The sequence below is a fragment of the Oreochromis niloticus genome, linkage group LG1 (assembly GCF_001858045.2).
Source record: "Oreochromis niloticus isolate F11D_XX linkage group LG1, O_niloticus_UMD_NMBU, whole genome shotgun sequence".
In the NCBI taxonomy this organism is placed as follows: Eukaryota; Metazoa; Chordata; class Actinopteri; order Cichliformes; family Cichlidae; genus Oreochromis; species Oreochromis niloticus.
In genome coordinates, this window is record NC_031965.2 from 15,009,452 (window position 1) to 15,297,809 (window position 288,358).

A 288,358-nucleotide genomic window follows, 5' to 3' on the forward strand; every position below is an offset into this window, starting at 1 on the left:
TGAGGCTATTATCCTATCACTAACCTTACTACAATAATATGTTTTTAATTACTGTATTGGGTCCCCTGGTTGTATTTAGCACTTAATGGAAATTCATGAGAGCGACTTGCCATCACAATGCTAGAATATGTGATGTATTTGATCCTGTATTTTCTATGCTTGCTTAGAAATTAGAAATTAGGCATTAACATTAACTTAAAGTAATAAGGCTTAAAATTCAAACACAGTTGTGGGATGCACTAAAAGACTTTGTTCTTTTGCATTGTCTTATAAAGGAAATAAGTAATGCACATGAATCTTAGGTCCACAAACAGTGCACATAGCTTTAGGCTATTTATTGAAATTTTAACAGTAAGACTAGGACCCAGCTGTATGATCCATCATGCCGAGTTACCAAAACCAGCACATTTACAACAAAAAATTTTACCATTAAATCTGAAATAAATTCAAATCTAACACTACGGATACTGCAGTCTTCGTGTATGGGCTGAATGGAAGAAGAGGTGGGAGTTAGCTGAGTGGGAGTCAGGGTTACCTCTCTGACCTTTTTATATTGTATTGCAGGTGTCATTTACATGTCCTAGGTGATTTTGTTGTAATTGGATAGTGCACAACACATAAAATCCAGATGGAAATGCTTCCAGAAAGCATTAAAAACCTGATTACCAATGCAACCTCGGGATGCTCATTACCATGCAGTCTAATACAGAAAACAGTCTCAAAGATGAGCATAGAGTTGAGTCAACACTTGACCCAAGCAAACAAAATGAACATCAGCAGCTTCACCATAGTATTTTTATTTTTTTGCATTCACGCATCTTAACTGCTGATGTGAAATTAATACTGCATCAGTTGATAACAAGTATTTTGCAGCTTTTCAAATGTGAAGGTTTTCTTGCTCTGGGATGTTATGATAGAAATACAATTAATTTTTTTTCACTATTCACTTCCATGTCCTATTATTTACTATTACTTATTTATGCTTCTAACTTCAATCCTAATGCTGGGTAGAACTCCTTGGTTTTTCATTTTCTTGAGGTAGTGAATGACTTGAACAACAATGAGACATGCTCTGTTTGACTTTGACTTTGCCATTGAGATACAGTGACAAATCAGAAAATGATGCTGAAGTGATACACCTTGTATCAAAAAAGACGGCCCCGATAAAGCATCCACATACTGAGTAGACCTGTTAGGATTAAAAGTTTATTGTCATGAAAAGTTCTCTGCTGGTGTTATCGCAGTTTCTGCTGTGGCAGCCAAGTGAAGAAAATAGAGGTTTGCTTTTTAATGCATAGTGGTTCTTGTTCTTTTTTCAGTTGCTTCCTTTAAGTCAGGGGTGGGGGAACTCCAGGCCTTAAGGGCCAGTGTCCTGCAGGTTTTAGATGTGCCCTTGATCCAACACAGCTGATTTAAATGGCTAAATTACCTGATCAACATGTCTTGAAGTTCTCCAGAGGCCTGGTAATGAATTAATGATTTGATTTAGGTGTGCTGACCCAGGGTGATATTTAAAACCTGCAGCACACCGGCCCTTGAGGCCTGGAGTTCCCTCGCCCTGCTTTAGGGGATTCCACAGCGGGTCATCTGCTCTCATCATATCCCTAATATTATTCTTTGTCACACTGACCCTCTGCATGTCCACTACATCTGTGAATCTTCTCTGTGGTCGTGCTCCTGCCTGGCAGCTCAATATTAAACATACATTGTCAAATATATTGACTGTCCCTCCATTGTATATGTCCAAACCATCTCAGCTTGCCCTTCCTAACTTTGTCTCCAAACTGCTCAACCTGAGCTGTCCCTCTGATATACTCATTTCTAATCTTGTCCATCCTGGTCACAACCAATAAAAATCTTAATATCTTCAGCTCTCTTTTACAGGTCAGCCTCGTGTCTTTTTGACAGTGCCACTGTCTCCAAACCATAGGTCTCAATACCATTTTGTAAATCTTCCCTTTCACTTTTGGTGACAGTCGTCTCTACCCACTCCACCCTGCCTGAACTCTCTTCTTCACTTCTCTCGTGCACTGTCTGTTGCTTTGGTTGTTAACCCCAGGTATTTAAACTCATCTGCCTTCATGATTTCTACTCCTTGTATATTGCCCTTTTGACACCTTCTCATTTATACAGACACGTATTCTGCCTTGTGTCTACTGACTTTCATTCCTCTTTTCTCCAGTGCATACCTCTACCTCTCCAATCTCTTTCACCTGCTCTCTACTCTCAGTACAGATCACGCGATTGTCTGCAAAAACCATATATGACAGAGAATCCCTCCTGACCTCATCTGTCAATCTATCAATCACCAATGTAAAGAAGTCAGAGCTGATTCCTGATAAACTCTATCTATACCTTACACATACACATACACACTCCTACTGCACACTTCACCACTGCCTTGATGTGTCCCCATGTCCCTCGCATGTCCTGCACCACCATCATATAATTCTCTGTCACTCCTGACTTCCTCATGCTGTACCACAGTTCTTTTCTTGGCACCCTATCGCATGCTTTCTCTAGATCCACAAAGACACAGCACAGCGCCTTCTGATTTTCTCTATATGTCTATATCAACACTCCCAAAGCAAACATTGCATCTGTAGTGCTCTTTCTCAGCATGAAGCCATGCTGCCGCTCACTTGTCACCCCTCTTCTTAACTGAACTTCAACGGTTCTTTCCTATATTTTTTGAATTTTTATGTATGTCACTCTGTAGTTACTACATCTCTGCACATCATGCTTGTCCTTGAAAACTGGTACCAGTACAATTCTTCTCTATTCCTCTGGCATTTCCTTACTCTCCAAGATTATGCTAAACAATCTGGCCAAAAAGTCCACTGCCCTTTCTCCAAGACATCTTCACAACTGCACACCTCCACAGTTATGTCATCTGGGCAACCACCTTTTTCTTCATCCTCATCATAGCTGCCCTCACATTCTCCTTACTAATCCTCAAAACTTTCTGTCCTCCACCTCTCAGGTTCTCTCTTGTTTTCTTCACTCATGAGCTCTTGAAAGTACTCCTTCCATTTTCTCAAGGCATCTCGTTACTCATTAGTACATTTTCATCTATGTCCTAAATCAACCCAACCTGCTGCACATCCTAAACAGCTTGATCTCTCTGTTCAGCCATCTGATACAAATGCTTTTCCCTTTTGTTAGTATCCATAGTGTCCAGCCTCAAATTAGAACCAGAACTCACTATTAGTTTTCCTTTGCCACTTCTCTCTGGAAGTAGCCTCCCAGTACTCCTGTCTTGCCTACTTGTGGTTGGACTTATAAAAAAGTGTGTGCGTGTGTGTACACATTTCTACCCCAAACCATGATAATAGTAGCTAGAAGTAAACAAGTGTTTGATTCCTAAAGTTAATCTACCAGCATCTAAAAACAAGTGTCCTACACAGGATCTTCAAGTTTAAAGGCTTTTTGTTTGTACACCCACCACGATACTACCAACATCAAAATTTGTCAGTTTATACGCCTTCTTGTCAAGCTAAATGCTTTCCACAGCACTGCTTTGTACGTTGGACAATCTCAAACTGGACAAGTGCTGAAAATTGGGTGAATGGGCAACGATGTTAACTGCTACCATGTGTGTTATGAAGACAAGAGGTCCTGACCATGACACTTTATGAGGAGTTAGGAGTGAGAATGTGTTGGTAATTTGACTAATTTTCCTGTCTCCATTTCACATCTGGAGTGTGACTATAGGTGACAAATGCAATTTTTTCCCATAGTTGTGGTTTGTGTTCCACATGTAACCCAAAGAAAAGTGCAGGAGAAACCCACATAGTAAAACTGTAATTAAACTATCAGAATAAACAGTGATGAGGGCAGTGGAAGTTATAGTTAACTCTAATATATGCATTGTTTACCTCATTGTCACCACATTCAAAGCATAACTGTTAACTATTAACAACCAACTGAAGTGCATTTTTTCTTTTTTACACTGTAGCATCTGTTTCAGAACTGTCCATCCATTCATTTTCTTTACAGCTTATCCAGTTCAGGGTTACTGGGAGTAAGAGGGTGAACCCTATTCCAGCTGTCTGAGAGGTAGGGTACACCCTGGACAGGTCAGCAGTCCATCAAAGGGGTAACACAGCGAGACAAACAACACTTTATGTTCAGAGTCACACCTATGGCCAATTTAGAATCATCAGTTAACCTACGAAGCTTGCCTTTGTACTGGAGGAGGAAGGTAGAGTACCCAGAGAGAACTCAGGGAGAACATTCAAACTCCACATAGAGAGGCTTCAGCCAGCTGATGGAACAGAACCTAGAAACTTCTTGGTATGAGGTGACAGTGCTAACCACTGCACCACTGTGGCACCTTGTTTCTGAACTACTACCCTGAAAATAAGGCCTTTCTGAAAAAACACAGTTTTCGAGCCACTGCTTGAACTACTGTGATGTGTTCAGCTCAGGGTTTAGGTATTACTATCACAGTGTCAGTGCTATAACTGCAGTAGATAAGCATCAGGAACTTCTTTTCTCAGAAAGGCTACTGGATAGAAGATGCTTGCATTATTTAAAATAATTGATTATTATAGTCTAAGTCACAGTGCAAGACAGCTGTAATGGCCACAGTTACCATTCCTTATCGAGGTGAGTAAATAGTTTTAACAGTCCTGTCAGCATCAATCTTGTTATTTATTGCAGATCACTTATCTATGACACAGTTGACAGCGACAACACAAACAGGAAGTCAGCGATATGAGCATCGCTGCAATCCTCCAATCACGACAAGACAGACAAGTAGGCAGGTCTTCATTGTACCTGTTTGCACTGCACTCTACTAGATGGGCTTCTCCCTGGCTCCTGCGATTGCCATTGCATCAATATCTCCTGTTTAATGAATCTAACAGACTGGAGATAAACAGATCAATTGAAGCTGTCAATGTTGAACCAGTGTTACAAAACAATTTTTGTTTTTTGCATTGAAAGTCTGCCTGAGTATAACTTAACTGCTGATTCTTGTAGGACCTATTGTGAGATGTATTTCAGCTGAAATAGAAGATGACTACTTGGGAAGATGTTATTTAGAGTGGTCAGAGTTTTAGCTACGGTAGAGACGTATGTCAAGATGACACAGTCGATCTGCCAGCTGGTTTGTTTGTTCATTCTATTACAAGACCAAGGATTATAGTACTTGTAAAATAATAACAATAACTATGTCACAATAACTATGGCATGCTGACATGGTTATTATTACTACCTTGGCATGCTGGCAAAGATTAGCACTCAGCCTAAACACTAAAGTACCCATAGATAGTATAAAAGATGAAGAAGACACAGTCTGAAAAATAAAAACCAAAGTAATGTCTCAAACCTAATTTCTATCTGAGAGTCACCAGATGATGATAGTTGTGTTTGCAACAAGGCATTCAATCCTGTAGAAGTTTACATGCATGCTTTTTATTTATTTATTTATTTTTTGTGATCTTATGGTCCAGGCCACAAATTTTGGGTCACTGTGCAAACAAATACTGTCTTTCAAAAAGAAGGATTATCGGACATGCTCAGTGGTTAATGACTTTTGATGGACAAGTTTATAATTTTTTTGGCATTCAAAAAAGTTACAATTTATTACAGTATTATTAAATCAAAAGCATAACTCATTTATACTTAAATAAATTCCACTTTTTCATTCCAGGTGAACTGAAATGGGAACATATTGATTAGATTATATTTCAACTGTCTGACTAAATTTTTAAATAACAAGAAAAAGTCATGGATGATTCAAACAGCAGAAAAAATATCCAAAATGAAACTTTCAAGGCATAATGTAATTTTCTGTCCTCTCCAAACAAACTAAGACGCATCTCTCATAGGATAATGTTTGTTGAATGTGAATTCACAGTAAATAGACAATCTTCTAAATGAGTTTCCATGTGTTGGTAAATTTGCAGGCACCGGGGTTACTTTAACCTATGAAACTCACAAATGACATGAGAGCAGTAAGCCACAAGCTATGAAGTTCATAAAAAGCACAAGGTCCACATCATTGCACAGAGAGGACTCTCTTTCTTTTGAGAACTTGTATTAATCATGTGATTATTAAATTCTTCAAGATGCTACTTTTTCCCTCCAAGTTTTCTCGTTAAAAGTTTCCTTGATTTATGTTTTTCTGAGAGACACAAAAGGAGAACAATTAGGAAGGAATTTTTATCAGATTCCTCTTGTGCTACAGAGTCAACAGTGAGTTGACTGTGGGGTTAAAAAGCTTGTGAGATGCCTAACAATATTCAGTTTTTGTTATGACTTGAACTAGTTATCTTTATTTTTTGCCAGTGTTGTTGTTTACACTTACAGGTCCAGAAATATATGTATACCTCTTAAAGAACTAGAGGCTGAAAAAAAGATTGCTAAGTGACTGCAGTCTGACAGACAAAACAAACTAGAGGGGGTCATGTAATTCACTGAGTATGTGAGTTTATATTAGGAATGTTTCCAGGGAAGAACACAATTCATTAGTCAACAGTTGTGGTAACATTTTGCTGATGTTTGTGTGTATAAACCATAGGTTGCAATAGAACGTGATCCTCAATTAGTGGAAAAAGGAAACTCATTAGGAAACAATTACAGTCACACATCCGTGTGAATCCCCGCTGAGCAGTCTCGCTGCTTGTCCCAGGTTGTGAAATGAAAATCTGAAGACGAAGAAAGTGAAATGCATCACTCTGCACCTGTGATTCCTCTTCCAGATCTCCAGCTGCAGCCCATTAACGGCTGGAGGTAAAGGTTAAGTTTAAGTATCTATTAAGGATAAAATAGAAAAAGGGTTTTCAGTGAAAGGTACCTTGTTTAGGTTGTTGCCATCACGACCTGGATACGAGGCAGAAAATAGATCGTTGCATGGATGGATGGTTGGAATATTCTGCGCTCTTTTGTGGAACCAGAGAAGAGCAGTGTTTAGATCTCACAGGGTCACTATGCCTGAAAATAGCATTCATGTTGCCTCTAACATCCAAGAATATGGCTTTCTACCTAAACTGGTGAAGATGTTGCACAGGCCGGTGGATCAGTACAATAAAGAGTGAAAGAGGTAAATCGCTAGATAAAATGTTGATTGGTACAAAGATAGACTTTGAAGACTTCAAGATTTAATATAAATCAGGAGCTGCTCATAAAATTTTGCTCCGCCTTGCGAGTTTTCATAGGTGATGTCGGCCACAGTGTATGTGTATTTGTATATTTACTCCACGCCAAGTATGGCTTCTTTCAACTGACAAGTCTTTATAGCTGAATGAGACCAGACATGAACATATGAAAAGGCAAGAATTATCCTTCAGGTACCCTCAAAGTTGTCAGTCATGTGCTGTTGCTTGCTATATTCATCATGCAAAAAGGATTTATTGGCAGTCCCCAGCGTCAGACATCACACTATACAGAATGAATAACAACAACACATGACATTATTTTCTTAGCTGAATCTGTGCTTTTGAAAATGTGGACATGAGGGAGAGTGGCATTTTCCATTCTCTGTGTCATCTGCTAAACATAAATTGTATGTTGTCATCTGATTATACCGTATCATTTTGACCAGTGATTTGAATGCTAAGAGCTTGTGTTGCCTGTAAAATGATGTGTAGAGTTACCCTGGCATTTGCTCAACAGAAGCATGCATTAGCATGTGAAGAGGCTAAGAAAAAGCAAACAAGCAAGAAAGATTCGTAACTTTCCAACCAACAATGTGATTTCTGTGTATGTAGATTGTTAAATCAACATAGACTTGAGATACAGATACACTAAAACAATACTATGCAACATTGTGTAAAATACAAAGCTATGTATAGAATCGAATAGAATATGACATTTATTCATTTTGAAATAATGAGCATAGTTACCATATGGTTGGAATTTGTCGAGGAGTTTGACATATGGTTAAAAAGTATGCATTCACGAAAGTAGCATTAAATTAAATTGCAGCTGCTGTGAGGTAAATGTGTTAGTCATCTTCTCAGACACATATTTATTGTCAACTTCCACGACAACTTTTAGAATACACAAAAGCCTGTTTTGATTAGCACTGATGGGATATTTACTAGTTTGAAACTGATAAACAACCCATTATATAAATGCCGTAAGAAGAGGTCTGGGTCATTGTTGACAAGCATCATTTGCTTAAGTTTGAGACGCCGTTTGTCCTTTTTATTCGCTTCTTCTCTGTTTTCTCTCCAGTGTCCATTGTCGACATTAGAAATATTCTTTTGCATTTACAGAACAAATGTATGGCACCTCATTCTGAGGTAATGACTCATTCTCTCTTGTAGACCAATGATTAAAACTGATAAGTGGGTGTTTTTTTTTTCTCCTTTTTACATAAAAATCTAGGTGCAACAATTACTGGACACCTACAGGGTGATATTAGCATTTTTCACAGGAGGCTGTATTTTTACTCGTAATGGCTTTATTAACACAAATTCTTTAATGATGACAGGTATTCAGCAGATATAGTGCTATAGCTTGAGATTTAGCAGAGTGTGTGCCTGTATGAGGGCTGTCTTCCCTTTAACTTTTCACGATTATTTTCACTTCATCTTTTTTACAGTGCAATATAAAGTGAAGAAACAAAACTATAAAATGCCGAGTTTTCAAATTATGTTAATTCAGATTTTCAAATTTCAGCACTTCAGTGGATTTGGTCCAAGAACACAATGTGAGTAATACCTGCAAAGTATTCTTAAACCTTCGCAGTAAAGCCCAATCACACTAATTTAATCCATTTCTGTGTGGGGAAAAAACAGTGGGGAACTAGTAACACTACCACACCTAACTACCTCATATCTTACATTTTCATGCAGAACGGAATCAGTATATTACTGGAATAACTGTGCAAATGACAAATTAGCCAGATTCCTTTTTGTAAATGTGAAGCCGCTTGGCTACTGCATGATAAAAAACTGCCATGTAGAAGTCTGACCTTTAGAATGACACACTAGAGTCTCAGTATGTACAACATGTGGGCATTTTCTTGCCATCCCTTCTCTTCTTCATGAGCTGTCCTCGCTGTCAGAGTCATAATTACTACAAGATATAAATTAGTTCAATGTAGGTTACACTCATGTTGATCCAGACATTTTTTAAAACCGCAGTTTCTCCAAGTATGTAGCTGCACATCGAGTACTGTATGGAATCATTAAATATGTCACAGTTGGCTGGAGTCTAGAAATTTCACAGCCTGATAAAAGATAAGTGACAACAAACCTCTGAGGAAATGGTATTTAATTGCACAGGGGCTATAAAAATAGTAATCGTGTAGAAATAAACTGACACTTCAAAGCCAGCTCGTGGAGTCCCGCATTTATATATGCAAACGAGTTACTCGGGACAAACACAAAGAAATCTGAGAATGTAACTCAGGATCACCTGACACATATAGTTAAAGCTTCTACGAATAAAGATGACCTTTGAGTGCAAGATCGCCCATGTCAAAAATATACAAATCAATTTGATGTGATCTGGAAAAAAAAAGTACTGGTATTTGAGCGCAGTCAAGTATCTTATAACTTTGTATTGCTTCATTCATACTGCACAAGGTCAAATCAGCCTGTGCACTGAGCAGAGAAGGATCTTGCTCGACTCTCTTTCCCTGGTTTGACCAGGATCTATTTCAGCTACTACAGGCAGCCTTCTGGCTTTCACATCAGTAAGAAAAGAGAATGGGAGGGAATGTTTGACCTTTTTCGGTGCACAGTCTGGAAAGTGATATGTGATTCAAATGTGTCAGGGAGAAGAAAAAAATGGGGAGAGGCAGAAAGCAAAGGGAGAGAGCAAATTACAGTCCAAGGGAAGGTTTGAAGACAGAAGAGGCATTTCTTATAAGGCATATCTTGCAACTTCTGACATCTTGAAACTCTAATCCACCCAGGATATCTTTTTTGATCAAACAATGTGTCAATCAATATTCAAGGGATTATCATGAATGGCATTATACCTCCCAAAATGCCAACCATAAGGCAGTAACGGATGTGCTGTGTGCATGAAAATGGTTTTGCAGTAATTAGGAGGGCTCAGTAGCAACTACGGGATATCTTTGGGGTTGCCATATGGTGAATCAAAAAGAATTACCTTGAGCAAGCATTTATATTTTAACTCACAAACTCACAGCTGTAAAGTTCCGTCTCAACACAAATCAAAGCACCTTGTTACAGCCTTGTTAAGTGATATAAGGCAAGTTCCTCGGGGGAATTCAAAGATTTGAATACAGTGAAATCTGTTCCAAAGAAAATCATAAGCATTTCCTGTTCAGTTCACTCGCATGTGTGGATTTTTAAGTTGGAGATGCCTGATTAGAAGGTCTGATTAGTATTCAGGGTCCACAGCATGTGTGATGCCAATTATCCACCGGGTCATTACCACTCTGGAGAGAAGTCGCACTTGCAAAAGGCATTTAAGGAAAAAGGCCTAAATTTTCATCAGTGGTTGCAGTGGCTCTTTGACAAAGTACAAATGAAACCAGTGTTCTCAGTGGAACAAAAGAAAGAGCGAGCTGAGATAAAATAGAAAGTTATTGGTTTCTATTTATACAAAACATAGGTAGATGACCTCATCTTTGTAAATGCAGCCCAAAATTTTGACTTGAGTAACACAAAGCAGTTCCGGCACTGAGTAAAAACCCTCTAAAGACTTGATTATTGCACAAGTCAGTTTCTGCGCACATTTGTTTAGCTGGCAGGTGGTAGAGTGCCTCAAACAGAAGGATTCAGCTTGTGTGATAATAGCCTCACTAATGTTTTGCCTGAGTCAGCTGATTACGTGAACTGCGATGGAAAGTAGTGCAAAATTTCAGCATTCATTAGAGTATGGGGAAAGCATGTTTTTCCAAATAATATAGACGCTTACACTGTGTACCCTGTTCACAGTGTGCTGGAAAAGACATCACTGACTGTCAAAGAGCTCTCACACTCTGAGCTGGCTCATATTAATACTGCTTCTCACCAGCCAGCATAGGTTTTCTCACTTGTACTAGTGAGGGCCATAACAGAAAATTACCCAAATTATGTTTACCCCAATAGTGCTTTTAAAGTTTAAATTTCCCAAATTGTTTCTCCTCAGCATTTCTTTAAATAAAAGGAAGAAGTTTCATATTAAATAATTAAGATGTAATTACAGAAAAACTGCTGCTTAACCCTGCTGATTACAGCCCTCAGCCATGTTTGCTGCTCCTTACTTCTATCAACACAGAAGTTGTGTTTATTACCATCCACCTCCAGCTATACTCAGACCTCCTTTAAGTTTAAATAGATAGATAGATATTACTTGTTTGATCTCATGTTTTGACACACACGAAAAATACACATATTTGTTCCTTGTATTATTCATGAAGCCAATTCAAGAGTAAGAACAAGTCAATAAGGTGAATAATCTGATTGACTTCACCTGGTATATGGGGAATCATAGGGCCTAAGGTTTGGACACTTCCCCTAGGCTCTCTCTTCGACGTGAGTTTGTAGGAGGTAAGACCTACATTACATATTAATATACTACATTATTCATCACTTGTCAGTGACTTGACTGGCAGAAACATAAGCTTTAGCTGATTTAAAACAGACTTAATAAGACGATAACAGACTCTAGATCTTTGGTAGAATTGGAATTATCAGCCATACAGCTACTAACTTTATCCCTGTCTAGTGTTTATATCACCATCGTGTGACATTTAACACATCTGTGAGGAGAAAGAAGCTTTTACTGAGCCATGGCACAAAATGTCCACATTTTTTGTGTGGAGTTCTGATAGGGTTGGTAATCAATACCAGTGTTTTAACAGTTGCTTCACAATATGGGCATTTTGGGCTTTCTGGTTTACTTTTTGTCCAGTACTCCTAATTAGTGCTCATTCACCTGCATCACCCACACAGAAGCCTTAGAGACCTGACAAAAGTGGAAATTTCTACCAAATCAAAGCATATTTCTCATTTTCAAGATAAAGAAAAAAAAAATCCAGGACACACATACCACACTGGTTCCCAGAGAGCAACTAAAGGCAGGTGATGAGTTCCTAATGACTGCAGTTGGCCAGCAGAGCAAGAAAGTGTTTCACCACTACAGACAGTTATGTTGTCACTTTTCTTTCTACATCAGGGTGTCAAGCTTTAAGCTGAAGTGACAGATCACTCCTTTAGCTTCTCTCTTCCAGCTAAGGACACTGACGGCTGCATCCAGAGGCAGAAAGGTCAGGCCACCAGGTTGGTTGTGCTAATGGACTGCTGACCAGGCAATAAGCCAGCCTCTCAGGAGACATTCGCAGCCTAGTTCTCACCTCAACTGTGCCGGTCTAATGTCCTTTGCATCACTTTCATCACCACTTGCCCAAACTGGGGCATATTCTCATTTTGCTTGATTTCCCATTCACACATTGCTTCTTCTTCCTCTGAGTTGCCGATGATGCACTGTGTCGTCTTAGTTGTCAAGCTTAGTTGACCCAGGGTTGCGTGGCTGATCATGTTTTAAGACTTGAAGCTCAAATCATGGCTGAGGCATTTGTGAAAGTCCACCTCAAGATGGCAGTGTTCACCACGACAGGCACTGAGCTCAACAGCTTGCCATTTCTCAGCAATAGCAACAGCACTGAGCCCAGGCTTAAATTGAGGGTTATCTCCTGCATTGAAATTAAGTAATGATTGGATGGAAGCAGGTAATAAATGATGTCTGGATCTGTATGGCTCAGTCTGATTTGCATTTTATGAAATTGCTATTTTCTACTTACCTTATAACATTCGGGGCGACTCGGAACAGTTCAGCCTCTTGTTGCTTTGAAACTTGTCACGTAAGGTCATCTGCGTTTATTCCAAAGTCAAGCCACAGCCTCCTCGGAGCGCCACAGCAAGAGGCAGTAAACTTAAAATAAGAAGTGCAATTCACCCGTTAAACAAAGAACTCCGGCCACACGCGGCTTTGTAGCCTTGATGACTAGGATAACTGTCAAGGTTATTTCTTATAAACAAATGCTGACGACTGGCTGCAGGGTGCTAAGTGCGGTGGACGGAGCGTGAATATGCACCCGGCGCAAACATGCTTAGACAACGGATTCTCTGTTTAGAGTGCAATTATAACTGACTCTCACACAAGGCTTGTATTGTATATGCCAGTGTTTATTCTTGGCAAGTCAATATGCACGGGAAACCGCCATAGCGCATCTTTCTAATGCGCTTCAGTCTAGTGGCTTTTATGTCCACCCCAATTAGGCTATTGTAGCCTACCTGACAACAGCCTAACAGGTTGGCGTATGCTTTTGATGCGTCCCTTTAGAGCCAATGAGTGTTATCTGCTTTTATATAATCACACACACACACACACACACACACACACACTGTAAAAGCTAGAGGACATCCACTATCTCTTTATTCTTTTCTCTCTGTCTTTTTTTTTACACTATCATCAGCAGCATTGCCAGCTTCATCATCATCATCATCGTCATCATCCTCCTCCAGCCCAGCCACGGGGTTTTTGGTTAAGCGTCTCTTCAGCCTGCAGCATCTTCGCGGAGAATCTCACCGCGGACAGCCCTCCGGTTCGCGTTAAGTGACGTGACATCGGGCCAATCCCGTCCTCGCTCGGGTTGCCAACGCCATTGAAAGCGAGGGGCGGTGTCCAATGACGAGGGTCGGCCGGGTGGGGGTGCGGGGTGGTTAGTCGGTGTGGTGTGCATCGCCAACCCCTCCTATGGGTTTACACAGAGTTAGTGCAAGATATTCTGCTCTGGGAGTGAGAGTGCAAGGATAAACGCCACACACACGCTGCGCATCCGTGTCACACTGAGCAGCCGTAACATTAAGGCTGGTGTTTCTAAGTGGGATCGACTCTGAGCTTTTACACCTTTTTTTGTTGTTGTTTTTTTTTTTTTGTCTTTTTCATAAATGTCCTCGTGATCTTTTTTTTTTCTTTCTTTTTAACCTTGAGTCTGATTATTGATGGAGCTCCGTGAACTTGAAACATGATGGGACATGCGTGTCTCTTTTTGGGTTCACCTCGTCTGCGCCTTAACCTTCACAGGTAGCCGGGGAGAAAAGGAAAGAAAGAAAGGGGGGAAAGACGCCGGTTCTCTCTGGACATGCACAGGAGATGAGCATTGATTTTGGGACCCGTTTAATTGAAGACACCGCAAACCACTGACCACCTTGCTGTGTCTGCTGGAGAGCGACGCTGATCACCGCAATCACCGCAGGTCGCACAGTTAGATCCAGTCAATTCCTGAAGTTAAATGGGGGGAAAAGGAACTGCGACATATGCAGCTTCCAATTTACCCTAGTTTCTGCGACCGGCTGCTTTTATCTAAAACCTGTACTTGTGTCTGATTAACCCAGTGCTGCTGGGTGGTTGATGTTATTATTTTTTACCTGGAGCCAAAAGCAGATCGTCAGAGGAGGATATCTTTACCTGAATGAACTACTGTACTACTGTGGATGAGAAGACTATGAGCTGACACACTCCAGTTTTTCTTCTGTGCTGCAACCGATTTGGGTATGTAATACAAGCATAGGTCTCTTTTGCCCACTAAGAATTCAAAATCTCACTGAGCTTACTTTGTAGGCTTCATTTATGCTTATTCACTCGTTAAGCAGCCCACTCACAGCCTAAGCTCTTTAATTTTGACAGTTTAAGTGGAAAAATTAATAAGACTGTGTAATGTGTTGTGAAGTTTTGTTGCCGTGGGGGTGTTCGAGGCACCGAAAATTCATAGTGACCGTAAAACGTAGAGGATGTAGAAAGAGAGTAACAGACATTAATGGCTGCTTAAAAGGTTAATGCAGTTTATTTTTGGATTTTCATTTTACTGTTTGAATGAGCTCATGATTTGTGGCTATGTTCAGATTTAAGGGTAAATCCTAAAGAAGAGGGAAAAAAAATATAGTGCATGAATCAGCTGACTGTGAGGAGAGGGATTGGATGATTGTTAATTAAATTAATTTACTGTGCATAATAAAGTTACTTCACTGAAGGGAATCTCTGTCCTGTATTCATAGGTTTATTCGTGGAAGATTCCTGCCAGGAGTCACTGTCTGTAACAACACTGCATAGAAAGAAACCTTTGAGTTTTGAAGGCTGGAAGCATATTAACACTGTTATGGATCTAAAAGACTATTACCTGTTGGGTGCACTGCTTGCCTGCATATGGCTAGATCCTTCAATAGCCCAAGAGCTAATTTACCCCATCAGGGAGGAGTTGCAAGAAAATGTCCTCATTGGAAACATACCAAAGGACCTAAACATTTCCCATACAAATGCTGCCACCGGAACGAGTGCTAATCTTGTGTACCGGCTCGTCTCCAAAGCAGGAGATAACCCACTGGTCCGTGTTCTGAGCAGCACTGGAGAAATATTCACAACATCAAACCGAATTGACAGAGAGAAGTTATGCCCCGGTCCCTCTTTTGAGGACAGCGAGTGCTCCTTTGAAATTGAAGTGGTCATCCTGCCTAATGATTATTTCAGGCTGATTAAGATCAAAATAATCGTTAAAGACACAAATGATAATGCCCCCATGTTCCCGTCCCCTGTGATCAACATCTCTATCCCAGAGAACACGCTCATTAACAGCCGCTTTGCTATTCCTTCTGCCACTGACCCAGACACCGGCCCCAACAGTGTCCACAAATACGAGCTGATCAATGGGCAAAGTGCCTTCGGCTTAGACATAGTAGAAACGCCTGAGGGGGAAAAGTGGCCCCAGCTCATTGTGCAGCAGAATCTGGACAGAGAGCAGAAGGACACGTATGTGATGAAGATTAAAGTAGAGGATGGTGGCAGTCCACAGAAATCCAGCACTGCCATTCTCCAGGTTACTGTGACAGATGTCAATGACAACAAACCGGTGTTTAAAGAGAGTCAGATAGAGGTCCATATACCGGAGAACTCCGTTATTGGCACATCTGTAGTGCAGCTCCAAGCTACAGATGCAGACATAGGGGCAAATGCAGAGATACATTATGTATTTGGGACTCAGGTGTCTCCTGCTACAAAAAGACTGTTTGCACTGAATGCAACATCTGGCCTAATTACAGTGCAGAGACCTCTGGACAGGGAAGAAACTGCTATCCATAAGCTCTCTGTTTTAGCTAGTGATGGCAGCTCAAGTCCAGCCAGAGCTACTGTTACCATAAATGTGACTGATGTTAATGACAATCCACCTAATATAGACCTGAGATACATAATCAGTCCCATTAATGGCACTGTTTTCCTCTCAGAGAAGGATCCCATCAATACAAAGATAGCACTCATCACAGTGTCAGACAAAGACACTGACATTAACGGCAAGGTCATCTGTTTTATAGAGAAGGATGTGCCCTTCCATCTAAAAGCTGTGTATGACAACCAGTATCTGTTAGAGACATCCGCACTGCTTGACTACGAAGGGACAAAGGAATATAACTTTAAAATTGTAGCGTCTGACTCTGGAAAGCCGAGCTTGAATCAGACTGCCTTGGTGAGAGTGAGGCTGGAGGATGAGAATGACAACCCGCCTATTTTTACTCAGCCAGTTATTGAGCTGGCTGTTATGGAAAACAACAAACGTGACTTGTTCCTCACGACTCTTAGCGCCACAGACGAGGACAGTGGGAAAAATGCAGAAATTGTTTACCAGCTGGGACCAAATGCATCATTTTTTGATCTTGACCGTAAAACAGGTGTTCTGACTGCATCCAGGGTTTTTGACCGGGAGGATCAGGATAGGTTCCGCTTCACTGTAACAGCAAGAGATAACGGGACGCCCCCTCTGCAAACGCAGGCAGAGGTTATTGTAACCGTGCTGGATGAAAATGATAACAACCCCAAGTTCACACATAACCACTTCCAGTTCTTTGTGTCTGAGAATCTTCCTAAGTACAGTACTGTGGGGGTGATAACTGTGACAGATTCAGATGCCGGAGAAAATGCTGCTGTTTCTCTTTCTATTCTGAATGACAATGAGAACTTTATACTAGATCCTTACTCTGGGGTGATAAAGTCTAATGTATCCTTCGACAGAGAGCAGCAGAGTTCCTACACTTTTGATGTAAGGGCTGTGGACAGTGGCAGGCCTCCTTGCTCCTCAGCTGCCAAGGTGACCATCAATGTCATTGATGTGAACGACAACACACCCATCGTTATCTACCCACCCTCCAACACGTCTTTCAAGCTCGTGCCTCTCTCCTCTATCCCAGGATCTGTGGTAGCAGAGGTGTTTGCTGTAGACGGTGATACAGGGATGAATGCGGAACTCAAATACACAATTGTGAGTGGGAATAACAAAGGTCTGTTTCGAATTGACCCAGTCACAGGGAATATTACTTTGGAGGAAAAGCCAGCACTAACCGACATAGGCTTGCACAGATTAGTGGTCAATATCAGTGACCTGGGTTATCCCAAATCTCTCCATACTCTTGTGCTGGTGTTTTTGTATGTTAATGACACTGTGGGCAACTCAACACTCATCAATGATCTCATTCGACGCACCATGGAGACCCCAATTGACCGAAACATTGGTGAAAGCAGTGAAACCTATCAGAGTGGTGACTATTTAACCATAATGATAGCTTTTGTTACCGGCGCCTTGGTGGTGATTATTGTCATCTTTGTGACTGTGCTGCTGCGCTGCCGCCATGCTTCTAGATTCAAAGCTGCACAGAGAAAAAAGCAGGGGGCAGAGTGGATGTCACCCAACACAGAAAACAAACAGAACAAGAAGAAAAAGCGCAAGAAAAGGAAGTCCCCCAAAAACTCCTTGCTCAACTTTGTCACCATAGAGGGGAACAAACCTGACGATCCTGCCCACGAGCCAATCAACGGAACCATCAGTCTGCCCACCGAGCTGGAAGAGCAAGGGATTGGACGCTTTGATTGGAATGCCACGCCGACCACAACCTTCAAACCTAGCAGCCCAGACCTGGCCCGGCACTACAAGTCCGCCTCGCCGCAGTCAGCCTTTCATCTCAAGGCTGACACACCGGTCTCAGTGAAGAAGCATCACGTGATACAAGAGCTCCCATTGGATAACACATTTGTGGGGGGCTGTGACACCCTTTCCAAGAGATCCTCCACGAGCTCCGACCACTTCAGTGCCTCAGAGTGCAGCTCCCAAGGAGGGTTCAAGACGAAGGGGCCCATGCACACCAGACAGCAGGTAAAAGAGCACTTTTACTGGTCTATAAGTACTGCCTATAACTGCCCTGTTCCACAGTGCTAAAGTGCCAGTCTAGATTAGGGACTGACTCTAAGGTACTGTGAAGCAACAGAAAACAGTTCAGGAGACACACTGCTTCAGCAAGTTTCGCAACCTAAACATAAAAAGAAAAGAGAAAAAGTAACTTGAACAACAGCTGATTAATGGAGTTGATTATGGACTCAACAATCACACAATGCATAATTTGGGGGTAACACTTGCAAACCCATGTTTTGTATTTAATATATATTTAATTCATATTTACCAAAATGCAAGTGGACGAGTGACTGCTTTGCCTTATTTTGTCTCTTCAGCACCCAGGTTAGATCACTGGCAAAAATGTGCCAACATAACATTAACTGTAACCCAATGATCTTTGTAAAAGAAACATTTTTTTCTTGCCTATCTACTCAGATTGCTGCTTTTCATCATAGACAAATGCTGCACACATTCTCCAAAAAGTAGTTGACTTTTCACCTCTCTCTCTCTCTCTCTCTTTCTCTCTCTCTCTCTCTCTTCATAAAACTCTTGAGTGTATTCATGTTTTTTTTTGTTTGTTTCTTTATTTTTTTGGTGTGCATTGTAATATCATGAAAGACTTTGTAACCTTTTCAACACCTGCAACAATAACAACATTCAATAATTAGACTGCTGCAGTGGTATTGTGAATGTCACTGTAGGCTTTGCCACATCATCTGAGCTTGAATTAAATGCCTCCTCTCAAAGCACACTAGCGAACTGAGTGAAGCTTGTCTGGAACTTGATACACATCCAATTCAAAAAGGATTAGCCAATAATGAGCCTCAAATTTCAACGTAATCCATGCTGCTTTTTATCAAAGCCTTATTAATTTTTCTGCTAATAAAGCACCACTACACAACACACAGTTTTAATCTAATGGAACACACGTGGACAAATATTGGGAACGGCAGAAAAGATGGAAGAGAGAGCGCAGAAGGAGAAGGGAAGGCAGAGAGAGGCTGTGGTCGATGGGTCAGGTTTGACGGTGGTACTGAACCTTTAGGTGGCAGTGTTGCGCTGCATGGCAGAGCTTGGCACTACGCCAACCTGCAGTGGACTTATAAATGCAAGGGAGGAGAAGAAAGGAGTGAAACCTATGTTAGTGTTCTTAGTGAAATACTCTCGCCTAATGATGCAGAGGCTGCACAGGAAAGATTGATAATGGCAGTTAGAGATGTGAGTGATAAGATCTATCCGGACGAGCGAGTGGAATTACAGGGGTGACACTGTGCGACTCCTGTCGATGCATACCTCCGGGTCACTGCATCTGGGGTTGCATTTAATGTGTTTCTGTGTGAGAGGTAGCAGTCAAAAGAGGCATTCAGTGTGCCGTCATTTGCCAGGCGCCGTTAGTGTGTGTGTGTGTGTTTGTGTGTGTGTGTGTGTGGGGGGGGGGTTGGCGATGTGTGAGAGAGAGAGATGAGTCGAGGCGATGAAATGGGTGATGCTGGCGGTGGCAGCGGGTGGGGTGAGGTGGGGGCCACTATTCAACCCTAGAGGAGGACACATGAGATATGACACTATACTGTAAGCACAACTTCATTGATTTGCTCAGTCATCCTACAATTCCACACAAGATTTATTGGGATCAATAATTCTGACAAATGATTCAAAGAAGCACACAAACAGAGCCAGTGTGTTCTATATTGTGCCACCGATATTATAAATGATGCACTGTAACAGACGCTTTTGTTCACAGACTTATGTCTGAAATGTTCTGTACAGTTTCGTGTTTTTCACTGAACTTGTGTAAGTTGTGCCTCAGTCTAATTCTACTACTGTTCTGCTATTACTTACTGATATAAATTAGTTGAAATAAGTCCATCGTCTTTTATTTTTATGAAAGACAATAAGAGAATCATATCTTTAACAACTCTAAAGATGCATTTGCTTACATATTAAAACAACAGTATCATACAGATATGCACAGAACAAGTACGAGTTCCTTTTCTTACCAGTTTGCACGGTTATATTGCAACTCCACACAACGATGCACTTTATCTCCATTAAATAGTGATTATCCGTCTTTCCATTATTGGCTGATATCAATCTTTCAAATTTGTAAAGAAGGCCCTTACAGCATGCGGTTGGTTCTTAGTCATAATTACTCCAAAAAACATCTCGCAAACAAAGACTCCAGCTCAGATTGGCAGTTATTGATTGTGGTTAAATGATTAGACTGCCCCGACTGCACTGACATGTCTTTCTGGATAAACCAGGGTATGTTATCAATGCCACTGTTCCATCCATTGTTTTGATCGTTTTGCACAATGCAGCCATTTGTATTGACATGCACATGTCATCTCCATTTCATGATCATTCATGCAGAGATGCCCATCCACTAAATTCTATGCCTTTTGGATTTGTGCTGTAGTTAAAAAAAAAAGAAGATCAAGAAAATACCAATTACCTTTGACTGAATCTTTAAACAGACAGTATATCCAAAAGGTAATATCACTGGATTATCATATCATTCTCTGCAGAGTAGAAGCGCTTTAGAAGAAGATAAGAGCTACATTATTAAAAGATTTCTTATATATACAGATAACAAAAACGAGCCAATTTCATATAAAGTTATTACTGGTTAGTTTTTGGTTGGAAAATGTGATTTGATGTAATATATTGAAATTAAAGCTAAAGGTGTTGAACTGCTGCCATAGTTAAAGGATCCAAAAAGGTATACGGTAGGAAGATGAAATTTAGCACTTAGTTTGCTGCCCTATGACTAACAAACCAACACCAATAAACAACTGGTGCCTGAAGTTAACACGAAACAAGCGGTTAAGTAAAAAAGGAAGTTCAAGAGGAAGACACAAGCGAAGCTGTGGGTGGATCGCTTTTAAGATTGACCTTCTCTCAAGGAATTGAAAAGCCATTTTCTTCCAGTTTTCAAGAGTCACTTCTATGCAACATCAGCACCAGTCAAAAAATAAGGAAACTGAAAGGAAATTGATAAACGATTAGACAGAGAAAAAGACACTGAGAACAACAGCAAAGCACGGAGACGTTAGTGCTGTCTTCTTTTTAGGTGATATAGAGTGTATAAGTAAAAGAAATAGCAGATCTGCAGTAGCGTTATTACGCACTAATGCCTAGTGCAATCAGTTTTATACAGATCCTTATAGCTTATAGCAATAGGGGAATCTTTGCCTTTCCTTTCATTTTTCTCACTTATTTTTTTACCCTCTAGGGACCTACATTAGTGTAAACAACACAGAGGAAAAAAAGCATGAAAACACTGTCCTAGTTTCACTAGGCAACACAAGCATCTAAGAAACGGAGGATAATAATCATCATCATTCTTATTCTCATCCTGTCAGTAGTCGTAGACATAGATGTGGCTCACTACCACAACATAAGCCCAGTGGCTATGCATTAACTATGTACTGTGCGTCAGATCCCAAGGCTCGTGTTAAGAATACGTTAACATGGTTTTACTGAGGGGAGCAGGGTTTGAAAGTAGTCTCAGAGACAGCGAATGAAACATCATGGCTGACTGATTGCAATCTACATTTTCCGTATATCTAGTCTTCAGAATTAAACTTGAACAAATCTTGTAGTGAACGTGAATATAAGGATGTTAATTATTACGTTTGCTACCACATATTGACAAGTTCACACAAGATGTGTTCTCTCTTCCGTCACTTTGCGGAAGCAACATATTGCATATGTGAGAATCCGCAGTTATGGGCCCTGTATGGCGTTTTTCAGTTGTGCAACCTTGTGGTCTGAACACCTAATGTGTAACAAGTCGTAATTGCTGTAGGCTTCTAGGTTATTTTTTTTTCATGCACATGCAAACACGGAAAGGAAGCATGCACCGACAATTAACCCATCTCCTGTTGCTGTGATGTGCTTTTCTTCACCCCAAATCTGCCTCAGGCCGGGGGACATCTAACAGCTTTCTATCTGAGCAGTCTCAGTTTAGTTATCGCACATATAGAACAAATGGCAACATGTGAATATGGGTTAATTATTCCAAATAATACTGGAGGTATTTAAGATTTGATTCAGTATTTCTGTCTAAGTCTGACTCATGGATCATTTCCTTCTCTGTGTTGAGCACTACAGTAAAAATAGGCGCATGGTACATTATCTCATAAACAACGAGCAGGGTTTTAAATATCACAGTAACTGGAGTATTCAGTTTAAAGCGCAGGATATTAGAAGACTTGTGGAAAAAAAAGGGGGGAATCCTCAGCAAGAAGATTCCTGGAGTTGTCAGTAAAGTAATGAATGTAATGAATGGACATTCTATGCAAACAGGAGTTTGTACAGACCATTGTAATTATGGAGCCTTGAGGGAGTCGTCCTTCTTGTGCAGGTTCATTTGCCACATTAATAAGGGGATTAGTAGTATGTACGGGGGCTGATGGCAGCAGGAGAAGTTTGAGAAGATTAATGAACTATGACAATGTTGCACCTGAGGGGAAAAGTCTGTTGCAATATCTTATGGGTTGTGCTGACACAGAGTTTGGCGGTATGAAAGAGGAAGATGGAGAGAGGCCAGTGATTGCTGCCGACTGTGATCATACATCGTTTCTCCCAAGCTATCCTGTCACTTAATCAGGATACTGTGTTTGTGATCTCTTACACTGAGCATGTCCTTCATACCTTTAACTAATGGCGTTCCAACAGCCTTAGCATTTTTTGTAATAAGAGGAAGAACGGAAAAAGGACACCAACATGTACAAAAGGTTAAACTGGGTCACTAAGTAAAGATATTAATTAACCAAATCTGTGAGCAAGCTCTGTGAAGTTAGGTCTGTTGCCAACATCTGCTGAATAATTAAGAAAACAGCAGGTAAATCCAAGAAGACGGATCTTTAGTGCTGCATCTTCTTATTGAGTAAAATGTAGCAGATCCTCAAAACAAATGTAGCTGTCTGGAGAAAGTAAGCCAGGAAGTGTGCGAGTGAAGTTTCTATCAAAGCTTTAAATTATCAGTGGAGGATTTGCAAAGCTCTTCACCACAGAGAACATTGTATCTGCGTCTTTAAAAAACTTGTCATGTCCTCTATATTCTAGGTGGGTAAGAGGAAATGAAATGGATTGCAAGCTATACTATGGTAGTGGGTGTGAGTACTATCAGAGTAGATTATTGCCCCAAGGGGGATCCAGTTTTGTCTGCACAAAACAACAAAATAAATCAAAGCTCCCTGTTGGTACACTGGCTGAACTATGGAGTTCATTTATATGTTTTTATTTTCCCCTGTTTCAGAAAAATGAAGTGCTACTGATTTTTAATATATTTATATATTTATTAATTTATAGGCCTTTTTTTCTTCTTTCTTTGTAACTGCCAGGGACATAATTGCCAAACACAGATGATGGCAAATTACCAGGAATTACATTTTTGTTGTTGTTGTTGTTCCTTTGTTTGTTTGTTTTTTGTGAACATTTCATGAATTTTTCCCTCATCTACAGAAACCTTCTCATCATTGCGCCGTTTCATTCTGTCCAAAATATACGACACAGTTTTGATAATGACAAATATTGTCTCTTATCAAAAGGTCTCATGCAAGTGTGTTCATATGTGATTTTATTTGATTTTTTTCATATCTGCTTTGTTGTTTGTCCATCACTTTTGGCTGGCAACCCATTCATCTTAAATTTATCATCCATTTCTGCAAATTCTCGAAGCGCATTGATTGATGATCAGTCTTCAGGGGCTTTGCTTTGTGAAATTAATGCACAAAAGTCATAGCGGCTTTTGTAGGACTGTCATTACTTAATTCATCTCCATGTTTTCACTAATCCACAAAACGCATTTCCCATTTTTCTAAGGCAATCAATCAAGTTGACATACTAGCTTCCTGTTTTTTTTCTTTTCTTTTTTTTCCAACACTGCATGATGTGAAAAGACAAACTGCAGCTTAAAACACTTAAGGTATCAACACCTCATCTGAAATTCTCTTGAATTTTCCTTAAAAATAAGAGTAGAGGGTGGAAGAAAATGTTTCTTGACTGCTTGCTTGTCTATAAATCTATCTATCTCTATATATATTATATAAAAAAAGATGGAGTTATGATGCTACGTCATTGTTTGAATGCCCCCAACCCCCCTTCCTCCCCACCAACAACAACCCATCTCTCCTTTCCACTCCTCACTTGGCTCCTCCACCCACTCCTTATCTTCCCCGTCTCCAACCCTAACCTTTCACCCGTGTTTTACTGGGGTCAGCGCCGTTACATACGATGTTAAATCACCAAGGGTGTGTTCACCTTTGTGTTCTGATCATTTGTGACAGATGAGGGTGCTTTGTGTTCAACACATAGCCCAACTTTCTTTCTTTTTTTCCCTGTTACCATCCTCTCTCCGTTTATCATCAGAGAAAAAGGGTGTGCGGGTAAAAGATGGGCAAAGCGGCGCTGTCTATTCTGACATGACAAACCCAGAGGGAGATGTGTCCTTGTCATTGGGGTGTTGTGTCAAATAACACACAGGCCGCTGCTCTGTCACTAGCGTGTGCCAGTGTCTAGACTAATAGTTGTGATAATGGCATTGCCAGCCAAAACCCCCCTCAAGCTAAGAGCCTCACTTGACTTGAAATGTGACTGCCATTGACTGCTTTGCCACTGGGCCTCATAGCTCACAAAGACTCTGTAACCCTCATCGATGTAAATCTTGTATATATGAGATGTTTCATGTAAATTGAACTCCTGGTAATCTTGCCTAATGTGCTGTGTTAAACAATAATGGACTTGTTTTATTTTAGTTTTGTATTATTTATTTCCGCTGCCTTCTCCTTTTCCTTTTTTTTCATTGCTGGCTATACATTAATTACATCTGAAATAAACTCTTCCAAATCTCCAGTACACTGCAAACCCCACTCTGTTTATAAAGCCTTTATTTGAACAGTGGTATTCTACCTTTATAATTTCATAATAAATGTTTCAAAGAGATCATATCTTTCTTGTTTGGAATTTGTCCGTTTGTTCTGCCTCTGTGATGTTGTGATGGGACATTATGTATAAACTGGGATATGTTTCAGTCAAGCTACCATGTGCGCGCCGATTCTAATCAGCGTTTGCTCATATACATGTGCTTCGGCTGATTACGTTGCCAACTCGTGTATTTTAAGAAGCAAACAGATTTTCTGCTTTGACTGATCTGGTGTTTTTAAAGAGGCATACAAAGTCACTGACACACAGCCAACCCGATAATTCACTTAGAGTGGAAGGGAAATTTAATTCAAAGTTAATTTACAGAGGTATGTAATTTGGTCGAATTTCACTGTTCCTCAGTCTTAAACAGTCACACGTGCAAATGCTGTCTTTAATTTTCCTTCCAGCTGACCTAAATACATGAATGTTAATGAGATCAAGTTAGCAGCTGCTCTAAAACATGTGACGGTGGCGGATTTTTACACATACTGTAGTGCTTGTTTGGATAGCACCAGAAAATGGGCTCGGGGTTTTTTCCAAGACTTGTATGTTTCCTCCTGTCTCTACTGGCCATGAAGAGATCAAATCTTTTTTTTCAATAAATAAATAAAGGACATGAGAGAAAAGCTTTTCCTTTATGAAAAATTGATCCTAAAATTTTCATAAAACTTCCAGCCATACATCCATCTGACCTTCTACAGCTTCAGTTTTATAAATGTGACACCCCACAACCAGTATGGACCCGAGGAACCGTTACAGTGAGTTTCTTTGCAGTTGCTCACATCCTTCTACAGCAGGACTTTAAAACCAATTCTAAAACATACAGTGTGCATATATTTATACACATCTGACATGGCTGTAAGCTAAATGTGGATAATAGTCTAATATGACTTCAAAGAACACGAAGCCTTTCATGAATTGTCTGACTGTAAGGCTGCACAGAAAAAGAAAAATGAATAGAAAAGTGAATTTTCTTTATGGTAGTATTTCAAAATTGAGTTCTAAAGCGCTCAGATTGTGTTGTGTCTTCACTCTTTCACATCAGATTTTTGTATTATATACAGTCAACGGGAAACATACCAACCATTAGCAACTGGGAGTTCCTAACCTATGCCATCTTCATCATCATCATCATCACTGCCAGCTGCATCCTAATAAACCCTAACACCGTGAAAATGTATATATTGTGAATATGTCTATATATCTATGAAATATTTGTGAAAAAAAAATATCTTTTTTTGCAGCTATTGGCATTTTTGTACTGATGCTTCCATTTTTTAGAATCTTCAGCTGTTTTCCAGTTAAAGAAGTGTAGATGCATCACCTCTTAACTGGTATTTGGAGAAAGGGTGATGGGGCAGGCGGTGGGGGGTGGGGGTGGATTTCAAATTGCCACGACAACACATCCATGGAAAGTAGGGCTAACTCAGCTTAATCTGTCCACTGAGTCTGAAAGCCAAAGGCAGAGCTTAGTCTGCATTTGAGTGAAGATGAGGAGGGGGGGAAGAAAGGATAAATAAATAAATATAGGCTTTAAAGTTTGACCTCATATATATGGTCACTTTCAAAAAAGCTGTCTGCACTTACTGAGTAGAGTTTGAAACCTGACTTCTGATCTAAAGTATAATCATAGTGCTGGTCTATGAAAAAAAAAGTTGGGTTGGTGATCAGGTTAGGTAGGCAATCCTAATATTGCACCTCCAAACAATTTATGAAAATATGTTTTCAGTGTTTCTCAGTCTTGTAAATCGTTTCCTAAATTTAGTATCATTTGTTTGCGATGGGGAGAAAAAACTGCTCTCCCACCACTGAATTTGATGAGACTTTCTTTTGCTCCTAAAGGCCAAATTTAATGCCTCACATGATCTTATGTACCACCTCTATGTGCATATTCTGGTTAGTGAAAGACTGAATGTTCTTTTTCTCCACAAACCATGTCTTCAATTAATATCCCAGGCGCAAGATGTAATGTAAGCTTTGCCAATGAGGAGGAAAATAACAGACTGCACAATACAAAAGTCTTGTCTCACATATTGAAGCTGAACCACTTCAGCAACCAGATGCATTAAGCTGTGCGTGGATGCTTCGCAGAAAGAACCGTGTGTCTACCACAATAGGCGTAGACAGTCTGTGCAGCAAATTTATAAAGCTCCAGCATTCAGACTGTTCTGTTATACAGCTTTGTCATCATGGAACTGCGCACAACAGAGCTGAACATCCAGTTGAACAATTATCCACATGTGGATGATGTCACATGCCTTTTTAACCTTGTTTGGGCAGAAAACCAGATTAATTCTGTTCTTGGTCTTCCACCAGCAATGTCCTCAAAGCAGCACTTGTTTCATTATGCATAGTCACTTTGCATTAACATGGACGCTAATAAACGTGATCGTCTCATGACCCATAGGTGTTCAAACATATGACTCGCTTCCGGTAGTCGAAGAAGTCTTCACATTTGCAGCAGCAATCCACCTGGTTAGAAGGACAAGTTCTGAATTATAAATGTACAGTATTATCAAGGTTTACATTAGAATCAAACTCATTATGCAGGGGGAAAAAATCCCCCTAGAGAGTGTTTTCTGATTAAATCTGATCACAACAGTAGAGTGAATGCACTTGTGTGCGTTCCACGCTGCTGTTCACTTGAGAGTCTACCTATTATACAGCCCAATTTGGGGAAGATTATGCGTGCTACAACTATATGTTGTAATGACACACATGAAAAACGCTGAACTCTGATCAGAAATTCAAAAGAACTCTAATGTGCAAAAAGAAAAAAAAGATTAAGGCTCCAAAGTGTCTTTCGGAGGTTTCCTTTCTCTTTGCTGCATTGCAGCATCAAGCTCTTCGCCGTCATAAAAGGCTGTCTTCATACACTGTGGATTGCATTTTTATAAATATGAGGATGTGTTTTTGAAGTGGTCTGTGAACACAAGGGACTGAAGTGAAAAAGGTTAATTTCAAAACTGACTTCAGCTTTACCTTTGTTATTAAACTGATAATTGCCCCTACATAATGTTGAAATCAATATTTTTATCAAATTTGGTTCACATTAGCTAGGAGGCTGACTTGCACTCTGGGGGCAACAACCAATTTTTCGGAGCTTCCAGTGTAGCCAGCCAATATCAGGGCTGTTACGTTTGCAGGTAATTGTTTAGAAATGCAGATCATTTTAAAAAGGTAATAAAAAGCTAAATCAATGTCAGATGATAGCCGACTGTTTTGAGATTGCTTTCGGAAAATGCAATCTCTGTTTTGCTTCCCAAACGGGCCGCTAACCAGCATGCAAGAAAACCCTGCTCAATCCTGATTGGTCAATAGCACTGAGACTACAAGTGGACTACAAGGGAATGTCAAAAAGCTTCCAGTACCAAAGATTTCTCCCTCTTGCCTACAGATTTTACATATTCATATGCAGATGTCTTATTATGGAGATAATAGATTAAGCTTAATAGACTGGAGAAATTTCATAGATGCTGGGCTTTTTTTTTTTCATGTTTTGACAAATTTAGGTGACAAAAAGAAACAAAAAGTTTAAGTAAGTAATAAACAAAACAACAGTTGATATATTTGGGCAAAGTGCAATTTATATTAAAAGGGCCGAATAGCTGCTTTAAGTTTTTAGCAAACATGACTTGACTGAATATTCTCACATATGTTCCACTCATATTTTTCCATGAATTGACTGATGCCTTTTGAAAATTCTTTGGCTTGGAGCGTCACCAAATTATTCATGCGCCCGATGTCATTCCACTGAATTAAAATCAGCATCAGTCAGACACTCGAAATTATTTTTCTGCCATTATTGTTATTATTATTTCTGCACATGCTGATGCACATGCTGTCATATTCCCCTTTAGTCTAGTTACACAAACATTTCCCCACAGTGGGTTATTGATCTATAACCAGTTTATAGTTTTTTGTAATTCCCCATGTAGGGAAACATTACGAATGTTTACTGCATTTCTTACATTTTAATTCCCGAACGTATTTTAACTCTAGACAAAGAGAAAACTGTTAATTTTTACTGCTACCAACAGAGAATCCATCAGGACAGCAGTGTGTTATGAACTGAAGTTGCAGGCAGGGGAAACCCCATCTACCATAATGTGTCTCTTTCTTGGAAGAAGAAGTGGCCACATTACTTAGGGCCTGAGCCAAATGTGATTTTTCTGTTTACCTTGGTTTCCAAAGACAGCAAACAACATCCAAACAGCTGAGTAAAATAAAAATAAAAGTGGCCCAAGGGTTCCTGAGGTGACCTTTGGACCGGAAGGTTGTAGGGTCAGCTTTGGCCTGGCAAGATATATTAGAAATAATAAAATAAAACAAAAACCAGCCGCTTATATGCCTGTAAGCAAGGCGCTTTTGTTCCAGCGGGGTTACTTAGTAGATAAAAACTGCAACTTTCAAGTGTAGATGTGTAAACCCATGTGAGTGTGAAGCAGGATAATTCTGGAAAGGGATATTTGCTCGGTGAATCTACCCTGTATTTAAAAAGATAAAAATTCACACCAAGGGAAAGAGTGGTGAATTGATCTTTATGCTTCTCTTCTCGATGACATTTTGACCCTGGATTGAAATTTAACCGCCACTCCTGGGTCTTTTAAGCGCATAAACACGATATTTAGCTGTAGTCCTCTTACAACTTGGTCAGTTGATTCCACATGGATTCTTACGGCAAACACCTCAGACTTAAAATGCATGAATATCATTTTATGGGGATTTTGAAGGATTTCCATTTAAGAGCACAGTAATGAACAACATGAAAATAGAAGCGATGCTGCAACCTGCAACATTTTTGCTGCCTTTATGAGCATAAACAGCTTTCTACCAAAAATACTCTTAAGTAGTAAATTAAACTTTTGACCCTTTGGCGCTTTGCAGATTTGTTCCTAGACTTCAAAATAATACCACGTCTGTGCAGATTCTGTTGGGAAAACATTTAACGTTGACACAGTGACTCCAGAAGGTATCGCTTGTGAGAGGAGCAGCAGCTACGTTGGTATTAGGTTTGGAAGAGGTTTGATCTTGTGATTGAACTGCAGCAGATCATAGAATTAAGCCCACATTATTTCCCATGGTGAAACAGATGAAGGCCATTGATTAAATGGTGTTAAGACTAATTATATATTTCCTTAAATCTGTACTGTATCATTAATAGATTCCCTTCATCACAACAACAAAGAGCAACAACACTTAGCGTGGATGGCTTATTATTTCTTTTCTGGCAGAGAGTACAATGACTGAATTAGCAGACATATAAAGCTCTTCAGGGAGCTAATTAAATAAGAAGTTGTGATGTATGGCTGCTAGAAGGATGTGTGTCAACTCGGCCCTGTCCGACGTATAGACTGAAGATTTGTATTGATCGTATGCTTTGTCTTGTGCCTCAGGCATCAGCACGCCGCAGTGTAAGCCATGCGCCTTGCCTTTGTCTGTTGAGTTGAGCAGATAAGGGTTGTGATAAATCTGCCTGAGAATAAGCTGTCATAGAGGTGGCGCACATGGGAATATTTAACACAAACATAAAAAATGGCTTGTCTGTTGTTTTATCGTCGAGGGTATAAGAAATGGCAAGGTTTTAAAATACTCTCACCTCTGTATTTTTGCACTTTTCTATCTCTGCAGCCCTCGTATGCACAGAAGTTTGCAGTCCTGCTCATCTTTGTTAGGCCCATGGAACAGACCAAAAAAAAAAAAAATGGGGAAAGGAAAGGAAGAGATGCTTTGCACAGAATGGTGAACCAGCATCTTATCGTCTCTCAGTAATATGCAGAGGTGTAAAACATTTGGCTAGCTTATTTAGATGAAATGATTTAGTCCTGGTTGCGCAGAGTTAGCGAGGGCTGAATCAAGTAGTGTGTTGGGGATGAGGAGGGAGGAGGTGAAAATTGGTTTCCACTATCTTACGGCACACATAGAGACCCAGCCTGGTTTCCTCTCTCTCCACAGACTCCCTTCTGACGATAACGTGCCCTGATAATGGATATATGCACCCAGATTTATTTTCTATTTCCTGCCACAACTGCTTTTCCAAGAAACTTTTTTTAATGTATGAGTTTTATGGCTGCTTTCAGCTGTGACATTCAGACGGCAGAGTTCCAGTAGCAGAGAATTGAGGGGAACATTTGCCATGCAAAAAATAGAAGAGGGTGCTCTTTTGTGGCCTGAAACTTTTACTGTAACATATATAAAAAGGCTCTAATGGAAGTTCAGATGCAAAGGAAGTGAAACTTCCACTCTGCTGATTTGTCTGCCTCAGTGTCTGCCCACAGAGTTTGTATCCCACTTGGCATCATTGCAAGAAACTAACACAGAGCATTTCATTACAGTCTCTCTGTTGCTGGAATGGTCTCATGGCCATATGATTTATTAGGCTATCATGGATGAAAATTAGTTGGTCATTTATTGGTCAAAATTTGAAATCCAATCTCGCAAAGTTTACTGTATGGAAGATGGTCTGAGTGACTTATAGATGACCCGAGGGAACATCACAGGCCCTAGTTTGACTATATTTGCCCCTTCCCCCTTTAATCTTTCAGAAGCGTTGGCTTTTTCTGTCATGTGACATGTGACCCCACGACATACTTGCTAGGGCGTTTCAGTGTCCCAGAAACCAGCGGTGTCTCTGTGCTGGGAACAATAAGGTTCCTTCATCACCACAGACTCGGGACTATGGTTGCCCCGGGCCATACATCACATGAAATCCCACATGAATGGAATACATGTGTGTCTGAGTGGAAGTGTGTATTTTGTTGTGGCGATGATGGGACTGTATTCCCTCAACACTTATTCAACACTGCTCTAAGCTGTTCACCCATTGAGATTAGTGACTCCCTTGTTCTGGTCCATATCTTCCCTGTAGGAAGTGTGTGCATGTGTGTGTCCACTTATTAATAGCCCAGCCTCTTGGATGATATTCATAACCAGAGCAGGACAGAGGGGGGGGGGTTTATGCAGCACACTTGGCAGATTGGACTGATTCATATCTTAAAAGAGGACGTGCTTTGATCTTGTGTTTATTTTGTGATTAGGAACACACAGTTTGCAGTCAAAACTCTGTGTGGAAGATGTGCATTATTGATTTGTAGCGGTCGAGTTGAGATGAATTTTAGATTTTAAGCAACTTTACCTTTCTAGAACAAAAATTATCTTCCTAATATTGCATTCATATAACTATCCACATGTAAAGTGGAGATAAACACGTCCTTAAATAAAGAACTGTGAATTCAGCATTTTGCCAAAACTGCTCCCTTTTTATTGGATACACTGTGGACTCACACTTTAGAGTGTTGATGGCTCAGTGAGAGACTAAATGACTTGTTAGGTGCAATGAAGGGTCAGTTTGTCACTTAACATTTTTTGCATGAGTGTGCACACGTACACACACACACTCATATTCCATTATTAATGTATCTTACAGGTTTAACTTGGCTACCTCATCCTATCAGTCAGCTCCTGTAATACTGGCAAAATTGACCAGTGCTCTCCAAAGCATGAATCCCTTGGATGCTGGTTGTTCCATGATGTTTTTATAAGTAAGAGTATGAACATTATTAGATCAGTAAACAACTACTTGCTGTGTAAAAACGTGAAGTAATGGTTTTAGTCACACTCTGTGTGTTTTGCGGTTCGAGCAGTGTTTTTGGTAGCCGGTCCACCTGCAGGTGCAGGGCAGCTCCCTTTGAAAGTGCATCAATAAAGAAATGATAGGGTTATCTGTGTTTAGATGTAAAATCTCTTAAGCTTTAGATAGATTGTCATAAGAAATTAGTATAGACATTCATGTGCCCCCTCAGGATAAATTGTAATCACTTCAGTGATTCCCTTTTCACATTAAAAATTCAATTTTGTCCAATAGCCTACTTTGGTTTATGACTAAATACTTGTAAAACTGCAGTCAGCTTCAGTTTTGATATATGTTTTGTTTTACCTAATGCTAATACACTTATACACTGAGTTAAATGTTATAGCTACTAAACTTGAGCATGTCTGGAATGCTTTTATTTCTGATATGTAAGTGTCTGTCTAAGTAAAGACAGCTCATTTTTCTTCCTTTTTTTGTAAATGGTAGTTCTTCATTGAAGAGTGAAAATTTCAGTGATTTCAAATAATTGTTATTCCATTTAAGAATAGAGAGTTTGTAAGAGATCACCGCAAAGGATTTTCAGGTTACTTAAAGTTCCATTATATTTTATCTATAACTCCCCTTTGTGTTGAATAAAGCAAGTAAAACAGGCTAGCTTTATTATACTATCCTCTCAGAATTTAAGCCTTTTTGTATCACTATGAATCAATACCTGAAAGCTTTAGCCTGTTATTTTTTAAGGAAATTCATAAAGCAAGATTTGATGTGACAACTTTTTACTCTGCACCTGACAGTCCGCATTGGGCTTCGCAAGAAGGAATCCTTTCTTTCTTCTTCTTGTGTGTCTGTGTATGTGCGTGGGCGTGCGGAGGGGGTGAGGAGAGGTCACTGCCTTATAATTGAATAATTGACTGGAAAAACTCTTTCTTGCCTGAAAACATACAAAAAACTTGAAAGTCACTGACTTGGAAAAACAGTCCAATTGTCAATGAACCCTACAGCTAAAAAGAGATGGCAACAAGCATTTGCTAATTAGATGAAGGCTTCCTCCATCACTGCTCATTGTGAGGATGATAGCAACGCACAGGTTTGTATTTAGTTTTTCAATTCCTTAGGCTTTACAAAATGCCATCTCTAATTTTCGACGAGGATCTGGCCTTGAAGCCCCTGGTAATATCAAGTACAAACAATCAATCCCGGCCAATCTCTTGAGGCCTTAATGGACTTGGAAGGAATATTAAGAGGTTTTGTCTGCAGAGAAGCTTTCTGCCACAGCAGTCGTCCCTCAGCAAATTTGTGTTTGTGTGCCAAGGGAGGCTACACACTGGGACTGCTGTAACAGACTCTCAGTCCTACTTTCTGAGAAGCTGCTGCCAGGCCAATGAGCAAACGAACACATGCAAATATGGTGCTCCCACGTAGATGCATAAAGACTGCACGGGCTTCATTTTACATCAAATCAATCAGTTTTCACTGAATAGCGTGCATTTCAACAGGATATTTTAATTCTTTTGTGTTTTGTTGGGTTTATGTGACAAATACGGCTGTGCTGATTATTTTGTGTGTGAGACTGCACAGGCGGTGGCATTTTGCGATGCCAGACTGAATGTGGGGTAACCATGAGATTGTGGGACGAGTGCCCAGTCCTTGGGTGGCAGTCCAGTTGTAAATCCGCTTGTTGTTGCCACACATTGAAACTAATGAAACTAATGAAACACCATCCTAGACGTGTCATCGCTTCTCAGCATTACGTCACTGTTCAGCGAGAAAAGTCTGCACCGAGGAGTCTAATTAATTTGGATAGGAGGTTCTATTGCAGGCTTTCTATCCTAGTTATTCATTTTTTAGAGAGGCCCTGTTGGTGTGATGTGAGATGAGAGGGTTGACTTAAGATTCTGACTTAATACTAGCCTGACATTTGTGGGTTTTTTTCTTCCTTTTCTCTTCTTCTCTCTCTGTCAGTATTCATTTTCTGTCTCTGCTTGAGTGCAGGGACAAGACCATAGGCTACCTCAGTGACAAGCTGTTCTTTACATAAATGTATTTTTTGTGCCCTGTGATATCAAAGAATAAGCTATTTACCATTATTTTATTTCAGATTTTTCTCTTTGACCTTGCCTGTCTCTTCATCTCTCTTCTTCGATTTCTAATTTTCATGCCTGTATTTTCATCTCCATTTCTTGCCCGCTGCTCCATTCATTCCTTTCTCCATCTGTGTTCCTCAATCTTCTCTCTTTTTACACTTGCATTTCATTCCTTCCTATGCATTTCTCATTTTGTCCTCTAATTTATTTCTCAATTTTCATCATTCACCATCTGCCTGTCAATTTCCTTTCACCCCAGCCTTCTCTCCATCCCTGTTTGTTGGAAGTGAACATTTCACTCGTCCAATTTGCCACTATTTCACATTTTATTCTCTTGTTTTCAATATGCACTTACCCAATGTGTATAGCACAACATAGTATATATCTATTTGACTTTACCCACCTGAACCTTCCTGTCTAAGTGGCTGCTTAGCCGACTGCCAATTTAGAGTTTAACCTCAGGAGAGGAAGGCTATTGCCAGAGAGGCAGATGGTCAGAGGCGGAGGCAAAAGATGCTGGGAAATTCATCCCTTAACCTCTAATGCTCACTCTGTCATTCTCTCCCTTTATTTCTGTGGTTTTATGAGTGAATGAGGGATGTAGAGAAAGGCAGAGAGTGAGCGAGCGAGAGAGAGAGAATAGCAAATATATGTGGGAGTGCTTGCCGGGTGGCAGCAGCAACAGCCTGTGCACTTAGAACCAACTTCACAACCTACCTGCATATTTTAAAGCCCTCATGCAATATTGCGTCTTATTCTTCTGCTGATGTATGTTGCTGTTCTCACCAATTTTCTGCCTCATTGTCATTCATATGCAATCTGTTTGTTTGGCTAACCTTCTCGTATTCAGGCCATTTCAGCTGAGCTACTTCATGTCCATGTGTCGCTGAGTGTATTTTGTGCTATCTTTTGTATTATCTGCATCACCTTGGTGATTCACACCTTTATCAGAAATGCTGCAGGACTTCTTTACAAGCTCAAGGCTTTCACACCTCCTCGAGGTGTAAGACCACGCATTAAGACTGGAACAATAAAACCTTCCAAGAGGTCTCACAATTGCACAATCGCTTTCTTTCCTTTTGCCTCAGTCGAAGGATGTCTTTAGAAAAGTGTTTAATTCTGCACTGATAACCTGTACTCTTGCTTCATGGAAAGATTTAGTGCAGCAACCCTTACCTATGCCTGCGTGCTGATTAAAGAAATGATTTATACCTGCTATTTTGATTGCATATGACCCAGCAGGAAACCTTTTTATTGTACACCGAGCACATGCAGCCATAGTCTGTAATCTGGCCCTTCTTATCAACGTCATACTGGTTCTAATTAGCTCTGCAATGTGAATTTATCTTTACAGACATACTGCATGATTTTTATGCTTCAACTACAGAAAATATTTCAACATATTCAAAACCGTACATGTTTCAGTTTTATAAAACTCCAATGAAATATGCAAGACAATGACACTAAATTTGTACGAAGCTTATGTTTAGTATTTCACCAAGAAAAAAAAAACATTAAAAAAACATTAATGTCGCTTTAGCTGGGCGGTGCACTTTATAGCCTTTTAAATTTTCTCCTGTAAAAAAACCTGCTACACAGCATGAAGTCATCTTTCAAGAAAACTTTTTTCTCATTTATACTATAGTCTTTGTGTACAATGACTAATTTGTAGATATTATTTTTCAGTTTCATAAAACTTCTCCATTTTAAGGTCCAGTGGTAATTTGTCATGCTGATTTTCACATAAAGATGAGACACATCGTTAGCCTTCTGGAAAGCATACAGCACAATATCTGGATCTTAAAATTACACATATTTATTCTGCCTTATTATAAATGCTGTGGTAGTTCTGCTGTTCTTTGCTGCTCCTGTCAGAGCTGGTATGGTTTCTAATGGTAACCGGGCTGGATAAGAGGATGAAAGGCTCATTACAACCCCACTGAGTGGAAATTAGCCCCTCTCTCTCAATAGTGCAGTAGCCTCCTCTTCACTGGACAGTCCGACATATCTGTTGTCATGATAATAGGCCTATTCTCCGTGAGTGGGGAGGCTGTTTTCAGCTCTATAGGTCATTTCCAGGCTGTGAATGTTCAGTGTTTGTGTACAGTGCCCATGTGAGTGTGTATTCATGATGTTCAACAGCCAACCAGTCAAGCTCACTCTAAATCACTCTCATTACTATGACTAATTATTGTGTAAACACTAAATACTTTTCTTTCCAAAAATCCCACTTAATAAAAGACTATTGCTCAGTACTGAGTGTTTCATTATTTTCATAATAAGGATGCTAGAATCCTGTAAATTAATGCTATGCAAATCTGGCAACATAAACCCCTGCTAAATAATACCTAATAATTTATGGTTGTGGAGTGAAAATATGTTGATGCACTGTGAGAGAATGTAGTTATCCATATGATTTAGAGTCATTCGTTGTCCATGAAAGGAGCAAAAAGTTGACTTTCAAACTGACTGGAGGCGAGAGATATGTTCAGGCAGAGAGTCACAAGACTGCTTTCAAGGGAGTTTAGTTTTCCCTAACCAAGGTCAGACATTATTTTCAACAACAGACTTTTGAATGCTGGCTTCTTTGGTAAATACTGACAAAATATTTAAAAAATGCAGTCATAGTTATATAAGAACTTTACTTATTGTTTACTGCTTGTTCCTAGTTGTCCTTCTAGAGAGCTTACAGAATGCTAAGCTTTTTATCTTTTCGTATTTATTCTAACTATGCAGTTTAAAACCTGCAGTGACTTGTAGCAGACAATAGCACCTTTATCACTTGCTAGATAACCCCGCCGAAGCCTGCAGTAAATGTAGCCAGTATTAGCCTCTTGTAACTGGAGTGCATTATGAAGTTGGTTCCCAAGACAACCCAGTATCATGGCAAAACGTGTAACAGACACACCGGTCCACCATGTCCATTTCACGCTTTGCCACTCCAAAGTGTGAAATACACGCATGCAGAACTTCAATTACCAGCAGGGGGAGATATTTATTGCCAAGAAGTCGGTAGTGAGCAAAAAAAAAAAAACATATGAAGTACATTCCAGGGTCCTTAATCACCAGAAACTATTGAGCTTAGTGTCTGTGTAAATGCGTCTGTTTTCATGTTAGCGTGCTCTTACTGCAGCTTACTACAACTTATACAGGTGTATACATTTCCTGCTTTGGAGAGGCAAAGTCCGAAATGAACACAATGAAGAACCTTTGAATTTCTGAATCATTATTTTATTTGAAAAAGCAACAGTTGACTTGAGAACTTCACAAGTAAGAGGATAAACCATTTTAAGAAATCCCCACACATATTTGCTGCATATTCATCTCATTGGAATATCAGTCTTTGATTTTAGTTATATATTTCAGGAAAATATGCTGGATTGGATGAGCTTTTAAACAAAATCAACATGAGCAAAAAAATTGCTTCTAAGCCTAAAAAAAATCTGTAGTGTTTTTTTAACACCTCATAAGTAACTTGACTCCTACACCTCCTCTGAGTTCCTGATTTTAAGCTTCAAAAATCGAGCTCCTGATGGAGAATTTTGGTTGATCACAAGTCTTTACAGATCACATCAGGTGAGTGGTATAAAGTAGTATAAAGAGACAAAAAAATCCATGTAGGAGTTGTGCAATAGGACAGGCAGAGGACTTTCACCTGGGAGGGTAGGGATTTAATCCTTCAATGCCTCAAAAATAGAAAAAGGAAAAAAGAAAAAACTCGGCAAGCTCTGCCAAAACACACGGCCCTTTACTCTGGTTGCAAGGTTGCTGTTTTGCAGTTTTTGAGCTTATCTGTATCTGTAAATAACTGGCTTGCAGTAGTTTGTTTTGCTTGGTACCTTATTTTAGTTAGCTGTAATTGGATTCCTCTTTCTCTGTAACACAAATCCAGAGAAACTCCATTGGTTTAATCAGGAGGATGGTCAACAAAGCAACCTAGACAGAGGGGATAAGGGATCCTTCTTTTTTATGCATGAATCATTGGGTTGCCGCACACTTTCAAATTTGCAAAAAACACACCTCTGCACATGCGTTTCATATTTGACTTTGTTGTTGTAATAAAAATGCACAAACAAGTAGATAAGCAGAGCATGAAATAGAAATTCAGCGATCAAAAAAAGGCTTTCTCAAGAAACACCACATCATTTCGATCAGTCACTATTCTGCTGCACTATATCACAAAGCACTCCGAGCACTATGTAGACTTTTCTTTAAATCATTGTTCAACTTGTTTTTGTGTTTCTCGAGCAGATGCGGCAGAAACTCTGCTCTGCCGGTGCTTTTCTTTTTAAGCCTGTTAAAACTTACAGCTTGTTTGCTCGAAAGATATTCATATTATAGTCAGTCCAAATGAATTGACTTCAGAAAATCCCACCGCAATTATACTTAATTCATAATTAATGCGGAGCAGACTGGGGACCTAATTTACACTTGCACATTGTCAGTTTCCCTGCATGTGCTTGTCATTCTGCATAAGAGTAAACATGGCTTGCTTTGGAAAGAGGGTGGCATCTCCCCACCATTACCTAGGCACTGGGGAGCTGTGCACCATGGCACACAATTATGCCATTAGATGCTAAAAACAAAGGAAATGATCTCACTGCCCAGTTGCTCCAAACAAGATCAGGTGTGCACAGCCGTGTTAACAACAGGATGTATGCTCCTATTGTAAAGTAGGCAGCACTGTTGATTATTGAACACCCTCAGAAATGCAACTGACACCATCACTTTAGGTGATGTAAGAAAAACACAAAGCTTTGTTTCATCTGCAAGCTAGAACCTTAGAGACTGTGATAATCTGTATACATGTATTATACATCTATACATGTATAATGCATATATATATGTAAGTGAATGAGCTTTGTTTTTGAGCATGCATGTGTACGTGCATGAGTTAGAGGAGATTTGGTTGGTATGTATGTGTTTGAGACGGAGAGGATGGGCATTTCGACTGTCTTAAGGAGTGTCACACTGAGATACTGTGGCTCTTGATCTTTGTTGTTTGTGCTGTTGTGTTGTATTGTGCTGAGCTGTGCGTTGCTGTATAGAGTGGTCTTTCTGATAGGGTTTGACGTGCTGCAGCCGATGTGCACAGGCAGAGGCTGCTTTGGAAAACCACAGAGCATTAGTCCAATCACAGTACTGACAGTCAGGCTGACATTTTGAATTTGTTATTCTCCTTTTTTCTAGGCTTGAACACTCACTCATATCCTTTCCACGAGCCACCTCTTTTGGATCAGACTGATCTGCTTGCACCCTGTCACAGGCTTCCGCTTCGTGTTGTTTATGTGCAGTATGTTGCTTGGAAACTCCCATGTTGTCAGAAAAGGGTTGGGAGGGAGGATCCGGCACTGAATCTAAACCTTTTCCAGTTTTATTTATTTATTAATTTTCTCTGGTCCTTAATTTCTCGAATGCAAAGAAAATTCTAACCCAATCTGTTCCAAGCTACATTGCAATTTATGTGCAAGTGCATGCCTGTGCAGTGTTTGCAGTGTTTGCTCTCACACAAATAGAATCAAGCATAGAGTATAATGTACTTGCTGCGCTAAAAGCAGTTTCACGATGAGGAGTCAAACATCTAAAAATCCAAAGTAAAAACACAAGGCATTTACTGTAGCTTGGTATACCACTGACATTTTTATATTTATATTGATAATGTTAGCTCAAGTAAGAACATCTACATAGTAAACACTAAACCTGAGCAATCCAGTATTCAGCACAGTTAAATGGTTTCATTTGACATTTTAAGCAGGAAGAATTTGAAAAATGCCATTACTTATGATAGACATTCACATCTGCTGACAGTAAAGGTTGTTCAAAGGTTTTCTTGTCTCTTAATCAGGTGTGCCAAGAGCATAACAACAGTTGGCTTCACAGTGGTGAACAATGAATAATCCATATCCCATATCATCAAAATATTCACAGAGCACATCAGTTTAATAAAATAACACACAAAATATTCCATTTGTTTTTACAGAGTCCACTCAGCATGCATCTGCTTTCCACAAAACAAAAAAATACATTTTGGAAAGCTAGTAGCTTCAGTTATAGAAATACTGTATCAATTATTAAACGTTAAAGGACCACTCGGTAAGTTATCCAAAAACCTCAACACCACCCCACACCCACCCCACCTCTTTAACATTGTTACCCTTTTTTGAGTCGCACGCCTGCACAGTGAACACTGCCAAAAGGAAGTCAAAAAAGGAACAGTGCAATGGCGGACACACCAGTGCCCCACTTCTTCGGAGGTAGCAACATAAAATCAACAAATCCATTGTAGGAGATGGTAGTTTAGTGTAGGACTTTCACCAAGCTGACTGAATTTTGTGTCCTGTGATGGACCACTGTTTCCAGACATAGTGTATAGGTATAGTATATTACACAGACTCAGAAACAAATCAGCTTGATTAGGGTAGGGAAAAGGTTAGCGTAAAACAAATTACATTACTGATCGATTGTTTAGGGTGATGACCTGCGACTGACTGCTGTCCCATGACAGCGGGGACTGGCTCCAGTGACCCTGAATTGGATAAGTGGAGATGAATGGATGGATGGATGGAGAAAAAGCATATGTAAAATCTTCAGTCTTTTCAGAGTGATGTTACCTTGGTGCGGGGAAACAATGCCAACACGTACTATGGAGTCAAGAGGCATGGCCATTTAAAGTATATAAGAACTAGTTATGGTAATGAATCAACCATAGAACACAGTTTCAATGGCAACTTTTAAAAAATGTAAGTATTACATCAAATCTACTGAAGGCGACAGCTCAATTGGTGGTCTTTTCCTATTAATATCCTAAGTTCATGCAAATATACACACACACACACAGGATACGAACACCTTGCCCACACATTACTTACACAGAAATGGTTTCTCATGTGAAAAGGTTTAAATTTCAACAGTCTCTTTGGTTCTAATCAGAGGGTAGAGGGATAGTCTTTTTAATTTCATTACTACTGGAGGTCTTATTTTAGCTCCGACTTCCTGTGATCCTTCTGGTTTGTAAGTTTGACGAGTCCTATTCTTCACAGGGCTGCTCATCCTCTGAGCTGGTACTTTTCAAAGCAACCTTTCCCTCGTCTCATCAAACACATTTTATTACCAGCACATTAAGGTAGCTAGTTGTTGTGATTTTACAAGCAAGCCCGTCTGCTGTGATCTTCTGGAGGATGATCTCTTCCCAAAAGGAAAAGTAAGAAAAAAAGTGAGAACAGAAGGAATAATTGGATCATGGTTGAAAAAAAAAGAGAGTGGAGATTAGTGAAGATTAGTGAAGATTAGCAAAGTTAGCCTCAGATGCCAACTTGAAAAACTTTAAATCAATATTTAAAGAAAACATTTTTATGGTTAATTTTACAGCTTGTTTTCGTGTTTTGAAGTTTTGTTTGCTCTTTCTGTTGTATTGAAATTTTCATAAGTAACTAATTTGGGATTTTGGGAAAAATACATGATGTTTTTGTCTCTAGTTTGCTGAGAGTTTGCAAACAGGCAGAGACTGGCTGCAAACAATGCAATGCACGATCACTAGAAAACCACCACTGATCATTCGTACTTAGTTCTTCACTGACTAGGCCATGATCTATAACTGTTAATTATTATACTTCAGCTGTGCAAGCAGGTATACATTTTTTTTATCTTTAAACACAATCAGGCTAAACTTTTCCTTTGTTTTCACCAAAAGGTATGCATCGTGGTCATAATTTCAATCTATGACATTAATATTGATAATCTAAAGTGACGCACTCTACCAAGGATATCATGTATGTTATATATTTTATTTGTACTTTGCTTGTAATTCTTTAAAGTGGTCATGAGTAATAGTTCTTCAAGGTTTCTGAAGATCTTTAAGTTTTTCCCTTAGTTGCCTTTTCACTGTTTTTTAGTCCAATCCTTGAACCTGACCATTTTCAGAGTGCTGCTTCTTTTTGTTTGTTAATCCATCTAACACTGACCTATGAATCAGCTTAAAAAAGCCACCTGATTCAAGGGATGACCAAAAAAGAAACAACTTAGCAGAGAGCCAAATTTAAACTGTGTTTTTAGGCACTTTGTCACTAGCAGCCTGTTGCAAAAACATTTTATTTGTCCCTTTTCTGTTTGTTTGGGGGGTTTTCAAATCTACAAAGAAATGTCAAACATAGCAGAGTTTAACAGGCATAAAAATGTAGTTTTGCATCAACAAGGTGATTCCTAAAGAGCTATAAGATGAAAATGAGGCATATCTCAATATCTCAGTTGGTGTTCAGTGAGTCCTTAAAAAAGAAAAACATGAGGAAACTAAACAACTGGAGGACAAAAGAAGAAGTGGGAGGACTTAGAAAATACCTACAACAGATGAACTTTATCGGAAATTCATGTCCTTAATATATAGGAACATATACAGTAAACAGCTGTCACAGAACCTGAGAAATGCATATGGTCCTTCACTTGTATATGAATATGGTAAATCTTCTGTTGGCCAAGGGCTCATAAGAAATAATCTCAGTGGAAGGGTGCCTGTCATGAAGCCATTCTTAAGTAAGTGAAACAGGGAGAAAAGGCTGAGTTATGCCAAATTACACGAGAACTGGGCTTAAAATCAAAGGCAACAGATCTGAAGGAGTGATGAATCCAAATGTTAAATCGAGGTTTAAAGTAGTTTCAGTATGGACAGCAGTGGTCAGGAGAGAGGTACAACAGCCCATGTCTACAGCCATCTGTTAAATGTGGTGAGGGCTCTGTCATGATTCTAGGCTACATTTCAGCCATTGGTGTTGCAGGTCAAAAATCAATTGAATGATGAACATAGAAAATTATGCCAGATTTTCGTTCACCATGCAGTACCTTCTGGAAAACATCTAATTGGCAACAGCTTCATTTTTCACAATGGCCATTTATCCTAGACACTGCAAATGCATTTAAAGCATACCTGCAGAGCAAAACAAACAATCAAACACATGTCATCGATTGGCTTCCCCAGGAATCAACATTGCTGAAGCAGTGAGGGATCATCTTGACACAGAAGAGACCAAAAGGCAGCAAACATCCAAAGAAAAGCTTTGAATGTTCTTCATGAAGCCTGGAGAATTATTCCTGAAAAAAAATTTAAAGAAATTTAAAGTATTTTTTTAAATTTTTATTGTAATTTATGTTAATAATATACATATTTATATATTTCGCTCATTATTATATTCTACATTTCTCAACACCATGAAATTTACACCAATGCATCTCTGTGGAAATGTGCAGTTCATATGCATTCATACATCGCCATTGAAATGAAAACCCAGGTGGCTTTAAAATTTATTAGATTTCCTCACTAAGCATTTAATTACCTTTCTCTGGGATGTATGTGTGTGAGTGTGTGTCTGTGTGTCTCCATGTTTGCACTTTTGTTAATGCATTTCAGCTCCGTACATGCACGGCCAAGTACAGACACGAGTGAGTCATGAGTCGCAACACACATACAAAAGGAATACACGTTAGCGGAGGAGATCTGTGAGGAGGAGGGGGTGCGTGGATAAGAGGTGACCAGGGTGTCATCGATTGCTGCAGGGATGGAGAGATGTGTCCCTCGCTGTGAGGCGAGTCAAGACGAGGCAAAGCCGCGTGCTGCAGGCCATTTTTGTGCCTGATGACTCGCAGCTGATGTCTTATCTTGGCCATTCAACATGGGGGATTGAATGTGTGCACAGGGAAAAAGAGAGGTGGGAAGAGGCAGGGGTGACACTGTAAAAAAAAAAATATTTATTTAACTTGAGATACAGCAGATGTTCTAGATTTGTTGCAGGGCTTAAAGATTTTGCCTTGCAATCTTTAAATATTACAGTGTAATTGGAGAAAGAGAGAGCAGCATAAATTGCTGGAGAAAACTTTAATGCTTGAGATTTGTCAGCATTTGTGTTTCGATCACATGAGAAATGTTATGTTAGAAGATTGCGAGAGCTTAGTTTGTTTTTTCTCTACAAATGGATATGCATTCTAGTTAATATAATGTGTAGCAGCTGTTCAGGCCAATATTTATATTTGTTTTTCCTACTCAGCAAGTTGTTTGTTGCTGTGAATTTACCATCTTTCAAGCTTGAATTAGTAAATGTCGGAAAATATATATATATTTTAAGATTCAGCCAACTAAATCAAAACTCTTGAACTACACCAAGTTGCTTTGATTTACCCTTTCTGAAATTATATGACCTGGATAACTGAGAATCTTCATGCTAGTTATTTTTAAGAAAGTTTATTTATTCATTTAGTCCTTGGCACACAGTGGCTTCTCTCTCTCTCTATCACACTCTTTCTCTCTCTGCTAAAGCAACTGACATTTACTATATACTAGTCATGATGAAATCTGAAGCATTTAAGGGATAATGTAGTACACTTCCTCATCAATATAATGGGTTTAGACTTTATACTTTCATGCTTCTTTTGGACTCTGTATAATATATCTTGCCTTAGCCAACATCTTATCTTGCTGTAAGCAAATCAAAGGGAGCAATCCAAATCCCTGTTTCAACACGGATGTTATTATGAAGTCTCACCATGTACCGAAACCTATTTTAGGAGTTTAAAACAAACTTTTGAATGCAAATAAATTTCTAGTTAAACCACCAACCTCTATTTAAGCCTCTTTCTAGGAGTTTTTCTGCTACTGAGGTTTTCAGCGTTTTTTAAAATGTAATCAGCCTAGTTGTTAGTTTAGTGAACAACTAAAGCAGTCCCATGTAGTTAAAGCTACAGCCATTTATTTATGTGGTAAATTCAAGTTTTTTCATGGTTGTCGTGTGAGCAGATGGCTTTCATTGCGATGCAAAGAGGCTTTGTTATTAATGCCAAAATAGTGTACATCAAAATTAAAACATGGCATCTATATTAAAGTGATTCCTGAGATACACCTGTTTAGCTGCCTGTTAATGTAAAAATCCAATCAGCCAATCACATGACAGCAGGTCAGTGCATTTAGGCATGCAGACATGCACAAGAGGACCTGCTGTGGTTTAAACTGAGGATGAGAATGTGTAAGAAATGGGATCTAAGTGGCTTTAAATGTAGCAATGCTTATTGGCGGCAGGCTGATCTGAGTATTTCAGAAACTGCTGATCTACTGGGATTTTCTCATATAACAATTTCTACGCTTTACAAAGGATTATTCCAAAAAGAGAAACTATCAAGTGAGAGGCAGTTCTCTAGGTGAAAATGTCATGTTGATGCCAGAGGTCAGAGGAAAATGGCCAGACTTTAAACTGAGTGGAAAACAACAGTTTCAATTCAGTTTAGTTTTAGTTTTATTTAAATCTAAAATCACAACAGTAGCTGCCTCAAGGCCTTTGTGCTATAAGGTAAACAAACTAGTTAATGGACAGAAAACCCCAACAAACTGGACAGCCCCCTACAAGCAAGCACTTGGCGACAGTGGGAGGAAAAATAAAACCCTGATAAAAACCTCTGGTCAAACCAGGGTCAGGAAGGGGCACCCATCTGCAACAATCTACCTGACTGGGGGTTAGGGGAGAGAAAGAGGAGAAAATAGACTGTGGAAGAGAGCCAGAGTTTAATAATAACTAAGGCCAGGTTTGCGCTGGTAATTTTCAGGGTTGAGTGCAATGACCTAATTTTTAACTGATCACTAGCTGTCTATCACTAGTGTCGTTTCTGTACTGTGTTAAGTTCTGAATCCTCACTGACGTTTGTCGAATAAACCATTCCTATGCAGATAATGAGTTAGCAACAGCAACTAAAATAAGCAGTCGTCACAACCAAGGTATGCAGAAAAGCATCTCTGAATGCAAAACACATTAAACCCTGAAACAGATGAGCGACATAACCAGAAGACCACTTCACAGCAGAATGCTGTTCTGGTCATCTTAGAGCAAGAAACTGAGGCTAGAGTTCCCACAGGCTCTCCAAAATTGGACAGAAGATTAGAAAAATATTGCCTGGTGTTTGGTAGGACCAGAATTTGGTCATAAGTAACATAAAAGCGTGGATCTATGTTGGTAGTGTAATGGGGTTATGTTTTTTAACACCCATTGAGTTCCTTAATACCATCTGAGCATCATTTAAAGACCACAGACTACTCTCTTGCTGACCATATTGACCCTTCATGCTGACCCTTCTGATGGCTGTTTCCAGCAGGATAACACATCATGTCACAAAGCTCAAATCATCTGACGCTTGTTTTTTGAGCATGACCAATCTGGGCAAACCAGCTGATCAATCTGGAGCAACTGTGTGCGGCTATTATGCCAATAATTGAACCTGTGCCACAAAGAATTGAGGCAGTTCTCAAGGGAAAAGGGGGTTCAGTGCAGTACTTGGAAAAGGTTTACCTAATGAAGTTAGCAGTTAGTGTATTTAGTATACATATGATATACAGTTCTGTGCAAATGCTTTAAACTGATTATAGTAAAATGCCATGAAACAGGTAAACACAAACAACTTAAATAAGACCAGCTTTAATCACACTGTGCTTTAACTCACTGTAATTCTCCTTAGTAAGCTCTTCAATGTATTTGGCAGGTAGGTTGTTTCACGCATCTTCAAGAACTTGTCACAACACTTTTGTCTCTTTATGTAATCCCAGATTGACTCAGTGGTATGGAGATTAGTGCTCTGTGGCGGCCATAACATCTGTTGTAGTGCTCCTTGTTCTGCTTGGCACTGAAGAAAGTTCTTAATCACTCCAGCTGTATATTTACAGTCCTTATCACGCTGCACACTGAATCTGAGACAAATCAAACGCCTGCCTTATGGCAGGCTATTACACAGTTAACAAAAATTTCAACATCTGATCTGCCTAAAACATTTACACAGTTCTTTACACAGATGTAAAAAGAATACAGAAATATACTTGGGTACAATAAAGGTAATTTATTGCTTATCACCTTTTAGAAAGTAGTTGAGAGGAGTACACTTCCAAATCAGTCAAAAGTAACAGTCACTGGCAGCAACTGCCTCAGCAATTATTAGCAAGTGACAGTAAAAAGTTGCCTCAGGAGCTCCATAATGAGTGAACAGTCATTTCCATTCTGACCTTTTCCTGCTAAACTGTCATGGTGGTTATTTTCATGCACGCTGTCAGAGTAACACACTTGCATTATCTTTAATGTCATTGGCTTTAATGTCAAACTCTCATTCTGATAGAGCACTGCAGACTTTTCCAAAGATAAGATTTATGACGTCAGACTATAACATGCTGATTATTTCTCATTTGAATATTTGCATGGATTACAGATTGTTTGTGGTGTTTCAGAAAAAAAATGTGCAAGAAATATCACCTCTCTAATCCAAAATACATGTTAGAGGTATATTTATGGCCATTAAAAAGGAAGATTTTATAGCTGATGTGCTGTTAATAAGAAAGTCTTGGAGTCTTATAAAAGTAGTGTACTGGGAAACTGGCCATTTCTATGATTTAAGAAGCAGCCTTTATTTCAGTAAAGTGTCAACCTTTAAGATCGATATGAGCCACTCACTAGCTCCACTTAAAGTGCATTGTGTTATTATAAGTTGAAAGACTTGAAAGAAATGCTGCAGTCTTCAGACTTTTTCTTTAAAAAAAACCGGCTTTGTGGATGACAGATGATGACAAGCTGATCCTATCATTTTAGAAATGGTCTTTTACACAAGCTTTGTTTGATTTTGTTTAAAGAAAAAAAGAAGACCACCGTTGGTCGCATAAAACAAATGCATACTAATTATCAAATCTGTAAACAAGGAAGTTACTAAACATTGTGACATAGTAGTTGCTTCTTTCATTAGAGATCCATATGATGGTTGGGGACCTCAGGAGGTGGCTTGGCTCACATTATCATCAGATCTCAGCCAGGGAGTCAGCCAAGTGGAAATGCAATCTGCACCGTGTGTTTGCATTAGTGAAAAAGTATCCACTGACAGGACACAGACATTATTACCATGTCTTCTTGCCATGCCTCTCACTAAAGAGTCTCAGAGGACAAGTCTTGCTGCAAAAACGGAAATAAGTCTTGGCTCTGTAGCATCCACAGCCCTCACGACACTACACCTGCCCATGTACAGCATGTGACAACACACAGACTTGGCACAGCTTTACCTCTCCTGCACCGTCCTTATTTTGCAAAGCCCTTATAAAAAAACAAGATCCAATTACTGAGCCGACAGATGCAGTCATCAACTTCTATGTGTAAATGCAAGGGCACAATCAGTTTGTTCATTGTCTGTATAGCATTTCCAGATGCACATTACACTTTTATAGTAGGTGTAAATAGTCTTACTCCATTCAGCCCTTTAGTCAGCTACACTGCCAGTCAATGCTAGTGCAGGCTGAGTGGAAGGATGAGCACTGGAGCAAACAACCTGCCAGGGACACATGGATAATTTTTGTTTTGTCATCATGTAATGGTAGGCTGACCAGCAAGCTAATCTCTCCAAAATTCAGTAGTATAGTTCAGTAATATAATTCAGTATAGTCCATTTAACAAACCCTTTCAACCTTGACCGGAAAGGGTTACAGAATAAAAATCAATATATAAATTCAACCATACATATAGTGAAATGAAAAAGTCTTTACGCCCTTCCTGATTTGTTTGTTTTTGCATATTTGTCACACTTTTCAGATTATCAAATACATTTGAATATTAGACAAGATAACCCAATGAAAAACAAAATACAGTTTTTAAGTGATGATTTCCTTTTTAAGAGAAAGAGGTTATCCAAACCTACCTGTCCCTGTTTGAAAAAGTAACTGCCCCCTAAACCTAATAACTGGTTGTGCCACTTTTTCTCAGTCTTTCACATATCTCTGGAGCTCTGAACTCTTCTTTCCAGAATTGCTTTAATTCAGCCACACTGGAGGGGTTTCGAGTATGAAGGCCCATTTAATATCATGCAAAACCATCTCAATCTGATTTAACTATGCCACTCCAAAACCCTCGTTTTTTTGTTTTGTTCTTTGAGCCATTCAAAGGTGGACTTTGTGGTGTGTTTTGGATTATTATCCTGGTGCATAGCAAAAATGCACTCGAGTTTCAGAGCAAAAGGGATGGACACACATTTTCCTTTCCAGGATTTTCTGGTAGAGCAAAATTCATGGTTCCATCAATTACAGCAAGTCGTCCAGCTCCCGAAGCAGCAAAGCAGCCCGAGACCATGACCATCATCATCACTGTTGGTATGATGTTCTCATTATGATGCACTTGTATACACTTTGCATGCCAGATGTAATGCGACTCAAACCTTCCACAAAATTTTATTTTTGTCTTGTCACTCCACAGAATATTTTCCCAAAAGTCTCAGGGATCATCAAGATGTTTTTTTGTTTTTTTTAAATGTGAGACTTTGTGTTCTTTTTGGTCAGCAGTTATTTTTACGTTGGAACTCTCTCATGGATGCCACTTCTGTCCAGTCTCTTTCTTATTGCTGAAATATGAACTCTGACCTCAACTAAAGACAAGTGAGGCCTGCAGTTCTTTAGGTGTTGTTCTGGGTTCTTTTGGGACCTCCTGGATAAGTCTTGGATGCACTCTTGGAGTAATGTTGGCTGACCAGTCACTACTGGAAATGTTCAGCACTGTTCCAAGTCTCCTCTGTTTGTGGATCTCACCGTGGTTCATTGGAGTCCCTAGGCCTTGAAAAAGGGTTTTGTAACCATTTCCAAACTGATAGCTGTTAATTACTCTGTTTCTCAGCTATTTCTTTAGATTACTGCAAAATGCAACATGCCGAATTTCTCCTGTTTTGCCATTTTGAATCATTTTCTTCAGTGACAGACAATAATAAGTAGACTATATTAGGAAATCCTCTGATCTGATTTGAAGGTATAAGACTGTGCGTCTCATTATCACATCTTTTATTCTAGGTGTGTAACACTAGAAAAAAGTAGCCTTTGATAGCTGGACAATCTAAAGTAACTACAATCAGTAGAATAAGACAGCAGGCTGCCATTGTCAGTAGCCAAAAATCATATTTGAATGATGGTGAAGACTTTCGATCACAGAGAGGGATAAAGCACTATATAATTGGAATTAGGAGGATTTCAGGGTAAAAGATAACCTATAGTAACATTTGCCTTAGCACCATATGCCCCATGGGCAAATTAAAAAGATCTTTTACATCTTAAAAAGGCCTTTATCTGCTATACCCAAGAGGGTATCATTCTTTGATTTTACAACAATAAAGGTAAGTTGAGTTTCAATCATTGTTAAGAAGGTTGATTTTGAACAATAAATGAGTTCAGATCCACTTTCCATTTATATATTCCAGCTACATGTGTGCAAATACACTGCTACTAAAGAGCGCAATGATAGGATGAATGAAATGAGTGCACATACCAGAAAATAATAAATTTTTTGGTGGAAAAAAGGTTTGGCAGTTTCCTCTTCATGCTATATATTTGAGCTGCTGCTGAACAAATTTATTAAAGGGTGTAACAGAAAACCTAATAACTGTGTTTAAAACAAAAAAATCATTTAAAGATCAAATTAAGCACACAGAAGCATTATTGTGCACTACAAAGTATTGACAGAAGCAGAATTTCCACATATATATTTTATTTGGTAATGAAAATGTGGCACATCTGCTGCAGAATTACAAACAATATCAAATAAAACAAATATTCAGGTGTGTGTTAATAACACAGAAAGTACAAACTAGTAGTATTAGTAATTTGAGATGTAGGTTGCAGTGCTGACAAAGAAATTACATCCATGGCTTTTTTTGGCAGGAGCACCAGCACAACAGCTCTCTGGCTTGCATATTGTGGTATTTCCATTTGATTGACAGGTGTGTCATAGCCAGAGACGCATTGGGCAGACCCCCAACTGCCGTTGCCTTCCCTGTCAGTGTGGTTGGTTTGAGGCTGTCTACATGGATTGTCTGGCCAACATGGAGAACATGGTGAATTAGAGAAGTTGACATGGTAAATCAGTGGAGTTGGCTCGGCAGTGCACTGCTATGAGCCAGGCTTTGTATCACTGCAGAGGCTGGGCTTCAGGCTATGAGCAGTGCTTATCAACCAGCAGATGCCAGTGAAGGTATTTGTATCTGTGCATATTTATGTTTTCGGCATTTTAAGAGTTTCCCGATTAGTGTTCTGAAACATCAAAAGCAAATGCTGGGCGAATAATACTAATCATCAGCCAAAACAAAGCAAAATTTCTAAATTTAATTAGAAATATGTGGGATTTTGGTGTAATGACAAAAAAAGGGTTACATGTATTTTATCACTTCTTGCTAACTTCCAGTTACAATTAAGCAATATTGCCAATATTGAAAATATTGAAAAATAATAGTCAACAGAAGCCTCTGTCAGTGTCCAATTGTTTTAACAGATCATTACTGCAGATACATATTTCTGTAAGTAACGCTTTATGTCACAGACTGTTGATATAAACTGATTTTAACGTCTTTATCAGTGAAAAAATAAAATCAAACTTGAATCCTCAGGAAAGGCATCAAATAAACTCTTGGCTATTTTGTTGGTATTGTCCATTTATAAAGAAGAGTCACTGTAAATCAATACAACGCTGTCCAAAGTGACGACCTTTATCCTGTGATGAAACATTTGCAGTGCCCCCAACCAAAGGTCCGGAGGAGTCACTGAATGGTTTGATGAGGATAAAAATGTGCATCATAGGCTGTGGCCTTATGAGTCAATAGAGCTAAACCTAGATTTAAAACCGACGTGTTAGACTACACTCTCCACTCTCGTCATCAAAACAGCAAATTGAGGAGATATTGGTAAGAGAGGAGATCCAGGGACTTGTAAAATCAGTACTAAGGCACAGTGCTTTAGTGGCATGTGGTGATTTTTTGTGTGTATTTTAACCCTTTAGTAACTAAATGAATTTAAATGACAATTCTGAAATTTACAGGAGCAGAAGCATAAAGTAGCATGAAATGGCAACAGTTAAGCAAAATACATGTGCAAATTCTGTATGCCTGCAGTTAAACTGAAAATTTAGGTTCCATTTCGTGATGTACTGTAGATTCAGTTTTCCTGAGGGGAACGCTGGCATAGACCGCATTATAATGTGAACATTGTTCAAAGGATTTTAAGAAAACTGATCAATAATTCAGCCATTTAATTTCCAAACATTCTAATTACTGCAAAATTACAGTTGGTTGAAATGACACATATATGACTCAATTAATGATCGAAATTTAGGCCTCTGTTTTCTTTTTTGTGTGTGTGTGTGTGTGTGTGGTTTTTTTCTGTTAACTATAGCACAATATAAACCATCATAGGAAACAGACATGAGTGAGGCTAATTGCAAATTGCTTTAGTTAAGTGTAGTTCAGCACCCCCCAGACACGTTTTGGCTATCATGGATACTCGACATAGAAACTAAAAGCATTATGGGACGGAGGAAAGAGAGAGATACTGCAGAGCGAGGAGAAAGAGTGTGTGTATGAGTGAGGGGGAGAGCTTATCCACACAGAGAGATAGAAACATACATTCTTAGAAAGAGATAGTGAGTTTCAGTGACGCAGCAGACAAAGAATTATCAAGGGAGAAAGAAAACTGCAGCGTTTTGATTAAGCCCATCACACTGTGCTAAGACCATTTAGACTACAGACATCCATGCTTGGCCGTCTCTCAGCGGTCAGAGTCGTTCACTCCTTCCCTGACCTCCTCATAGCCAGGAGCTCTAATCACTGTAAAACTGATTCATTAAAATCTGCTGTTAGTGAGAGGACACACACGCGGGTGAGCAAATGGACCACAGCCAATTATGTGATTCCCTGCCAGTTAGAAAGAGATTTAGGCATTAACTATCTCTGAGGAGGGAGACAGTGATCACTACAGCAGATCTACACATTATTATAGGTTGTGGAAGTGTGTGCACATCCATACAGAGTACATTGCTGGTTGGCTTGAAAAGACTCCGGCGGTCACCTAGGGATCTGAAACTGTGTCCGAATCCGTGATGCAAACTTTCGTGGACTGTGCAGAAGAGAAATTGTAAAAGTTATGGGGAATGCAGCAACTCGGTGCACTAATGTAAACACAGACACAGGAGGAGGATTAGGTGACAGAGACATTCAGGAGGATTATGTGAACCATGGCAGAGAAAGGAGGGATAGCTTCATCACTGTAGCTAACTGCAAGGACACCACTGCTATGTTACCTTAGCGTTGTTGTGAAATACAGTTTAAAGCAATGTCTGTTTTTTTTTTTGAAACATTGATGTTGTTGTGTACCGCATGTGTGTGTGTGTGTGTAAACATAGGTTGAGAAAAAGCTTTAGCATATGCAGTAATAGCATGCAAATTAGCTTCAGGCTCACATTACTTATGGTAATTAGCCATGTGAATCTGTGGTGGTTAATTCAGGGTAAAGCATGCTAATCTGGTAAAGGTTGTAAGGCTTAAATGTAATTCAGGTCATTTTTTAATACTTCTACCATCCCAAATGACCCCCCCTCCAAAAAAAGGAGGAATTTACAGATGGCCTTACAGATCAAGATATAACAGAAAGTTACAGGTTTGACAGATCCTTACACTCCTGCTCTCCAACACTCAAGAGAACTTCAATGCTTCCTTAAAACGATTAAGAATGTATTTATTTATTTACTAATCACGTTTTGACCACCCTAAAAGATACCTTTCAAGTAAATGAAATGTGAATGCAAAAGTTAATAGAGTTAATACAGCAGAGGAATTTCTAAACTGTATATCAGAAGGAAAGAGTTGTGATATAAACAGTAATCACACCTGACAACGTTATCTCAAAATTTTGAATTCAGTTTGAGGCTGCAAGTGGTTTCTGTTTGTGCTGCCGCTGAAGAAATATCCCCATGGAAAATGCTTTCCATTTGCTCTGTTTGATTCTTCGGAATGATAAGACAGGGAACGGACTTAATCAGAGGCCTGTGGGCAGATTCAACCTCCCAAGAAAGTAAGGAGCCAATATAGTCTGACTAGGTGTGATTTCCATGTTACGTTTTACTATTTGAGGAATGAAGGAGAATCTCAGAACTGTCTAATACCACAAAAAAGATGGGCTGTACCGTAAATCACAAGGGCCACTCCGCTGATTTTATGCAAGACTATATTCTACTTGACATAAAGACTACTGATGTCCTCTTAAAGAAAAAAATACAGTATTGTGCCAGTACTAGCCGCATCTTCGTTATATTTTGTTAGGAAACTGGAAAATAGGTGCAATGATTTAACGAAACACACAAACATAAACAGGAATAAGAAGCTTTCTTTTAATTTCTTCTTGTCTTCAGATATAGTTTACTGTACATAACGTTGCTGATCTGAGCCAATAATTTCACATTTGACTTTCAGATATTATTCATCTTTTGTAGCTCTCATGTGGTTTTTTAGGTCTGGCATCTCTTCTTTTATCCTTAATTTGTGCAGTTTCCTCAGGATTTTTAAGGACACACTGCACACCATGCTGAGATATGCCAATTTGTTAGCTAATGATTCTTTGTCAATTTACTTGTTGGTGCAAATATACTTTTTAATGTATGTCAAACTGTGTTATCTTTGGCATTTTTTACATGTTCATTTAAAGGAATGGAAGACATTATATGATTTTGGAACACAGAAAGATACAATTTGAAATGAGTTCTTGTCTGTCATGTGCTGACACAACACTGATTCATAACTTGAGTAGAGTGTGTTTTTTACGCTTGATTGATTTGATTTGATTGAGGTCAGTTTTATGTGGCTTAACAACAAAGAAAATTTCCTCTGAAAATATCAGGTTCAAGGACTGGACTGAAAGTAAGCAGAAAGGGATCAAATCTTCTTCCGAGTAGATTTCGGAAGGACTTTGCGAGAGCCCAGAGAACTATTCCTTAGGACTATTTTAAAAACTACTAGGAAGTCTGACATAATAGTATAGCATAATAGAATAGAATAGAATAGAATAGAATAGAATATTAACTAAACACAAAGTATTGTTCAAGTTTAAGATGTTAAGTGTGGGAAATGCAGGTGTGTACTAGATAAGGCGGTTCTAACAAAGATGTTATCTGCTTTCTTTATGAACTGTTAACTCTTCTTGATTAATGTTTTAAGATTTCGATATTTTGGCCAACAGAAAGACATGCTCTTACCCTTCACAATAGGGTGGTGTATTCTATTTTTGCTCGTCACTGTAGTACAAAGTAAGAATGTACTACAAGAGGTAAATTTGTTTTTCTCCTTGCGTGAACATAACAATGGACATTTTTGAATGTTAAGTGGAAATTCATTTTTAATCAGGTATTTCCTTACTGGTCCAGAGTGGGATGCAATAGGGGATAAAAGTGTTTCATGCAGAAAGTAAAACAAATACAGCACTTTGGTGGTAAGGACTCAAGACTCGTATGCATTTCCTTTTGTGCCTGTTAAGCCTTGCGTTTAGCTGTCATACTGTCATTTAAAGTTCAGGAATAATATGATGAAAGTATTGTAGGTTAGGTCTCTGAATTCCATTATTTTAAAACAATCTTAAAATAATCACAGAGACACACACATATATGGTGCTGTAGTACAATTAAAATATTGGCAGCCTCTACAGCTTTGTATGCTGCATTTACAACCTTGTGCTCTAGGCTTGGATTTCATGGATAATATGCTGGATCTCACAAAGAAAAGTGCTTTATGGCACTGAACAGAGGGAGAGCAGCTTTTACAATTTATTGTAATAGCAGATGGTGGAACAAGTGAAAGGTTGATGGTAAAATCACATCCAACATTCCATCTAACAGCCCCTTTAAAGTCTAACCGAACTTAATTTCTTCCCAAAGGACTGAAAATCTTGGATCTGTGATTTCTTTCACTTTTATTTCTCTTGTTACCTTTAGGGCATAAGAAATTTTTCTGAAGTGCGAGGCAGAATCAATACTGCAATATCAAGTGAACCTCTGTTAAACATCCAGCTGTATTTTCCCTGACCAGTAATTTGGGGTGTTCATTGTGAGGAGGTGAAAGGAGATCAAGTTTCTGAAAGATGCTGTAGACATCAGTTAAATCTGAATTGTGGTTCAACATTAGCGGTTCAAAAATAAATTCAAAGCACAAAAATATCCTTTCACAGTCCTGACTTCATCACAGGTTAAAATGACATTACAGTTCCTGAATCTATTATTCTATCAGCGACTGTGCTCAATCTAAAGCAGTGCCGACCTACTAAATGTGCAATTTGTCTCTGTACAGTTCCAGATTTTCAAAGTCCAGGTGGTTTACATTTGCTGTAAAAATGGTGACACTGACAGGAAGCATTGAATTAGCTGACTTGGGTTTGTCTGCAAGCTACATCAGCCTGGAGATAATCTATCTGGACCATTAGCTTCGCTGACACACTTGACTTCATCTAATTCCCTGACACTAGGGATTGACCAGAGCAGATAACATCTGATGTCTTTGTGTTATTAATTGTGGATTACCTTATGTGGCCGTACTGTTGACTCATTTGAATCCTCTCTAATATTATTTCTTATCGCTTTGTGATTTATCACTGGCTGGGTTTGGCCCGCGGCTTTACGTTGATTCTTTCAGGTTCACTGTTGATTTACATATTCATGAGGAGAAGGTTCATTGCAACCCACAGATGAAGCTGCCAGATGCTCCTTTGATACAAGAAAGTGTTTTAATTATAGCAAATTACATATTTTTGACATTCAAACCTTGGTGGATGGTTAACAAGATACTTATCCATAACATATAAAAAGTAACAAGCTTTTAATTTCAACCTTCAGTAGCTTCAAAGGTTACAAATAGACTTTGTATTATATGCTAGTTCCACCTTATATCATCTTCTGCATATTTATTGTTTATTTTTGGCGATAGCATATCAGTTCCAGTTATATTTTTAGAAATACTGTATTCCACATTAATAAGAGAAATGGTGGGGTCCGAACTGAATACATAATACTATGCTGTAAACAGGGCTGTTTTAAATATGTACATATGTTGTAAGGTTGTGGACCATACAATAAGACCAGTAAAGTTATACAGTATGTTTTAAAATTGCTTTGCATATAAGGTTTGACATCAATAGAAAAAATCATTGCAAAAAAACCAAAAAAACAACAACAATAATAGAAATGTTCTGTAGCCAAAGCTGGGAGTGGTGTTTTCGCCTAAGATTGGGACAGCTGCTGATGAAACAGATGAAAAGTTGTTCTTATTGTTATATTTTCTACTCTGCTTGGAGGTCACCCACATAATAGTTACCTATAGGGTAACTGCATCAACAAGTCTGCAAGGTCACAACAAATTGGAGGGCATGTGAGTGTGTGGTGTTGCTTTCACTGTCTGATGATGACATTTATTTCATTCCGACTAAGACCGTCAAATACTTGTGGACATGGCAAAGTACAACAATACTATAATGATGTCTTGATGTCAAAATAGAAGACATAGTGCATATGCAAACTTAAAATGACAGGTTTGTTTCACTTTGTCTTGTCACTTGTTAATTTTTCTTTTCACTGGTAAATGTGGAAAGTGAGAAAAGCTGTCAAGTTAGTGATAGGAAAGAATCTATTTCTGAATAAACTCCATATCACAAACTTACCTTCAAAAGCAGAGACCTATATATCAGGAGCAATTTACAGTAAAACACTGATATTCCTGCCTCCAGAGAAGAATCAAGGATCCCGTAAATGAGCCAAAAAAAATTAGATTACATGTGAATATTTCATCTACTTCAGCTGTAGCAATAATAAAATGAAGGTTTATGTCCCAACCCTATCCAACACACAGTGCAAGTTCGACAACTGCTAAAAACGTGCTGACAAATACGGGTATATTCTGACACTGTCAGCTGAAATACTCTCTAACATAAACATAAAAATTCTCAAACAGCATTCAGTAAGCTGACAAACATAAATCCATGAATCTTTTCAAGCGGCTGATGAAATTTTAATTGACGATCAGTGTCTGATGGTTAGGCTTTTGTCTGAGCCATGTGGGTATCCGCCTTCCTTTCTGGCATCAAGCTGTGACTACTAGTGTCTGATAAGAAAAACCACAGACTAAAACAACTGCTTCCAATAGCAAACTTCGCGCTGATATCATTACAATTTAATGATATGATTCAATTAATTTTTGAGAAGGACACTGACAAAGAACTCAGTGTGCCACATTTTGACTCAGTTAAATGGGAGAAAACACGACCATAAGATTTCACCTTTTTTCATGGGGAAAACAAAACAAAGGGGAATGCAAAATAATAAATAAACTATTGGATATTTGAAATATCTATTCATCCACCCATTTTATAGCATAAATCAGTCACTGTGGTGTTGGCCACAACTGTTTATTCCAACTACAAGACTGTAGAAGGCATTTGGAGCAGTGACTCTGGTAACAGACATTGTATAGTATGCCACAATAACAAATGCACAGGTAGCCACAGATGAAAGCCGTCTCACTTTTTAACTACTCTACTGCCCTCCTTTTTCTGTAGCACACCCAAGATAAAGGACAGAAAGGAGATATATACTCATTACTGTTACTAACACCAACCCCAAGCATCAGGACACCTCACTGACTTCACTTTTGATCCAGATTTTTAACTTTAAAGGTTCATGTGCAGGGTGCGACAAAACAGATTTTTATCAATTATCCTTTTTATAAAAACTATTGAGCAACTCAGAGAGACAACAGAGAGATGCACACAGGGCATCCTAAATGATTACAGCACTCTGACTTCTGGGATACTGGAGAATGCTATCAGTCAGTTATAATTACTTCAGAATGCTGCTGTACAACTGCTTACTAAAACCAAAAGGAGAGTATACAACATGCCAATTTTTAAGACTTTAGCAGTTGCCTGTTATCTTTCTCATCGGTTTGAAATAGCTCTTTAATATTTTATGACGGTGGTAGTGTGCACCATAGACTATAGATGATAAATGCTTTTAATTTATAGACCACAAAGCCTTCTTGGATGGTCTTGGTTCTTTTGCTGTTTCTAAAAGCACAGCAGAAACATTTGATGATGCTCTATACAGCCATTATACTCCAAACCATTGGAGCTGCCTTTCTGACTATTTGAGAGAAACTGAAAAAAGCAGTACTTATAAATATTGACAGTTTAATCTGGATTTAATTAAATGTTTTATTGCTTTTAAAATATTTGAAATCACTTCTGCCAAGGAGCTTGTTTTTGTTGATGTTTGTTTGTCTGTTGGTCATTCTGTTAGCATGGATAGAAACTGTTAGCATGGATAGAAACTGAAGAGGCAGTTTTTATGAAGCTTGAAAAGAGATGGGCTAGAGGAAGAGCTCACTATGTTTGATACGGATCTGGTGCTATTTAGAAATGTATTATTATTTTGTCTTACTCTATTTTACTTTTCTTCATACTTTTCATAGCACCACTAGCTCTTGGCAAGTGGTTTGTGAGTATTTGCAAGGAAGTTAACATCTTCTGTGCAAACTACAAGTGACTGTGGCAACCTGCTGTGACCAAAGCAATTGCAACAAAGTTTTCAGAGCAACGTAGCTTTAGGGACCAATTTCACTCAGTGACTGACAGTAGCCAACTGCAACTACTCACCAGTCAGTTGGGGAATACTGAATTTTCAATACCAGCTGGCAGTTGCCAGGGTGTCGCTGACAGGTCTCTAGACCTGTGTGAGAGGGGCCTAAAACAAAAGGATGGTTTATGTCATGAATGGTAACACCAAAGGTTTTGCAGAGTTTTGATGCACTATTGTGAGCTAATGTTTAATGTTACTCTGTTGTTCTTAAAATATTCCAATTTATGAGTGTACCTGGTGTTATTATTTTTTAATAAACGATTAGGATGTTTAATCAGAGCATTGACTTTTGTGGAAGCCTGCACTCTATGACTGCGCTTATGGCTTCAAATCAAACCAATGTGAACAATTAATTTTGGAATTCTTTTATGAATTATTCTAACATTTGTAATTTGTAAAAGTATTTGCATTTGTTTTTGTTATGTAGTTAATACATTTGCCACTTTTTAAAAGTTCCAGTTCTTAATAGCAGTAATACAGTATAAGTAATATTGCAGTTAAGACATTTGAAGAAAGTGCTGCTTCCTTTTGATAACTGGCAATGCCATCCTTGGAGCTGTGCACATTTGCTAGTGTTGCTGTTCAAGAGTTGACACATAAAAAGAGTAGTTGCCATTCAACTTATATGTATACCATGTCCTACCTGTAGGCTGTACAGCATTCAATCTTGTAAGCTGGTATTTTTCAAGAATCTAAAAATCCCCATCAGGAAGAGAACAATTTAATGCACTCAGTGCATGGAGGTTAGAGAATAATGTCTCTCATTCTATAGCTTGAACTGTATGTGGGCAATATCCTTTTTCTTTGTAAGCCATACACATAAATTGGATATAGCAGGATTTAGAGTACTTTAAATTCTTACAACTATTCCACCCTTCATTGTCCAGAGTTCAATTTAATAGGGTGGAGTAGAGCAGATCTGAAAGTTGCTGTATTCGACTTATGTGGATGAAAACATTGCTTGGCCTCAAGGGTGAATGCTCAGTTGACTTAAACGCTGCACTTTTACTGCAACAGCGTCTTCAATTCACTGAATTCTTTTGAAGTAGAGCTGCAGTTCCAGATTGAACAAAGAACTTTTGACTAGATGGAGAACCAAAGACAGAGGCATACAGGAGACAGACAGAAAATGTCTCTGTTGTGTAAGAATGGCTGTGGGGTTGTACACAAACTGTCTCTCACTGTTCTGACAGTGCAGCAGAAGTTTATGTTTTTGTCAGTTCCTGCCTCGGTGGATTCCAGAAGAAATTATTCTTGTTTATGGGTAACTTAATTTTTCATTATAATGTTTGGTTATAAAGAAGTTACCATAATTAAGGTTACCATCATTAAAAATGAAACAAAGAAGAAGTGATTGTCAAAAAAAGGAGTGACCAGTTGAAAAACCAACCTGATCTCAGAGAAATGAGCTGCACTAAAACAACTTTCCTCTCCTTCTGTATATGCCCCCTTAGGGAGGAAAGATGAAGTCCAACACCTGAGAGATAAAATATGTTCTTACAGCATATATGAAGAGCTTAGGCGAAAAAGAAAACTTTGTTTGCTGCTTGAATGTCAAACATTAGTGTGTTAGATAGTCAAAGAAACTGCTTTTTAAACAGCTGAAATGTTTGTTCGGCCAGGTTACAATTATCACTATTGCAACTTGTTTCATCAGAAAAGCTGACCTCTCTGGCACCTCGATCTCATTTCAGCATCTTAGAACAGAGGTAATTCCAACTGTGCAGTAATGGGAGAGAATTGTTTTGTTAATGCATTCACTGTGTTCTCTGAACGACCTGCAGCAATCTGCCTTCTAGTTCCTGCACTCCAAATTCATAAAATCTGCTTATTAGAATTCTGCCACAAGTCCAGCTGAATTCCTTGAAGCCATTAGTGGTTGCTGAAAATGGTTTGGGCTGGCCTCAGCATCAATTGTAATGACAAGGACAGGGTGCCAAGGAGAATCAATGCTTCTCTGTGGCTCAAGAATTAAACTGTAACAGCAAGACTGCTCCCGCTGAATGCCGGACTCCCGTCTTTTTCAACCACTTAATTGATCAAGGTTTTATTTATCTTGTCACAAGATGTTAACCTAATTTGTTTTCCCATTTGCTCACAAAGCACCTTCATTGAACAGCCATGTTAACAATCCAGATGTATTTCTTTCTCAGCTTTGAACACAGTTACGAGATTGTGCTTTTACATATAGATGTTACACTTTTAAACTTTTATAAGTAATTATCATATCAAACCTCATTTTAGTGTTATTATTTCCCACTATACATATGCATAGGGAGATTTTCTTTGTAGACTATTATTCTGTTTGTGTGTGAATAGCTAAAATGATTCCCTCTCCCTTTCTTCTTTATGAACAAAGCAGTGGTGCATCATGCACTTGTTTTCTTTTTTACTCTCCAACTATGCAAAAATGTAATTGGGTGATATCTTTTACTGCAATACCTCCTGCATGCATTTCCATTACATTTCTGTCATAAAATACCCTCCTCACTGTTGCCAACTTAAATGGAATGTCAATACTTTGTGTGTGCAATGGGGAGCGTGGAAATGAGCTTAACACTGGGACCCATAAACATAAAGTTTAATGCCACCACCCATGAAAGGGCCAATCACAACATAGCTTTGCAAATCAAAGAATAATAATCACATAATTTCTTGCCTAGCCTTCTCAATAGCTTAATATAAATAACTTAGTAGCACCCTCTCGTGCGCTTTCATTTCCTATCATCACCAATTTCCTTCTATCTTGGCCCCAAACGCTTTGCCTCTTTACCCTCCAAAGCCTGTTGTATATTCGTTTTCCAAGCTCTTTTTTCATTTATTATATGGACAAAAAAAAGACCAAAATATAGAATAAAATCGGATTATCTTGTACAAAGAAGAGACTAAATTGTAGAATAACAGAGAGCACTTCTCAGCTGATGTCAGTCTGATGTCCAGAGGGGAATTCCCCACACAGGGACACTTTATAGGCTCATTTGCATTACTAGAGCTCCAACTGTAAGTCAGTAGGCTGCTGAGAAGGAGACTTCCATGCCAGCACAGGGTGATTATAGCTGTAATATATTAACCAATAGCGAACAATTTTAAAGACAAGTCAGATGATAATGTGATTGATAAGCCTTTCCTGTAAGTGAACACTACCATGTGCTAATTCTCATGTATTAGCTGTTCAGACCAATCTACAGTTTGTTCTTCCACTGCCAGCTTTGTAGGTGTCCCCCTATCCATCTCATGAAAGAGATTTTTTAATTAAAATTTCACATCAAATCTTCCTAAATACAAATTGTGTTGATATTTTGATATGATTAGTTAATAAATAAACAAGTAAATTGCTAAGTTGATAAAAAATGATTGAAGAAATGCTTGAATAAGTCATTTGCAAACTGTAATGCATTATGTGTCATACCATCTTCATAAGTCTTGCTAGTCACAAGATAAACATCATGTAGTTCTCTTAGCGGTAGACACACACATACACAGAACTTGTTGAGAAATTAATGTTTTCTCGTAATGTCAAGGAAGAGTGCATACAGTGGAATCTCCAAGGTAATTAAACAGAATTAAAGGTCTGCTGTGACTGGAAAAGCTTGGCAGGAATAGACTAATGGTAAAGTTAATTAAGGTGTGTTTTATCCCCCTAATGAAACTCATCTTCTCAGCCCACGGTATAGAGGAAAGTTCAAAAGAATAGCTTTACAAGTCCAGAGAGACTTTTAGCAATATGTTGTTATTCTTACCTGTACATGTTGGTCATTAAAGAACATTTTCACTGGGTTTACCAATGTAAAAACACTACCTTGTTATTGATTAACCCCCACCAGTTTGTCTGTGTGTTTTCAATTAGCTGTTCCAGAAAAAACAATAGACCTTTTTATCTTACATCTTGACATTTTCAACTTAAGAGCTTCTATAAAATCATGGTTTTATTTTGCAGATACCTTAAAAATATATAGATCCTACCTCCAAAAGAACAAAACCTAGATCTCAAAGTGTAAGTGCACTGCTTCCAAACTAATATGTTACCAGTGTCAGAGTGCCAAAAACTAAAGTTCCTTGAGACTAACGCCATAAGCGCGTCAATCCCTATAGATTCCCTTGATAAGAGAGCAGACATGTTTAGATACTGGTACATGAAAAATTATTTCAGTCTTCATATCAAGATTCACCCTTCATAACAACTGTATGAGAGGTGAATGTTTTAAATAATGACCCATTTAAATTTTATTAAGGCTACATAGGGATGCTAACAACTTGACATTTAAGGCCACAAGTACTTGGACCTGCAGGCTATCTGCTGTGCATCACGTGAAAAGAGTCTCTGAACTGGACCCCTAAACCATGTTTGTGATATTGGTTGGTTTTGAAGATTTTTTATTGCAGTATCAAACAAACAGTGTGGCCAACTCAGTGGTTAGTTGTTCTGAAATTCCATGTCATTAATCAGCAGGTATCTTTGTTTGTATGACACACCCATAAACGGACATGCTAGTGCTTGTAATTCACCTTTTTATTAAAATACGTTCCCTCCCAGTTCCCAAAGACAGGAAAAAAAGATGTGGAAGACCAAATTCTTTGTACGATATAAGAATCAACATATAGAACAAATGAATACTGTTTTTACCAGTATTCATTTGTGGACATTTTTCATGAGAGGACACAATATATTTCGTTGCTTTTGTGCCAGTCAGTCTAGAAGAAAAAGCAACATATATTTTTTGCTTTATTGCTATTAATCATTGGTATACAGGAAATCTTTAACGTTTATATCCAAAGATACTAGGTAATGAGTCTTGATGTGGTGTGAAAGTACTCCTGTCCATCAAGGATCAGAAGTGATACTTTGTTGAATGTAGCAATGGTTTCTGGGGAAAGTACAGAGAAACCCTGTTTTAAATTCCCTCAGGAAAACAAGTGAGGGAAGTATATACAATATATTCACTTGTGATGAGTGCTACCATCTCTCATAAAAAGGGGTCTTTTTGTCTAATAAGGGTCTTTACTGGTCATGGCAGATGAACAGCCTGAGACATGGCAACAAATAATGCATTTTTCAACTGCTGTTTCTGTGTATAGTGGTTTTGCGCCATTTTTGCACCATGCCTCTAGTCATAAATTTCCAAAAAGCAACTACAACAGGCTGCTGTGATTACTCTGTGATGTGACACTGGTTTAATTTAGTGTTTCAGTTTTTTTGACAACACTGTAAATTGCTGAAATACTGCCAATGTGAGATTTTCACTCAGTCATGTTAACCTTGGTCTCTTTAGCCTCAAAACCCATTCATTAAATTGTAAGCCAAATAAAATTCCCCTTCAAAGATCAACATCATCATCGCTATTTGCCATTTACCAGTTTATCTTTTGAGATAACATTGTGTTTTATTTGTTTTAATAGATATAATGATTTGACAATGAGAGTTAGAAGTCCAGTTATTAACGCTAATGGTCAGTTCTAATAAATTTGCACACCACTAAGCTGTAGCATTAGAAGTATAAAGAATAAAATATAAATGCAAGAGCAGAGTCGTTACTAATAGATCTGATCTTTTACTATTTTCTGTTCAGATATTGGGAACTCTATCGAAACCTAATGTTACTGCCAGCACTTAATCAATCTAAATAACCTGCTTTATTCATGCACCTTATTTTTGTTGTCAGTGTTGACAGAATCACACACTGCAACCAAGAGTTTACCACAATCACTCTGACTATATCGAGTGAAAAATGATCAATTACAATGTTGCCAACTCTCACTTCCCCTCTCTCTGTCACTTATCACACCGGTGATAAATGGCTAGGTACTAATAAATAATCTCACATTCTGGGCGGTTTATGGAGAAGGACAGCCATTAATTAGAGTGACAGACAAGCGGAATATATTACGAAGATGCATAATGAAATCGGGGTTCTAAGTATTGCTGTACCCTATTCACCCATTTCCATATCTTTCTCAAATAATTGGAAGAATTTGTTGGGGAACATTTGTGAGGAAAAGTTTGTTTTTAACAGTCTAGTAAAAGCAACACCAACACAAGTCTGCACAGTTCCAGTTTATTTAAACTTTTAATAGATTTATACTGTTAAAAGTTTTAAATGAACTAAAATTAATGTTAGCCACTCACTAAGTACTAATTATTTGCTTACTCGAGGGTACAGTGTTTCTGGTAAAATACTTCACCAAGGAGTAAACCTGTTGTGTAAATTGATAGCACATTTTGAAAAATTATGCATCTTTCTCTTTTCATAAAGATGACACATCTAAGCAATGTGGACTAGGTTGCTGTCCAAACTGGTAAACTATATATGGAGTTGGTATATAGACTATGGCCCCAAAGTAACAATAACATGACAGATTAGAAATCTGTATAACTGTTTTAAATATATATCTAAAGTATATTCAATTATATTTAATATATTATTAAATATATTAATATATTTAATAGTATTTGTAATTATTTTACTTCTTGTGAAACTTTCCAAATTGACTTAATATGGCCAGTCGTTTCACAAATGGTTCACCAAGATGGTCTGCCATTTTTGCTTACTATTGAAATGATTGTTGATGAATTTTTTGTTACTACAGGCTACAGAGCAAGATATAGGTATGATTTTTTTGGTTGATACTCCCTAATTTCTCCCTAATATTAAAGGTGATTTTATATATTTTTGTAGGATGGTGATTAAATATGGGGGTTCACTAAAGCAATTTGAGGTTGTACACATTCTTCCTTTGCAAAAAAAAAAGATATTGCTAACATAGTCAAAGAGCATGTTTCTCGTAGAGAATGCTATAATAAAAATATTTCACATTTCCAGTGGTGGATCTAGAAAATCTCACATAGGGGGACAAAGAAGGGGCAAGAGGTCTAGGCAGGGTGGAACATACCTATTCAATAAAGTATGTGAAAATCCCCTATATGTGTAAATCGAGTCAACAAAATAGCCACAAAAACACTTGAATATGATGTATTGTATCATTTTCTCTTCTAAGAAAACAAAGGCTATAACAGGCTTTTGGACAAACAAGCAATTAGTTCTTACAGGTATTTAAAGACATAAAATTTGGTGGCAGCTGGGGGGAGGGCAAGGCTCTACAGCACGGGGGCAGTTACCCCCCTTGACTGCCTATACATATTACTATATAAGAGTATTTATCTATGAAAGGAAAAAAAAATGTTAAACTAAAAGTGAAGTAAGAGTAAGATAAAATTAACACAATAAGCATTCATGATAAAAACATATATAAAAAATGTGGGAAAATATACATATACGTATGTGGATATAACCCTTAAGAGAAGATGACGTGGTTTCTACCCAACTCTGTGTTACATTCTGTAAGTAGCTGTATGACTATAAAAAGCCCCTCTTTCGTTAATATTCAGAATATGTTTCCAGTTTATGTGTGTGCGGTAGCAGTTTACTTGTTTATGACATTTGATTATGATTATTTGTGTGAGTCAAGGCAGTTTTATGCCAAGAACAGCATGCAGCCTGATGGGCTCACTGGCATGTTTCCATTCAGCATAGATGAGCATAGCTCCTAAAAAGTCTCCACCTGTGTTGCATAGCTAAATAAAGCTGTGAGAAGTTAATACATTGGTAGACAAGCTATAAACAGATACCTCTGAATAAGTGCATGTGAGTTAACAGAGACAGACAACTGTCTTAAGTGAGCAAGCTTGGCTAACAATGTGGCCTTTGCTGATAAGAAGCACAAGTTGGATGCTGTGGTTCTGCTACCAAGATAACCCATTTCCTCCTTTCTCTCTGCTTCTGCTCTGTGTTGTTGGTCATCTGGAAGTCAGTTAAAGACAGTGATTTATGCCTGGAACTTCATGCGGCATAGCCTCATTACACACAGCCATTTTGAGAATCAGCAGATAATTACAGTATACATCATAGAGCTCATGGGGCCCAGCAGATTCAGACCATTCCACTAGCCTGTCATTTAGGGCAGAAGGCCCAAGGAAAAACAGGATTCTAACCTCATTTGCTCTTCATTTTATAGAAACTTATGTTAAAATGTGTTGTATATATAGAATTTACTTCCTTAAAAAATTGCTCTACTATAGATAATAACATTTCTGTACCTCCATGATGGTGACTGTTTCTTTGTGTTGTCCATTTGACTGTCCCATTCTTCACTCAAAATCAACTGATTCACGTTTAGATGCTGAATGTTACTCTCACACTTTCAAATTCTTGTTTTTGCAACTCTGTATTTTACTAATGCTATAGCTATGACGGCATTCAACACAAATATCAAAGGTAAACTTCACTGTGAAAGTATAATGTTTTGAAACTAGACTTTTCTGACAGTTCTTCAGAATCATAACCCAGGTTGCTCCAGAAGATAATTTAGTCAAGTGATCTGAACTGAAGTGCACTTAAATGAACTAAATTAATGACATTCAGATTTGGTGCTCACCTCGAAACTGATGCCAGGTTGAAGCATGCATATTCTAGAATTTGTAACTTCATTGCAGAAGCATACAGATCATATCTGCTGCTGTGACTACAGCTATGCTTTCAATCAGAAATAGATTTTTTTGGTTAAACACTTAGAAACAACAATTAGGAAGAACATATTTTCCTAATTTCCATCTTTATTACATGTATGGCTCTTGACAGACATGGATGTAACCTGAACATGACTGGCTGGTGGAGACAGAAAACAGCAAGGCTAGTTTGTTCAGTCAAATAAAGGTGGTATAGAGTTAATTTGAACAGTAAATTCAGTTTAAACAGTGATTAGTAAAAATATATTGTGTTTTTTACTGTTTATATTGGGTTTCGTGGACTCAACTACTTGTATAAATAACAACCAATCTAAAATTACACAGTGAGCAGTTCTAACCTTTTTTTTTCAATCTTCCATGAAGGGAACATTAACTCGTGCCCGAACTGAACTGAACCCTGAATATCTGGACCTTCGTCCTCGAGCTGAGCTGAACCCTGAATATTGGACCCCTTGCACCCCTTTAGTGAGTACTGATGGTCCCATTTCTACTAATCGCTCACTGTAGATTCACTTCATATAGTTCGTTATTTTTTAAAACTCTAATCATTTTGTGTCCCATTTTACCATCAGTGGCATATGAAAGCCTGTTATGATGACGATTTTCTCATTCATGTTTCCATCCTTGTTCAGGCATGTTTCTCTGTGAGACACTGCAGTGAAATAGATTGCAGTTTCTTCATATTTCCTCCTTTTTCTCTATATAATGTTTAAATATGTTTTGCCTCCGAGTAACAGTGACATATTGTACTTACAACATCATTAAATATGGGGCCTAATGTGATGCTAATATTCATGCCATTTTTACTTGAGTAATAAGTATTTGTCTCATTACCTCCATGCTTGGAAAACACAGTGCTTGATAGTCATCTGGGGGTTGGAGGAGGTTGGCTTGTGTTGCTTTGCTTGCACAGTTGTGAATCTTAATGATGTCAGTTTTTCTTACTGTTATCAACCACACTATATCAACATGGAACAGGGGGTTTTGTAAACTTGGACTCCAACCATATTCTGCCTCCATTGCAATCTGCAGTGCTAAGTTTATTTATTTGTGTCCTGTTTTAACGCAGGAATAATTTGCTGCCTGTAAATTACTTACTCATCAGTGTATATTACACACAGCGGTAGTTAGAGGTTAATTTTCTGACCATTTATACAGCATATACCACCTTTGTGTAAAACTACTGTGAATGATTTGATGTTTTTCTTGAAGTTACTTAATGGGAGGCATCGATTAATTGTCTCATGTGCTGTAAGGGCATTGTGGACTAATATGTTTTGCCTTTTAAATTCGAAAGTAGATATATTACATTTAATTTCTTTAATTATTTATTTAACAGCAATATTGTTCACAGTAGTTGTACTCCTTTTCTCAGCATTAAATATTTATTGCAAGTTGCTCACCCTTGGGGTTCACCATCAGCAAATGGGAAAAGATAACAAGGTGTTGGTATAAACACAATGAGGTCTCTCTTACCTGAACTCCCCTGGGTGGGAATCAAGTCCTATGGTACACCATCATGTTGCACTGATTGTACTTCTAGTAGCCAGAGTCAGCACAGACAACAGTTGGAATATTTTATTATCATGGAGCTTGAACCCTCGGGTCATTGTAAAAGCCAGTTTTAAAAATCATTCCTACGTGGACAGTTGATGTAGTGTGAGAGAAAGAGCAGACTGTACACACCATAGGAGCTGAAATTAAATTAAGCGAATGGTCCGCAATGTTTGCCACTTCATGCCTTTTTTGATACTTACATGTCTTTGAGCATAAGATTTTCTTTCACTTCTCATCCCTTCATTTATAACTGCGCTATGTTTAACTTACAGCATTACTGGCCTCAGAGAGAAAGTAGGTGATCAAAATTCCTGAATAAAGTTCCATTCATCATCATATTGTGTATTAATGAACTATGAATGCTGTATATATGTTAATATATATATATAAATATATTTGAACCAATACATTAAACCTACAAGTTAAACAGCAACTCTACTTTTCAAAGTTTGAAAAATGATTCTAATGAGTACGGATCCAGTAGCAACACAGCACCTTTTCAAACAAAAGGATTCATCATTGCGGATCTCTTGTTAGACAAGAATTCATGTTGCATTTCAATAACAAGTGGTACTTTTCTTTTTCGTTAGAGACAGGTTTCTTTTATCATCCTGAGACATATTCCCCAAACATATAAATGGCTGAGGGACCAGTAATATGATAAATGAGGCAGTCCATGTTCTGTGTCTCCCTAAAGTTTATAAAGTCAATATTTGGACTTTAGCCTGATTTAATGAACAGTATTTCTCAGACATCTCTCCCAAGCTGTATTCAGTGGGAGATCTATCTTTCTTTGTTGTAGCACTATGCTGTTTGCTTATTGGGCCTCACCGGACTAAAAAAAAATCTCAAAGACTACTTGCATGCGCATATACACAAATGCATGTGCAAACACACACTATCACCACTGAGGAGGCCCCTTTCTTCCAGCCCAAGAGGGAATGATGACTCTCATTATCGCCTCAAAGCAAGAAGGCCACAGTGCCCCTACTCAGCAGCCCTATTAAGTTACCAGACAGCTTTATTGTATTGGTGTTCGATAATTTCCTTTCCTCTGTCATTTGGAGTGCATCGGGGAGTTGTTGCATGGGGAGAAAGGGGTTGGGAATGTGGCAAGCACTAACGTGAAATGGCACAGCTGGCTGAAAATATTCCCTTCTCTGGTTGGTAAGTGCTTGGGCTGATTGTTTATTGTTTAAGAGTCCTTGGCCACACATGTACATTCATTAATCGTTTAATTGTATTCAGAAATCATGTCTATAGAAATGGAGTATTGCAGTTATCATGTAAACTACGCAATTTATAATTAATATATTCTGTATTCAGTTATGAAGGTTCTATTTGTTTTGCTTGGGCGTAGCTGCGGGAAGTTTATTGTTTCTGTTGATAAGTGAATATAGGGGTGGGATTTAATAAGTTTTCTTCATCCCACTCCTTTTCAGGTACATTTTGTTGTTTGTTTTTGTTTTTTGTGCACTTTATGTTCAACTTTATTGTTGTGCCTGAAATGAACAAATTAAAAAAAAAAAAAAAAAAAAAAAAAAAAAACTAGTCACAACACACATACATCCTCCAGAGTCATTTTAACAGCTGAATGAATTCATTAGCAAATTGGAAAAGTATCCTGCTTTTGTCACAATGATTTATTGGGAGTTTTGTCACTCTGTGGTCCTTAAAATCATAAAGATCAATGTATTTACTGCCATGTGATTATATCCATTGGAAAGTATTGGGGTAGGGGGAATCTAAAACAATCAGGATGCAGGCCACATGTCCCTGTAAGGATAAAAACTACTAGATAAAGGATAAAATTACTAGAATGCATTTAAAAATCAGTTATTTTTCCGTTGTAAATTGCAAGACAGATGCCCTATGTAGTAGGTAACTGATGTTTCAGGGGACTTTGTTTTTTTTTTATGACATCAGATTACTCTTATCTTGTTTCTGATAAGATTGTCTTTAATTATTGTAGTGGCATACTGGAAATTAAGTTTAACATCTATAATTAAGTCTCTGAAAGTACAGGACTGAACAGTAGGTGTAAGAATTTGATGAAACCAGTCTGAGGTAACAGACAAACCACCTACATATTACAGCTGAGAGAGGAAGCCTGTGCCATGGAGCTCCCGGCACACAGTTTTTGTACTGATGTTAATTCCAAAGGAGGTTTGGGTCTCCGCAGTTGCTGAATCATCAAAGTGTCAGCGAAAGTGTACCTCCGTAACCCATTAACCCATTAACCCCTCTCTATAACTTGTGACGGAGCTGCTGTAGTTCCTGAACAGTTCAACTTTGCAAAAACACCACATTACATGATCAACTGATCATGTAATATTAAATAGAGTTGAGCGTGGTGCTGTGATTTGTTCACAAGTCTTTGTAAAGATGCTGCAAAGCTAGGTGCTTTATTTTATACATCTGTCTGGAAGAGACTGTGTGGCCACTTATAGTATACCTGGATTAGAGGATGAAACTTGATCTAACAATGGAGAGAATGTATCGTTAAAACTATGGCGTATGTTGTTGGGAATGCAAGTCCAGCTGCTAAGCTAAGATTATTGATGTATTACTTGCATTTTGATTTAATCAATCTGAAAGTGTCTTGACTAAAAATATTGATAAGAGTAGAAAGGAAAGTAGACCTTCAGACTAATTTTTGTACTCATTAATTTAGGCAGTTTACTCTTACTCCATATAGCAGATAAAACAGCATGTGTGTGTTTTTACATGCTTGAAGTAATCATTGATTTTTGAAAAATTGTGACATATCAGCGACTTTCAGGATTTATACAACATTGCGGTTATGCATGCTTCCTCTTCTAAGGTGACATTAGGCAAACCGTCAGGGACAATCTTTGTAGGTGTTTCTTTGGAAGCTGAAATGAACCAATGTCAGATAGAGTTATAAGGTATACCTGTATATAGGACAACCGTTTTATTCTGTGAAATGTGCTTTATTGTGTGAAATGTACTTATTGATCAAGCTGGAAAATCACATTAGGAAAATGCTATAGATGTATACATCTATTAATGATGACAGTATTTAGACCATGATGAACTGCTTTAAGCAGAGATGAGGAAGAGTGTTTGGCCAGCTATACAATTGCAAAGGGCATTGTAAAATACAACTACACAGCAGTAAATAATGAATTAATCTTTCTGCTGATGATTAACTCCTTTAGTCAGTTTTCAGATTGTGAGATCTCATATGTTTTTAGTTGTTTTGTCTTCGGCAAGTATTCTGTCCAAAGTCAAACAATATCACTAAAAACTAGTCAGTTTTGAATTAAAATGTGTGACCTAATGCACGGGTTTGACACCTGTTTAATAACATAAAAAATCCTTATCTTATTAAACAGCTTCTCATGACATGTAACTATTTGCTCCTAGTTTTTGTAGTGTGGCAATCTTTTTATGGGCACTTTATGGACACATTTTTAAAATACGTTTGGGCTTTTCACATTTTTACTTGGGTCCTATTTACATGTATTTTCTTTTTTCTAGGTAGTTTTCATTTTTCACAGTAACTCCTGCTACTTAGAGAAATAATGAATTAATCAAGTTTTTTTTAAAGTCTAATATAAAAAGACTAGTTAACTTACTTAACTACTCAATAGTGCTCTTTAAGCTCTTACTATAATCTAAGCTTTGCAGCACAATAAAAAAAAATACCACAAAAAAACTGTTCTATATTTTTACAAACCATGTTGACAGAAAAATAAATAAATAAATATAAACTTTAAGGTGAGATTCAACAGTAATCCTGAGAGAGGTGCAGTTGTCATTGTGAGTGTTTGCCTGAGACTATGTCTCAATCAGGTATAGCAGAGAAATGCTCCACAGACTGCAAAGTGAAAAGATGTGATAAAGACCAGATAGTGGAGGATATGCCTGGGGTAATTTTACTTTATATGAAACCAGCTCTGTGCTATCCTAAAATTTCAAATGATATTGCCTATGTGCAGTACATTATTATGCTTTAGTCAGCCTTTCCACTTCTTGAGCACTGATGTCAATTCATAATGGGAAAAACTCTAATAATTTTGTGTTATGGTACGGTACAAGGTAGATAAAATCATTGGAGTTATGCCACAAATTCTTGCCTTAGGAAGAATGAATTTGTTTACATTTAGGAATTACAAAAAAATACAAATTGTTCAGATGTATTCCAAAACACATATATGCTTTATCTGTTGTTTGCCATTCTTTTGTCCTATCCTATATCATTTTTATCCTTTCTAATATTAATGTTGAAGTTGCACAACACATACTGAGCAATCAATGAAATTTTAACTACTTGTTTAAAATCATAAGGCAGTAGGAAAGTCTGGCATAATGGAAATAGCCTTGATTAAACTGCAGTGGCTTAGTATGACACGCTACTTACTCTTCTTACTATTTGACTTTATGTGAAGGTCAGTTTGGCCATTAGCTAGATCAGCCTAACACTGTGTGCCCCACCTCTCCACTCCAATTCTTCTCATCTACTCTCTCCTCTCTTCTCCTCCCCTCTCCACAGTCTGAAGAGAGATGTGATGGGGCTAAATTTATCTTCACAGAAACCAAAGCTAAGATGTTAAAAGAGAACTCCTGCCAGCTTGGTAACTGACTGCTGATCGTGATCAGCTTCACCTTTGCGAGGCGCCTGTCAAAATAACATGCACCCTTTTCTCTTTTACCCTTCTCTCCATCCTTCTTTCTTTTTTATCCTCTTTCTCAACTCAATCCTCCAATCCCCTGTTTTATTAACAACAGAGCTGGTGGCTAGTGATAACTGGTCACTCCTCAAGGCGCTGAAAGGCAAGGACACTCTATTATCCTAGCTAGATGGATGGGTTGAAATATTGCCTGCAAGTGGTAGAGCCTGCCAAATCATCCAGTCTTAAAACCCCTTTGTCTCTGACAAGGAGGAACATTAGTGAGAGAGCCAGGTTCATGGATAAAGATACACTTCTCTGTATTCGACATGGAGAGAATAAAACCGATGAGGAAGTGCATGTGTGCTGATAGGTCAAGAAATTCAAAATATGCATAATGGCTCTGTTTTCTCCCTGTATCTGCAAAACGTCAAGTGCAGGTTTTCATAGTTTGTCTTAAGGTATAGAATAGTCGCTTAGATTCTTTAATTTTTGTGCTATTTCAATATGAATCATGAACCAATTAGCAACCACTTAACAAAAAACAGGACCAATAATGGGGACTAGAGAAGATGCAAAAATGTCTAGGTCAAATTTTGTGTTGCAGGTGGACAGAGGTAGCAGTGGCCCCAGATGCCATAGATATTTATGTACGCCATGCATATACAGTATGTACTGTACTGTACTGTACACATGGCATATAGACATACCAGTGGACGCCATGCTACATAACTATAGCCTCAGACATAACACAGACACATAAACATGGAGGATGCAGAATAACCACATTCATATTTTTTGCCATTAAAAGCCATACAATTTTGTTGCTTTGTTTCAGACTGCAGTTAGTGGGTAAAAATGTTTTAACTTGAAATTTGGGGTGAGCATCACTAAAATAATGTTCGTGGAAGTCAGTAATTGTGAATGTTGTACACTTACAAAAACAGCAGCACAGCAGCTGCACCTTATACAAAGTAGTGCCACAATCTTGTGTTGTGTGCTTCTTAAGGTTGTAGACAGACACAGGGTTTTCTGTTATTTTTTCATGTATTATTCTTGTATGCAATATAATTTTACCCCTATTTTTATTAAGTAATTGAATCAAGAACATTGTGCTACACATCGTGCAGTCAAACAATCATGCACAAGAACAATATATGAAAATGTTATTATTATGACAATATAGTAAGAAAATTTGACCTCAATATTCACTGCTACTGAAAATCCACTTTAAAAAGTCCCCATCTAACATCTTTCAAGGAAATGTAGAGCTGTGAAGTTTATCACTGCTCCGAGGTCTTCTTTTGCATGGCACGCTCATCGTCCATGCTTTTTAATTGAATTAAGGAGCACTCAGGGAGGTTTCTCTGTTATTGTTGTCTTGTAGGTGTACAAGGTTATTAAAGAGGGAAGCATGTTAAGTCATTTGTTATCCCTGGCATACTAACAAACATGTTGGCTTTGGGCAAGGTCTACAGGTTGCATGAGCAGTTCAGATTGATACTCCTGCCATAGCCACACCTAGATACTATGTTATCCCAAGAGGATGCTTAGGATGAGACGAATATGGGGGCACTAGAGAAGGAAGTGGGTTCTATACAGTATTTTTTTCTCAATTCAGATATGTCAATAGTAAAAGTGATTCAGCTTTGTTGCTACTCACTATTACATATATGATTAGTAAAATAACGACTAAAGGGACTAACAACATATAGAATATATAGAACAAAGTCATTTACCCCATTGTCCCAATTAGTCTAGACTCAGATCTACGCTGACTTCTTCTTTTTTTTTTAACTCTAGCACTAGTTCTTGACACATATAACCCCATGGGTTTTTCATCAGCAAAGGCTTGATTTTACTAATTGGTACCAAAGCTGTTAATTGGAGCTGTGGAAACAAGAAATGTAAAATCAGAGGACACTCTCATGGGAAATATGTGTGTTCAACCTCATTTTCCACCTTTACTCATTGTTTTTTTAATTATCTAACTGCAGAGAGGACATCATGTTGTTGTCATAACAAAATACACAGTTAAAAAAAAAAACGCTGTTCAAAACAAACATACTGTATGCAGCACTGCATTTGTTTACAGTAAATATAAAGACAATATATAAGGAGGCCATAACAGCATATTCTTATAATTATGCTACAGGAAGATTTATGACGATGCAAAATGCAGTTTCATTCAGTGTCAATAGGAATACACTATTTTCTATTTTCTCACTCATCAGTCCTGTACCAGTGCTCTTTTCTCTTCTTCATACATGGTTCATTTACTTATATATATTTAACCTACTAACCTATGGGAGGGGTCCACCCCTCATATTCTGCTCATGTATTTTGTCCACAGTCAACCTTTTGCATTTATTGCTTGCTGATTAAAGTCATGTTAAACTTTTCTGGTCCCTCTGTGAATGCAGTTATTTTTTTTGTTTTGGTTTTGTTTTTTTTTTTGCAATAACAAAAAACTATGTTACTGTGGATTGGATATTACACTGATACTATCTTGGAGGTTGGTATTAAAAGTGATCTTATCTTGACTGAATTGAACTGTTTTATTCCTAGTTCATAGTAATTAATTGCTTTCGTGTGTTCAGTTACACAGTTGTCATTGCTGTGGTGTTTCTCAACTGCACTTTTAAGAGAGCTCTTAACAGTTATGCCTTTTGCCTTAGATGTCTTCTTAATGAACTGGTTTCTGAGCCAGTAATTATGCTGTTAAGTGCTTCTGCTATTGAAATTTATTTCTATCTATGAGGGCCAGAGATAGATAGATGGATAGATGGATGGATGGATGGATGGATGGATGGATAGATAGATAGATAGATAGATAGATAGATAGATAGATAGATAGATAGATAGATAGATAGATAGATAGATAGATAGATGGTTTCAACAGCTGTGATTGCTTAATCTCCTGCACCCACATTACATCCTCTCAGGGGCCAGTCATCCCCTGAAATGCTCAAATGATTTTCTGTTGTCAGTCACATTAGCAGCTTCAAACTCCTTGTCACTCAACAACAGCCACATGCTGTGCACCTTGGGAAATACAATACATGCAATTTATCATGGGAAATCATCTTCAAAAAACATCAACTATGAAATTGTAAGAACATCCCTTCTCTCTACCACAGCAATTCTTATTAATCTTTTGTTTTTAGTTCACTCAAACCCAGTCTGTTATAACGCTGACAACGAAGAAACATTTTTTATTCATTTATTGCTCTGAATTTGTTCAGAGAAACACAGTTAAACTCACCTAACATCAGCATAGCAGCTTGTTATTCACTATTCACTGAATACTGTTTGCTATTGGGCTCTGCCAAAAAGAAGAATTTAATTTTCTGATAATTTTTTTTGTCTACATCTAAAGGGAGAAGTTAGATGTTCTGCTACCATTAATCCTTCTGACAGCAACACAAAAGATAACTGACTGATTGTTACAGTATGTGAAGGTTCATTCATTTCTACAGCATTATATAGTTAGATGAGATCACTAAAATTCAGCCTCAGAGGCAGAGCATATCATGGCAGCTTTTGATGTGTTGCCCAGTACTGAGAACACATGCAGTTCAAATCTAGATACTAACAAAAAAAATCTTAGTATGTACAACATACCCACAGTGCAGTTGACTTGTTGGAATATATCCAGGGTGTGCTGGAGGAGTTTCAGATGTCTGACCTATAAAACTGTTCCATGATCATTTTTGAGGTTATAAGACACTAGAACATAAATTGTTGCACTTTCAAAATAAGTTAGCAGAAAAAGCACATTCACTTCTTGGTGCTTATCTAGTGCTTAGTAGTTTTGTTTGTCTGATATTTTCATCTTAATGCTTTTTTACTGTGTTGGAGCAGATGCAGTACAGTATGATAGAGTTAATGCCTTATTTATGCATAAAAGTAATTAAGCTATCAAAGTTCTCAGGTGCTATAAAAAACATCTAAATTAAAACTAATGTAAGGCCAAAAACATTCTCTCTATATATCATGATATATATATATATGTATATATATGTGTGTATGTCAGAGGTGTGGACTCGAGTCACATGACTTGGACTCGAGTCAGACTCGAGTCATTAATTTTATGACTTTAGACTTGACTTGAAAAAATGTTCTAAGACTTGTGACTTGACTTGGACTTTTACACCAATGACCTGGGACTTGAATTGGACTTGAACCGGTTTACTTGAAAAGACTTGATATTTCACCCCAAATCTAAAATTTAACATACATATTATATAGAAAGTGTGCACCATTAATTCAATTCATTCATTCATTTATTCAAACCACACTACGAAAGTATGTGTGCGTGAGCTGTAGCACAGCCAATCAAATTAACCAGATTTTTTTTAAAAAGGCAAGACTTGACTTGTGACTTAACGATAAAGACGATAAAGACTTGAGACTTACTTGAGACTTGCAAAACAATGACTTGGTCCCACCTCTGGTGTATGTACATATATATATATACATATACCAGGCTATACAGCAATGACATTGGAATGTCGTTCGGACTGGAGAAGTGTAGTCGGATGGTAACAAAAAGAGGGAAGGTAGTCAGAACTGAGGGGAATTGAACTACCAGAAGGCAACATTGCAGACATAGAGGACAGTTACAAGTACCTGGGGATCCCGCAAGCGAATGGGAACCATGAAGAGGGCGCTAGGAAAGCTGCAACCACCAAGTACCTGCAGAGGGTCAGGCAAGTCCTGAGGAGTCAGCTGAACGGTAAGAACAAGATCCGGGCCATCAACACCTACGCCCTGCCCGTGATCAGGTACCCTGCTGGGGTAATAGGCTGGCCAAAGGAGGAGATAGAAGCCACTGACATAAAGACAAGAAAGCTCCTTACCATGCATGGAGGGTTTCACCCCAAGTCCAGCACCCTGAGGCTGTATGCTAAGCGGAAGGAAGGGGGCCGGGGACTGGTGAGTGTCAGCACCACAGTCCAGGATGAGACAAGAAACATCCACGAATACATCACGAAGATGGCCCCAACTGACAGCGTGCTCAGTGAATACCTCAGGCAGCAGAAACCCAAGAAAGAGGAGGAAGGCGAGGAACCATCATGGAAGGACAGGCCCCTGCACGGTATGTACCACCGGCAGATAGAGGAGGTGGCTGATATCCAGAAATCCTACCAGTGGCTGGACAAAGCTGGACTGAAAGACAGCACAGAGGCACTAATCATGGCAGCACAAGAACAAGCTCTGAGTACAAGATCCATAGAGGCTGGGGTCTATCACACCAGGCAAGACCCCAGGTGCAGGCTGTGTAAAGATGCCCCAGAGACAATCCAGCACATAACAGCAGGGTGCAAGATGCTAGCAGGCAAGGCATACATGGAACGCCATAACCAAGTGGCCGGCATAGTGTACAGGAACATCTGTGCCGAGTATAACCTGGAAGTCCCGAGGTCAAAATGGGAGATGCCCCCAAGGGTGATGGAGAATGACCGAGCTAAGATCCTGTGGGACTTCCAGATGCAGACGGACAAAATGGTGGTGGCTAACCAACCGGACATAGTGGTGGTAGACAAACAGAAGAAGACGGCTGTAGTGATCGATGTAGCGGTTCCGAATGACAGCAATATCAGGAAGAAGGAACACGAGAAGCTGGAGAAATACCAAGGGCTCAGAGAAGAGCTCGAGAGGATGTGGAGGGTGAAGGTGACGGTGGTCCCCGTGGTAATCGGAGCACTAGGTGCGGTGACTCCCAAGCTAGGCGAGTGGCTCCAGCAGATCCCGGGAACAACATCGGAGATCTCTGTCCAGAAGAGCGCAGTCCTGGGAACAGCTAAGATACTGCGCAGGACCCTCAAGCTCCCAGGCCTCTGGTAGAGGACCCGAGCTTGAAGGATAAACCGCCCGCAGGGGCGTGCTGGGTGTTTTTTTTTTTTTATATATATATATATATATATACATATATATGTATAGCAACAATCGTGCTAAGAAGTAAGTTTTAAAGCCCATGCTGCACAAGATGTATAAGTTATTGATAAAGCTTGTGATTGTGGAACAAGCCAAAGCTTCAGATAAGATAAGTCATTTTACAGTAACTGGTGAAAGGTACGTTACGAACAACCTTACTGATGATGAAATTTAGCAGAAATTCTGCAGTAACAATTATTAGCTATAATGGGTATCATCTGATTTGTTAAGAGTTCATTTTATTCAACTGGATAGTGATTCACAAAAATGATGGTGATTCATCACCAGTTCACAGAATTGCTATTTAAAGAATTTTTAATTTTAATGAAAAAAGCAACAAAAGAAAAGAAAAGAAAAGCTGATGAACCTCAAGAAATCTCTTACCACTGAGCTTGTCAACAAAGGTTTCTCCATCAAATACTAAGTCATATTTTGCTTGTGGATTAAATAGTTGTTTCTAAAATTCAGCAGCAGATAAACAAATAATAATAATAGATAATATTTAAATGAATATTTTCTCCTATCAACATCAGCAAATATACTAATGCATTCAAGTGTTGTCGTGTCTGTACATGAGAACTGATAAAATAGTTCAACACATATGTGGCCCTTTGAAATCTTCTATAGAAATAATCACTTTTACTTTCAATTTTTATGAGTACACACGATTTCAAATCAAGCGCAAAACTATTTTCAGCAGAAACTCAGTGGGAGATTGGCTTTAATTTCGGCAAGCTAGGTAGGAAACTACCTGCCTGTAAAAATCAAACACAACAGAATCTTTTGATCTTTGTCTTGAACTACAGGGTTACAAAACACAATTTTTAAAATAAAAAAACAGAAAAGGAAAAAAAAAAAGAAATTTCAACATATATAAAGACTGCTGTGAAATTTTAGCCGGTTTGCGTCACAGCAAGAAGGTCCTGGGTTCAGTTCTGACTGGGGCTTTTCTCTGTGGAGTTTGCATTTTCTCCCTGTGCCTGAGTGGGTTACCCATGCAGTCAGTAAGGTTAAGTTAACTGGTGGTTTCAAAAGGTAGTTGTGAATGTGAGCGTGAATGGTTTTCTGTCTTTCTGTGTTGGCCCTGTGACAGACTGGCAATCTGTCCAGCGTGTACTGTGCCTCTCGCCCTGTCCTGATAAGGATAGGTGGAAGAAAACAAATGGATGGATATATTTCCAAGCATTTAAAAAAAAAAAAAAAACTGGTTCACTGACCCACTTTCAGGCTTTTAGCTTTTGCACATTGAACTCTGTGGAAATGTTTAAACAAGCTTATCTCTAGAACTGTTAAAGATAATGCATGGCAATTTTTACTGATCTTTTTTACCATCAAAATTAATCAGGGTTTGTACTTTTGGAATGGACATTAAACCATGTTTGACTAGTTAAAATATGAAAAAAAGGGCAGCACTCCTGCAAAGTTTCATATTTGAACACACACAAGGCGGATAGTCACAATTTTGGAATAGTATGTAGTTGAATCTCACAATACTACAAAATAAAGCATGCTTTAAATTCTCACATAAAAGAAGAAAATGGCATTTTCATTCAACTTTCATGCAGAATACAGCAAGTTGTACCAAAAAATACAAAAATCTTAAATAGTCTAATCGAAAGAAAATGCAATTCTTCAGTTTCCCGAAATTTCACTAATCACAACTCAGAAAAGTTAAATAAGTGCATTTTTTTTCATTTTCGAGACCCGTGTCACTCCATTTTAGAGAGCTTCTGAATTACTTTTTTCTGAGCAGAGCAAGAAAACATCTTGTTTTCAGATTTGAAGGGACAGCAAAAAATGTGGAGTACTTGTGGAGTCAAGTAAACAGTATTTTTTCTACTAACACTGTAATATACGAGCATACCACATTATTGCTCTAACTGCAAATGACAAAAATGATACCTCTTCAGCTTTAGAATAAATATAGATTAAAAACTCAACACAAAACTGATGCTAAAATACAGCAAAATCTTGACTAAAATATTCATTCAATCAATTCATTTAGATTATGATTAAAATTACAATCATTTCCCTGAACAAAATACAACTAAAACTGATTCTTCACCCTTGCATTGAAAAGGTTATGGCATGCACAGATATAAAGTAGCTTGTTTTGCTGTTGATTTGCAACTCAGGAGTTAGAAAAAAGGCACCGTTTTTAACTTAGGCAAGGGTATGTTTGTTGCTATAAAAAGATGTTTATACTTCCCTGCTTTTAAAGAAAACCATCCAGTCACGTCAGGGACTTCACATCTACATCTACAAATTCACAATAAACCTCTCACAAACACACCCACAAATTTCAGTGATGTTCATTGAGCCGAGGCTAATTAGACCTGCCAAACAAAAACAACTGACAATCTGAACAGATTTCATTGATGAATATTAGATGTATTCATCTAGAATTAAGTTAAGGTGAGGTGGGGGGGGTAAATTAATAAATTAATGGTTGCATATATATATTTATAAATATTGAAATAAAAGAAATTAAATCTCTTGTGGTCAGCCTCTATAGACCTAGTGGTCTTTGAAGGCATCATTAGCTGGTTTTATCAGAACATTGACCCTAAAACTAGTACCTGAGGGGCCTGACTGTAGTGGTGCAGACATGAGCATATGAGTCTTGGATGGATGAAATAAGACTTTGAAGTGGATTTTCTATTTGAAGGATTATACATCAGGGATTTTGATTCATACCCATTCTGTGTCCATGAGGCTGTGTGCTTGTGTGGGTGGAAAGAGTTAGCATTCACAATATGATTAATCTATTTATTTCTTCCTCAACTAAAACAATACAATTTAGATAATATGCAGAGAACTTGGCAGATGGTTCATTTGAATGGGTTAATGAAAAAAAAAAGAAAACAAATGAACAACTACAAAAACAAAAATCATCAATGGAAGTATTGTTCCAGTGAGGGAATTTCAGAGATTGAATCCTTTCAGGTTTCTTGTTCATAAGTCACAATCTTTCAAACAGATAAGACTTCATGTCTTGTGATAGCAAAGTTGACTGAAATGCTGAGAAATGTATGTTTGTGATATGGTTTGAAAAAGGCTGTGCATGTAAAACAACTGTTTCGCTTCCGTTTATTTTCTTTTGTTTTGATTATGCCTTAAATTGGAAGCATAAATAGCTTACGATAAAGATGATTATTTTAGTTTAGATGAAAATCTCATAACATAGTCATTTCTATTTCATATGGATTTCCCTAATCCTAGTGTAAGTTGCCATGACCTAGTTTAATATTGAAATTTACTGAATACCTTTTACTTGTTAATCCTTGAATATAATATAAGCACCCTTTCAGCTTCAGTGACCTATTTTAAGCAAAATTTGTTTTGTTTTGAAAAGAAAAACCCTCTCTAAGCCATGCCATCAAGAATATGAAGCATGTTAGAGAATCCACCACAATTTTAAAGTTTCATTACAAAACATAAATTGCAACGTGAAGAAGCACTTACACCCCCAATGTCAGGAAGAATTACAGTGTATATGGATCAGATATATTGAAAGCCTACGTGAAGAGTATCCCCCCGTGCTTGAGGGAGATAGATTTTCTATGCTGTAGCGGCAACACCTTAATTTCCCTGAATAATTTCCATAACAATGGGGTCTTTGTATAGTTGCACATTGTTTTCCTTTGCTCAAATAGTGGAGGGGTTATTGTTTCCAATATGTTAATGCTGTTATTTCCTAAAGGAATACTGTCTTTGAAGTAATCTCTTTGAGTGTGTTTGGTTCAAGTACCATTCTCCCGGGAGGAGGTTGAACTTTTAAAATGTAATTTTCCTCTTACCACCCTTGAACAGTCTTAGTATGGCAGTTCTAACCTTGAGCCGTCAAAACAGATAAAGCCTTGCAGATTGTATTCTGATTAGATTATCTGCTTAATCTAAACACATGCATGTGGAACTCCGACCAGCAGGAAATGCTTCTAGCAAGTTAAAGTAAATGCAATAATAACTGGATGCTAGTGGCTGTTGCCTTATTTTTGATGATACAAGCAAATATTAATTGAGCACCGATCGTCCCGCTAGCAATATATTTTTAGGCACTTTTTAAGTAAGTATTTGGTTGAATATTTCAAGTCTTCAAATCCCTGGCCAGTCAAAACCTCCATGTTCACTAGTGTCCAAGCAACTCTAGCATTGTCAGTCTAAAGGTAAGCATCAGATGTCATGCTAATTCACACAATGAGTGAGTGTCTTTGTGTCTTTGTAACAGCAACACTTGATTAAAATTTACCTGGTTATGGGATTCTTCTGCAGGTTTGTATTTGGGATTTGTCAGACTGAAATGACCAGTGATGTTTAAACGACTGTGTTTAACACAACTTTCCCCCCCAAAATAGATTAAAAACATACTAAGATAAAACAATTGGAATTGATACCATGTTTGAATTCATTTTAAGGTCTCCTTTTCAAAACCAATTAAAATATCACAATTGTGAAATTAATTAAAATGATCAAGATTTCTTTTCCCTAAAGTAAAGTCATTGATTTCTCAAATAAAATAAGAACCAGCTTTGGATTTCAGAGATTACTTCTTCACTTTTTGTTTCGTTGGAAAAGTCACTGATGACTGATAGATGTGATTCTGTTACTCTTCTGTGAGCTCCAGGAGACAATCCATGCTTTTTACCATTGATTAAGGTTTTTTGCTGTATAATTTTGGTACTTGCTGCTGTTCTGCACCACTCAGCTATGAAAAGTTCACTAAAATCAGTGGTTTAATCTTAGATATAGCAGCTATTAGGACTAAAATTGTTGTCTGTAATGGTTATTTCTGCCTTTGCTGCTTGATTTTAAGTCCCAGTTTTTAAAAACAAATACAAATGTTTAAAGCATGAATGTAGTGTAAGGAAATGTTTGTATACATTAAATGAACACTAAATAAGCACTGAATCACTGTGCAGTAAAGACAGCAGATTGCCTTGCTGTTTTAGTTGCTGTAATGTAATGATCTTTGATTCCAGTCCATGAGCCTGAGAAGAAAACTCAAATTGTACACTCTAGTCACCATAAATATCTGAGGCAAATACTTTTTTTTTGCTACATTTAACATTAATAACAAAACATTATGGTGTGTGGGTTAACTTTAGTTTAGAATTTTAGAATTTTATACTGCTATTTATAGGCACACATTTTAAAATGATTACCCAAGAGAGCGTGTAGCATGTGCAACTGGAACTTGTTCTTTTGTTGCATATATGTAAAGTTAAAGAGTATAGTCACACTGAGATTTTACCCTCTTGATTGAATATGTATTAAAGCATCTAAAAATAGTACTCAGTATGGCCCCCAGGTGCTTATAATGTACTGACAACATTGTTGGATACTCTTTAATGTGATGATGGAAGAGGATCTCTTCCCGGATCTGGACCAGGACACTAGGAGTAACCTGGTGGCTTCGGATGGACCAAAACATAATGTCCCAGTGCTGTTATATTGGACGTAGGTCAGGCAAACGTCATGGCCAGCTGATGGTATGAATTCCTTCATCCTCCAGGAACTGTTTATATTCTAAAGTTGCTCCCATCCATAACCAGATCAGCTTTACAATTTGGAGGGGTTGAATCCTCTTTGGTGGTCGCATTTCTTCAATCTTTTACCATATTCACAGCTATAAACTTGAACATGTAGCCTACTTACATGATACGTGTAGCTAATGGATGAATAATCTGATCTTTACATGTTAGTAGAAAGGGATTATTAGTGACGTGTAGTAGAGCAATTAAATATGAAATGCTGCATAAATACATTTTGTTTTGGAAAAAAAGGATGATGCAAACGTTGCTGTGTTTAAGTAAGCTTAGGAGAATTTTTTTCCTTGTTTTTAAATAATACAGTTGCAAAATCACCATTAATGTTGAAACGGTAAACAAAACAAAGCAGTTTTGATTTTGAATATTCACTTTGATGGGCTTAGATATATATATATAAAAAAAACACATTTCCTGTTAAAAGAGAATACTGAATTGAATTAACTCAGTACCACTTAATAGGGGGCAGCATGGTGCAGTGGTTAGCAAGAAGGTTCTGGGTTCAAATCCCTTATCTGGCTGAAGCCTCTGTGGAGTTTGCTCTTGTTCTGCCCATGTCTCCATGGGTTCTCTCTGGGTACTCAGCTTCCTCCCACAGTCCAAAGACGTGCAGTCAAGGGTTAGGTTAACTGGTGAACCAAAATTGCCTATAGGTGTGACTGTGAGTGGTCGTCTGTCACTCTGTGTTGGCAGTTGGGATAGGCTCCAGCACCCCTGTGTAAGCGGAAGACCTCTGAACAGTTTGAGAACAAGAGGGAACGCATATGAGACAAGAAAATAATTATAGCTATATGAGAGCTTATAGCTTATAGCTTATAATATATGTATAATATATTAATATATATATTATAATATATATGTGTATGTATATTGTAACAGATTAAAACTGATGGAGAGTTTTATTAGAGTATCACGAGTGGTTACATACTATAAAGACTCGATGGCTATTTGAACTAAACAATGTGGTTACAACAGGCGAAATAATTATTAGATCTCCTGGTGAATTTGTAAATTTGCTCATGAAATTAACAGTTTCTAATTTTTATTGTAGTTTACTTTTAATGAGATCAGGAGGATCTTTGATTGATTGATTGATTGATTGATTGATTGATTGATTGTAATTGGGAATCAGAATTGAGGGCTGGGTTGTAGGGGATCAAATACTTATTTGATCAATTTATGCAAATCATGCATCATGCACATTTTAGTCAAATATGACAATGTTCTAGCTATAACTTTACCTTAATAAATATAATATATCACTCAACTGTCGATATGCTTCACTTTATGCACATAAAAAAAGGAAAAGAAAAAAGAAAATCACATAATCTCTGCTGTGGACACCTGATTGTTTTATAAATGATTTTCTTGATCACCTGATCTGAAACATACCTGGATATGGCCTCAAGCTACAAGAATTTACAGACTTTTTCGCCCCCGAGTTGCCCAGTGTATGGCATCGGACCCTCAGGCAGGGTTCTTGCTACTCCAAAGATAGGGTTGAAGACCTAAAGGTAATCAAGCCTCCGGGCTACTACTTCTCCCGTCTTTGGGAACAATAATACATATTCTTGTATGGAGTTGGAATCAGAATATTCATCTGGCAAAACTACCATTCTGGTGACTAATTGGGGTTTCTTAACTACTTATAAATTAATCTATTATAAGGGGTAAAAGAGAACCACCTGAAACAGAGCTACAAGAAACATTCTGTTAAACCATTTAACTGTTGTATTACTAAAAACACCAACCACATATTTCAGGGCAATAGTAGTGTGTCTTTGTCATTTGTCATTACAATTTTCATTTCTGTCTCACTAAACAGTTGAAATTTGGCTGTGTGCATGGTTTTCTATCAGTGAAGCAAGATGAAAAATTAAGATCCTCCTAAGGTCAGTGAAAAAACACAAAATCAAGATTTAAAGCAGTTAATATGTGTATCTTCATTACTGCATGTGCACTGTTTAAGCAGTGGTTTATTTCTTTTAATAGTAATATCCATTTCAGTCACTTTCCTGGAAAACATACTTTATCCACCCTAATACTCTGCTGTCAGTCTAGCGTGCCAGTTTTTTGGCATATTATGGCTATACTGAATATTACTGCTCTGAAAAAAGGTACTAATACTTACAGAAGTACTTAAATATCTTACCTCATTTAAAAATCAAGATTTCTGTCAGTGGGGCCTTCATTTTAGTGTTACCCAGAAATCGAAACCATCCCAGCTCATATTGACTCATTCATCTTTGAACCTTGAGGAAAGTGGATTCAGGTATTGCAGAAGAAAGTAAAAGATAAAAACACATTTAAGCTCGTAACTTAGGCATTTGACAGCTGAAAGATTGCATTTCATGCTTTGTAACTCTCATTACGTACCACCCAGGGGGTGAGAAATCAATTTGTGAATTTAAACCATTTTTTGGGGGCCACTCAAATGTAAATATGTGAATTAAAATGATCTAAATTGCTCTATGATTCATATAGACAGTAAATCAATACGCTATTACTAGTATTAAGTCATTAATGAATAAATATAAGTTTGAACTTTTAATGTTTATAAAGAAGTTCCTTATTATTAAATTTAATTGTCTAGTTTCTAGCATCCATTGTTTTAACTCTCTAGCCATACAAGAAATACTTTAACTACATATCAAAGAGGACATGGGAATTATCATCTGGGTCTATATTTAAAAAGTACTGAAAACTAGACTATAGCACATCTGGAGAACTTGTGGTGGGAGTGTTGCTACCAGCAGACTTGGTCTGTAGTTTGTGCAGCTAAAACGTTGGTGGTAAGAGGTTGGCTAACAAAATTGAAGGGAGATGACCTATAGCATAGCTACTTTAATCAGCCACATGTGTACTGTACCTGAGATAGCAGCTACTCTATACGTTACCTACTTTCTCCATCCATTCATCTATCCATTCGCTTCCGGTTATCCCTGTAAGGGTAACAGAGGAGGTTAGGTGCAGCTAGCTAACACAGAGAGACAGACAACCATTTGCACTCACATTCACACCTATGGGCAATTTAGATTCACCAATAAAGTATCCCCACTAACTGCATGTCTTTGGACTGTGGGAGGAAGTCAGAGTACCTGGAGAGAACCCACACAGACACAGGGAGAATCTGCAAACTCCACATAGAAAGACCCTGGCCGAATAGTGGACCTTCTTGATAATTCTTTTTTCCAATAATTAGGATAATACTCTTTCTTATCTCTTTCTTTCTTTTTTCCCTACTTCAAGTTTGTTATTTAGCTTGCTAAATAGTCGAGTTACTGCAGAGTATGACTGGGATTGGTTGGTAAGCACTGGATTGGAATTGTTTTGTAAAAAAAAAAAAAAAAAGAAAGAAAAGGAAAAGAAACATAAACTGTGAAAAATAGTTACTTAAACCAACAAATCTATATCAGTGCAGGAAAAGGAAAGTGAACTTAATAAGCATAAAAAAATTTCATCAAAGGAGAAGCAACAACACATTATTGTATTTTAGCCTAAAAGCACTCAGAGGTCAATGTAGCTATTTATATTTTCTTATTACAAAACACAGAGGTTACCAGAAATAAAATCTCCTATTATAAAAAAAGTGCTTATTCAACCTACACTTGAACCTCTTGGACCTTCTTTTTTATAAAATGCAATTTTGCACTAAAGCGCCAAACAAGAGACTTGATCCCATTTTTCAACTGCGACAGCTTGTGAATATTACATATTTAAATATTCCAACATCTCAACCAGTGATTAGATGAGTTGTTATTTGAAGCAGATATTACATACCTCACCACAAGCTTATAAACAGTAGCAAACACATGGGGACATTTGGTATGCATGTACTGTGGCATCCTTCTGACTCTCTTAGCATTTAAATATATTGTTTAATAGTTAAAGTTTTACTAAAATATTATTATCCCTTGTCTCTGAAATCTAACCTCAGCATTTGGCCATAGCATAGCTGATGTGTCACGGTCTGTGTGGCAGACCGTGGGGATGAGGGGAATGAGGACCCAAGATGCAGGACTTTGTGATGAAGGCAGTGCGTTTAATTACAGTGGTGTAAATAGTCACAGAATAAACCCCGTGTTTTCCCCTTGACTTCCGTGTTGTATCTTCACCCACAAGTTGGTGCTCCGTGCTCTTCCGCTCCTGTGTGTCCCCGCACCCCGTGCTCTTGTCTTCCCTGCTCCTTCCTGGAGAAAAATAACAAAGAAGCAACTTGTCAGGACACTCGACTACCGCGGGCATGCACTCACTGGACTTGGTACTAATAACACTAACGTGGAGTCTCACACAACGATCCCACGGCGAGGAGCGCTCAGCCACAGTCTTAAGAAGCTCCCCAACAACGCTTTATCAGCTGCAGGTGTGTGAGTCATCATCTGCTTCAGGTGTGGCCATCCTTTAGATAGGACACGCCCACCAGGCCTACCTGAAACCCATACTCAGCCACACTCACAGACACACCCACTTGCCTATACATAAAAGGATGGGGAATTACAAGAACAGCAGCAGTGCAGACAAAATACACATCACAAAATAACAGCAATAATTATAACAGTAGTCCACACTGCCCACGGACCCTGAATCCCTGGAGCTGGGTCCGTGACAGGATGTTTATATTTCTAATCTATAATACATATTTATCAAGTTTTCCGTGTAGATCTATATTGTTATTTTCATTATGCCACAAATTCATATCACTTCATATTTAATAACAATATCGCTGGAAGAATCTTACAAAAGAGCCTACTGTCATCATTCAAGATCATTCATAACCTTTACTGTGGCCATTTCTATGTTGTGAATTCAGAATCCTGACTGAAACACATCAAATAAATAATTTGATAAGTTATCTGTTTCACAACTATACTTTCAGAAAAATTTTTAAATAAAAGAAGTGACAGCTTTTTAAGTATTATTTTAATTACTCACACCATAAGATGACTGTAATAGAGAGAGACCGATCATATTTAAGATAGAAGCATTAATGAATGGTAGGACTTCTTTGAGAAGCTGTAGGAATGGGGTCTATTAGAGATGTTGATGGTTCAGAGGAAATAATTATTGAACTTAACTCAGAGTCTAAATAAATACCAGTCATATTGAAAATTGCTGTACATAATGATACATCTGTGGGATGGTTATATATTTCTTCTCTAGTGGTTAAACATTTATTTGTGAAGTTATTACTAGTTAAGTTTAAAATAATGGTTGGCCCAAGAGATGTCTGATTCTTTGTCAGCCTGGCTGTAGTGCTTAAAAAAAGGATGGAGTTGTTCTTATTTTTTTCAATCAGTAATGAATAGTAAGATGTTCTTATTTTATTGAGGGCTTTTTAATTGAACATCAAACTCTTTTTCCAAACTAAATGAAGATCTTCTAAATTAGTGAGATGCCATTTCTCCAGGTTAACAGGTTTATCTGCACTTGTGAGTTATGCCAGGCAGTCAAGCACTTCTGATCTGACGCCCCTTTTTTTCAGAGGAGACAGAGTATTCAAGGTTGTACACAGCGAGTAAAACTATTAACATGAAGGTCCTGGATTTGAATACACTATCTGGCCGAAGCCTTTCCGTGTAGCGTTTGCTTAGTCTCCGTGTCTGTATGGGTTGTCTCCAGGTACCTGGTTGTTTATTGGTGACTTTAAATTGCCTTTAGGCATGAATGTGAGTGCGGACGGTTGTCTGTCTCTCTGCATTGGCCCTCAGACAGATTGGCAAACTGTCTAGGGTGTATCCTGCCTCTCTCCCTATGCAGTCCCAAGCAGTCGCTCAATTAAGATAAGATAAGATAACCTTTATTAGTCCCACACGTGGGAAATTTGTTTTGTCACAGCAGGAAGTGGACAGTGCAAAAGTTATGAAGCAAAAACTAGAATACAATAAAATAAGAATAAATACAGTACACAACTGTACAGAATAGAATAAAATAAAATACTATAGTCAGTAGAATAAAATATACAATAAGATAAAAATAGAATACAAATGCTATATACAACTGAGTAAAAATACAACGATGCCAGAAAAGATTATTGCATATTAGTGTTATTGCACATGTGTGGATGTGTGTGTTTGATCAGTTAAAGTCTTTATTGTGGAGTCTGACAGCAGTGGGGAGGAAAGACCTGCGAAATCTCTCCGTCCCACACCGTGGGTGCCGCAGTCTCCCACTGAAGGAGCTGCTCAGTGCTGTCACAGTCTCATGCATGGGGTGGGAGATGTTGTCCAACAGGGATGACAGCTTAGCCGCCATTCTCCTGTCACTCACCACCTCCACTGTGTCCAGAGGGCATCCTAGAACAGAGCTGGCCCTTTTGATCAGCCTGTTCAGTCTCTTCCTGTCCCCAGCAGAGATGCTGCCACCCCAGCAGACCACACCATAAAAGATGGCTGAGGCCACCACAGAGTCATAGAAGGTCTTCAGGAGTGGGCCCTCCACTCCAAACGACCTGAGTCTCCGCAGCAGGTACAGTCTGCTCTGCCCTTTCCTGTAGAGGGCGTCTGAGTTATGAGTCCAGTCCAGTTTGTTGTTCAGATGAACACCAAGGTACCTGTAGCTGTCCACAGCCTCGATGTCCATACCTTGGATGTTCAGTGGTTGCAGTGGAGGATGTTTGTGCCTGCAGAAGTCTACCACCAGCTCCTTGGTTTTACTGGCATTGATCTGGAGGTAGTTCAGCTGGCACCAGTCCACAAAGTCCTGAGTCAGTCCTCTGTACTCCTTGTCGTCCCCATCAGTGATGAGGCCGACTATTGCAGAGTCATCAGAGAACTTCTGCAGGAAGCACTGGGTGGAGTTGTGGGAGAAGTCTGCAGTGTAGATGGTGAAGAGGAACGGAGCCAGAACCGTTCCCTGTGGGGCCCCCGTACTGCAGACGACCCTGTCCGACACACAGCCCTGAGTCCTCACATACTGTGGTCGGTCGGTGAGGTAGTCCAAAATCCAGGTAGTGAGGTGATGGTCCACTCCAGAGTTCTCCAGCTTGTCCTTCAGGACCGTGGGAAGAATAGTGTTGAAGGCACTGGAGAAATCAAAGAATATGATTCTCACAGTACTCCCAGTGGTCTCCAGGTGAGCGAGGGAACGATGTAGGAGGTGAATGACGGCATCATCCGCTCCAATGCCAGGCTGGTAGGCAAACTGAAGTGGGTCCAGTGATGAGCTCACAAGGCGCCAAAGCTGAGCCAGGACCAACCGCTCCAGGGTCTTCATCAGGTGGGATGTCAGAGCCACCAGCCTGTAGCTGTTGAGGTCCTTGGGGCGTGAAGTCTTTGGCACTGGTACAACACAGGAGGTTTTCCAGAGCTGTGGGACTCTCCCCAGCCTCAGGCTCAGGTTGAAGAGGTGCTCCATCACACCACACAGTTGGTCCGCGCAGGACCTGACGACCCTCGAGCTGATGCTATCTGGACCCGCTGCCTTCTTGGCTTTAATCCTCCTCAGTTCCCTCCTAACCTGGGTGGTTGAGAGAGACAGGCTGGAGCCTTGTGTTGAGTGTGTATTGGATGCTGTTGTTGGGGGTGGGGAGGAGTGAGCAGGGTGAATAGAGGAGGTGTGAAGTGTCAGAGGTGGAACAGCAGCAGTGGGGGTGGGTGAGTCTGCAGCCGATGTTGGAGACTGCCTCATGGCTGAATCAAATCTGTTGAAGAAATGATTCAGTTCATTTGCCCACCTCACATCCCTCCCAGGCAGAGAGTTCTGATGTTTGTGGCCTGAGATGGTTCTGAGGCCTCTCCAGACTTCACCAACGTTGTTTTGCTGAAGCTGGTTCTCCATCTTTTGCCTGTAGCTATCCTTCCCATTCCTTATCAGTCCCCTCAACTCTCTCTGCACCCTTTTCAACTCCTCTAACTGTACTTGTTCTACATGCGAAGCTTGTTGTCACGTAGTCACATTAGGGAACATGCTTAATGCTTTATAGTGCCACAGTTGTGTCAGTTTGCACGTACAGCAGATAACAAACCATCCAATCCACACATGCAAAGAAATCAAATCACTGGTCTTCAAATTCTGATGGTTCTGTGGGTACCTTCTAAAAACTCTGAGGTTTAGTTCTTTCCATAGATTTTCAATTGGATTCAGGTCACCTGATTGGCTGGGTCATTATAGCAGCTTTATTTTCTTTCTCTGAAAACAATTGAGTTTCCTTGACTTGTTTGGGATCATTGTCTTGCTGAAACGTTCACCCTCATTTCATCTTCTTCATCCTGGTAAATGACGATTTTTATGAAGAATGTCTTGGTTAATTTTTGTATTTATCCTTGCTTCAGTTCAATTTCACAATATTTTACAGGCTTGTCTAAATGTTGCTAAGCAAACTTTAAACGCACCTCAACCTGCTTTTTCTTCAGCAATGGATTTTGGCATGGGGAGCGTGCATACAGCTCAGGGCGGTTGAGTGCATTTCTTATTGTTTTCTTTGTAACAGTTGTACCCGTGATTCCAGGTCTTTCTGTAGATCTCCACAAGTGGTCCTTGGCTCTTGGACAGCATTTCATTTTAGAAGAGTTCTCCAATCTTTTAGGGGAACGTAACAGCATTTGTGGATTGGATGGGTTGATGCCGACATCTGCGAATTTCATTTCAGTAGCACTTTTAGAAATATATTTACTTTGAAAAATTGGTGACATGTTCAATACTTCAAACATGCTCTTGCACAGTCCTCCAAGGCCTTGCTGCACTCTTCACTCTTCTCCGCAGCTGGCCAACAAAGGTACAGGAGTACCCTGGTTGTGCCCCATATTTATTTATAACACTGCCCCCATCTGACGACAGATGCTCTCTGCAGGTAGTCAGGCAGCCTCCTGTGAACCAACAGGCTGCCAGCGTGCTATCACTGGCAAAGTTTTTTCAGAAAGAGAGTTCCTAGGTCATTGTTTGTGATTGTTTCCTGCTTATTAATAGATCGCAGCTGTATTTTCAACTACTAACCTAGTAACCTCTAATGGTTAGCAGCATAGCTAAAGGTAATATCGCTAATTAGTCCCAAGAATGCCCCTTTAAACTCCAATTACACTTTTCAGCAGTCGAGTAAGGTCTTACAAAAATTCTAAGTTGGATAACAGGCAAAAAGGTTACTTACTAATACAGCATTACAAAAAGACAGAAGTACGAATAAGACCTTCTGGATGTCTGTTTTAAAACAACCTAAATCTAGAAATTCTTAATGTAACTCTTTGTTCAAGGTCTTCCTTTGTCCCATCTTCTGTCACGCTCTCTTGGCTCACTGTACTTCTTCTAATTAAGTAGCTCTTTTATTTGGGATGGCTGTGTTTCCCAAGGTGGTATCCATTCTATCTACCATGTCAACTAACTAATTATATCTCTACCTGCAGGAGATAACTGCTTCCAGGTTTGTGTGTACACTTACTGACAATTTGCCATAAAAAAAATCTGTTACTGCTTTTCTTTTACATCTAGTTTAAAGGAAGCAACGTCACTCCTGAGTTGACTGTGTTGCAGCAGTAGCAGAAAAGCCAGGGGAAAAGGGTTTTCTTTTGCTCACAAGCAAGTAATAAACAGTGTACCTTTACAATACAATTCAGACATACATATTTTATTTGTATACACTTCGTTAGGGATCAAATTGTTTACATTTATATTTTTTATTTCTTTACAGTAATTTTTATATCACAAGTGTTTCAGATTCTTTTTATGTATCTAGACAGTTTGAATAATCTATGATTTGCATGTTTAATTCATTTTGGTAGTCTCATCTGAACATCACAATCCAAACTCTTGCACCAACTATGTCTTAAAGCATCTCATCTCGTTTTTCTTTCAATATCCAATTCATGGGTTAGTTTTTTTCTTATAATCTGTTTTTTGTTGTCAACCCTCTTATGTTCCTATCTATTCCCAACCTCAATTTCCTTCCATCTTCAGTCTTTGTTCTTTTCCCTATTCTCTCTCCTTTTTGCTGTCTGCTTAACTCATTGACATTGATGGCCGCAACTCTAATAAGTATTGAAGAATGGTCACAGTTTTATCTTTTGTTCCTGACTCATATCTACTTCTGAAAGCTGGTTAGGCCTACCACATGAGAGATAAATGGAGGATCAAATGCAATAAAGTATTTTGTATTTCCCAACAATCCTCACAGGGGAGGAGAACGGATACAAGTCACTTAGACTTGACCTTGTATTGCATTAGGAGGTGGGGAAACTATAAGAGTTTCAAAGTTTCCCTTCTGCAGTGGAATGACGATATGCGTATATAGTATAAAAGGAGAATTCCAAGGAAAAGGAGGCATTGGTTATCTCAAAGGAAATTCTATATATTATCTGCTTGTTAATTCTGACATCATTAGGGCTTTCAGATCCAACTGGCCTCGGGTTTCCAAAATCAAATAAAAAGTGAGAGACTGAGAGTTAAAAACAGTCCATAATCATTCATCTTTACTGATCACTTTGGCTCATCGCAACAATTTTGCAATGAAGTTCAACCTTAAGGCATCCATGAAAAAAACGCTATTTACAAGGTTTGGAAGTTGGAAGTTAGCAGTAAGTTAGCTAACTGCTTTTTATCTAACAAAGACAGAAGTCCATAGTTTCACAGTAAGTATTTCTGAAAAACTACAATCTACATCTCTGGTACTTTAGATGTAAACAAAGACAGAAAACTAAACATCAGTTAAGCTGGACCAGCTGACATATAATTATGTACTAGCTGGTGGCTAGCTATAGTGCTATGGTTAAGCTAATATAACCACTTTAGAAAGGGATGATGTAGCTAAAACTGTTCTCAATAAAAGTTAATTTTGAGGCTCCCCAGTGGGCAGATCCAAACTTCAGCCAAGCAAATGTGTGAGATAATCCCCAACATGAACATAGTCATTATTAAGTTGTGGATTTTAGATTATTCACTTTGAAACAAAAATCCTGTTCCTAAAATTGATGTCTACAATAATATTTGAGTCAACTAAAGTTCAAATATTTGGTTTCCAGACATGTTACTGTGACTGTAGTGTGCACGTTTTTGAAAATTTTACCCTAAAGATGTGCTACACAAAAATAGTGATTTAAAAAGCTGGATTGTTCAAGAATGACTGCTAATTATTTTGGGAGCTTGTTTCTGTTAAATTAACAAAAAAGACAAAAGTGCATTATGATAAAAAGATTTTGATCTCAATCAAGGCAGGGGACTCTTGTACCAGGAAACAGGCATTCCATCAGTATAATATCTATAAATTTAATTTAATTTCTCTCCTTTTATTTAGAAAGTGCTTTTACAAAGCTCCTCGGCTCTTTGCATCCATCTTTTACATTACTGCAATTTTGTTGCCACAGTTTGGAATTGTTACTGAAATCGCTTGTTTTGTACTCCTAGACAACTGTAGCTGTCTCCATTTTATGTGCATGTCTGTAAAATCTTCACAGTCTCCAATCTACACAACTAGCATTAGCCTGTAAATGAACTGATGCACTGAGCTGATGAACAACTCTTCAGAGATAGTTGGTCCACACAGGGCAGCCACTAGAAACATAATTTATATAATAAGATGCTAGACAATAAATAGAATATAAAGTATTTAAAATGAGCTCAGCCCTAAACATCTGCAGCAGTAATAAGATTTTTTTTTCTGCAGAATAATTATACTGACTTTTTAAACTTTATGCACAATTTTGTTTGAAAAAGTTTTAAAAATCTACAACTTGCCATTGTCCGCTAATTAGTTTTTGCCAATATAATAGATATTTGTTTAACCACAGAAGTAATTATATTTTACAACTCTTCAACCAGGAAGGAGTAAAGAAAGGTGAAGACGTGCATGCACAATACAAAAAAAGAAGCACAAAACGTGTTATAAAATTTGATTCAGTTTATCTTTTCAAATTCTTAAATGGTGGAGGAAGTTGTTTGTGTGTGTGTGTGTGTGTGTGTGTGTGTGTGTGTGTGTGTGTGTGTAGGTGCGGGTGTTTGTGTGTGTTGCGGGTGGGCAACCATCTTTGTTTGCCTATCTATAAAATTCACTGCACCTTACTGATATATAATATAACAAGCAGATATTGCTGTTTGAACAATGAGCATTTTAGCCTTTGTACTGTACATTTTTACCTCCTTCTGACGTGTGCTTTCATGTCTCACATGCAAGCCTGGTGTGATGTTCAGTTTGGTAAAAGCTCTCAAAATATTTTTTTAAGTATCAGCCGGGGCAACACTGCTTGTAGCTATAAAAGCATCAGTTTGTGTGTTTTTCGACAACATTTATAGAAAATCAGTGTCTTTTCAGTTTGCGCTGATCCTCAGGTCGACCATGAAAATAGCTCTGAGTGGGAGAAGCCAAGCGTATGGCAAGTTTCAATTGTATCATAGTGAGGTTTTAACTGTGCTTAAGTTCCATTAACGGTGTTTGTAAAGTAAATACTACATTAATAGGATTCATATGAATCATTGTTGTCATTGTGTGAGCCTATATGCATTTCATGCACATCTAAGAAAGTTGCTCTTTTATTACTTCTATAGAAGGACATCTGTCCATTCATTCCATGCTTGTAGTGGATTAAGTTATTTGCAAAGCCAGGTTTTATTTACTTATGTTCAAACAAAACACATGTCCAAATACACTTATGCTATTTTGTTATTTGTTTGGCCTACACAGTTACTGATGGTAAATCACATTTTAATGTCAGTATAAGCCTCATTATCTGTGACATATATTAAGCTTCTTTGTAACCAGGGACACATAGTAAAGGTCTGCTTGGTTTTCACAGCAATGTTAATTCTTTTTGAAAAAAACATATGCAGGTGGACTCAATTTTGAAGTGTATGCTATTGAAAGAAAATAGATTGTTAAGCATTTTATCTGTGTGCAGCCAGCATCCTTTCTAGGAGCTTAGTCAGAAGGGCTGCTAGTTCTGTTCTATAATTCTTACATTTTTATAAATAATGGAGGAGACTTTCAGAGCGAAGGTGCATCCTGCACTCCTGAAGCCCATGGTTCCCAATTAGAAGCATGGATTGTTGCCAGAGCACATGTTTCTCCACTGTATTTGTTGGCACTTTTGAGATATACCCTCCTGAAGAATTAATGAAACCAGCAAACAAAGCAGCGCTTGCCACAGATATTTCATGCTGCCTTCACAAATTTGCCACTGTGCAGCAAGAGATTGTCACATAGCAGGCCTTAGTACCGCTGTTTTTCTAAATGGCTGAGGGAGCACAAATACATTGTCTTTCTAATTGTTTTGTTATGTGATAGTGCTAAGTAGACTGTTTCATGCTCTATGCTATCAACAAACATTATAATTGCAAGTCACAGGGCAAAGGTCACAGTTTATGTCACCACAGCCGAATCAGTAGGAGTGAAAGTCAGCAAATTTCAGCATCTTTTTTTCCAAAAGAGCTAAAACACTTTTTCTTTTTCTTGAGTCAAGCAATAAGTCGAGACAGAATATAAAGGGGTTTAATGCGTTTTAGTCCTGGTAGGGGATTATATTGAATGCAGAGAAGTCTCTACCATCCTTTTATTTTCTGAGCATCACAGTGTGAGAAGTCTTGGCCCAACAAAATTTAGCTGGCACCCCTCAGAAATATGGCGTATATTTAAGCAGCATGAGAGTTCATTGAGGTCTTGTTCATTTTATATTTATAGAGAAAACATGGCTTGTTCCTTAAAGAAATAAAGCGTGTCTTGCTAGTAAGTATGCCTGCTGTCTTGTTTTCCGAGAATATAGACTCCCATGGAGCACAGCAGCTACCTCTAAGACACACTGTGACAAAACTTTGAAGAAGAAATTAGGTTTTGGGCAAGTGGTCGTGTTACCAGCTGTCAGAAAGTATCTTCTGCTTTTGGTTGACATCCTTATTTTCTTATTGAAGGTTTTATTCTACACAGATTTTTTTTTTTATTTTGTTCTTGCATATTGCATGATGCATCCTGTTGGTCTGATCAGCCAAACAACATCACCATTAAAAGCATTTGTATGTCTGCATGTCTAAAGGAGATTAATAATTAAACTCCTCATCATTCATTAACAACTGAAAAAAGAAAACAAAACAACTTGCAAAACAATGTTAGGAGCTACAAATAGGCAAGCAATCAACGCTTTTAAGGTATTATTATTTATTTGTCTGCAGCTGTAATGACAAGTGCCCGGTGATGGAGTTTGCAACTTTTTCTACCACATCACTGGATTGGAACAGACGTTTGGCTGGTGTTAGACTGCTGAAGGAAGTTGGGGAAGATCACGGTCATGGTTAAAAGATTTCAGGGCTTTAAGATATTTCAGAACTGATTGGCAGGTCAGGAAACCAGCACACAGAGTTTGACGAAAATGCTTCTCTATGCCCAATTACTAAATAAGTTACACCACATGCTGCACCGACACTGAAGGATGTCAGTTATCGTTGAGAGAAAGTTTGATCAATTTATATATTTATGATATATTTATATAATATTTCTGCCCAGGCCAGGATGGACAGACTGCTGATCATCAAATGTTAAATTTTTTGTTGTTGTTTTGTTGCCTTAGAACAATAAAAACTATGGTTTCTTTTGCAACTACATTTGGCTATGTAGTGTATTTTGTGAGTGTGAATACTTGTGGCTTAATTATGTTTAATATGCGTTTACTCATGTGGGTGTATTCCAGTGTTCTTGGACCTTCAGTAGAGGTTAACTACCACAGGTTCCAATTTTACCCCAGCCCACCCCACTGTCTCTGTTCCCCATCCTCCCTTTTTTGTCTGTTTCTCTGTCTGTTCAAAGGTTCGTGCTCACCCTGCAAGCGTAGCAAAAAAAGGAAAAAAAAAACTGCCTTTGTAGGTCGGGCGAATTACACGACGTGTCATGTTGGTCGTGTAGCAGGTAGCAGGGCCCATGGGAGATTTAGTGGCTTTAATTACATTTCTCTTGCTAGCCGTTGAGGAGAAAGGAATTAAATGGGACTGTTTTCTTAATCAGCTCTCTCTCGCTCAGTGGGTAACCACCCTAGCTTTCCAAATGAAAAAGTGCATTGAAGCGTAAACTCTTTGCTGCATCCAGTCATGCTCATGTGGTAAACAATAGTGTGTGTGTCTGTGTGTGTACTTGCCTGCGATGTGTTTTGAGTTTTGAGGATGGACATTTATTGCCATTTCCATGCTCTGTTCAGTGTGGGTTTTACTTTATCTGTAGTGTTGGATGGAAATATGTTTCTATTGATTGCTGTCCCTGGAAAGTGAGGAGATGCTGGCGGAAGAGCTGAAATAGTCTCAGCGAGGGGAACATGAACCTTTTGTGTGAGAAGATAGATCTCATAGTGAAAGGCCAGGCAGGTCTAAGAAAGACTTTAGGAAATAGAATGCATGATTCATTGGATGTACAAAGCTTATTACAGAAATACAATAGATAATTGTAACAATGAGAAAGTCAGGCCCAGCTGGCTTTCTCCATTTTTCCCTCAGCTTTTTACTCTGTTTTTCTCTATTTCTCACATGCAACCGCTGCTCGCTAGAGCCCCCTCTGAGTCACATGCTTTCCCTCCTCGGCCTTTTCTATTTTTTCATTTAATTCCAAAATTTTCAATTTTTACTTGTCATTGAAACTTTTCCTTAGCTTTAGCATCAATTTTTCCTCTGGATGCACTCTGACGGTCGAGCTGCAGCTGTGAATTTACTGCCCCATCAGGTACTTCTAATGTATAAAGTAGAGCATATAATGGTTATTGAACAGGAGAGAGTTATGGTGCGTGGTATTTATATCCTTGGCCCCTGAGTCCGATAACATGATATTGAGATTGAGCTACCCGCCAAGAGCAGGGTTGATTCGAGGAATACAGGACACACACACACACACAGTAAAGAGTAGAAAAGGAGAATGGGAATCCTATAAATGAAATAGAGCTTCCGTGGTTTAAGATAAGAAAGTCTATAGGTAAGGTAAGGCATTAATCCTGATGTATTTTGACATAGTAATATCAGGGGTCAACCAAGAGGTGAAGGAGAAAGTTGTGACCTTTAACCTGAGAGTCATGCTGAGCTTATTTTTGACGAGGCTTAATCTCGTTCCCAAGAGGAAAAGCCAAGGAAGCCAGTGAAAGCAAACCCTCTTGCAGGACAGAGCGAGAGAGGGACATCTGTGTGTTCCTTGTGTAGGAGTGTTTCCAATAGCAGCAGAGGTGTGTTTGTAAACACAAGAGAGAAACTTGAGAGGCTGACGATCCCATGTTCAGTGCTGACAATAAGAGAAGGGTGCCATGGTGCGGATCGATAGCGCAAAGTGTTGGGTGGAAGGCACTAGGGGGGAGCCATACATAAAGAGCAGCAGAGGAAAGGAAGTTAACAGTAGCTGTATGATAAGTGCTTGCAGAGAAGTGATTAGGACACAATGCATGAAACGACGTGGACTCTGTTTTTGCTTTTGTGCTACAGGACCGACAAACAACAGAGACAGTGTTTGACCTTGCTTGAAAAATTAATGACACATGTCACTGAGGATGTAGCACTATCTTAGTTTCAGAGAATACCAGTGGGTTATTGTTTGTTATATGTACTTTTGCAAAAAGGAAAAAGAGAAATACTTCATCGACTGATGAGGAAGAAACTGCAAAAAACAGTGAAATATTTTGTCATTAAGAGAAACACAGACGTATAATTTTTTTTTGGCAGGGTAGTATTTATGAGTTTTGTGTGTTTTTTTCCTGGGATGTAGGACAGCAACAAAACCTTTCCACTTTTGTCATTCTCAGACAAGTGTTTCAGTGGTGCTCCAACTCTGGTTGGGGATCTTGACCTCTGCCTCCACAGGCTTCTGACATCTAGATTTGGGTCACCAACTTTTGCGTTTCCCCTCCAGTGCAGCGCTTTGCTTCTGATGGATCTATTCTGGCTTCTGATGACATGGCAAGACCAGTTCCAACATCTCTGCCTCAGAACGTTATGCTGTAGTCAGCATGTTAGCAGGTTGACAAAGTCCTTATCCAGAGGATGCCCAGAGAATTCCTTTTGGTGGTAAAGGTCATCCTTTATCCTTGAGCACGTTGGTGCCGTTATTGTACTCTGTTGACCATCAGACACTGTTCGTACTAACGAAAGCTAAATAAATCAACCCTTGAGTCATTAGCGTTCTCTTCATGTTGCTGGCAGCACCTCCATCTCATCTAGCCACACTGCCCAGATATTCTTTTGGATATTTCTGGGATGTACACAAACATGTAATTTTAGATTGCCAAACTCACAGAGTGGCGTGTCAGTAGTGTTTATCAGTGGGCAGAGGAATACTTGCTCCACCGTGTCTTCAAAAAATAAATCCTGGCTGTCACTCTTCCGAAAGACAAATACATCTACAGAGGATGCCATGGTTTATTGATTATGCTTACATAAATAATACAGCCATTATGCTAGCTGGTACCCAAACATTGATATACAGAGATGGTGCTTGTGAGTCAGAAGTGGAACAAAAAACAGGGAAATAGAGACCCTGTAGGCATTATTTTGAAACAAGGTCTGTCTGTGCTTTCTGCTATCCTTGTGGATTATTTTTTTATGCATGTGGTGTGTGGGTGTTTGGATGGTAGTCGTTTCATCAGCAGGAATGGAATCAAGGTCATCCAGGCAGCACCCAATTTCAATTATCCCTTGGTCACTTGAAACATCTAAAGAATTAAAACTCGTCCATTCTCAAAGAGATTGCCCAGTATTTTCGGTTGTTTCTATGCAGCTTACACAGAAATAGGCAACGTGGCTCCGTATGCTTGCCTTTTTAACAATTTGCTTTCATTTTTATCATCTCTTGAACCATTCGTATGACCTCCAACCCCATCTGGCCTTTTTTTCATAAACTCATGTCCTTTTCAATCCCATTTGTCATGCAGGGATAGTTGACCCAATCAGTCAGGCCAGAATATTATCAAATATGCTTCTGGTTTCTAACACCAGCGAACCACTTATGGTAATATTTTGAACCACCATTTCCCATGTGGTGTTTCTGTTGGACTATTTTGCATTTTAGGAAAAACACTGATACTCTCCACAGTGTTGACGTGCATCTGGAATGACTATAACTGCACACTTGTGTGTTGGCTCAGCAAACGCAAAATTCATTATGCAATATAAAAAGGTGTGCTCGTGTTAAAATACAGCTTACATGGCCCAAGTGCTCTTCTGTTTTGCTGACATTTTTATCACTTTCAACTTTTTTATGATACTCAAATAACCAATGTGTAGTATCAGGCCCAAACCTTCTCATATTTATTACAGATGTAAGCAAGTATTGACTTCTAAGTCCAGTCTGGGTAGCATTTCATACTGATGAATGAAATCAGACTTTGCTCAGGTCAAATTACTGTGTGAGTTAATTTGAATAGCAAAAGACACTTAAGTTGAAATTGTATTAGGAGTAGGATTAGTTGGCAGTGTGCATGATTTGTATTATTTTCCAAACAAACAGCCTGAAGTAAATGAACTTGGCCCTGGTTGCTGTCTAGTATAAAACCATTCTGCATCTCTACTTAAAACACTTGATAAAAAGTTTAGCTGTTTTGCATAATATGTTAAAGTTCTCAGTTGTCTCATAAATTTGGATTCCACTTGTTCTCTGTCCCACTTGTTCTTCTCTTGTCTAAGCGAATATGTATTTCTGAGTTATGGATTGAAGAGCTAGGTTGACCGCGAAGGCCATTTTGAAGATGTGAAGCAGTGGACAATTATCACCACTTTTGAATCAACAAACAACTTCAGCTGGTAAGCATTCTGACCTATGTGTGTGCCTGGGATGCTGCATGCCAGCATTACAAGATAAGATCCTCCTACGGCTTGAACGCGCAGCTAGACCTGAATGTCATACTTTTGCTTAACAATGAGATATTTTTCCACCGTTATCCTTTTTCTCTAGAGAAGTGAATACGTGACTACCAACCCGAGTTAAGGTGGGAGGCATCAGGTGATTCCGAGTTTAGCCTGGTGTGGCTTCAGATTTGCACTGAGATTTAAGGGTATATTCTGTGTGTTGTCACAACCGCCTGCGAAGCCTCAAGAAGACAAGCGTAACGTGGTTCCCATAAGCCCCGTTAGACAGAAATCAATACCCTGTCTTCCTTCACAATGCTGACCCAAATTAAATCCATAGAGATGTAAAACAGAGGAAAGCAAAAACAATGAAACAAGGAAATTGATTCTGGAATATATAGCATTATAACAGACATTAGTATATATGCCAGATCAGTCATTGGTGTAGACAGAAATAGTAATAAATCGTGACAACGGAGTATTGCATCACATAGATGTTGGTTTTGTGTAACATTTTTAGTTCAGCTTTCTTCCTATCAGCCTGCTGTCTTGTTTTATGTCGTATGAGTTGCTGTAGTAGTGAGAGTGCAAAAAGCACTTTTCTGTCTCTTTGTCCGGTCCCTGATCCCGACCAAAGGCCAGGGTGTGTACAATGGGACATGTTAACCTTGTCACTGTCTCTGTTTTCTTCCCACCCAACACATTTGTTATTTCTCTAAGGTGTTAGTAGGCCACAGATACAATATGACAAAGACCAACAGGACCAATAATTGCTTACTCACTATATGTCACTCTCAGAGCAGAACAGGCTTTGTAGCAATGTGGGCATTCTTGTTCGCTTTCAGACCCATTTTATTTTCTATCTCAGAGTTTCGGATCACGGCTTTGAACAACATGCTGGAAATACTTTTAATGAGTGAGGCCACTCAAATAATGCAGCTTTATTATGGACACTGCTCTTGCAGAGATATGAACAAGGTGTCCTTTGGCATCCATAACAGTGATACGTGGGCTACTGCAGTAGTGAGACAGGCACTCCCAACTCACATGGAGATGGTTGTCCAGGACTATTTGGGGTCACATTTAAAAGCCATTAAGAGTCATTTATCTGCAAAACAGAAACCCCGCAAACAGCATACTAACCATAGTTTCCAAGCTGACAAACCTGGGATTTGTCAGCTTGGACACACTTCCCGTCTCCTCATCTTTTTGAACAGTATTGCTAGCTCTTTGCATCCAGTATTACCACAGCAGGTGGCAAGCCACTGACTGAAAAGGACACCTTCATCATCTTTATGACTCCAGTGGCTTCTGACAAAACAACTGTGCTGGATGCACTGAAATGATAATGTGGTGGATGAGCATGTCCAATCGTTTTTTTGGGGGGGGATTGTTATAGTGTCTTTCAGGGAGCCGCTAGCTTCACAAATCAATAATTTGAACCTCACTCTCCCAATAAGAACTCGAAATAAGTTTGCTAATGGTTTAAGGTCAGGGGAAAAACTTGTAGACAAAGGAGTTTGTTTATACATTTTGTGTATTTGCTAAATTGTGCCCCTCTTGAGGCAAAAGCTACTTGTGTCTATTTTTATTCTACCACTTATCATCCTTTGTTAATAGCTGTTGCTGCTGTAAATAATGATTTTGCCTCGAGGTACCGTTTATCCAAGTCCTTATACCTAAGCTGAAAAATAGGTCATTTGTTATTGCAGTTTGAAACGGCCCTAATGAACATTGGAGAAACAAATCACATAAATGTTTTCTGATTTGAAATGAGACAATCTGCTGAACAATCTAGATGCAACTGCAAGTCTTAGGTTTCTAAAAAAAAATATAATTTTGATTGAGACCTAGTATATTATAGGGCAAGGGTTTTCACCTGTACTCCTTGGTCTTGAGGAAACATCAGATACAGACCGCTACTATGGCACATGCATATTTGACTGGTAAACAAGATAGCAAATAGGGACTTTCCAAGTCATAGGACACAAACTTGTGTTTAATGCTCATTTCAGACTTCTGCCTAAAGCCATATCTGTTTCAAGACCGTTTAAGCTTGAGACTCTTGTGTACTTAATGCCTTTGAAGTCAAAAAGAAAAAAGCAATGAAGTCACCAACAAACAAGAAAAGAGGGCATTCAGGGAATTAAATCGGTGGCTTAGGCAGACATGGCTCAACCCATTCCTGGCATGTCATAAAAATCAGAAATCTTCATGAGACACTTGAAATCATCCTTGAATAGCTGACAGAATGGGGACCTGGTATAAATAATTAGAACAGTTTTCAGCATGTTTGTTATTAGAAGTGGAAAAAGCCTGGCACACAAGGCTGCAGATTAGTAGACGTAAAGATGATTCCACTTGATATAATGGACTGAACTGGAGCAGACATGACAGTGCTTTAGACATAAAATTGTGAAATACTGAAGAAATTCAGTCTCACCACAGCTGTGTGTCACTCTGGATCTTTGAGTGGCAGTGGCACATTATCGTGGTGTCAGAACAGAAATCCTTCCTCCCTCCTTTTACTCCCTCTAAAACTAGCACAGGTCCCTCGAGGCCATAAGGGAGATAGCTTCAAATTGATAATCACCAGTATTCATTATCATGGTTCCTGGATTTACTCTTGAGTTCATTTCCTAATTACTTGATTATGTATCGAAAATTATTCATTAATGTTTTCCACTTGCAACAGTTTGCGCAAGTCATTAATTACTTTGAGTGTCTCTCGATAAGTAATGATTGGTTCCCTCTCTGATATACCCCCCTGCTGCTCAGCTCTTGTCACATACAGGCACATTGTTGTACATCAAGTGTAGAGGCATTTTCTATTATACTGAAGCATGACAGAATGAAAAGCCACAACATCGCTCTCGTACTTTGAAATGCGACATTTCACAGCAGGTCGTTTTCGATACAGTTTTTTTACTTTAAAAAATAATGTTAGGCTCACTTTTAGTTACATAAAATGTAACCTTTGATTATATATTATATATCATCTTACAGGCAAATGCTTCTCATTGCTAAAAACAGTGGCAGATAACTATGTCAGAGAAAACCAGAGCAGGGGGAAAAAAATCTGTATTTGCAACAATAATAGAAAAAGAAAAATCTTTTTCTGTCTTTGTCCATCCGTCAACTCTCCAGCTTCATGAAACTTCATGGTGGCTTTTTGTACCATCTTGCTGATTGCTTGATCAAAACCAATGATCAAAATCATCCGTCTTTGCTCTCAGAGGAATAGCATGACAAGTAGCTGTGGTTGGTAACTTAACTACTCTTCAGACCCGGCATGAGGATTGCAACCAGCAATCGATTATGACTAGTATGACATTTCAACATGGCCAACATTCAAATTTCAAATGAAAAAATGAAAGGAAAGAACGAACGTTACATATTGTTTTAAAGGGATTGCTAATTTTTAGATAATCTCTATCTTCAGACTTGGTGTTTTACCGGTTTATATTAATGATATAATTAGTATTTTGATAGCATATAATTTTCTTTGAAAGCTGGATGGTAGTCAGATTTCATGACTGCATAATTTCCTACAGAATTAAATGAATTAATAAAATAACACACCAGAAATCATTTCTTAAATTCATTACTGTATTCTGTGAGTTTAGAAGTGCACTTTTGTTCTTTCTACTGAAGTATTCGGAAACTATCCATAATGCATTAGTCCTTGGTCATTTTCAACTCTATGCAGCCACTCTCTTATCTTTTTTTCTTCAGAGTAAAATCAGCAAAAGTTGCAATACCATTAGAATGCTCTTAGATTGATATTGAATTGCCGTACTTCCTCTTTAAGTGCATTTCAAAGCATGGCATGCCTCCTTTGGGAGAACACAGATGGACTGTTTACCATCCCTGTGTCATCTCATATTTTCCTCATTTCACATGTTTAGTTTTAAATCCTCTCCGAAGGACATCTCTTCCCCCTTTTTTCTTTTTTCATTATTTAAAAATGATTCACCTCAGACATACGGCATGTGACATTTTCGGGCACTACTGACTAAGAGACACATTCAGGCTTAGCAAGAAATGTTGACAGTTCTTTAAAAGCTTTTATTCAGCTGAAAAATTTGACATTGGGTGTGGGCAATGTGTAGTATTTTTAGCTCTTATGATCAAATAAGCCCTCAAAACTGTTTAATGCTGCTGATAATATAAGAGGAAATTATCATGTGGCTTAATTTGCTTATTTGGTCTTAGTTTCGAAATGCAATATTATGAACGGCATCATATTACAGTGAATCACAATGTGGTCACAGTGTCAGATTCTGAGAACCGGTACGCATGTTTGTGGGTGACATACTCTTCATTACACTGTATAATATAAATCTCTTTCATTTGCATTTGAGCGTCTGAAAAGCTGGTTGCAACAAAAATAAGTCATTACATTTGGTCCATGTTAGGGTTATAAGAAGCGTCGCGATTGTGACATGATTAAAATATGTGTAGATTATGTATAAACTCAGGATGATGAATAGAATTTAATCACGAAGATAATAATAAAGAGCTCTGTACAGCAATATTTGTATTTCCATCCATCAATGCCCATGGACATACTATTCTTGTGTGTGTGTGTGTGTGTCTGTGTGTGGCTTTGTGCGTCTCAGGCCCTGAGGAGTCTTTGTATACTTACAGTACGTGGGTGCAGTTTTGCATTGCTGCCACTCTTTACAGTTTGAGAGACTCAGACACAGAAGGAAAGAGAGAGCCATTCAGAGGACGGATAAAAGAAGGGGCTTCTTGGGTTCATCTTGTTCAAATTTAAAAAGGCCTGTGGAAAGTATAAGGGAGGTGCAGTATATATAATCCAACATGCTATGAGTCATCTTCCACATATTTTCTGCTAAACATGCATGCATCAGTCTTTTTTTGCTGCTCTTGTAAGTTGATGTTCCCATCCCTTCAGAAGTCAGGTGAGATCACTGTAAAAGTCCTTTTCACTCATTTGTAATTCAGAGCACTTTAGAAGCCCAGAACTGTGTAGCCAGTGCCTGAACTTATCAGAAATTACTCGGTAAGACAGTAACAGGGGGGAATTCTGCCTCCTGAAAGTAAGAGTACTTTACAAATATTATTTCTGCCCCATTTGGCCAAGCTTCTCAGCGTCCATGCACAGATATGCTGACTTAACTTGCCTGTCTGATGGTGGAGTAGTTACTGATTTGGACAGCGGTGCACCGTTAAATGACAGTATCAAATAATAACTTTTGTCTGAGGTTAATCTGCTGTGCCACCAGGTGGCACAGTCATGTCTTTTTAGAGTAAGTCTATCTTCTTACCCAATGTGTAAGGTAATTTCTGCACTGGTTAGTGAGGCTTTAAATTACTTGGGGCATCATAGGTATGTTATTTAATCAAATTCCTTGTTATCAGCGTAATATAGATGATAGTCAAATGTCATATAGGTTGTTTAAGTACTGCAAGGGAAATTATACACTTGATAATACCTGGATTCGTATCTTTGTCACAAGACTACTGGCCGTAAAGAAGACATATGTTTTTCAGTTGAGAGTAGGAAAGTGCAATACTGCGAATAATAAAAACTAGTGCAAGTGGAGTTATTTTTCTCTGCATCACAATATGTATTTTAAAGGAGCAAATTCAGGTCAGCAGTCTGCCCTGTCACCTTGTATTCAGTCAGTTGAAACATGGATGTTTACGTGGCTACATAGTGTAGCACACTGCAATGAAACTAGTGAACTAGAAGCTCCAGAAAACCTGAAGTGGAGAGAAGCTTTTTTTTTTAGTTTAGAAGTCATAAGAGAAATTTATGTTTAGGAACTGCTGGGAAAAGGTATATCTTTCTATTTACAAACAAATTAGCTTTTTTTTTTTTACACTTTTATTTGAAAGAAGAGTAGTCAGTTAGTTATCTAAGCTCCCTATTACATGCATTATCCTATAAAGGAGCAAGAAGGTGACGTATTGAGGTATGACTTTGTGAAAAGCTTGTAACCTGCTCCTTTGGCAGGTTTAAACACAAGGTGCTCAGTGTTCATGTGTGCCAGGTAGCACATGTAGTTACATGTACCACAAGTGAGATATTCCCATTGCTTAATGGCAGCAATTGACATGCAAGAGTGTGCTTCAGTGAGAGAAATGTTGTTTTCTACAAGGCTACAAGGTGCACCTGAGTCACTCGTCTAGCAGTTCCTTTATCAGAGCAGAGCAGCAGGATGAAGGAGCACATCTTGGACTGATAGTGGTGCTGCCGCTGCTGACTAATCCTGCTCACTGCTGGTGAAATAAAGAAATACATAACCAAGGACTTGAAAAAGGAGCGGAGTGAAAAATTCTGTTGTATAAAGAGCAGTTCAGAAGCTTTCAGTCAAACAGAGGAGATCACCACTCCTGATCTAGCAGTGGCTGAAGACAGTGCCTCGGATTGGAAAAACAGAAAGAACGAGAGATAGCGAGCGGTGTATGTGATCGCATAGTACATTTAAAAACATCCCATTGATTTTCACAAATCAAATTTTCAGGATGGCACTGTAAGTATATTTAATATGAGAAGACTTTGTGTGTATTAAAAGAAGTACATTCAATTGTAATGGCTTCTACATAACCTTCTGGTGTACCTTTTATGGTGTCTGAGTTCAAAATCTGTTATTGCATTTTACACTTCACACACACATTAGTGTGGGAGATGGAAGGCGGTGGAATGCAGCAGTTCGATTATTTTCTTTCTCTCGTTTGTTTGCGTAAATCACATTTCTAAGCCTTTTAAGGGGAATTCACAGCCACACATTTTTGCAGTTGAAGACGGCCAATATTCCAGGGTGGCTTTTATGTCATGTCTTTGCAATATGCAAATAGGAAAATCACTACAAATTTGCGCAAATATGTCTTAAGCAGGATGCAGCAAAAAGGAGAGAAAAGAATGATTGCTTTGCTGAGATGAAATTTGGGAAATGAATTTAATGTGTTTTTACAACAAATACAGACGGTATGAGAAATGAAGTTCGCTGTCAGTGTTTAACAGTGAATAACAGCACATCTTCATGATTGCAAAACCCTCACAGTCCCTGTAAGTGATGGGAAGTGGGCTATGACTCCAATCATGTCAGACAGAAAGAAAACCTGGATTCAAAGTCATTAAAATGGTTCATTGCTCTATTTTCTAATTTACTAAGATTAATAATAGGCGATGAACAACATATACTCCAAGGATTTCTTTAATTTGCAGAAATTTACACCAATACATTCCACAAGGACACTTTCTGGTTAGTGAATAAAGCTAAGAAGAAAGACCGGGGGAAAAAAAGAAGCTCAAATTACAAACTGATTATGACATGATTTAATAGCACATTCCATAAAACTTATAGCAGAGACTAAAAGCTCTGTACGTCAATTTATACACCCATACTTTACCAATAAAAGCATTTCAGAGCAAAGCACTGTTATTGAGATGCTGAAAGCACAGATTTGTGCAACGCAGTCGAAATGCACTGACTGGAGCTTTGGGAAGTATTGTGCTGCTTTGTAGTGTCTTTTTGCCACAATGAGTATTTTCAATACTAAATAGATAATGCAGAAGTCTAGAGGCACGGAAGTACCCTTCCCCTCAGCCTGTGCAGAGTGTGCTGAATATGGGTGATGTTCTGCCCGGAGGCAAACTGTGGCAATAAAAAGACTTTCAGGCGGACAGGTTGTCAGCACACGCTTAGTTACTGATGGTGCAATTGCTGCTCATTCTGGAAATCTTGAAGGCTCGGATGGATGCATGATGAATGCACCTAAAATGTCCACAAAAGATGGATTTATGAAAAGTGCAGTGATATTTCTTACAGAACCTGGCATAAGCAAAAGCATGACAGCGTTTTCAATGTACAAACTAACCAGCCAGCTGTAATAAGTAACTGGAAAGTGAAAACGGCACAGCCTTCCTACGTCTTCTTACCTTGACCAGAACAGACTCTTACATCTCCATTTAAGATGCCTTAATTCAGTTAAAATTGTTGCCCGGGTTCAAGCCAATAGAACAGGTAGATGGCAACAAAATCAGATGAATGCCTTAATATTTTCACTTGTTACTTTTTCCTGCCCTGCTCTATATGAATTTTTCTTTTGGTCTTCTTCTAAGGTACTATCTGCAAGTGAATAGCTAAGATCGAGGTCAACTTACTCAAAAGAAAAGCGCCTTGAATGGCATGTTGAATTAACACTGGGCTCAGCATTCTTTCCATGCAGATTGAAGAAGAAGTCCTGCATCTTCCTCTGGACTTCAGAAAAGCTCAGTGAAAGACATGGTACATGCACCCATTCCCCCTCGCTATCCACTTCCTTTGAAAGGATGACAGCTACATCACAGTGAGTCAAAATTTTGAAGCCAATACTTGGCAGCGCAGCAATATTTTTTTTTTCTTTCACTGAGCAGAGGAAATCAGGGATCCTACAGACATCACAGAATTCACTTTATTTCCCTTGCTGCCTGTGCTCCCTCTGTTGTTATCCTCTGAAGGCTCAGTATGACCCCCAAACACAGCAGACTCACTTTGTTGTTATTTTCAATATAAAATATCCATTCAGGGATTACTTGATGCTTCTCAGTGTTTATTCTCTTCTCCACCTACACAGTTCCCACTAAATGCAAGACAAATTGAGCATTTTCCAAACAGGCACTTCAGTAGAAGTATTTGTCAGAATCGTGCCCCATGTTAAAGCATTTGACAGTTAATAGAGCGTGTGCACACGGCCATGGCGATAAGTTTTGAGCATATTTTAGGGAGAGCGGTAGCAGTCGTCCTTATGGCTATTAACCACTCAATTAGGACTAAATAGAGAGAAAATCATGAATACACAAAAGTGACGAAAGAAAGAGGAGAAAAAAGAGTGAAGATCTTGGCCACCCAGGAAACTCAGAAGACACTACATGCATCTATGTTGTGTTCTGCATCATTGATCTCCTCCTGCAGCCTCACCCACTAAGCTCTGGACATACTTGCTATCATCCCACATTTCTCATTGGCTTGCCCGATGGGTTTTTGTCTCATTCGGTTTCCTGTAAGCCAGTGCAGTAAAGCCCCACCCCGAGCTACCCCTTCTACAAACACACAGACAGACTATAATTTGCATAATCTCCACATCAAATTTCTGTTTTTACACTGTCGCTGTTACTTCTGTTATATTGAAAAAGTACAGTCATCCATTACAATTACTCCCTTTGTAAAAGAAAAGAGGAGAAAAAAATATAATCTTGTCATCTGCTGTGTGTTTTGTGGCACCTGTGTGAACTAGCAGTGCTGTTTGCAATCAGAATGAATGCTTTACAGGACACTCACAAGGGTAAGGCCAGGGTTCTCAAAGGTGAGCACTGCCTCGGTGTTAGGCATTTATCACCACCACTGTGGGGATGGAGGGATCATGCTCTGAATGTAGAGTGATATTATGGGATGCTGGTCTTTTGATGTTGCCAGTGATAAACATTATGCTTGAGGCCAAGTGTGTCTTCCGTCATTATTTAGAGGACGTTGAATTGGAATTCCTTGCCTGTAGGCTGACCTGGATTACTTAGTAAATGGTATGTTTACAAACAAGCAACCGTGTTGTCGTGGGAGAGATAAGGGGTATTATGAATATTGTTTTCTTTATTTGGTAGTATTTTACTATAGAATCCATGCTGCTGAAATACGGTAATGTGCAAAAGTCTTGAGCTGCGCCCCATTTCTTTATATTTCATTCCTTTTCAGTCTAATCCTTGACCATTTTCTGACGAATGTTTGTTGAACCACTTAACACTGACCTCAAACATTCAAGAATAAAAAAGGCAACTAACTCAAGGGATGAATTAGTGTCTACACATAACTGACAACTCGGCAACAAACCAATTTTAAATCTTGTTTTTAAGTGTTTTGTTACAGCGGTGTGTCAGAAAACTAGTTTTCTGCACTAAGATGGTGATTCTCAAAGAGCGATTGGCAAAAATGTATTCGGAACGGTGTGTCGTATGCCACTAAAAACTATCTACGACGGAACGATTTTTAGGAAAACAATCTGTACATCTGGCCCTTCAGCTGATCCATCTAATGTTCCCTGAAGCTTCATCAGAAATAATCTCGGTTGAAGTAGCTGCCAAAAAGCCATTCTTAAAGCAGGAAAATGGTGAGTGGGAAGGAGTCTGAGGTGTGCCAAATTACACAAGAACTGGACTGAAAATAAGTGGCAATACATTTGATGGAGCGATAAATCCAAAGTTTAAATATTTGGTTCAAATTGTTGTCAGTAGGTATAGAGGAGTTTAAGACAGAGGTACAACAATGAGAGCGTAAAACATCTGTAAAACATGGCAGAGCCTCTGTCAAGGTTTCGGGCTGCATTTCAGCCAGTGGTTTGGGAGATCTTGTTAAAATGTATGAAATTACGAACACAGAAAAATATCATCAGATTTTGATCCACCATGCGTCTGGAAAGCATCTGATTGGCAGCAGTTTCATATTTGAGCATGGTAATGATCCCAAACACAATGCCAATGCAGTAAAAACATGCCTGGATAGAAAAACACACACTATCAGTCATGGATTGGCCTCCCCAGAGCTGGAACATTCAAGCAGGGATCATCTTCTCAGAGAACAGAAAAAAAAGCAGCCGATATCTAAAGAAGAGCTTTGAATGTCCTTCAAGAAGCCCAGAAAACTATTCCTGAAGACTATTTAAAGAAATCACAAGTAAGCTTGTCTAAGAGAGTTCAGGCTGCGTGGAAGAATATAGGCGGTAATACTAAATATCAACTTTCAAGCTTATTAGACCTGTACAATCTCTATTTTTGTCTTATGTACTGTATTTCCATGTGTGCTTGCACTTGTTTTAATAAAGCGCTGCTCATATTTCCAATTTTTCTCAGAAAAGGTAAAGAAATGAGTGGTGGTTCAAAACTTTTGCAGATTAAATGAATACAGTTTCATATAATAAAAAGGTCATATTAGTTCACCAAAGTTATGTTTTTCCAGTATTTTTATTCATGCAAAACATCTGTAACTTGTCACACTTTCAATCACCGTATGTGTTAATGTTTACTCTTCAGTTTTTTTAGCTTTTTTAATTCTTCATACATTTTAAAATTGTATGTAGATGCACTGATTTTCTGAGCTTTAGAAAAGGCAAAAACACCTGTGATCTCGCCGGCAAGAATAACCTGATAATTGCGGATCTTTATTTTTATTTCTCTTTTCACAGTTTCTGATAACGTAGCAGTTGGAATTGCAGTTTTTATTCATTTTGTTTTAATGGCGACAAAAATAGATGCATTAAAACGTGGAATTATTACAGAAATATTAGGCCAAAACAAAGACATACAAACTGTTCGCATGTGCGCCATTGTAGATAACGAGTTTAAAAGAGCATCTGTTGCCATGCTCTGAAGATGGAGAGGGTGCTGGAGTAAATGTGTGCAGTTATGGCGAATGTGTCCAGAGAATAGAATCTGCATTCTGTTATCTGGTAATGACCACAAATCTGTGAGCAAACAAAAATCATTTCAAATCCTAAAATAAAGTAGTCACCGGCTGTCGCAGGATCAATTAGTGATTCCTTTTTCCGTTAAAACAGTGATAAATACTGTCGGCTGGGGCTGATTGCAGACCTTTCAGTCTAGTTCTTCCACTTCTTGTCACTTATCAAAAGGACACATCTGACTGGCTTGTAAACACCCAGTTTCAAAGTTCCATTCCTGTTTTGAGCGGTACGGCAAAACAGAAACAATATATCCCTCAAATTCTGACAAAGTCTGATTCAAAAAAAAAAAATCGAAAAAAGGAAAAGGGGGCAGTTTCATGATCATCCGTTACAAAATGACATGCTTTCATCCCTGCTACATCCTCCCTTGGTATGTCACTGTATCTATCCCAGCTTTCCTTTGCCCTCCTTTTTGCTTTTGGCAGGAAAAGACAGGAGACATGAAACATTTCCCCATTTTTTTTTTTTTTTTTTTTTTTAGCTTGACAAGACTTGTGAAGACAAGTCGGAGAGAGGAGGTGTGCCATTTTTCTTCAACCGCACAACCAACAAAATATAACAGCTTTTCTGCTCTGGAGAGATCACCTTTCCCTCAAAGGCCCAAAAAGCAGCAGCAGTAACTTCTTTGAGATTTCAGAAATGAAAGTTGTGAAGGGACATCAAGAGTACACAGTATACTATACTGCATACTCAAGCTGCTAGCTTACAGTCAGCGTCATATTTGTCTTATCTAATGTAGCCTACTGTACAAATTTCAGATATTTGATAGAGCTCTTTTATAGTTCCTATACTTTATGAGTCCGAGATACGTTTTTATTATATGTTTGCCTTTTTTTTCCCACAAAGAGATTTTGATCATATCAAGCTGCTTCTACTCTCTTAAAACCTTCTGCTCACACTTCCTGGTAATAGGCTTGTCTCAGACACAAAAGGCTGAACTTGACATCTACCTTCTGATGTCAGTGGTTGTTGGCAGGTTGATGGACAGCCAAGAATGGCAGAGTTGCCCCCTTTCTAGCTAATTAGCTCATAGAATGAAATGAATGCAGTTTCAGCAAGGCTAGCGCTTATCAAAAAAATTCCATTCCCCCTGCAGACATGATGATAGACAGGCCTTTTTACACCAGCGTGGCCTTCTAGGCAGCACTATTAAAAGGAATTGGAGCCGTTTGAATAGGCACAGTAACTACAGATGTATCGAGAGGTTAGGCTTCTCGCACTAAAAGATTGTCATGAAATGCTAGATATTTTAAAAAATATATATTATTACAAATGTTTGAGCTCGGAAAAGCTGAATGCGAGTTTTCAAAATGTCCAGAGAAAAGATTAAAAGGGCAAAAAAAAAGAAATTTGGTTTTATGGGACACAACATTTATCAGCTCAGCTTCCCACAGAAGTGGAAGCCAGATGACCCTGAAAAACCTGCCAGCAAAGCACCGGGTGAAGTAAAGAGTCTGTTTTGTAATGGATGGAAGATTTTTTCTTTATATATTCAGTACACATAAACACATCAGAGCACACCTCGCTTGGGGGAGGCGACAGGGGCTGCAGAGAGAGTGTGTAGTGGCATAGAATTACCATGAATAATTAAAAGACTGGTGTGAGCATTCTGGTAGCTCTTTGATTGACTCTGAAAGCCCCAGGAAGAAATTGGCAGATGAGAGCAAACTGCAAAATGGCCAGCTCTTTGCTCTCAGCTCCCTGCCTAAGATTTGCTTGGCTAAAACCTTGAATCAGCAGTGTGCTAGGAGGCCCTTTTTGTGTCTGCCTGCCCCCAGAGTGAAATCCAAATTCCGCTCATCAAAAAGGAAATAAATAAAAAAATAAGATAAAAAAATAAAAGAAGACGGCAAAAGCAAATGAACATAAGTTGGCATGTGGACACTATGAGGTTACTCGGCTTCCTTGGTTTTTGCTTGTTCATCTTTTCATCAGTGCAGCTGAATGGTTGGCAAACTGTTCAAGGTAGGTGGTCATTTCTTACATTCATAGTGCCATATTTCCAACAATTACAAAAGAACAAAAATAAATGTCTGACAGAAGTCACTACCGGTGAGACTGGCCCGTGGGGTGTCATTGGCAAATTTGCTGAGTGCTCACGAAGGAGAGGTCATCAGGGACTGGGGCTTGGCAGCAGCCCCTCACCTTCCCAGAGTGTCCGGATGTGTACGGCATCCCATTACTCATCCATATCATTTTGCCAAGCCAGCACCAATGTCCTATGTGACATGAAGGCCATTCAGCTAAATGAAACCTACAGGTGACTCCCTCCTTGTGATTTTGTTGTGCTCCCTTTTCGATGTCAAAAAATCTGTTGCTCCGCTGTGCAAGTATTTCAGCCTGCTCGTGGTCTTGTGGATTCCTTCAAATACCATTTGCTGTAGCCTTCGGAGTGAGAGAAGGACTGAACATTTCACTTGTACAATATGTTGATAAGTCAGTATCACCATGTTGCCATTGTTAGTGCTGGGAATGAGAGCTGTATCTCTGTATGACATTCAGTATGCATGACAGGAAGGAGAGAGACTATAAATAGGAAAGCTGTACAAAAGGCCATATTGTTGATTGTTACCTCTCTGCTGGTCTGAGGCCATGGTGTCAAAATCTGTTAACCACTTTCAGGATTAATACAAAACACATATCAATTTTACCATTATTATACCATCAAAAAGACCTTCATTCAAAATAATTATCAACCGTTGATCACATTGTAATTGGAAATGCTGAGTTTTCTGCTTTGTGTCTTATATCGGTTTAGTTTTGGGATGAACAGTCTGCATCAACCTAATTAATAATTTTAGTATTTATAATAGTTTCTGCTCTCTTTCTTTTATCTTTCACACAGTGGATTTTCCTTACGAGGCGCAAGCTTTTAAAAAGTACACACAATAAGCTCAATTAAGTTGCTGCCAAATATAACCACAGATCTGCAGAAGGACGCCATTAAATATGAAAGCTTTATTCACTAACAATTGCCACTAATGAAATGTCAGCTAGCTACCCAAATACCTGACTGGCTGGCCTGAATTTATCATTTTATGATGCTTTGTGCAATATGTAAACAGCTACGGTTAAAGTAAGCTTCTTTCAAGAGCATTAGTTCAAAAGGTAAATCTTGATTCAAGCTCTCTCATTGTGATGTGTCACAGTTCATTTCTATCAAGGCTATGCTTTAATTGGTGTCAGTTCTGTTTATTATTATATGTGTGGTCTTAAGGTCAAGCATTTGCAATGTTTCCATGGTGTCTTCTAATGCTGGTTATGTGAAATCAGCAGATTTTGTTCATTCTTTTGTTAAAGAAGCCCTTTAGCATATGCACAATAAATGCAGGTGAGTTGCCGCATCTCTTCCACATCAGGGTATAAACACTTAGCTCTCGTCAAGCATTGCTATAAAAATACGGATGTTAGAATAGAGCTAAAGAAATGCATAGGCAGTCGTTTAAAAGATGAAAGGTCATTTAAAATACCTACCTGTCTTCTTATTTTAAAGTAACACGCTCCGCTTAGGAGTTAGTCCTTGACAAATACACACACAGACACACAAAACCCCTTATTCATAGCTTATAAACCATTTCCTAAACTTTAGCATGGATCTTAGAAATGCTAAATCACAGTCATTAAAGGTAAAGTCGTTCAATTTTGGATAACAGAAAAAGCAATTTAAATCACATTTGTTGATTTGTTCATATGACAAAACACTCTCCTCCGAGTCTTTTCCCGTCCATCCATCCTCAATACGACCCCATAACTTTTGCTTGTGTTATATGCCACGTCTCAGCAGCAGTGTGTCTGCTCTTGTGCCGAACGTAAACATAGGTCATTAGCTCTTGCAGTCGCAAAGGTCAACTACCCATCCATTATCGGAACACGGTGACAAGGAAAATAACACATGATGAATATAGCGGAATAAGTAAATAACACGGGTAACCAATTTAATTCGCAGAAAGATGAATTACGGCGGATGAACCATTGTTCAACCAAGGCAATTTGATCAGAATTTCATATATCTGCTACTTTCCACTGAGGTGTGAAAGGTTTGACAGAATGATAGAACAATAAAGAGAGGTAGGCTGATACAATGGAAAAGGTGTGAAAAATTGTTATATGTCGCTGTCAGTCATACGTAATTTTTCAACCTGTAGTATCTGATTGCGAGCGTCGGCAGCACGGATGGCCCACAATTTTCTACTCCGTTCCATATTACCCATGACCACAAGAAAAAAGCCTCTGGCAAAATATACCTTGAAAGTAGCTTGAGAGTGAATGGAAAGTGTGTGTTTGTGTGTGTGCATGTGTGTGTGTGTGAGAGAGCGAGAGAGTAAGAGGTGATGGGAAAAAGAAAGAAGAAACACAGAGCGAGAGCACTGTAGGTAGGCAGTGAAAGTAATGGTGCTGTTTATGGATTGGGGCTATTTTGTACATCAAAGTACACAGAAAAGGAGAGAGAGAGAGCAAGAGACAGAGAGACAGAGGGAGAGAGAGGAAGGGGAAGGTCTGCTGCAGGCCATTTGATTGTCATTGTTTCTCCTAGGTCATGTGGGAGTGCATACGCCTTGTTTCTATTCTTTTTGTTTTCCCTCTTCTGTTCTTTCTTTCTCCCCAGTAATATCAAGCAGCACTGTTAAAAATGCCATTGACATAAGACTATAACAAGCACAGCTAGCTCGTCTTTGTTGTTTCCATGGATCAAAAACTCTGTGCTCTGTGTCCTGCCTCACCGTGTGTCTCTCTAATATGCTGTATGCGACCTACCCTTCTAAGCCTTTCATAATCATTTTAAAGTAGTCAGTCTTAATCGCTTCATCCCTTTCCTTAATCTCATCATACCTATTCTTTAATCTCCTCAGAGAAATACTCTGTCTGCATACACGGTTATTCTTAACATAATCATTATGGATATATAGTCCAAATGAGCATGTTTCAGTTTTTTTCTTTTGGGCCTAAGATTTGATTTCATTACCGCTCGCTAATCTAGGTAACCACTGAACATCTGTGCGAGTATCCACACCCTCATAAACACGGGAAACACATGCGACGTGCAGCCGACTGTCCGTTTCACTTTAAAGGTTAATGTATGGGGCAGAAATGAAGGTATCTGAGGCAAGCGACTGGTCCAGGAAGTTAATGGAAATCAACAGGAGAACGCCGGCCGTGCTTTGACATACGTTTACGCCAATGTTAATCACAAAGTCGCAAAATGGATGGAGTGTCCTTCAGGTCTCCTTCCAGCGTCATGTGTGAGAGCCTGTCCAAAGAGATTTGACAAGGGCCCTGCAAGGAGAAGGAAATAAAATCCAGAGAGATGAGGCAAACATATTAATCTTGTTAAGTTAAACGCCGACCCCCACCTCCTCTCTCAGTGCTCCTCTGCTCGACTCCTCTCCCCATTCCCCACCCAGATAATGTGCAGTGCTCACAGTGAAAAATCAGCTAATTTCAGAGCACGACTCAGTCTGGCTTACAGAGGCTCTTAGGGTGGTGCTGAGCTCTGTAGAACTCCTCCATTAGTCGCCCCCCACCACCGTCTCCGCCTTTGTCTCTGTCACTGTTTCTGTGTCTGACTGTGTCTTTCTCCAACACGCACACACACACACACACATTCAATCTTTCGTCCCTGTCTCTGTGTCTCTTTTCTCTCTCTCTATCTCTGTCTGCACAGACATTTACAGGAAAACACACACACATTTATCTCAGCCCCTCATCCTCGGTCCATCTGTGACCTTGAGATGTATGATGGATGCTGGTCTTTGATGTAAGTGAGTTTTAAGTTTTAGATTGACAGGGATGGAACGTATTGATTACGTTACAGAGAGAGTTTGGGAGTGGGGTGAGACACAAACATACAATCCCACAAATTACAAGGAAAAAAAGAGGAAAAAAAGAGTGGCTTGTAGTGAGAGTGTAGAGTTGATGGACAATGTTTCCCCCTTGTGGTGCTGGAAAGCAGGTAGGATGTCTTTGTAGTGTGTCTTTAAAAGCCAAGCAAAGCATCTGGGGAAACGGGGGCTGGAGTTTGCTGAGTGCAGTGACTGTGTGCCCCCTGGGGAATGAAAAGGACATGGAAATTAAGCCCAGTGTTCAATTTTGATCTGTGTTTGTTTGCCTTCTCAACTAACCCACTCTGTCTCTTTCTCTCTCACACCCTGAAAAATACAAATATCTTTAATTAGCATGAAAGGAAACAGCAAACAGATGTGACTCACATCCGATCAAGCACTTTCTGTTGAAGTGAGACCCAGTGTAGACTTTATGTTTGAGACTTTCACCCCTGATTGAACCATTTCAAAGGTTCAAGAAAGCCGGTACCCATTTTAGCTTTTTTTATTTCTTTAAAGAAGCCTAACTTGAATATATTTTAAGAATATGTAAACAAGATGTTAAAACGTTACTAGGATAAAGCTTAAAAGTACATGACCTCTCAATCCTGCGTCACAAACAAGAAAGAACTGAACTCAGTCTCTCAGATATTCAGTTTTTTTTTCTTTCAGTCGAGCAAATTGGGAAATCTTATCAGTCATCACTGACAGATGTTGTACAGCAAAAGAGAAAATTGCTTTTTGAATTTCACTTTAGTCACTATCGCTTCCATCCCATGCTTTCTAGTGATACCGTATGTGGTCTCTACTGAGTAATGAGATTAGTCTTTAGCTTAAGTGACCATTGAAAAGCCCACATCTCTGTCATATCCGGCCAGATTTCCTTTTTACATCCCCTAGATCTTCTTGCTCCCACAGAACTATAGAGGTCAGGCCACTTATGCTGACGACCGGTTTTTAGAGGGCACCAGTGAAAGAGAAGACAGAGAGACAAAGACATTAAGAGAGAGTGAAAGAAGCTACTGCGGGAGACGGTAGGGCACTAAGTTTTGAAGTGTTTCATCTCTGAACTTTGCAGACATTAAATGTATACACTTAGTCGAGTAGGTTCGGTCTAAATGTAAAATTAGAAAGTGGAGTTGCAGCTATGCTAAATGTCAAAGTTACAGTCACTCTTTGTGGCCTCGTGGATTAATTTGGGAATTTAACAAAACTGACCGACAGAAGGAAGGGAGACACGTCAAAGCTGGACCTTGTGTCACTTCGGCTGTTAGCAGTTGCTGGTATAAAGTGTGTGAGCATGCTTGTACGTTCACCAAATGTCCAAGCATATGGCCATCCCATTGCTGCAAAGATGCCATTAATCCCGCACTGCCCCAAGAGCTTATACTATATGGCTGTCATTCTAAGATGTCTCGATACCACTGCGCGTCTCCACGGTTATGGGGCTAGTTTTAAGCTCTTGATGACACTTTACAATGAAAGATGGAGATTATTCCTCAAATGCGCAAGCGAGATGGGGCAGATTATCTCTGTGCAGCTATCTCTACACTGCTGAAAGTTAGTACCAATGCTCTCAGTTTTCCCTGGCAGCCTAATGTTCAGCTGCATGGAGCTTGGAGCTTTAGTTTATTCATGATATCAGAACGTGCCACGTTTCTGCGAGCCTTCTGAAAGGACTTACATAACAAAACAACTGCAGTGCTAATGCTGCGAATATGACCGCAAACTGTATTTAGTCTGACAACAACGATACAGAGAGACGATATCCCTATGAATATATTCTCTTTAGTGACCTCATGTGCGGATTAACTCTATTTTAGGTCAGAGAAAATCTGCTTGTTATGGATTGCATAAAAGTGTCATTTTCCAACAGGAAAATCTTTGCAAAGATTACGCGGAGATTGACCAATAACACCACTGGGGGAAAAAGTGTTTGTGTGATGGGTTATAATTTAAATAGAGTGAGGGAATAGAGAGTACACTTTTTGGTGCATGGCAGATATTGAAAGGGTGTGTCTAACACACATCTACACTCTCAGAGTAATTTTTTAAAACACATTTTCCTTCACTTTACTAATATTTCAAATGTACGGTAGCTGTGGCAGAAATGATAGCATAAAGGAATAAAATACAAAAAATTGTGTATTATGTAATTTTACGTTTTGTAGAGACAAACAGGGGAATCTTATAGTGCTGGTTGGCTCTCTAATTGCTGCACCAGTATTCAGTTGTGACTGTATAACTGATTAGGGCTCACACATTTAGACTGAAACATCTACTCCATGCTAAACTACGTGTTGAATCAATTTCAGGTCAAATAGCATTGAAATGTGCATTTGAAAATGGATGAGCTTGAAGAGATGAACACTGGAAGGCCTCTGAGGGTCCAGCAGAAATCACAGGGGGCATGACATTCTTTAGCTAAGAGAGAGGCAAGAACCCTTTCAAGAACAAGTACAGGAGAATAATTGGAGTACAAGTGCTAGACTCGCATTACCGGATCATGAGGGTAAGTGCTTGAGAGTTTGTGTGTGGTTGTGTATGTGTTGGCAAGGAGAGAAGGAGAGAACAGAGACAGATCAAGAGACAGACAGATGAAGATGGAGCCTGAAACACAGAGACAGATAGCCCTAAAGGTTGGATACCCTGGGAAGCCAGAGCAAAGGCGGTAACATGAGCTAAAACCAATGCTTTACAGCTGTTGAGAAAGAGAGAGATGGGACGAAACCTCTGGAGACGAGTTGGGGGTTAAGTGTTAGCTAAATGCCCAGTTTGTGAGTGTCATTGAAATCATTTACCCCATCATACCTCTCAGAAATGAATGGGAATGTTTTTGTTCCATCACTCGTCATGGTCGTGAAGTTAGCCTGCATCCATGTATCTCTCGGAGCAGTGGGGGGGGGGTTAAATTTGCTGTAAATATTGAATCAACTGGTCATGTGACCCAGCAGTAATACATTCAGCTGTCATGTCGTGAAATTTGTTTGTGAATATCCGAGTGGAGAACGTGACATTTATTCTGTTGATATTGAGAGTTTGGCTGCTGATCAAAAAGAGAGAATTTAAACGGAAAATGTAGACAGTGTGAAGATGTGGGAAAGGACTGTGCAGGTATGCTTTCACAGAAAAAGTATAACATCTGAAAAATACATTGAAATTGGAATCAACACCTGAGTTACAAGACATGAGAGGAATCCTTTAGGTAAACATCAAAGCTTGTGCGATATTTCTGCTTGTGAAAAATACTAAGGAAAGGCATGATTTGAATGGGTGCTTTACTGCATTAACTTTACTCATTGATAGGGATGTCACATTATGCTTTTCTGAGCCAGTCCCAAGTCCTTTTATAATTTTGTGTCTCTGCGGCGATGTAGTTTCTTATTGGCTTGGAAAGAAAACATTAGCTTTTGTTTGAGAGGTTTAAAAGTTGCCTCTTATTTTAGTTTGTATCATTTCCCTTACAAGCCGTGCTTTAGATGGCCCCTGAGCTGCTGTGGCTGACATCAAAACTGTAAAAAACTCTTAAAGTTAACGGCTGGACAGCTGAAAAATGTACTGTAATCTTGTAAGGCTGTGGCCACAGATTCAGGTCTGAATTCATTGTGGGTTCATCACAAGTGACGCCGTTAACATTGCCTCATTGTTCTCACACTGAAATTTGATGCATCTTTATATAAACTTAAATCATATCGCGTCTTCTTTTGCATGAACTAACAAGAATTTTCCTGGGCTTCTACACTCACCTCTGTGTGGTGTAATGAACCTGCCACTCTTTGTTAAATTGATTAATAAATCACTTTACTGAACATAACAACATTTTTGCACAATGTTGAGTTTTGATACAAAGGAAACAAAAAGTTGTGAGCCGTGCACCTTTAGTGTACGCCTTTCCAGTGGAGTTAAGCCTAAACATTCTGTCATCTCTAGTTTTCTGAACAAGCAGGACCTGTCAAGCTCACATCAAAAACACCACTAATTTGTTATAAAAGGCCACGAGGCTTGTTGAAAGGGTGAGTGAGAGAGGCAGATGGAGAGGGAGAGACCGAGAGAGATGTAGTTGCCGTGGACTTGCCAGATGAAAGTACAGAAAGGCATTCTTGACCAAGAAACAGACTCTGCCTCTTTTGTCACCCTGAAGACGTAAAAAGAGACACTCACTTCTTTATATAATGTGAACAGTACACGCCTCAATATCTCAGCCGCCAACTGAAAATGTAAAGTGTTACTAATCTTTTAAAGTGTTACTGGGCATTAGAAAAAAGAGAAAAAAAAATAGCACAATTTGCTTCAAAATATCACTAAATACATGGGAAATGTAGAAGAAGTTTGTAAAGCTTTTCTCTCCCATTGCCTTCTGTTGTTAGGAGCCAAATTATATTGAATATATTAAACTGATTTATGAACTGCTCAATTCAAATGTTTCATTGGTGGTGATAGAATATCTTCAATTATTTATTCAGTATCCATCATTTATGAACGTCCATTATTTGTCTAGACATTTTGTATGATCCTTATAGCGTTCAATGGATTCTTCCCCCCGTCGTGCCAGTGAAGCAGATTCAAACTGAACTGAATTGAGATAGACAGGAATGAAAAGAGACAGAGATACAGGGAGATATTGATAGACCGATAGAGTAAATGTGTTGCATCTTTCGCTCTCCCTCACTCTCCCTCTTCATGCTGTACTTCATCAGCTGACAGCTGCTGTGAAGGGTTATCATGATAGCCAACCAGTCAGCGCTGTAGAAAACAAAGGAATACACTCATACTTACAGGCTCCTTTAGTACATATTTGCTATATATTGGAATTTCATTTGTTTCTTTTTTTCACACTTGACTTCTCTCCCTCTCCCCTTTCTAATCTGTCCCGGTGCTTTTTTCCCCCTCCTTTGTCTTTTCCCTTTATCTCCTTGAATTTTTGCCTTTGTTTGCTTAATTCTCTAAGTGATTTTGCCATTGGATATTCGGAAACAGATCACAGTCCACAGCTGTACTATTTGAATAAAGCACAACATTATTTCCCAAGACAAATGATTAAAAAATTAAACTTTTTTTTTTGATCTACTTGAGACAAATAGCATTTTAGGAACCTTGCGATTTTACTCCCTCTGTGGCTTGATAAAAGAGAGCGTATACTTGAGATGATTAAAGACCCAGACCTCTCTCTATGTGTATTAATTAGCTACATCAGTTGTGCCTGTAATTGTGTTCACCTTGGGTTTCAGCGTACTTTTGTCATGTTAAGGTGCAATGTAAATCCATTTGTATCTTCAGTGGTAATACAGTTTGAAAAAGCCATGCCTGGAAGACAGCTTTTCTAAAAATCTCTTTGATGTGTATGCAATAGATTTTCTGATTAACAAGACTTTTTGGAGGCTGGAGCACTGAGATGATTGATACTTAGAAACCGACCCTCAAGATGAAAGCTGCTGATGAGTTAAGGATAAAAATCCTCTGAGCTGTCCTCTACACTGCATAGAATGGCTTTTTTTCTCAGTCCGAGAAAGGCTTGGTTGGAGGTTAGTCCAAAACCCTTTTTTTTTAAGATTGTCTTTACATGAACTAAATTTATTTTGCTTTCAAAGAGCTAGCCTTTCTTGGAATTTTAAAAATTAGTCTTGAGCAATATTCTGTAGTTTTTCTGGAGGTCTTTAAAAAATCTTCTGCTTTTTTCTTTTGTAGTCCAATCCTTGACTGACCTGGCCTGATTCCCTTGGTTAAGACACTCAACACTGACTTATGAATCATACAGGCATGAAAAAAAGTACCTAACTTAGGCACCACTGGTTCATTCCTTAAAGGTGATAGGTAACTTTTCAAAGAATCCATTTCAAATTATATCTCTGGCCACTAGCAGCCTAACTAGCACCCTACTGCAAAAACATAGTTTGTTCCCATTACTTTATCTGAATCTATTAAAATGGAAAAAATAACAAAGACAGGCATAAAATAATATTTTTGCACCAACCAGGTGATTCCCAGCTATTAACCCCCCAAAAATCCATATATTGGCATGATATGCTGTGTGTCCTTAAAAAATGTGAGGACCAAAGAAGAAGTGGCAGACCTAAAAACTGTCTAGAGCAGATGATCAGTAACCCAGGACATGATGTACTGTTCACTAAAAAACATCAGCAAAGACGGTCTCGGTTAATGGGTGACTGTCAAGAAACCATTCTTAAGGAAGCAAAATGGGAGTAAAAGTTAAGCTATGCCAAATTACACAAGAACTGTAGTGAACATCAGTGGAAACAGGTCTTATGGAGAGATGAATCCAAATAAGAACATACCTCAACATTATTAAAGCTGTCTGGGATCATCCTGATGATAGTGAATGATAACAGAAGTCAGCCAACATCCAAAGTAGAGCCTTAAAATGTCCTTCGAGAAGCCTGGAGAACTATTCTTGAAGACTACAGTACTTACAAAATTTCATGAAAGCTTGCCTAAGAGAGTTCTAACAGCTTCTAAGAGCATAAATATTAACTTTTAAACTCATTATTAATTGTGCAAACTCTTTTTCCCCATTTGTACTGTATTTTCATTTATGTTTGTGTGTTTCAAAAAATGACTGTACCTATTTCCCATTCTTCCAGGAAAATATAAAGAAAAGAAGGGTGTCTCAAGACTTTTGCAAAGCATTGTAAATACCACCTACATCTCTACAGAAAAGTTTTTATTGTCCATAGATTTTTGCATTTATATTACATATAACATGCAGTGTTTACCCACTGGGACATATTGTAAGAATACAGATACGGACAACAGTGAAAAGCCGAATGACATTCATATATAAGCATTGCTGAGGTGTCATCGCATCCCGCATTTCATTGTTATAAAAATACAAGGTTCCTTTTTCACATACACAAAAAATAAGCAAGGCGCATTTCATACAGTACAAAGTGCATCGCCTTTTTGTGAGTACAATCATATTAGAAAGGAAGTGGCCTCTTTCTCTGCTGTCGTTTCACATTAACAAACCATAATGTAAATGGGAATCTGTTGAGTAGATCATTTTAGTAGTTAGAATTGGTATTGAGAACATGGACAGCAATATTTTGTTTTTCTGCACATTCAGTATTCGAATGACCGAATGTCCAAAGTATAATGTCTAACTGAAAAAAAGAATGAATTGTCTTGACGTGACCAAAGTTTTTTACTTCCACCAAGATGTAGCTGTCATTTGGTTTCAGACCCTGATTAAAAGAAAATCCTCAAATGAAAAATTCCTTGTGGGATTTTTTTTTTAATTTGGCCATATTAAAATGACTTCCAGGTCAGGCATCTGACTACCATTTGATGAAAATTCGTATTAAAATATTCATCTACTTAAGAGAAATAAAGAGATTGTATCATATCTTTGCCAAAGTGTAATTATACGCTGGTTTGTCCTCTTGAACCATTGTCAACCTGTCATTTATCTGAGTATCTCAGGAGAAAGGTTTCATGGTAAGAGACAGAGATAGGCACGAGTCTCATGGATGTGTGTTTTGATATTAAGCCTGTCTGAGGACAAGGCTACTTGTCAGATCAGGTCACTTTAATTGATTTATCTGCTTGGCACAGCTGTGTGCGCAGTACAATCTATCTTGTTTTAGAATGCAATTTAACTGGCTGCATCACAACAGCACCCTGACAGAAAGTCAATACTACACAGAATGTTATATATATATATATATATATATATATATATATATGTAGTATGTATATATAAACACATACCAGTGGGGATGGTGTAACGGCTTCTTTGGGAGGCCTCTTTTCTTTTATTCTCTGACCTGCACGTACTGAACCTGTGTGCCCATTGCTTCTGAAGGTCAGCCCATCTGAAGTGAACTACTCCCCTTCTGCTACCATGCAGCTTTGCCAGCTTCACTTTGTATTTCCCTCTACTTCAGTTATTTCTTTCTACCACCAAACCTTTCAGGGTGAGAAGTATTATACACATCACTACCCTTCAAAAAGAGACAGGAGAAGGAAACTGGCTTGTTGCTACAGAGAGACAGCGCTTCACACTATTTTATTCTGTCTCAGGAGAAAGTCATCTCGATTCATCTGAACATTTTTGGTTCCTTTCTTATAGCAACTTGCACATGATTTCCACAGTGTCTGCTGGAAAACCTTTGCTAAAAGTCAAGATCTGCTACTCAATGTTATCGTTATTTAAGCCATAGCCATATTTAATGCTAAATTGCTAATAGTTTAACATAGTGATCAGATAGTGCAGTGGCGTTAATGAAATTCTGCTATGTATTTACCTTAAAAGGTAGACTAAATGTAAAAAAACAATCAAAAAGTAATAAAAATGTAAGCCTTTATTCAATTCAGTTCAATTCAAATCACAACAACAATCACCTCAAGGCATTTTATACTGTAAGGTAAACACCCTACCATATTAAAAAGAAATCCTAAAAATCACATCACCCCCTTTGAGCAAACACTTGTCAACAGTGACAAGAAAAAGGCTCCCTTTTCACAGTAAGAAACTTCCAGATTACAAATTAAATTATATATAAGAGAGTTGCTAACTATTTATTATACTTTTAATCAAGCTGGATGGATTTGGTAATTTCCTGTAAAACCTTGTTTAATATATTTTAATCTACATGATAAAGAGAGTAATGAGATTATGAATTACTGTAAGTGCGTAGCTGTGATGTGCTGGATGTACTACATGTATTTTTTTCCAAGTAAACTCATAATTATTCTAAAAAACAATCCTACTCTCAAATGGCCTTAAAATAAAGTGATATACTGTAACAGAATTTAATTCATTTGTATACATGTAAAATATTTCCATGTGTATTTTACTCTATACAACACATAATTCAGTTTAACTGCAGCGCTATTGTAAGACTTTAATGGGTGGATTTACTAATTTGTTTCAAGAAAGACAATAATGAAACATTATTAGTGAACAGGGAAATTACCCTTATCCTCTACAAAATCACAGAGTATATTTATCTCAGGCTGATGATGGGATCGATAAGATAATGAAAACTATCATTTCACCATGTGGAACAAATGGATATAGAGAATCACAAGAAAAGAGTATTTTTTGGTGCATCAGTGCAATTTCTTAGCATATATACGTGCAATTTCCTTGGAGCTAAGTAGACCTATAAGTGTCCAACATGCTTTTTTCCTTTGTTGCAGTTACAGGGTGCTTTCTCCTTTGTTCCCCGCACACAATGGCCAAACTTCTGGGTTTTCCCCTCTGGGTCTTTTTGATTCACTTGAAGAAAGTCAGAGCAGACACCTCAGCTGATGGTAGGGCATAGCATGTCTGTACAAAGTAAACACACTTTTTTCTGCAGAAGTCATCTTTGCTTTAGCTGATCAAACAGCTCAGAAGATATAACACTGCCTATGAATAGAATATGAGTTCAATAAATTGACCAGTCATCAAAGTTTCGTGACTGTAGCTTGCATTGTTACAGAACTATTGTATTGGCAAAATCTGTTCGCAAACAGACAAAGTGCTGCGCTGAAAACCGCCTTTGTGGTAGTTCACACAGTAGGTGTGTCCGGGACAACATTTGATGATGACACACAAGAAGGCAAACAAACAGGCAGGCAGACTGACAGTCAGACACACAAGGTGAAGACAATACCAGCCACAAATGCTTAAAACATAGACCTAGAAAAGATTCTGAAATACTCAGTCATTTGCTTCCAGTGCGCAGTCAGTATATGCATAGTTATATTTTTAAAACTATTAATTATATATACATTTATATGAAAATTAAAGAACGTTTTACGAACACTTACAAAAAATTATTGTGACTGTGAGTAATGAAACTATCTTTTAAATGATAGTTTCCAAAACAGCAGTTGGTAGCCATCTTCAGAGTCTTGGGTGCATAAAGATGACGATAAATTGATTGACTCAGTTTGCTATCAGTCTGCAGTCCAAGTATGACCGCAATTGGTAGGAGACAGGTTACCTCTCACTAGGCAGCCTGTGCAATTGCCTTGCGATCAAAAGTGGTCGCCCAGAAGTTGAGGGTGGCCAACGGGTTGGTTCACTGCAACTTCTTGCAGCTGGTCACCAAGTGCAAAACAATTCAATACAATCAACAGGCAAGCACCCGAAACTGGGTCACGCAGCAGGATAATGATCCCTTGCATAAAAGCAAATCTACAACAGAATGGCTGGAAAAGAAAAAAATGGCCCAATCAAAGCCAAACCTCAACCTGATGGAAATCATGTGCCAGGATTGTGGCTGTGCATAAACAAATGCATGCAAATCGCAATGAACTCAAGCAACTTTGTAAAGAAGAGTGTGCCACAATCATGTAGGAGACTTCAAGCTACTAAATCATGGGGTATATTTAGTTTTTCCAAAGAATGCATAGAGCCCTGTAAAAATCTTCTTTTCTATATAACAACTTGTTTTTTATATATGAATATACACACACAGTATATGGTAAACAGGTATAACATGAAACAACAGCAAGAAATCTGTCTTAATATAGCAATAAATTGGACTGGCTCACAAAGCAAGATGGAAAAAAAAAGGCATAGGTTTGAAATTCCCCAGCTTGTTTGTCTGGCTGAGCGGCCTTAATTTGGTTGTATCGCATTTATGCCTCGTGGTTGATACTGAGCAAGATGAATCATTGTAAAATATGAGCAAGATCAGCCGCTTGTTTCCTGGAGGTAAAAGCTTGTAAGACCGCTGGTAAATACACCCAGAAGAGAGCATATCCTCTGAGATAAAGGAGAGTAAAAGCAAGAGAAAATGATAGAGGGATGTTGCAAATTCCTTTTGGCTTTTTTTTGGATTCCTGATAGAATATTCTGTGTATGTGTCAGGACTCTTTTTAAAAAAAATGTTATATTATAAACTACGTTGTTGGCTATCTTTAAGACCTCCCATTTTGCCAACCCTTAATCTCCTGCCAGTCACTGAGATCATCTAAAAGTGCTGAGAGGCTGACCCCTCATCCACAGTTTCTGAAATCAGGGCAAGATCTTTGCAGTTGTAGCACATTTCTGAGGCCAGCTAATACCCTCAAAACAATCTGCAGGTCTCTGATAATGGCTTGTAAAATCTTTCATCTTGACATAAGCTGGCATATGCTGAGTGGCTCTGCATGTTTATCTTAAAGCAACAAAAGCAGGGCCAAAACATGTAAGGTAATCACATCAAAGACCTCTGCTCAACTCCAGTGTTAGATCCTGTTTTCTTTCTAATCAGCCGTTGACCGTGTGGGCATTATGTGCATCGGAAATTAGTTTACGAAATGTTGCTAGAGTATGTTGGGAGAAGCAAATTGGGTCTTTGCTCCTGAGAAATGTTGCGGAAGAAAATAAGCTTTGTAAAGCAAGACCTAAATTAGTCCTACCTTTGATGACTTATTCTTGAATAACCAGCTTAATACTGGCATGAATAATGACACAAAACCGATCTATAAAATATCTCTCCACCAGAGTCTTCCACTTATTTCACCCGCCACACCCAAATGGAGCCAGGCAGCATGTTTATGTGGACTTTACTTTCTGTATTATGTCTTTGCTTTCATCTTTTGACACCCTAAAAAGGAGCTTATCTTGAAAATGTGCTCTCTTGCCTCTTTCTCATCTACAGGGCAGAAGAATAATCAAGCCTCCAACCTTCCTTTAATGAAAACAGAGTGTACTGAGGTTCGGTACGGATGTTGCCAGGCAAAAACTGCAAATTATACTATTCCAGGAAAAAACTCAAACGACCGGCGTCTTAAAAACAAGCCTTTCTTTCCGGTAAATGATGGTAAGCGTCGTATGAACAGAACAAGGGACAAAAGACAGAAACTGTGACAGGGCATGAACCTCCCCTGTTGAGTAATGAAATTAAATGACAGCTCTTGAGCGAGGAAGGGATGCTGAGAGAGAGAGAGAGCAAGGAAGAGAGGAGTGGGGGGATTTTGTCCAGCCAGGAAATTGAAGCCATCACAAGCAAATTGAGTTCAGGTCCTTTTGGTGGGCAAGAGCAGACCAATCAATTTGGCCTACTACTCAGTGCCTGTCAGCCTCACAGAAGGACACCTTGGCATCCAATAATAGGAGCACAGTAAACAACTGAAGCCCTGGCTCAGTTAGTCTCAGCTAACAGCTACCTATCCCTAGTAATTTTTCATCAAGACAAACACATATATGAAGATAGTGTGCATCATTCTCCAATTTTTTTAAAGTGTCTTTGTATTCATGTGCACGGTAGTTAATGGGTGCCAAATTAAAGGCTGGATCATTTCCACTAATTGTGGTGTCTGTTCATGAAGAGAACAACGCTTTTCACGAGATGAAATAAAAATTATCTTTATATCTCTCTCTTCCTTCAGGACACAAATAAGGTAAACGAAAACCAGACGTAACCTCTGTCAGTAAATAAATCCTATCAAGTCTGTCTAAGTTGGAACCACATTTTAATGAGCCTGGTTTGGCCTTTCCCTTTTGCTAATCTTTGGACAGTGACACAACATTCTTGCTAATTATCTCGATTACACAGCAGGAACACACTACATCACAGTTCTGAAGCAACAGTCGACGAGGGGTGGAATCATACAACCCCAAAGGCCTAATTATCTCTGTTGGTTCCCAATTAATCCATTAAGTTGTTTTGGCTCAGCTGCAAGACCTGAGGCACCATTTTATGTACCAATACAGTGCACCATCAAACAACTGCGGTACGTGAGCTTTTGTTTTGCAGCAATTCACTCTTAATTCTTAATTGCTCTGCCCTCACTTTTACCTTCAATTTGTCCTAACAGATACATCTAGGAAGACATGATGAGATAAATCAATACCCTTTCAACAGAATATTCTCATTTATGGTAATCCAGTATAGCCCACGTTCAATTTAAAGAAATGCATCTTATTGTAGAAGCTAGTGTAGCACTATTGCTTCTCAAGCGTCCTGCCTCTACTGGCTTACAATGATGAAGTTGCCTGGCTTACCATATGTAAAACTGCACTGATCGTATTGATGAGTTGCACAGCAGTCAATAATCGTTTATGTGATAAGCTGCCGGACTCATGAGGGAGGCTGAGAAAAGGCTTCAGGGCCAAGACGGGTTATGAGATTCATGGTGATACAGGCTGTAGACATTAAGTTTGTTTACACGCTGCCAGTGAGCCATTGGAGCCAGTGCTTGTGAATGATTGTTTGAATATTGCAGCTGTCTCTTTAAACTAATATTGGGATTTTCACTCTACATCATTTTTTCTTCTCTTGGTCCTGTCTGTCATCTCCATTTTCCTCACACCAATATTGTCTTTCTCCCCTTGCACTTCTGTCATAAACTGGTAACAAGAGATGATGAGAGGGAAAAGCCAATATACTTTGCTTTTTTTCTCTCTTTCTGTTTTTTTCTCTGATGGCAGTGCTGTGTCTCAGTTGGATTATTATTTGCCAAGTTGTAAGAGAGTCCCAAGTGAGCACATGCAAATTTATAAACACTTATGTACTAGTTTTTCTTAGTCTATGCCATTTAGTTTTCTTTTATATGGATAGGGAACGGAGGTACCCATCTTTACAAAAACAGCTGAGCTTGTGCTACAGCTTATGTAACTTCCAGACATCTTTGTTTTTCTCTCTCTAGGGATTTTATTACTAGATGTGTAATAAGTTATTGCTCGAGGATATTCTTCAACAGCAAATAATATTTTGAGTGCGTATCCATGCCTTGCAAAACACATATTTGTGCCAAACTGAAATTATTACTGAAGGAATGACACCTCTGTATAATAGGGGTATGTGACAAGCCTGCAGTCTTCACCGGGAAGGCTGCATATCTCTAGTCTGATTCTCAACCTTAGGTGGCAGGATTCAAATGGGCTGTTTTACTTTGTAATAACATAAAATTACATGAATAATTGAGATCTGCTCAATCTGTAACCTTTTTTTTTGTCATAGTCTATAGTTGATATTGTGATTCCTTATTTTAGTAGTTTCTTTAAATAATGGTGGGATAAATGTTTGAAGCAGCCTTTTCTTAGATTTGCTTTTCTTTTCTTTTAAATCTGCAAACAAACAAATAAAAAAATCCAAAAAGTACTATAGGACGCATGTAATTTAGTCAGTAGTCAGCGATCATTAACATTGTGCTTGTTTATTGCTTAAAATTCTTCTCAGAAACAAGAATGCTAACCTACTGCTAGAAAAAAATATAGAAAAGTAGTCAGTGGGCATAGTGGCTAGAGAAGATCAGCTGTTAAGTACAACTATCTACTGCCACAACCTCAGCACCCGTATAAAAGACACTGCCATCACAGGCAAGCCATTTTCCCTCTATGGGAAATCAGGGCATCCTGCCTTAGGCTGTTGGTGTAAATACTTAGAGTACAGAAGCTGCCACTGAGCAGGTCAGGAAAACACGCAGAGAGAAAAAGAAAGGTGACTAAAGAAGAAAACAAAATAAAAGCTGGAACTTGAACAGGAGAAAGAAAGTAAACTTGGTGCTGATGGAATGCAATACATATTTATCCATTTCACACAGTCATCTCACATCTGGTAACAGTAGAGCCACTGGGTACCCAGTACAAGAACAACCTAACTCTGGCATCCATTTAGTGATGTTATTGGGATTCTAAAGTTACAGACCTGTCTTGGTTAGGCTTGTTTAGTTTCAAAAAGAGTTGTTCAGAGTCACCCATATTTTACTGGTGGTATAAGTCAGCAGCGCCCCTGCTGCACATTAACTGTGTATCTGGCCAGATTTGGTGGAGAGACACAGCTGAACTGACAGCAGAGACCGTGGTGCTTTCTGTACAGTTGATATTGTTCAGAACTTAGCAGCATAGCAGATATTTTCTGTTTACAGCCAACTGTCAAACCAAGAAACAACAACTTACTCTACTGATCAAACCAGAAATTTCACACCAGGGGGCATTTCCAGCTATAAAGATAAAGTGCAAAGGATTGTATATCAGTGTTAAAGCACAGTATCAGTCATGCTGGGGGCCAAGGAACGTGTATGGAAAACTCTTTTTATTTACATTTGACCAATAGGGAGCACATTAACAATAATCTCCTTTACGCTTACAGCCATTTTTTAAAAACATGATCAGAATGAGTTGCCATGGCAACAGTCCTGTGCCCCGTTGAACTGCTTAGGTTCATCAAGACTGCTTATACCACCAAAAGTGGGGGAAACTGACAGAGAATTGGTGGCTTGATTCATTTTTGCATGATTTATATTGGACCACACTTTCTAGGAACAGTCTGTGCATGTGGAACAATCTTAAATTACTGGTCATAGTTGGAGCTGCGGGTCATTGATCCTGATGAGCCAATTTCCATCTGTTCATTTTCTTAACTGCTTACCCAACTTTAGGTTGCCATGTGCAAGTATATAGTATAGCAATGTTTTATCTTATTGTGATAAGCTCAGTCAAACGTAGAACAACTATACCATATTGGTAATGAGTTCTGCCCATTTATCTGAACCCCTAAATGGAAGTCAGAATTTCATAAATATAGTGTATAAATTCAGAAAGCCCTTCACCTCATGATGTCAGATATCACTGTCTATGAAATTATAACAAATATAGCCCTACACAAATTGCTTTATTCTTGTGACTATTTTTTTTTTTAATTTGAGCGTTGTTCATCTGTATTCATGTTTCTTTTTTTAATGTCTTTTGTCAACCGGGGAGATCAAACCTGAGAAGAAAATAGCCCAAAAAATCTAAACATAAAGCAGTAATATAGGGCATATACATAGAAAATTTGCAAAAAACAGTGAGAGGCGTAAGTGAGAGGTATACTCAGGCTAATGCTGCTGCTTGCTGAACTGTAAAATGATAATTATTCTCTATCAGTGTTAGATCATACCTCAGGAAAGGAAAACAAATTATCTCCTTCAAGATCAGCATTAATTTTTATCTACCCACCCTATATACAAATGTATCTATGTATAAAGCAGCAGCTGAATGGTTTTCCTTCTGAGAAAGAAATGCAAAACATAGCAGAGAAACTGAGAACTGCTCCTTTTTTTGTCACACTCTCCCCCAAAATGCAAACAGGCAGGCGATCACATACAAACAAAAACAAATTATGCACTGCGACACACACTATCCACCACTATGCATTATGCTGGCACCTTGCTTTCACTAGGAACGGTTGGAGGGAAATTACTGGCTGCTTGGCAACAAAACAAATGGAAAAAGGGTCTGGGTGATTCTTTTTTTTTTTCGGATGATTAGCTGCATCAGAATTATTGTTAGTAACATCATTGGCCATAAAATTAATTATTATGGCTAGAGCTTAATGATATTTCTGTACTGTGAGTTCTTGTCAGATAAAAGAACAAAAAAGTTACTGTAGTTCTAATTTTCTGTAAGTTGTGCTCACCTGAATCCACTGAAAGTATGTAGATACAGAAATCCACCATCCGCTTAGAGGTAAAACTAAGCTCCAAAGTACATTGAATATCATAATTTCACTATTCACATCTATATTTTATAGCCAGAGCACACACTTTGGAAACATTTTGAAGGGTTTTCAGTAAACATGTTAGACGTGTAACATCTTAGTATATACAAGCCCCAATATGTCTAGTGTGTAGGCCCATGTAGCACCATAACGGCTGACACGTACCGCAAGTGCAGGGTGTCGATAAGGATATTTGGTGGCGCTGTCAACACCTTGCCATGGTGCTTCAGTATCAAACATCCCTTCCGTTATCACTTTCTTTCCATTACCAAGTGGCATGAACATCTGCTGCTTTTGGGAGAGGTTGCAAGTTGCCTTCTCAAGTGTTTTAACATGAACAGAGATTACAAAATGTCCTTCTCTCTCTGGAAAAAGCTTTTCTTGGTGTGGCATAAAATTCAGCAAAGGTTTTTCAACTCTGACCATAACTCTAAAAAACCCCAAGTCTGATTACAAAACTGTGCAATAGCCTTTTACTGTTGCACTTTGTTTAAACAGCAGCTATCCCTTCAGATTCCATTTAAGCTGCGTTATCAGACAAGCTTCTCGTTATATTGTAAAACTTCATGGCCCGTCACCAGTTTGGTTACAATTACCTTTTCGCTGACCTGATATGATGGAGTAAACTTTCCAACGAAACTCTACTTGACTGTTTATCTAATCATGTATTCTATTCATTAAAACTGAGATTAAGAAATGAAGATTGAATTTGTTTCAGTGCAATTTATTGTATTGGAAGCAGAAATTGCATTCTCAGAACATAATGTTGTGAAACTTTATGGCTATTATTTTCAGTTAATATGCTGGAATTGATGAACTGACTGTGCAAAAATTATATTAAATGTTTTATGTTATGTATGTATAGCTACACATGGTTATTAATTATATAAACTAACGAAATCAAGGAACCATTGTGAAATTTAAATTACCAGTTGCCAGTCAACCAGACTGCACTGCATTGATTTACATTTGATCTCTAAAAGCTGGATAATCATGGCTGTGTAAATAGCCATTATTTCCACAGGATAAACACAGATCCAACTAAACAAACGTGTGCTTCCACCTATTTGATGTAATGGACTCACAAATAGGATTTCATGACAAGTAAGAGGGTTGTAGGTTATTATGAATGATAGTGTACATTGTGATAATACTATATTGCGCCTACAAAATAAATCAGTGGTTTTAATGCAACATTAACATGTTTTACTTGATTTGGATTGTTTGATTTTTTTTAGTATCCGTCATTCATTTTATCAGCGCAGTACCACCGAACACCGACTTCACTGTCTACAGCTGAGTGTAGCAGCGAGATCACATGGACTGTAACTCATAAACACATCAAGATTCCCCATTCAGTGCTCAGGGCCTAGCCTGCTCTGCTCTGTAGTTAACTGTCTCTGAGTGTCAAATCCTTCATCCTGATGCAGGAGACACACATAGAGAAGAATTGCTGTGTCTCTCATTTTATGGATTTGGATGTCGGCAGAGGGTAGAGCCGATGAGTGAGTCAGTAGTGGTTAACTTTGTAGCTAATGCTCTGTGGCAGTTGCACAGGTTTCTTCAGCTCAGCTTGAGGCGCATAGGGAAGCTGGTTGAGTTACAACTGTCTCACAGTTCTCACTTAGCCAAGTCAGGTTCTTTAACGGCATACCAAGGTTAGGATGAAAAGGGAGAGGTAGATGTATGGGGAGAGGGGAGTGAAACCTCCTACAGAAAAGAAAGGGCTGCAGTTCGGAGAGGAAAATAAAAGTAGATGAGTCTAAGATGTCCAAATCTAGCCCCAGGTAGAGTTAGATGACATTAATTATGAATGAAATTTCACCCTTCTGAAGAAGCCTTTTCAGGTCAGATCTTTTTAGTTTAGAGATTTTCCTGCTCTTTTCAGGGACCAAAAATGTTCAGTCATATTGTTTTACTTTATAGCATGCATCAGTCTATCCCTCTATCCTAATGGGAACGTCAGTCATTTCATCTATTTATGTCACTGACTACTCATACACGTTTACTCTTTTCAATCTTTTTTTATTTAAGTATTAATTAATTCTTATTAGTTATTGTGTAGAGATTGGTTATCGTGTAACCAAGTATTCTGTTTTTTGTTGTCTGATATACATTGTGTGTGTGTATTTAACATTTGAAAAAGTGGGATTTCCCTCTATCTGTATCTAATAACATATATATTACAGTAAGTATCGTGGTTTCCATATTTGCCTAATTAAATGAAAGATCCTTAGTTTGATTATGGGAGGCGACACAAATCCCTTGGGGGGTTTGTGTCAGGAGGGGCCATGTGGTGTAAAAATCTGCCAAATCAAACATTCAGTTTCCACTATTTCACAAGGGGGCGCCACTTGTTTGGGGGTTTTTTAAGTCACGTTCTAAGTAGCCATTGAACCAGCTTGCTGCTCCCATTTGCGTCATCTCAGTTCTTTTACTAGTAAGACTGACTGCATCAGTGTTTTTCATATTAACACTTCTAACCTCTCCATCCAATACCAAGTGCTAACGAGGTGGTGGAGTGACCGGGCTCAGCTAGTGACCAATATGCAGGAAGGTTAGTGCAGAGTCCTGGGTTCGAATCCATTTATGGGAAATTGAATAAGAAACTTTGATATACTTATCAGTTAATCGGACTTGCAACTGTATTTTGTCATAGTTGTATATACAGTTCTTTTTAAGATTCTTGATTTTATTATGTTTTTATGTTAGATTGCTACATGTCATAAATATGGTAGCTTACTCAAAAAAATAGAGCAAAACCCTAGTATCTTTCTTTTTTTTTCATTTTAAAGAAGCACACACAATGGAGGAGCAGTATTCATGATAACATATGAAAGTGGGATGAGATGTAGTTTATTAGGGAAGTGTTGGCAGATGAAAATCAGACAAATTGGACTTTGGGGGCACAAGCAAGAAGGAGCTTGTCACAGCTCTTGTCATCTGTGAAAGATGACAGGTGAGAGTGTGAGTCTGGTGACAAGCCTGCCGTATGACTAGACTAGATTTATGCTTTTTAGTGGGGGAAAAAGTCCCTTATGTCAGTTAGACAGTAAACGGATAAACAAACATGCAATCTATGTACAGGATCCATAAATCTTTATAAGATCAGTTAGGCTAGAAAGAGTCAAAATGATGGACTGCGCTAATAATCACATGCTAAGCTTGTGTTCTGTAAATGAAAAAGAGAGAGCAGAGTGCTGATAGACAATACAAACACACACTCACATGCACTCACATACATGCCCGCTTTTCCAAGCTTGCAATTTGGGAAATGGGTCAGATGTGACTTAGATTTATGTATCTTTGTGTTTTTTCTTTGTGCGCTCGTGTGCTTGTGGTAAGCTAAAAAGTGAGGGAGTGACTGAGCACGCTTTATTGTGGATGTGGCAGAATGCAGATGTTTCTCAGAACTGCCTAGCTATGATTTAATGATGAAAAGCAGAAGGCAGCAGACTTAGACTCTGGAGAGGCAGCGGGAGCAGACTACGTCAATATTAGAGTCAGAATCAAAGACGGGGGAGATTGTGATTTATTTGTCACTTTTTATTTGAGTGTTACTTACAGAAACACGTTTGGGAACTCTTTTTATCTCTGTGTCTTTCATCTTTTTTAAGCAGTTCGAAAAGCTTGTTTTTGACTGTGTTTATGTCATCAAAATAGAGCAATGCCTGACTGCGACTGTGATGCATTTTATGGATGAGCCCAAAGGAAATCCGAACGTTACGTTGACAGGAGGCAGTGTCTATCAGCTGCTAATATGTCACTTGATTTGATGTTTTGCGAAATGCTACAGCTTGTCAGGATTGTGGATGAACACCGTGGGGAACAGAGTATGATGCACGAATGTACTTTTTTCAGAACACAATAAAATATCAAACAAGGACATGCATTTTTTTCTATTTGAGGGTTAGAAAAACTCAGGTTTGTCATTTTGTCATGTCAGGAAGAGTTAAAGTCAGCAATAGCAGCACAAAGGTGTGAGATAGAGGGGATAAAATAGAAAAAAGGGGGAAAAAAATCAATCAACACTCGCTGTGGAACACAGAAGGGCAAACACTTCAGTGGCTTTTTGTTGATATTAAAAAAAATAAAGTTTTTCCCAAGGTGACCAGCAGATGGCAGAGCACCTTTGGGCTCTAAGGCCTGAGCAAGAGTGAGAGAGTAGGGCAGGCAGAGAAAGAGATCTTTTCGTGAGTTTTGCTTTCCTGGTTGACTGATCTCCCTCAGTGGTCTGATTGTGAGAACGGACTCGTGGGAAGTGTTCTCTCACCGCAGGTGTCAGACTGCTGTTAGATAAGATTATTTGCGGTAGTGAGGAGGTTGCATTATTTGTGTGTGCATGTGTGTACGCACGCATGTTTGTCTGTGTGCGCATGCACCACTTCTCGGTGTGTGCTTCTTCTCATTAAATGTCTGCCTGATAGAAATGTAGTGCTACATTGTGTTCGGTTGGAACACAGTACAGCACAGAAGTTGTTTTTGACTTGCACACTGAGCTCCATATGGTCAAACTCAGGAGGAGAAAGACAGGGAAGCGAAGAGAAAGCCTGTGCTCCGTGTCATAAGCCCTATATCCCTGTTTGTTTTCTGTTTTACAAAACCAAAAGTTATAATGCTTTTGTGTTCTGTGGGATTCAGGCGTTAGTGTGGAGTGATTCTGATAGTGATTTTAACAAAAAAGATAAAGTGTGCCTTGAAAAATCATGCTACGGTACTTTTACAGTACGCTGTGTGTGTGACTCCCGACTGTGCCAAAAAGAAAAATAATAAAAACAGAATAAACTAAGTGCTTAGCCTGCATTTAGTCTTTAAGAGGCAACAGCAATTGAGATCAATGAAACTGCTGTCGAGCTTTCCAATAACTAATAGTGTTAATAACGATTATAATACTCACGTGTGTTGGCCCACTTCAAAGAAAACACTAAAGGCAGACAGATTGGTTTTGGAATGCAAAACTTCACATTTATGCTTTTTAAGAAACACGTATAAAGTTGGAGCTGGTGTCAAATGAGACATTTATGGTCCCCTGGCAGTTTTTATTTTCCCTTTACTTAATATTGTGCTTTCTGTGAAGACCCTTGGGCAAATGCTATTCCTGTTCATTTGCTGGCTTGCTGGAATTTAAACCTTCCAGCAGCAAAGTGCTGCTAGTTGCTTTGTGTTTGTTAAAGTGAGTGTGTTTGGTCAGGCAAATTATAAAAACAAGCGGATAACAAGGGTTAGCAGGCGTGATAAGCCATAATATCTTGTAAACTGGCAGCGGGGATAGTTTAAGCTGGTCTTATGCTAATATTACTACAAGTGACTGTCAGCAACAGAGAAATACAAACATCTTCAAACATGCTTAAACCTACGAATAAACATATGCAAAAACACAAGCAAAAACATCCACAGAATCACTGTGGTAGTGCAGTTGAATCCTAAAATGTTACACATTTATATATTCCTTTGCTCGTAACAATATTTTTTTAATTGACTTTTTTAAAGAAGTCTAAATCATTTTACGGTGTATGTAGAATTATTTCTTTACACTGAACTTCTCCACTTTGTCCAAACAGAGCCTAGAATCTTTTCAAGGTCCCACCAGTGTCTGACAGCACACACTACCATTATCCCAATTAATTATAAACCATTTCTTCTCTGCTAGAAGTCAGAATCAAAGGAAATAACATCTCTAGAGTGCTGTTCTATTAAATAATTTCATGCACTTGTCATATATACAAGTAGACAACTTTGTAATATTACATTTGTCATGTCATATAGTGCAATTAATATAAAATGTAGATTGCTATTCGCTATTCTGGGCTTTGGATAATAGCAGACATTGTTTCCAGTATGGATTTGGCTTTTTATTCACCCAATCAATTAATAATTAAACTACATTCATGTCTAGTTTGATGCCACATAAATCACTTTATAAAACTGTAATGCATTTATATAAGCTGCATGTGACTTTGTTGTGAAATATACAGTGTTTCCATAACTCTGACAAGAACTGGTAGAAAAACTGCCAGTGTTAGTTTTCCTGGCTGGACACTCTCAGGGCTGCCAACAAATAGATTGCTACCTTGCCTAAGGCCAACTTCTTTGGCATTAGCAGCAATAAAAACATATGCAGACACTGTTAATTAAGTGCAGACACACTACACCTGCCATCTTCCATCACTTTTCTCTTTCGCTGGCTTCATTTTCTTTATAAAGTGTTTTTCAGGCTTCATAGACATAGCGTGTCTTCCCAAATGTGAAACTGATAGCGCTATATTACCATATCATTATACATTAGCTTTCACAGAAACAAACAATGCAATGAATTCCTTTAGAAAGGTCCTCTCCCTGTTATCTTCATTCAAAAGGCCAGATCTGATCATCGGCCGTTTTTAAATTACTGACAATGACATTTACCCAGTTTTACCTGCAGTTTTACAAGGCATTTACAGCCAGTCATACTTTCACTTGCAATTGTCATTGGAGAATATGAGTTAATTGTTCAAACCATCCATCCATCATTATTAAATTTTCACACCGTATTTAAATGTGAAGCCAGTTTTTGTGCTAGTGTCCTGGGTCTAACTGCAAATCCCCAACCCCCCACCATGCAACCCTCCCTCCCCCTTTATTCCCTTTCTTTAGTCTTCCTTTTTGTTTAATTGAATGTTGCATGCTTTTGGAGCAGTTCTAAAATATATAATGAGGTCATTTGCATTAGACTGCAGATTGGGTGACCTTTGCTTTTGCCAATAATTACTGTAAAACTCGTCTCTGTCTGTCATCACCAAGGATGTGGCAGGGACCTCTCTGTGCTCACGAAAGGTTAGCTGGAGGCTTGCGTCTGGACTTATGAAAAAGCCTGAGGAAAATGTCATTAGAGCAAGGGAAAAGACACTCAGAATTAACAATTGGAAATTCAATCAGGATGGCTTTAAGGATGGCATGTGTGTGAGTGTATATGTGTTTGTGTGTATGTGCAAGACATAGTCCCAGGAAAACTTGTGTTTTCCTTTCCTAGTGAGACTGCAGAATGTGATAGGAAGGGCACCCTGGGGGTGACTTCTGTTAGCTCCACAGGCCCCTTTGACTTTGCTAGCACCAAACAAATTAACAACACAAACTAAACAATCAGCCTGTAAAAGTCCCTGCAGTAGAATTGACAAACATGATAGGATTTTGCCTCCAGTATTTTATTGTCCCTTTCCAGTTATGTAATACTTTAATGAAAACACTGTTTGTTTCTTTTTTCAAAAGTCACATTTTACACTTTTCACTTTGATGAATTTTTCTTATAGTGCTCGTTGTTTATTTGCATGAAGTTAATGGTTGTCATTGTGCAGTGAAACGTGACTTTATTTACAGTGTGTAAACTCTTTTCCCATCAATATCTGGGCTTAAGTCAAAATAGACGTTTTATTCGACAATTCTTCTCAGTCGGCGGTGATGATATATATTACATTTTACATTGTTCAGGCAAAATGAATTCACACTGCAGTCCTGATCAGCACTCAGTGTGCAAAAGCAGCATGCTTGAGCTTGTTCAGCTCAGTGTCAAATAAAACTGTAAATAAAAAAGAAAAAATTAAATTAAGGGGGCAGAGCAGAGCACTAACATCAGAGGCTCTGTTTTGTGCTCTTGGTTCTAGTCACAGCGGCGCGTCACGTTTCACCTGCCGGATGGCTCCCAGGAGAGCTGCAGTGACAGCGGTCTGGGGGACCACGAGCCTGTAGGCAGTGGCTCCCTCCTCACACAACCTCTCCCTCTGGTGCAGGCGCAGGACGACTTCTATGAGCAGGCCTCCCCTGATAAGAGGACTGAAGCTGATGGAAACTCCGATCCCAACTCTGGTAAGTTGAATTATATTCTTTCTAACACACATGCATAGTTTGGATTTCTTTATGTAACTTTAAATCTACCATTCTTCTTCTTCTTTTTTCAAACTCTGTAAGCTTAAATCACCATTGGTGGCATTGTGACACAGCTGCAACATGTTCACTTTGACTCAATTTGGTGGACATTGTGCGCATAGTAATTGTGTCTTTTCTTTCAAATCCAATATGATTTTATTCATTTTTCTACTTATTGTATGCAGGATGGTGAAATCAGAACATTCATTGTCTACAGGTTGAAGAAAATGAAAACGTTTCATATCTGGCTTTGAGGGATGACTAAAACCTCTTGAAAAGAGATAATAAATTCTCATGAAAAGCAACATCTGTCTCCATAATGGACTCAACACACCAAAAATCATTTAATTTAGAGTTATTTGATTGCTCAAGTAGGTTTCTAGTGGATACATGAGCAGGTCATTCATTTCTCAGTTAATCATCCAGACTTGTTCATTCCTCCCAGGAGCAAACCTGGGCCTCCCATAGGCTCCTCACCTATTTGTGAAACTCATTTGATTTATTTAGAGATGATTTCCCAGTTGGAAGCCTTGTTCTCAGCTGAAGATGTTAACTTCCCACTATTTCTGGTGGGGATGTACATCTCCGACCCAGTTTTCTCATTTTATCATTAAGAGGTGAGGCGTGCGCAAAGATCAAGCGCATCGCCTCAAGGTCGATGCCAGCTTGCCTGCTGAGGGTGGAGCAGCTAGCACCGCATAAATACAAGTGCAGTGAGTAAACTGTGGGTGCATATGATTTAAAACAGATTTAACTTAGCAGATGCACTCACAGTTGGCAAATGTATTCAGTGAGCTTTGTGTAGGCCTACCCACTCACTATCTTCAGAAACAACCCATTCTCATTCCCAGAGACTTTAAATACTGTGATTTTGTCAGAGCTACTGGCATCTCTGAGATATGCGCAAGTGTCCTTTGGAGTTGCTACACCAGTTATAGCGATATTTGATGCTGGGCACAAATGTTCCTACAGTATGCAAAAACGGTAAAAAGGTCCACAAAGCTTGGTTTGAAAAACTGGTGAAGGCATAGCTGCGATTCATCTCTTGTTGTTTCACACACTGTTTGTAGTTATATTTTTTTTTAGTTAAATTTGGTTTGAATTCACTGTTTAATTTGTTTTTTTTTTCTTCTTTGGTTAAGTTTATTGTTGTCTGTACTCAGTGAAATTCACTTGTTGGGATGACAGCTAAAATAACTGTTGGTAATGTAGTAACTTATAGTAACTTCATGCCAAGCACCTCAAGAAATGTCAGAGTGGAGTGAAGAATGCTGTTAACTGATATGTGACTGACATAGACATATAAGAGGATCACCTATTAGCAACAAGGAATCATATCAACTTCAAAACAAGTGATTACCAAATAGATTATTGGTGAACAGGGCTTTATGTTATCCCATACTCAAAGTCAATAACAACTTTAAAAGTATTTAAACCAATCAAGAGCCTAATCAAGTGGTTTGGTTTCCAGAGCGCAACCAGTCAAACACTATTTTTAAAACCCAAATTCATACAGTAGAAGAATTATAAGAGAAAATTAATTAAAACAGTTTCAGTCAACAGTCAACATCCTTAAATGTTGACTGTCTAATTAACAATTAAACAACGTACTCAGTGGTCCAGCATATTTACACTACCTTTGAACCACATTACATATCTTGTATTGACATCAGGGGACAATGTTCATGAATTCATTGGAATCTCAAAAGCATAGAGATGGATGATCAGAGGCAAAACAAATTTACAGTGTTACATTATATGAATGTGGGATTTTCAAATGTCATGAACTATTGGCTAATGAAAGCATTTCATTCTATGGCAGGTCAGAAATTTATGCTATTTGTTCAACTGGTATTTAACCTGCATAACAATTAATGAATAATGAGCTGTACGTATCTCACACCTTTTGTCCTACTGTCTATAAATACAAATAAAGCTATGGATATGTTTACATAATTTGGTGCCCAGAGACAGATAATCTCTAACTGCCTTGGCTTTCTGAAGCTCCAAAAGTAAAAGAAATAAACAATTAAATAAAGCAAAGTGATATAAATAAAATAAAATTATATTAATTTCATTCTGTTAGTGGTATTTTACAGGTAAGATACAATGTAAAATGCTAATTTTAGAAGCAGCACCTCAAAGAAGGCCTCATCCATTAAACATGACTTACTAGCTTAAATATTTGTAGTTTTTCAGCACACTGCATCATTTTTGTCCTTAATCAGCGGCCTTCTCTTTTGTTAGTGTTGTTTGCCTGTCAACAAACTATTAACAGTGACAGCAGTGGTCTTTGATCATTGACCTGCTTCTTGGCAGGATAATGATTTTATGTCCTGTGTATGAGCGATATGTTACCTGCTGTGGCACTCTCTAATACGTGAACTCAGTGGACCCAGGTTAACTAGTTTTGAGTAAGTCTCTGTCAGACTTAAAAAGCCTCACACTGTTTTCCTACTAGCTGTACAATATGAGTCATTCTGTTGACAAAGGCAAACAGTATCTAAAAGGTGTTTGACACTTTTGTCTTCTAAGCTCCAAAGTCTCTTCTAACGCTATTGAAAATAACCCCATTCAGTGCAACATTTTAAATGCCGACCTTGACAGTAGGTGGTCTTTCCATGTGGCTTTGTTCAAGATTTGACAATAATATTACTTGTGCCTTGTTTTCTAAAATGTTAAGACCGTTCAAAAGAACTTCAAGAATCAAAATGACAAAATGACATGAATTATTAAATTATTACAAGTCTCCAGTTGTCGTTTTGCAAGCAGAATATTGAAAAATGATTTATTTGAAGTAATACAGGAAAGTATTAATAGTTATATATAGGTTGCGGCTTTTATCTAAATTACAGAAATACAGTGTGCATACTACAGGGTATCTGAACACTTCCCTTTTCCTTTTTTTATGAACAACATAAAGACTCTCTTTGTAAGTTGGAAAATTTTCCTTAGTTTCACTATGATGAAAACAACTTTTTTTAAAAACAACAAAGAACCCCCCAAGAAATTAGACAGGAAAGAGGAGGCAAAAAGAAACAATAACAGATGGATGGTAATCAGGGATGTAGCAGTTTCAGTCAGCAATATAGTTTTTTGATATAAAAAAGAGAAAAAACCTCACAGTAATCTATGAGCCAGTGCTACATAAGCAAATGTAGTTAAATCTTAAGACCTTGCAGGGCCCTGTTCCCCAGCAATGATTGATTTTAAAGGTTAGGAGTGTTTTTTGGAGCTTTTTTTATATATATGAAAGCTGTTGTATTTTCTCAAAACAACACTTACAAACAAGTCCACATGGAGTTCTGTTAATGCTGTTGAGGAGGAGGATGAATTGATTGAAACTAACCTATAACACTGAATACTCCATAGAGTAGTTGTGGATATTAAAATATATAAAATTTAACATACGACACAAATGACACAGTAGAACGATCAGCTTGATTGCGTAGCAGGAAAGAAACACATTTTGCAGTCAGCAGTGACAGCCTTCAGCCTTTGGCATTTTATGTTCGTGGGTGGAAGTAAGTTTCAGAGTAAACTTTGTGAAATCTAATTTGATCGATTTAGCTGGTGCTCGGCGTATCCTTATGCACACATTAAGCCATTTTGTTATTAAATTAATGTTACTGTATTCAGATCACTTGATAAATGGACATTGAAAAAAGAAAATAACCGCCAATTTAAGCATACAACTGCGAAATAAAAACAGAACACACAAACAAAACAAAACACATAATTAGGATAGAGAGTAGATGAATTATAGAGTATTAAACCTACAGGCAAAATTCTCTCTACTCTGATTTAAAGGAGTACAAACAAAAACATGTAAGCATAAACATCATGTTGCCAAAATCCACTACTCTGCACTCCCCCTCATGATAGTGTTTGCAGTCATCATTTCGAAAGCTCTGAAATCGGTGAGACTGATGTCTGTGTAATGCAAATAAAACAGCCCACTCATCTAACAAATTAGTTCTGAATCAGACTTTTTAAGTGCATTAATAGCACCCAGTAAATGTAATACTATATTTTTTTTTTCATATTATTGGATCTATTTCCAAACCAATATCATGTATATCTGCTGGTAAATACTCTCTCAAAAGTCACTACATAATTTCACATAAAAATGAACCTGGTTCTTTGGGCATATTTTATTTAGTAAGGTATTTGTTTAATTAAGTTTGATATGATACATTTGATCCATGTTCTGATCCACAACTAGAAAGGAATTGCCCTAAAATTATCATTTAAAGCTTATCAGTAATTCATGTATCTTATTATGTCACTTGTATTGTAATCAAGAATTTTTTACTCCTGAACTGGCTCAATACAAGAAACTCAATACTTTCATTAGTCATTCCAGTTACTGTTGTTTTGAACTTCGACTCCAGATGTAGAGTAGCAGAAATGGAAGATCCTGGGGAGTTTTTAATGAAGAAGTTTTAATTGTTAGGTTATGTGAACTGTTTTTAATGCATGTGCCATCCGTAATTTACAATGCTTTAGAAACAGTAGGATAATTAAACGTTTGAATTACACATAAGCGCAGAGGTTCTTTATGGTTATTTTGCTTTAGTCTTAGACTTAGATTTAACCAGTGGATCTGTAATGTGTAATTATGGTTCGCTCGTGCGCATTATCACAGACATTATTGCAGATGGAGCAGATACCTGGAGCCTTGGGATGGATGCAAAGGGCAAAGAAATAGCTGTCAGTGTAGGCTCCTAATCTTACAGATTATTGAGTTGGTAAGAATTGTTCGGTAATCTCTATTTCGACTGTCTGGCAGTAATGCCGTATCACATGTCAGATATTTAAAATAGAATGTAAGCAAAATGCAAGTAATAAAAGTTTGAACATATTTTAAAGAGATTTCAGAGGTTTACATACAGCGATCAAAATATTATGGAACACAAACATGCAAAATTTTGCTCTGAGCAGGAAAATGGTGGGCGAATGTGTTCATTCTTTGCCTCTGAGATTGCAGTGCACTGCTAGATTGGCATCTCCATGTCCTGTACTGAGGCATTCCTCCTACTGTGGCCACGGTAGTGCGTGAAGAGTCAGCAAGATACCAATCTGTTGCAATTTAGGAAATAACCTCAGCACACCCTCGGGAAATACCAGTTTGTGCAGGGACACTGTGTTCTGCGCCATGGCTGGCAAAGTTCATAGAGTTAATATACAAGTTGCATGTGGACTGAAAACATTTGAGTCTTTTATTTCCTATGAGAAAGAGTTTCTAAGAGTGTCTAAAAAGTGTTTTGGAGGCACACGAGAAATCGCCAGAGATGTGAGAAATAGGTTTACTATTTTACCTTAATGTGCATTTAGGTAATAGAGCCCAGGAGCATTTCTAACGTTCATGTTTCATCATAGTTTATATTTTAAAGAATGAACTTTACTGAGTAAAACAATTGACTTGAAATTAAAGTTTCTCTCTTTATTAGGTTACACTAATAAAAACTAATGCAATAAACGACAAGGGGGGGAGGAATGGGCTTCATGTCCCTGTGCAATTGTAAAGTCATTCTCAACAGTTCCTACAAAACAAACACAAGAAATAAGCTGCAGTACTTGAATGTCTATAAAAAGTTCTTTTCATTACTAGGCTTTTGTGGTCTTCCACACTGGATGTGCATGGATGAGGCTCCCTAGACTGCAAAGAAGCTGAAATAATACATGATTGGAGAGTGCCCAGAATAAACAGAGAAACAAGTGGGGTGAGCTAGATTAACCAACCATTATTGACTAAAGTGCTACATAAATTATTTAAAAACATTGGAGACAAGAAATATAGAGCAGTAAGACAAAAAAGATCACTTGCACAATCACGCATACAGAAATACACAAACACACACACACACACACACAAAGTCAAAGGCCAATAGATATAGACTGTGAGATGAAATCTGAATGAAGTTGTTGGAGTGGGTGGAACTGATGTAATGAGAAAGGTTGTTTTTCTGCTCCAGCAACAATCCTTAAGCTTAAAATATAGACAATAAAACAGCCAAGAGTCGCATGCCTGATGACCTTAGCGTTCTACGGAACAAATGGGATCAAAACAAACAGAAATGTAATAAATCAGTCTCACAAACAACAACAGAATCTTTAAGTAGTTTCTGATTTGTCCGAGGACAATCTCAGACGTTGAGGAAAGCCAACAAAGTGAGTGATGAGATGACGCTGTGCCAGCTGGGTAGTCTACCTGATGTTTATCAGAAGACTTTCCTGAGACATAGTGTATATCCAAGTGAGCATGCATGAATAATTTCTTTTAAGTCAGAAGCCGATGGAGAAACACATGCATATTTAAAATATATAAACAGATAGAAATATCAGTTACCCTAAGGAATTCCTTTCTGTGCATTTAAAAATAACATGCAATATATGATAATACCACTGTGTGCAAATTACATTGTATATTATTAGTAGTAGTAGTATGTATTATTATTACATCTCTGTTAGTTAGCAAAATCTAGAGCTCATCCTATAATAGAATGACACCGGATGCATTGACTATGGATTCTTATATCATGCCATTGTTGAACTGTTAGTTTGATGTTATACAACATAACAAACATATACCATATGGGGGAGTTACACATAGAAAAGAATATTGAAAGACTGTGGAAGTGGAAATGGATTGTAAAGTGGGAAGGATTCCCACCAAAATAGGTGTCTCCAGGACCACTTTTTCATTGCGACACTCACATACACAAAGACAGGTTCACAGAGTGATAACAGTACTAGCCACACTGTGTTGTTGATAATTTTCTTGGTGGCAGCAGGTTTGTGTGGCTGTGCAATGACTTATACTAAATATAGAGTACTTCTAACAAGCAAAAGTGTGCTCATACAGTTTAGAAGAGCACACTCCCATTGGCAGCTTTATCTGATCATGTGCAGTGTGGGTATAAATCTTTAAATCTGTGGTTAAATACATTTTAAAGTGAAATTATTTTTTAAATTTAATTTTGCATTCTATTGGTTCTGATGGATAAAGACCAATCAATGTTCTAAAATGCTCATCCAATTCAGGCCCGGTGGGAGTCTTTCCCAGTCATAGGGCAACAAAGGATAGGTTGCTAAACTATTGCAAGGCTACACATACAGAAAGACATACACTATATACCAATTTAGAATCACCAGTTAACCTAACCAAAGTAAAATGAATTGAAAGAAATCCAATATTGGAGGAATTCCATATCATAGGTTGCTTTGCTTTGTTCTTGGCTTGCTCGTCCATTGAGCTTATACAGCATCTCCGATACTGACACAGTGGCAGACAAAAGTGCACCATGACATGTAACCATTCAATTCAATGGGCTACCTATGAATTAATGAATGAATGAATGAATCAAAAAAGAAATAAAAATAAAAATAGTGTGGGTTCCTCTGAACATTTTGTTCTTGGCTTGAGCATTTAATTTGATTGGGTGAATAAAGCATTTTTTTTTATCTGTAATATACTTTAAACATAGACTTTACTTGCAGTCTAAACAGCTGTTTAGAACCATGCTGAAATTCATGAGCTGTGATGGAGCAATTATCATCATCAGTGACATTATAAATGAAGTAAGGAACACTCTCTTTTTTAATAATAAATAAATACACAATACATAATACATCAAAGCTGATTTTTTAAAATTAGGAAATTGCAGTATATTGGTAAGAATGTCATACAACTAAGGATCATTGTTTTCTGACATGGATAAACAAGTGAACAAGCTGCAAGTAACATGTTTAACTTTAAATGAGAAACATTCATTTATCAGCTGACAACATATTTACAAAAACAAGAGTTGTGTGTGACAAGGGTTTAATAAACCTAATAACTGTGATCATTAGATTGTGGTCAAACAACACTTAGAACAATGCAGAACAGTATTTGTCATAAAGAAGTTTGTCAAGTGAGTTTAGCATTCTGAAAAATCATTGTCACTGATTATTGAGGTTTCTTGTTTGACGCCATGCAGACATTGCTCAAAAATGGTTCACTGTATTGGAGGTGATACACCAATGGATGTATCCTGTAAGGAAACGTGAGCATTCCCTGACTGGTTGGCAATGGTTCCTGGAGGTTCCTGGCTGTCACTGGTTGAAATCGGTTGGACAAGCAGTGCTGCACCAGAAACCTCCTTATGATTGCTAGCAGATTGCTGTAGCAGCTTTTTCAGCTTTGTCTGAAAATACTCGCTAACTACTAGTCCAGCTTTACTAAAATCTGATGAAGTGTGAGACATATTGGAAATGGAGAAGTCCCCCAACTCCATGCAAACTATGGGTGACTGCAGCAGTATGATGGAAACCAAAGCAATCACAAGGAGTTTCTTGCCAACCACTTGGGAAATACACTTTTGTTTTTTGTTATTTGCAAGGAGGTCACTGATTGGTCTGTAGGCCTGCATAAATGGGACTTCAACAATCCTTTTTCCCAGCAACTGTCATCAGTCTCCAGAATAGTTGAGAAAAAACTATTTTTTCCTTCGTTACCAGTGTTTGGCAGATGGCTGTCTCTAGACCTTATTTACTTGATCCCACATTGTCACATGTCCAAAATGGTGGGCAAGTTAATGTCACCTGATTATTGGTCACATGTCTGCAAAACCATAGTATATGTTATTGTGCTTAAGATTACAACAAACAAACCATACTATGTGCTTTACATACTACAGCAAGTGATCATTCTATTCACAAAATAACAAATGATGTTTAGGACCCTAGTGGAAACTGCATCCCTACAACTTTCTTTGTGGTGGTTAGCACTGACACCTTACAGCAAGAAGTTCTGAATCCAGTCTGGGCCTCTTTTGCCATTCACATGTTCTCTGGAGGTTAATTGGTGATTCTAATTTGACAATAGACGTGAACGGTTGTCTGTCTCTGTGCTAGTCCTGCAACAGATTGGCAACCTGTCCAAGGTGTACCCTGCCTATAGCCCCATGACATCTGAGATAGGTTTGCAGGAAGATGGAGCCTAACATACAAGAAATGGATAGATGGATTGATGGTTCATATTGAAAAATGCTTATATTTATTTGCTGTATGGTTGATCATTAGCTGAAGTGTATATTTGAAATGTTTGAAGATTAATGAGCTTAACAGAAACATGACTAACACAATACTCAAATGCAAGATTGTTATGTCGTCTACAGTGACTGTGAAACTACATTAACCATTAGTCATTGATGAGCAGGAAATGATGACTAACTCCTTTGTTCAAGTATCCTGTTCCATTGCATTCCACCCTGCTTTCTCTAAAACGTCAAAGCATCTTTTCAAGCCCCAAATCCATCAAGTATCACTACCCCATTTGATTCCCAATTTGGAAAGAAGAAAATATTTCATTAAATATTTTCAATTTTTCTTCAAATATTTTTTGTTACTGTGAAATATCATATTTCTATTTTGTTAATCCCCAACACATGTCTGGCCATTAGGATTAGGTAATATAATTTTGTTTAATTTTCTTGTTGGCTATTTAGTTCCTCTCAGTATCATGTAAATATGCTTCAGGCAAAAAAGCTGTCACAGTTCCATGTTTTTGTAATTCTTAGTGCCAAATTTCTGGTGCTATATTTCAAAATCCATTCCAACTATGTCTCTACTGCAAAAACAATTGCCATCTTCTTCACTGCATTTTACTTTTGTCAGTGACAACAACAAGACACCAGGCTTCTTGTGACTGAACACGTTTAAGATCACGTTTAATTCTTCACACAAAAACAGAGTTGATTTACTTTGAATGTATTGTATTTTCTTTTTCTACTGCTTTACTGTAGTTGAGTGTGGCAGTATAAAATAGCTTTGGAATACATACAGTAGAAACTACAAGTGGGAAGTTTCTGTATACTACTGTGTATAATTATTGAATTTCAACACGTTATGGCAACATTCAGATAGTAAAGTCGGAATTTGACAACATAATAACATTGATCTATCCAGTCTTATCAATCATTTAGGCTGCTGGTGGTGGTATTCTGGTGTGGGGGATATGTTCTTGGGGATATGTTCTTGGCATGTTCATTTGTTCATAAGTTCTGGAAGTTCATAAGTTTCAGTGTCACATGTTTTTTCTGATGGCTTCTTCCAGCAGGACGAGTGATTTCTTGAACACGGCAGTCAGTTCACACAACTCAAATGGCGATCTCAATTCAGTAGACTACTTTTGGGACTGGTCATGCAGCCAACTAACCTGCTGGATCCATATGACAGTGTCACTCTGGACCATAATCTCTGAGGAAAACTTTCACCACCTTGTTGAATCACCTGATATAAGCAGGGTGTACCTAATAAAGTGCCTGATAAGTTAATGCAGCTTTGCAATTAGAAGTAAAATACTAACATATTCACAAATAAAATGAGACAGAGATAACTAATGAGAAAAAAATGTAGCTTGGTAGTGAAACTATACAAGACATGAACTATGTATAATTGTTTCTTAGCATTACGGGAAGCAGCTGGTAACTGCTGTGAGATGTTTTGAATCATGCTGGTATAAAGAAGACAAATTGTGAATTTCCCCTGAAAGCAGAGAGTAGTAGATTTGGGCTCTTGATGCTACCAGGGCTTCACTGACATTAAATATCACATATTTATCTTTCAAAAATACTGAGATATTACTAAATAATTTTAACACAGCATGTAAACTGTAGAATCTGACATAATACTGATATAGTTAACCATTCAGAGATAGATTTTACAGTAAATCATATAATACGGTATGTTTGGAGAGAGGAAGACAGTTAGGGCAAAGAGATAAAAATACCAAAGATCATTATGTATTTTAATTATGATGACTTCTTCTTAGTGCTGGGGTAAAATGTGTTTAAGGCTTGTGAATAAAATATCACTTTGTGCTTCAAAGCGGTGGAAAAGTCTGTCATCTTTTCTTTGTTCATTTCAATTCACAGCAACGTGATGTACAGTATCATTACAAGTTTCCATGTCTGGGCAATTAAATTGATTACCATATCACAGTATGGCCTTTTCCTAGACTTCTGAGGTGAAGTAAGAGTGTCCTCTTGCAGGTTTATCCTTGGAAATTGGATACCTTCCATGTTGAGTAATATTCCATTATTTTATATTCTGTGGAAGAAGGGAAGTGAAGGTCATTGCATTGAAATGGTAAGCACATATGACAAGACTGCAACATTAATTTTTAGTGATGTTCCATCTTCTGGCTCTCACAGGTAAACAAACAAAAAACATACTTTCTTGGTTTGGGGATTTGACTACAAGGGTGATTCGTGTCAGAAAGGTTGGCCTATTAAAGGGATAGAGAATGTCAGTTTACCTGTCTCCCAGGCTCTTCCAGCAATCTCTTATAGTATATTCCATATTTAATTCTATTCATGCGTCATTTTCTTATACTCTGTGTCTCTAAGACCGTAGCAGTCTCTTACAAAAACTGTTTTCCCTGTCATGAAATTAATAAATGATCACAAAACAAAAAATGAGAGCAACACATGAACTGCCTTAGTACCTTGGTACCGTTGCGTGACCCTCTAGAAGTTTTTTTAGTACCCTGAGGCCTCCACACGTGTTTTGATTGCACCATCAGACATATGTTGCAAGGATATTGCCAGGTCTATAACTGTCTGATTTTTTAGTGTTGCACTTGTATTCATAATTCATGACATAACACATTGAATTGCTAATTTGTATAGTAATCCAGTGCTTTACTACACAAATTAGAAGAATTTTAAAACACCCTCTCGACTGAATAAGAATAATAGTCTGCTCGGTGTATTAGTCTACTGATACACTGAACTCTTTGCCAGCAGCTTTGTTGTTTCTGTAGTACAGATGCTCAGCAATTGACTATCCAGGATGAACAAATAGCAGGCTGTCACTCAGTCTGGCAGCCGTCCGACCACCTCAGTCACAGACAGCCAGTGATGCTATTGAGATGGTGGGATGCCAAAAACAGTAGATGGCTGTCACAGATCTTTTGACTACATCTCTATATTACAGTGACAGATCTAGAGTATCTATTTACATATCATTTAACTCAGTTAAAAAGATAGTTTTCTAAATCATTCAGCTTGATTCTGTCTAGGTCATATCAAGTTTACTTTAGAGTTTGATTTTAGCTTGTTAACCGACTCACGAGACAGGCAGTTGCACCCAGGTCATTTCTGTTTTCTCTTCTCTTGAGGGAAATTCAGAGAGATGATCTATGCGTATTCCCCTTAAACCCACTTCTGCCGTATGTAGGGAAGTGTGTGTTTGTGTTTGTGTGTTCCTAAATCCCATTGTGAGAAGAGGAAGTAGCAGGGTAGAGTAGCTAGGGCCCCTGACCAAGCCTGTGGGTGGGTGGCATGGATTCATAAATCAGGGAGCAGTGTTAATCTCTCTCAGGTATTGGAAAGCCAGCCCTCAGTAAATATGTTGCCCCGGGATACAATGGGGTTTAAAGGATTTCTGTCTCCAAAGAGAAATTAGGCAGGAGCTTCAGAAGTGAGCTAAATGGAAATGCTTGCTGGAGCATACAGAGAGAGCAGGGTGCCGCTGTCAGCTAGTAAACATAGTCTCAGAGTAGCCTCAGTCATTATCATGGCAGTCGGTGCCAACAGCTAGGGTGAGCAGACGGGTGGGCTGATGAAGAGCATCTTCTATGCAGATGATTAGTCACAATAGGGAGGAGGAAAATCTGAGGTCTATTGGATTATACTGCTGGGAATGACAATTGTCTTTGTTATAAGTAGAGTGGCTAATTACAACAAATTACAGTTATTTTTTGACAAATTTTGCGCTATCGAATTTTTCGAAAAATAAATATTTTTCGTAATTTGTCTGATCCCTTGCGTAGCAGCATTTTCATATTTCAATTATTTTCACATTTCAGCAGTAGCACCCCAGGGTGAAGTGAAAAACACCTTATTATGAAGCTCTTCGAAGGTGGAATATATTTGGCATCAGCCAAAGCCAGACAGTTCTTTAATTTGTTGAGATAGGCACAAAAAATTGGCAGATATAAGCAATTAAAGACAAAGTTTGCACCAGTAAAAAGTGTTCCTAGAAAGGACTGCTGGCAAATCACCAAAAGGGTCAAGCTTGTGCATAGGCAGTGAAGGCAGACTGCGTTATTCAATCCCCAAGAAGACTTATTGTAGCCCAGAAAGGTGACCTGCTGTCTTGTGTTCATGGTCATTTACTTTAAAAGAAACAGCAGGATGAACTATAGGAAGGTAAGTCGGTGGAGGTGGTATGATGCTCTGGTAAATGTTCAGGCAGGAAGCCTTGAGTTATACGATTCGTGGATTTTATAATAAATCTAACCAGCCTAAACACTCTTGATGACCACATTTAATTCTTGGCATGCTTCAAATTTTGTTCAAAAATGGTCTCAATAATATGGCAAAGAGTTCAAGTTGTTGTACCCACACTACACACGACAGAAGTGTACCATCCCTGAGCACAATTGCCTACGTTCCTTGCAAAGTCTCGATTGTCCCCACTTCCTGCTCTCCCACTGGCTGTCCTCACATTGTCCTTAAAACTCCCACTCTTGAAAAGCCCTTTTGCAGATTACGACTAAAAACCTAAGTTAATTAATGAAGGTATTTGCAGTTAAATAGCTGTAGGAAGCACTGGCATTCCATGCTTGGCCAAGACTAGCAAACACACTACATGCATAATGTGCCTGACTGCAATTGAACCAGATGGCACAGTAGCGTGTGTATCCGTAGCCTCCAAATACCCCTGATCTCAATCTAATTGAGCATCTACAATATGGGATCCAATGGAATAGCCAGACTGACTAAAAGGATCTGCTTTTAACTTCTAGATGCCTGACAAAACAGGATGTCTTTAGAGGTCTTGAGGTCATGGCAGACGATTTTAATATTGTAGCTGATCAGTGTATAAGTATATTTCACTTTAATGTTTACTCTTGGCAACTATATTTATGTGTATGTATTAGTCAAGTCAAAGTGCATGGTCAGCCATTTGTTTGTGTAGAATATAGAAAATATAGAAAAAGTGAATGTTTTCAAGAAGCTTGAGAGTTTTTTAACTTTCCCTGACATCATACTCACAGTTAAGGTGTAATTGCCGCAAAATGACAGAATATAACTATTTTATCACATTTCTGTAGCCACTGATCTCTTTTTAGGATTCCTGAGACATGAGCTTATCACAATATATCAAAATGCTTTGGGCAAAAGTTGGAATGCCAGATTGCCACAAGAATATCCAGTGACATTTAAAAAAAACTAATTTAGCAACATTCACAATATTCACAGAAAGGCAGAGTTTTAAATGTCTGTGAGGGGCTGGAAAAACAGAAACTTACAAACATAATAAAAACTTTTTTAAATATTAAATTTTTAATATGATCATAATTGTTCTTGCATTTGTAAATTCTTAATAATCAGGACTGTTGACGTATCTCTCCGTCAAGTGTTTGAATGCTCAATATTACTTCTTCCTTTTTAGTGCCATTAGAATCAAATGTTGCACTGAAATAGATGAATTCATTTACCCCTAAAAGGAAATTTTGAATCACGAACTTGTGAAAATATATCTCTGTAGAAAATGCACTGTAATATGCTGTTACACTGCAGTGATGAAGCAAAATTTTAAAAGGTGTGTAATGGCCAAGACAAGTATATAGAAGTTGACAGATGTAACTGTTTGATGAAAATGTTGAAAGGTTTGAATCTAATAAAAGATTTTAGAAATTCGACTGTATGCACAGATGTGTAGGCACATATGAAAAGATGTAGTTTAATAATGCCTATTAATTGAAAATGATGGTCTTATGAACGTATAGGAAGCATGGCTTTTACTCAATGTAATTCATTTTTGCTGTGTTATATTGACCAGGCAGCATTATAATTTTATTAATATTTAAGCAGACCCTGAGCTAGGAGCAAAGTTAATGTTACATGTTAATGTTAGTAGCATGGGCACTGGGTGGTCATATAAGAAGACTTTATATGATGTTCTATATAAGCAGATTGTACAAATGTGATAAAAACACATTTTTCAGACAGTTACATTAAATAAATATCAAACTTGAATTCTCAGTTGAGAGTGCCTGGAAAATTCAGAGCACCCAAAAGTTTAAGACACAAAAATTCATATTGCAGACATGTGGACTGTCACAGCTAATGTTTTCACATTTGCAGATGCAGATGTATAATTTGTGCTTGTTTATATACATAATCAGTCAACATAAAGTTCATTGAACAACTGAGGTACACTTCCTTTGATTCACTAGCTTGTAGAATTACCTTTAAACCAATATGATATTATCAGTCTCTCGCTGATGTCGGTCATCTCTCACTTCAGATTTTGGCCCATTCTTTTTTAAAATGCTGCTTCAGTTCTTTGAGGTTTGTCGTCATTCATTTATGCACAGTTCAGCACAGGTCCTCCCACAGCATTTTATTCAGGCTGAGGTCTGGACTGAGTCATTGAAACACCTTGATTGTTTTCTTTTTCATCCATTCTGGTGGAATTTTCTGTTGTATGTGTCATCATTTTTCTGTTGCATGACCCATTTTCGAACAAACTTTACTTCTCAGACAGATAAAGTCACATCTGATTTAGAATACTTTTGTATACAGAGGAGTCCACGGTCAACTCAATGACTGCACGATACCCAAGGCCCGTGGATTCAAAACAAGAACAAATTACCACCCCTCAACTATCGTATTCGACAGTTGGTATGAGGTGAGCTTATATGCTGTGATTGGTTTTTGCCAGACTTGACTGTACATTTGCTCTTGTGTGCTCAAAAGGCAGTGGCCCTCATTTCATGCTCATAGAAATATCCAACAATTTTGATCTTACAAAATTCCATATGTTAGTAAATAAGAGCAGTTCAATCAGGCAGTCTGCATACTATCGCTGTGCTGCCACATAGTATACAGATAGTATGCACGCTTACCTGAATGTGAGGTGGAGAAAGCACCAACAATGTAAGAGAGAAACTGGCACCACTGAGGCAGAAAAGGAGGAGAAAGAGTGACTTTAGAACATAAGATAATTATGTCTGAGGTCCAGGGAGGAAGCCAGAAAAGGGGCAACTTTCCGAAGTATTTCTACAGGAGCGACAACCATTAAAAAATAACTAAAATGTGATGTTTGGGCTGAAATAATGGGGACGCTGAATAATGTTTCCCCTGAGAAACTCACTGTGGTTCAAGTGACTTAAAAAAAAAAAAAGTTAAGTTCTGAGAAAAGACTAACAGACTGCTAGAAAAAGAAGAAAGCAGGTGGAGGACAAAAAGGAAGGAGCACAAGATCTGTCAGACCTTGATGAGAAAATCACTGCAATGAATGAGTCTGAGATGCAGCTCTTGGACTTTTTGCATTTTCTTTGAGTATTGCACAGTTTGACTTTGATAAATTTGCTGGAATGTCCACTCCTGGTAAGCCTTTGGCTGCAGACCATCAAATTGCCAAAAAAATTGCTATGAAAGCAAATTGCATCTGCTTTTATAAAGCTATTCGGACATGTTAATGATTAATTAATCAGATGCATTTGATTACCAGCACCTGGCTGCTACTTACTCTCTTAATTCTATGGAAGCAATATGGGTGTGCTGAGTTTTTCACAGGACTGCAGAGTCTGTGCTAATCCCTGCAGTCCTGTGAAAACTCTTTCACATGACCATATGTCTGATTTTTCTATTTGTCTTCCACCCATGTCATTGATGTTTACTATCACGTTTAATAGTCCAGATCACACAGTGCTTTGATATATATGAAAATATGTTGGTATATTCTAATACATATTAGATGAGATATGTATTAGAATATATATCTTAAATATTGTGATTTTTTGCTAGAGTGTAATGGAGTAATGCAAACCTACAGACTCTAAGAGTTAAAGAGACAGAAGGGGAGACAGATGAAAAATGTGCAATAGAAAGAGTATTTATAGGAATGCAATTTAAATAGGTTATCATAGCATTAATGTTCCACTTTGACTGGTCTCCTTTAACACGTCACTATGAGAGCTCTCACAAAGAAAAGCGGTATCTTCAGAAAAAAGCTGCACCTTAACCCTGGTGAACTGATCTGGGGGTAGTGAGTGCTGTGATAGGGACTAATCCCCTGCTGTGTGCTTTGAGCGGGACTCAGGGTAATACACCAGAGGACACCAAGGAGAAGTGAGGAACAAGTGCTAAGAAAGAGACTTCTGACAAACTGAAAAATGTGTTGAAGTGGTGCTGTCACCATGATGAATCCTTTCAGACATCTTTTCAAAATGGGATGGAATCTTAAACCGTATGCATTGCATGATTGTACGGGAAGACTGTGTTTCTGTGTGTGTGTGTGTGTCTGTGTGGGTGGGTGGTAGTGGTGTGGGGATACAGTGAATTTCTCAGGGAAGCATATGGCACAAGCATATTTAGCTTGTGGAAAACTCCACTAGGAGTCTTGCTGATGCCTCCTGGTTAATTGCAGAAATTTACCAATTTAGATTTCAGATTGTGACACTGAGAACTCTGGCAGATGTTTGGAAGGTTACATTTTTTAAAAAAAAGAAAAGATTCCCAGGTGCACATTAGACAGTGCAGTATTAACACGTGAAGCAAACACAGGTTTAATTGACAACTATCTTTTATATACCTACTTATTTAATTAGTATGATTTTAGAACCTTGAAAGTTGTTTTATTTTTATTCTTATTTAGACTTTGAATGGCTCACATGATCCTTCATTCACATCCAAAATGTTATTTTATGCTCCTGTTTTTTGTAAAGTAATTTGCGTTTGGTTTCATTAAGATGTTAATTTCTTGTCATCAATAATTGTTTATTTATTTCATTTTAAACTTCAATAACAGAACTTAAAAATAAATACATAAATAAATAATTTAAAAAACAAACAAACAACAACAACAAAAACAAAAAAAAACCCCAAAAAACAAAAAAACAAAAACAAAGGGAAGTTATCCTATTCTTTCTTCGCACACCAATCCCCACACCACCACTCTGTCATTACTCCTCTGTTCTTAAAGTTACAGAAAGCCGGCTTATAAAGGGGGACCAAATACAATCATATTGATGCAATTTATCTAATAAACCATAAGTCACTTTTTCGTAAGACGCCAACTTAGCCATTGTCATTAGCCACTCTTCATAGGGAGGGGCGTTCTTTTTCCACCAGTGTCTTAGCAGGACCCGTTTGGCCGTAGTAAGAGCCTGAATAATCCATCTTTTTGTACAACTGGAAAAATCTCCATCAGAAAGTTCTGTGGTTATACCAAGTATGGACAGTTTTGGTGAGATACCAAATCTCCTTTTCAAAACACTGAAAATTACCTCCATTATGTTTTCCCACCAATCCCGAAGTGCTGAACAGCTCCATGTAAAATCGAAGCATTTTGACCATCACATCTCCAACAAATGTCCGTAGAGGCCAGGTTCCATTTATACAATTGTTGCGGTGTTCGATGCCACCTATGGATTATCTTAAGTTGAATAGATCTACTGCCTGTTTCTTTATACATAGTATTAACATTTTGAAAACATGAATCCCATTCAACTGAAGATATGTCCAATGTCACTTCCTGGGCCCAGTAGCCCTTAACTTTAAGGAGAGGGTCAGAAGATATTAATTTCTTATAATGATAATCTCTTTTTTGTACTATAAGTACAAAACTTCCCCACATCTACTACTTCACCAAATATGAAACACATTAGGAAGCATAATTGAACAATACAGTTATAATATATAATCCAATAAGCATTTGATGCTTGTAAATGTCAGTTTAAAATAGATTAGTGTTACCAGGCTAGAACCACTTTGATATTTTCTACGTAAATACAACATGTAAATACAATATATTGTCAGGCATCGCTTGTGATGAGTCAGATCTAAAATAAGTCCTAAAGTATTGCAAATGCAAGAAAACATAAGAGGTGCTGAATTATTTGTTTGCTCGCCCATGTGTCAAGCACAATATCTCAGAGACTGTTGATCTGATTTTGACACAGCGTGGTAGAATGATGCATCTCACTGCTGCACTCAAGTATTTAAAATGACACTGAATAGCTGAAGGCAGATCAACAATTAAGGGTCAACAAAGGTGACATATTTGTTAGTGACAGGCTGACAGGGGCTTCACGGCAATAGAGGACAACATGTTTACTGTTGTTATTCGGTAGATACTGCTGCGTTTTATTCTGTTTTCAGACAGAATAGTGGCTTAGATATATATTTTTTGTTTTACAAGAAACGTTCAAGTACATCTTACTCTTATGTTCATGTGAATGATGATGTTTGTGTCATACAAACTGGTAAAAGTATGAAACCAATGTACTAGCAAGGAGTGTTGCTCTAATTTGGAATGTTTACAAGTACATTCATAGTTTTTAGTACTTTTTAGGACAATATTTTTTAAAATTGTCATAGTTATGATTTTAAAGTAAAGGTAAAGCTTGCCTGTGGATGCCGTATGAGGAATGGGATGAACATTTTTTTTCTTCAGTTTGTGTTGGTTTCTTTTTCATTGATATTAAAAGAAATAATGAATATATAGTTGAGGAAATAGCTGATGAAGTTGTGTGTGTGTGTGTGTGTGTGACAGAGAAGGAGACAGAAAGATGAGTACTTAACACAGACTCAGATAGGCACAACTAATAAGAGGTGAGAAAAAAATAAAAAATAGACAGAGGGATGACAGGTGAAGTCAAGGTGAGCTGACAGAGTGAGAAGTAATCACTGTAGGAGTAGAATGCATACTGATACTGCAAGCGATAAGAGGGAAAAGGTCATAGACAAAATAAAGCAGATTTGAGAAGAGAAATTCTTGCAAACACTCAGAGCTTCTCTGCGTCGACAATAGCACAGCGAAAAAATAAAGGTAGACTTTCCCACAGGCTGACACTGCGATGGTGGTGGTTGGTAGTATAAGGGAATGTATAGTAATTCTGATCTATCACAGCCTGGCATGCATCATTGATTCAGTTATTTACCTACACTATTGACAAATCCTGTGGTCAATAGCGAGCTCTACCACACAGTCATGTCACAGGTAAACACAGAGGTTTTCTGTGGTTGGTTTCACTTTGTGTATTTGTTGATAGTATGATGACTTTTACTGTGCAAAATTTCTGTTCATGGTCCTTGATTGCAGAATATATCATATAAAAATGAAAGCAAGGCCACTTTACTATAAAGTGCAGGAAGAGTTTAAATGTGGACACAATATAGTAATGGTTAACCCCACGTTCATGTTTTTGAAGTATACAGAGAACTGGTAGTTGTGTTTTGTCATTGGCTGTAGTGGTAAATAAAAACTACCTTTAGGATAAAGATTTTCTCTTTGTGGTTCAACCTTTAATCATTGTGATTTTGCACATTAGATGTGTCTAAAGGGATCCTATTGTTCCCAAGCTGACCATTTAAATGTAATTCATCGTAATTTAATCCTAGGAGACCAAAAATTGATTGACGGTATTCTGACTCAGCTAATGTCATTGCCTTTATGTGTATACTCCAAGCTGAAGCATTTTGCGGAGGTGCAACACCCTCCCTATACGTTCTCTTCTGTTCACTCCACACATCAACTGACTCCTTTCATTTATCCCTGCTGCTTCCGTCCATCCTCACTTCCTTCCCTACCTCAGCTCATCATTCCTCAGACCACATTTCCATCATCAGCATTAATAGTTGATTTTGTATAAGAAGCTGGAGTGTAACTTTTCATTGTTTTCACTTCCCCCTCTCTCAGTTCACACTGTTGCGCTAAAGGCAAAGGGTCAAAACAAAGGTGAGGAATATTCTCAAATACAAGACCAAACTTGACTGAAGAAAGAAGAAATGGAAATGGAAAATAAACAAATGCAATGTCATATCTGCATGCATTACCCTTATGAAACAAAACAAGAGGCAAGGCTGCGATATAGGCACACTTATTTGGAGACACACATACAGAACAAGGCAATCAGTTACTGACTAAAAATAAAGTCAGGAGCCAGTGAGTAATTGTAGGTTAGGGTCCTCTGAAAAAAAAGCTACATTTTTGATTTTCTCATCTGTTTCAGTTTGCATCCATGGCTTTACACTTAAGCTGACAGTGAATACATACAGTAGACATGCATAGGTGCAGGAAGATGCAGCGTCTGTCAGTTCCAGCACAATGCTTTTTCAATAATGTGATTTGAATTAATTATTTGAATTCGTTTGTAGGATTTAGAGGTTTTATTAGAAATATATATAAGTTAAATGAAAGGTAGTATATGTGTGTTTGCTAGAGTGGAGTATGTTATGATACTGTCCCTCCCACTGGGTCCTGCCTCAACCCCTAACCTCATGAGCTAATCCCTAGAAATGTCACCCAGAGCTTGGCAAGTCATTTGTTGCTTACTGGTGTGGAATTTGCCACTAGGTGAGAATGATTCCATTTAATCTATCCACCATTACAAGCTGCAATTTTGCATGGTAGACAGTATTACTCAGATAAAGTGTTTAATGGAGTTTACACTATGATTTAGAGAGGGCAATCCTTAAGGGACTAAACTCAAACTTTCTAACTTTAAAATGGTCAGCATCTCACTTGGAAATTCTTTTTTAAAAACTAATGAGTTTTGGATACATTTTCACATTTTCAAATGATCTGTAGTTTGCATTTTGGTCACCTCTAAGCTGGAAGATTTTGTTTTCAGCTAAGTAGGTTTTGCATTCTGCTTTAATGTGCTGTATGTATAAGTTACAGCAAATATGGACAAACTTTACTGTATACACTAAATTACCTATGTTTTGTTAAAGCAGCTACCCTGTGTTATCCTTTACTTCTACCCAACTTTTACACCTTTAGCTTCCCCTCCCTAGAATCCCTTTCTGTATTATTTCCATGTCATAGATTTATCAGTCAGTCAGTACTACACAGTAGTTTTGCTGGGGTTGAAGTGCTGACCAGGCGATTTAAACCACAAGTGCTCCTTGCCAACTTGTAGCCATAACATTTATTGTATAAGACATTCCCTTAAAAAAAAGGGAGCTTTACAGTATGTGTGCCAAACTGTGATGGTTAAGGGTAAGGCAGTATAGACAGTTGGCAGAAAAAACTCACACCCATCTCTCTTCCCTCTACCTGGCACTTCAGCACTCTCCTTATGAGAGATGAGAGAGTTCATTGTTTGTCTACGGCTTTGTAATTCGCACATGAAAGAACTCAGCTGAGCATGTATGTCACTACAGCTGTCCAGTGCTGTCTCAATCACTGAAGAAATTCCTATAATGTATGTCTTGATGTCTTAGCCTTTCCACTGACAAAACTACATCATAGACTACACCATGTTGGACTGAAAACTCGGTCCCCTAAATTGAACCTGAAAACCTGACCCACATCAATCATGCAGATCGCTTTTTTTAATTATTAGGTTTTTTTTTATAACTGTGGTGTAGGCTGAGTTATTGAGCTTCTGTGTGTGTGTGTTCAGTTCGAGCTTAACCTGCCAGCTGATGTTATCTTGGCTCTTTTGTGAGTACACGCGAGAATTCGCTTGGATAAGTAACATGGCAGGGATTTCACTCAAGGGAGGAATCGCCAGCAGCGTTTGGAGAGTTATTTGCATTGTGTGTTGTAAACTTGTGAAATGTTTTAATTTAATTGATAAATACTGGCGTGTTGCAGTGAAATTACATTGCTACCTGCATTTTATGCGACCTTAACGATTATGTCTAGAAGCCTTGTTTCTCATCAGTGCTTATCGAGCTGTGGCCTTTATACAGTCCCTCATTTTTTGTTCTTTCCTAATCACACACCTTAAAAACTGTACTATGATAAGTAGACAGTGTGCAGATGGTCTGCAGGTTAATCCCAGGTCTTCACATCGCCGGATTCCTGTGTTTAAAATACACCAAACGTATTAAATTCAGTACTACATACTAGATAACACATAGCACTTATACTAACTCGGAGACCTTTGTAATCAATAACACTGTGGGAGTGACAGCTGTTTAGATGACTAGCATGGGCTGCCGTCGATGTGGAAGGAAATGAGAAATGTCAAGACTCAGCCCACCTCTTTCAGCACGAGCTGTCACACATCCCACTTGCTCACTCCCTCAGTTTTACTACGCAAAAGTCAGACAGTGTAGGAGTTAAGAGATTTAAGGGGCCCTCAAAGCTGCCACACAGGCACACTGTTGATGCTCTGTATCCAAACACTCAGAGTCTTTAAAAGAATGTAGAAGGACTCCATACAGTGACTCCATAATTTTCTTTGCATTGATCACGTGTCATGAGATGAGAGGTTTGAGACTTTGACGAGTAACTATCATCAATGAGTTATATGTTATAAAGCGTGTCAAAGAAATCTTATTGACTAATTGAATTTTTTTAAGCATGTTGCCCTTACAGCAACTTACATTGAGTTCCAACTGTAAGTGAGAATATGTTAACTTTAGAAGTTAATGTTTGAAGTTCTAATCCATATTCTAAACCACATTAAAAATCTGACCGGAGTTTCCTTTAATATGGCAGCAGCCAATAGGCAGAGAAGTTTTCACACACTACTTGGGTCCCTGGTGTGTTAATTAATATTTATATTTGTCCACTGCCTCAAACTCTGCCTTCAGGCATTTATTAAATTATCATGAGTTTGGGCAGAGGCATTACTGTGTGTGTTAGTGAGAGCACAGCAGTGCGGTGTAAGTACGTGCACCATCTGTGACAGGACCGCTCCCTGATCCACCAATCAAAAGATTCCACACAAATTAATAACAGGACCATTATTAACACCACGTACAAACAATATCAACAGCAGCAGTAAATTGAGGGTGTGGCATTAAATTCTTGTTTGTTTACCCATTTATTTACATAAGTCAGTGATGCAGAGAGTTGCCTTTGGCAGCTTGAACCTAAACACCCATAGCTTTACAATCTCCACAATTAGAGCCAGTCCTGTGAGGTATCTGACAGCGTGACCAGGAGGTGCACACTACCTAGTGCTGAACACAGTGCTACTAAATGCAAGCAGCCATGATAATTAGTGTTTCTAGCCAGGAGCTCCTCACTGGCGTCTCACCCCCGCACTGACCCAGGGAGATTGGAAAGAGGCCCAGTGGCTCCCAAGAGACTGAGCCTGTCAGGTCCGTCACTTCTCCCACGACATAGGAGTGAGCGGAGGTGTTTTAAATGCCAAACAGGACACACTTGCCAGGCCTATCGGCTCTGCCTGAATACAAGGCCTGTCTGTCTATCTAGTGTCCCTACTCTGTAGACCCCGAAGCAGAGCCGAGTCTCACTGTCTGGGGACAGTTAACCTGCTGTGAGGAAGGGAACAAATCCCAAAAAAAAAAAAGATGAAATGACAGTGTTGCTGGTTTGTATGTTGCTGAGTCTTCACACGCTCAAATGGAGTGCTGAATCACCCCAAAATATGTTTGTCTACGGCTATTTTTCTTCCTTTTTTGGCCATGTATGTCTATCTTTTTAAAAGTATTATTAAAGGATTTTGAGTATAACGCTTTTGTCAGATCGTTTTGCTGGACATTTATCTTTGCTTTGTATGTGAAGTAATTGAAAACGAAAAAATAACAGTGAACAGGAATGAAGCCTGATCACCATGGTGGTTATACTGAGCCACGTATGGACATACGATCATGTTTCTTTGCACTTTTTTCTCACTCTGGCGCAAAGTTAAATAATAATGAAATGCAAATTCCACTGATGAGAGGGCTTGTGCTTCAGGTTAGGTGAAATAACAGTGCAGGCATTCATGCTAAAGAAATATTTTAACCAATATATCAAAACCGGTATACTGTACTCACCTATTTGTCCAAACAAATATCTTTTCATGTCAATTCATTGTTTTGTTGTTTCCACTTTAAGAGCAGTGAAGGTTTCTTTTAATTAAAAATCAAAATAAAAGACAGAACGAGAAGGGCTTTGAACATGATAGAAATAGAAACAAAATGTGACAGACACTGTATGTGAAATTTATGGGATGAAAACACAATCCCCTTAAGAAGATCTCCTTAAAACCTCAAGTATAATTTCTTTTTCCTACCTGAGATGTCAGATTATTATAGACTTACTGTGGCTATATAATGCTTTTAAGATATCACACGTCAAAATGTATTTATTCCTTCGAGCCTACAGCACCCAGTGAAGGACAAATGTGTACATTTCTGCTATAAACATACACACAGTTGTAAATTAGTGTCCACAATGCAGTGTGTCTAATGCATCTTCCATTTATTGTAACGCGTAAAGCCCGTCTGTGTTGAAACATTTTACATACAGGGAGTGCAGAATTATTAGGTAAGTTGTATTTTTGAGGAATAATTTTATTATTGAACAACAACCATGTTCTCAATGAACCCAAAAAACACATTAATATCAAAGCTGAATGTTTTTGGAAGTAGTTTTTAGTTTGTTTTTAGTTTTAGCTATTTTAGGGGGATATCTGTGTGTGCAGGTGACTATTACTGTGCATAATTATTAGGCAACTTAACAAAAAACAAATATATACCCATTTCAATTATTTATTTTTACCAGTGAAACCAATATAACATCTCCACATTCACAAATATACATTTCTGACATTCAAAAACAAAACAAAAACAAATCAGCGACCAATATAGCCACCTTTCTTTGCAAGGACACTCAAAAGCCTGCCATCCATGGATTCTGTCAGTGTTTTGATCTGTTCGCCATCAACATTGCGTGCAGCAGCAACCACAGCCTCCCAGACACTGTTCAGAGAGGTGTACTGTTTTCCCTCCTTGTAAATCTCACATTTGATGATGGACCACAGGTTCTCAATGGGGTTCAGATCAGGTGAACAAGGAGGCCATGTCATTAGTTTTTCTTCTTTTATACCCTTTCTTGCCAGCCACGCTGTGGAGTACTTGGACGCGTGTGATGGAGCATTGTCCTGCATGAAAATCATGTTTTTCTTGAAGGATGCAGACTTCTTCCTGTACCACTGCTTGAAGAAGGTGTCTTCCAGAAACTGGCAGTAGGACTGGGAGTTGAGCTTGACTCCATCCTCAACCCGAAAAGGCCCCACAAGCTCATCTTTGATGATACCAGCCCAAACCAGTACTCCACCTCCACCTTGCTGGCGTCTGAGTCGGACTGGAGCTCTCTGCCGTTTACCAATCCAGCCACAGGCCCATCCATCTGGCCCATCAAGACTCACTCTCATTTCATCAGTCCATAAAACCTTAGAAAAATCAGTCTTGAGATATTTCTTGGCCCAGTCTTGACGTTTCAGCTTGTGTGTCTTGTTCAGTGGTGGTCGTCTTTCAGCCTTTCTTACCTTGGCCATGTCTCTGAGTATTGCACACCTTGTGCTTTTGGGCACTCCAGTGATGTTGCAGCTCTGAAATATGGCCAAACTGGTGGCAAGTGGCATCTTGGCAGCTGCACGCTTGACTTTTCTCAGTTCATGGGCAGTTATTTTGCGCCTTGGTTTTTCCACACGCTTCTTGTGACCCTGTTGACTATTTTGAATGAAACGCTTGATTGTTCGATGATCACGCTTCAGAAGCTTTGCAATTTTAAGACTGCTGCATCCCTCTGCAAGATATCTCACTATTTTTGACTTTTCTGAGCCTGTCAAGTCCTTCTTTTGACCCATTTTGCCAAAGGAAAGGAAGTTGCCTAATAATTATGCACACCTGATATAAGGTGTTGATGTCATTAGACCACACCCCTTCTCATTACAGAGATGCACATCACCTAATATGCTTAATTGGTAGTAGGCTTTCGAGCCTATACAGCTTGGAGTAAGACAACATGCATGAAGAGGATGATGTGGACAAAATACTCATTTGCCTAATAATTCTGCACTCCCTGTAGAACTTACTTCTCCAACACAACGGCATGATGTGAAAAATTATATTAATTTACAAATTCTAGTAACAATATAGCAAGGACACCAAAATGAATACATCTTTGAAACTCTGTTGGAATTACATGTCTGTCTGGATTTGTCTATGAACACAAACAGTGATGGTGCCTGTGACAGTTAATGACAGTCCACCTTTGTGCAACCTGCTACTTGGGTCATGTAGGCCATGGTGGGCTTCTGCCTCTATGGATTTGCGGCTTAGGGCTGTTTTTCTGCTGCCATGATCAGGGCCTCTGTGCTGTCCTTATGCTAGCCTTTTATAGCTACTGGTAGAATTTCTTGATGTCAACCACTTCTCAATCTGTCAGTGGGGCATCACATGGAGGGGCACTGTCTTCCATGATTCTTCCTGCTCCTGTTTCTTATCAGACCATCTGTCTTCAGCTGCCTGAGGCACTCTTGTAGCAGACCACCTTGCTGATGCATTCACGGATGCTCCTCATTTCATCCTGGATCGTGACTCTGACACATTCCTGCCTCTTACTGTTGCTCATGGTGGTGGACCTTTGGTTGAAACCTCTGTGCATTGTGAGTTTTCCTGTCTTGACATCAGCGGCTTCTTTCTCCTCCTCTTGCTAGCTGGGTATCTGATGACCGGTAGGGCATAAAGCCATGTGAAAAGGAAATGCTTCATAGAATTCTATGTCATCCTATGAAAAAAATAATTACACCCATACTGGGAATTAATCAAAGTCAAGGGCAGCTAAGAAATTGCATGATTAGTTGATCAAGTATGAGGACATACTCTGTAAAGGCAGATGTTTTGACAGCTATGACAGTCTAGACCATTCAGATGTATGATAACAAAATGCCACAAAATGCCCCCCTCCCCAAACAACAACAACAAAAAAAAACTTAATACAAAAATCTCTCCGTCCACAAGACACATTGTTACTGGAGGCTCTCACTGTGTGTATCCTTCATCTTATACCAATAGTTTCTATGATAACTGTGGCAGTGGCACATACCTGCTCTTTGGTTTCTATGATACTGCAGGTCCCCTATTTTTGCATTTAGCTTCTGTCATGTGATCAGCTGTCAAATCAATATTATGTTCTCAGTCCATGCATGTCTTATTTCCTGAAGTCCAGTTTTATCAGTATGTTCTGGTTCCTCAACAACTAATGTGGCTCTTGTTAACATCTGAGCAAATACGGCTTCTCTTGCTCAGATTAAAACTCCATTTTCCAGAGCCAGTAATGGCAACACTACAACATCCAGCAATATATGTAAACCCCAAGATACTTTGGACATAAATATATTGAGATCATAAAAGTCCCAGTTATCATAAAAGTCTCACTTTACAACATAATATTGCTCAAAAAAAAGGAAATGCAGAGAGTGTGCAAGAGTAAAGCTCACAAACAACAACCACACACTCAGTGTTTGCTCAGTGCAACTTCCTATGTCACTCACTCACTGGCATACACCCACACACCCCTACAAAGCAAAGGGCTTATTTGGATAGTCCTTAATCACTGCTGAGGGCTACACAAACATGCTGAGCTCAAAGGGCTTCACAGTGCTTCCATTAGAACAACAATTAATGCAAAACAATATTAAAAATTAAATATTAATCACATAATTGAAAATAAAACACAATGTGTATTTGGAGAATTCACTGAAGGCACAGGGTATCAAGGCCAACCTGGTCATTATCATCCTCATCAAAAAATGCTCGCACAAGCGTGTCAGCATCAACCATTATTATTATTAATACATGGTAAATAAATGGCAATGCAGCCCCTAAAAATTGTATCACTGGTACATATTGCCCAGTTCTTTTATTTCTTGCACAATGGCGCTAGATCATACACTGCAGGCAAATGAATATGTCTGTTACAGATAGAACAACAAATTGAGTAGAAACATTTTTAATCAATTGTTGGTAACTGTTTTTCATAGATATATAAATCTTAATCCATTTCCAATCTCTTGTTTATTTGCTCTGGGGGTCCTACAGCTGTCAAAAATCTTCATTTGAACTCCCCTAAAAACACTGGAGCATCTACTGAAGCACAGGATTGAGAGCGAGTGAACCACAGAGCACACAGCATCCAGCAGTTTCAGTTAATGATATGTCTGCAAGCAATGCAAGAAAGAAAAATATGATAGTTTGTCTCTATTTCATGCCTCTAAAGTGCTCCTGTTGGTTGACAACTGCATTTGAACTTTTTTGATTTTGTTCACGCCTATGGTGAGCAAAGTCTGTCTAAGTTTTGCCACAACAAATCCACACTGAAATTGCTAATCTTCCCCTATTTCTCAATATAATATAGTGGCACTATGTAAAAAAAAAAAAAAGAAAAATTCATAAATGAAAGGAAAGCAATGATGAAAGCTATACTTTTTGCAATCATTTACTAATTAGCTGTCACCCTTTTCAATAGCTATTTGTTTGCGTGGGCCACATAAAGGAAGCGATGTGAGCAGGGAAAGAAAATACATGTAAAAAAAGTACAAGTCTGAATGAAGACTTGAAGTATTTTGTGTTTCCATATATTCATTTTAGTTAGAATTATTATAGAATGGGTGATCTGATTAATATTGGGAACGCTTCAGCTATTTTGTAACAAATTTTCCCAAGAAAATTGGGAATTTTTCCACATTATTAGATAAATAAACTATTTCATGTCACATCACATCAGCCAATATTACAGGGTTTCCATTTGAGCCTGCCTATCAGGAATAGTGGGTAACAAATATCCAGGCCAAGATTTCCAGTTTTACCTGTCATTCATTGTTTATAGCTGCTGGTTTCAGATTCCATGTAGTGGAATGTAATCCTTCTCTTTTTTTCTCCACAGAGTGTAACCTGTGCAATCAAATCCTACTGCAACTTGATTGTTCAACAGAACTCAGTGTACAAGAAATTTTCCAATACCAAAAATGTTGTGTGTATATATAGATATATATGTGTGTGTGTGTGTGTCTGTGTGGTTTTATAACTAAATGCTTAGGCTACTTTAAAGCAAGCCACATTAACATATAAAAATGAAACACATTACAGGAGTCACAAAGCTAAAAGAGTCACAAGCACTAATGACCATTACGGGTTGTGATGGCGTCAAACATGATGTGGTTACTAATTTACATATTTTAATTTTGAAACTAATTTGGAAGTAATGTAGTGTCACACAATATGCAAATATCATATAATGAATGGAAGCACATGAAGCACTATCCCTTTTGATGCCTATTATTTGCTGCAGTGGATGATATGCGCAACGCATTCTAAATGATACAACAGTCGAGTTTAGGCCCTTCAAAATTAGCTTGGTAAATTGGAATAAAAAACTCTCTCTCCTTCCCTGTTTCTGCTAGCATCAGATGTTGATCTTTGTTATAAAAAGCACACTAAATGGATCAGAATTACTGCTGCTCCATTTACATATCCATGCACCTACATGAATGTTCATCACAAATCAAAGTATCTTCCAAATTTGAATTCAACTGTTGAAGCAATTCTTTGCTTAAAATAAATAAATAAAAACATAAACAAATTCTCATTCTTCACTGTAACAAAATGGCTGCTTGGGGGAAAAAAAAATAAAGTTGAAGTGTACAAAAAGGCATGATGTAACATAGCAGCAGATGGGTTTACAGAAGAGACAAAGAGTAAACCTACCCTATCAGGGGGGCCATATGTGCTTTGGATAGCATCCCAACTCTTGGTGCGTAAAAGTGGCAGATGTTTGCTTTAAGATTGCACTTGCACACTTTAAAACAACAGCACCAGAAACGACAAGATGGAAGAAGTAATTCTGTTCGCATGGTGCAAAACAGCCAACATATTGTATCATAAAACTTTTTTTTCCTGACAAATTTCATTATATAAAATAGGGAAACATATTGCTGAATGATTAGAACAAAGCTGATGTCATCCTCACATTTTATCTCCAAATCAGTTAGAGGATGAGGCTATAAATTATATGACAAGGTTTTAAGAAACACACAGAGTTAGTACTTGAGATGTATCCTTTATTACCTTTAATTCATTAATGTGACTGCTCTTTTTACTGGACTAAGATCACATTGGTCTAATTGAGGTCGTTTCAACATTGAAGCCCAAGTTATCACATAAAGACGTTTTGCAGATACAGGCTAAGGGGAAAAACACAGGAAAGGCTTGAAATTGAGTAAATGACAGGCACTCACTAATGTTGACAACTGCCAGTTACTGCCTGGGGTGTCACATGATCAGTTATGATGGACTCTGATATGAGTCACTGGAGTTAAGGCTCTTAAAATGGGACGCTGTGACCTTTCTCTTGGGTACAAGAGCGGTCTGGAAGAGAACAGCTGATGCAGCTGTTAGTGCTGCAGCACTTTTGCTATTTACAAAGCATCTTCAATGTTCATAACCTTTTCTGCCAGAAGCTCTGTTATTCACAGTCTTCATGATCAGGGTTGATGGGCTTAGCGTGCTTAAATCTACGTCCAAATGACCTCTGCTATCAGCCTTTCCAATTGGTCTCACTTTTGTGTATGTTTTTCTCTTGAATATAAAGGCGCCACATATAAATGCATCATTCTGGATTGATAGGTAATGTCAAATTGATGCTACATATTACTGTCTTAGCACTTACTGTGTTAAAATGTAAAGTACCCCAAGATGACTGTTGTGAATTGGCTGGTTAAAAAAAAAATTACACACCACACACACCCACGACACATGTGTGTGAATCCCTTCCACTTCACTGAGTACGGTGTGTTACTAAACACATGTGACTGGTTCTGTGCACCCAGGCTTGTATTGTGTGAGTGTGTGTTCCTGCATGTGAGAACAAGAGTGAGAAAAGGGAGAGAGCTGCTTTATATCTGATACCTGTGTCACTTCCACTTGCCCTAAAATGGAAATTATATTGATATTTCATACTGTGGATGTAGATATATGTAAGATTACCCTTTGGGGACTTTGACTCTTCTTTGAATTAGGACTTGGAATAATCAAATACTATGAATTTTTATTCTTCTTAATCATGAAAAGGCTATGTGGAAATAGCAGAGCCAGAGTTGATTAAATGCAGCTGAGATTCATTGAATCTGGCTCAGAGCTCGAAGGAGTGTTTTAAATAGGAGTCCATTTAACAAAATGTTATGTTCTTAATGGGAAGGTAATAAGATGGTCTTTATCTTTTATTGAAAAAAGTGGAGTCGTTTTCGAGCATGATGATGTATGCTTTGAAAAAGAAATACTTTGAGCTAAGGCGGTAGAGAGAAGGGCCAGAAATATCATGAAAGAGAGTGACTTTTGATCATGTGCTTTGTGCCTGATGTTTGTCAAATTTAAAGCGGAGGTTATATTGAGCAGTGAGACGTTAAAGGAAGTGAAAAGGACCATAAGTTACATTATCTAAGCAAGTATTCTTTTAGGAAGGTTTAGCAAGAAAAGCTAAATAAAGACATTAATTTTAAAAGTTAATTAGCCCATAAATATTACTGCCGTAACCTGATGCATTTTAGTGCCGCTGCATTACAATAAAACGTGCAAACAGCTTAGATGCAGTTTCCTCCCCAGGGCTAATATACTAGAATCACTTTAATTGGGAGGTATTAGGTTAATTATCGCACTGAGATAATTTGTGATGCTGCCAAAGTAATAGAGAAGTTAATTAAATGCATCTCGCAGTTTGGACATGTCAAAGAATCCAGTGCGGTTTTGTTACCTTGTCAGGTTCAGTATCATTTGAATAGAACAAGAATTTACTGTCTTATTATTTATATTTGTGCTTAAAAAATTATATGACATGTCTCAAGTTGAGTATGAATGTTATACTCATTTGCAGAATTAATTTTTTGAGGTCTGCATAATTTAATGTTCAAAAAATTGCTCATTTTTCACACTTTTTGGGGGTTTTTCCACTTTCTAGGCTGCTGTTTTGGTGCATTGTGTTTAAGGTCTGTTGTGATTGGTCAGCTGACTCAGTGGAAACAAGGCACTGGTTATCTCCCTAAAGTGTGTGACTATTGGCCCAGCTCTCTAGTATCTCCCAGAAACAAGGAAAGACTGTAGAAGCTGCTGCTTCCATAATGTGGAATAGTTTCATGCAGTGGTACTGCCAGCATCACACTCTCATGCAGTGCTTTAATGCAGTGCCATTGCCATTTCCTAAATGGTTTGCACTGTGACCATTTATTCCTTGCAGCTGAGGCGTAGGCGAGAGCTACTGTACCGAGACTGGTCTCCACCAATACTGGTGAACCTGCTTTCATTGCTGCAACTGCTGTGGTAGCTTATGCTTTGTGCAGCACACTGTGCTTCCACCTGGAGTGAAATGTGCTATGTACTGCAATTATTTAAATATTGTGATATTGTCCTCCTCGCATGATTTATAAAGGCGGGTTTTTAAAACAATGTCGGTTTTAAATCCTTCTTCATGTTTTCCTCACTGAATTTAAAAGTTTGACTCTTTTCTTTGTCACTCACATAAAAATAAATCATTATTCACAAAAAGAGAAAAAAAGAAATGTGACGCAACAAAGCTTCTGTCATTTCATGGATAACTTCTAATGCCAGAAGAACTGGATATGGCAGTAGAAGATATCAGCCTGCTCTTATTAAAGTCTAATTATACTCCTTTTAGATGTGTGTATTCCTACTTAAGTAGAAGATGTCCAGCATTGTGGTGTATTGACAGCCCCACTGGCTGAGATGATGTTATGTGCAGGTTAATCTAGCAGTCTTGTTGTAGTGGCACAAGATGAAGGGGAGGATTTAGACGTGCTCTCTTGTGTGTGCTAATTAACTGGTACAGATTGTTCCCCTCACCCCACTGCATCTACACACCAAACAGTCTACGCCAGCCCCTCCGCCTCTTGCAACCACACAAAATCTTGTGTTCTTTACAAACTCTTGACATTCATTGTTGGATATTCAGGCGGCTTCACCTTCTAATGAATTTCCCTGGGGCCGAGAGGTCAAGTCCTTAAATAAACACAATTAGATGTGTCAAAGGCCTTGACGCAAGCTAATGTTATACCATTTACTCCTAATTACTCTTTCAACTTGTCTAAACAGAGTGCCTGTGAACACTTTTTATGGTGACAAACCTACTTTTGGCCTATTATCCAAAACACCATTCATGACTGCATTAACTTTTAATGCAACTTTGAATATATATCAATACTTTTTTTCTTTGCATTCATATATTTTTCCATTTATAATTTATGGCCAGAATAACTTTATACTATTGAATTGCACACATTTCAAGCATCATCCGGAGCGTATATATTATAGCCATAATGCCCCAGCAATGCTGTGAATACACATTATTGTGTGTTACTACCAAACGTATGTTTTATAGGAGAGTATGAATAATTTTCTTTTTCCTTTATGCTTTAGAGAGCACCTGTAGGCAGGCTGAGGAGGAGGATATGTATACAGTATGTGTAAAGTGTCTTTTGAACAGACAAGTTTTTGCTCTTGATGAGTAACTCTGCTGTCCTGACTTGAGTGGGAAGTTCATTTCACTGGAGAGGCAAGAGAGGGAAGAATCAAGGCCAGGTGATGAAGTAATGACAAGGTTACCCGCACGAATGAAGAACCATTGGTGGAGTAAGAGCGCACAGCTTAAGGGCTTTTGTGGGTTGTTCTTTTCATTATTATATTAATGTGCAGGATTCGGGAGCATGCACAGATATTTTGCAAAAACAGCACCCCTGCATCTGCAATTATCTGCCACTGCGCTGTTGTTAAAGAGTATTCCTTTGGAAAGATTCATCTCTGTCATTCTGTCTTTATCTCCCCCTCCTCTACCATGTCTATCTGTGAAAGATGAAGTCTTTAAGAACCGCACTAATCCTGTCATTATGCTGTCGTCTTCACTGGCATATCTTTTCACTTTCTTGGTTATCCTGTGGACTAAAGCAATTATTGCGCTGCAATTGAAACATCAAGTAATTAATTCATTTTGTATGTTGAGCATACTTGGGTTGATGTCACACTTCGAGTGTGAGACGAGTGTGTTTATGGGTCAGCTGTTGAGAAGGGTAAGAATAGCAGTCAGGATTTTATGCATCTCTTGGCACATGGGACACCCACCCAAGGCCATGAAGTATATAACATGCAGAGTAATGTCATTTAGACCTTGGCAAGCTTCTTGTGTCCCACTCAGGGGACTATCTCGCCTCCACAGTGCTATCTCTCTCATCCTCTCTATTCCCTCTATGTTTCCCCTGCCTCTTCTTTTCATCTGCTCCATTGCTGCATGCCACATTGTTGAATTCTCTTTCTTCAGTCTGTTCCTATTCTCCATTTCCTTCTCTCTCTCGCTTCTCATCACTCTTCTTGGCCTCCCTCCTTTCATCTTAATTGTCTAGCCCTCTCTCTGTACATCTTCTGCCTCCTGGTGCATGCTGTCATCTGCGACCAGCGTGGCACAGAGCGCCGCAACGCACTGCGGTGCCATGATCCAGAAACCCCACATTAACACTGGGATTTCACCCAGAGATTATTTAAGTGTGGCATGCCTGCCAGGCAGGGTTCTTCTCTGTAATCTCTACAGCCCCATGAATAGAGTAGGACTGGGAAAGAGGGGATTTGGAGGAGTTTGAGGGCTGATTGGGTTCTAGAATGGGTACAGTATGGGCTTTTAGGCATTCTCAATATTTCAGTTCCATATGGAGTTGGATTTAGGAGGTGGGGTGATAGCTCAATGTGTCACAGAGAAACTGAGGTTAAATCCCTGGCAATATGATCCTCTTCTTCTCAGTTAGCTATGTATCCTTCTGAGGTTTGCAAAGTAATTTAATTTGAGGTAATTGTAGCGAGGATCCATAATTAAAAGGATTAAAATGCATGCCATTTATAGATGGGCTAAAGGAAATGAAATGATGAGGCCGCTGGCACCATTTCTGCTAATGCCCCATACATGTCTTTCCTTTTCATATCCACTCCTTTGTCAGGGAATTCAGATTTGCATTATTTAATGTGTCACAGGATTCAAATGTAGGATAAAAATAACAACTGCAGACGTTCACAGCAATGACACCACATGTCTGGCTGCTAGCTAAATATTACTATCTTGTGCACATTTCATTTCACTTATTTTATTTTTTATCATACTAGTCTACTCTTTGAATTATGTCTCAGGAAATGTGTGTCTCTGTGTCTATTTGTGATGACAGAGCGTGTCCTCGACTCAACATGGTCACCCTCTCACAGCGGCAAAGGTCTTTGACCCCATCAGAGAGTCAGAGTGCCTGCTGATTTTTTGACATTGAGAGGGGAACAGACAAAGCTACTCATCAAATGTCCAATGACTGAGAGAACTGTAGGAGGAATGGTTTTCGATACAATGCCATTTACAATTTACTACCTATTCTTTGCCACAACAACAGCTCGAGAAGGGTTTGTGTTGCCGCTTATTATTATTTAAATATTAGTTTTCCCAGCATATCTTTTGTGAACATTTCCGTGAGGTAAACATTAAAAGATCTGTTTTTGTTTTTTGCTATTTCAAAAAGGAAGAGACTGGATTCAAATAAATACTGCAAAGCAACCTATGAGGATGTACACTGCATGAGCACAGAAATGTCAACAATAAGGCAACTTACCACCATATTAGTTTAAGTGTCAACAACAAAAACAAACAAAATGTTAATGCTGGAGAAGATTATGGAGTGGAATTTCTTTACAGTAGCACATTTTTCATATTTTGTACACTTTTATAATACCTGCTTCATATTATCTATTTAACTGTTCATTTATTTATTTTTTTCATCTGTTAAGAAGGTGAGCTGAAGATTTCTGCAGTAAAATAGAATTTAAAGGGGGTTTTTTTAGCCAACACATATGTTTGATAATTGTAGGCATAGAGTTGTCTATAAAAACTAAATTACATTTGTATTTTCATCTACCTTGTGGTTTTATGTTTCTGTGGCATACGGGACTGAGACATGTGTTCCAAACACACCTGAGTGGTGTATTACTTTGCTTTCATCCTCATGCCTCATGTTCTGCAGCTCCATGCTGGAAAGAGCTATTACAACAGGAGTAGCAAGGGAGAGTCATGATGGTAGGCACAGATGTAAGGATTTAGGAGTACCTCAATGCCTAGCATTTACACAGGCAGCATGACAAAGGTATTCTCTTAACAACAGTCCCATAGAGAGCCAATGAGGAAACATAATCCTTAAGATTAGTTTGATTGATTTGTTTCTTCCAACAGGATTCAAAATAGCAAGGTTGTTATAATCGTTCTCCTCTATCGAAACAAGTGAGATGGAAAAGAAGCGTACACTGACAGCATAATGATATCTGTTCGACTGTTGATTTCATGAGTACCTTTTTCAAAACTGAAATGGTAGAATTTTTTAAAAAGCCTTACATTTCAAAAAGAGCCCTAATTTCCACATTTACAATTATAGTCAAATTTGTCAATGTCAGAAATGAATGCCGAATGCTTCTTTTCAGTAAAGTTGAACGTCAAAGTGTATTGGAAGAAAAACAAAAACAAATCTACACTTAACAGGTCAACTGAGTATTATCACCAAAGCACATTTGAAGTAGCAAAAGATGCAAGATGTGTAAAATTAGTGAAGGAAAAGAAAAAGCATTTTGATGAGTGGGAGTTATAATGAATATTTCATATTTTACTTATTCCAGATGGTTGCATTTCATCTAAACAGTGTCTACAACCCACCATATCTATTTCTTGTGATAAACAGAGAAAATCATACCAGATTGCTTGTGCTGGTTAAAAGCGAAGCATTGTCATTTGTCCAAATATCATTTAAAAGGTTAACTTCATGCAAGTGCACATTTTCAATCCCTACTAACCGGCGCTTCTGAAATCTACATCTTTGAGCTCTACTGCTTCTTTTTTTTCACTTATTAATATTCATGTAACATAAAAAATAATATTTTTCCATCCTTATATGCTCTGTTGCTCTGAAAGCTGAGTGATTTGTTAAGGGAAGAGGGATATGGCTGCAGAGGATGTGGGTAACAGTTTAAATGTCCTTGACAAGTGCACAGTTTGCAAAGGAGCAAATTTAATTTCCATGGTTTGAATTTTCAAAGGTATCACCTGCTGTAATTGCTTGACTGGGGAATCCATAAATCATTGTTCAGTAAGGTCATCTTGTAATTTCTTCCCTAATGCTGGCATTTATTTTCTTAGCATCCTCTCTTTCTTCTGATTTAATCTAGCTAGGTCATTTGAGAGATTAATTGCTGCCATCTTCAAAAACAACAAATTAGTTTCACACATGTTCTGACATTAAGACTGAGTAACCCCACGTAACAACATCTAGCCTGTCACAAAAATGCCCGACCACATTGGTGCTCGGTGTCATGTGAGTTTGCCACTGTTACAAAGTAATCACAATAAAGTGGTTTTTCCTCTTCATCTGATAAAATGTAGATTTGACTTCTATAGAACTGGTGGGCTGAATTAATAATATACCACCTTCACATAGTTTTGTATGTTCTCCTTTTGCTTTTGACATGAATGTCATTAAAGGTCAGAAATGATGTAAATTAAATCAATGTTTTTGATTATCCCACTTCATCATTAGTTCTGATTAATTTCTCCATTCAAAAAGATGAAAACGGGAAGCTGATCTCCTACTATTTCTCGTTTGACAATCACACTTTCATCTTCAGCCATAAATTAGACTTCCCTTTTATCTTTCGAGTGGTGAGGTAAAATACATCAGCCCATCAACAAGTCACATTTTCAAACTCTTAATAATTGGAAAGACTGAATTTAGCCTGGAACCAAAGGAGATGTAAAGGTTCTTATTCTATTAAGACAGCTTTGTTCATCATGCAGTCTTATTAAAGTTAACATATAGTGTGTTTTTAAAGTGTGAGAATAACTGAGAAAACACTTTCTTCTCAACCATCGTGACATGTAGTTGTTACAATGTGACAATGAAAGATTAAGTCCTGGGACTAGGAAGTGTTGTTTTGAAACTTTTGATATAACTAAGTAGGTCGCTGTTACCTCCTGCTTACTTAGATCTTTTACTCTTCTTAATTTGTTTGTGCTTTTAGCTACAAAATGTCTGTTACACATAAGAGGTATGGCATTAGTCGTATAGAATATAATAAAGTACTTTTTAAACAAATTTCTTGGAGAGGTTTAAACAGTCTCTCAAACTAAATATATGCCATATTTTTACCAGTGCATCTTTTTGTCTGTAAGAATATATATAGCGATCATACGTGGGCCATATTGTAGATCCAGTCCCTCTCACAGATGGAGATTGGAAGAGACTTCTGGGTTGCACAGCCCTCCTGCAAAGATGTGATGGACACTTAATTACTTGGCTGACAGAAGTTATTCGCCACCTGCACCCAACAGGGGTTTCTGCCAGGCCCTGACCTCCACTTCCTCCCAGTGCACCCACCAGCTCACAGAGCAGATTTCTGCATATGGCAATCAGTCACATTCCATGTTATTATTATCAGGTTTTATTTCATTTTTAGTCTTGCTTTGTCGCTTTGTGCAAACACATGCACTGAAATACAATATGCATTTTTCATTACTGCAATAAATCTGTAGGAAATGATCATTTACTGATGATTGTCATTAAATTTACGTTTATCAAATCAGTGGGGATTTTTGCATTTGTACAATATCTATCCCAAGTGTGAGAGACGTACATTAAAGAAAAGCTTTGACACAGATGACTGAAATGTAAAATTTTAAAGTTTTATTTTTCAAACTTGCATCGCTTTGACTGTTTCTTATTTAGACTTTGCATTTTTAGTACATTTCTAATATTATTTTCTACTACTGAGGACACAGCTTCATGTGATCCAGTGGCTTTAAATATATAACTGCCAATTTTTGTCAACACCTTAACACCACTGTAGCCGAGGCAGACGGTTCTCACAGTTGAAGAGGAGGTGCTAACTTTTCTGTCACTGCCAATTTAATGCCTGAACAACTTGCAAATTTTGACACATTTGCTTATTTAACAGGTAGAAATGATTGCGAACTACATGGTATGATGTAGCTACAAGCTTATGTTTAGATGTGAGAGACCAAAAACAAGTAGCAATAAACTGTTAATGCCAAGAGTACAAATAGCATGCAGTTGCTTTGAAGTAATCTGCATGAAATGAATAATCCATACAGTATATAGGTGACCTTGGAAATAATAAAAAAAGAGACAACCCTTCATTTTTTTACAAGCTGAAGTTTTATACAAAATCATAGATTATGGGCCGCAAGTTTTCAAGCATACATTATTTCCATTTGATTCAGAACATTTTAATAGACACTATGGCACTGTCCTCTCCCTCAGGTAATTATGAATAAATGTATATGTAGGCAGAACGGTGTCTGAAATTACAGTTATTAACAGAGAGGAGATGTACCTCAATATTGCAATTACAGAGCTCTCTTGGGATTAACAAAATTCTGTTTTATTATCAAATTCCTTCAGGCTCCAGGTACTGATCAACACAGAGAATTACATGTCTTTCTGTCATTACAATCTATGCCTCCCACCCGCCCCACCCCCGTCCATTTTCATTTTTTGTGCTACCCACTTGCTGTATCTCTGCAAATGAGCATTCACTGGACCTGCTGTGCCCTTCTGTAGCTTGTTACATACTTTAACAGAACTGACATGCAAACCTGCGCTTTATATCACGGGATGAAGCTATAAGGAATAAAGAGTTGCCAAAAGATTTACCCAGTTTTAGAGACTTAAGAAAAAAAGTGTGTGTGTCAATTAATGATTAATTAATGAAATGTAATTATGGCTTTACAACACATTGTAAAATATATGATGAAAGGCAATGAATGTTATTGAGGTACAAGTTTTGTGGGGAGCCATGAAAAGAAAATTGCAATATAACCTAATGCATGCACTGCAGTAAACCACAGGGGTCAACCCAGTCTCCTACAAATTATATTATGCATCTGATTTTCAAGGGTTATTTGATTATATTTTTTACAAGCAACATTTCATGCCTTTACAAAAGTGCTGTGCCAACTTAAGCAAAGAGCAAAGTAAGACTGAAAATTGTAGAAATAGATGGAAATACAGTGTTTTCTAGAAAAAAAGAGTTATTAGTTATACTGCAATACCATACTATGGCATTATTTGGTCTGTGATATTAGCATGTTGCTTGGTAACATGATGCTGCTGCAGATACTCTCCTACACAAGGGTTCACCAAAGGCGATCTGTGTCTTCTCCAGCTGGAATTAAACCTGTAACCTTTTGCCTGACAAGCAAATGTGTTAACCAGGACCACAATGGAAGCACTTGCTAGGCAACATGATGGCATAATATAGCATACATAAATCAAGCAATACTGAAATTAAAAAAAGATATATATACATATAATACCAATATATATTGGTAAGTGGCTACTAGCACCATGATGGCATCATAATATGTGATATAGAACCTTCAGGGTCCTAAGGTGTAGCCATGTGCCAAGTTGGGTTCTCAGCTCCTGAGAGAAGTTCACAGACAGACAGAAATTTTGAGTTTTGAATATATATAGAGAGAGTTTTGACATTTTGAATATATGTTTACCTAATATTATTAAACAGAACAAAATATTTGACTTTATACATTAATCAAATGTATTGCAATTCTAAATACCTTAGCTAGTATAGATGAATCAGTTTTAAACACAACTCTCAAGACTCTTTAATGTGAATTAGGTGAATAATATCTGTAAATTGTACCTCCAACTTTGAAGTTCATTCTTATTCTAATGGCTGCTTCAATTCGTAATAATCTACTTGCTGAATATTGTTTCAGTACATACAATTTGAGATGCTGATTACCAGAAGTTTACACTGTTACACACCACTAAACACATTTTTTTGGTTCACATGAAATGTAATACATAGCGATTGTGCTGCCAGTGACAATTTGTTTTCTTCTTATCCCTTCAAGATTAAAATCAATACTCACTACATAACACAAAGATCCACATCACAAACAAAAACATAAAGACATGCTGCATTATGGCGCGCCGTGAAGCAACCGAACTGAACCGCTGAGCTACACTGAAGCAGTCATTATTTTCTTTCATTTAGATTTTACTTTCTAATGTCTTCTTTAATAGAGGAAAGAGAATTAGGGTCTTGGTGCACTATTACTTTTTTATGGGGTCAACTCCATCATTATCTGTATGTTACATTACTTACATCATTAAAAGCACAGCAAGCCCACACTAATTAAAAGATTATGCTCTTGTTTTCAATTTGAAATCTATTTGTCATATGGCAACATAATAACCATCATCTGGGTGTTTTTTTCTTGTATGTGTGTTTGAGGGCAGGATTGTAATATATTTATGTTCCTCAATATTTGTGATTTGGACTGTCAGGGCACCAATTTGTCCAAGCGTTTTCCAGAAAATTGGCTTAATAAAATTTATTCTCTCCTGCCATAAAATTCGTTCACTAGACTGGCAACTGTGAAAACTGTATTTATCATCACATACTTTATTCGTTATTGTAATCAGCTATAGTAATATAAAATATGAATAAATGCATTTGTGTCACTGTTGAGATACTCACTGTCTTAGATGAGAAATCATATTAAAAGGTCAGTGACTGAGTTTTATGTAGTAGAAGATTAAAGAAGGAGATGAAATCAGTTATATATGTCGATTGTTGTCATGGGGACTTAACACTTCCACAGGACTGTACCAAACTTTGTATTTACACTGCCTTGCCCAAGAACTTAAAAAAGAAAGTGAATTACTAACAAGGAAGAATTTAAAAAATGAAAAGTAATTTAAAAACAAGTCTTTGTTCAATTAAATCATTATGGTACTGTGTATTTAGCTAATATAATTCTTAAATAAAATAAGAAAATCAGTTGTTTAAACTCAAGAATCTTAAGAAAGAATAACTATGCAAAAGGATTAGGGATTTTCTTATCTCAGTGCCCTACAAAGAATCATTTCAGTAGCACAGCTGACTTAATTTAACCATTCAGATTTGGGTGTTCAGACAGATAAACTGTAATTAATTAGGCCTACTGCTGAAAAATGACATTATTGTTCCAAAGCTAGAATGCTTCCAGCAAATTTGTCATTAGCAACCCTTTAACTATTCATTGCACAATAAACATGAATAATGCGCTTTGTCTTTGGTGTTTTTCTTCTGGTATTGATGGGATTTCTTTTGGTACTTTAGTTATATGTGTTAATTATATTAGAGATAGCAGTGCTGTCAAATATAAAATAATTTTCTGTAAAAAATAGTATAGTACAGTATAGTTTAGTAAGAATGATATGCAACATTTGTCTTAAAACCCTATGCACTTCATAATATAATTAAAAAAGACATAATATAACATTTTCTGTAATTATAACTGTGCACAAGGTAACACATCAAGTCACACTAGGCATGACCAGAAATTAGTATCATATATCTTTTAAGGATTTTGGCAGTTATAATTTTGTATGCCTTTATGTAGGTTTACAGTAGCTCATGTTGTCAAAAAAAAAAAAAAAAAAAAAACAGTAAAAAATGTCAAGTAAAAAAGTAATACTTTTTCTGTTAATGTTAGAGTATCTACAGCAGTGCTGTAAAGTGCAGCTTTGAAACAATTTGCATTTGAAATTATTCTTCTAAACATTGTACAAATGATTCTTACAACAAAAAGGGCTTTTTGCCCTGAGTAACACATATTCTTTGGCTGGCTGTGGAGGAGTGGCCTGGGCCCCGCCCACAGTGAAAGTTGACCACTGAAGCACTATAACAAGAAATACCAACAAAAGCTAGGTCACAGTCATTTCCTGTTTGACAATGTAGCATTATATATGCTGATCTTACCATTTTATCTTATCTATAATTCTATTTTACTGGCTGTATTTTGCAATTTTTTATAGAACATTTTAACTTATGTTGACTATGAAAATAGTCATTTACAACTGATAACTTTAACCTTTTAAACCTTGGACTTCACCTGTGTCTACAACGAAACCGTGAACTTAATAAAACGTTCTTCATGCCATCTCTCTTGTCCCAATCATCAGTTTCTAAATCTAAAATACACAATTTTTCCTCCTTTTTGTAATTTTCCATCTACATTAATGTTACTTTTGTTTAACATTATGAAAGATCAATGTTGATTACTGCACTTATACCTATTAAATTTTTATAAACATGTATGAACCCTTACATAGCCACAGACACACTGTGGATTTTTGTTGTAATCTACATATGCTTACAGGATTTACTACATTTGGCTGCTTTTGACCACAAACTGAATCATCCTCTATTAACACTGCCAGTGATCAAAGTGTCTCAATATTCTGTGCCCTATTTGACAGCTAAGGCTCGCGTGTCTGAATATTCCCACACAAACAACCTGGCTGATCCCTTCAACACAGTCAGCGTGTCCTCACTGAATATCATTTCACCTGTTAAGACTATGTCATACTTTTATTAAAGACTTTTGAAAAACTGATAAATCCATCCCCATCTTTCACTTTTGCTCATCGTGAAATTTTCTTTTCTTTCCTTTTTTTAAACCCTGTTTTACTGATAAAATGAAGTCACTTAGTATTTGATTACACCCAACTTACTTCTGTGTCTTTGATTAACAAGTGTACTGTTCAAACCAGTTTTATTCGATTACTTTGTCTGTACTTTTAGAAGTGCTGTCACACATGAGAGTGCTTTCTTTTGATATATACTGCCTTCTTTTTACTTGAAGTAATATATACTATTGAGCCCAGTCTTCTTGGCATTTTTAATATTTCCTTGTTAAGTAGTTTGTTCCTGAAGACTTGGGCTAGATTCCTCTTTCCTTTAAAATTATAGGCCAGTTTCTAAATGACCTTTTTATCTCAAAATGCTGATGTCTCTTTTTTATGCTGATGACACAAAGATATATTTGCCCATTAAATTATCCTATCCAGATATGCTGAGATTGATTAATAATGGTGTGAAATCCTAAATTGGATGTCAAGCAATTTTCTCCAACTGAACTCAAAACTTTAATTACTGTCATCGAGTCTTAACTCATGAATGTTTATGTCATCCGAGCATGAAAAAGTGAGTAAGAGTGAAATGAATAAATTAACCTCATAGTTACATTACACAAGTAACTATGTAATGTGTCATGCAAAGAATCTGCATGCAACATTACAACAGAAGCTTAACAATATTTTGAATTTTCCAGTGTAGATAAGAGTCACTTTCTGCAGTGTAATGTAGATATCCTTCCTTAAATAATCTTTCTTTAACTTGCACTATAGTTGTACTTGGTCACAAACCCAGTACTCATCCTTACCCTGGGTCATAGTGCGATGTACAGTCTAACAGTGAAAAAAGTGCAGATGCTGAAGTGTTTTGGATCTCACTATAAATAGGATGCAAGGTGTTTTCTACAGTGAAATTTAGTTCAGTCCTCATCATCCCTTTTTACTGTTGCCTCCAGGCCAAACAGCGGTTTTTCACCAGTTTATTAATTCCTTGTCGGTACCTTTTCTTCTTCATCGTCACAAAGAACAGTGTTGCTTCCCCGAGCTGATACTGTACGTATGGTCTGCTGCATGCACTTAAGAGTCAGAGCTCAACAACAACAGTCTAATCTGCCCTTCTTCTCCCCAACTCTCTATGTTATCAGCACAGCACAGTTTGTTTTTAATATGGAAATCTCACCACGTCTCCAAATGCAGCTTCAGCATATTTTCACTGTGCTTACTCACATTCTCAGTTACTTATTCCTCTAGGAATATATTTATTTCCAAAAATTCAGTAGAGGCAAGTTTGTCAGTTGTCGATATCTGGTGCCGTTGTTGCTCTGGGAGTTGATGTTTGCTGTGCATATGTATAGTATTAAGGCAAATATAGGAAGATATGAAAATGCATTTTGGTTCCATTCATATAAAAATCAAATATTTTGATTTTTTGGAAATCTTGAATGGAGACTCTGGTCTCAGAAGGTCAGTTGTCTTTCAGCCATTCGATCATTCTTTTTTGCTTATCCAATTCAGAGTCGCGGTGTGCCTCGCCCAGCTGTCATAGGGTAAGACACACAGGGCAGACAACTATTTACAATCACAATCACCAATTAACCACGTCTTCAGACTGTGGGAGGAGACACGGGGGAGAACATGCAAACTTCACACAGAAAGGCCCCGGCTAGTTGGTGGAGTCGAACTCAGGGCCTTCTTGCTGTGAGGCAACAGCGCTAACTGCACCACCGTGCTGCCCCCAAATGTATTTCAGACTTTGAGGAAATTTATTTTGCTTTCCCACACTGCCAAAGCTCTTCATGTGTCTACAATCCAATTCTCTTCTCACAGGTGCTGCACTGTGAAAAACAGTTTCAGCTGAGAGTGGTTGTAGGTGGCATGACCCAGAAATTTGTGGTGTACAGTAGATGGACAAAAAAAGCTCAACATCTTCTGTGTTGTCCCTGTGCTATTACTCGAGTAACCTTAAACTTGTTTTCCAAGTGTGATAGTATCTGTTGTATCACTTTTAGAGAGTCATGTAGAAAATGTGAAAGCAAAAAGAGGAATAACACATAGCAAGTATGGTATGCGATTTCATCACTAGTCATTGTAAGGCTTAGCAGTTAAAGCAAAATGTTGGAAAGAAGAAAGAAGCTGAAATAACTTTTTCTAAGGCTTAGTAGCTCCAGATTTAAACCTTTATATCATTCCAAGGAGTTTAATTGAGTTTTTAACAGAGGTGAATAATGAAAATGCTCACCAAATGCTCTCACGTGTTGATTTGTTGAAGGAAACTTGTAATTTGTAATTTATGTTACTTGGTAATGCGAGCTATCAGACCACATGCTGTTTTAAAGCACTCTAGGCCATTTAAGCAACAAGCCATGCTACTGTAGAATTACCACTTTAGTTTGCTTCCAAATCATCATTAATCTTACTAATCAGGCAAACCATAGTCCAGGGCACATATTGGAAGAATGAACAGGAGCAAATAGGAAGTTAAGAGACTTATTCTTTGAAAAGTGAAAAGGAGGGAAAATGCTAATTACATTTCTTGAGGTTCTTTTCCAAGAAACACACAAAGTTCAATTGCAGACATATTTCTTCACACACCATACTGTACAGCTAACATTAAAAAAGTCTGCTCGAGCAGAGAGTAGCTTTAACTGAAAATTTGAATTACAAATTGATCTGAGAATAGCTTTAAGTGAGGTCTAAGATAATAATATTTACCACTGATCATGGAAAATTATGTAAATGATAGTCATTTTTTGACAGGCTTTGTGTTTTTTTTCTTACTATTGCTCACCTTCACTTCCCTTCCATTTTTTATCTGACCAACCTTCACTTCCATTCTCAAACTTTGTCTTTTTTTCTATTTTGACTCCATCCTGCGCTTCATCTCCTCTCATGAGAAGCTTCTTGCTGGCCTCAAAGGGAGCACTAGAAAGGATCCATCAGCCAGACTGGTATTCTCAGGAGAATGCATCCAGTGTTTTGCTCTGTTCTGCTCCACTCACTATTATATCTATCCAACCCTAGATAGCCTTTACTGTAGATCACAGGGCCTGTTTTCAAATTTGCTGCATAGCAGTATGAAGCTGTGATTCCATGCCTCGTTGGTTACCAACCACCATAAGACTCACACATTTCCCCAGGCTATTTACAATATATATATATATACTTTTGCTATAAGACAGATCTTTATGTATTGGTTATGTTTATAACACTGTATGCCATTACATGCCTTGGTGTGCACAGTGATGGAAAGGTGGCGTGCGTATATATCCTTAGTAGTAGAAGATAAAAGGGTCACAAAGAAAAAACTTACACCAGAAGCATACAGAATAAATCTGTCTGACATATCTTGAGGGTTTTTGAGTGGTAGTGGAAAAACAGCACTATGGAACTTTTAGCCTCCGTGCTGGACTAAAACAAAGCCTCATTCATCCCCAAATAACAACATCTGGGCATGCTTAACAGCATGGATAAATAAACAAGCCCCGTGGACACTAAATCCCCCACACTCAATCACTCTCATTCCCTCTCCACCCATTCCCCCTTGCCATTCTCAAGGCTGTGAGTTGTTGGTGTGGGACTGGCACATCAGCACTGATAGTGTGCATCCAATTAATTAGCCAAATGTTATCTCATTAGTAATAGCCAGAAGACTAAAACAAGACTCCCTTATAGTTGCAAACAACCTCTGGTCAAAAATAAGGATGATTCTCTCCTCCTCTGTAACCTCTGTGATCTTTTGATGCTGAGTGGGAGGAGAGAAAGAGAGGCATGTAAATACTTTTTGGTCAAAGTGTCCATCGTTAAACAGCTATTTCTTGTAGCTCACATTTATTCCACAGCTTCCGCAGAATTAAGCACACCAGCCTTTAGCACATCCTAATGACATCGTATCAGGAGGCTATCTAATGGTTTCTTTGTCTTTAAGGTATCTGTCTTTGTGGACATCTGCAACATTTGCACAGCGCTGTAAGCAAAAGTCAGCACCATCTGACACAGTTCTGAATCCCTTGCATTCCTCAACACCTGTGCCTCAATGTTATTTAAAGTACTCAGGGGCTCTGCACCAAACACAAGCCACCGGCTATTTGCTTCTTTGTGTGTGTGTGTGTGTGTGTGTGCACAGGGAGGAATTTGACTTCCTGAGCATAGTAACCATGAGCAACACACTATGCAGAGATAAAGTAGAAATAAATAATGTGAAAACAATTTTGTATGAATGAAAGGAACATTAATTTACATATACTCTATACTCCTTATTTATGCAGTAGAGCCATGTGCTTGTGAAATCAGCTGAATTAAAAAGCTTAAAAAAGCTTAGGGTATTTTGGTTTTGTTTCCAAATGACACGTTTTGCTCAATATTTTTCACAATTGTCTGTATTTAAAAAAAAAAAGCCATGAACCAAAGCGCAATAATGTCAGGCAGGAGATTCGGAAAGCAAATCGGTTTCTCTATCTATTTTTTCATAACATCAATATATTAAAATAACTTCTCTGTGACTTAGGAAAGCTATGTTTATAGCAAAACTTTTGCTAAGGTACAAAAGAGACACTGAGATGTATTTTCTCTACAATTACTTCACAAGTCACAAAAGGAATTCATACTGGGTCTGTTGACGTTGTGACGTTATGGTTTATTGGTGCTTTTCGTCCGTCCAACGCTCTTCAGGATTCAGTAGGTGTAACAAGATGTTACTTGACATCCTCTGGAGTATTCCCATTCACCAGTGACAGGTTTTTGATTACACATTTGGCATGTGCAGCCATGTTATTATGCAAGAATGTTTAAATGAATTACAATCCAAATAGGAAACTGGGTATCATGAATTATATGGTCCATCACCAGCCCACTCCAAATTGTAATACATGACATGAGATGTAACTCTGAGAACAGAGTTGGGAAGTCAGAAGGTAATGAGGCAAAAAAGGAAGCTTTTCTTCGGAACAAGATAATCAGGAAGAGTTAGCAGCTAATAAGTGCTGGTAGTCCGTGTTATCCAGTTCAGTAATTGAGCCTGATCAACAGGTAAGATTAAAATAAAGAGCAATGAAAGGAAAATAAATTATTTTAAAAAATGCATAATTAACTACGTGTGCATATTAATTATGGATATGGAAACTGTGAATGGTCAAGCAAAAAAAGGACATGACAAAAAGTATTAAAAAAATATAAAGAAAAATAATAATGCTGGCTAAAATGAGGGTTTTGTTCTTAATAAATGGGTTTCACCCACTCTAAGAGGAGACATTCTCTTGCAGTGTCAAAAAGTCTTCTCCAGGGCAACGTGGACTAATGGGATAAAATTCCAGCTCTTACACTGTACTTTCAATTAAACAGACTCACATATTTCTGCACACTTAAGAACAGGGCTCCATTCGCGTGCATGCATCAATGGGGAGCCAGTAAAGAAGGATTGCTGGTGTTTTGGTTTTGTTTGAAATTGGTCTGCTGAGTCTGAGTTTTAAATACTCTCCATTTCTTTCATTTTTGGAAGTGTGGAGTCGGGCTCCTGGAGAGTGATATACCACAGAACTTTTATTAAGCTGGTAATAGAGAAGTGATATCCTGGAGTTGTTGCTGAAGTTTAAATATGTTGCTTTACTAACAGTGCCCCAGATAAATGTTAAAAAGAAGACTAAAAACCTGAAGGGACAGTGTTCTGATAATCCTGTCATATGTTTTATTGGATTGCTTTACTTTGCAATGTATGGTCATGTTACTGTATTTTCCATAGCATCTCTTGGGGTACAGTGGAGTGTGGACATTTCAATCTTTTATCCTTTATATTTAGGTATCCACTTTATTTTGACTTCCCTACTCATTTGCTTTCCCTGTATGGGAATTACAGGCCAGTATTATAAGACTCTTGTATATGAATAGATTTTGTAACCTATCAGCTCTATACCTCAAGTGGTCTTTTCAATCAGGCTTTGTCTCTGCATTTTCTCAAACAGCAGGTATACAGAGATTAACGGTGAAAATGGCTGATTCAAATTATCCTCTGCTGCCCACTGGGGCCACTGATTGTACCAATCTGCATGCAAATGGTCATGTTTATTACACCAGGGGAAAAGCAAAGCACAAAGTGTTCTTGATTAATGACTGGCTCTGCTTTTGTTAAAAAAGCAATCAAAATTAAACAGGAAACATAGACATTACAGTCATTTGATCCTGCTGTAATCAATACACAAAGTCCAAATTCATCATATGTATATAGTCTAATTTACAACCTTGTGTTATTGCATTATTATTTCTCAAGTGTCCAGCGATTGAAAAGTTAGAAGAAATGCCATCAGAGACATAATGATTTTAATGTCGTCATTATTATCTTATTAAAAAAAAGTAGATGCAAATGGGAGCCTTCTTTCTTGTTCATTTGTTCTTAACTGCACACCACGTACTGTATATGTACACAGCCTTTTCCCTTCTTACCATCTCTCTTCCTTAAGAGTTCCCCAGATATCTACTCACTCATCTACAATTTCATTTGAGGAATTCATCTTGCCGTCTCCTGGGTACCATGTATTATTGCTCTCTGTGGTTCTTCATGCAACTATGATAATGTGTATCTTGGTTATACTCCTCATATGCCAATTATGGGTGTCTGTTATTGTGATGGACTCTACATTCACGCAGAAGAGTGACTGACTCCTGCTCCTGCTTCTGCTTTCTTCACATCATTTTGCAGTATGTGCTGTAAAAGTCAGAAAGCAGTATTAAAGAAGCGAGGCTTAGTGGAGTATGAGAAAATGTTCCCATTTGGATCAGAAGACATGAATAATTATAGCAATAGGAAAAAATTGCTCTCCTCATGCAAAACAGTTTTATTTTTGCCCAAGATGAGCTTCATAAAAAGGTTTATAGGCCAGCAGTGACTGTCAGAAACAAACAAAATGTAAATCTCCAAATATAAAAAATGTAAATGTCAATTTGTATGCTGTGTTGCATAATCCAAGACTATCATGTTAGATTACAGTTACCTCAACATCAATTTTGAAAATATGAAATTGCAATTTGAACTACAGACTCAATATTTAATATGAAGTGGGTGTTTTATGTATCAAAATCCCTTAAAAGTCAGTGCTAAACATACACACAACTGCATTTTAGCATTAACATTTACTAATTATTGTATTGTTATTATATTGATCCATCTAGAAGTCGTTGACAGAGCTCACAAAAAACAGTTTCAATATAAAAGTAGCTGCTCGATATAGTGAGTTTGGTTCTTAGACATTTCCAGTGTTTTCCCAGTAAAGTACAGCAAGGTTGCTTTCAATGTAAAATGTTTAACTGAGCTTGAAATCTTTACGGCTGAATTTTCTGATCACATGGGTACAGGATAAAGGTTATACAGACCTTAAAGGTCAGCAGACTAAAACAGTAAGGTGATGATGTTATTCTAAGCCAACAGAGTTTGTTATGGATTCTCAGTAGAACTAGCACACTGTAAACATTGCAGCAAGGCTTTGACCATTCACTGATGCTGGCATTCGAATATTAAGTTAAACTTTAATTAGCAAAAAGGTTTTACCACTCTACTTAGATAAAGCCATGTATAACTTTCACAGTACTTTCTGCTATATCTTTGTAACATAACTAATCTGAAATTTTATATATGTAAATGAAGAAGGAGAAAAACCAGTTCATGCCCAGGTTTGAAAAAAACAAAAAGCAACCCCTTTTAGCTGATGCACCAGCCAATTAACAGTTTGTGAAGCAAAGGGACAAATTAAGACAAATAGTTATAATTTTCTCTTTTAGGTAAAACAGAAAAAAAACCCCCAAAACATATGAATTAATTACCCACAGATGCTTGCTATACAAATACAAACGTGACTGCTTTGTTTCTCATTTTAAGAAAATAAAACAGATTCAAAGAAGGAGATTTATTCAAATGGGAGAATTCCATTACTTTTCATGCATTATGCATGTTTTCTATCAAATGAGATTTCAACAAATAGCACCTGAAATATTTACTGTTTGATGGTGATGTATGTTCAGCCAAGGAGTAGCCAGATGGTGGCAGAGAGTTGGCAAGGAAAGATGATTTGTTGTGATGCAAATTGTCCTTCAACTTTCTTCCCCCAACCCCCCGGTTTAGGTGAAGTGAGGTAGGCTAATTTCCAGAAAATCATTTACAGTGGAGACAGCAACATGATTTACAATAAAGAATTAGTGAACTTCTATGCCTTTGAATAGCTTAAAACATAACAGTTGGCTGGCGTGTTTAAAAACCTGTTTAGATTAACAAATAAATAATAGAAACTATTAGAAACAATTTTAAATCTGTCAGACGGTGGCTTTCCTAAGATCTATAGCACTACCATGTTTCCCAGTTCCCCAAAGCATAACTCCTTCTCATTTCTGTTACATTCCTAGTTTGTTTTCTGTATCACTAAAGTACGGGAAGTTCCCCCTCTCATATTCTGGGCTATTCTGGAGTGGAGAACCTTAAGTTCAGTGAGGACAGCAAACTATATAACAACTCTCTTTCTGGTTGTTCTATTTTAGATGGCCCCCTTGGACCACGCGGTCTAGTGGAAGCTACAGAGATGTGTACACAGGAGTGCCTTGTCCTGGGACATTCAGACAACTGCTGGATGCCGCCAACACTGGGAACATACCAACAGCCCAAGTCACCTGTAACCAGCTTCGGGTCTCAGAGGGAGTGGGGTCCCAAGGACAAACTGCTCAATGGACATACTCTGAGCAGAACCTGGAAAAATGAGAGTGGGCGGTCAGAGCATTTTGGTGACAGAAAGCAGTTTGGAAGTGGGGAGGGACACTTCACCAGCAGTGGCATGGCTGATATTCCACTGGTGAGTCTCAAGTCCTGCCAGCCAGCCTCTTGCCCAGACAGCCCAAAGGACCAGCAGCTATAAGAGGGACTTTCCTTCTGTGCTGTTAGATGTCCTTACATCTGGACACAGTGAACAGGCGGAGCATTCATCTGAGCTCCTCCCCATTTTATTTTTTCTCTCTTATTTCTGTTCTTCGCGCTTAAGTTGATGCTTCTGCAGTGTAAGAGCCACATTTACTATGGTGGTCACAAAATAGTGCTTATGCTGTGTTACCATGGCTCTAGAGGAAACTGTGTGTGTGATCCTCTATGGATTTCTTCAACATTCAGCAAGGTTTTCTGTTGAGTTCGAATTGGACAAGTGCCACGGGGACATGCATAAATTAAAAGAAATTAGAAGAAAGGAAAAAAAAACTACCATGGCTGACCAATATATACAAATATTTGTGGTGTGGTTGTTATTGAGTTGTTCAGGACTATATTTAATCGACACAATCAAAGAAAATGGAATTACACTTCAGAAAGTGTTGTTCTAACACTGTTTGTGAACACTTGTTTATTCTGTCATTGTCTCTGTGTTTGTAAATAAGACTTATTAACCACTATCATGTATCTGTAATATCCAAAGTGAATAGGACAGTTTTTGGCCGTTGTCATTATAATGCCTTGTCATCAGAATTTGGGATTTTAGCTGGATGGAGCTCTATAATATGGGAAAATGTACAACAACAAGACATTTATGTATTTCTTGGAAAAAATACTGTTGATTTTGAAGCAAATTTTCCATCTCGTAATATACCCAGTGTTGCCCATATTTCTTAATAATTTTCTTCAAGTAATGCAAAACCACAACCAAATCTTTTTTTCTAAAAAAAACCAAAAGAAAAACACAAACAAACAAAAACAAAAAAGCAAAATGTTTTGTATGAAGGATGTCAGTGCTCAATATGTGCATTATAAAAATGAAAAGCTCTGAAAGCTCTCCATAAACCGGTTTTGAAGGTGTTCAGTACAAATTAAATAGCAATATATTTGTAAATGGCTAAATGTTTTATCTAATGTTGATCTTATTACTGTATAGATTTTATTCAAATTGTGATTTGACTGAGAAAAATCCCTCAGTAGTATCTGCAGTTTCCTGGCATATGTATATATATGTATTATTTCCACACAAACTATTATTTTCCATACATAAGAAAACACAGGTTAAGATAACACTTTAATCACTGTGCCTTCATGATGTTTCTTCAAATACTGAATTGTGCTTATTTCATTGACAACATGTTGGCTACAAAGAATATTCTGTATGATAATCAAATGCCTTATGCATTGAATGTTTGCCAAATTTAGAGACATAATCACACACATGTTAAAGTACAAAATCAAGTAGATGATACTGAAGAAAAACACAAAGGCATGTGCAGATAATGGGTTAACCACGAGAGACCATTTTCTGTCATTCCACTGTCTGAAAAGGTTTGTTTTATTCCACAGCATGGAGGGCAAATTACACAATGGAAAAAGCATGCTAAAAGATATAGCTTTTAAAATTAACTTGATCATTTTTGTGTCATTTTACTTTGTTGGAATAGCGTTGATTTGTGCATTAAGGAGAGATTCAGTTTGTAAAGCACTTTCATATTTATGTCACAATATAATGAAGTTAAGTGGGATGGAGTGATTTGCTTATCGCAGTATGTTTGTCAGTTGTGAGGGTGTTTGACAACACAGATACTGAACAGTTAATCCTTGTTACTACTCTACAGGTATACAGCTACTGCAATAAATGTTTTAATTACGTGTATGCTTAATTTGTGTGCAGGATAATCGCCTCAGCAGATATGTGTGTGCTGTAAATGTATTCCCACTTGGGTTATTTTTCCTTAATAATTTAGTGTAAAAAAAGGAAGCCAGCCCTTTTATTTTGAGAGCACACTGCGTTCATGAGGTACAATTTAGTTTTTCCTATTTTTTTGAGTAATTTCTTTGAACACAGCGAGATTCTTGCTGTTATCAGGTCCCATTTTCTGCTTAAAATATTTTACCTTAAAAAGGTGTCAAAACAGCCTTGATACGACTGATTCTTGAGTAATAATCCGTCTGCCCATTGCTTTAGTTTGCATGTTGTGTCCCTACCATACACATAATGCTTCCTTAAAGCATTAATGTCAGGGTCACTATGTGTCAAATCCTGAGGGAAGCAATACTAGGAAGGTCAAATTTCTGGAAGTGAGTTGCCATGGAAATGAAGACGGCTTAAACATCCAAAGAACATGAAAAAAAAACAAAAACCTCCCGGTAGTTTCTTTCAGTAACTTTTCTTTGGTTTTCAGCTTCACTATATGTTTAGTAACAGGCCTCTCTCTGGATTTTTTTTTTTTTTTTATCAAACCTACATACACTTTTTTGCTGCACATCCTTGAATCAGACTCTCCAGCTCCACCATATTCCAAAGGGTGCTCTATTAGATTGAGACCTAGTGACTCACTCAAATGTTCAAGCAACCAGTTTGATTTGTGCTTTGTTACATGGAACCTTATTCTGCTGGAAGCAGCCATCACATGGGTGTATTGTGGTCCTGAAGGAATGGACATACACCATTACACTGCCAATTTTAATTTCAGCATGTCATCTTGAGCATCAGAATGGGGATGAAAGTCAGTCACATGACGCCATGGCAGGTAACTTATGTAGCTTTGACCAAAGACTACAAATAAACAATGGCTGAAACCACCATACTATCACCAATCAATTAGTCAAGTCCTGCTGTGAAGACTTAAACTGAGCATTTGTTATTGCCATCTAGGTGTCTTAAAACTTGATGTGATGAGTGACGAATCAACTGAAGGACTCTTTTGTCTTTTTGACTCACTGTCTTTAATGCTTTATATCCTGCTCTAATCTGAACAACCCCCTAAGAATAGTCAGTGAGCCTCTCTGGGTTTTTATCATCAGTATTCATCTGCAGCATGTTTTAAAGCTCAGTTTGTAAAACCTTGCTACAGCCCGTTTCCTCACTGTTTGCCAGACAACAAATATTTGAACAGGTCAGAAAAGAATCACTCTGAGACTAACAAATCTTTGAATGGGTAAATGGAGCTGAGGATCAGGAATTTTTCATAGAAAGTAATCCAAACCATGCAGCAGTATATTAATGACTTACCTTGTGCTGGAGATTTCAGCATCTTTTTCCTGCCATGCGATTGCATTTGGATCTGCCCATCAGGGCCCTCACATTAACTTTTATTGAGGGGAAAAAAGTTAGAAAAAAGTTTATCCTCCAGCTTCACTGTGCTAATGTGTTTATATAATCCTAACTGTAGCTTTGTAGCTAGCCACATAACACACCATGATAGCAAAGCTGTACATTTTAATTTTTCAGAAATCCATCAGTCAGAACTTGGTACAGTATACTTTCTTTAGATGGAAACTAGCAAGCTAACTCCCTGCTAACTTCTATGTTAAACTTCCTAAATCCTGTTTTTCATGGATGCGTGGATGTTAAACTGATGTTAGCCACATTGATCATTTTATTACAGATGAAAGAATTAAGACAGTTTTCAACTCTGTGATGTTGCAGTGTTTGAATTAGGGAACTGAAGAGGAGTTTGGACCCAAAAATGGCTAATGATGTCAGACTTAAGAGGCGGGTTGCACTGATTTTACGTGTCTGATATGCGAAGGCCTGTAAGCTTGAGAAAAGCAGCATACACCATAAAATCATCAGGAAAGTCAAGGGCTGTATTCCCATATATAGCCAGTTTTTATTTTTTATTTTACTTGACAACCCTTTGCAGATGTGTTTCTGAACATGCAAGTTGCTGCTACAGAGATTTAAACTTTATTTTTTATCTCTTTTTGGATCAATGTTAGAACAACACATTCATACTAAAACAAACAAACCAGTTGGGGCATCTGTAAACGAGGAAACTCAGTCTGCATTTTACTGTAAATATATCTTTATTTTTTGTCACTGGAGTGGAAAAAACAGCGTAAGTGGTGAATCCGTGATAACTCTCGTGTTTCCTCTTGCAGCCAACAACAGAATGTGCTTACTACTAGCGCCACTGTAGAATTAGGAACAAGCAATACTCTTGCCTTCATAATTTCAGCTCACAAGCAGGGGGATGGGCTATGAGCATTTTGACATGGCAAATTAAAAAAAATATTACTTGGTTGTAAATATAAGCCTGCAAGGCTATTTGAATGGTGGTGGCATATTTTCACACTGCTTAATTCATATCTACAAGTTAATAACCTTTCTAAAACACAATCCAGACTCATTTTCATGATATTGAGCCTTTAACAGCTTCTTGCTATGCTCTATCTAAGCGAAAAAATAACATGAAATGATCACACCCTTTTAACACCACATTAAGAGGCGGTGATGTGTAATTGGTTCGAATTAGATCCGAGCAACATGGAAAACAAGAACCTTTTTTTCACTGTCTTGGGTTTCAGTGTCAAGTTTCAAGTTCCATAACAGGTAACATAATGAAGTTGTGGCCATTCGACTTGTTTTTATATGACAAGGTTGCAGTATACACCTATAAGCTTACAATGATCAATAAATCAGGTTTGTAAAAACTCTGAGAAGATATTTTATTATAATTTATCAATAGTCGGGCACCTAATAAAAAAAAGAATCATCAAACAACCACATGAGTCTCAACATGCGTTAAACATGAACATGTCTGAGTGGTGTGTTCATTTACAAATTGCATAAAGAATGAACATTCAATTAACAGTACACAGTAAGTTAAACGTATGTATATTCAGCTTTTCTGGTATCCTAAATGTCTGCGTAGGGTGTTCCTTTACACAAAATGTGCTTCAGTGAACGTATCATTACATGGTTTAATCATCAAAGTTTCCTCACAAAAACTTGCAGTTTGTTGTGCTCATCAAGTCAAAGGCAGTTAGATATAAATTTTCATACCTCTGGCCAGTAATGAAGGGCCGGGCAACCAGTGAAACTGGTGAAGTAATTATATTTTCTTTATTCTTTTAGGTTTCTCTTTTTCAGTGTAACCTCATTTGATATATTTATCAGCTGTCGCCCAATGGACCTGCTTAAATTCTTACTTGCCATGCTAGCTATCGACTGGTGCAAGAATAGCTTCTGAGAAGCTTCAAAGCTAATTGCCTTGGAAGTGTGAGGCGAACTAAATTAGTGTCACGCCACAACCAAGAAAAAAGGTTCCCAATCGCATTTGCTTTTTATATGGCTTTGAGAATATTTTTCAGACAGGGAAGTCTCTGTGCACAAAGTGGAACTGAGTGAATGTTCAGCAGGGAATCAGTCACAGAGAGAGCATGCACATCAGACAGAAGAAGAGAACTCTCCATACGGATACAGTAGGCATAAGCAGCAGCATCCATATATTGTTAGAGGTAGATTTTAGGATAATAAGAGCAGAAATCAAGCTCAGTTTTCTGAAACACTTAAATAAATTTCTTTTTTATGTAAATAGTATGGGAATATGTATTCTGAATTTTATCCAATCTAAAAGACCCTGTGGCCTTGTGAACCTCATGAGTTAGCAGAGATTCCTGGATGGCTCATTTAAAAAAAGAACTCTGCTGGAGACCAAGATCTAAAACTGGTTGCTGTGGAAATGTAAAAGTATCACATTTCTCTGTCAATTGTAGTGAAATGAAGGACAGTACTCCAAAGCTTTGGAGCACAAGCAGCCTTGTTTGGCAAGATAGGTCTCCCCTCTACTCATGCTTTAGATCAGGGGTGGGGAACTCCAGGCCTCAAGGGCAGTTATCCTTCAGGTTTTAGATATCACCCTGGGTCAACACACCTGAATTAAATGATGAGTTCATTGCCAGGCCTCTGGAGAACTCCAAGGCATGTTGAGGAGGTAATTTAGCCATTTAAATCAGCTGTGTTGGATCAAGGACACATCAGCAGGACAGATGTGTTCCCCACTCCCACTTTAGCTACTTGCACTAAATACTTTATTTTCATAACATTAGGTTGACATGAGTTTTGCAGAGATTTGAATTTATCAAAGACAATTTCAAAAGTTTAAAACATTTTTTAAGCTTATTGTACAAAACATAACCATTGTTGGTTGTTTGCAAGAAAAGCTTCATTATTCATAGCTGAACATTTGTTGAATTTGTTTGAAGAAAACATCATGCTGTCTCTCTATACTGGTAGGGACTGGATAAAGTGTCCAAAGATTTTATCCCGATACCAAATGGCAGGTCTGTGCCATTAGGTATCAGTCATTAGGTAGAGGTTCGTGCGTCCCGTCAAGGATATGCCTCCTCAGACCATCACCGACTCACCACCGAGCAGTTCATGCTGAATGATGCTACATATCATATCCTCCAGTATATCATTCTCCACAGCTTGTCCAGAACATTTCATGTCTGTCAAATGTGCTAAAGGTGAACCTGCTCTCATCTGTGAAAGTGCCATTGGTGGACATACCAATTCTGGTGTTGTAAGGCAAATGCCAATAGGACTCCATGGTGGTGGGTATTTAGCACAGGGCCCACTGGAGGCCCTCAGCCCATCCTCATGAAGTCTGTTTCTGATTATTTGGAGACATTCACGCTAGTGTCATTTTGGGCTGTGGCAGTGCAGTCCTGTAATTCCTTGCACAAAAGAGCAGATACCAGTTCTGCTTATGGGTTAACGATCTTTAACACCTCTGTCCAACTCTCCTAGAGCAACTGCCTCCTCCTGGAAATGTCAATGCTCTTCTGACTGTGCTGGAAGACAGAGCAAACCTTCTGGAAATGGCACATATTGATGTGCCATCCTGAAGCACTTCTGCAACCTCTGTAGGGTCTACAAATATCCTCATGCAACAAGTAAAGTCACTGACTGTAGCCAAATGCAAAACTAGTGAAAAACAGTCAAAAAAGATGAGGAGAGGAAAACTGTCAGTGACCTCCATCTGTAGAACCATTCCTGTTTTGGGGGTTGTCTCATTGTTGCCCCTGGTGTACCTGTTGTTTATTTCATTAACACCAAAGCAGCTAAACTGAAACAACCCCTTTTGGTATTTAATTGACTAGATCAATATCCCAGAAGCTTAACCGACTTGATGCTCTACTCTGATTAAAAAGTCATCCTTTAATTTTTTTTGAGCAGCAAGGAAAATAATAATTTGACCCCCTGCCGAATTTGTACTTTTGTTCACTTAGAAAGAAATGAAGAGTCTCTCATTTTTGTGGCAATTCCATTTTAATGGAGAGAGACATAACAACAACCAAACATCTAGAAAAATACAAAACATAAAAGTTATAAATTGATTTACAAGTTACTGAGTGAAATAAACAATTGTGGCTCCCACAGACTGGCTGTGCGCCTAAGTGACACACAAATTACAATCAATCAATCATTTACAGATACTCTTAATTGTAACTCATTTGGTTTGTTCTGGCCTTCAACACCAGTTGAAAGTGCAGTACATAATTGTAGTGGGTTTTCTTGTATTATATAGAAATTTCTGAATACCTCCCAAAAGCTATAGATTATATGCATTTTGTCTATAACACTCTTTTTAATGGTCAGGATTTAAATAAACAGCAGGGCATATATTAATTTTATCTACCCAGTAAAAGACTTGGCTGGCCACATGAATCATGAAGGTCAGTGGAGAAGATGATGAGTGAACAGGAACTGTCATGCAATAGCCACCGCAATAACTATGACAGATTAAGGGTCTGTCAGAAGAAATTGTACCTTTACCATTCCCTCTTACTATGACCTTAAACCACAAATCTGAGGCATTTGAGTTATTACATTCCTAGAGGTCACTACTGTAGGTCAAACCTGAATACTGAGGGTATCACTAAAAAAGCTTCAACACCTACTGTTTCAAATGTAACCAAGAGTACCTCTGTAAGGCTGCAACTGTGCCTGAAATCGTCACTGTTTCAAAACATTGACACAGCGAGAAAAAAAAGCCAAATCGTCAGTGTACTTTTTGTCTACAGTTTATCAAAATACTGGAGAGTCTTGACTTTAACATAAGTCAGGTAAATGAAGGTTCTCTCTTGAAGACACAGAGTTTAAACAATTCAACGGCAGGATAAAAAGTCAATTCTGCAGCATCAGCACTATGTGCTGGTATTTGGGATCCAGGCTCTTCTAAAGAGGTCACTGTGCCACTTCAGCTTCATCTGGCCTATTGATGTAAGTCATGCTGATGCTGATTTGAAATGAAAAGTATAAACATCTACTACTCATTACTACAGTAAAGTCAACATCAAGCTAGTGATCCTGTTAATAGTAACATTCTGTTTAGTGACAGCAGTATCTAGAATGCCTGACCCTATCAGGGTTGAGTTGCCGATGAAGATGTACACCTACACTTATGGTTTTGGACTGCCTATGCAAGTCAGACTTTGGGAAGTACCCTTCATGTCTCACTGAAACTAAAACAAAGTTATTTGCCATTCCTCAGGTTTTGTTAAAATATGATCTCATTCAAAATTTGCTGAATAAATAAAAGTGTGTTGAGGAGATTCTGTATTCATGCTGAATGACTCCAACTGTCCCAACGTGTGATTAGTCCATTAATCTCCACGTACAACTGGAGAGAAATCTGTCTTCCTCTTTGTACACTGTGGCAAGTATTTTTCACACTTTTATGAATGTGGCTAAATTGCTCTATGAGCACACCACACTCATGGTTGTAACTGTGTGTACTGGTTCGTGATGTGGTGTAGATTATCTTTGAATATTTTTGTGTAGCCTTTGAGCATGGCCCACTGAATAGGTGTATTCCTTTTACACGATTGCTACTTGCAGCACAGTTTTAAGTGTAAATGGTGCAGACTGGATTCAAATGTGGGACACCTGAATAAAAGTTCACAAATTTATTTAGAAAAAAAAATGCAACAGAACACTGAGGCAAAAATATTCTAGTTAGTGCAGGTCCAGGTCCACAAACGCAAAATTCCAAAGTATGGTCTTTCCACAATAGGTCCTCTCTCAAAACTCTCTCCCAGAAACCCAGTTTATAGAGAGACATTTCTCTCAAAATGGTTGCAAATGCAAACAGTATGCTGCACAAGAGCAAACTGAGATTTACAAATGTGTGCAGTAATTTTTTTTTAATAACATTTGAGGTCTCACAAGCGTGTGCTTCAATCCACACATAAATGCCAAGCAATTTTACTACATGTGAAACTATCTTAAAAATGTGTACATCAAAACATGAATAAACGCTCATCATTTATACACAACTTATTATGTTCAGCTTCACAAATTGTATAATTATATCTTTCAAAAAGCTTTGTGTGCATAAAAATGTCTAAAATTCCAAGTAACATCCCTCAAAAGTTACACGCATTCATAAATCTTAGTTTTTGTTTCATACCTTACACATTTGTAACCCTTTTCAGATATATTTCTCTCTATACAGGTCGTCCTGCACAGAAAGAGAAACAGATAAGTGCCAGTCACAGAACAAAAACATAGCATACATACAATGGTTAGGAGCCAACTGCACTAATGGTGTTAGTTAAATGATCAGACATCGTCTGATGAACTTCTGTCAGTTTAAGTAAGGGAAGCGGGATGAGCTGATGACACACAGGTGTGCTCATCAAGTCCAGGTGTGAAAGAACAAAGGTCAGGAAACCCAGGTGGATCCCACCCCTGCAAACAGAGGACTGGTTAATCACACACATTCTTAAAGACAGAGAGAAAATAAACAGAAAGGTGAGTCAGCTGGGGAAGACTGGAGGACTGCACTGGAGGAGTGGGCATATGAGTTTGCTTTCAAAGTTTGCTTTGTGGACAAGTGATAAACTCACCAATGACACATTCATACCATTCCTGAAAAGATTTTATGTGCTTTTTGTTTTATAAATTATGTGGGGGAAAAAAACAATTTAGAAGCAGTGGGTATGTGAAAAGTAAGTAAAGTAATAACTAAAACAAATGAAATGTAAAATATATAAAATATTTGATATAACATATTCTAATTAGTAACCCTTTCACAGTTAGGTTTACTGTACCAGCACAAAGACCGAACAGAATAAAATCCAAACATTTTATTAGCTATAAACGCTTAATACATGAAACCACATTTATTAAAACACATTCACCCACACTGCCTGTGTCACGAATAAATTATACTACTTCAGTTATAGCACCCTTATTGCTGCTTCTTTTAATATATAAAACTATCATGATACCCTCCCTCAAGAAAAACTTGTTTATTTGTTTATTTATAAGGAACCCCATTAGCTTCCACAACAGTGGTTGCTAGTCTTCCTGGGGCCCAAACCATCAAATACCATCGAATAAAATGTTACACAATGAAGTGGATGCAAAATATCCACATAACTTGGCTCTTACATCCACAGTAAGGTTTTACAATTCTGAAAATATAAGCATATAAATATAAAAAACACTCAAACAAAATACACAATTTCCATTACAAGTGACATTACCCTCTTACAATATTTACAAATAAATTGAAAACTGCCTAAATAGGCTTTAGGTGATTTTTAAAATTATGAATAGAAGCCAATTCTCTAATTGCATAAGGCAACTTATTCCACTGAAAAGATGCTCTAAATATAACAGAGTTTTTCAAAAAGTTACTTTTAACTCGAGGAGTTACTAAATTGTGGTTAGTTGAGAATCGTGTAGCATGATTATGTATTTCATCTGGATACTGCAACTGAGCATAAAAAAAAGTGTGGTGTGTTTACCAGTATTGCTTTCTTTAAAAATACAAGTAAGCCATAGTATAATTTAGCTTGTACAGAAAGCCAAGAAAGTTTATCGCGCATTTTATCAATATTTGTATAATATGAACACCTTAACACTAATCTGGCCACCCTGTTTTGGACTAACTGAAGTCTGTGGTGGTTTATGGTAACAGCAAGTAATTTAATCTGGGTGACCTGTTCTAATACCGATCCAGCTATGGAAAGATTTAGTTGTGGGCCGTTGACTAAACACATTCAGCAAATCTTGTTGTAATACACTTGTCAATTCAGAGTAGCTACTGGCTGAATAAAACATGGTGGAATCATCAGCATACATTACAAGATGAGATTTATCCAGAACGTACGGCAAATCATTCGTGAAGACTGAATAGAGAAGTGGACCGAGGCAGCTGCCTTGGGGTAGACCACAGTTCATTTCACAGCCCTCCAAGAAATAACCATTATAATAAACCTTTTGCCTTCTGCCAGACAAATAACTTTCCATCCAGCACAAAGCAGCTGGTGAAAATCCATAACATTTTAGTTTATCTATCAAAAGATCATGATTTATTAAATCAAATGCAGCACTAAAGTCCAAAAATACCACCCCGGGCAAATTCCCATATCTAGATATTTATACCAGTTATCTGTCATGTGAATGAGAGCTGAACTGGTGGAATAACCAGGTTTGTAAGCATGTTGAAACTGAGTGAGTAACTGATTTTCTGTTAGGTAATGTTGAATTTGTTCATAGACAATCCTCTCCATAATTTTACTTAGAACGGGGAGTAGACTAATAGGTCTTCTATTGACACCATTAAAAACGTCATTCTTGTTTTTAGGAATGGGAATTATTTTCGATTCTTTCCACTGCAATGGAAATAAGCTGCATGCCAAAGATCTATTAAATATGCGACATATAGGAAGGGACACAAACTTGGCTGCAACTTTGAGCAGTTTACTGTCTATGTTATCAGAGCCGCAGGATGTATCGTCAAGAAGTGATATCAATAAGCGCTCTACCATCTCCGCATTCACTGCCTCAAACTTAAATTGGCATTGCTTATTATTCATGATAACATCCTGTATAAGACGACGTGATAAGGTGGGATAGCCTCTGCTCATATTATATTTTAAATTTGTTATTTTATTGCTGTAGTAATTCACAAAATAATTGGCTATGTCCTTAGCTTTACTTATAAACGTACCACCCGTGTAAATGTGAGACACCACCGGAGCAAGATCTCTACCCATTATATTATTTAAAACTTTCCACACCTTCTTGCTGTCCTTATTGGCCTCCTTGAGCTTAAGTTGATAATATTCTTTCTTCTTGCGCCTATTCAATTTAGTTACTTGATTTCTTAACTCGCGATATCTTGCCCACTCTTGTGGACTGACAGACTTATGTGCTTTTGCTTTTGCTATATCCCTTTCTGACATTGCAGCCTTAAGTTCATTATCTAGCCAAGGTGCGTAGTTCTTTTTAACAGTAAATCTTTTTAAGGGGGCATGTTTGTCAGCCAGGTAGCAAAAGTTTTCAATAAACATAGATAATGCCAAATCAGGGTCACACTCGAGGCAGATGTCAATCCAATGAATTTCCTTTACATCATTAATATACTTATCTGCATTGAAATTTTTGTATGATCTATGAAAAATAATCTTTTGTGCAGTTTTCAGTGGTTTCATTTTCTTGGTCAAACCTACAACATTATGGTCACTATAACCAACTGGAATAGAAACAATATTAGAGCAATGCTCAGGAACATTTGTATATATGTGATCAATACATGATGATGACCTATGACCTCCTGCGTTGACCGTGACCCGGGTGGGAATGGTGATCATCTGAGACAGGCAACAAGCCGACGCTGATGAACTTCTCTTTAATGTATAGGGCTACGCCCCCTCCAAATCTGTTTCTGTCTTTCCTATACAATTTATAACCTTTTATTTCAAATTCATTATTCTCAAAGGCATCGGCTAAATGAGGCTCGGAAATAGCCAGCACACTAATCGTATTTGTTGACAACAGTGACTGAATTTCTTGAATCTTATATTTAAGGCTACAAATATTGACATGAGCTACTGAAAAATCTTTACCGGAGAATCCGGTGTCCTTATGTTGACAAAAATTGTGGCAGTATGAAGATTGCAGAGCATGAGCCAGTTCATTTAGAACAATTCACTGACACATTGATGGTAGAAGAAACAAAATACGCTGATATGCATGTTTCCTGAGTCTGACCATAACTTTCTACATGCAATTATTTTTTGTGCAAGATAAGAACGTTTCCCTGCACATGTTAGTGAATGACACCCATTTTCTATCCAACAGTGACAACTTTAACTCCAAATTACGAGCATCACATAATTTAGATATAGACTCTGTCACACTGGGTTTAAACACTGCAAGAGTGATATTACTCACAGATCAAAGCTGTGAGTGAAGAGATGTTCCATCGTTTTTCTCCCTCCCCTTGTAAATGGCTTTGTAATCAGACAATTCACATGAGTAGTTCACAGATTCAGGCATGGGTTAAGATTGGCTGGAACAATCCCGAATGAGATTCTTGCACCTTCAGTAAATGAGCATTTAAATATGATTGGTAGGTTAATGCTTACAATTCATTTTAGTACTGGTGTTCTGTCAAATCTAAAAATAGACAAATTAAAAACATACCAAAGTAAAGTGCTCTTTTTCCTCTCAGGTAAGAAAGGGCTGTCGTGAAGCTCCTTACCCGTCCTTTGTATGAATTTCCCCAATGAGCAACAATAAAGGATATTTATATTCTATTCATACTACCCTCATGTGGCTCCAGTTAGCTATTGTCGCTGAAAGCACCGCTTGTCTTTTACTCATAGAGAACTGTAGCTGTCTCCATTTTATGGACATGTCTGCAAGCTGTGAGGCCAGTGTGTGAGACAAGCTGCTCTGAGATCAGTTGCTATCTGCGTGAATTTGGGTGAAACACAGCTGGCACTAAACAAGCTTCAGGTATTTATGATCCCAAAAGATGAGTTTTCACTTGCTAAACACCTAGGCCAACATATATGATGTAGAGAAGATGCAGCCACTGCACTAGTGTTGGGTCTGGTAATGGGTCCATGGATTTCATCCCGATACCTAATGACAGTCAGGGTGCAATTGCCTAGCATGTAGAGGTCTGTATGTCCCACCATGACCCTAGATCATCACTAACCCACCACCGAACTGGGCATGCTGAATGATGTTACAAGCAGCATAACAATCTCCACACTTTCTCCAGACCATTTTACATCAGTCACATATGGTCAGGGTGAACCTGCTCTCATCTGTGAAAAGCACAGGGTGCCAGTGGTAGACCTGCCAATTCAGGTATTTTATAGCAAATGCCAGTCAGTCACTCCATGGTGCTGTGTAGTGAGCACAGGGCCCACTAGAGGACGTTCTGCACTCAGCCCACTGTCAAGTCTGTTACTTATTGTTTGGAGACATTCACACCAGTGGGGTACTAGAGGCCATTTTGTAGGACTGTGACCAGAACTTATCCAGTTTTTCCTTGCACAAAGGAGCAGATACTGGTCCTTCTAACCTTTTACAGCCTTTTTCAGTACTCATAGAGTAACTGCCTGATTCCTGGAATCACTTCCATACCCTTGAGACTGTGCTGGGAGACATAGCCAATCTTCTTGCAATGTCACGTATTGCAATCCTGGAGGAGTTGGGCAACCTGTGCAACCTCTGCATGGTCTGGATATAGACTCATGTTATCAGTACTGACACTGACCCTGGCCAGATGCTGAACAGTCAAAAAAGATGAGAAGGGAAAGTACCAGTGGCCTCCCCCTCTAAAAGTATTAAGTCCACACTGACTGTGAAAAACGAGAGGGAATAATCAGGTAATTATTTTGCTTTCAAAACTCAGAGTTCTTCCACTAAACTAACTTACCTGAACAATGGTAATACTATTAGGCTAACTGATAAATAATAAAAAAAGAAGTTTTAACAGGCCCTTTTTGAGCTTCCTGCCTGAAAAACTGACATGCCCAAAATGAATAGAGTATTTCTCTGCAATTCTAAACTCTGTGTAAACAATCTTGGTATCAAAATAAAGCTAACACTTGTGAAATTTCATCAGAGGTGTAAAAATTGCAGCAGATGTTACTGTGTCAACGTTACTGAGGCTGGAACACAGAAAAAGTAAGTAGATTTTTTCCTTGCCTAATTTATTTATTTTTTAGCATATAACCCTTTTAAAAATATGCTTTAGTTTACATTTTAAGCCAGAAGTTCAGTAATCAACATATAAACATCATCTGTGCAAAGATTTATGTTTCTAAAGTGAAACACTAAAAAATTACAGCATTTTGGATAAATAAATATTCAGGCGTTGTCCAGCCCTGTCCAATTTTGGCACACATTGGAAACCATAATTTTTTAGGTATTAAACAGCAGAAATTATTTCATTTCATTAACATGCCTAAAAATGCCTTTTTTCTGAATATTTGTGAAGAATTAAGCACAAATTCACAGGCAACGGGCTCTTTCTGCCCTGCGCATGGAGTGTTTAAATGGCCTCTGGCGTTTAAAACTCTGAGGGCCTGTAGCTTCGGCTTCTTTTGGCCGATTTGTATGATTGACACCTCTTTTTAATCATTTGAGCCAATAGTATCAAGGTAACAATGCTGCATTCACGTCATTTCAACCAGTCAGAAGTTGCAAGGCCAGACCCCACATCGCCCAAAATTTACAACGTGCATCTAGTTAGCCCTCCATTATCAGTAGCTATTGGCTACCAGCGAAAACAGCGGAGGAAACTGGGACGGTAAGACAATTTCTGTCTTAGTGCATTTGGGCCTCTACATGTTTTTGTGATCTTCTTTTGCGGCTGGTTCAGTAAAGGTTGGAACATGGTGAAACTTGGTGTTTTGGAATCTGTGAGGTCTCTGCGAGTTAACAAGCCATTGTTTACCCAATTACATGAAGTCTGATAGGCTTGGTTATTTGTGTTTAGCGGACTTTTGCACATTTACGTTACATAATTACGTTACCAGATTCTAAGGTTTCTTTGTATACTACACGTGTTACATGTTGATATTTGCATAAAAGGCATGGAGGGTTACATAACTCTTCAACCCCAGTGCCCCCTGTACCAGGGGCGTTGGGGCTTAACTGCAACCAAATCACCAGAATAAAATGCCTGTATTTCCTTCATGTCACCTTTCACCTTATTTTTTCTCAAAATAATTATGAGTTAAGCAGCTGCAATCTAAGGAAAAAAATAATTAGCTTTTTTAAACAAACAGCAGCCCTGGCAAGACCAACAACCATCTGAACAAGTCTAACTTGGTGGCAATGTGAACTCTTACTATAGTTGTGCTGTGACTGGAAACATCTAAAAACAACTAAAAGTACAGTCAGTACCGGAAGTTATAGCACGCAGTTTACTGTGTACATATTTTACTCAGGGCATACTGACAGGAGGAGCAATTACTACCTTTGTGTCTGTGTTTCAGCAGCAAAGGATAACACCTTTTTCAAGACGATTTTCCACTGAGTATTGGACAGTTACATCAGCAGGTGGAGTTTTCTATCACTCCCAAGAGGGTCATTGCTGCTTGGATTAGGGCTTGCAGTGTAGCAGCATCAGCTTTCCTTTTCATGTGCAGGATGACCGGGGCATCTATCTGTCTCAGGTAGATTGGTAACATATCCAGCATTCTGATTGCGTCCAGGTTGGGAAGTTGATGATGAATGCAGTAATGGCATCTGACTTTTTCTTCTTGAAGTGGACTGCCAGCATGGCCCTACCTCTCTTGATACTATGTTATACTTTTATTTTGGACTAATTATAAATATTAACTGAATAAACAGTGCAGTTCAATACAACTGCATTGATGGAATTTGATGCTTTTGACTGGGGTTTCCTCAAGAACATTTTTATTTTTCAAAAAGCAGAAGTAGAAAATAATACATGGAAAGTCATTAGGAGGAACAAACTGATTGTCAAAGTAAAAAAAAAATAATCGGATGACACATTTAAAAACATAGACCTATGAAATATGATTAATATATATATATATATATATATATATATATAACCACTCTGCAAGAACCCCAATTGTTAGGAGGAGGATTAAAAAAACATTTAATCAAACAGCATTTCAAGCATGCATTTTTTAACAAAATCACCTCGGTCCTCTGTTTCTTTTACATGCATTTATTTACCGCCAGTGACTAATGTACGTCTGTCACATTCAAACATCTACCAAGTTAGTTTACAAAACAAGAACAAACAATATGTTTTTGCGACCCACTGACATGACTGTCTTAGATCCTGTGAAATGAGGTGCTCTGACGTAATAAATTAATTTTGTGATGTTTTAGAGTCCTATGTAAATTGTCAGTCCATTAATATCTCTAATCACTTACCCTTGGTTTTCCAAGGGTAATTCTTCATTTGTCAGTGAGATTAACAGGAATGAAAGGGAGACAGAGCCCAATAAATATAAAAGACAACTGCACATTTGTTTATGGTGTGAACGTGGGGTTGGGGAGGGGGTGTGCAACGACTAGTCACTGGGCCTAAAATTGACAAATAACACACAGTGACAATTATGGCATGCCTCTGTATTAAACTTTGTATTAAACTTAACAAATTTGGATATTTTTAGGCACTAAAGACTACTTCATTGGATTCAGGAAAACTGTGACTTGGGCAACATATATCTGCAGAAAGTAAAAGAAAACATCACAATTGCAAAAATTCAAATACAGAAACTTAAACACAAAAGCTCAAGGTTCATGAAACAACTTGGTTATGAAAAATGTAAACACCCATATCTCCAATACGTTTGTAGTTATGCAAGTTCAATTTAATTATTTGATTCACAGTAGTTTAGTGCTGCAGCAGTCGTGGTAAACATCATAACTGTGGAGGACACTGAGTGGATGGGCCTGAGGGGAGCTACCCTTCACGTCCCTTTGAAACTAAGGAAAGGTCATTCGTGCAGATAGTCTTAGCACTAAAAACACCAAGGGGGTCATTTTGACCCATTGGCATTTTAAAAATCCCGTAACTGTGATGAATTAAAACCCCATCATTTCATATTTCATTACTTTTCCTAAAATGGGCAAAATGAGTAAAATGTCTTTACACACATTTTGAGTGAAGGCTGCTACATGACCGAAGCTAGCTAACCTTGATTGACAAATAAATATACAGGGAATTGTACTAGATAAATAATTAATGCTGTGTGATTTTGCTCTGGCTCAAAATCCCATCTTCAGGGGCGTATTTGACCAAACACTTGAACCAGGTGAACCAGGTAGGTAGCTGACTGTTCAAGTAGCTGGAGAACCATAGCTAAACTAAACAGAAAGTTCATACTATGGAGAAGTAATCCATGCAAATAATGAGTCAAATTCAGAGCACAGAACCCAAACAGGTTTTGGGCTAGAGCTTGTTTTTTCTAAGAAAAAAAATAAAACATTCATGATTTTTTTTTTACTTCTTTTATTTCACCTGATTTTCCAATGTCCTTCAACAGCCAGCTTCACAGTTTGAGAATCGCTCACAGTTTTGAGAACCATTTATGGGACCAACGAGTTGAATGAGTATGAATACCACAACTATCTTGCCTATCTCACTGCAAACTGCAATACAGAACTGCTATCTTATCTACTTAGCATTCACTTAAAGACATTAAATTGCCAATATAATACCATTTGAATAAAGCAAAATTATTACTTTAGTTTAATTTTAATGTTATTTTGTAATACGAAATAACCAACACATGATGTAGAAATCCACTGTCTGATTAAAAAAACTGGAATTAGCATTATCAAGATTTTCACAATATTACTTACCGAACAGTTATCTTTTAAACAAACAAACAAACAAAAACATCTCATCTCTCTCTCTGAGAGTGAACTGCACAAAACGAAGTTTGTGTTTGTTGATATTGGTTAAACTGTGTAAAACTTTGCATTAGAAATCACCTGCCATTTTAAACACAGTCACACAGTTTATGCTCCCCACCATTTTGCAGCTGTATCATCATGACTTCAAGCAGAATTTCCTTAACCACAACATTATTGACATCCGCATATGTTAACGCATAGTGGAGATGAGAAGCACAATAAAATGTGTAGCTGATCCAGTGAGATCATGGGATGACTTTACTTTCTAGCTTGTTAAGCCAGTAGCTTCATGGCATAAGCTGAAAGGACCACAAGACTGCAGCACACACAAAATGAACTCGCTTGACAGTATTTTGTATGTAGCTGCCAGATTTAATTACACACTAACAGAATGTGCCAGAACACCATTCCAGATTGTTCTGGCACATTTTAACCCCTGCTTTTGTCTGCTAAAATTACAATGGAGCAGTCTGCAGCATTCGTTAAGAGGTAAGTCGTGACCGTTTTCTGAACTATCAATTTTCAGTTACTTTTTAGTTTCCTGTAGCAGGTTTGTATTTTCTCTCTTTCATTTTTTTTCTGGTTTTCTCTGCACTCGGTTTATTAATAGTCATGCCTGGCCTATCGCAGTGCCTTGTTAACTTGCATCAGTCAAGTTTCTATGGCTCATTTCCAGTTTGCCCAAAATGCTACTCATAAAACCAATTATATGGTCCCTACTACTTTGACTCTTCACACCATCTAACTATGAGATCATTCTTTGACTTTTAAATTATTTAAACTCTGTCCAAAGAGCACTGGTCATGATCCCTGTTAAACTGTTTTTTCTGAAATGTTATATCTATTAAAAGCTGTTGTAAATATAGGGTCACATACATGAGAAATTCCTTTACTCTCTGCTTTTCTTCACTGTTACTGACAAAACATCAAAGAGCATATTTTCCCCCAAAATTGAATTAATTCTAGTTTCCTTATTACTGGGATTATTTTTCTATATGTCAGCATCATTGCTGATATGACTTTTTCCTTGAGTTTCTTTCCTTTTTTCATATAGTTTTGCAATGAGAGCCAGCAGTAAGCTTTGAGATCTAGGGTGAAACATACAGTTATGTGAGCAACACACAGACCTGTGTTGCAATCAAATGTGTGACCAACTGCAGACACACATTTGTAACTTGGATGTGGAGCAGAAGTAGCACCATCTTAATGTCTGCAAAGACTTAGTGGTCATGAGATTTGGGTTCATAGCTACAATTTTTAGACTAAACAGCAGTTCTTCCAAGTAAGAAAACCCACTGTCTCCTCAACATTCATAGTACAATGTGAATTCACTCCTCAGATGTCATAAAGTGTGTAAAGGAGTGCCCACTTTCAGAACTGTGGCACAATAGTAAATGGGTGCTCCATCAAGATAGCCCATCATGACCCAGTCGTAGCACCTTATAAAGTCTTTGAAAATGAAAAATATACCTCAAACACTCTAACTGTCTAACTTTGTGTTAACTGTCACATCTGTTTTATTTGTAACCTATAGCACATTTAAACAACAAAAGCTGACCCAAAGTGCTTTAGAGACAGGCACATTTACATTAGAAGTCTAAAAAAAATCTATTTCAAAATACATGAAAACGTGACAGGTGTGTTTTGCTGTATTAAATAATTATTATGGAAAGTAAAAATAAAAGTGATTTGGTGTTGAAATGTGTTCAGAATGTGCAAATCGATGATGATTCATCTCACAAATCATGACACGCTGCTCTCCCCTACATAAGCTGCATTTATAGGTTAATTCGGTATCTGAGTAACACCAAAATTTGCATTATCGCACAGCACTAGCAAAAAGATGGTGGTCAATTTTAAATCAGGTACAGTTTTATCATTAAGCTTTTGGATCTCAACTTACATTATGCTGATTTTCCACATTGCATATTGAATGTTTTTTTGTTTTGTTTTTTAATCCTGTCCTGTCTGGCAGCTTTTACAGTCCGAGTTATGATCTGAACGCACTGTTGCGACATAAACTGTGAGAAAGTGAGTGTCTGTGTTTGTGCGTTTGTCATGAAATGTATTTGACAAGGGTGTGCAGTTGCAATAATGACCCCTAGGAGCCAGAGGCATATGGAGATAGATCCAGGAGATTCAGGCCATCCACAGCCCCCAAGAGTACTGAAGACCTGAGGCTTGGTGACAACTGTGCATCCATCCCAGCAGGAGAAGTTGGGAGGCCCCAGATGGGGGTGCCCATAGCCAAAGGCCGAGAGTTCCAGAGAACCAACCCCAGAACCAACAAGTACCCACATCCCAGGGAGGAGGATTGGCATCAAGCGGAGAGTCGTACAGAGAGGTAACTCCACCCTCTATGAACATGTCCCACAGGGGCTAAAGCTCAGCAAGCCCCAGACCAAGGACCAGCCGTGCACACAGGCACACACCCACCTCATTCGCTCACTCACACACACATACGACACACAAAGACAAACATGCACACACATCAACCCCCTCCCCCTGAGGTGTAGGTGAGCAGACGCCCCCAAACCACCAGTGGAGCCTCGCCCCAGGCAAGATGTGTGAAAGAAGGGTGTATGAAGACACCCCCCAACAAACACACACACTTTCTAAATGTTTTTTTTTTACAGATATATATGTAAAGGAATATTAAAATATTACTAATGTTAATGTTAATGGTAATTTTCTCTGTACAGCAGTTAGAAAACAGGGAGTGATTTACCTTTCGCCTTTCTTGCAACTTTTAAAGTATATAATGTTATTTTTATTGCTGTACTGTAGAAAGAAAGAAAATATTAAAACAAGACAGCTCATGAAAGTGTTAATACAAAGTCCTGAGTATTTCATCAAGACTTAATGCCTTGGTAAAGATCAATGATCACTCTGCTTTAGGGGCAAGCCATTCCCTGGACCCTGAGGCCGTTTACAGAGAGATCTGATGGCTTCAGTCTGTCTTGGTCCTTCCAGAAGTCTGATCCACATGGGCACAAGAGACACATCTGTATGGATTGCTCCCGCAAAGCCAATCAAGGAACAAACACTCTGCCAATATTCCCTCCAGATGAGTCCTGAGCTCTCAACAGAGGATTGAGATGAAAGAGAGAAACCAGAGAGGGATTGTTGATTAACCCCTCTAGTCAGTAGTAAATCTGTACACAGTAAAGGAGAACCCCAGTCACTGGTGCAGGACTCAAACATGTCCACCACAGCAATTTGAAAAAGGCTTCTTGTCAGCACCACTTGTCTTTAAATACAGTTTACAAAGCAGTTTCCTTTTCACTTGTTTAACTAAACTAAATCAGAATTTGAATTTTCTTTTTTTGTGTGCTGAATGATCTCAAAATTTCAAGTGAGGGTATTTGACTAATGTAATCTAACTGTGTATTGGTTTCATAAGACGCAGAAGCATTGTCATGTGTGTCTTAGTGTGTTAGCCCTCTTTCCTCCACCACCAGCCTTTCAGTTGCATTTTGCAGATTTGTTGAGAATTATTAGTTGAGTTGGGACTTACCAACACTCCTGTTTTCTGTCTGGGCTTCATTAGTTTTATTTTTTATATTAGTTCAGGGGAGAAGTCTGAATTCAATGTTGATTGCTTAATCTTTAGAAAGAAAAGAACTTGATTAGAAAAAAAAATGATTTGCGTAAAATGCAGCAGTTGCCACTGTTACCTGGATTTTCTTTCAAATCCACCACACTTGAAAACGTTTAGTACCACAAGCAGAGTTTATTCCTATTGGAATAAATTGGTTTCAAAGTCACAAGAAAAAACGGACAATGTGTGCCCATTTACACAAGCAGTAGACTACGTTTTCATGACCATCTCAAGTTTTGCCATCAGACAGGAATGAAAATTTGTTTTTAACTGTTGTGCACGTTGGCCTTTGCTCAACATTTTGAAGTGTTAAGTTCAAAATAATTTGGATGAGGGATCCTTGTAGCTTCTTTAGTTCTCGTAGTTAGATGTACATTAGAGTAGATGGCTTTGTGTGCAAGTTCAATAACAAAAATCTGATAAATATTCTAGGGTCTGTGAAAGAAAAATATGACCATGATGTTAACCTTAAGCATAATTTGTATGAAGCCCCACTGGGTGATCATTGTGTATAAGTTTAATTAATTATTGTAAAACCTTAAATAATAATACCAATACTATAACATTCTATGCAAAAAACACAATTAAATAACTAAAGACAATATTATCATGGGTACTGATGGGATAAGGTTCTTTGTAATCTCCCATCACTATATCTCCACACACTCACCGTTCGTATAATTGAAACCAAAATTTCATTTTTAACCACCTGCCAACATTTGAAATGCTCACTGTCACGTCACCTTTTGGCTGAATTAAAATGGAATTAGCTGTAATTGCGCTGGCTTTGGGGATTATTTTACTTAATGTAAGGTCCTTTGAACACCTGAAAGACAGGACATAGATAAGCGATTTCCATTAAAATTCTAATGAAAAGACTGTGGTGGAGTATTACCAGAAATAAGAGCATTTAGTCATTCACTTGCTAGTAATTGGACAAGAAATTTTCAGTAAATTCCTCAGTGACATTTGATTTAGAAGAGATTGATCAATTAATTTGCAATACATGAGGAATCCACAGTATTGAAGTATGGGATTGATTGCTGTGAAATATTTGATTCCTTCATGTGCATGTCATTGCAATGATGTGGTAGCTGTTTGTAGTTTTAACATTCACTTTTTTGCACTTTTAAGAAAATTGCTTGAGGGTACATTAATGCTTTAACAACTTGAAACAATAGGCAAATAAGTCTTTCCTTTCAGACAGAAAGAACCAATGTGATTTTATTGTAATGTCTTCATTCATGTATCATTGCTCTCCTCATTATTTGGAAATAGAGCAAAGTAGGAAAACTTGGCTTACTTAACTCAGTAGAGATCAGCTTAGACACTGGACTGCAAAGGCCCTTTCTACTCGTTCTACTTATAACAATTTTCTGCTTTTCTGTACCTCACAACTCTGCATAACTGATAGGATTTTTCTCACTTAGAATTTATCTTATATCAGGTCCCACTAACATTTTATTAGCTTTTATTGCACTCAGTGTTAGAAAACTTGAACTGAATAATGTTCAGACCCTGAAACCAGAACTCAGTGTTACATAAAGCTCTTGTAAAACACATGTATCCATCACCCACTATCTTTCACAGACATACATACATGCATGCACACACCTGACAGAATCTATATAAAGGAGTCATCTATTCATCTGTATGATAAATAAGGACAAGATCCCAGCTGAATTAAAAACAGATAAAGAAATCTCATTTCTATACCCCACTGGCGACGCACATCAGGCTATTGATTTGTATCCATGACCTGTAACAAATCAGTAATGTCGTGCTCCGATGACCCAATGTTAAATAATGAATAATGCTTTTAGAGTTAGAACTTTGCCATTTAAAATGAAGTACATGACTCGTCGCTGTAGGTTTATTCTTACAATTCAATGACAACTACAGTACAGGAGCAGTTTTTATTGATGTTTCACTAGAGCAAAGAAGTAGGAAGCTTCCTTTACTAAAAACACTTGAATTAAGTGGATTGATGATATGGGGATTTCACTGACAGATGGCCCACGTTCCCTAAACACACAGCTGAATCACAACCTATGTGTTAAGGTGATTTAGACTGTAAATTTTCTGCATTTAGCCATTCAAATGCACATGACAAAACTTGTATCAATGCCAGAAATCCATATAAGGATAAATGAAACAAGTGAATTGAAGATTTCTAAAAATCTGCAGGTGTTACTGTATTTTCCCCTCAGTTCTTAAACATTTAAAGTTGGATCATAATGTTTTCAAAAGCAAAGGAAGGAAAATTTCCTAAAGCACACACACACACACACATATATATATATATATATCAAATATATGACACACACATTTTTTGGGAGGATCTTTATAATTCTGATAAGACCCGGTTAGCCATCAGTTGTTGCTTAAACACAAATGGTTTAGTTCATATGAACTTGGTCCTTTCCTTCATGTTTTCATTAACATTATTAACATATAGCTCAACAGCGCTCACTCTTTTTCCCTTTATCCCATCTTCATACTTAAAATACATAATCTCCGAGGAGAGCCAATGAGCGTGAGTCATTTTCCGTGCAGCATCAGCATCATCATCCCAATTGTATGCAGAGAACAGAAAGGGCTTTTCCTGACCTTGTGCTTCGTTTGTAATCTCCTTTGTGGAAATTACACTCTCACTTTATGAATATATTGTAATTAGGCATATGTATTCTAACAGGCAGTAAGATATAGTTTCTGCCTAATCTCTCATTTATATGCAAAGGAGCACCAGTTAAAGAGCTTAGACTTTCTTCCGTCTTACTGATTCCTTTTTCCCCTAATCAAGTTACTTTTTTTATTTCTCTTTTCTTGGGCTGCTGTATCCTTTGCCTTTTTTCTGCTAGCAGAGCAGCACCCATTACCAATTCTTCTGAGGTTATGTGAGAAAAATGTAGATGTCTAATGTTCCAGACGAAAGTCCAGAGGCATGGAAGCGATTACGGCCTAATGACGTTTTGTTTTTGCTTTTATTTTGCATTTTTAAAAAAATCTAAAAGTATAGCAATAAACATGCGGCCAAGCAAGGTTTACCTTTGTTAATTAAATGAATGGAAATTACATTTTATACAAAATATTCTTTTTAAAGTGTTTATTGTGCATTTTAAATAAATATCTGTTTTTACTGGATAACAGTGTATTGTATAAATATTAATAAGTTAATAAAATTAATAAAATCCTGTGAGTGCATTTCTTCCTCTTCACAGAGAACTACTCTTCATGTGCAAAATCATGTAAAAGGGTTGAAGTTACTTCGTATTCTAAGATTAAAGTTTAAAAAGAGCGAGTGCCTGAAGGGCAGCAGGCCAGCAGACATTTTTGCTTTGATCAAAAACCACGGCAAGGCTAAAACAGGAACAAAAGACATAACACGCATAGATGATGGCTTGTTGAAAGCTAAAACTATTCAAACGAGGAAAACAAGTGTGTAGTTTGCTTTTAATAAATCCAAAGTATTTTGCCTAATTGACTGATAACCTTACAAAGATTGAAAAAGCTGTTTCTGTTTAGAAAATAGATTTCATTACACACAGCAGCAAAAACTAATAATAAAATAAAAGGTATGAATCAAGTATCAAATTAGGATTTCAATTAGGGGAAGAAAAATCTCTAGTAGTAACAAACATTTTAAGTATTAAATTGAGGCTTGTTTAATTATTGACCTATTCACTGGAATAATATTTCTCTTTCAATTTTATTGTTTTATTCCATGTAAACTTCATATTCTGGCCTAAAGAAAAGAAAAGGCAAGCAAACACTTTTACTTATTCATTTTAAGAGTTCATGATTCCATAAATGTCAATGAATTCATCTGAGGCTCAGTCATGAAACGCATATCCCTAAAAGAAAAAACTGAGTGGTCCACCTGTTCTCATAAATATCTTGGTGAAAAGCCTTCAGTCACTTGGAAATTAAGCTCCAAACAAGTTCATTTACTCCCAGACGTGTTCAATTGATTTTGCACCTCAACTTCAAAGGAGTGCCAGTCAGTCTCTGTGGGGCACGGATGGAAAGGCAGAGGCTTCGGCCGGCTGGTTTTGCAGACCTGATCAAATTCCCACCTACTGGCTACACCTACTATCCCTGCAAACACAATTAGTATTCATGGAAATGCTATTGATTTATTATACCATTGGGTGGATACTTGAGGCATAGAAAATGAAATAATTAAATTGAGCTTTTTATATCTTTCTACCACAAGTACTGATGAAAAATGCGCAAACTGTCTAGCCTTAGGTGCTATTTACTCTGGTAAAACATCAAGCAACACATCAGCTCATTGCTGGATAGATCCATGCAATTAGCATTTTAAAATCCCATTTAAGTTGCTGTTTACACTACTCGTGAGAATTTTAACGAGTAGCGAGTTTAGACACTTCTATTAGCCTTAGCACCCGAGAGTAACAACATTTTTACATGCACTGCTTAGACAAGGTTATTATTATTCGTTTTTAGACTCACAAATGACATCACATTTCCAATGCGAGAGTCTTGATGACTATGGAGACATTTGTAATGTTACAAATGGTAAGGTATTAATTATTCCTGCATGTGAAAGAAGGAAAACTTTAGACACTCACACAGCAGAAAGAACTGAAGCATGTGGACACTAAATAAATAAATAAATAACAACTTGAATGTTGAATGTCTTAACCTGTGATAAATGTGCAAATTTATTTTAAACCCTGATTATGTCTTCACTGGCAAAGTGGGGCTAAACGGCATCATTTTAGAGATTACATTGACAAAAGGCTTTTTTTAGGCAGTTTGCAGAAAAAAACATAGACAGCTTAAGCCAATCCAAACTCCTAATTCTTTATAAACAGTCCTTCTTTTTATGTCTTTTATTTCACATCTTTGCGCTAAAATCCTCTTTTTGTGTAATTGTCATGAAAAGGCCATGTAATGAATAAAACTCCCAATGCTCCTGCTCCTGTGTGCTTAGTGATTGAAGTTTGCTTTTGTGTACAGATGTCTGAAGATTTCAGCTGTTATTGTTCAGAAAGCCTCACATTTTTTTGTGTCGAGTACACCTCGAGATTTATCCGCCAGCTATTAAAAGACTAAAATCGCTACAAAAAAGAACTTATAAGTGAATTATTAATACAACAGGTGAAGGTCACACCATTTCGCCATTTTTATTGCACCACATCTGGTATTATGGCTCAATGCGAAGAGGTGTTCTATACAAAAATAAATAAACAAGATAGGGAAGTTGATGAGAGCAGATTTAGTAGTTGCAGTAAAATTGCGTATCCTGAGCATAAAAAACTCCCTTAACTTTCAAGTGTCAACTTTGCCTCTATTTTTTTCAATTCCAACCAAGAGTTACAAGAGTCACTTGTAACATAAATATAATAACAATAATGGTCTATAATAAATACTTCATGGCCCATATACATGTCATGCTGTGACAGATTAAAAGCATTTCAGCATACAGGCCACTTTCCTTTTTTCAAATAAGGTGAAAGGAAAGTACCCAAGGGCATTTCAGGTTCTAGTTACATGACAGATTACAACATTTCTAAGTAGTCTTTAAGTGTACGTAGGCAATGTATTCAAAGCCACTGCATTATTTAGTACTTGATAATTTGTAAAACACATACACTATCACTCAAAAGTCACTTAGGTCACATAGAAATTGTCTTGTTTTTGGTAGAAAAGTCGATTTGCTTAAAAATACTATACCACAAAATTGTCAGTTGTTGGTAATTCTTATTAAAAGAGGAACAAATTTCTGTAATTTGAGTAACTGGAGCATTAGCTTTCGCTAGTTTAACAAAAAAGTTTGTTTTCTCATGTGGCCCCCTGGGAAATGTAATTGCCCATCCCTGGTTTAAGAGGAATAGTGCTTCATTTCTGAGTGTGAGACAGAGATGCTTCACTGGCAGTTTGATTAAATGGCACCCAAAAAATACCCTTCAACAGAGAAGAGATGTTGGCCTGGAAAAGAAAAAGAGAAAAGATTAAGATGGCAAAAAAAGTCCACTCTTTTTCTGCCTGTAATTGAGTCAGTCATTGGATCGTAACCCTAGTGAGCTGTTGAGGGAACAGTTTGACCAAATGCTACATTGGAAGTGTCTATCAAACTAGTCCCACTTGTGGGAGGTAAGCACGGGGTGACATTTCTCCAGATTACCTCAACAAATTGATTGTGATTGCTGCAAATGGATGATCCCTTAACAAAACTTTGAAGGACAACATTATTCTTTCAAGTAATGTCTAACCTTTTCAGTGCCTACACTATAGGCCCTTTTCACTTTAAAACTGATTTTATGAATCAAGACATTTGGAGTCTATTTTTTTTTGAGTAACTTTTCAGCACTGGTGTGTAAATAATCAATCTCATAACAACTGGCAAGCTTAAAAAAACTAAAAAAAGAGTCACAGCTCATTAACTCATAAGCAACTACTTTATCAGCAACCAACAACTGTGTACTAACAAAGTGCCAAGATACAGAGTTTGCTAAGCTAGAGAAAGACTTGAGCAAAAAGAGATAATTAGGTGAAGAGGTTGAAAGTTTAAAACTATTGATTCAAAACCCAATTTCTGGGGAAAGTTTCTCTTATACAGACAGTTTTTAGTTCAAGGTCAAAACAGAAACACTGGAGGTGAGATGCATGGGAGGTGGAGGATCAGCCACATGATAAAACATGGTCTAATTATTGCAGTGCATAATATTCTCAAGGTCCTTTTTTTTGGTGTGTCCTACTCTTTGACATAGATTTAGAAAATGAAGTACAAATCCTTTTATGTAAGTTGACAAAACTCTGCCTTGAAAGTTGTATTTCATGGTAAAATGACACACAAGCAGCAGGCGAGTTTCTTTACTGCTTGTGCTTTCCCGCATTATTTTCTTGTTTGGGGACTGCATGAAACCAAAGTGGCCAATTAAATACATGACATATTTAGAGGATTGCGATGCTGCTTTATTTAATTGTATTTCCAGTTACTGCGAAAACCCACGGTCTCTAACTAGATGATACTTTGAGCTTGGTCTACTCTTATTAAATACCCTTTTTCATAATATCTGGGGAGAGTTTTGTAAGCGAATGCAGCACTTAAGCCTCTGTTTGTCCTCACCTATAACTTGCTCCAGGCTCGTCTTGCTGTTTGTAAACCTTTTGGGAGGCAGAAACAAATTTTCTCTGCAGTTTGTATGAAAGACAAGCGCCAGATATCATGAAATTAGTAAGTTGATAATAATATGAATAATTCATATCCCAGAGTGGGATGAGTCTCCGGCTCTCATGCCACTCTGGATTAATCACAGAATTAGCTCACAAAAACACACAAAGAAAAACAAACAAATTACTGAGAGAGAATAGGACTGACACAGGGGAGAATTCGGAGCTGGTCTCAAAGTTTCTATGACTATCAGAAATATTCGCTTCCTTTCCCTTCAGCCACTTCACATACCATGATGGAGGTTATGGTCTAATAATTTGCTACTGGGAAAAGCATCCATCCCCTGTGGTGGTGACTGAAATCTCTTGGCACTGGAGGGAGTCCCTGGAAGGCGTTGAAAAGGGGTTGTCAAAAGGCAGTGGGGAATATGGTGAAATTACTAGTGGCCTATTTCAGGCAGGTCTTATATGGATATGGATGTTTGAGGCTGTCCAGCTCACACTTGGACTACTCAGTGTGCACACTGAAGATTTTTTGTGTTGGTTTCACCTGTAAATGATTTGTTCAGAATCTGCATTTCTTCATGTACTTTTTTGGACCAATAGAGAGAAGTCTGCACTGTCCAGTGTCTTTAAATCATAGCTTGATTTTCTTATAAGCAATGAAAAATTGAAGCTTTAGCTATTTTGAAGTAGATAGCGGAATTTATATCTATTTTCTATTTATTTCTTTAAAAGGAGTCATACTTGTCACTGGGTCAAGCTTTCAAAACACTTTGGACTGCATTAGTTCTCTGATTATTCCAGATAAGAGTAAATCGTTACAGATGATTTAATCTATCCGTAAGATGTTTTGTTGATAGCAGCAAGCAAATTTGGAAAGTCTCTGAGAACCTGTGTCTTTCATGCCTTTGGTCATTAGTGTATGTATAGGTTATTTTCATTTCATTAACTGTGGGAGGGCTAAAGTGTAAATTACCATAAGGACTGCCTGACCTCTTTCTTGACCACACACCATGACAGACAAAATGTTTCACAGCTAATATATTTTGGTGTTTAGCAACATATAAGGTAGACAAAGGAGACTTTGTTTAGGTAAGGGGGAGTCTCCTTGCTGACAGTTTATGATTGTGTTTCCCATTATACAGCTTTTATGCATAATTAAGCATCTGTTAAAGGTTAAAATGCTCCTTTACAAGATATTAAATTCATCCTGTGGCGAACACGGTTTAACTGTGTTCATTTTGTGGCTTTAGCTACCCTTCATTAACGCTTAACTCTTAAAACTGTCACCTTGCCATCTTCATTTCCATGTACCACATTCCACCCTTCATTCATATCTAAATTCTGTAGAACTTTGTATATGTTTTATTTATATTGTTTGTTTATCTGATTGCTTATAAAACAACTTGATTGTGTTAAACCTTGGTTATTTAAATTGGTTTTTGTTTTGCACGTACAGTGCATTGAAAAAGCAACAGCCCTTTTTCTAATTTCTTAGTTTTTGCATTTGTTCAATCAGAAATCTGCTAAATAGAACCTTTCTGACAAAGTGAAGTAGGCTAAAATATCTCAAAAACGTCTCACCCTCTGTGTGATTATACATCACTTTAGTATTATTCAAGTCTCTCTTTTGTCCTGTTTGACACACAAGTAGTTTCTAGGTTTAGGAGGTGTTTCCCTTATCACATGGGCCAGGTTTTTTAGTCCCCCCCCCTAATAATGCAAGATAACTCGAGATGTCTAATATTAAAAACATGTTTGCTAATGTTAAACACTGAAAGTGTGAAAAATATGCAAGAAAACAAACAAACTAAGAAATCAGAAAAGGACAATATCCTTTTTTTCTAGCCCTGTATATACTGTATATATTCATCAACTTTTTGTTATTCCTGAAATTTGTGTAAGAAAAACCTAACCACAAACTGGAGTCTGGAAGAGAATCCCATCCTATAAGCTGTATTGAAACCATCTGTTGTACCTGGGAAAGCAAGTGAGGTGGGGTTGTGTACTAAGACAACAGTCTCAAATTGAAAAAAGTTTGAGAATATAAAGCTTGAAAAACTGAAATGAACCGAGCGAAGAAATATATTTTTGAGTTTCAATATAGACAGCACCACTTGCAAAATGTGAAACTTCTCTTTACACTGTTGGTGTTAAATGAAATCCCCTGAGCGGATACAAATATTGAAAAGCAGATGGTCTGACGCTAATCTGGATTTCATATTAATGCCTTAAGTCACTAAGAAATGTATACAACAGAGATTTTTCTTGACAACTTAAAGAAAATCTGTTGGTGTCAGTTAAAATACTGATGCAGATTTATCCCTCACTCCACTCCACCCCACCCCAACACACCCTTTTCTGCTTATTTTTCTTGCTCTTCCGCCGTCTCTCCACCTCCATCATTCTTTTTTTCCCTCTAAATCAACTTCCACTGTCCTGAAAAACGAGTTACCCTGAGGAGAAGGATAATTATTAACAATTAATATTCATAATGATGTCTCCGTCCCTGGACAGCCTTCGCCTAGTCTCAGTCAAATGGATTTAGAATTCAATTTTTATTTTACATAATCCAATCAAAAATGTGAATGCACCCTCAAACACATCATTCCCTTGGTGCTTGCAAATCCAAATCTGGTATTCTCAAAGTTTGACATCTGCTAGGTTTATTATTCGCCACTCTATATTGAAGAAGAAAAGTGAGAATGTTCATGGTTAACTAATGCATTATCATACGTCGGTGAACCCAACATCAAGAGTATATGCAATAAGTTACCAAGAACAAAAGGTTCTGTTCAGAAGTTTCAGGCCAAGAGGTCAAAGGTCAAAGTGTTGTTAGGCTGGCACTCTCAAAAACTAAATGCCTACCTGCATTTACCTTACAGCACAAAGGTGTTGTGCAGCTTGAACTGTTATGTTGTGTTAAAATCTGCATGCAAATTAACATTCGATTCAAATGCTGGCCTAATTTAACCATCAGTGACAGGTTCTGCATATTAATCACAAGCTAAAAAACACAATCACTACAAAATTTTTGCACCTTTAGCTTTTGAGTCATCAGTGCACTTCGGAAGAAAAATGAAAAATACAGCTGAATTCATTTAAAAACATCCGGTATCATCACACGCATAGGTGCAGTACATTATAGCTGTAGTTATAAACCACATTTAAAACTGAAGTACTGAGTCTGATGTCAGACCTGAACAGGAATGGCAGAATATGTGTTTTTGTGCTTTCCAACCGAATAAAATCCCCAGAGATTTCACAGCCTAAAGCACACGTGTAAATGATTCACAGAAAGCAATCAATATAGTTTACTCGCAGTTCACTAAATATCCCTTTTTGTTTGCTTTAAACACTCAGGTATCTCATCCAATTATCACGTTGTTTCTTCATTAGAAGTTGTATTATTTGTTTTGTTTTGAAGTAATTCACTGAGGCTTTCTAATACACCATGAGTGCTGTGCATGCTCTTTCCCTGCAATCACTGAGACTTAGAAATCATTTTTGTTTTCGACAGCTTTTAAATCACTGTTGCTTTGCACCTGCTTTTTAACAGGCATGAGAAATTGGGAAAGCACTTTATCAAATGTGCACACAGCACACTACACAGGAGGGCCAAGTGATATCCCAGGATGAAGTGTTTAAAAAATGCTGCAGACTCATTTCAGAATGTCATTTCAACATATTTAAAATATCTTCTTTATTTCCATTGCATAAGAAGAGTGCGGAAAAAAAAGGAGGCGCTCTAGCAACTACACGGTGCCAGACCCCACAGCCTCGTTGATGGCTGCTTCTGGCCCACATATTTGAAAGACATAAAATGTGCTTTTGATGAGCCAAAAACATCAGATGCACGGAATTAATACTTGCAGCGTTTACAGCTTAAGAGACTGTATTCAAAACTCAGCATTACTCGTATTTTCTGCAATTCTATCAAAACTTTTCATGGAACATTTCATGGAAAACAACAAAATCATGGAAAAACAATAAAAAAAACCCCAAAACAATAAAATCACACATCAAAAACATCTTTTAGGTGAAATTTGTACATAGGATTAGAGAATTGTACTTATTATTGTTTAAAAGATTTGAGGCTCATTTATGTTTACTATTTATGGACTATCAAATTCTGTAGTAGTTTAGTTTTAATGTAGATAAACTTTTTTTTTTTTGCAAAAGAGTAATCCCATTACCCTTCAATTAAAAAGAAAAATCTATTTGTGTAAGATGCATCATTGACTTTCAAAGAGATCTTTTTCTTTAAATCCCTCTTCATTTTCAGCATGCACTTATCCTTGTTGCTTTGAGAACCAAATTATTCTATAATCAAACTCTTATTGTTGCTTTTTTATTTGCATCTGTGTGTTTTTCTGCCATCTTTCCCTCGCTGCCCTCTTTGGGGTTGATTAGACAAGAGAGGGCAAAGTTTGAATATTCAGCAAGCCTCTGCTGTGTTTTGCATCAAACTTATATCAAGACATAATTGTGATAAATGATGCATGTAATCAACCATTAAATAATGCTAGAATATGCAACCTCCAAAGTTAAACTGTGACCAGCATGTCTGTGTCCTTTGTCCCAAGTGGATAGGTACCATCTGGCTGCAGCCATTACCACTGACCCGAGTGCCAGACTCCTTAGTGTGCAAGGAAGCTCAACATCGACCGGTCAAGCCCCTGCACACCTGACCACATGGAAGCAACCTTGCCAGAAGTGTTAGGGGACAAATTACAGATTCAGGATGGTCGTATCCTAAAGGTTACATTCAAGTCTCTGTACAGCTTCATCCATATGAACAGTAATTTTTTCCTAAGCTGTGTGTTTTTCATTTTCCTTTTGAGCATAGTGAAACCAGCGACCTGTCCAGTCTGTACCTCACCTGCCCTGTGACAGCTGGGCTAGGCTGGGCTTTTGAAACTTCACTGAAATCACAGTTTAACTTGGGTTTACAAACTATGAGGTTAAACTCTTGGCCTTGTTAAAGTCAGGGGTGATCATCTTTTTTCAGAACATACCAACTTCTTTTATCTTTTACTAAACTTGAAAAATAGTTGGAATAAAACAAAACAAGCTTTGAATTTATAATGGGCTAATCTGACGTGTAAACACGGGGGCGAGATATGAGCGCCTACGGTATTATAGAATGTCACTTGGTAAATGCTTGCTCTTGTGATTACATATTTTTCTGCTGGTCACACTGCACTGAAAGGGATTTATCCTGTGAAGTCTTTCTGATTGATGGTTTTCCAATGTTTTTACTTTTTATATGCTTTTTATTACATAAAGTAATATTGATTTGCTAAGAAATTTAGAATTTTATACATAATTTTTTATAGTAGGGTGTATATAAGATTGTATTGTAGTGTTTAATATGATGGATGGACAATGTGATCAGCATCTACTACAGCAACTGCAAATGTCTCTCTCATGTGGTTAACAAGTCATTTGCTCCTGGGACTCTGATGCTTTTTTCTGGTATGACCATCATGTTCATCTCAAACTCCCTTGCTAATCCGTCCACCTGCCTCTCTTCAAAGTGAGATTTTACTGCACAGCACAATCTGGGCGCGATGAGTAAAGCTGAACTGATGGCAGTTGTAGATGTGTTTCTTCTATGTGTTTTTTCCCACTCTTTTCTTCTAACTGTTGTTTCTTCTTTAAGCCTGTAAATTCCTTCCAGGCATCACTGCTTGCATGTGTTATGGTCAAATCAACAGTAACCAGGTGGTCTAGTAGTTGAATTGTACATTTTCTTGCTATCTCTTCAGTTCTTTTTGATGGTCAAACACAAAGAAAAAGAGATTTTCTTTGTATTCCTGAGCAAATCTTGACTATATTATCAGAAAAAAGTAGGATTATTTCTTTCCTATGCTTATTCAGTTTATTTGCAGCTACCTACAGCATATTGAAAAAAGAAAAAATTTTTTTCAGTTCAGAACAATGATTAATTTATTCACATCACCAAATACAGATCTGTTAATCTCGAGCTGTTTGCTGCATGTGTATGTATCATATCTTTTTTTAATGTATCTGCTCAGTGGCCAACAAAGCTTTATATTAGAAGTTGAGTCAGGGAGGTCATCAACCCAGCACTATTCATGCGGACCGGTTATCATTTCATTAAATCATTTAAAAGATGTGTTTCTATTTTTTAATCCCTAATAAATCCTGACCTCTCAGCAAAATACTTCAGTGTTCATCATTTTTTCAGAGCACAAGAACATGCTTCTCCATTCTCCTTGGCCTTCATGGGCTTTAGCAATTTGCTTGTAATGCAACATACTCTATGTAAAACAACACACTGCAGACAAATTGTAGGTGGAGTGAACTTTATGTAGATAATTCATTGGACTTTATGAATTATCCACATAGAGTGGATGGTGAAAGGGTACAACATTGAACTAAAACACAGAGATAAGAAGGTTATAAAAATTATTATACCCCATATTATATATTATGTTTAACCACTTCTCCAGTTCATGGTCACCTGCATATTACCATCTTCATTTATTTATTCAAAACTTAAGGAAGAGCTTTAATTTTCTAAAACACATGAAAGAAATACAAACACAACTTAAATCAAACAGCAAATAAAAAGAAGACATTCAACACAAACATAATTCTGCTAAAAAGAAAATAAGCCATAACTTCTATGGGGCAGTGAAGTAATCAGACTAATAATACAAAGAAAAACAATTTGAAAATTGTCGATATAATTTCATCTATGACATTAATAAGGTCAATACATTTCTTTTTAAAGGATATCTCAAGTATAAGGGGAAAAATAAAAAGAGCACATATTTGTAACTAGAAATTTTTAGCTGTTAGCTTTTATGACAGCATGTTAAACATATTGTTATTTAAATTGCCCAGATAGTTTTAGCAATTCACTCTCTATTATGGTAGTGAAAGTATGACATATATCTTAGATTAAAAAAAAAATCTGTATATTTTTGGGTTTTAATGTTTTTATCACAATAAAGTTTCAAAAATAAATATTTGCCATTGGCAACAAGTAAAAATTTATCAGTCCAACATACTTCAACCTATATTTGCCCTAATATATTTATATATTTTTGTCTGTCTGTATAATGAGGATTTTTGACACAGAAGACTATTTTCCTCACGGAAAATTAAGTTTCTTAATTCAGCTACTCCATTTAGATGTCATATTTTAGAAAGACAGAACAAAATTGGAAATGTTTCAGTTGTAGAATTACAAGCCCAACATTAGTGAATATGCTACCTATGTAAAAGATCCTAAGGTTAAAACTGGCATAGTAAAGCTTTTACTGCTAGTCAGAAAGAACATCTGTGGTTTTAAGATAACAATTCATGCCTTTCAAGGGAGAATTGTATTGTTAACCTCGAAGAATATTTTAATTGAACAAGAAAACTGAAGTTGCAGTCAAAACATGTAACAATCAAAAGCTGAGATAATTCAAAATGCATTGAATCAAGTTCACTTAATATTTAAAGTTTTCTGGGCCTTTTCTATTTTAGAGTGTAGCTGCTCTAAGTTGCTGTCATTACTCACTAATTTCCTTGAATCAGTATTACATGTATAGAAGATGACAGCTACCATGCAACTGTATGTCAGTACAGATGCTAGAAAAAATCTGCTGTTTCTTAATGTGAATAAGTATCCACATTGAAAAACAGGCTGAACTGGGGGACAAGCACAGAGGCTGTATACAAAAATGGAATGAATGGGCTCTATTTCCTGCAGCTGAGATTTTCTCAGCTTTGTGCATCCAAATGTTGGAGATTTTCTATGACTCAGTTGTAGTGAGTGCGATGTACTTTTTTGTGGTCTGCTGGAGGAGGAACATCGGAGTTGGTGACACCAGAATACTGAATAAACTGATTAAGAAGGCTTGTTCTGTGATTAGCTACAAACTAGACACACTTGAATCACTTGTGGAGAGGAGGCCACTGACTCATTAATGTTATCCATCCATCCATCCATCCATCCATCCATCCATCCATCCATCCATCCATCCATCCATCCATCTTCTTCCGCTTATCCAGAACCGGGTCAAGGAGGCAGCAGCCTAAGCAGAGAAGCCCAGACTTCCCTCTCCCTGCTCACCTCCTCCAGCTTATCTGGGGGAACACCAAGGCATTCCCAGGCCAGCCAAGAGAAATAATCTCTCCAGCATGTCCTGGGTCTGCCCGTGGGCCTCCTCAGGGTGGGACACGCCCAGAACACCTCGCTTAGGTGACACCCAAGAGGCATCCCTACCAGATGCTTGAACCACCTCAACTGGCTCCTTTCGATGTGGAGGAGCAGCGGCTCTACTCTGAGCCCCTCCAGGATGGTTGAACGTCTCACCTTATTTCTAAGGGAGAGGCCAGCCACCCTTTGGAGAAAGCTCATTTCCACTGCTTGTATCCACGATCTTGTTCTTTCGGTCACTACCCACAACTCGTAGGTGAGGGTAAGGAAGTAGACTGACTAGTGAATCAAGCGCTTTGCTTTTACAATCAGCTCTCTCTTGACAGACAGGTATAATGTCCACAGCACCAATCCATCTGTTGATGCCCCACTCCCTTCTCCCGTCATTCGTGAACAAGACCCCGAGATACTTGAGAAACTCCTCCACTTTGGGATTCCTGCCAGGGTTGCCGGGGCCCCGCCCTGGAGCCAGACCTGGGGAGGGTGCTCGAGGGTGAGCATCTGGTGGCCCGGCACAACCCGAAAAAGGGACATGGGCCCATCCTCCTGCAAGCCCACCACCCGTAGGAGGCGCTGTAAGGGTCGGGTGCAATATGTGCTGAGTGGCTTGTTGGCTACCAAGATTCATTAATGTTAACATTTTAAAATTCTGTAAAGCTTTGTTGAGTTTCAAAATGTTTAATCATTATTATTATTATTATTGCTGTTGTTGTTATTATTATCATCAATACTAGTAGTTGTAGTAGCAGCCTTCCAACTGCTGTAACAGAAGTTATATTTCCTAAATAGGGGATTTTCTTTGAATCTTATGTTATCTTCTATGCATGCAGAATAAAATGAAACCTGAGTATAATGCTGGTATCATTAGCTCAGCTAAATTAACTAGCAACAATTAATAAAGTTTAATAAAGAATAGTAACATTAGCTTGCAACAGCACAAAGACTGCTAAATACTGGGAGGAAGCAGCCCATCAGTGGTAGAAACCTTTAAGTTATCTGAGTAGAGAAAACACTGTACAGAACAGCTACAGACATGCTAAAAATACCCATATGTAGATTCTCCTAATTTACTTGTTTAAAAGGGATTAGTAAAATAAAGCAGAATACAGTCATTTAGCTGATTGATCAAGTTCACTGCTGACAGCAACAGTGGAATTCACCCTCCGTAGTCTGTGAGGAAGCCACTGATAAGTGTCTTTGGTATGTTTAGCCAGAGGGATTGCTTGGCTTCTGTAATGAAATCAGTCACAGAGCTCAACCAGCAAACTGAACTTGTTTTGATCAATTTTGTTCTTGTATTTTTGATATGTGTTAATTTTAAAGAGTTTAATTTTCAGATTGTGGATTTTTAGAGTGTAGTTTTCACTAAAATAAGAAATATTATGTAAAAAGATCTAGTCATTAAACATTCCACAACCTCCTCCAGGGGGGTAACATTTACTCTGTCCTGCAACAGTACCTGCAATGGCAAATGTGCCATTTCTTGGAGAGGTTAATTTATCCATTTTCACCTATTTTGTATTATTATAGGTCAAACTTGACAAAATAACTATTCAAGGTTCAATTTAAGAGAATCATTAGTTTTAGTTTTTAAAAATATGCCCTTGGTGGTCTAAAAACATTTGTAAACTGATGAATAAGCTAAACCTAGGAAAAGTGGTGAAAAAGCCAGATGATGGGTATGTATTTAAAAGACACAAAGGTGTATGTACTTAAAACATCAGAGGTGGAATTGACATCAGTGATGTTTCTAGTGCTCAGTGTTTCTAAGTGTTATTTCCTCTTTTTCACATTTTCAATACATAAAAAAAAGGACAAAAAAAGCCCCAAATGCACAATATTCCTCTGGCCTGCTTGATAAGCTAAAATATTTTGAGCTTGATATGGCGGGCTCATTAAAGCTAAGACAACTCAAATGAGAAATAAGCTACAACTGCAGTTGAGTAGAAATTCTTTAAGATTATTTGATGTCATTGTAAGCTGACCTTAATTGAATCCACTTCTTGATCAACGAATTGTGCAGTTATTTCAGTCAATCTTTACAGGGGCTCTCAAGAGGCAGAAAAAGACTTGAAGTCACTGTTTAATATTTATGGGTTGTTATTATTAGACATCACACATCAATTTTCAACGAAATAAATTCAATATATTACAAAACTGTGACTGGAGTTATCCCAATAAAGCAAGAGATGAATTATCATATCAGTGCTGAAAATAAGAAATATACAAACAGCAGTTTGCAATACTAGGTTTGGCAAATACAAATACCTAATTGTAAGAGGGCACTTTTAATGGAGTCTTTAAAGTGTATGATTTTTTTTTAATTAGAGTCTATAGTTACAAGCTATAAAGGAGTTCATCTTCAGGATGTCAAGCTACATGCTCTAGATTTTGTTTTGCAAATGTCATAGACTATGTATAAGAGATTTTCATAGGTATGTTGAAAATGTCTTTGTTTGTTGCAACTCCAAAGAGAAACACTTTAACCTGTGTGTGGTGGGGTGTGGTCTGCGGGGTCGTGCGGACGCACCTGCACAGCATCCGCAATCACGCTGGCCGTGTTAAAACACGGGGAAGCAGGGGTTGGGGAGTGTTGTAAGTTGTGTAGAATGTGGTGTGTTGTGCAATAAAGATGGCTCTGAATAACATACTCTGGACCTGCCGTGTCTCAATCACACCGCACTGTTTTTTTTAATAGATTGGCCATTTAAAATCATAAACACTATAGGATGGTCTACCTCATGTCTCCGAGGAACATCTGGAAGGATTGTTTAATTTAATAAACTGGAAGAAAATATGGGTGGAGACCCTCTCTACCAAAAAGTTTTCCCCATCCCCAGAAGATGTTCAAGTAATTGATATTGTTTTAAGACACATGAGTAGAGGAGAGCTGGGAGCTCAGATAAGCGGCCTATTGAAGTGCTCCAATCCACAACTTGGCAGAAGTGGGAAGTGGTCGAGAAATATATACTATAGTTTTAATGTATTGACTGTATTCAGGACTGTTGCATATTGTCATTAGTGTCAACATGAATCGTATTCATGTATACTTCTCAGTGGGAGTTTATTATATCTGGGACACTGCAATGTCAAATTCTTTGGCACCAGGATAGCAGAGAGTGCAAGGCCTTTTAACTCAAGCATTTTTTATTATGGAGTCTGCAATAATATTTGTGCTCACAAGTTTATTGTGACGTTGTAAAAAAGTGGCATTGGCAGCAGCCTGCCGGCCAACAGCAGCATCCTGCTGAGTCATTGATAGCTACCCTCCCCGAGTCTAGATGCTCCCCTGAGGCTGGACCAGAAATGTAGACAGTGTGTTCTGTACCAGCCAATGGTTTATGGCACCTATACAGCTTTTCTCTTCACTTGGATTGCACAAAAGCACTACAGCATCAGGTGCAGAGCCGACAGCGGGGAGCAGATTGACAGCCCCAGGAATCAATGTGCAGCTGGAATAAGTGTCTTGGGTGGTTGGGATCAAAAGGCCAGTGAAGGGAACTCATGAAGATCCAGGATGTTGAGTATCACGACCACCTGCCACTGTGTTTTGTTTTCCCATGACAGACAGCAAGCTTGATATGGTTATAAGATTTTATTTTTCTTCAAATCCCTGGATGATCCTGGGATGCCCACCATGACCCAGCAGGCTCCAGAGCTCTGAGTTCTGGTGGCAGGACTAGGTAATCTTGATATTGCTATCCCTACCGTTGTGGTGAGAGGAACCCAGGGCAGATTGCTGTTTCAATAGCTGAGGACTCTCCAAGTTCACTCTCTAGACTGAATCTGAAATGAAAGTCAACATGGGACTGAAAAGCAGAGTTTTAGCTTTAATCCATTCATTTATCCTTTTTTGCTCAATCCAGGGTACCGGGGGCCTATCCCAGCCAACATTAATACTCACACCTACTGGCAATTTAATATCACCATATCGCCCAACCCCATTGATTGTATGTCTTTGGACTGTGGGAGGAAGCCAGAGTACCCAGAGAGAACCCACACAGAAAAGCTCCACAAAGAAAGGTCCCAGTCAGATGGTAAACTGGACCTGCTTGCTATGAGGCAATAGCTCTAACCACCATGCCACTGTGCTGCCCCAGCTCTAACCCAGAGAGTTTTAATATATTGCATCAATAGCCATTTGTATACATAGACTCCTATTATTATATGGAAATGCTAACATCATTTTAAAAATGAGGATTGTTTTTAATATTTGGATGAACATTTTTCCACTCAGTGACTGCATTAAGTTTAGAACCAGCCCATGGACAGAACCAAATGCTGTATTTCCTCCTTTGAGATGCTCTGCTAGACCTTTACTGGAGCCACCTTCAGTTGCTGCTTGTTTGAGTTTTTCTGCTTTCCATTTTGTCTTCAGTAATTGAAAAGCATGCTCTATTGGGCTGAGATCAGGTGAGTGACTTGCCCATTGAAGAATATCCCATTTCTTTACTTTGAGAAACTCTTAGATTGCTTTTGCAGTAATGCTTTGGGTCATTATCCATTTGCACTGTGAGGGACTGGCTGAGTCTGATCAGTTTCTGCAATTTTGCCTGTATACTTCAAAATTCATCCTGCTACTTCTATCAGCAGTCACATCAGCAGTAAACACCAGTGACCCAGTTCCACTGGCAGCCATTCATGACCAGACAATGCCTCCAACCCCTTTGACAGATGATGTGGTATGCTTCGGATCACGAGCTGTTTCTTTCCTTCTCCATAGTTTTGTCTTCATGCCTCATCTTTCCAGTGAAAATTAATTTTGGTTTAATCTATTGATTTTCTTCACCAGAACTGTGCAGGTTTGTTAGGTGTTTTACATAAACACCTAAACAAAAATCTAAATGAACCTTCCTGTTTCTGAGTGTAAATGGGGGTTTGGCTCTTGTTATGAATGCCCTGCATTTCCATTCATTGTGACTCTTGACTGAATTTAACTATGAATATCTAGCTCCTAAAGAGTGTTCTTGATTTAAATAGATATTATCAAGGTGTTTTTCTCAACCAAGGAAAGATTTTGTATCATCCACCAAAATTATCTTCATAAGCCTTCGGGTCTTTTGGCATTTCTAAGCTGACTAATGCTTTCCTTGTTTAAAGAATGTTCAATCCTAAACGGGTTTTGCTCTAGTTTTGTTTAGTTTTTTCAGCCTGGTGACGGCCCCCTTCAAATGCACTGATATAGCTTTGCATTTCATATTTCAATGAAAAGCTACTAGCTACAAATTAAATACTTTTAATCAACTCAGGGTCATTCATCTGTTGATTTATCATGGATTAAGGAGAGAAAAGGCCTCACCGGGTCATGACAGTGCTTGTCAGTAAATTGTCAAAAAAAGGTCTGCTCTTCAATCACTTTGAATAGTATGGTTAATGAATGCCAGTGGGATAAAAAATTATGCTTAAAAATTATTAAGATAAACACTGAACTGGAAATCCCTACCCTCAACATGCAGTATGTCCACTACCAGTCAAAAGTTTGGACACACTTTGTCATTTAAGTTTTTTTAAAATTTTTTTACTACTTTCTACATTGTAGATACATAATGAAGACATCAAATATATGAAGCAATGGAATTTTGTAGAAAGGAAAAAAATGATAAATAACTCTAAATATGTTTTATATTTTAGATTCATCCCTTGGCCTTCTCTCAATGAACTTCATGATGTAGTCACCTGAAATGATTTTACTTCACAGGTGTGCCTTGTCAGGGTTCATTTGTGGAACCAATTTCCTGAGTTCTTAATGTGGTTGGGACATCAGTTGTGTTGTGCTGAAGTCAGGTTGGTACACAGTTGTTAGCCCTATTTGACAACTGTTAGAATTCATGTTATGGCAAGAAGCAATCAGAAAAGCAAAGAGAAACGACAGTCCATCATTAATTTTAGAAATGAAGGTCAGTCGATCTGGAAAATTGCAAAAACTTTGAATGTGTCCCCAAGTGCAGTCCCTAAAACTATCAAGCGTTACCTTGAAACATGAGGACCGCTCCAGGAAAGGAAGACCAAGAGTCACCTCTGCTGCTGAGGATAAATTCATCTGAGTCACCAACCCCAGAAATCACAAGTTAACAGCACCTCATTTATCTGAGCTCTAGGCCAGATAAATGCCACACAGAGTTCCAGTAGCAGACACATCTCTACATCAACTGTTCAGAGGAGACTGTGCAAATCGGACCTTTATGGTCAAACAGCTGCTAAGAAACGATTACTAAGGAAAAGCAACAAGAGGGGAGATTTGTTTGAACAAAGAAACACAAGGAATGGACATTAGACCAGTGGAAATCTGTGCTTTAGTCTGATGAGTCTAAATTTGCAAGCTTTGGTTCCACCCACTGTAACTTTGTGTGACACAGAAAAGGTGAACGGGTGGTCTCTACATGAACGGTTCCCACCGTGAAGCATGGAGGAGGAGGTGTGATGGTGTGGGGGTGATTTGCCAGTAACACTGTTGGGACTTATTCAAAACTGAAGGCGTACTGATCACGCCTTCTTCCTTCAGTCAAACCCATTATCAGCAACTCTCCTCTAGACCTGTGCGTGGTAAATCATTGAGTTGGAATTTAGTGGCCTGGACTAGTAAGTCCCAAGAATTAGTTACACATTAATTACACATTATTGTTATTATTTTAAGATTATCATATTAAACAAGTTACCTGATTTTAACTCATTTGATTTTTGGTTTGGTTTGGGTTTTTTTTTCAAATGACGGACAGAGAGCCTAAAAGGTTAGTCAGAGTAAACCTTTAGTATCATGATATGATTTGATACTTGATAACATGTAATTTTGGCATTGTCAGGAGTCAGATATGTGCAGGAAATGTATCTAATCCAGGTTTGTCAGCTTGCAACATTTCTTCACTTTTCTCAGACTGAGAAAACTACATCAAGACACCCTTAGCAACCAATCAGTTAAACCTAGATACTTTGTGACTGTGACATGAGTCTGATAAACCCATGGTCTTCCCTAACATAGTCATTATGTTAATTTTATTCCGAGGGATTTGGTGTAAAAGATTGGTTTTGACAGGAAGAAGATCTCCATTTCAGCAATTTGTTGCTGAGCATCTGAGTGTTCAGACAATTTGCAAGTCCTCGAAAATGCAACACAGAGAAAAAAAAAGACAAAGCTGCACAATGTAGTGCAGGAAAATTAAACCTACAATGAGAAGCAATCTAAGCACTGTTTTTATATATCTTTTGACAAAGAAGATGAATCAATTTTCTTGGTTTTAACTTACTTTTTAACCACTCTGTTATAGGAAAGTCTGCAATTGTCTTTGTTTTCTCATTTAAATGTTTTCCATGTGTGCTTTTTGTCTATTCGAAGCCTATTCTTGCTCTCAGAAACTGAAAGGAAACACATTTAAAACGTGGAGAGTTCACCATGTGTTTAAACATTGCAAAGTATATATTAATCTATATATACTTTGTGTATCTATATTTTATTATCAAAGCAATAAGATTACTGATAAATGTTAGACATTATTTTAGTTTCCCTGGAATGATATTAGTACTTATTTGCAGGACTAAAGTATTGCATCTAATGTATGTCTTCTTTTTCTTAAAGCCAATTTAGCGATCTACTCCATGAACTGCCACCTTATCAGGGTCCATCACTGTGGCTGAGGCTACCAAGGTAGCTAAACAAATCTCTGGTGGCCCCTGGGATGTCTGGGATTCACATACTACTGTCCTGGTTGACACGCCTCTGCAATTTTATTTGGAAGTTGAGTTGAAAAACTGGGGGACGAGACAGTATATTCTAACTTCAAGGGGACCACAAACAGCATCCCTGAGAAGGTCCATGCCACAGAACTGGGAAAAGAATTGAGCTCATTAGTTAAACCTTGTATTCAGGAAAAACAGTGCAGTTTTAATCTTGGCTGCAAAACACTGGAAATGTGCTTTATCTTCTCTACGATATCCAAGGGTGGGTTCGTCCAAACAGTCTACCTAAGAATTGTGCTTGATGGTCTGTTGTAGCTATGTGTGTAATCCTTACCTTTGCTTTAACAATGAAGAATTTCTTGTTCTTCACCTCCCACATGGTGACATTATTATTATTAACACATGTAATTGTGCATACTTTGAAACCTTTCATCTTGGCAGCAGTGTAAGGTGAGCAATTCACTACAATGTACTTGTAGAATACGTTACAGATAACTACACAGACACATAGAGCTCAAGGAGAGACTCTGCCAGTATCAGGGATTTAAATAAAGCTGCTGGGGCGAAATATGGATCACAAGCCCCCAAAATTCGCAGTTTGCCTTTACATCTTTGTTTTTCTTCCATGGATAGATGATCCAAGTTGCTTGAGACAGGTGAACAAAACAACACTTTTGTCCTGCAGTACTACCAACTTTCCACTATTGCCACGGCGGCGCCTCCAGAACTTTTTCATTGGGGTGGCCATATGAAGGCCACTAAAAACACTAGTGTGGCACAGTAAAAACTTATTGTGCTGTTGTCAAATATAGGTTACTTGGAAAAATATGGCAAAAAAGAGAGAAAGAAAAGAATAGTAGGGCTGATTAGTTTCCTCAGAACCAGAACCAGAATCAGAATTAGAATACTTTGTTAATCCCTATGGAAACTATGCTATTAAAGTTGATATCACTGAAAATAGGTACATATGAAAACCAAATAAGATTTTGAGATCCAGAATAATCTGTTTGAATTGAATGAATGATTTACTGGAAGCCCCAACCATCACTTTAATGATTCTCAGCAGAGTTGAGCAGAAGCAGCTTAAGATTTAGTCTCCCAGAATGCAGTTGTTCAGGAAAGACAAATAAGTATTAGATCATGTAAGAGTGTGAAGTGTTGCCTGTCTCTGTGTTGGTCATAAAATGCACCAGTGATCTGTCCAGGGACTGGCAACTGCTTTTCTGCAGCCTAATATGGATAAAATACCTGTAAATAATAACACCACACAAAGACCTTCATGTGTTTAAAAAACAACTATTTACTGGTACAGAACAAAATAATCTTCCGGCATCACATTTATTCAGAACAGTTGTTTCTGTCTGTCACATTTATTAGAGTCATTACATATAGGACAGTCTTGCCAGGGGGGGACACTGAGGGGTGTAACAAATTTGTGGGGGTGGCCAATGCCCCCTGTGCCCCCCCCTTGGTGGCGCCTCTGTATTGGCCATCATGATGGAGTAATGTTTTGGCTGCCAGGGTAAGGATTCATCTCACGTGACTGGAAACAATGGATACTAGAAAGACCACAATTCCAAACTTCCTAGAATGTCTTGGCCTTTCATTTTGACCCCATCCCACAACAGAAGTATTGACAAAGAGGTTTTTTCCTGAACAAGTTAATTTGTTAATTTGGATATACTTTTTAATGTAAGTAAAATTAGACAAAAGTACTTCAGATTTAAGTTTTTCAGGTTTTATTAGTTTTACAAATAATTATACAAGTAAATATTAGAATGATTAGCAAATAAAGATTACAACAATAAGTAACATCTGCATAATTTAATTAATGTAGAAGAAAATCATGGGTAGTAAAAAAAAGGGCTAAAAAAGTTTTTTGGGGGCTAAAAAAGAAAGTTGCGCTTCACCGGATCTGCAGCCATTCATTCACAGTGCACACTGTCCTTCCTCAGTCTGCAGGCCTCAGCTCTACTTCTTAGACCTGAGCAGTCTGCTTTGGCTGCTCTGCTCTGGATTTCACTCTTTATTCACTCAGATTAGTTCTCCATGATCAAGGCTCTCTGGTTAATTCAGTTTTGGTTCAACATTCAGTCTGCGACCCATTCAGTCCTGTAGCAATTATTAAACTTTAACTAACTACAGTCCCTGATACATTTATTTATTATTGAGTGAGCTCTAGTTCATGTTATAGTTCATGTATATTCATATCAAAATATGCGTGAACAGTTTTATTGTTTTTTTTAAACTTGTTATCCCACTGTATTATAAATAACTCAATTTTCGGAAAAGTCGTGGAGCATCAGATGATTTTTAAAAAGTTAAGGTGTTAAAATGAGTGTGGTTCTAATGTTAAAGAGTAGGAAGTATTGGGCCAGTTGTTCCAGGTCATATGATTCCTGTAGAACCATGGTGAAGACCTGGTTCACATTACTGAGAATAAGTGACTCGTTCTGGGATAAATGGCTGTTTGACTGCTTTAGTAAGAAAATAAATTATAATTACCCATCCTTATAAGACGACAGATTTAGTTGGTGGTGAAGCAACAATACACAGACACTGGCTCTACCTTTAAAGATGAGCTACTTCAGGAACATCAAATTGAAGCCTTCTCTTGCTTTAGACTGCTGCAATGACTGGTACAAAGAGTACCAAAAATATGACTTAAGATTTTTTGTGTAACGATCAAAATAACATGTGTAAAGGGGTATTTTATAGGCAAAAGCATTAAAGGATCATTGGAATTTATAGGACATATGACACTTGTGATTCTTATCCATCATGGTGATTAATTAGAATTACTGCTCCAGTATTAAGACTTGAATAAATGTACTCAGTCAATGTTTGTGCAGTAACCTTAACTAAAGCTAAGTGTTGTCCTGCGCTAATATATTGCAACTAATTTCTGATGCAACATGGATCCTCAGTGCAGCTTGACATTACAGTCATTTGGACTTGGCATATGTGTTAAAGACTAATTAGTGAGGAAAACACTGTCAAGATGCCATATGGTGGCAAAGACAAAGCAGCTTGCAGAGGTCTGGTGCCATCCAGTACACTTAAGAAATTTAAATGCTAGAAAGGCAGCCTGTGTCTACATTCGAGGTACACCATATGTAAATGAGGTCAAATATTATCAAAAAATTGACATTTTGTATTTCACATGCACAAAGAAGAAAAGTGTGTGAGTGTGTGTGTCTGTGTGTGGGTGATGGTGGTGGTGGAGGGGGTGTTGTACGCTAGACCAGTGGGCTCGGTGTGAATTGTAAGGTTAAAACATATTTAAAACTGATGTAACTATCTAAATTACGGTAAGAACTACTAGCAACTCACATGCTCAATAATCTTAACCGTCAAAGCATGCAGTCATTTCTTAGAGCTGCTCTATAGATGAGAGGGCACAGCATTGGGTCAAATGGATCACAGGAGATTATGCTAATACTGAAAGACGGAGCAGAGAGTCTTGTCCTCATTCAGCTGAGACAAATCCTTGTGCAATGCGACATTATATAACAATTCTTACCTCGTTGACTATCTCTACAATTGTCTTGTAAGAACACTGACAGAAGTGGGAAGATAAGGTGGTTGAGATCTAAAGAAAAGGAGAAACGTAAGCATAAAAGATGTTTACATCATTTTCTTCAAAGGGGATTGTTGACATGTTGATGTGAGGAAATGTTCAAATGTTTGCTACTATTAGAGTTATTTACCCTGATACTAAAATAGATTAGATTTAGGATGTTTCACAAATTTCCCATATAAGGGGACATCATTAGCATTGCATTGGGAAGATTTGCAGCTCAAATCTCGCTTATTTTTCTGGTTTGTGCAAGATTTTTGCTGTCATGAAGCTTAAACGCTGATCAAAAGTTAAAGTTCATCTTCAGTCACTTTCTACTAAAGTGATTAATCTGTTAATAATAGGTGGGCAGACTCTAGCCTAGCTGAATGCAGGCTGCACTATTTTAAGTACAGGTTTAATTAAAAGTGTAATTTTAGTATAAGTCATTAATGTTCGCGAATCATTTTCATCAATTCAAACTTTTTTTTTCCCAAATAATTCTTCTTTTTAAAAGTTCGATGTATGAGATCCTTTTCTTAATAAAAAGTCTAATAATCTGTTAGTGAATACCAACACGGTATGTAGTATAGTAAGTGAATCAGTCTATAGAGGTGTCGAAAATATGGAAATGATCGATTCATTAAATATGTTTTTTTTTTTCAAACAAATTTACATACATTCTATTAGTATTCATTATAACAAGAAGCCTTTACAGTAAGGTGCACAGAAAATACAGCCTGTTTAAATTCTAAATTTTACATATCAGGACATAACAATATTATTGTCCTTAGTAACGCTTACAACTGGGATAAATACAACTGCAGATGAATGACTGAACATGATGTTTTGTCCTGACATGTCCTCTTCCTGTGCATCTCCTGTGCCACTATGTACTTTGTAAAAATGAAGCCAAAATGAAGTAGCAGTGTGTGAAAACTACTGTAAGTAGACACTTACTGTTTCCATAGGAATTAAGAGGGTAAATGAAAGCCAAGTCTTGTCATCAGCAAGTGTGACTATCTCTAAAAGAGCATACGTTTTGTTACTTTGCTGGTGTGGATATGTGTTTTAACACAATGTCATGGAGGAAAGACAGTTATCTAAGTAAAGCTGCTCCCCTACCATCTGGGAAGGGTTATGAGGTCATTTAAAACATAATTTGAAGTCCATCATTCAGGAGCAGATATCCCAGCAAATCCACCCTAAGGTCAGAGAGTGCAATGTTTTGCAATGTAACCTGCAATATAAATAAATAAATAAGTAAATAACACTAGAACTACATCTCAGACTCTTTAGACCTTTGTTAGCATGTAAAATGTTAAAGTTCATGATAATAAAAAAAAGACTGAAAAAGTATGGCTTGTTCGGAAGATTTGCCAGGAGAAAACCTCTTCAAAGAAAACAACATTGTAGCATGACTTAGTCCAGAAAGTTGATTCTGTTTATCTGGATGTAGTGCTTTCAGTGGGAGAAAATGCCATGTCCGGATGAACAGAATCATATTTCTGGGATTTTCTTACCTGGATGACGAGCATGCATTAAGACAGCACAGTTTACATTTGCAAAGTTGCTTCTGAACAAACCATGAAAGTTGTGGAACAATGTCCTTTGAACAGACCAAAGTGGAGATATTGGGCTATAAGCACAGCTCCACATTTGTCATAAACCAAACACCTCACAGAAGCTGTTAAGCACAGTGGTGGGGGTGTGATGGTTTGGGCTGGGTACCCAAGAACTGGGCACCTTGTAGTCACTGAGTCAGCCGTGAACTCCTCTGCACACAAGTATTCTAGACTCAAGTGTGAGGTCAGTCTAAGAGCTAAAGTCTGGATGAAACTGGTTCATAGAGCAGGGCAATAATCCCAAGCACAGCAGCCAAAGAAAAGAATCAAGGTGCTGCAATACTACAGTGAAATTCCAGACATCAAGCCAATTGAAATGCTGTAAACATATTGAGTCCCATAACTCAACGAACTGAAGCCACGCAGTAAAAAAAGAGTGAGCCGAAATTCTTCAACAACAATGTGAGAGACAGATAGTCATGCAGAAAATGATTACTTCAGCTTTTTGCAGCTAAGTGGTTCTACAGGCTATTAAATAGTTTCACCATTTAGTTTCTGTGAAATAAATAATGACATGATGTAATATGTCAAGAACTGTTGATCATCTCAGGATGTATTTTAAGACCTGACAAGGACCACACATAAGGTTTTTAGTCATAAAACAACATATGTGACACACAGTGCTTAGTAGTAGTACTTACTATAGTGCAATAACAATACCAGACAGTTCTGCTAACGTCAAATCACAGCTTTGGCAAGGAGTTTTTAAAGAGTTCAAGGATTTTCTTAAATGCACACAGCAAAAAAGAAAAAGAGAGAAAAATAATTGGAGTGGCCACTATCCCTCAAACCACACCCCCACCCCCAATTTTTTCTATGTACTGCTGGTCAGTGAGAAAGGAAAAATGAAAGTCAAGAGAAGAAAAGCATCATGCTGTGGGCTGTGCAAATGACATGGACGTAGAGGGGACCCCCTGCCAGTGTGGACTACTGTGATGACAGCAGACATGAGAGAGGACCAGCAGGCCTTTCAAGTTTTGAAGGGAGAGTTGATGCAGCTACTTGCTGTGGGCAATTGTACCATCTTCGGATCTCAGCTGCACTGTGCTCTCTCTTTCACGTTCACAAGGCAGAGGGTGCATGCATATCTATGAGAAATGCTTGCTTTGCCTTTGGAAAGCAGCTTTTTCATTTTATTTCTCCTATAAACCCTAGCTCAAGCTTTCCTAACCTTGGGATCATGATCCCATAGGGCCTTTTTGATAAAAGCGAGGGAGGCCGCTTTATAAACAAGTACTGAACTGTTTGTATAAACTATTCATTTACCCACTGAGTCCAGAGAACCTTTTGAAAAAAACATTTTTCACTGCCAATCCATAGTCAGTATGTTGCATACTTCGATAAGATTGGTTTGGAATGTGTACAGCCCAAGACTGTAATGCTCTGCAGCAGGTGATTGAAACGAATCCAAACGACATCATCAGTACCCATCTACTAAATATCTGTGATATCATTGAGGTGATTTTTACAAGAAAATAACTTCCTGAGCCACAGCATGTTCACCCTACAGATGTCTTGCAGGCAATACAGAAGTACCTACTGTGGTAGCATTCAAACTTTGGAGCAGTTTCTGTCCTCAGGCTTGGGAGGCTGAATTCCTCCATCAAATTCAACCACACTCTGCTGTATATATATTTTTATTGCTATCATTTTGCATGTGTACTTATGATTTTGTCAGTCATTCTCAACAAACTACTATTGAAGTCATTCACTGTCTTTGTTAACATATGGCGTAACATACCAGGCTTAAACTTGGCACAGAAAAAACAAGTTTTCACATCAGCACAGTCCCACTGATCTGAAACAAACTGACAATTACTTGATCAGAAATTTAAAAAGAATGTACTTGAATCAGAGGTTTTATATATAGAAGAGGTCAACTAATCTAAAATCAATTTGAGCTAAAAAGTCTTTGGCTTTGATTTTACTTGTAACGCTTTCAGACCATGTCCATTAAATATAAGTACACATTTTTCTACTTGAACATTTGAAGCGTGGAAGCAAGGAAACAATTAGGTTTAGGAATGTGTTTAACTAAGAATACAACTACGTAAATGATTTTTTTGTTTTGCTGTTGGTAATGTAGCCTCTGAATCACACTTTTTCTTTATCTGACTTGGAGAGTTGGACAAATAACAATTTTGGCCATGTTTGTTATTGACACACTGTGGCGAGGAGTGGTCCGATGCTCGGCCAGGCCCGGATCCAAGCTGCCAGATACCTCGATAACCTCCATCAGACTCTGATGGCCCTGCAGCTCTTCCTACCGGCGGTTTAACACTGCTGCCTGCTCCTATTGTGTGGCCGCAAGCTCGGCCGCCACCTGGGCCAGCGTCTTCCCTGGCTGGCCCAGTCCTGGGTCTGCTGTGCCCCCCTCCTGGGTTTTGGCACCACTCTAAACAAACCACGACAGACCCCACCACATTTCCATGCTTTTCTGCATACTTTATTGTCATGGTTGCTGTTTTAACAATACTCGGCTGCTGCTTTGCAGCTCGCAGCCACACACATCACCAACAGCAACTACTAAGACAGGCCCTAGTTCACCTTTTTTAAAGCAGGCACGGCATTATCGTTGATCCCGCTCAGGTGCGTCCACCTCGCTGCACCCGCACCACCGACCACACCCCGCCACACACACATCTGATGGTACTGAACAGGCCAATCCCAACAGATGTGTGCTGCATCTACATGATGCGTAGTTACATTTTCAGGGAGGTGCACATCAAGTTTCAGTGTAGGTATTTAAAATGGTTTGTGGTTATGGAACAGTTATTCATCCGGGAAGATTTATTTCACCACCTGACATATACCAGTGAAGTAGTAGTAGTGAAAAAACACAGCAGAGGGAATAATGGTTAGATGAGTCTCAGTTTAATAATTGTATTAAAGAATTGCAACATATTTACAGTGGAATCTGGAATATTTGTAAAATCTGACACACAGGTTATAAGATGTAGTCAGAAAACACTGAAATAAGCATTTTGATTTTGATTAAAATAAAAAAGCAAATAGGAAATAACACAAATGGGCGCTGAAATAAAAAAATCATTCAGACTTAAGCTCTTTGACAGCACAGTGTCTGAACTAATTTGATCTGAGTCATTTTGACTTGTTATGATTTATTTGAATTGTAATGTCTCCTATTAACACATGAATATTGAAATGTTCATATTCTAAGAGAGTGCTAAAATAGGGATGGAAATAGCAGACGAAAGAACATTTATATGTAGAAAGCCACACATTATAAAGACAAATTCACTGGCAGACTAATTGAGGCAATGTAATTTGTCAATTAAAGATAATTTATTTTCCAAGGCACCGCTTTCTTCCTCTGATTCAAATATAGTTCTTTATGATAAATTCAATCAAATGGTACTTTGCAGTTAAACACTAGATATAATGCTCTAATAAAAAATTTAAAAGACAAGAAATTTGTCATTTACACATTCATCTTAGTGACCAAATATGGTTACACAATTAAGCCATGCTATTAGTGATTAATGAGACTTGGTAGAGCACCCATTCCTTCATGCAGGAGACACTGCGGGATCTACATTGGCATTTAACAAAACACGATGTATGCTAAACATGACACACATCCTAAATATATACTTTTCTGGTCCACATGTGTGATAAAGTGGTAGCGCTTAGCCGACTTATTGGCATTAGAAAAAGGATCTGAAGTTTGTCAATGCTCATGTCTTCTCATGAGAGATGAACGTCAGTGAGCCTTATAATATTTCTAAAGCTATGTCATGCAGTGCCATGCAAGAGTCAAATCTTGTAGTTTTTTCAACTGACTGTCTGAGGCAGATGGTGAAACTAACAGTGATTTATAGCAGCTATTTATCATAGCTTAAACATGTTTACCCTACAGAATAAATTCTTATGATTTTCTTGTAAGAGTATAACACAGCCTTAGTTTTAAAAAAATCAAGATAGGTATATCTCAGTGAACAACAGGGACATAATTAATGTACTGAGTGAGGTCTTCAGAGCTCACAAAATAAGCCTCTTATGAACTTATGTAAATGAATAGTGTATGTCTGCAGAGGATAGAGACTGACATTCTTCATTTGTATTAGTCATTTTTTGGTTTGGGGTGTATTATAGGCTTGAGAATTTCACCCTTTTAACTTTTTCAGTTTTCAAATATTTCCTGAAGTTTCACAGCTTATCTCTAATGTTTAATCACAGCTTTAGAAAAATAGGCTTTGTTTCTTTTAGGAAGAGTTTCATGCTAACAAAAATTCAACTTTTTTGTTTATTTCATTTTTACAAAATTGAATTAACCTCTTAATTTATTGTACACAACCTCCGGAGGAGCAAAAAAGTGAAATAAATTTCATTAGAGAAGAGAAAAAAACCAAAGTGGTATGTGTGATTAGATGAGGACAGTCAGGGACATGGCATGGAGCCAGTGATCCTCAATACTCCCAGTTGTATATCAGCTTCCAAACTAGATCCCATTGGACAGCAATGATCCGACCACAGAATGGTAACAAATCTGCTCATCTGGGAGTCTCTCATGGTGACCTGTGAGCTAGGTGACCTGCAGACTCAATGGATCAAGGTCAAGAGAGAAGATGAGGAGTGCAAAGAAGTAAACCAGGAGGTAAGCTTGGATCTGGATGTGTGTCTATTTGCGAGCAGTAGGTAGGCACTAAAGAGACGAAGCAGAAAAATACATTTTAGGAGAAAAGTATTTTAAGATCACTGGAATAATGTCTACAGTTGACCCAAATCTTGTATGTTAATATAACCATATATAATTTTGTACCACATGTATGATTTGCTATAAATTACTTGCTTATGACGCACATAATACAATACGCTTTACTTTTTTTGAAGCAGCAGAGACTAAATTGTTTTGACATCAACACATGCCATTTACTACAGACCAGTCAATTACTGGGCTGTCAATAAAACTACTAACAGAAAGTGAGCAGTGTTTTAGCTAGTCATGATCCTCATTGCTCAGCTGGTTGTTAGCGTCCATATATGGAGTATATTTCATGCACACATTATGAAGCCATAGTGAAATCACAGCTGTTTTGAAATTTGAAATAAAAACAGAGTATCATAATTCCATGGCTAAATAAATTATTAAACATTTTTGCTTGTTTTTGTCATTCTTCTACAACAGGTGCTCATTATCATATTGATGTTTTGCTGTGTTTCCCAACGGTGCATCAAAACAATGACCCTCATTTGTTTAGACACCCATTGTATCATCAAATTCATACTGTAAATGAAACTAGTACACACACACACACACACACACACGCACACACACATACACACACACACACAGAATAATAATAATAATAATAATAATAATAATAACCTCACAGGTTATTTTGGAAGTGATCAACTGAAACGGGAGAGGAGGTTATTTCAGTCAATTTCATTCATATAGTACCAATTCACAACATCACTTATCTCAGCTCACTTGACACTGAAAGCTTAAGTTAATGTAAAGGCCGTACAATATCTGTCACAATATTTCACATTATTACAATTATGCCACAATAACATCATTGCAGCAGTTATACTGACAGTATATTCTACAACACAAGAAACAGAAACAGTAGAGATGATTGGTAACTACAAAAGCTAAAAGCATTTTCAAATTCACGAGTTACAGTCAGTGGACCAGTTTTTTGCAAGTCGCTCCTTCATACTTTACAAGATACTTAACAAAACTTGGTCAGCACTTCGTAGTAAAGCTTTAGACTTAACATGTGTGTTTGCGTGTGTTTCCATCCATCACTGTGTTGTTCATAGAGAAACTACGATGTTCATTTTGCTGCATACTTCCCAAACATAGGACAGTTAGGATCTGGGGACCACAGTTGTTGAATGGTAAAACCAATCAAAAACAAAATGCTATGATTACAACAAAATATTAGTCATTAGCACTGACTGTGTCAGAGATGGTAAGTCTTAGAAAAAAGAGATTATCTTTAGAAATATTTTTAGGATGACACATTATAAGATAGCTGGGATTATTTCATGCACGTTCTTATTTCAAAATGTTTTTCTCGCTTCACTTTTGGTACTGAAAGCCTAGCAAATGTTGGAGAGAACTATCTATGCCACAAAGGCACAAAGCTTTCCAATTCACTCTTACTTCTGTGCTGATCCTCAAGTACAGCTGACATGTGTATAAGTCTTCACCATTTTATCAGAGTCTGACATTTTCTATTGAACTGGTACAAATGGCATTTCCCCAGACAACTTGTTAACTTTTAAAGGTTGATAGATTCGATACACACCCGCATCAAATAGGCAGTGGCTCACGCTGAAAAACAAAGCTTTGAGATTAGCTGCTGTCAACTTGAGGATGAGATGTGCGAGTTTGAGTAGCAAAATGTGAAAACTATTCATAAGGTGACATGGAACATATTGATCCAGAAGCATTTATTGGAAAGAAGACCCTAATTTGCAGTTCCCGACTGCACCTGCTTCTGTCTTTGTCCTGTGACTGAAGTCTATAAGCACTCTGACATTACTGTTTTCCCAAGTGACTTTGATTTGGATAGTGTCAAACTATACTGTAATAGGAAAGTGTGTCAGGTTGAAAAAATGATGCAAACATAAGCTCACCTACAGGAAGGACACAATTGCTTCTTTATATTCTCGAAATGATTAGCAATGAAATAATTTACCCTTCAAGAATACATTAAAGATGATTACAACTTTTATGGTTATAGAGAGAGAGCAGTGTCATTAGGGAGCCATATGGAAAGTCATTCTCCTTGAGGTTCTAAGGTCATTTCACGTACAGTACAAGTCTAGGTGTGCACATGTTGGGTATGAGCACAAAAATAATTGTGAACTGGAAGGTCAGAAACGGGTCAAATGAAGTTTCCTAGCAAGAATTAAAAGGGAACAATTTTATACAGTGGGCCGTCCCTAGCTTTTAAGTTGAGATTATGGTGTAGAGGAGAAATTAAATTTTTACCTTCTTGCAAGACTTATCTGAAAGTGTTCATAATCTGCCATTGCTGATAATTTGGTAAGGGTTTCTATACTCAACATAATGATAGCCTATGAATATAAAACATAGTACAACCTAAAAAATGTGATTTTTCACATTGTTTCATAACATTGAAACAATGAACATTTTTATTGCAGACTAATTCAAAATGCAAGAATGTAGTCAATCCCTTTTTTTAAAATTGCAGGGAAATCTATGCTGCTAAAATGAAAGAAATCATACAAAATATTATAATAGGTTAAAAAGTGTGTTGTATTGTAGCTTAATTTTGGAAATATGCTGATTACAGCCAGAAAGTTCCAAAACTGGTGTTGCTAAACACATGAATAAGAGAAGTATGAAACTATAAAGATGACTGATTGAAGAAACTGAATGAGGTACCAGTACATTTTAACGGATACTAGCAAAGATTGGGGCTCATAGTGATAGTTAAAGAATCAGTCACTGCAAATGAATTTCAGCTAAGCCAATCAAACAACTCAGTTATTTCAGTGATAAATGGAAACAACAACTGGGAATACTTGTGATGTAAACATAGTGCTTGAGCGCAGCCCTTGTTTATCCCAGTAATGTGCATCAGTTTGTGGTGACTAAGGTCAACATGTAATTACAGTACTGTAAGCCAATCGGGTACATGAGCTGTAAAAGTAGTTTTCATGATTACTTTAAAACTTAATTTGTTGTGGTCAGGATTCAGCAGTGCAATCTCCATATGTTAACCCCAGCAACCACCACCCAGGAGCTGCAATAACTAAACAGTACTACCTATCATCACAAATGATTCAATTGGCCTTTGGAAATCATATTTTTGTAGCCACAGAAGAAGATTAAACTCAAAGAAGATTTTACTATTGGTTTCCACTTGGAAAAACTTATTATGCTATGAAAACCTTATGAGACTATGTTCACTCTTTCAGTAAAACCAGTCAGGTCATTTAAACTTCATAACACAGAGAACTGAATTAAGATTCTATTGCCAAGACTTTCATACAGTTTCATACTGTGCTTCCTTTTAATAAAACAATGGGATTCATGTGGATTACACCGGTACTGCGCCAACTGCAAGCCGCCAGCTGAGGTGACCTGCCAAGACACCGGTCAGGTGATTCATGAGAAGGGTTCACTGTACATCTCACAGTGCTGCTGGCTTATGTGAAGACGAGGTTTCCAGGCCAACTTCAAGTAATTATTCAAGGATCTGCAGCTTCTGACACTTCCATGCTGGTTGCATGTTGAAGTTGTCTCTTTTGACATTATCACTCAGAAAAACATCCACACATTGCTCAGGAGCACAAAAATACAAAATATATTTAAAACAATTTAATTGATGTACTAAACAAACAAAAGATGCTACACTGAACACAAAATGTAATAAGCATAATATATTACACAGAATATTATAATTTGAATTCATTAATTAGAACACTTTCTGGCAGTTAGGGAGAAGATTCTTACAAAATTCTCTTAAGACAGGATCCTAATTTTCGCCTCCTAAAATATGACAGGCATTGCAAAACTGAGAGGAATCTCAAACAAAAAGGGCATTTTGCTAGATTTCAGATGCATGACATCGGGGAAAATAATAGCAAAAAAAAGAAAGAAAGGGAAGACAAGCTTCTTGTTTATTTTACTTTACTAGATTCAAGGGCAAATTGACAAATAAGGATGAACAGAAACAATGGGATGACACTGATATAAGAGCCCAATTAAGCCTCTCACTTCTTTGCTCTCATCAGTATGATAACTATGGTTTTCATCACTTTAAAAGTCTATGCACCCATCTAAGAGGAAGAAGACAAGGAGGAGAAGAAGGATGCAGTTAGGCAGATCTGACAAGTGCACAACCAAAAGCAACCCAAAATTAAGTAACAACACTACAATTAAATGAAAAGAAACAAGAATAAAATTAACATAACAGTGATCAATAAATAAGTAGCAAAAACCAGACGTGTGAATTAAACCAGTCTGAATGAAACTGTGTATTTTTTTAAATAGTTGTGTTTTTTAACAAAGGTTCCCTTTTATAAATCTCTTTTTTATTCTCTTTTCCAGTCCATGATCTTTCTTTAAACCGAGCTCACTCATTTTTACAAGTTAACCAAAGGTTGTTGTTTTTTTTATTGCTGATATGGTCTTATTATATAAGAGTGTGAGGACTAAGAGCCTCATTCATTGCTGATGTTGACTCTTTAACTTTCACTTTAAGTAGCACTAAAAGTAAAGTAGGTGATATCATTTCAAACTGAGTGAATAAATAGTACATAAAATTTGCATAGTTTCAATTTGAAGTTTCCTCTTTTATATGCTTGTGGAGAAACTGTTAGCCTTTTGTGATTACGGAGTCATGATAATATGACATCACCTTGCATGTTTAATTATGAGGCTTTGCTTTAATTAAGACAGAGCATAAAAAAAGAAGATCTAATCGGCAAGTCCTTGAGATGCTTTGGATTAACAGGGTCTAAATAATATACTTTCCTTTCTTTCTTGCCAATTTGTCAGTCTTCCTTTAGGTAGTTTCTCAATATGATAAAAAAAACAAAACATTAGTTTTCTTCTGACTTCTGAGCTGTTTATGCTTTCACAATGGTAATGGAAAGGCAATCAAAAGGTGTGCATTTCCTGGGTAGAATAAAATGGCTCTATTAACTTCCCACTATGAACCACCACCCACACAAAGATAAAGTAGTGAATAAACCATGCTGGGATTTCCAATAATCCAGCAGCAGGTGTACATATGTTGGCAAGGTTAACTTCCATGTGTCTTTTTTAAAAGAGTACACATTTTTAGCAGCACAGTTAAACTGGAAACTGTTCTCCCATTTAAAAAATATCATGATTTTCGTGTGTAAGCTGCTTATTACCACCAATATTTTCATTTTGTTTTTATAACTCTAGTGGCTGTGTATTTTAAGCAACCCAAAAATAAAATATTATGTTCAGGGAATGTGTAAATAGAAAAGAATTTCTATTCTCAGAAATTTCTGCTACATTAGAGGTTCATTTTGAAATAGTGCCTGATGAATTGGGCCTATGGAGGTGCAGCCTTTATGAAGTAAACTCTGTATGTTATTCTCAATTTTCATTGTGATTTAATAATTTTTTTTTAATTCTTCACACACGGCAACTGCCACCTGAAAACAGCCACTGCTGACCACCATGTATGAATAATCAGCAGAACACAATCCTCACAGATGAGACAACAGACTCTGCGAAGTCCTTGATCAATAGACCGTCAAACTGGCCATCACACATCACATCTCCATCAGCTCTCTGATCGAGGCAAGGGGCCAGCTGTGACCCCAGATTCACCAAGACAATGAGGTGTGAACGCCAGAGGGGTCCTCGAAGAACTGGCATCTTCAAGGTGCACTACCATCACACACCTTCAAGCAGGAGTTCTGTGAAGTCTGCTGGGCATGCTGGTTTCCTTCAAGCTGTCTGCACTCTCATCCTGTTATCACTACCTCAGATCCCAAAAGGTTCTGATTCCCCCTTTTTCTTGCAAATTTTTTCTCCCCAAATATTAATTTCATAATACTCCATTCTGGTCAGCACCGCCATATTTCTACCACCTGATGTATGGTTCTTTGTGCTTGTCTTAGTTTTTAGCTTTAGTTGTTCATTGTTGTTTAACCTGTAGTCTTTAATCCTCTATACTCTAATGGAGTTCTATTACAATCCTTGTCAAAAATTGCCTTTAATTGCTGTTGCATTGTTTAATCTCTGTGGCAAAATATTGTGGTTAACAGTATTGCCAGCTAATCTTAGGCTCGAGTGTACAAAATCATATGTTAATTTGCTAATAATAATAATAATTATATCAAGTCATTGATTTTCACAAAGTTTTATAGACTCCTCAAGAGTAAATAGACGTGGATGCTTCACACTATGCTGTTTGACAGCTGAGGTACACAGTGAAATGACAGACTACTCACATTTTTATACACAAACACTGGTAGAAATTTCGTTCGGGGCCATTTTACAGAGAAAACTCTCTCCTTTGAGTAATTAAGTAATGTACTGCATTACTTTTAAGAAATGTTTTATGTGTAATATATTACTTTTTCGATGATATCATTTCAACCCCATCACTGATCACAACAAAGGGGGAAAGTACCTTCCACGTGCACAAACATTCAAACACACAGAATGCAGTTAATTTGCATGAATGTGTTTGATATGCTGCTTAGTGATGACTCTCCAAGTGAACCCAATGAGCCAATAAGGAATCAAATCGATAAGTGACATTGATAATGGAACTGCAATCTCTAAATTTATCAATTCCCATCCGTACATGTAACCATGGTTGTAATATATGGTGTAAACACAAAAATATCTGAAGAATACAGAGCCATAGAGAAAGAATAGCGTGCTGCATTCAGTCACTGCTGACATACACCAGCAACAGGCTTGTATATTATTAGCGACTTTTATTTGGGAAACATGAAAGGAAATTAGTATTTTATCAGTTTGGTTGTGGTATGTAATTAACTGCCTTTTGTATATTGCAGCTCTCACAGAGGTAAACAGCCCAGTTGATCTCATAGACCTCCTAGTCTCCAAGCAGGGGTCAGTAAGCCTCGCAGCCTTTCAGCTCCAAAGCTGCTGACAGCTGGATTTAGCAGGATGCATAGACCCCTCCTGAGCCCTCCAGCATCCACCAGCCCAGTCAGGCTGCTCTCCTCAGGCTGCAGCCTCTGGACCGGAGTCTATCAACCTATTTTCTTAGACTCAAGCCTAGAGCCATCATTTCTTTTGCACTGTGATACATTGTCTTTATGCAGCTGATGAATGTACAACTTACTTCTCAAAATCCAGGGTTTTTATTTTAAAAAAATTACCATCCTTATTTGGACATCTCATACCTGAGTTACCAGCCAGATTATAGAGAGTGATCAGTCCCATGCCAAGCTCATAACAGCATCCTTAAATGTTACTACAGATCATTTTCATAAGTGCTTAGGCAGTACTATTACAGTCACTCTCAACAGTTTATTAAATATTTGTGGAATTTACCATGACTGTGTGTGACAACCTTTATTACGGTGTTAAAGAAAATGTGTATGAACAAGTAAAAAAAAGTTTCTATATTTGAAGCATATGTTGCTTGGCTACTTATATCTCATTTTATATATATAAAACACAAGTCTCTCCTAGAGTAGACTCGTATTAATCTAATGTTGAGACATCAGGTGTACCTGGATCTGTTCCTTGCAAAGCAAGAGAGCTTCCACATTGACTGAGCTGTAACTCCTGCATAGTTAATATGAGAGGCATCCTTGTTTTGACTATAGGAGTACATGCTGAGGAGCAGCAATGTGAGATGATCACCACACAATTTTTCTGCTACTGTTAAAAAGTTAAATACACATGCCACACTGATTATTAATTGGTTCAACATGTATTTATTGTCTTTTGACTTTCAAAATGACTTTTGTTTTCCTTCAATATGTACTGGAATTCTTCAGGAGATACTGCTCTTTTGCTCTTTTGTGGCAGCCTTTGTTGGTGGCCATTTATTTTCCCTGGATTTGAACTACGGTGGAGATTCTCTTCCTCCAAAAGGAATGTGTGAATTCTAGCATTAGCGTTTAATGCGCTGACATTTTTGCCACTCCAACATATTAATCTGGTGCCCTTGATTCTCAAGCTTTACAAATAAAACCTGGAACCTGAAAAGAATGCCTCATATCCGTGCAGCTTCGTGCCAAAAATCCAACTGGCTTGACTAGAAGGTCACGCACTAATGACACAGAAAAGCATGGCCATGAACATTCTTTGATTAGTGACTATTCAACTATAATATAGGAGAGCAGCTCTTTTACTCTTGCTTGACAAAAGCCTGCTTAAATCTGGTGTCAAGTATTAATAAAACAGTTATTGTATTTCATAAAAATTACATTGTTAACCTCTATAAAGGTGCATTAAAGTTCAATCAGTGAAGAGAAAAATGTTTTTAAGGGGGAATGCATGCTCTCAAAGGAGAAGGAGGAAAACAACTCTCTCTCTCTATCTTATATATATATATATATACATATATATATATATATATATATATATGTATATATATATATACACATATATATACATATATATACATATATATATATATATATATATATATACATATATATATATATATATATATATATATATATATATATATATAGTACCATTCAAATGTTTCAGACATAACTTGAATGACCTTTTATTTGTGGTTTATCCCACTACAGTTGTTATTTTATTATTGCCTGTCACACAGTGTGCTGTATTACACTGAGGGACATCCGTATTGTTTGCAAAGGGAATAGACTAATTATTTTGATCACTAATCTAGTATTCCCAGGGACTTTCTTTAATTTTTTTTAAATCAATCCCTGCAGTTCTGTTGACTTGCTCTGCTGATACACAGCTGGAAGTGAATTAAAAATCCATGTTTTCTACCCATCTGTTTTAATCCTGGATAATGCATAGTGTCTTCCAGGATGGCAATGCTCATTGAATAGTCCAATCCATCTCAATTCAACTGATAACCTAATTTTAGAGACACATCACACTCCTAAACCATCGTCAAAACACCAAAGGAGGAAATATTTTTCTGGAGGAATGATGTCTCGCCCCTCCACTAGAGTCACACAGAACAGAATCAATCCCAAAGCGCGCTGAAGAACACTGGTGGCAATTACCTTACTAAGAGAATGTTTTTTTCTTTTTATTTGTTACTCATTTCTTTGCTCTTGATAGTTAAGCATCTGCAAAGAAGTGTCATATCAAAGAAATGGCTGCAAAGACACCCGTTAAATTTTATCTGAGATATATTTTTTTTACACCACTGGCTCAGAAAAAAGCACAGGTGAAGATTCAGGAGCTCCATCCTAAAAAGAAAGCTCTGTTGATAGAGGCTGAAAAACTCAATTGTGCCTATGTTTACCAATATGAGTGGTCTCATCTGAGTGACCATTCTCCAACTTGCAGCTATAAAAAACAAGGTTACGACCCTCCGTGATGCAGAAGAAACACACACTCTTGTCCCTGATGAGTGTCCACACAGACATTTTAAGTACTTTTGGGCTCCAGTCCCCTACCTCCTAAACTCCGGAGTGCCAAGGCACATTTGAAGAGTTGTAACTGGAGCACCCAGATGAAGGTAAAGCTTTGGCTTATTATGAGCTGCCTCAGAGCAGTTTTACATTATCATAAAGCAGTAATTTCACACTAATTCCTTTGGTGCAAACAGTATTTGACTATGTTGCAGGTTGTGTAAATTGGGCTTTGTGCCTGTTAAAATACTGTTCTACTTCTAGTCAACTATGCATGTTTGACTCATAGTATGTTCTTGACTGCTATGTATAACAGGGCCTAGTAACTGCAAGACTGGCATAGCTTTTCCTGGTTTCATAATAAATTTGCTCACCTGTGTGTGCTCCTGGCACGTGCACCTTCTCACAGAGCAGAGGTTTAATTAATGTTGTATCTGTGCTGTTAAAATATTATGCATAATTTGGCATGTTTTTTCTTGGCTATGTTCAGCTAGTTTTTGTTTGTTTATCTGCTGTGCGCAGCAGGGTCTGGTTGTTGCAAGACTGACGTACATTGATTAATTTAAACAAGTCAGATTTATTAAATAAAAAGTAAGTACTATATACCTTAGCCCTGAACTACACACAAGTGCACAAAATTTGCCACCCACTTCAACACCCCCAGCTTCCCACTTCAAGGGCCCACCCATGGCAGTCAAGTTACTTTTTACAGCAAGCCAAACAGGTTGAATTGTTTCAGGTATTTACTCACATTTCTACATATACATCAGTAGACAATGAACACATGTCTGCATGTTTTTTTACATTTGTCTAGGAGCTGAGCTATCACATGCCATATCAAAATGTCTGTAAAAATGCATCTAGCATATTGTGTGAATGTTACAATAAATTACATCAACTTTAATAAATAACTGCAATATCACAAAATTAGCTAAAAAAAAAAAAGGAGTGACACATTATTTATGAAAGTTTTACAGTAACAATATCTTTATTATCCCACAGCCTGGTAGGTAGTCTAAGGAGCTTGGGAAGAAAAGCGAATCGACTTCTTTAAATTTCACCTCTCATCTGAGAAGTGTCATGTGTGGCTGTGGCAGGCAGGAAGTGGACCCAAATGCAGACACTCGTGCACTGAAAATAAACTTAGAACGGCAGCTTTATTCGCTGGAAAGATCCTTCATAAAATAAACTCACAGAAAACAAACCAAAACCTTGAGTATAAAAGTAAGAGCAAAACACTGGGAAACTAGAAGCATGGAACTAAAAGTGAAACCAGAAACACGAAGAGACTTACAGCACATGAGGCGGTACAACGCAACAAAGGGCAAAGGAAAACACAGGGCTTAAATACACAAGGGAGTAACGAGGGAATGGGAAACAGGAGGAGAGCACAGCTGAGACTAATCAAACCTGACGAGACAAAAGGGGACGCAAAACTTAAAATACTGAACACAGGACACAAGACTATCAAAGTAAAACAGGAAACAATAAACAAGAGACATTCATAAAGACGCGTACTTGACACTGAAACATAGAGACATGACTGGCTGGAGAGACATGGGAACATGGAGTGAGTAGACGTGGAACATGTGGAACCTAAATCCTAGGAACTAAGAATATAAGCAGAAAACAATAAAGAGAACCAAAAGCATGAATAACAATAATCTAAGAATATAAATTAACCAACAAACACAAAACCCTGGGCCACAAAGCCAGTACCGTGACAAGAAGCCTCTTAAATTCTGGATGTGTTTAGGTCTTCTAGTCATCATATAGTTCAACTGTTATACACAGATTTTAATTCATATGGTGGAACAGTTTGCAATAACACAAGTCTCTTCTTGAGACTTTAAATACTGCACTCCACCTGGATCTCAGTCTTAGGACCACACAAAGTGCCCAGCAATCCCTGACCTAAGAGTGCACCTTTAAATAAAAACAGAGGGATTCTGCTGCAGCTAACTCTCATTTACCTAAATTGCCATTCTGTTTTTAGAGAGACACAGATGCATAAATCTGCTTGTTTTTGACCCACTAAATTGTGCTGCTCTTGCTAGACTGCTTGTCATCGGTGAAATGAACCATCTGCTTTCGTGTTTTTGTTTTTTTATTTTAATATAAATTAACATATTGTTAGTTAAGCACCCACAAAACATTTTAGTACCAGTGGCCAGTGCTTGTCTTGAGCAAAAGGATGAGACACTTCAAGATGTATCCAGATGTAATAGGTGGAGTCAAACTGTTTCTTACTGACGTTAAAGACCTCATAGTACCTCTTCTCCCCCACAGAGAACTTTACTCTCAGACTGCTGGTTTTCTTGTGGTTCCTAAAGGATTTAAAAAGTAGAGGGAGAGCCTTCAGCTTTCAGGTCCTTCTTTTGTGGAACCAGTTTGGGAGACAGATGCTCTCTCTACTTTTAAGATTAGGCTTAAAACTTTCCTTTCTGACAAAGCAGATGATCCTGAATCATCCCTTAATTACACTGCACTAGGTTTAGGCTGCTGGGGGCTTCCCTTGATGCACTCAGTGTTTCTTCTTCAGTCACCCTTTGTTTCACTCACACTGTGTTCATACACCACTCTGAATTTAATCATTATTTATTATTAATCTCTGGCTCTCTTCAATAGCATGTCTTTGTCCTGTTCGCCTCCCCTAATCCCCAGTCAAGACATATGGCTGATCACTGGGCTTGGTTCTGACGGAGGTTTCTTATTGTTAAAACAGATTTTTCCTTCCCACTGTGGCCAAAGTGCCACAAAGCACCGTAAGCCAATAGTTGTTATGATTTGGCACTCTATAAATTGAATTGAATTGAACATGATTGTGACCAGTGACCAGTTTAAGTCATTTGGACATCTCAGGATGACTTATGAATTTTTTGGGGGGGTGAAATCTGCCTAGAAAAGGACACTGAGGCCGACCCAGATCCAAATACTGCAGCATGCTCCACTTTGGCTTTTAACACCCTGGACAAAGTAGATGATGTCACAGGCCTTCCTTCTCACTGCTAATCAGAAAAATTTATACATATTTCTAATGTCTTGATGCATTTTCAATCATCCAGTACAGTAAATCTCCAAAAGTTGATTCTGTTCATCTGGACGTAGCATTTTCAGTGGGAGAAACGTTTCGTCATTCATCCAAGTGACTTCTTCAGTCTCAGCTGACTGCAGGTTTCCCCAATCTTATAAACAGTACATTTGCATAATGACTGAAACCATTAGGTCAGTTCCTTCATCATAATTATGCAAATTCTCATGACCGTTGATCAACAACCACTGACCAAAACCCACTGATCAATGGCTATGAGTACCGTTCACAGAGAGTTGGGGAATGACTGCAATCACAGCATTGTAAGATGGTGACAGATGTACCCTTAGGCCCCCTCCTCAATTCAGAGATGGTCTTTCCCTTTTCACGTAATGGCCTCCTTAACTCCGCACTCAAACCAGCGTTCCTCCCTGTCCAGGGTGTACATCCTCATCATCGAATGAGTGTCCACTGGACTGTAAGTGTAAATAGACTGCAGAATCCTGGCCTGACGAGGTAGCTCTTCTGTTTTGTGCTATCTGCTTCGCCAGAGGTTGTTTAGTTTCCCCGATGTATAAATCCTGGCAATCCTCCTGGCACTTAACAGCATACACTATGTTACTCTGTTTGTGTCGGGGGACCCGATCCTTGGGGTGGACCAATTTTTGGCGCTGCGTGTTTTAGGGTTTGAAAGCCACAGAAACACGGTGTTTAGAAAAAATGGGTGTCAACTGTTCCAATACTCCTGACACATACTGGATCACTACGGTTTTTCGCTTAGGCAGCAGTTGGCCTTTTCTCCTGGATCGGCTGGAGCTTTCTTTTGGCGCCTTCCCAGCTTTGACAAAAGTCCAGCTGGGATAACCACAGGGCCTTCTTGATGTGATGTTCTTCTGCTTCCCTGGCCGCTGTGTCTGGATGGTGTTCGCTCTGTGTTGGAGCGTCCTGATCACACCCAGTTTATGCTCCAGTGGATGATGACAGTCAAACCTTAAATATTGATCCGTATGTGTAGGTTTCCGGCACACATCAGCTTTTAGATGTCCCCCATTACTGATGGAAATCTCACAGTCTAAGAAGGCTAACCTCCTGCCTGACCTCCCAGCCCATTGTTCCTTCAGTGGGCTGGTTTCAGTCATTATGCAAATGTACTGTTTATAAGATTGGGGAAACCTGCAGTCAGCTAAGACTGAAGAAGTCGCTTGGATGAGTGACGAAACGTTTCTCCCACTGAAAACGCTACGTCCAGATGAACAGAATCAACTTTTGGAGACATATTTCTGCATTTTCAAAATAATTTCAAATCCACTGATTTGACACCATTTGTTCTCTTATATACATGTATCATCACAATTATATTTTGACAACAATACTTTTTCAGATGTCTAAATAACTCTATTCCATTTTAGATGTATATGTTATTAAAACAGCTTTCTTTGTGGGGCACATATGGCTGCTAGCTTTGGAGAGAAGGAAATGAATGCAGGAGCTAGGCTTAAGCTAAACAACCTTATTGCATCTTGATTAGACTTATCTTTATCTGCGCACACTTTATCTCTTTGCGCTTCATATCCCAAACTTAACAACTAATAATACTGTAATGAAGCCTTGTTTAAATTAGTATTACATTAGCATCTAAGCTTCCACTCAGCTGCAATAATTTCCCCCAGACAGCCTTCCTTTGTTTAGTGTTAACCATGGATTACACTTTTGCCCTCCCATCTGTCTTTTAATAAAGCCTTGTAATGAGAAACTGTGTGTATCATTGTAAGGAATGTCCAGACTCAATCAGTTACAAGAGACTTTGGTGCCTCTTTCCCATGTCACAGATGTATTTATGCTACTCTTTCTTGGATCACCAGTTTTATTTTGCGTACTGTATGATGGTAGAGTATTGAATGCTGTATCTTTTCAAGGAGCACTGCATCCTGTGGATGGCAATCTGTAACACGAGATGAGAATGTAGTGGCTACCTGTGAGTGAGATCTCTTTTGTGTCTGCTCTGTCTTCTTCTCTGCTTTACAACACTCAGGATAAATTAAACCACTACAGATAAGAGGACTGTCTGCTGTCCTATGAAAGAAAAGAGAAAAACAAAAATACTAAGATTTTTGTTCCTGCCCCTGAAGTGGTATTAAGGCAAGGGCGTCGATTTGGCATGGACGGAAGGGACGTGTCCCCACCAATATCCAGCGATTATTGAATTGTCCCCACCAATAATTTGATCTCTTCGAGTAAAGAAATACAAACCCGATAGAAAGAAAAAAAAAGATCTGTCAACGTCTCATTCACCCAGCGGTGCAGAAAGAGTTAAATTACGTCCTCTACTGGAGTCCTACCTCATGTGACAAATATGGCCAATGTGATTGGCTGTGCCTTTCAGGGAGCTCCGTTTAGTTTTAGCAGCGGCAATCCTGCGCTGTGAGGAGCTGCAAGGAGGAGAGGATGGCAGCAAAAAGGAAGAACCTGGTTATAAGAAAGTATTTTTCAAAGAAACCTGTAAGTCACTTAAAGTCAAGTTCACTCATAAAATGTGTCCGTCATAATAACGTTACAGGCAATACCAGGCCATACATGCCAACCCTCCCGATTTTTCCGGGAGAATCCCGAATTTCATTGCCCCTCCCGAAAATCTCCCGGAGCCACCATTCTCCCCAATTTCTCCCGATTTTCCACCCGGACAACAAAATTGAAAAACCATATCCTAGATTGGCCCAGCCAATTCCAGTTTCCAACAATGGCTACTACTACTGCAGCTACTTAGTATTAATATTACTCTTATTACTCTTTCTGGGTCGCGAAATCAACTTTTAACATATTTTCAGGCGAGATTGTAGTTGTGTAAACTTCAAATAACTTAAACATGTTATTGTTTGGCCTTTTTCAGTGTTTTATTTGTTCGTGAGTAAATCGGTTTGGCTGAGATTAAAGTTATTACAAGGGCGTCGATTTGGCATGGACGGAAGGGACGTGTCCCCACCAATATCCAGCGATTATTGAATTGTCCCCACCAATAATTTGATCTCTTCGAGTAAAGAAATACAAACCCGATAGAAAGGAAAAAAAAAAATCTGTCAACGTCTCATTCAATTCCAGTTTCCAACAATGGCTACTACTACTGCAGCTACTTAGTATTAATATTACTCTTATTACTCTTTCTGGGTCGCGAAATCAACTTTTAACATATTTTCAGGCGAGAATGTAGTTGTGTAAACTTCAAATAACTTAAACATGTTGTTGTTTGGCCTTTTTCAGTGTTTTATTTGTTCGTGAGTAAATCGGTTTGGCTGAGATTAAAGTTATTAGATTAGATTAGATTAAATAAAACTTTATTAATCCCTCGGGAGGGTTCCTCCGGGGTTTTCACACAGCTGAATAAATGTCAAACAGAAAACTGATTAAACAGAAGTGTGAGATGGTCGAGAATCTACGCAAGCATCCGGTTATATTTTATTTTATTTAGACAGCAAGGAGCAGACGGCAGAGATGACGTAATTATGAAGGCTAGACCCCCCCAATTTCACAGTCGCTCATTTCCGGTCTACCCGGCTTTCGGAGGACCCGGCCCACTTAGACCGCGAAGGCCGGGTCCTCAGGTGGACGCAGCCTCTGAATTTGGACACGGCCGGAAACAGGCCGGCGACATTTAACTTATTTTTTTCCGATAAGTAAACACTGTAAAACCCCCTTTGAATGTCTCCCTAATTCTGAGGTCTCAAGGTTGGCAAGTATGTGCTAGGCTTTGGCCCACATCAGTCTAAAACTGTATGTAACCATGAAAAACGTGTTGCCATGTCCACCAGGACAGTATAGTATAGACTCCTTCACATAGTGGACATTGAGTTGTTGTGTGGGGCACCAGTAATCCATGTGTGTTGCTGTAACAGTAGTTCATGTTTAGAATGAAAAGTCCCAGCTCACTGATTTGATTGGGGCAATAGTGCCTAAAATGTTGCATAATTTTGCTGAGAGATCTTTTACTTTGTGGTAATCTTAGATGAGTAGTTTTATGGACAAAAACCACCAGGTCATTCAGTGTTCCCTTAGTACTAATGTGTAAGAGATGTTGGTGTACTATAACTGAAGTAATGTTGTTAGGTCCTTAAAGTCATATTCTTTTATTGTCATGACTGTATTTGAAGCTTTTTTTATTTTTGTATGATACCTGATTTATATGGAATATGGCTGAAGTAAACTAAAGTCTAAAATCAGTCATTTGTTTAATAGTAATTTAACATTATATAATTCACATATAAAACTATGAATTGTAATTTTAAATGGTTTAAAAGCATGTAGAATAACATATGTAGGCAGGTATATTTCTCCTTTTTTTTTATCAAGAAGCAAAGGCAAAAAGGAGGAAAAAAAAAAGAAAAAAGAAACAGGGCAGGGTTCGGTGGTTGAATCATCCGTCCCCACCAATGCCAAAACCAAATCTACGCCCTTGTATTAAGGCCAAATTCTTACCACAGTTGTTCAGGTTAAATTCTACCACAGGCCCTTTCAAGTATGTCGTCTTCCTCTATCAGTCAAAAAAAACCCCAAAAAACACCCCATCAACTTTCCTTTGAAGTTGTGCTTTGCAAATCAGATGTATATATTTGTATGAACTGAAGAAACAGAAATGACGATGAGGAGCTTATTTAGAAAATTGTTGATAATGATTTCCCAAAAAGCCTCCATAATTTTACTGTTCAATTGGCCTTGCAGCAGCTTGGGTTGTAGCATTTACTGGATCCACCAGATGGAGATCTAATGAGGCTTTTTTCAGGAGCATTACACAGATGGAGACAATATACTGTATGTATTCACAGTAGCGTGTACCCCTATCAATAGATGAAAGCATGACTTCTCTGCATGTGTCCACCCACCCACACACAGGCATAGAGACAAACAAACAATTTTTACTAGTTTAAAATATTTTTCTGTATTTGTCCATAATAGCTACTTGATGTCATATCAGACACCCCACTGCCAAACTATGTATCCTTGTAATAAACTCAGCTAAAGGACGTAGTTATTGTTATTATATTCAATAGTCTACTATCAAGCAATGTAGTATGGTCTGTTGGTGTAGATATACTGTGATGAGTCACCCTGCTGTTGTGACATTCCAACCACATCTTCAGTACATGCAACCATGAGCATTATTAGGATCTAGAAACACTAAGTGCTCGTCCCAACCCAGACTCTAAAAGTAGGGTAGTTTATAAGTGTGACATCAGTAAGTATAGATTGACCGTGAAGTAGCATGTTTTCACTAAAGACTGTCTTCACAACGTCCTCTTGAATATCTTTCAGGGTGACCATATATTTCAGAAAAATCAGACTGAGCAAAAATAACAAAAGTGGTGTATCGACTCCAACAGCCAGACCACCTTCTTTGATGAAAATGTGGTGAAGAATTGGTCTGTTTAAATAAGATTATGAAATCTACACACGGTAAGAAAACTAAAGCTTATACACTTGCTAAACCTGAGACAACTGATTGTTGACTTATGCACCTTTGGGCATATATCCGCAGGGCAAAGGGATATATCGAGTGGAGTCCATTACGGTTCTTCAATGACTAACAAAAAAGAAGAAAAAGAATCAAAGAGGTATGCCTTTCAGAGACCAGCATTTTAATATAGAGGCTACATTTTACCAAAGAACTGGATAAGCAGTTGAAATACACGAGTGCATTTAGAATCCAGGCTAAATCCAACAACCTCTGTGTAGCACAAAATGAGTCAATATATAACAAAGAAGTTTGTGGATTTAGCAGCGATAGTGCCAGATGTGCCTTTCTCAAAGAGCCTGACTGAGGTCTGTCTCTTTGAGCTTTGCTATTTAGTTACATAGTCCTCTTTTGTCCCGTGCTGGAAACAAGGCTGCAAGCTAAAGCTGTGTGCATTTATCTAATAACTGAACAAGACACTAAAGCCCTTTTTTACACTAAAGCATGAAACAACTGTCAATGTGGATGCAGCGCAGGAGAAAATTCAAGGACAAAGTGAAAAACAAGATGAAGTTAGAAAATCCAGTAATAATGAGTTCAAGCTGCAAGAATTGTACAAAACTAGCTAAACCAAGACAATGTATAACTTTTGGACTACAATCTTCAAAAGCAGTGCAAATTTGCGAAACACTATATATCAGTGTTTCCCAACCACTTTGCTGCGGCCCATAGGTGTGCCGCGAGAAATGATCAGGTGTGCCGTGGAAGATTATCTGGTTCCACCTGATTAGTATTCTAAGCGATTGACTGGCAGAATAATTACATTCTCTTCCACTAGAGGGCAGTACAACTACCTGCTCTAATTAAATGGGATGCCAACTGCCAGTACAACCGAAGAAGACAAGAAGAAATTACATAATTGTCATGCTGTAAGATGACGCAGCACATAATAGCAATAGATAAATATTTGAAAATAAAAAGTAGTCAATCTGACCTGCGTCCTGGAGAAAATTCCGACCCATATGAAGGCCCTAGCATGAGTAGTGGTCAGAAGAAAGTAAAAAAGGTATACTGGGGACAAACTGAGCCAATTCCACTATACCTGGTGCGCAGGAGAAAATTATCAATATGCTTTTTGTGACATTTTTGTTTGGTGGTGGGATTTTGCTAGTGTGAAATATGTCCCATGTCTCCAAAAGGTTGGGGAACACTGCTATATATTAAACAGACAAATTAATCAGTTGTCAGTGAAACAGATTCATAAGGAGATAACACATTACAACCAAAGGCTTGTCATTATATGATGATAAGTTTATATATAAACTTAGTGCATGCTAATAATAGTAATCATGGACGCATGGGCCAAATACAATGTTAACTCCTTGGCTTGTCCAGTTTTTCTGTCATGAAACAGACAGAAATGTACAAGCCACACAAGCAGGTTAAGCTCGTTGACTTTAGCGAATCTGCAGTTCTAAAGAGTAAATTAAAGTATACAGTCATACAGAACAAAATACTCACTGTATAGAAATTGATCAAACAGTGTTGGAAAAATGTGTAGATGAATTCAGAATTCCAACTGGATGCTTACCTATAACATACAAAATTAAGTCAGTAGAACTCCGCACATGAGTTACAGTCTTGAAGATTTTGCCACAACTTGATACTTCCGCAGTCCAATAGTGTCAGTGAGCATGTTGTACAAAGACCAGAAAAAATATTTGAAATAACAAAAAGTGGTAGAACAGAGTTTATTTGAATATGCTGTAAGGGGTGATTCTGGGTTCACACACGCAAACACTCATTTCAGATTCCTTTATTTGTGATTTTTATGCTTCACATAAAAATGAAATTGTATTAGATAAAAACAAAATTGTGCCACATAAAAATGAAATTGTGTTCCACACAGACACAAAAACCCCTGCCCAAAGGCAGATGAAATTTGCAGCAGAAAACAGAAGCCAACATTAAAGCCCGACCCACAAAGAAAAGTCGCAATCAGAACACCAGCAAACTACAAAACTCCCATTATGTAAAGAATGTAACCAGAGTGGTGAAGCTCCTAAAACTTAAAAGTTATGACAAAATGGGTGTAGTGATGACAAAGAGTGTTGAACCACATCTGCATGTGGTAGAGACTGGAAAGGAATCCAGATGCAACTGATGCCACCTTTGCCAGTGATGGACCCATTACCTGCAAAGCCTGTCACAGATGCATCACAACACATATCTCAACCACAGATGAATAAAACACACATGACTGGAAAAGCTGACACTGATCATACACCATCTGGGCAATGTCAAATACAACAAGTGCTGAAAAGACTCCCAGCTGAGTTTTGCAGAAGCATGTAGAGGCTTCTGTAAAACTAGACCAAGAGCCTGGCTCAATGTAATATTTCTGTGTATTACACTAGATTTGGTAGAATTTCCAATCTAAACACAAAGTATCTTAGATAGATGGCAAACAAAGAATATGTGAACATGGAGACATAATTTGATAATGCTGCCCAGACAAGTCCATGTGTTAACAAGAAATTAACAAGCACTAAAAGTGATTTTTAGATTATCTTAAAGTCGCAAAGTTTCAAGGTGGCCCCGATACCTGTCTATCTTAGTGGCTGTCTATATTGTTTTTACCAGTGTCTGCAACCACAAGAAGGTCAGAAAGATGGGCCAAAGCAAAATATTATAAAATACCATAGTGAATGAAAGGATGAACAAAATGCTCTCACTGGAAGGATATCCTCAGAATTGTGGTGATAATAAAATCTGAAGGATGTGTGGTTGGCCTGTTCAACTTGTTCTCCGAGAGATGCAAACATCCACACAAGCATCTTACATTTACATAAGAAGTGAAAAATGTTCTACCATTTAGGTCTGATTAGGCTTGCCACATAAAAGAAAAAAATAAGATAAAAATATAGAATAAAATACTAATTTAAAAAAATAAAATACAATTTTTCTGAGTACACCTTCCAGAGGATCTGTCCTGGACCACACACATCTCCACTGTCACTGGCAAGGCTCAACAATGCCCATACTTCCTTAGGAAGCTGAGGAAGGTTGGGGTACATCAGAAGCTCCTCACTAACTTCTGTCTGTTTACAGTAGAAAGCATGCCGACTGCTTTACTGCACACTGGATGTTGCAAGCTCAGAAGGCACTACAGAGAGTCAAAAGGAGACCCAGAAAAACACTTGGATCCAGCTATCAGCTGTCTTTAATGCCTGCTGTTTAACCAGGGCCACCAATATCATCTCTGGCCCAACCCACCCTGCACACCACATCTCCAAATTCTTGCTGTCAGTGGGAGATTCAGAATCAAACAACCAGGCTGAAAAACAGCTTCTTTCAGAGAGAACTGAAACTGCTAAATGGCTCAAGGTTTTATTTGTAGAACTCATACACACTGTACACAGACACACATATGTATTTGTATGTTACAATACTTAAGCCATTTTTATTTATACATTTATTATTTAAGATTTTTTGTTGTGTTGTTTTTTTAGTGAGTGCAAACTAATTTCATTGTGATGCTAAGACAGACACACAATGACACTAAAGTCTCTTTGCTTTGTCTGTCATTAGATTGTATAGTTTGTTACTAATAAAAGCATCTGTTGTGTCAAAAAAAAGCTGAAAACCTGTAAAATGTAATGTTTTGATTGCATCCCATGTTTCTATCTGCCTCTTTCCTTTTCTTCATCTCTCCAGTAGTTCTTTTGGTGTCCCATCTGTCACACTCCTCATCCCACCACCATGTTCTCTCCGAGTGGTTCGCTCACATCCTCACTTATCTGCTGCTACAGCACCAAGAGACAAGCAATCATCTTCTGCTGGTCTTGCCTGTGCCTCATAGCCTTCAAACGTCTTCTTTATAAAAACGTGACCTATATCCATAGTCTTGATTGAAGTCTTGCCTTAGTTAATTAGATAGCTAGATGCCAAGAGTGATAAGCCCCAGAACCGCAGCACTCTGTTTCTGTGTCTTTGCATTGTGCACTCACACCAAATCAAGAGCAGATTTGCAGATTGAATGACACACAGAAGACCCTAATAAATGGGAAAGGTGAAAGCTCTGTCACAAAAAAGTATGTTGGCTCATATGAACTATAGATGATGAAACCCCAAACATCCAGAGAAACTTTTTTCTTGAATTGTTGAACTGTTATTTTTCCACCCAGACCTTCATAAAGTGTTAGTACTCTCACTTTTGTAAAAATAAATAAATAAATAAAAAATCACACTTGCTTTTTTTTTTTTTGCTTTTTTTTATGTGTTGTTGTTGTTTCACATGAGCAAAATGAGATCTCATTATACCATCATATCTGCATTTATTTTAGATTCAGGATCCTTATTGTATCAGATGTAGATAAAAAAAAAAACAATTATTTTAAACTTTCTGTTTATCTTATCTCCTCCTTTTGTTTTTGTTTTGTTTTTTACCTATCCCAACTTTTTTCCCCCATTGCATTGAATTTTTTTTTATTAAGCAAAATATTTTATCATGTTTTGACCACCTTAATTTTGAAACAAACAAAATACGTGTTGTTTTTATTATTATGGTAAATAAATAAATAAATGATGAAATTAAATTAAAATGATGTTGTATTCACTGCATTTTGTTTTTACATACAATTCTTTTTTTTTGGAAACCCAGTTAAAATAGTATCTGTAAAACATCAAATATTTTGTATTGTCATGATTATTTTTCTGTTTACCTAGTGTGATCAAATATCTACTATTTGAGAGATAAGTTCAGCTTCAGTTCAGGGAGTTATGCTTTGCCCAAAAATAAAACAGAAATTTCTTTCTTTATTTGTAAAATATTTTATAGTATTACCCTAATATCAAATCATCAATATTGGATATTTTTATAAACAAAATATCTCAACAATGCTGCAAATGTTAACATGGTTGCATGTTTTTAAGTGCTACCAAGAATTTTTCTTTCAGTGTTACTACTGGTAACATTTTTTAACAGGGGTAACACCATGGCATGCCAGGAATGATGACACACATTTTTCTAGACTGCATTGCACACACACACACACACACACACACACAAATGACAGGAAGTCAACTGCACACAATACTGTTCCTACAGCTTACAGAAATTGAAGCTCACTTTTTCAGTATCTGCTTGACATGGGATAATCCAAGGGCATGTAAGAGTGCAGACATTACGGAAGTGCGGATATCCCAAAATGTGTGATAGCAGCATTTAAAAGAAGCTATAAGATGGTTTGTGTTAGTAAAAGTGCAGGGTTAGATTGGTGAAATATGCTGATCTGTCAAAGCCATTAAGGCCATCCACAGATTATTCCAAAAGCAGGTTTAGTAGAGCTGAGCTTTTTAACACTAAGAGTAGGCAATCTCTGAATTTTTCATTCTGGGTCAGTTGACTCAGTTCTTACCTGGGCAGTGGCATGTTTTCTTGAATAAACCCAGTTTCTTTGACTGGACTTGTTCTACTGTTAAATATTAAATATTAAAGTTGAATATGATTACAAATTACAAATACTAACAAGTTTAAGTATTTCAAATCACTCAAACATTGATTGGATCTTCAATATTCCTTTTTTTGGGGCAAAAAATTGATCAATTTGTGGACATCAGCCATCATGAAACGTGTAATGTGCAATGTGTTTGAAGTTTGATCTTTATTGTCATAGGTTCATAAAATAATAATAAGAAATGCTTTATTTATCCCACACTTGAAAAATTCTTAATCTGATGGGGAAACATGAATTGACAGTATACTAAAGTGGAAAAAAAAATTTTTTTAAATGCTTTAACTACCTTCTTCATTAGCATGACTGAATGCAACAGCATTACATGGTAGCTTTAAACTGGCAGACTAAGTTGAAATTAACTGAATTTAGTATTTCAAGTTTATTAATAAATGTTTGAAAAAAGAAAATCGGTAAAAAAAATAAATAAAAAAATAAATACATGTTTAATTTCAGCTTTGTTTTTATGCTGATGTTGGAAGTTTTTGTTGGGCTAATAAATACCAGTGCTGCAATTCTACATTCCTGGATGTATTTATTGCCACAGTGTGTTTTGTAAAGTTGGGAAAGTAATATTTAAGCTGAGCCTAATGTTGCCTTAAACCTAAAATAATGATTTCCAATTTCCAGTTATTGGCTTGGTGCTCTATATCAGCAGATAATGTAAATTAAGCTATATTGCTATCTGTGATTTCAGCTTTTCATCTATCTTGGACTTTAACTTAACAGAAGACTTTAACTTAAGTTCTATAAAATATACTGAATTAAATGTTTCACAACAGAAAGTCTGTGAAAGGAATCCTCTTAAACTTCATTTGCAAAAGCCTTGAGTGTCTGCCATAGTAATACTTTATATTCTGGTCTGATTTCAGTTATCAGTTTTCATTTTCCACCTCTAAAATGGAAGGTGTGATTGTTGGGACAATGAAATTTGCTGCTTGAATTGGAAGTGGCAAAAGGTGAGCACAGACTCAGTTATATACCTGCAGCTCACATATCCGTTCTCTGATTTGTCCAGTTGACTGTATAAGTTAATGAAGATACATAAGGTGAGTTTGTATCAGCAGATTTAACATTGCTGTCTTGTTCTTTCTTCTTTTATTCTGGTTGTGTCATACTTTGCTAACCTACTAATTACTAATTAATGTTAGGTATTTCAAATAACTATCGTTAGCCAAAGGTTGGCACTAATGAAGTACAAATACTTTATTGCTTTACTTGACTGAATTTACAGGTGTTTGTTCTTTATTTGAGTAAGAACTGACAAATATTCACTTTTTCTTTTGTGCTCCTGACATTTTTACATAAATATCTGTCTTTTTTACTCTTTACTTTTTCAAAGCAGGCTCGTTAATTTAGGTTACTTTAACACATTTGGGAGAAGTTTTTATTTTCCATCACTGCACACCTTCAAACATCAAATCTGTTTATTGGCCATCACCAGGGCTTATTATTATTGTATATGAAGAAATAAAATAAGAAAAAAACATAATGAATGGTATATTTATAGCCCTATATTTAGGGGTTGTAGATTAAGTAAGTAAGTTGTGGCTGCTTTTGTATTTTCCAGAAAGACAAAAGAATAACACATAAATTCCCTCAGAGAAATATGTATGAAAGGCAGGAGAGAAGAGAAAGAAAAGCAGTTATATTTAATAAGAAAGGACTGCTCAATGGCATTTTGGTAAAGTGGAAATTTACATGTCATATGTAATATCCTTATTTTTATGACATGAAGTTATGTCCTTTCATATTGTGAAATGTCCTGAACAGCAAACTAAGGGACACTAACTTTGTATTATTCGAATACTAGGCAGTTTAGTGCAGGATAAACATGTTAGCTTATCATATTGTGTTGGTTTGGTGTACAGTGGCTGTGGTTTTCATGGTCAGAGTTAGGTAACATCAATTGTAGCAGATGTCAATTTGAATTTGAGATAATGGTGGTTAGAATCACTGAATTCCACCTTCATATCAACTGTCTAGTACAAAAACCGTGGTGGTATATTGTCAGTGTAGGAATGGATGTCAGCCAAGATAGCTTGTGAAACATCTGCTTGCAAATTGTTAAAATCAGTTCTGTAAATCCACAAAGAGCAAGAAACTGCAGCATGTACACAAAGAAAATCTACTGGAGCTCACAATAGAAATGACTGTGAAGTGTTATTCTTTTCCCCACACTCAGCTAGTATCTTAGGATTCCCCCACCTGGTAAAGCAAAAAATAAAAGTTTGTATCCCATGTCTACTATTATTTTATTATTAAATTAACATAGCACAAGGTTCACATAACATTCTCAAGAGTCACATAACAAAATAGGAACAGTAGTAGAAACATCCTACTTTTTACTACCTTTCAGAGCCTTTACTTTTCCACTTTTACATGAGTAAAAAAACTGATTCAGTACTTTGTACTCTGGATCAGAGTATTTGCTAATACGAATATTTATACTTCTATGTAAGTAAAAAAAAATCTATTTTTTTCCTCCTGTGTTGCTAGCTAGGTTAATCCTGCCATAGCTGATTAATACAATTGTAACTTGACTCCACACATGCAAGTTGAGATTACTAACACAAATTAATCTTATAAAGTAACAATTTCTGAAAGACTCTGAAAAGAAAAGACAATGATGAGAATGAGAGAGCATAATTCTTAAGGGGAATTTACAACTGGTCTGGGGGTCACTCTTGCTTGTGCTGTTGTTGGTCTGTCAGCCATGCAAAGAGCTGAAGTGAAACTGTGTTGAAAAAAGAAAAGAAAAGTGTCCATTGCAACCACTGTCTGTGCTTTTCATGCTGTTTTTTTTTCTTTTTTGCCAAAGAGAAATTAAATTCATAAAGACCTTATTAAAAATGTTTTTAAAGCTCCGCAGGCTGAAACAAATTACAATAATTCACAGACAGAGAATATATGAAAGAGATTCAAGTGACTGCCCAATCAAGATACCTCCAGATAATCATCAGGCATCCAAAGAATTTAAAGGCTTGTTTCGCATTGTCTATTTTCAATGCTCCTGAGTCCACTCTCAGCAGAACACTTCACCCCAATGGCATGTGTGGCAGTCCTTCAAGGAGAAAACTATCCAAAGGTAACACAAAGGCTTGTTAAGGAGTACTTCATCAAGCCAGAGTGAACAATATTTGGTGAAAGGAAAGAAAGAAAGAAAGCTTTGAGTTTTGGACAACAAGAAAACTGCATTTCAGCATAGGAACTTTGTGAAATATTATGCTGTTATTATGAAAGCTCAGGCCTTTTTTGCTAGATTTGAGAAAGGCATCTATCTTTCACCGATAACACAGGATAACATTAGTTCTACCAATGTTGTTAAAAAGTAAATAAAATTAAGAGAATACTTTTGGAACAGCAAATTCCTCAATTCCACTGAAATATGGCGGGCTGAAGCAATGCACTGAAACTCACCAGTATAGGCTCAACTTTCTTCAAGCTGAGATTCAAGACTGATTTGCAGTTATTAACCAAATAACACCACATCATTTTCCCCTCACAAATATTCAGTTTATTTATTTGTTTATTTATTTAACTGGATTCTCGTTTGCTACTTGTAGGACTTTTGTCAAAATTGGATGTTTTTTTTAGGTTATAATTATTCAGTAGTATTATGGTTGTACAGCTATCTCAGTAGCTCATTTAAAACTATATTTATTAACTTATAAGTCTATTTATTATACATTTGGGAAATTATCTTGTTGTGGCCATAAAATGAGAAGTAAGGTGGTCTTATCTTTTCTTTTAAGGCAAGAGGGGTATTTTATTTGGAGCTTTGGCAGACAGTGGTGGTCTATGACTATGAAATTTAACACAAAGAATACATTTTTCTTGTGACAAATGCAAAAGTGAGTGTAGACCTTTTGTGGAGTAAAACATTGTGATAAAAATCTATAGAATAAAGTTTAATGTACAATGCAATGTGAACAGAAAGATTTGAACAAAGTTTAGATTTTCTCAATCAGTAATAGACCTAAGACTAGTGAGACTCTAGGACATCTTGAGTTCATGCCAGTACTGAGGTATGCAATAAAACATCTGTATTCTAATCTACTAATTTGTGTGTTACAGATGAATTTTGTCTGTTACTCTGTCATTCATTTTATCCATGTCCAAGATTTCTCAAAACAAATGCATAAATGAAATAATGAAATGAATACTAATTGGTACAGACACCATCATTGGTCAGAGGTGGTAAGATTTTAGCACCCTTTTTAAATTTTAAAAAAAATTCTTTTTTAGTTATTCAGCCATAACAATTTTAACACCACATATATTGGTAGATATATTCTTAATTTCAAATGAAACTTTTTTTTCATCTGAAAAAAAGTGTTTACTTATTTCTAAGTAATATAGATAGGCTTTATTTATAATTTATAAAGGCTACCGGTCTTTTCCCGCAACAGTAAGTTTGTTTTGATTTATTATTTTAATACACTTTGTATTACATTTTAAAAGTGCTTGAAATATTTTGAGTCTAACTGTTGGCTATATGCTTTCTGTGAAGGGACCTCAGGAGCTGAAAAATGAAACTAAGATGGAAGTAGCAAAAACTGCAGCTCTGTAGTTCCTATAGTGGTCACTTGAGGCATGCTTCAAAAACAAGTCAGTCCCTGTAAACTTGTGGTAAATTGCCCACCATTAAAATGTCTGTTTACAGACTGGTACTGAAGTCCTTTTGACCTGTATGGATAGTGTGTCACGGCGGGGTACGCCGGTGTGATGATGCAGTGGACCCAAGTGCAGATAGGGAAGGAGATGGAACTAAGTTTCAAACAAAAGGCGAGCCGTTTACTTAGGCTGTAATCATGAATACAAAAAAAGCAATATGAGCAGTAGTGAAAACTAAACTGAAACCTAAACTGGGAAAACTAACTAAGACGTGGGGGGAGGTAACACAGACGACCTGACGAGGACTGAAAGAAAATACACAGACTAATTACACACAGGAGGCGATCAGGGGAAGTGGAAACACACGGGGAAACAGCTGACAAAAAAAACATCATGACGCCACAGGGAAAAGTAACACTAAGCACGATGAACATATAGAAACAAGACTTTCAAAATAAAACAGGAAACATAATGAGACGCAGACATGACATGAACGTGATAACATGAACCACGCAGACATGAAACACATGAAGGGGGTGGGGGACTTTAACACAGGGGATGAAGACACAAGGGGAATCTGATAGATAATAAACTATAACAAGGCAATGTAGGCAAAACTAGAAATGAGCTTGGAATACTAAATGAGACTTAAATATAAACAATGAATATCAAAATATAAGAAAACTCAAAAACACTGGGTCCAACGAGCCAGGACCGTGACATAGTGGCTATAAAAAATTCCCTGAATATGGGAAAAGTATTTATCACTTCTCTCTAATAATGGGGACTGGACATGGCTCAGGTGATATTTAGCACTAATTATCAGATATATTACATATGTCTGATCTCTCCATAAGGTTTATGGAGAGAGCTTGCTACCCAAATTTCATTGTTTAAATTGATATTCTCTAGCCGGATTAAGAAAATGGCAACTTTTGGATCAAAAAAATACAATAACAGCAAAAAAATTAAGGCATGATTTGGCACTAATCTTTGTAAATACTTTCCAGTAATTATTTGGAAAACATATTCATCTTCTGTGTTACTTTTTTCTGGATATTTATTTAAATATTTTTGGAGACACCTAAACTGCAATAAGACCACTTGGACTTAACTTCACCATAAACTTAGCACAGTTGAGTTGCTGGATTGCTCCCTGGGTTTAAGAATGGATGCAGTGGATTTTGGAAAGGATTGACCCCCTAAGGTGATGAGGTGGTTGCTGATCCTATTGCTGCTCTGTCACACAGTTCAGTGCTTCTGTTAGTGCTGTAACTGCTCCAACCTGTTGTTTTACTGTTTCAAATATCTGCAGAGGTGGCATGTGTAGTCACATTTTTTCAGGGTCTTTGTCATTTGTTCATCAGATCATAACAAATTACTTTTTAAAAAAGTTTCTTGTAATTAGACCTGCTGTTTTCAGCTGTTTTTCTAGTGTTGAATAGATTTAAATAAAGAAAATGTGTGGGAAGTTAGTACATTTGCTTAACTGATTAATCTCAAATGTATGTCAAAAATATAGATCACTGACAGATACACAGTGTATGAGATTGATGGGATGCTGATGAATACATGCATTTTATTGGTGTAGTGATTTTCTTTTTAAAGATAGCATTTTTTTTATTTGTGTTATTGGAGTTTTTGTTAATGTTTTTCCTATATAAGACATTATGTGGCAACTAACAAGAATAATAAAGTAACCTAAAAGTCATCACCAGCTTTCACACTTTCATGCACGCCCTCCTACACAAGCAGCAACACTTAAACTAATTATACAAAAGCGACAGTGCTTGCAGTAGGCGGTGAAAAAACTGAGATCCTGTGTATGCAATCAAACCACCTTTGCATCCTTACAAAGAGCTCTATGCATTCCCAAAAGATTTATCAATGTCATAAATATTGGTTCTGACAATGAGATTACTCTCTTACTCTACGAGTATGTCAGCACTACTGGCAGTGATCATTTGCATGAAGTTGACTGACTGGCTGAACAGAGCTTCTGTTAATAGTTCAGGTTAAAACAAAAGCTTAACCATCTTTTTCAGATTGCAGTATATCTTTTCATAATGAAATAACGTTAATTAGAGTTGCTTGTTAGCACAGTGTTATTGTACATATACTAGACGTGCACTGTATGCCTTACTTCATGTCTTTAGGGCTTTAACAGTGTCCAAAACAGCACGTTGCTGTCTTACTCGTTCCTCGCCAATATCTGGCAATCTGAGGCCTATGTGACACTCACCTTGAGTGCTGAATCACATATCCCTGGGGCTGGCTGACTCTGCCTGATGAATTTTCTTGGGAAAGAAAGGAGGGGTTATCTCAGAGGTCACCCTAATGTGAGCGACATTCATCAAACCTCGCTCCAGAGGAAGCACCTGAAATTGGAAAACGGAAAAGGCAGTGATTCTTGGACGGTTGCAGGCAAGCAGGGGCACAGAACAGGGGAGAAGGGAACAAAACAAACAAACAGCTTTAATGCAGAGCTGGATGATAGCTAATGGATTGGCGATATGGAAACTGGGCAGTGCATGTTTACATGTTGTAATCTGGAGTCAACTCATTCATCACAGTTGTCTGAATATTTTCTTCTACCCCACTGTGTTTTCATTTAAGTTGGCCTCCCATACGCCTAAATATTAGGAACACTTAACCTGATTGAGTTAATGTGCTGCCTCATAATTTAGAAAGTTTCCCACAGGTATGAATCTAAGTGTGAATAATGAGGAGAAGAATGACGTTCAGACTTTAGAACGTATCCGTCTCAAGTTACTGAATATACTACAAGACCTTGTCAAAAAAGATAAATAAAACCAAAAAAAATCATTTATATAGCACCAAATCACAATAACAGCTGCGTTAAGGCAATCTATATTGTAAGTTAAATAGAATTCAATAATTGAAAGAAAACCCCAACCATCAGACGCCCCCTTATCAGTGACAGTAGGAAGGCATAATCCCCTTTTAACAGGAACAGTTTTCAAGCAAAACCAGGCCAGGACTGGGCAGCCATCTGCCAGTCTAACCAGTGGCCAATGAATTCTTATATCTATTCAGATTGAAAATAGAAAAAAAGGATATGTACAGTAGAATCTAGGGAGAGATATACAAGTCTGGTTGCTCATGTGTAGAAGCCAACATTCCAGTGACTCTGTGGTATTATATGTTTTATTTTGCTTTCCCTATTTTTTTGTGTGTGACCAATAGGCACCAACACATGACATTTTTTCAAGTTATTGGGCATATTATTGGGATTTTCCCATACCACCATTTGTGGGGGTTACAGAGAAGAGTCTGAAAAAGAGGAAATATTCAGTCCTAGGCAAGTCTTTGTTGATGCAAGAGGTCAGAAGAGAATGACCAGACTACTTTGAGATGATAGGAAGGCAACAAAAGCTCAATAATAGGTCAATAACTACTTGTTACAACCTTGAAGCTGATGGACTGCAACAGCAGAACACTTTAGCTGGCGCTACTCCTCAATTGGACAATAGAAAATTGAAAGAAAGAACATTGCCTTGTTTGATGAATCTTCTTTTCTGCTGTGACATTTGAGTAGAATAGAACAGAAAAAATAGAAAATGACAAAAAAGACTTTAGCATAAATATAAAATAGATAGAAATAATGATAAAAACAGTGACATAGTATTGCAGAAAAACTGTGCAAAACACAAATCTAGTTCAAGAGATGACAGGTGATGTTTAAGGTGTATTCCACGCCACCAAAGTCTTACAAAGGGTTATGCTTTCTCCTTGTACAAAGTTGTGTATATTGTGTATGTGTGTATTTTATATGATCAATTCTTTATCTTTGCCAGATTCACTACTTGGAAAGTATGAAAGAAATTCGGGCATTATACCTTTGTAAAACAGGTGACTTTGACAAGTCAGCCGTGGGCAAGTCATGTCAGAAATAGCAACAGTGTATTAGGGTCTGTGTTCACCAACAGCTGTTTTCATTTTCTATATGAATACTATGTGGCTTTGCACTGACAGGTCCCAAACTCTATAACATAAATAAAAAAAACACCCTCAGCAGAAGCTTTTTTTTTAACATATAAGACAAAAGTTCAGCAACCTAGTAAATTCAGAGCACCCTGAAAATAACTTCACAGTCTTATATTTTCAACAAAAAGTGACACAAAACATCAAATATTTTTAAGGGAGTAAAGTATTTCTGGCTTCATGAACATATTAAGGTGATTTTTTACAACTGGACATAGGTCAACATAAATGTTCCTGATGGATTGTTTGAGATACTAAAAAGAGCAAATGTGTTTATAGGCACTCTAGGCAATGTTGCAAAAAAAGGGATGAAAGGTTTCCACATTGTCTGCCAACTATTGCCTGTGGAAGATTCCACCGATCAATATGTTGCTTCTCTCTAAATGTCTCAAGGTTTAAATTATTTCTTGGACAGTGTGCATATCTTTTCTTCATTTTTATGTAACCATGACAGTGAGAAAGTCAAGATAAGTCTGCAATCCTTGCCATATATGCAAGTCTGGACAGCATGGTTGTATGTGGCGTGGGTAGTAGTTAGGCACTCATACTGTGTCCATGTTACCATCTCATTGGTGTCAAGAGATGCTGTTCAATACTGGAGCTGGCCTCCTGCATCTCCCTGCTTTTACGTGACCTGTTTTTACCTCTCATACTCCTTTAACTCACAGCAAAACCTGCCCTCACATTTCCACTGCCAGTAGATGTGAAACATCTCTATCTAGTTAAAGTCTTTGTCCATGTAGGCTGAAACCCAATGGCATTCATTATAAATCCACAGATGCATCTTCTTTCTCAGTTATTTTATTTCAGAAGATGGTTTTAAACTCATATGTGTGTGCTGTTGGGACTGTATGCAAATAAAGTTGTTCACAAGTGTTTGTTAGTCTGACCTAGGTGTTGCTAAGTGTTCATTCTGTCATAGTGCCGTCAGATTAGAGGAAAGCAATCCATGTCTCAGAAGGGATTATGTTACATTTAACAAAAGAGCAAGATCCAAGAGAAAAAGATGTATTTTAGGCAATTTTTGCAGACGATATGGTTCTTTTTGCCAAATGGAGTAATGACCATCTTGCCTCAGGGAAGGAAGTGCTCAGTGCCCAAAAGCACAACAGCAGAGACTTGAGTTTAGGGCTGACACATAGCCTGCAGGAATGTGGTGAAATTTCATCTGTGCTCACATTGCATCTTTTAAAGCAGGATCAGAACAGGGGATGTGGAAAGCTAAAAGCTCAGCATTTTGCTCTAAATATAATATCCAGTGTAGTTACCTTTAAAGTTTAGGAATAAAAATAATGCTTAATTTGGATTATGTTGCTTATGTGTGATAAAAGCTGTGAATTCATTGGAACTGGTGGTTCAGTCAGCATTAAAATTAATGGCCAACAAATGAATATTCAGGTGTTTAATTTAATGGCATAATTCCTTTAACACGGCAAAGATCAAATCTATACATTATAGTATTTGTTTACTTGTTTTTGTCACTGTATAGCCTCTTTCTATTATTCTATATATCTATATATAACAA

The 288,358-nt window shown here is 37.9% G+C and overlaps 1 protein-coding gene across 6 annotated transcripts; it reads left to right on the forward strand.

Annotated features, from left to right (window-relative positions):
- Window positions 1–13,606: 13,606 nt before the first annotated feature.
- Window positions 13,607–201,584, forward strand: pcdh9 (protocadherin 9). Of its 6 annotated transcripts, none has more exons than XM_025905505.1 (5): window positions 13,608–14,472; window positions 14,976–18,112; window positions 69,077–69,178; window positions 146,445–146,646; window positions 156,809–156,843. In XM_025905505.1, exons 2-5 carry the CDS (start codon window positions 15,077–15,079, stop codon window positions 156,826–156,828), a joined length of 3,360 nt encoding a protein of 1,119 aa, XP_025761290.1. In that variant the 5' UTR covers window positions 13,608–14,472; window positions 14,976–15,076; the 3' UTR covers window positions 156,829–156,843. The 6 variants fall into 6 exon arrangements, with proteins under 6 accessions (XP_025761281.1, XP_025761290.1, XP_013127105.1 ...); XM_013271651.3 differs by lacking the exon at window positions 156,809–156,843 and adding an exon at window positions 199,496–201,584 and having other exon boundaries at window positions 13,609–14,472; XM_005466856.4 differs by lacking the exon at window positions 156,809–156,843 and adding an exon at window positions 199,496–201,584 and having other exon boundaries at window positions 13,610–14,472; window positions 146,571–146,646.
- Window positions 201,585–288,358: the final 86,774 nt, after the last annotated feature.

Bases quoted from the DNA above. Each gene is read 5' to 3' on its own strand.
- pcdh9 (XM_013271651.3), top strand. From the start codon at position 15,077: ATGGATCTAAAAGACTATTACCTGTTGGGTGCACTGCTTGCCTGCATA. The intron at 69,179-146,444 runs GTGAGTACTGAT...TCTTGGTTCTAG, and splicing joins GGACCCCTTGCACCCCTTTA to TCACAGCGGCGCGTCACGTT. The intron at 146,647-199,495 runs GTAAGTTGAATT...GTTCTATTTTAG, and splicing joins AAACTCCGATCCCAACTCTG to ATGGCCCCCTTGGACCACGC.